Source organism: Rhineura floridana, chromosome 3 (assembly GCF_030035675.1).
Source record: "Rhineura floridana isolate rRhiFlo1 chromosome 3, rRhiFlo1.hap2, whole genome shotgun sequence".
NCBI classification, from domain to species: domain Eukaryota; kingdom Metazoa; phylum Chordata; class Lepidosauria; order Squamata; family Rhineuridae; genus Rhineura; species Rhineura floridana.
The window spans coordinates 71636610-71924967 of NC_084482.1; the positions used below are offsets into that span (position 1 = coordinate 71636610).

The window sequence follows — 288358 nt, forward strand, 5'->3', positions numbered from 1 at the left end:
AGCGGAGACTTTTTCCCTTCCCTTTTCAGATTAGAATTGGATTGGTTTGATATGGGAAAACTGTGTGATAGCTGCTGATTGCCTGCAATGTCATGTGGACCATGCAAATTAAACGGGAATGCAAGTCGCACCAATCTCACAGTAAGTCACCATGTGAACGAGCCCTTACTTTTGCAAGTATTGGTCCAGCTGGGAGAACCAGAGTCAAAAGAATAGCCAGCTCTATGTTTGCATTTTGAAAGTCAGGCACCGTCAGTCCCTAAAATCATTGCTTTTGCCCATAAAAATCTGACATCCAAAAGAGTTGTTCACAGTTATTTCTGACATGAAACTGCTTTCATTAAGCTTTCAAATACAGGCTTTATTAAGATGGCTTGAGGTTCAAGCCAGTTTTAACTAACAGGACTTGCAAGAACTTGCCCCTGCTCTCAAATGCAGCCTAGCAGATGGTGGTGGCATGATGCCAGAACACTGTTGTGCACAGCTAAGCATGCTTTTAAACCAGAATAAGCATTATTTCATTTAAACAACAGGTATGATAAAATCAAATTTAGAAAGGCATAAAGGGCAAGTTATGAATTTTCCTTAAATTCTGAAGTAACATGGTCTATTAAATGAGGTTATTAGTGAGACTTCATTTATTAACTTCCTGCAGTGATTACTATACACCATGGCATAAATTAGGGCTGGATGCATCCTTCATGTAAGATTTAAGTCAATTTTGTTGTAAGTCATTTACTTTGTCTTTAAGAGAGAAAAGACAATTTATGCTAGATGAGAATATCTCTGTTGGAAGTCAAAAAGAAAGATAGCTATTGGTTTAGACTGCAGAATATGTTCTACATCATCAGCTGGAATGAAAGAACTGCTTTTTTCCAGCTAAAGATGTTGACACCAGAATCACGCAATGACATTTCAAGGCATTGCTAAGAACTTAGTAATTTCAGTATCACATCCTGTTATGAGCTAAAAGTATAACAACTAAAGGATGCTTAAGAGTAAATCTGTTGGACCTGGTGGGCACAGAGATGAGTTTATTTTCTCTTTAAAGATACGAAAGGTATTCTGTTGACAGTGTGAGAGCAAGGTTTGGGCTCTGTAAAACAAGCTTATGGAAAGTCATGCTGAGATCTGAAATTCATTAAGTGCCAGCAACAATCGCTAGCAATTTATACTAAAATGAAATGTGCCAAGAAATGTATATAGGATATGTACCTCCCAGATAACATACACTCAGGTTGGTGAGTGAGAAATATCTTCAGTGGAAATTATTCTGAATCTCATAGGGACAGTCTATATAGCAAAAGCACTGGTAGGACCCAGTGAACAGTGGGAGCAATCAGTGCTATAGGACTGTTGAATTTAACTGGGCGAGGATTTGATCAGTGCCTGGATGGGAGAACACTGGGAGCCCCATGTAAGGCACTCTGAGGGCCTTTCAAAGGATGAACCAAATGTAAGTAAAATTGACTTTGAAGACAGCAAAGTGTAACTGAATAGCTATTCCCTAGTGACCATTACATGCAACCAATGATGATGGACCTCAAGACTAGGGATGGGGGAGAAATTCAATTTGGGTCACATTTTAAGGTGACTCTACCTAATTTGTACTGTTGAAAACATTATGTGACCTGAAATGCAGCCATCCATCAAAATTCACTGTTCTCCAAATTTTGCAATGTAGTTCTCCAACCAAAAGAGTGTACAAAAATGTGTATATTTGAGTAAAGTGTGCATAAAAATGCATATATTAGTAAAACAAAAACCATACAAAATGTTTATAGAGGCAAAACCACATACAAAAATGTGTATGTTAGAATGTGTACTTAAATGCTGATGAATTTTCATGACGGCTTTAAAAAAATCAACTGTGAGAAAATGTGAACTGCACTTCAGACTAGAAAAATGAGAAACAGAGAAACCAAAAATGACAGATTCACTCATCCCTACTCAACTTTTCCAGCCAAAGAGCTGCATTCGCTTGTGGGTAACCTTCTGCGAGCTGTATGTCAACCATGGGCATGGCCAAAGCCAAAAGTGGATGGGACAAAGGCCACAGACCCCAATTCCCACACATTCATTCATCCACAAATACACATCCCATTCACACAAATCCATCTACACATATATTCCCCATTCATCCATCCATTCACACACTTATTCCATCACTCCCTTTTCTCTCTCTGCCACACTATTTTCCCTTTCTTCCTTCCCCTCCTCTTCATCATCCACCCAATCTGTTTCTCACAACCTCTCTCACAACAAGCACACTTTCCTTCCTCTCCCTGTCCTCCCGCTGCTCTCTCTTACACACATCCCCCTTCTTCTAACACTGTTGCTCTTTTAAGAAATATTTAACATGTCTTTTTAGGAATCCTAAAGATGCTGCTGATTGGTCTTAATGGCCATCATTGGCACAGAGTAGAGGGAAGGACACACTCAATGTGATTATGCCACCACATGTAATGAGTGTTCGCAATCTTTTCAGCAGTGCAGGGATGGAAGTAGCTGAGGCATGGATATGGTATCACCTAGACAAGCTCTCTACTCTAGCTGTAAAATGAAGTGTATGTGACCCTAAAGTGTTTCTGCAGAGTCTTGTTGAGAGTGGTAGTTTCACCATGCCTCCCAGCTCTCTCACAATGCCATGCAAATCCTAGAGAAATAGCTCATCTTAGCTTTGAAGTGGTAACATTTCCCAACCCTATAGTCCACCTGCATACTTTCTTAACAAATCTATCCCCAACTCCCCTAATGTAAAAACCCATTGTTTTTCCTCACCTCAATATCAACAATAGGAGTTTCAAGAGGGCACAAACTGGGATAATTAATCAAAATTAATTAATTAATTGACAATTATAAAATGCAAAATATCCAAATAGGAACTGGAAATGATTGGAGTATAGACATATTCATAATTACTCTGGGATATCTAGGAGATAGCTTGTGTCCAACCCAATGGACACACTATCTTCCAGCAACCAAAAAAACTGATTTAGCAATACTTAGGAATCTCATTATAGCCCACATGGCAACAGGGGAATCCCCCAAATTGCCTTTAAAATACAATACATCATGTACCGACAGTATATCCATACAACACAGACATTTCATAAATTTGTTAGAATGAACTGCCCACATATTCAACAGCTAGAAGACTTTGAGTCAGTTTCAGTTTGGTTGCAAACATGAATAATTGAAATGAAAACGCATGTCCAGTGTTATTTTTAATACTGCTCATGCTGTGAAAATATTTTAGTGGTGTGTGTGTGGCCACAAAATAGTGCAAAGTACAGCTTTGGTCCAGCTCTGATTTATCCATGTGTGAGAATATGCTCTACAAACACTATTGATGTATGTGCAACCTTCTCACCTGTACAGGATAGGGTTGCCAGGTTCAGGGCCTGAGACTGATCCTGTATCTTTAGGAGAAGAGAAAGTCAGCCAAGTGCAGGTGTTCTTGCAACCCTGTAATGAGAAAAACCACAAGGTGGAATTTTCCCTTCCCCCTGCATAACTTTTAAAGATACAGAAGACCTCTTGGTTGCCAGACTTGGTCTCCAAGAGGTCTTCTGTATCTTTAAAAGTTGTGCAGGGGGAAGGGAGAATTCCACCTTGTGGTTTTTCCCATTACTGTGTTGCAAGAACACCTGCACTTGGCTGCTTTTCTCTTCTCCTAAAGACACAGGATCAGTCTCAGGCCCTGAACCTGGCAACCCTAGTACAGGAGGACTGGTCCAATTGTTTGAGCTACAATCTGGACCAGATGGCAGAAACAGAAACATAGCAGTCCCTACTGTACCATCAATTCCTCATGGGAAAGAGCAAATACTAAGCAACCTTTTGACCCCATCTGCACTATACATTTAAAGCAGATCCATACCACTTTAAATAGCCCCCCAAAATTGTGGGTAGTTTGTTAAGGGAGTTGTTAGGAGACCTCTATTCCCCTCATAGAGCTACAATTCCTCTGGGAAGAGGGATTGACTGTTAAACCACTCTAGGAACTGTAGCTCTGTGAGGGGACTAGGGTCTCCTAACAACTCTTAACACCCTTAACAAACTACAGTTCCCATGATTCTTTGGGGGAAGCCATGGCAGTTTAAAGTTTATGATACCATTTTAAAATACTGTATGGTGCAGATGAGGCCTCATTCTCTCACAACAAAAAATCTGTCAGTCCTACATTCAAAAGATGGTTGCTTCATGTGCAAGAGGATGACTCCATAACCAGTTGTGCAGTTAAGTAATTTAAGACTTTGGACTTAACAGTATTCCCCTTTCTTTAGATGGTAATGTGTAGAGGGGGCCCCTCCTGCTCATTCTGCTGAGTGGAGCCTTGGACAACTGCCCCAAAGTTCTGCCCTGGCAATACCAATGTTAGCACAATTAAGGTATGAAGCAGCCTTTACATGGTAACTTATGAGTAAAGAAGCCATTTATTAATTTGTTTTGGCCAGGCTTTAGCTGAGTTCTGGCTCCTTTTGGACTATGAAACCATGCTAGAAATTCTGCTTATAGAGTTTCCACTGAAACAGGCAAAATAAAGTTGGCACTCTGACCCCCCAGAATCCTGAGAGAATAAGAAGTATTGCTCTCTTATCTCTTCCTTGGCAAATAGCCTGTCAGAATATGAGTCTCGGGAGAGATTGCTCCAGCATGCCTTGAGGTCAAAATGACAACCTAGACTGGTTCCAGCAAGGCAGGCAGTGTTGCTTCCTCCCCATTGGCTCCAAAACATGGGAAAAGGACTTGAACTCATGCATCTCACAAACACTGGACCTTCCATATGGGGAGAGGTTCACTGAGAGGGGAGCAAAAACATTTGGCTTGGAGCCTGATCACTTAAATTCCCTTGGCTTCTCTATTTGCAGAGTGAGAGACTTCTGTTCTCACAGCCAGAGTCATGTGTCTAATAGTGCCTGTATGGGATCCTGCCACTCCCAATGGGCCTCAACACTATTACAGCTGGCAGGCACAATGCATATACAAGATATTACCCTATTGCAAGTTCTGGCATGGAGTATGCCAGACATAACTGTGTTGCAGCAGGAGTCATCTTGCAGATTGGGGTTAACCAAGAAGCCAAACCATGAAGTCATCGATGTAAGACTTCGTCTATACATGCAGCAGAAGATGGAAATGAGGTGGAAGAATGCTGAGGTGGTAAAATGGGTGGTACCAGTTCAGACTACGTGTGGAAGGGGATACTATTTTTGAAAGATTCCCCACATTAATAAAATAAAATCTGCAGATAGAAAATTAGCATAAGTTCTCTACCTGTTGTGCTGGTTTTCCATTTGCACTGCTGGCACCTTCTTCTATAGGAGCATGTTAAAAATATGTTCCCTTCCCCCCCTAACTTTCAGTCTGAAGTGGTGCAATCTATTCAAACACTTCAGCATTTTACTGTCTCATTCTGCTTGCAGATGTTGGCCAGGCCTAAAATCAAGGTTCTTTGGTTCTTCATACTGACTTTGGGTCTCAGGATTCCTGTGTCTCTAGATGCCATAAGCACAATGCAGGCCCACTATAGGAGTGAGGAGAGCATCAGTTAGCATGCTGTAGGCAACCTCATGTCTTTTTTTTATCATTAATTTTTATTCAAATTTTCAAAAACAAAACAAAACAAAACAAAAATAATTAAACAATAAAATAAAATGTTGACTTCCGATTTGTCGCAGATCAGTTATAGGTCTATAATATATAACAAACCTGTCTCTTAAATTATATTACAAAATCACTTTCCTCCAGTAGTTATCTTAATTAATCATGAAATCTCATAAACATTACTTTATTCTTTCCACAAAAAGTCAAAGAGAGGTTTCAATTCCTTGAGAAATATATCTATCAATTTTTCTCCAAATAAACATGTCGATTAATCCATCTCATCAGATCTGTTAGGTCCAATAATTTCAATAGCCATTCTTCCATTATCAATGTTAATTCCATCTTCCATCTTCAATAATCCTGTTGTCCAGTAATTTCAGTAGCCATTCTTCCATTATCAATATCCCATAATAATCTTGCTGTCATAGCCATAGTCATATAATAAGAGTCTGATGGGAATTTCCTTTATCAGAAATATTTCCTTGCCATCAATTCTGAATGTGTTGCTGAAATATTGTTGTAAAGTCATATCTCTGTTCTTCTTTTTTACGAAATGCACTGGCACATCTCTTGAGAGTTTTTCCATTGTCACATATCTGTAATTAATTCCATAGATTTTTTTCTATGTCAAGCTCCATCACATCATTCCAGTCCAGAAATTTATCCAAGACATTGATAGCTTTATCTCTAATATCTTCATTAATTTCTTCAGAGACAACGTTGAATTCCAAACAGTAAATTTTATCTCTAATATCCATAAACTCCAAGTCTTTTTCCAGTTCCACATTTGTTCCAATCTCCAGGGCTTGCATTTTCCCTTTAATTTTTCTTTTTTCATCTTCTAATGCTTGTCCAGTTGTATCTCTGATCTCATCAACCTCCTCTCTCACAAGATCCCCTATTTCTTTAAGCTCCTGCTTCATTTTGCCAAATTCAATTTTCATCTCCTGTCTACCCTGTCTCAGGGTTTGTTTTGTTATCTCAATCTCATCCATTATTTTCTGAAGCATAGTTACTTCCAGGATCTCAGCCACTTTCTTGATTGCCATTCTTAAAACCACGAAGAAAAAAAAACCCACTTCTTATTCCAGCAACAATTGGGTTAATATTCCAAGCCTGATGACATCACAGTGTAGACAGCACAGCCTGCCTTATCTCTTATATGTTCAGGAATGCAAAACAAATTTAGTTCACAGCATCGAAACAGTTAGTGGCATCGTGAACAAGCAGATTTGTCAAAATGAAATAGACCAAAAAAAATAGTCCCAGACATATAATACTCCAAAAGTTCATAAATCAGATTTATTTATTTTTTTTCTCCTTGGAATAGAAATCCCTCATCCGTTTGTATCTTTAAAATGCACAAATTCCAGGCCAGCTTTTTGCAATAATAACAAAGATAAGCTTTTTCAATTTCTTTCCTCCTTAATTTCGTGAATGAAAGAGAAGAGTTATAACTCACCCAGGGATTCTTTATAGCTGATTCATTGACAAATCTCTTTTTGCTGAAACAATTTAAACCAGATGATAAAAATAGAAAGAAGGATGCTTGCCTGTTAAAATCCGTTTTCCTTTGAAGAAAAGATAAACGTGTCGCTTAATCAGTTAGAGCTTGTTTGGAAGTCCGTCCGGCACTGCTGGCTGAACCTTCTCTCATAAACTAATGAAATCCAGTCCTCCCAACAAACACAGGCTTTTGTGGTTAATCTCTACGTTTCTCCCTGCCCGGGAGAAAGTCTTTACCAGTAAAAAAAAAACGTTCTGACTGATTTTAAAACTGAAAAAGCTTCCTCTGAGACGAGAGCTCATCTCAAAGGCAGGCACAGACGAAGTCACCCTTCCCGGAAGTGCCGGCAACCTCATGTCTTATAACTGTTCTGAGTTCATGCTGCAACTCTTTGGGCCAGTGGCTGTTGGAAGCACTTGGTGAGAAAGTGACGAATAAAAACCTTTCCTCAACCCTCTTGCTGCTGTTGCTTCTTCACAGGTTCATGGCAGTGGCTACAGGAAAAACAACCCCCCATCCAAATAGGTTACTACTAGCCTCATGCTCAGCAGCCAGATGTTTTCGGTCTCTGTAAAGGTTGAGTTTCCTTGCCCAGGTTGGTGTCCATCCTTCATGGGTCTTAGCTCTACTCCTTTCAGCAGCAGTAGGCACAAAAGGAAGCAATTGATCTATGATGTTAAATGGATAGCAAAATGCCAGCAATACACAAATATTGGCTCCGAACAGGCATAGGCAGCAATTGCTAAGAAGAGAGTCACTTATAACAGTGGCATTTCCCACATTAACTTTTTCTGGCCAGAACCCAGAAATATAGGGGAAGCTATTAAGGAGATCTGGACTGCAACAATCTTATTCAGCACAGTATTGTTCAAAGTCTTCCAGAATCACTTACCATATGCTTCAGTTTCACCTCCCTATGCTACTATTTACAAGCCAAAGTACCATTTATGCTGCTTAGAGAGCAATACCTGTACTGCTCTCTATTGGCTGTTCAGCAGTAGGAAGCATCTCCTATATTATACAGCCATGAGAGTGGCTGTATACTATAGTCAGCATAGATTTTTCACATTCCGCAATGTTAAATTGAAAACACCCGCCATGCCATTGTAATCCTTCTCATAAGCTCATTTCAAAACGAAACCTTACAAAACTTGTAGTCCTGAACTCAGAAACGCTCTCTAAACAACCCTCTAAATTTTCATGGCGATACACAAAATAGTCAGAGAGAATCGAGAGTTCAAAGTGTAAAAAGAAAGAGAAACAAACATACTGCTTTTGGACTTTTTTTCTGTCATTCTCATAATCTGTTGAAATTCATTAAAAATCAGCCATGTTCACAGAGCACCTGGAAGCCTGTTACTGATCTTGCCCCATACTCTGACCTTCATCTTCTGCAGTTTAAAAGTTTAAAAAATGCCTGGCTGATTTTTAATTAATTTAATAAATTTTGGCTTGAACTCAATGATAATGTAGGGCATGCTCGGTAAGAACCAACTGTCAGTGTTCTAAAAGCTAGCCTCACAGCTGCTGGACTTGCCTAATCAGGGGGCCACACCCACACCAGACCTTTATTTCACTTTAGACAGTCATGGTTTCTCTCGAAGAATCCTGTGAAGTTTGTGAAGGGTGCTGAGAGGAGACTCCTATTCCCCTGACAGAGCTCCAATGTCCAGACTGGTTTGTCAGCACTCTGATTGAAGCTCTGTGAGTGGAACATGACATCTCTTAGCAACTCTCAGCACCCTTCACTAACTACACTTGACAGGATTCTTTGGGAGAAGCCAAAACTGCCTAAAGTGAAATAACAGTCTGGTATGGATGTGGCCAGAGACAGCTTTAAATTTGGGTGGGAGGCTACATGTGCCTGGTGTAGAATAAAAAGGTGGGGGAAACCCTGAAAAATAATGATACTGTTCACAATGTTTTCCTTTTAGAAAGAAAAGGGGCTCCCCCTCTGCCCAGTGCCCACCCACCCAATCTCCTCCTCTCCCCTTCCTGCCCTCCTCCTCCCCCCCACCCCTCCCCCAGGTCAGAGCCACCTATCTTAAGCATGATTGCACAGGAGTAAATCCCACTGAACTCAAAAAGCATGCAAATGATCAAACCTGCCCTCCCTCCCTCCTCCCTCCTATCCCCTCCCTCTTGCCTCTTCCCTTTCCCTTCCTTCACTCCTCTCTTCCCCTCCCCATCTGCTTCCAATCCCCACCTCCTCCTCTCTCCCCTCCCCTCTGCCCTCCGCCCTACCCCTAAAGCTCCCCCATGGTCAGTTTTACCTATCCTAGCACTACAACCTGGGAGACTAGGGTTCAAATCCCCACACAGCCATGAAGCTCATTGGATGACCTTGGGCCAGTCACTGCCTCTCAGCCTCAGAGGCAGGCAATGGTAAACCACCTCTGAATACCGCTTACCATGAAAACCATATTCATAGGGTCACCATAAGTCGGAACCGACTTGAACGCAGTACATTTCATTTTCAAGCATGATTGCAAAGGAGTAAATCCCACTGAACTCAATAAGTATGCAAATGATCAAACCTGTCCTCCCCACCTCCTCCCTCCCATCACCTCCCTTTTGCCCCTTTCCTCCCTCTTCCTTCACCCCTCCTTTCCCCTCCCCTTTCAATCCCCTCCTTCCTCCTCCCCCTCCTTCTGCTCCCCTCTCCCCCTTCCTTCCCTCTACTCTCCCCTCCCTCTCCTCCTTCCCCATGGTCAGTTTTACCTAACCTAGCCATGATTGCACAAGAGTAAATCCCATTGAACTCAATAAGCATGCAAATGATCAGACCTGCCTTTCCCCTCCTTCCCCTCTCCTCTCCCTTCCTCTTCCCTTCTTCCTCTCCTCCCCTCTTCCTTCTTCTCCCCTGCTCACTCCAGGCTTCCCTCCCCATGGTCAGTTTTACCTATCCTAAGCATGATTGCATGGGAGTAAATCCCATGCAACTCAATAAACATGCAAATTATCAAACCTACCCTCCTCCTCCCCCTCCTGCCTGCTTCCATCTCCCTCCTCCCCTCCCCCTTCCCTGTGGTCAGTTTTACCTATCCTAAGCATGATTGCATGGGAGTAAATCCCACACAACTCAATAAACATGCAAATTATCAAACCTATCCTCCTCCCCCTCCTGCCTGCTTCCATCTCCCTCCTCCCCTCCCCCTCCCCTGTGGTCAGTTTCACCTATCCTAAGCATGATTGCAGGGGAGTAAATCCCACCGAACTCAATAAGCATGCAAATGATCAATCCATTCTCAGCAAACTTGCACAGGATCCCATTTCTTACCTGCCGGACTAAAAAGCAAGGATATCACTAATAGGCAAAAAACCTTGCAGTTTAAGAACATACCTATAGCCAACAGAGATTTCTATCAAACTTTAAAAAGCAGGGAAATTGCACAGCTATAGTGAATGCATCAGGGGAGCAGGAGACCCAACCTCCTATCTGAGATATTGTCTTGCCTTACAAATTTGTCGAAATGCAAAGACAATTTGGGTTGATCTTTCACAGTCCAATCCACTTCCTGTGTAGCTTGGAAGAATTTGGTAACATGTGCCAGAGGCAGGCAATGGTAAACCCCCTCTGAATACCGCTTACCGTGAAAACCCTATTCATAGGGTCGCCATATGTCGGAATCGACTTGAAGGCAGGACATTTCCATTTTCCAGGCTAAAATGTCATTTGTTTGCTTGCTTGAACATTTATATTCTGCCTTTCTATGATGAAATTGTACTCTAATGACTTGGATGAGGAGGTGCAGGGAATAATCAAATCTGAAGATGATATGAAATTGGGAGAGACGGCTAATACCCTGGAAGATAGAAACAAAATGGACAAAATATAACAATGGCACCAATTCCCTAGGGAGGTGGTGGGCTCTCCAACATGAGGCCTTCAAGAGGCAGCTGGACAGCCACCTGTGGGGTATATTTTAATTTGGATTCCTGCATTGGGCAGGGGGTTGGACTTGATGGCCTTATGGACCTTTTCCCACTCTACTATTCTATGATTTTATCCTTCCTGACCTGGAAGATGTTTCTCTGATTCTCCTGGAGGCACAGTCAGCCCATGTATTTCAGCTCATACCCCTCAAGCTAGGAACAATGATTCATTTTGTCTGTAAAGACTCTAAGGATTAACTAGATAGTTCCAGTGACTGCAGCAAATTCTGAATGAATTAGATTTATGGTGCCCTGAGGTCTTTCCTTCACTTGGTGGCAGGCTTTGACAGAAACCGCTCAGAGAGCTTTGGCTATGGGTTGGTAAATAAATAAATAAATAAATACACATCAGATTATAATGCTATGTGATTAAATTATAATGCTATGTGATTAAATTTGTATGTTACTCAAGGAGAGCTTCCTACAATACTCTTGTATGGCAGGTCTTCAGGCCAGCCCCACAACAAAGGCCAGTCACAAGGATTTTGGTTGCTCCCTGAGATGAAATATTAAAATGGTGTATTTTCCCCACATTAGGGGTTGGATTCAATGTAGTGCTAAGGCAAACATTCCATATAACATACTTCCCCTCTCCTCCCTCACCACACCCTCCCTAAATCTATTCTGGAAGAAGCTCCCCCAATCCTCCAGAGCAGATTTGGGAATGGTGCAGGGCACACACGGGGGGAAAGGAAAGGGAAGTCCCATTGTGTTAGCAGTAATCCTTGCATTAGCACTATTATTTAATTGAATACCATCCCAGATCACAAAGCTCTAGATCGCAAAGAACTCACAATGAATTCTCAACAATCTTCATGCAAATTTTGTTGCATCTAGTTTACGTCTGATTAGACCTCCTTCACATGTACTTGCCATAGTGGGCATCCTTACATCATTCTTTCCTTTTCCACCTCAAGGCCAGCTAGACATGGAGTGGGACATCTGTGATTAGGATCCCTTGAGGATCATTAACAAAAATAGTAGCTTGTGGTGACCTAGAACTGTGACTGTGGCACTGGAAGAAGGGGCTGGGTGGGTTAACTCTTTCTGCATTATTTCTTTCCAATTAATATTTCCCTTGAAGCTGCTATTTGCTCTGTAAGAGCAAGCGTACAGATATCATATGGACACCGGTATGACAAGAGCCTAATTATGGACCTCTCATGTCTCCTGGGTTATGGTGGTTGTGTTTTCTCAGCTATTCTTCACACCAATTCTAGTCCTGCTGCCAGAAGTTTCCTCACCAGCCCTGCTTATCTATCAGCTACATATTCCATGGTCTTTCACTAGACACAAGGCATGAAGCCCGCCAGCCTACCTGCTTGCCAGCCTGCCTGCTTGCCTGCCTGCCTGCCTGCCTTCCCTGCTCTTCCAGAGAATAAAGCGTTTATTGGCTGCCATATCAAAAGGGCTACCTATCCTTTGCTAAGTGCCACTCCAGTAGGGTCAGCCCTACCATTAGGCACAGTGAGGCAGCCAATTTGCGGTGTCATGAAAGGGCAGCAAACTGTTTATGTCGTTATAATTTAACTGCCAGGGAGGGGGACAGACGCTTGTGGGATTTTCTGCCTCAGGTGACAAAATAACTTGACCACCTTTGGGCATTATTCACCTTGACTTGAAGGGGAGTGCTATTTGTGATCCACCTCAGGCAAAAGTGTCTTGAGCCAACACCACCCCATGTAGCACCTTGGCTTACATGGTAGAGAAAGCCAGCCCTGTTCCCACACTCTCTGAGGCAATATTTAATCCATATAATCCTCATTGTAAAGACTCAGGGCTGGTCTTTTGTCCTCGCCTCTGTAATTCCCAATCAGTCTGAGTTCTAGGGGAGAAGGGCAGAGGACAGGGGTCCCTGGGATATGGGCATCTTTTCTCAAATGGGAGCTGTTGCTTTGCTTCAAATAGACATCACATGGAGATGGCATACACAGCAATGTAAAGCGCAAGCCACAAATCAAAATGACATCACTGAAGCAATGGTGTGTGTGTGTGTGTGTGTGTGTTTATCCAGCCAGCATATGCAACAAAAACAAGTCCCTTTGGAATCTGTTCCTGTGTTGTGCTCTTTTCCTTGGAGGACCACGTGTTATATGACCCCATTAAATAAACTTTGCATTTTTCTAGCCCATTCCCCAGGACATAGGCATAGCACTCTGATCATGCCTCACTCACTTCTTGTTTGTTCTAGGGACAGCTAATTTGTCAAAGAAGCTGCATTTTATACAAAGTTTTGTTTTCTGAGTTGGTCACACATTGCTTGTTATTTTTGTGTAGCTATGGAGGAGGCAGAATGAACTCTGATCCTTTTTCCACAGCCAAGGACAAGCAAAGGCAGGAGGTTCCCAAGGATTTGAGTATCTGGACAGTAGGGATGAAGGAGAAATTCGGTTTTAGTTCAGATCTTAATGCAGACCTGTGTAATTCACACTTTCTGAAACAATATGCAAACAAAAGCACATATATGCTGTGAAACTCATACTTCTTCAAATGTTGTGATGCAGTTCTCCGACCAAATGATGTGTACAAAAATTTGTATATTATGCATAAAATACATGTTAGAGAAAATAACATGTAACATGCATTATATTAGGGGAAATGTATAAGGTTAAATTGTATATAAAGATATTTATGTTAAGAGAAATCTGCACTAGAATGCTGATGAATTTTCATGAGGACTTTTTTTTTAATTGCAAATTGATGTAGAAATGTGGAGAACTGAAATTGACTTTGGAAAAATGAGAGAGTGAGAGAAACCAAAACTGACACATTGAACCACCCCTACTGACAGCCATTGGGGGACTAGCCTAACAAGGTTCTGGGAAGACCTGACCTCCCTGATTTGTTTCATTGTTATCTCTTCTTGATGCTTAAAACCTTTTCATCAAATGCCCTTGAAATCCAGCATTGCTAGTCCATTTTCACCATCCTTGCCTCATCCTGTCTGATGTTTTGGTCAGCTATGCTAAGGGTGCACTGGCTAGGTTCTTCTAATGATGTCAATAGGACAATTTTGAGTGTGTAGCTATTGGGTTCAGTTGGCTTTTCAGGTGAGGCAACTATATATTATTTTGGGGAGGTGGAGAGGTGGGGGGAAGGTTGGCTATTATTCAGAGCAACCAAAGGAACAACATGCTCCATACTGGCATGACAGGACACCATGTCCCTTGTAACAAGCAACAGTAAGGGAAAGATGTGTGTCTTAGTCTCTAAGGTGCCCCAGCCTATTTCATTTTCTTGATGCTATAGGCTACGGGCCAGTTCATATACTATAATGTGTGTGGTGAAGCAATCAACCTGTGTGATGTGGGCAATGGGCATACACCCAGACATCCACACTGGTAATGTCTTACTTTTCTGTGATCCTTCCCTGTCCTTTTTGAGGGGAAAGGTATGTGGGAATTGGGTGTGTGCATTTACTTTTGCATATCATGTTACATTGTAAGCATGGAGGCGGCATGTATGTGGACCCATTGCCCCACTGTATGTACAATATTTCCAGATCAAGGATTGTGTGAATCTACTCTAAGAAGGAATCAAACATTTTAAAGCAGGAGAATACACTAATCACAGTAGCAGCTTGGAGCCTCATCCTCAGCTATGTCTCTAGCTTGGTTCTGTCCCCCACTCAGTACTACTGCACCCAGAGCTTCATTCAGGGCTACCCCAAGTTCCCCTCAAAACCTGAAATACTGAAACACAAGTGAAAGAAAACACTTCCACTATTTTACTCTTGGACAACCAACAGGTGGCACTGTGAGGCTTTCCCGTGCAGTTTCAAATTCAATTCAACTCAAAGAAGGTTAGCCTGATTTCATCTCTTGCAGTAAAAGTCCTGTGTGGTACCTTAAAGAGTGACAGACTTATTATGGTATAATCTTTCATGGACACGAGTACATCTGATGAAATGGACTCTGGGCCACAAAAGCTTATGCCATAATAAATCTGTTCATCTTTAAGATGTCACAACTCAGAGCATATTGACTTGACAAAGTGCTGTTGTCAAAGTTAAAAAGACATCCTTTTCAACATCATCAACAAGATCTATAAGATGGAACAGACACTACCTGACAATCACGGGTGGGCAGAATTCAGGCTTGCAGGATCTATTGCAGGATTTATTTTTTACTATAATCCTGAGGTCCACTAACTGGAACCTGGTGCAAAACAGTGGCTCAGTCAAGCAGATACACACTAAGAATTAAGGACCAGGGTGCCTCTGAACTCGTGCTCAACCCAAGATTTGTGATCAGTACCAGAACCAAGCTCTCAAGCCCTTTCATACAAAAATCCACTCCTGTTTTTTCCCCAAAGCAACCTAATTGAGGGTGAAAGCAGAAACATTGAGGTTATATTATATTCAGTCTTTATTGATTTGTGAAGAGGTTGTATGACAGTGAGCATCCTGATTTACTTGCACAGAGGTTATACATCTTCCCATCAGTTAGGGATGCTGGAGAATTCTGACAGAAACAGAAGTGGGAATTGCCAATATTCTCTTATTCTACCATGTCCGGAATGGAAATCAATCTAGCAAATACGATCAGATTCACCGATGTTGTTTCTAGTCTGCAAATGATACGTAACTGATGATGTTTTTTCTCCATTTGCATTGTGTTTTCCTTGCATTGAATGATCTTAAATAACATAATTATTTACTAAACTAATTACCTAAAATTGTACCACAGCAGCCAGCAAGATGAATTACATAGTTTTTGTTGAAAGTTGAACACCAGTGGAACAGTGCTGTATGTGATGAACATGGATCAGAATAAAAATTATTTATTTATTTCCTGCCCTTTCTCCCAGGGCAGGAGCCCAAGGCAGTGACTGATTTCTTACATCAGTCATTATCCCACACCTTTTAGTGCATTTCCCTAACAGCAAAAAGTCATTTTTAAATATTATGTATGTATTTATTTATTACATTTATATCCCACCTTTCCTCCAGGAGGCTCGAGGTTGCATATATGGTTCTCATCTCTGCTTTATTCTCACAACAGCCTTGTGAGGTAGGTTAGGCTGAGATATAGTGAAGGTCACCCAGCTTCATGGCCGAGTTGGGATTTGAACCATTATTCCACATTGGAGTGGATTTGTCATGCCAGAGCACTTTAATCCACTTTAATTGCACAAACCTAAATTTCTATTTATGCAACTGAATCCCTCCCACAAAATAGTAACAGTCTGAAGGCGACCTTAGACAATACAGGACAGAGGTCACCTTCAGACTGTCACTATCCTGGCTCCCAACCAAAGAAGCAGACTCAGGACTCGAAGATTTGGTTTTCTGAAGCTTTATTCCAGTAGTCAGTACAGGAACACAGCATCACACTCTAGGCTTGAATCAGGATACAAAAACTGGAGCACTAACAGGATACAAAAACAATAACAGCCTAGATATATCTCAGGAACAAACTAGGCAAGGTGGAGGCAGCAAGCTTCACTATCTTTTAGCAATGGGCTTGGTTTCTGCAGTAATCGGAGTTGCCATTGGATTAATTATTATTTCTGGTATTCTCTATCTTTGTAGAGAGAATGTTGAAGTAGTAACTTTCCACGCCTGGTTTCCAAATCATTCTTCTTCTTTTCAGATTCTTTTTTTTAATTCACTTCAAAATCATCAATAGTGTGAGTGATACTTTTATTGATCTATTTTCTATGTGAGCTCTTCAAATGTGTATTACCTTTCACTGATGTCACAGCGAGGAAAGCTCAAGGATTCCCCCACCCCATGAAAGCTTACCTTTACAGTTGAAGCATCCAAGGAGCAGGGTGGCCAGCAAAAAATAACTCATTTTTTTTACACTATTTCTCAAAAGCCGCGGGAGACAGGGCCATACAAGAGCTTCCGTCTCCTCATGACTAGTCCATTATGTCTAAAGATATCTTGCAAAGGACCTGGGAAGAACCCGCAGGCGTAAGCCTGGCTGAGGAAATTGCCGTGGCTGAGAGCAAGAATACAATTTGTGTAACACCCGTACTGGGCAACAGTTGAACACAGCTACTATCAGATACTCTTGATGAGAGTGCACAGTGGCTTACTGATCAAATGCAGTCTCCCCCTATTGGTCTAACGGCCTTGTCGCCAGAACCCACGCTGATGGACTTGGGGGGCGGAAAGGTTTCTATTAATGAAGAACAAAACAGTCCCCTACCGGAGTCATATAGCCAACTTGCTCAAGGAGATTCCTCTGGGTTGGGGCTTACTCTGAAAGGCTGGATGTTCCTGTTGGCATCGGAACTGGACAGGATGAAAACCTTCCTAAGTGAATGTAATCAGCTATTAACATGCCTAGTTGAACAACAAAAACAAAAACCCACTGTGTCTGTCGCCTGCTGAGTTGACATCTATCCAAAAGGTTATTGTGTCAGATTCCCCATCACAATCTGTAACTAACCCCCCGAAAGCCAAGCCTTCTCGTAAACGCAGAACTGCAATAAATGCCAAAAAGAGTAAAAACTAAAAAGTGCAAAAACCAGCGCGGGGAAATAAGATGAAGTTTAAGAGACTCTTTGAATTGATGGATAAAAAACCTTCAGTGAGTGGTGAGAAAACAAGATGTGTGTCTTCAAAGCAACCCAGCGTGGAAGGGTCATCCCACTTGCTAGTGGATGATACTAACTTGTGCCCCCTTCCATCTGCCGAGGACTTGACCAGAAATAATTTTGCCAGAGTGCCGGATAGTTATATCCCTATGCAGGACCCTTGGCAAGATGCACTCTGGAGGGGACAAGAAACCCAGGATAGGGTGACATCGGACCCGGTACAACATTGGAATCTGGTCCTGAATCAGCGTAAGCTGGTATTTGCAAACTACCACAAACCCTGGGGTGCTATATCAGCAGTCAAACGGAAGCGCCACTTTGTTAAAACAGTACAGCCTGCTCTCCCATTAGTCATTTCGATAAAAGATATCGACCAGGTGGAATACCTATATTTCAATGGCAGAAGAGCTCGTGCGGTGGTTACTTTTCTCACACAGAATGTTGCCAACCAAATTATTCATAATAAGGAGGCCTTGCTGTGTGCGGGATTAGTCACATTAAGATTCTTCGAAAATAGGATGCAGCCAACAGACCTAATGCCCCGACCCTGCTCACGACATAACATCTCTCAGGGAGTGGCCCAGCCAAACTGTGGTCTTCTGATTGACTTGGATTCACTGATAACCCACGATAAGAGAGGAACCCCTGTGCCGAAGGCTCATAAGGGCTGGGAGGAGTTACAGCCACAGGATAAGTGCCAAAGTGTGGATGGGGACATCGTCCCCTTGGTTGAAGAGGAAATAACACCCCTACAATCCTTTGGAGCTCTCCCCTTTGCAGAGCAGAAAGCGATACTAAATAGACTGGACTGTCTAACCCAGCGACTTGCTGATATACAAGCGCGAGCCAGCAGCATCGAAGTATCACCTCCGCTTAGAACCTGTGAAGAAAGGGCAGGAGGCGAGGCCCATTTGGCACCCCATGAAAGACTCCCAACACCAATATCAGCTGCAAGCTACAGGGCAATCAAGGAGGCTACCGCTCCCCTCGACTTACGGTATAGCCCAAAGTATATGGATGAGGACAAGAGGGGAATTATTGAACATACTCTGGATACTAAGGCTCCTGTCTGTCAGAACATCATACACACTGTCGTGGTGAGAGAGGGAGCAACAACTCCCAGTGGTACCCAAGAAAGGGTTCACCAGGGCCCTGGCTTACCCGCGTTCCCTCGGCTGCCTTTACACTCCTCAGCTAATGGCTGTGTATGGCCCTCGGAAGTAGCGGATGTAATATTCCCAGAATGACAATTTACAATCCTCTCATGGAACATAATGGGCTGGGATAGTAAACTTAGGGAGGACGACCTGAATTCCTTTTTTAAAGGTTTAAAGATCATATGCTTTCAGGAAACATGGATACCTCATGATAAAATATTGAGCCTTAGCGGCTTCCAAGCCTTTTCTACCCCAGCAGTGAAACTTAAACCTAAAGGACGGGCTAGTGGTGGTCTCAGCATTCTTATTTCTGTTGACTTGCCGGTCGAGATACATACACTAAATACGAACTGTACTCAGTGGATTCAGGGTCTGAGACTAGAAGGGATGGTCATGGGATCTCTTATCATTTTAAATGTCTATTTTCCCCCAGTCATCGCAAAGAGGGTTGAGGTGGGAAGCGTATGGGACCAACTATAGGAATATATAACCTTATTGGAGTCCCAGTTCCCAGGCTCTAGACTGATTATATGTGGTGATTTTAACGCCAGAATGGGGGGCTTGGGGCTGGTGGAGGGTCTTACTTCGAATCATGGACCCGATATCACTGCTTCCCCCCTTGTTAGGGTCTCCCAGGACTTTGTCCAACAAACAAGGTAGAAGATTAGGAGACCTTACACAACAACATCAACTGGAATGTCTGCACGGCTCCTCGGTTGACGTGACCAAAGGAGCGTTCACATATTCTACTAATAGAGGAGCCAGTGTGATTGACTTTCTATGTGAGCTCTTCAAATGTGTATTCCCTTTCACTGATGTCACTGAGGTGTTGATTGTAACTGGCAGATGGAAAGCAGCAGGGGGGAATGAGGTATTGATTGTAAGCAACAGGGGGAAAGACACTGACTTGATTTTCTGCCTTAATCTATCTGCAGTGCACTTGGAAAGGAATGTAAACAGGCAATCATTACAGAGTTCAGAATAAAGATCAATACCAGTGGAGATTATAATACTGATAATTGTCTACAAAGCAAAAAAAAATATCGGAGATCAGAAAAATGAAAATACGTCAGAGGAAAAAGGAATCAGATCATTAACTACCACCAGGGGGCCACACTTAAAAATGAAACATAAAAAAGTAGAGGATTCCATCCCTACTACCTTTAATAGGCTGCCTATTTGCTACCGGGCCAAGTTCAAGGTTCTAGTTTTGGTGTACAAAGCCCTATACAGCTCAGGACCAGGATACCTGAAAGACCGTCTTACCCCTTATATACCCAGTCGATCACTTCGCTCTGCAGGTGAGGGCCTCCTGCAGATACCATCTTATCAGGAGGTTCGTTCTGCACAATAGAGGAAATGGACCTTTAGTGTGGCAGTACCTACCCTGTGGAATTCCCTCCCTTTGAATATTAGGCAGGCACCATCTCTGCTATCTTTTCGGTGCCTTTTGAAGACTTTCCTCTTTCAACAAGCCTTTTAGGTTAAGACCTATCCCAGTCTGCGTCTGTGTTAGAATTGCTTAATATGTTTTTAATAATGTTTTTAACCCTTTTTTAAAGTTGTTTTTTTAAAAATGTTTTTAACGCTGTTTTCTTTTAATGTATTTTAAGATCTGTTTTTATGATGTTTTAAAGTGTTTTTAGTACTTTGTTTGCCGCCCTGGGCTCCTGCTGGGAGGAAGGGCGGGATACAAATTAAATAATAAGTAAATAAATAATATCAGGGGTGAGTGGGAACTGGTATTCTACAGGTTAATTGTGGTTGTTTCTAGCGTTCTCATCAAGCAGGTGTTTCTTCTGGAAGCAGAGAACATTTGCTATAACTGAAGCTGGCCTTTTCCACAGCTGCTCTGACCTTGAAGGGATTGCCATTGTCTTTTTCTGAACTTGTCTTATCACGCTGGCTTGGGTTATTATCATCTGTTTGTTGGTGACTAGGTCTGGGCTACGTGCCAATGAAGACTCTTCACTGGCTGATTCAGGCAAAGGGGCTTTTCTGGGCTTTTCTCAGTAATCCTCTTAGCAGGCCCAGAGGCACATCTTCCATGTCTTCTTCATTCCTTTCATCATACTGGCAACCCCCTCCCCAACATCTGTACCCCACTCTTCATCCTTTCAATCTTGCCAAAAGTTCTCCTTGGAGCTCCTAACAGTCATTGTTTTGAGGGAGGGATTTCAAGCACATGCCAGAAATGTAGGTTTCTATAATTAAAATGCATTAAAGTGCTCTATCACCATGAAGTAACAAATTCACCTTTTCTAAAAACAACAACAGGCTTCTGCGGTTTGGAAAGTGATGGGGAAGTGCACTGAAAACTGTGGAATTAACAAATGATTAAGAGGAAGTTATATAATCACTGCACATACAAATCAGGATGAATGCAGGATGAATGCTTGTTGTTTAACTTCCCTGCAAACAACCAGAACAAATTCTCTGTAACAACCAGACATAGTCTGTCTAACCTCCTTGTAAGCTTTGTGCAAGCAAATCTGGACAGGATGAATGGCCCAGAAAATTCTTCAGGCCTTCTCTTTAGCGTCCACATCAACATTGAGCATGAGGTCTACCTCTCCCCATGAGCCTCAGCACCACAAAACGGGAAACTGGGATAAGAACACATCTATGAACCAAAGGAGATATAACTGGGTCATAATCAAGTCCTTCCTGTATTGGTAACCTATGGTGTGATTAAGGGTAAGATACTCCCAAAGGTTAGGTCTTTCAGTCATTCAACATACTGAATCCTTCTGCTTCTCAAATGAGAATGTCAGCTCAGATGGGAGGTGGGAATTCTGTCTGAGTTAGCAATGTCTCTTATGGGATGCATTTTATTTACTCAAATGTAGGTCAGGGAACTCTTCTGTCAGGGTAGGAGCATGAACTTTCACACTGGAGGTTACAAAGGCTTAAGTAGGCCTTTTTTTGGGAATCACAGCAAATTTCTGCTCCAGGCATATCTGAGGTCTTCCATGTTTCACAGTGCAGGAAATTCTGGTCCAGGATCCACCCAATCACCCCTCCCTAATATTAACATGGTTGTACCAGAAGGACTCACTGTGTGTCAATGAGCCCCTCAAGTTGTTTCCAGTCTGCTTCATCTTTGCTTCTTGCCTTCCTAGTTCTTCCCCTGCTCCTCTCCCAATCCCTCTAGCCTCTTTGAAATTTGGTTCTCATGTGACACATATGTTATTTAATTTTTTTAACTGGGATTTTTCATAAACAAAGAAAACAAAAGCAGCAAGTACAAAGAACAAAAAAGAGAGGACATCAATAAAATATATGTATAGAATTCTATCCCATGGGTATATAATCAGAAGCAATCTATGTTGCATTTCATTCATGCATTCCAAATTTCCAGGCAACCACTGAAGAAAGTTACACAGAAGAGCGTAGAAGTATGACTTGGGTTTCTACTGGCATGTGCAAAGTGGGGATTCCATCATCTCATCTGCTGGGCAATCCATGATCCCCCCCATGACCTGGCGATCATCTCACCATGATGTTACAGCAGAAGAGAGAAAACCAGAAATACTTTTGCTTTTCCCTTTCCTGTGTGACATATGAATTGGCTATCTGCACTTGTACCTCACCACCTGCTAGCTTTTCTTAGTTGACTAGTCCTACCAAAATCCCTTCCATCCTCTTGGTGCCTCCCACATCTTCTACAGCAACCTCCTTTTCACCACTGTCTCAACATTGCACTACCAAGCTTGTCTTCTCCCCAGTGACTGTACGTTTTCAGCCTCGATTACAAAGATACTTATTCCCAGTGTACATCAAAAAGAGACTTGTGTCTGGTCTACTGTACCAGTTTGCTTAACATTTCTACATCCCAGCTAACTTGCATCCTCCAAGAAGATTGGTATAAGGGCTTATCCCCCAAAAGCCAGCAAACAGAATATCTCAGACAAAGCAAGGCAGGAAACACCTGGATTATCCAAAACTAGCAAACCTTCTCCAGACACAGGATGTAATCCCTAAATAGTGAGTTTCCTGCCTTCCCATGGAAGTAGGAGAAGGAAGCCCAGCATCTGAGAGGTCAGAGCACAGCATTAATGAAAGGGAACAACACAAACATCATTATGGTAAGTGGAAGTCAGCACAAAATAGGATAGATCTGCCATTATATGAAAATCATGAATTTATCTAAACTCATACCTTTGGCTCCCTACCATTTGGGATTAACATAGTCAGAATCCCTTTCACTTAGCATACTAGCAGAAGAATGCATTGCTCAGCCTTCAGGTTTGGGTGCAGATGAATCACCCATTCCCTCCTGCAACCTCATGAATTCACAATGTTCTGCCTCTGATTTAAGTCCACATTTCTTGATTCTTAAGGTCAAGAGGTCCAGGAGGTCCAGCTTTTCCACAAGTTAGGAGAGCTCTTCCACAAGTTAGGAGAGCTCTCCCCCCAGCCCTACACCCCCAAATAACTCAGACAATATATACCAAGCACTCACTCCTACCGGAAAGTTCTAAATATCCCATCGATATTCCCTGGATGTATTCAATGCTAGTCCTACCCAAAGTTGACCCACTGAAGTTAATGGACATGACTCCCTTAGGTTTATTAATTTCAATGAGTCAACTCTGAGGAGGACTGGCACTGAATAACCCTCCCCCCCCCATGCGACATTGAAAAGTTACAGGATTTCTGTAGTGGCTGAATGGCAGGAGAAAAGTAGCATGGTCTCTCCTAGGAGGTCAGGGCTGGCCCAAGACATTTTGCTGCCTGAGGCAATGGAAAAGGTGTGACTTCTTCCCACTCCATATAGAAAAGCTAGCTTGACTGGCAGCAATTGAATCTTGCTTCCATTGCATCTGAAGGCAGCAGGCTAGCTTAGGACAGGCTGTGTAGCACACAAATCTCTCTTCTCCAACACCTCTCCACTGCTCTCTACTCCTCAATATCTGCTGCCCAGGGCAGCTTCCTCACTCTGCCTAATGGTAGGGCCAGCCCTGAGGAAGAGAAATGTTCTTGTCAAGGCTGTTAGTAAGCAACTCTGCTCGTGTCTGAATCTTCTTTGCTTCTGAGAGTCTTTGTTGCTTTTGAAGACAAAGGCACCCTCTCTCCCTGCATCTCAAATAGGGTTGCAGGTCAGAAGCATCCCAAACCATGAGATTTTGGGGGCGAGTCCTAGTGATGTCATAGGGGCATGCCTGAGTGATGTCTTGGGGTGGGCCCAAGTGATGTCATGGGGTGGGCCCGAGTGATGTCATTAAGCATGATACATTAAGCATCAACCACAGTTGCTTGGCACATACATTTCAAACAAAAAAAATTATCTGATTGGAAATTAAGACAGAAATCTTAGCTAAAAGTTGGAGCCTGGGTAGGGAACATTTAATCTAGCCAACTTCCTTCTGGCAAAAAGGGTTTAAGTGCCCTCAGACAATCCCAGTCACTAGAAGGCCATTGTAGGAAGAAAGGAGCCTAGTGTTGTGAAGATGTTAAATGGGACCACTCATGAGTAAAGATGGATGCCCCCGAAGGCTGCAATTCTAAACACACTTACTAAGGGACTAAGCACCGTAGAACTCAATAGGACTTACTTCTCAGTAGATATGGTTTGGATTGTGTTGTTGGCAAAGCTTGACCAGGGATCCTCTGCAAAGATATCCATATCCAAGTAGGATTGGCAACCCCCTGCCTGGAATACCCTACATTTTAACATGGCTGCTCCAAATTTCATTACAGATTTGACCCTTCACTTCAGAAAGAGGTCTGAGAAATGAGTAAGAAGATTGTCTGCTCTTTTCTGTCTCCCCTGTGGGCTTCTATGAGCTCACTTTGACAGCCAACCCAATTCCAGTGAATAATAATTGACAGAGAGAAAACACACATGGTTTGGTCTACCTTCATAGGCAGCAGCTTGGGAACAACAACAATTGCAGCCATGCTGCCCAGTATGTGAATTTGCTTTTACCACTATTGGGCAAGAAACAAAACATCATACAAACGACAAGGTGCATCATCAGTGGGTTTAAGGGGGTTCAGGGGAGAAAAGACAGTGATGATTTCCTAAATGTAATACCATACCAACCACAACAAGATTCCTATGAGTAAGGCAGAAAACTCAGCATCCCACAACCAGTCAGGATTTCTAACCAAAAACCAAAACTAAAAAAATCCTGGCAGCCAGTCAGCCAAGGTCACAGAAATCCCCATGCAGCACAACCTGACTCGGGGTCTGTAGTTAGTGCGGAATGTGTGGCACAATTGCTGACATGAGTGAGACCCTATCAGCATATAATACCTCTGCTCTGAAATCTGCACTGGTTGCTGATTTGCTACCAGGCCAAGTTCAAGGTGTGCTTTCCATGTTATGGCTGCCACACAGTACTTGTTCTGCTCTTGTAAGAAATCAGTCCTTTAGTGTGGCAGCACCTACCCTTTGGAACTCCCTGCCTATTGACATTATTCATTGTACTCTTTTTGGCACCTGCTAAAATATTTTTGTTTAGGCAAGACTACACAGGTTTGTAGAAGCTATTTATGTTTTTATCTATTTTTAACTCATTGTTGGTTTTATTATTTTGAATATTTTTAAATACCTGTCTTTAACTATTTTTGCCAATAATTTTGTTTTAATTCTTTCTCTAACCTGCTTTGAGATTTTTTACAATAAAGTGGTATATATATGTTGTAACTAAAATACACAAATAAATTTTTGAGTCCCTGTGGCCCTTCGGTCACTTTCCATTTTTAGGAACAAAGGAATCTGCCTTATACCATTTTAGGCCATTTGGTGCCATCTAGCTGAGTACTGATGATATGGACTAGCATTGGCTCTCCAGGATTCCAAGCAATAGTCTTTTCCAGAAACTGAATTTTGGACCTTTGCATGCAAATCATATGCCCTACCACTTTGCTACGACCCTTCCTTTGTTTAAAAAGATATATTTTAGAATTGTTCTTTTCAAATCACTAATGAAGATCCACACCATTAATTTAAAGTGCATTCAACACACATTTGAAGCACATGAATCACACCACAGAATCATGGGAACTGTAGTTTGTTAAGGATGGTGGGAACTATAACTGTGAAGTGAAAACTACACTTCCCAGGATTCTTTAGGGGAAGTCGTATGCTTTAAATGCAAGTTGGATGTGCTTTGAACGTATTGTGTGGATCTACTTAATAAACTTTGCCTGCATGTAAATTGTTTTAATTAATTTTTTAAAATGGAAATGAGCTATACAGTTTACTGGGTGACCATGGGCCACTCACCATCTTTCAGCCTAATTTGCCCCTCAGGGTGAAAACAACAGAGGGGACCCATGACCACCCCAAGGAAGAAGGGCACACTGAAAATGTAGAGGAAGTAATGCTGTACAACCATACCATGAAATCAGATACTTATCGGGACATTGTATGAAAAAATATTTATATTAGCATGACTATCAAAAATGTTTATTATTTACACAACCTGTAAAGGTATTTATAGTGCAATCCTACGTTTGTTCACTCAGAAGCAAGTCCCAATGTATTCAGTGGGGCTTACACAAACAGGGAAGCGTGCAGAGAACTGCAACCTCAAGTGATAAAGAAGTGCATTCACCCAACCCAAAATTCAGAATCATGCCACTTTAAGCTGTTTTGCAACTGTTTATACTTTTTTATGGTTATTGGGTTTTAAAGGGATTTATTTCTTATTGTGAGCTGCCTTGGTTTCCAGTCTGCAACCCTACCACACAGGGTTGTTGGAAAGACTCCATATATATATACACACAGGACATGTAAAAATACATACACCCCATATAATAGTTAATTCTTAAAACCAGTTGGTCATTGCAGAACATTTTTTTTAAATCAATATTAGTTTCCTACATAATAAAAGCAGCTATACCTATGTAAGCCCTGCTTAATTGCTTTAAAAATAGGATTGGAGAGGGAGAGAAAGATTTACAACACAAACACAATTCTTTGCTATGTTCACACAATAGCCCCATCAATTTACAGCACAATCCTAACCATGTGTACTCAAAAGTAAGTCCTATTAAATTCAATGGGGTTTACTCTGGGTATGTGGGATTAGCATTGTAGCTTTACTCCCAGAAAAGCAAGTACTGGATTAAAGCTTCATATTGGGAAGTTTTTCAAAACAGTGCCCTGTTGAACATAGGGTTGCCAGGCTCAGGGCCTGAGGCTGATCCTGTATCTTTAGGCGAAGAGAAAGTCAGCCAAGCGCAGGTGTTCTTGCAACACAGTAATGGGAAAAACCACAAGGTGGAATTCTCCCTCCCCCCTGCACAACTTTTAAAGATACAGAGGCCAGCAACCAAGAGGTCTGTATCTTTAAAAATTGTGCAGGGGGAAGGGAGAATTCCACCTTGTGGTTTTTCCCATTATAGTGTTGCAAGAACACCTGCACTTGGCTGACTTTCTTTTCTCCTAAAGATACAGGATCAGTCTCAGGCCCTGAACCTGACAACCCTATGTTCAACAGCCCAGGAAAATTTAAACTTGTTTGACTCCTGTACACATGAGAGAAAAAGACTGAAAGATATATACTTATTCAATTGATGAGATTTTCAGAAAAGCAAGAAAAAATAAGTTTTCTGACTTGCAAAGGGATCTACTTACTGCCTTGTCAATCACAACCCCGACTTCACTTATTGACTACAAACCTGAAAGGGAGGGATTAGAGCAGCCAAAGACAAGTTCATTTAACTGAAGTTTGGGGGGGGGCAGCTGGCATTTTGGTGTATATCTCAGGAACCAGAACACCTAGAAACTTTATTTTTTTTAATGAAAGTTGAGAGTCTGGAGATTAAGGTGACTCACCCAGAGACCATCCCAAAAATCCAGAGTGTCCAGACAAAAACCAGACATCTGGCAACCCTAATATACTATACAGCAAGGGCCTTGAGTACAAGGGAGGCTGTACATATGGCTATACCAGCAATTCCCAACGTGGGCAGTAACGCCCCCCTGGGGGGTGTTACAGCCTTTCAGGGGGGCGTTGGCATGACTACAAACTTTAGGGGGGCATTTGGGTTCATTAGGGGGCGTTGACATTTGGCAGTCTGATGCGACAGTTGAAGCATTTAAGTTTAATTTTATTTAATACACAAATCATTATTTTTTAAACTGTTTTGTCCCCAGTTAGAATGTATTTAATAGTCTCAGTTCATGGAAATAACACTCTAAATAGTGTGTGCTCTTTAGTAAAGAAATTCTGAATAGCGGTCAGTGTCATATCAAGGAATGGGGATATTAGCCACGCCCCGGGATTAGGTAATGTTCCGATGCTGTCTTGAGGGATGTTGGAACCAATCACGAGAGAGTGTTTGATAAGCTGGGTGTATTGGTGGAGGGCGCATTCTTCCAACGGATGAGTGCCGTATGCAAACGGGTGACGCAGACAGTCAGTTATTCGCTGGTTTTCTTCAGGAATGGGACACACTCGTTACCCGTTGTTTCTGTGATGTTTAAATGAACTTGTTTAACAAAACAATGCCGGTAAACTGAATGAGTTTGTTGTTAAGTAACACAGTGTATTCTGTTGGTTCATACTGTGTGGACTTAATTAGTTCTTTATATTGTCTTTCCATCTTCTTATCTCGTTGAACGAGGATTTAGTGCAGTGAATCGCATACTAGTGAAGAATCAAAACCGTCTGAATATTGTTAGTCGTAGTGACTTAAGACTGTTACTATCCAAGTATACTCCAGACATTGTGAAGTTAGCCAAAACTCATCAAGCTCAAGGATCACACTAGTATTTTATAATAAATCTCATTTTATTTACTTTTCTATAACTATGTATGTATATTAATAAATCATACTAAGAATTCAATGTGTAATCTAAGTGCAACAAAAAGGCATGATAAAAACAATCAGTAATAATAATTGAAAATACCTTTTATGCATTACTCATATTTTAAGGGAAGAATAGGAAGCAATGGCATATACTTAATCTGAGGGGGGCGTTGGGCACAAAAAGATTTTGCAAAGGGGCGTTGGGTCAAAAAAGGTTGAGTAACGCTGGGCTATACAGTAGGGCCCCACTTTACAGTGCTTCGCTAATACAGCAGTCTCAATTAGATGGAGACTAAAGCCCCACTCATACAGCGCTTGTTCTGCTTTTATGGCGGTTTTCAGGCATCGCGCTCCATTCTATTCAATGAGTTCCGCTTTACAGCAGTTTTCGCTTTACAGCAGGGGTCTGGAACGTAACCCGCCGTATGAGTGGGGCCCTACTGTTGTGGAAATAGCATTGCCAAGAAAAAATGTCAGACTAAATTCCTTCTGTTTCAAATGTGCAGGCTGTGAGTGCCATTGCTTATGTAGCCAAAACAGCACCACCCACTTATAAGAAGGAGATTACAGTGGGATTGAGGAAACCCTAACGTTTGCAGAAAAAATAAAACATCTGTAGGGAAAGAAACCCAAAGAAAGGGAAAAGTTTCAAAACCAGTTCAATAAAGACTGAGTGTGCTCAGTGGCCATGCTGACTGTTGAGAGGGCAGGGGAACTGAAAACCAGATGCGAGGGGAATGGAATGGAGTTTCTGGAATCTTGAACAGGGAGCACTCTCTACACTGTAACATTTTGTTGCAACTTTAATTAGGCTAGGTTTCTAAAGGTATGGAATTCTATACTATTTTATCTGGTTTCCTAGGTTTATAACATTTGCTGTTGCCGTTTTATATTGTTCTATATAAAATAACCTCAACACTGCTTAGTTGTTTCGTGCGGTTCTTCTAGAAATGAGAAACTAGTTGTACTCATGTTCTTAAGTGTTCAGTCTCTACAGAACCTAAAGGGGCTATGCATCCTGTTTGACATTTCTAGTCCTAGCCATCTAGCTCTTTTAGTATTAGGACAAATAGTCTTTTATTAAATTTGTTTACTCTTGATTTGTGAGAAAGAACCCTTTGCAAACTGACCTTTGGACATCTTGGCTTCTACTGCTATCGGCAAAGGGCCAGGGTGAACCTGTTTTCCATTATCCTGTCCTGTCCTTGTGCCCAGAGCACACTCTGTCTTCTTTTAATTCTGCTCACCTGAGATACAGCTCAGAGGAGACAGCTGTCCTCATAGCACCTAGGTAGGTGCCATTCCATCCACCTAGGAAGTTCTGGGGTTTGCGTCTCATGCTCTTCCACAGCATACACAAATACTGATGCTGATACATCATGGCAATTGTCAAGGGCTGAAGCATCATTGCCCATATGACACGGTACAGGAGCAAGGGTGTGTGTGGAGAAGAGACACAGACCATTTTTTGTGGAATCTTGTTAATGCTTTAAGGTGATTGCACAATGCATTTTGCCTTGGCAGGTGGTGCCAAAGTTGAATGTCCCAGTGCTCATGGCACTATGGACACATCAGATAATTGCCTCTGGCAGTGAAGGGAATTTCAGCAGTGGCTGGGGTGCCCAGGAGGTGGCTATTGAATGCTCTTATCTTGCTCTTGATCACAGCTGTCATCAGGTCATCTAACTATTATCATTATTAATTTACCCAGGCTTTTAAAGGCATGTTTATAGTTTTGTCTGACTTGCTGGGTTTTTAAAATTCTGCTGCTGCTTTGTCCTGTTTTATATTGTTGATGTATATTTTTATATGCAGCTGTATTGGCTTGGATCCTAAGGAAAGTTAGCTTAAGGAAGTTCATGGCAGGAAACTTTCCTGATCCCTCCTCCTCCTCACTGCAGCCCCCTATGCCTCCTGAAAAGCCTCTCTGGCGGCTTTCCTGAACAATGTGGGATGAGGCACGGGGAGCTGTTGGCAAAAAAAGGGGGATGGAGAACTTTCTCTCTGAGAACTTCCTTAATTTCTCTTAGGCCCCAAACCATTGTTCCTATTTTTAAACTGTGAGCTGTGCCCTTAGAATGCTTATGTGTGAAAGGTACAAGGTGTAAAATACATGCATATCCCTGCCAAGCTGAGTGAAGTGGGTGATTTGAGTGCACCTGTCAATGCAGAGGTAGTAAAAAGGTATGCATTGCAATTGCTTAGCAACTGTCTTTATTATTTTGCAATCAATGCATCAACAAGTCACAACAATGAAATAAATAAATAAAAATTAGAGGTTCCACAGACATTCCCTGTAAGAACACTGAGCACATAATAAAGACGAAGAGCCATGTCTTGTTGTCCATTATTTCAGCAAGACCCTCCACAGATGTCCATGTGTATGAGGTGGCTTTCTCTCCTGTCCATTCCTGATATATATGCTGACTTCACTGGCTTTGCAAAATGACCTGGCACGGCAACTAGATGTGGCAACAAGAGGAGTACAAGAGGAGGAGGAGGAGAAGCTAAGCCATGTGCCTACCTGTACTATAAGATCCTCATCAGAAGCCCTTCTCCAAGTTCCCATGGCATCTGAGGTGAGATGGGTGTCTTTGGCAGGGGAGGGCCTTTTCACTGGTGGCTTTAAAGTGCTCTCCGCAGAAAAACACATCCAGTGCCCACTGTACTGTCTTCCCAGCGCCAGGCAAAGACCTTTGTACTTTCCTGTGCTTTTTAGCTTTTTTACTTTTGGCGATCTGTTTAATTTGAATGCCACTTTGATGTAATTGCAGTTTTAAGCTTATTTTAATGCAGAGGTGGCTAACTTGTGGCCCTCCAGATGTTGTTGGACTCCAACTCGCATTGGCCACAGCCATAATTACTACTGATCAGGAGTGATGGGAGTTGGGGTCAAATAACTTCTGGGGACGCACAGGGTAGCTGATCCTGTTTTAATGTATTGGCTATTTTATAGTGTTTTTAATATTAACCTCCCTCATAAACCTCCCTCATAATGAATGTGAATAGTGGGATATAAATCTCAACAACAAACCATTATTTAATAAGAAAGAAAGAATAAAGTCACAGGGTAAGTGCACAGAACAGAGGTCATAATGATTTAGTTAATTTGTTTTAAATGTTTTATTGATTTTATCATTGTTTTTAATTATAGTTTTATGCATTTTAAGAACATAAGAACATAAGAAGAGCCTGCTGGATCAGGCCAGTGGCCCATCTAGTCCAGCATCCTGTTCTCACAGTGGCCAACCAGGTGCCTGGGGGAAGCCCGCAAGCAGGACCCGAGTGCAAGGACACTCTCCTCTCCTGAGCCTTCTGGCAACTGGTTTTCAGAAGCATGCTGCCTCTGACTAGGCTGACTAGGCTTCCAGTCTCTTGGCAAGACTGGCTTTCTAATTTACAAAGCCACTGTCAGATTTGATCTATGTTTGCCATACTATCTGAGAACAAAGTGGGGGGAAATGGCTGGTCTCATAGGAAGTAGGTGACCTTGGTGAGGTGCTGGAGAGTGCTTGATGCCCCTTGGCTATCATTGCAGAGATTCTAAGCTTCATCTCTCAGGCCCTTTGCTCATCACCTGGAAAAGATGCATGGTGTTTCTGTTCTGCTTCAGAGAAGCAGGCAAAATGAGAAGACTCAGAAATAGGATCCATAAGGCATTCAGCAGTGCTTGTGGGAGCTGAGGACCGCTCCCATACACACACTGCATCTTTACACTTAAAAAAAGGGAAAAATGAAAGCCAGGGTATAAATCCCTAAAATGAATGAATGAAAGAAGTGTACATGTAAAATGTGAATGTTACAAACTCTTACATCATACAGGTACACTCATCAGAAAGCCAGGATTGACCGCAGCTTCGTATTGCATTGATGCTATGCAGCAATCAATATTAGCGTGTGTGATGTGTGGTCCTCAGACCTAGAGCATCCAGGAGTATCAAGTCCTAAAAGTCTTTGGGAATTATAAAGTGGGATAGCGAATGTTAACCAATCACATAAATAAAAAAACAGAAGTGCAGATGAAACAAAACAGGAAAATAAATGTTGTTGCTGGGAATCCAGACATTGTTTATCCAGGCAGCACTTCTGTTCCCTTGTGGTGTTATTACTCTTGCCATCACAGTGTTGTCACTGTAATTCTCCCCTCCCAGGTTATCCACATCTATTACAATTGTCAGTGCTCCATGGAATATAGTTGTAAGAGTATCATGGGCTAAAGCAATATAATATTGGGTGGTGCTTGTGCCATCACAGGAGGACAGCAAGAGTAGTGAAACTCCCCAACATTAACACCATTTTCTGAACCTTTAAAAAAGCTTATTTTTAGACTTAAAAAAAAACAACTTCCCAAGACTGAGCATTCTCCTGATCTACCACTGGTTTGTATTTAATATCTGGAGAGATGAAGGGAGGACATTGCATGGCAACTGTCTTCCTAAAATGATAGGCTGGCAGCATTCTCACTGGAGAACTTGGATTAATTTGAATCACATTTAATCTGGTGGCTACAGAGGCTGATCCTTGATTAGTATAACTTGTGGCAGGTATTACATCAGTAATCATCAGTGAATATACCATGAGCTGTCATTCTGTTTCTCAGGCTCACCCTAGGAGAAGGGCTATAGTTTAGTGGTAGATAATTTGTTTGCCTTGCATTCACAAGGTTTAATCCTTGGCAACTCTGGGTAGGTCTCCCATTTGAAACTCTGGAGACCCACTGCCATATAATGTCAACAGTACTGAGCAATGGACTGACTCATATAAAGCAGCTTCCTATGTTCTTATGTTCTGGACTTGCAAGAACCATTTCTTATAATCATACATGTATAACAGAGGGGCAGAGTTAAGGATATTTGGGCACCATGATTCAATATTACCATACTTTCCTTACTTTTAATTTTAAAACCCTCTAGCTTTTAGTGCATATTGTTACATTTCCAGCATTAGGTATCTTCATCCTCTAAAGGGCTCACTGTTAATGTCTGGATGTGCACAAATACCATAATGAAGTTTCTAATCAGGAATTGTCTCATGCTGGTTTTGGTTCACAATGCACTCAAATCAAGGAATGCTCTGTTATACAAGAAGATTTTCCTGTCTTCAAAACTTTCTGTAGCTCATTTATTTATGACAGTAGAGTCAGCAAGGCCAGGCATATTCTGCTTTATAAGTGTTCGAACTGCTTCTCCAGTGTGGGTTTATGAGTGACTGACACATAAGAGAGCCTCCAGCAAATGGGGGAGGGGAGAGGCTGCACTGGAAGCAGAAGTTAAAAGTTTCACACAGTCAGTAAACAGAATTCCACCATGAGGCTGCAGACAAGCCCTTGGCTGGGCCCAAACAGTGATGTCACAGCAGGCAGAGGTCTGGCTAGCCTTCCACATATCTAATTTTCCCTTATATGGGCACAGAGAACAATCAGACTTCTGGCAAGCAAATCAATAGAACCAGATGGTGGGCTCCCAATTAGAGATTAGGCGCATTCCAATCCAGCACAAATAGACCATCAATCATAGAGGAAGGCGGTATTTATAGTCTCTATCACATTCCTTAATTAATTCAAAATGGCCAGAGCAGAAAACACAATCATAAAGGGGCTATTTCATCCTGAGTTCTTGCTTTTCTTCGGCAAAGCTGCATTCTTTGCTCAGAGGGAGAGGAATGGGGAAGCCACAAGGCAGATGTTGGCTACATCACTCCATGCTATTTGGGAAAACAGAGAGATATGTAGCAAAAAAGAGGAGTGATTCTGGCTATGTTAGCATGTTGGTAGTCCAGTCTCTGAGTCTGCACAGATCCACATTTATCTAACAGAATCAGGCAAAGCCTCTCCAGACTACTGTCAGGCCTTGGGTTGCCCAAAGATGTGTGAATAGAAAATTGTGTGGAGCATCAAGGCTATGTTCCCAGCTGAGAGGGCCAAAGGGCTGTCTCTTGGCATTCCCAGATGGTGCTTGCCCTGGTTTCTAGCTGAGATGGTAGGAAGTGTGCTGAGCAAAGGCAGGGCATTTGCACACTCCAAAGTGATAAACCAACTGTACTGAGACTGTAGAGTTCACAGATGCTGGTGTTGCAATCCATTCTATGAGTGAAAAGGAAGTCTGGGAACCACCCGTGGTCTGACATATTCTGTGAGTGTGTGCTGCAAGGACTGGATAAAGTGAAACGGAACATCCAACCTCCCCAGGCAACAGCTGTGTGCATTTGCCTTCTGAGAGAATGCTGGGATGCATGGATAGATTTCACAGCACCAGAGAACTGGTGAAATATCATGGTTAGAGTTTGAGCTGCCAACATGTCTGGTTCAAGTCTCACCTCTCTATCAACTCAATAGGTAGTCTTTGGCTGGTTTGGTGTCAACATACAGCATATTTGGACAAGTGACAGGGCCCTGTGCAGTCCACCACAGCTACTGGTACTGTTGGGTGCTGATGATGGCTGCCACCATAGTCCAGCAATGGCACTGAGCAGAACTCCAGGCCCAGAAACCTGAACATGTCAGCTCCATTCTCTGATTTATAAATGTCAGGGATGGGGATAACAGAATTAAGACAGAACCACTGGCAAGTTCAGGCACATAGGCCCAGAGCTCTGTTCGATAATATGGCCATGAGCGGGCAGGCAGGCTGCCTGCCTGCATGCCAACAAATAAGCTATGGGGGGAGGCACCAAGGACAGCTTTCCTAAGCCCCCACCCAAAATCTGATGATGAGCCTGGCCTCACATAGGCCTCAGCCCCCTATTTGAAAAAGAATACTGGCCTACCTTACAAGGTAATTGTATGGATTGCTGATGATATTTAGGGGAAGGGGCCATAGCTCAATGGTAAAGACTTGCCTTGCATGCAGGTGTCTGGTCCAATCCCTGGAAGGAAACTCAAGGACTTCAGGCCCAGATAGTTTTTTCATCCATCCTTCCAATGCTTAGGAGTAGAAAGGGAAAGAAAAATACTTGGTGTGAATGAATAGCTATGAAGGTGGTGCCGACGTGAGAGATTTGGATTCTGGGACCACGGGCTATGCTTCTTGGAAGATGGACTGCTGGCAAATGATGGGTTACATCTCACAAGGACTGGGAAGAATGTGTTTGGCCACAGCATGGAGAAGTTCATCAGGTGGGCTTTAAACTGAATACTCAGGGGGAGGGAGACGTAAACTTGGTGGTAACGACTGATGAAGGCTTGTGCACACTAATGGGAACAGTAACAGTCCTCAGAAAAATGTAGTAAGGAAGGCAAGCCATAAATTGCATGGTCTTCGAAGTCTGTACAGTATACTAATGCGCAGAACATGGGAAACAAGCAGGACAAACTTGAACTCTTAATACAGGAGGGTAATTATGACTTGATAGGCATAACTGAAACTTGGTGGGATGACTCCCATGACTGGAATACAGCAATTGAAGGATATAACTAGTTCAAAAAGAACAGAAAGAATGAAAAGAAAGGTGGAGTCATGCTATACGTTAAAAATATATATCCCTGCACAGAAATACAGGAAGATGAGCTTGGCAGCTCCACCGAGAGTATCTGGATTAAAATTAACAGGCCAAGTAATAAAAGGAATGTGGTGCTTGGAGTCTATTACCGACCACCCAATCAAGGAGAAGACAAGAATGTAACTTTTGAAAAGCAAATTGCCAATATTTCAAGGAGGCATGATGTAGTAGTAATGGGGGACTTCAATTATCCCAATTATCTGTTGGGAGACAAATTCTGCCAAACACGGCCCCTCCAAGAAATTTCTGACTTGTGTTGCAGATAACTTCCTCCTACAGAAAGTGGAGGAAGCAACCAGAGGATCAGCTATCCTGGACTTGGCAAGCCACCCTAATGAAAATAGGAGTCCAAGATGGGTGGGAGTTTCTAAAAAAGGAAATTCTAAAAACACGGCAAGCAATTCCAACAAGGAAAAAAGGGGGAAAACAGCAGAAGAAGCCAATGTGGCTTCACAAAAAGCTTAGAGTTGGCCTGAGAACAAAAAAGGACACATACAGGAAGTGGAAAGAACGCCAGGCCACAAAGGAAGAGTACAGGCAGGTATCACGGAATTGCAGGGATGGTGTCATGAAGGCTAAAGCTGAGAATGAACTGAGGTTAGCGAGGGATGCTAAAAGCAACAAAAAAGCTTTCTTCCGGTATGTCCATAGTAAAAGATGAGAAAATAAATGGTGGCACAGCTACTCAGTGAGGATGGCAAAATGATAACAGATGACAAAGAAAAGGCAGAAGTGCTCAATTCCTACATTGGCTCAGTCTTCTCCCAAAAAAGGGTCTATGACCCTCCCAGGAAACATGAAGCAGAAGGGGCAGCATTGGAGCTTGAGATTGATAGACAAACGGTCAAGGAATACTTAATCACTTTGAACGAGTTCAAATCAGCAGGGCCCGATAAACTGCATCCTAGAGTATTGAAGGAAATGGCTGAAGAACTCTCAGAACCGCTGTCTATTATCTTTGTGAAATCATGGCGGACAGGTGAAGTGCTGGATGACTGGAGGAGAGCTAATGTTGTCCCTATTTTCAAAAAGGGCAAAAAGGAGGTACCAGGGAACTTCAGACCAGTCAGCCTAACATCAATCCCTGGAAAAACTCTGGAGCAGATTATAAAGCAGTCAATCTGTAAGCAGCTTGAAAACAATGCAGTGATTACTAGGAGCCAACACAGATTTATGAAGAACAAATCCTGCCAAACTAATCTCATCTCATTTTTTGATCGGGTAACCTCCCTTGTAGACTGTGGGAATGCTGTGGACATAATATATCTCAACTTCAGCAAAGCTTTGACGGTGCCCTATGATATTCTGATTAGCAAGCTAGCTAAATGTGGGCTGGATGGAACAACTATCAGGTGGATTCACAGTTGGCTACAGAATCGTACTCAAAGAGTGCTTATCAATAGTTCCTCAAACTGGGCGGAAGTAAAGAGTGGGGCACCACAGGGCTTGGTCCTGGGCCCAGTGCTCTTCAACATTTTTATTAATGACTTGGATGAGGAGGTACAGAGCATGCTTATCAAATTTGCAGATGATACAAAATTGGGGGGCATAGCTAATACAGTGGAAGACAGAAAGAAAATTCAAAAGAACCTTGATAGGCTGGAGCATTGGGCTGAAAACAACAGAATGAAATTCAACAGGGATAAATGCAAAGTTCTACACCTAGGAAAAAGAAACCAAATGCAGTTATAAGATGGGGAATACTTGGCTCAGTAATGTGAGAAGGATCTTAGAATTGTCATTGATCACAAGCTGAATATGAGCCAACAGTGCGATGTGGCTGCAAAAAAGGCAAATGCTATATTAGGCTGCATTAACAGAAGTATAGTTTCCAAACCGTGTGAAGTATTAGTTCCCCTCTATTCAGCACTGGTTAGGCCTCATCTTGAGTACTGCGTCCTGTTCTAGTCTACACACTTCAAGAAGGATGCAGACAAACTGGAACAGGTTCAGAGGAGGGCAACAAGGATGATCAGGGGACTGGAAATGCACTCTTCAAGTACATGAAAGGTTGTCACACAGAGGAGGGCCGGGATCTCTTCTCGATCGTCCCACAGTGCAGGACACGGAATAATGGGCTCAAACTGCAGGAAGCCAGATTCGACTGGACATCAGGAAAAACTTCCTAACTATTAGAGCCATATGACAATGGAACCAATTACTAGAGAGGTAGTGGGCTCTCCAACCCTGGAGGCATTCAAGAGGCAGCTGGACAGCCATCTGTCGGGAATGCTTTGATTTGGATTCCTGCATTGAGCAGGGGGTTGGACTTGATGGCCTTATAGGCCCCTTCCAACTCTACAATTCTATGATTCTATCTCAAGGAAGGGGTGGGAGAGAATTTTGCCTGAAATCCTGGAGAGCTGCCACCACTCAGTGTAGATTGTACTGAGCTAGATGGCCCAATTGGTCTAACTCAGTATAAGGCAGCTCGCTATGTTAATTGCAAAAATGCAATTAATGTGACACTTTTGTTATGTAAATAGCAGCCATGGGAATCCTGAGCAACCATGGAACCATGGGGGTGGGGAGGGGGAGTTTCTCTCTGTGCCACCATGACCCTCCCAACAAAACTCTCCTCTCTGAAGCTGCTGTTTGCATTTCAAGGGAAACCTCCATTGGCACCATTCTGGTTGGTTCCTCCATTCTATTAACATCAACATAAAACTGCTGAGCAAGGTCAGGGGGTTTGGAGGGAAATATCACCAATATCCTCCAGCCCATTGTTCTGTCTCTTTTATGGCCAAGTCAAGTGAGGCAGAGGAAGCAGTAATGGACTAAATGGGAGCCAATACATTGAATCTCAATCCAGAGAAGATAGAGATGCAGTGAGTGGGTGATTTGTTTGTTCAGGGAGATGGTGATCAGCCAGTTTTGGAAAGGACTGCACTCTCCTAGAAGGATCAGATATACAGTTTGGGAATGTTTATATTCATCATTGCCACTGAAGACTCAAGTGGCATCAGTGGCATGGAGTGCCTGAATCCAGCCTTCTTAGGACAGAGATAGCTTAACCTCAGTTATTCATGTCCTGGTAGCTTCCAGGTTGGATTACTGCAATGTGCTCTACATAAAGCTGCCTTTAAAGACAGTCCACAATAGAAGCTTCAACTACAGGCTAATCCATACTTTTGTTTAAACTGTAATGTAAGACCCTCATGCCTCCATTAATTCACCCTTGTCCATATGATGTTCTCCTTCAATCACTGCCTTCCCATGCTTTTCCCTCCCTTAATCCATATATTCTCATACCAGGTATACTCCGAGAAGTAGAGAAAGAGCAATCGCAACCCACTGCTAAGGAGGGAGCCTGGTTGCTTTGACCCACTGTTTCCCATGTGGGTGGTTCTAACTTCACCTCCTTTCATGCCTCCTGCTTCTGTTGGGCTCCCGTTGGCTTCCCTTGCTTCGCTCCTCCTTTTTCCTCTGTTACCTGAGCCAAAACATAATGAGATGGGGGTATCTCAGGAGCTGGCTTCTTTCATCTCTCCCCCCCTCCCCCGCTTTTGCCAATGTGCCTGAAGGTCAGCTCTATGCTGGAAGGGGAGGGGAGTATGTAAACAAGCCAAACACACTTCCTGGGCTCACAGAAGGAGGGGTGGTGTGGGTGGATGCAGGCAAACAGCAAAAGAGCAAAGTAAACAAAAAAGGACACACCTGCAAGTATGGATGGGGAAAATGTTTAATCTAAATATCAAGTTTTGACTACCAGAAGGCAATATGGAATAAAGAAAATGTGGATTGTTAGCAATCCTACATGACAGCATGAATGATCCCTAGGCTTAGGATGCAGCAGCTAGACTGTTAATAGAGACCAGGAGGTGGACTCATATCACACCTGTTTTGAAAAAACTTCAGTGGCTCCCTGATCACTTCCACTACTGTCTACAAAGGGCAGATGCTTATCTTTAAAGTCCATATATCTGCTATACTGGGGAGAGGAGCTTTTTCAGCCCAAGAGCCACATTACCTCATGGGCAATCTTACAGGGGCTACATGCTAGCAGTGGGCAGGGACAGAGGCAAAAGTGGGTATCTGCCAGGTCATATTGCTGGGCTGCCACTGCCAGACTCTGCCCCCAGCCTCACCCGCTCATCCTCTGTGAAATGTATTGGAGACCTTGGTACACTGATGGAGAATTGAACAGATGACTCTTCTGTTGCTGTGCACTGAGCTGTTCTGAAGCATGGTAGCTTGGAACATACATTGCCTTGACCGAAGGGTGTGCACAGACCTGAAACTGACCATCTGTGCAGGCAGCTTGCTATCCCTAAAGCAAAATCTCTTCATCTTTCATGCAAAGGAAATTTCTCCTGCCAGGGTCCAAACTGCTGTGATTAGTTGCAGGCTCTTTACAAAAATGTCGTGGGAAAAGAAGAGATCCTTTTTAAAGTTCATGCTGCCCCCTTTCCCCCTGCAGCACCTCCACTTGTTCTTTCCTTTCAGCCTTCCCTGGCAAAACAAAAGAACAAGATGAAATGCCGCCACACAGTTTCTTGTCTTGAGGGTACTGCCATAAGCTGTTACTGCAGTAGTTTTTGCAGAATATGCATCAGAAATATTTCTGGACACCAACTACACCATAATCAACAAGAGGGGAGGAGAATGGAAGGGTGATTTAGATAATAACCAGCTAAGGCCAAGAGATGCCAAAACACTAGGATATTGTACCGAAGACAAAGGCCAAAATGTTAGGCAGGCAAGCTGTGTGCTTATCGACAGTCACCCGTCAAGAGATGGGTGGAGCATTGTTGTGGAGGGCTAGCCTGAGATTCAGACGATGTGGGTGCTATTCTTAGCTTTGACACAAATGACCAGGCTGGCCTTGGTGTGCTGTAGGGGTAGCCAACGTGGCATCCTCCAGTTGTTGTTGGACTCCCAACTCCCATCAGCCCCTGCCAGTGTATCAGGGAATGTGGGAGCTGTAGCACGCTACATCTGGAGGATACCATTTTGGCTACCCTCAGTGTAATGTTTAGAAGTGTGCTTTAAAAATCCTGTTTTGCAGTCAGTTTGAAGTACTGGGATCAGGAGGAGCTCCACCTCAGTTTAACTTATTGAGCCATCTCTCTCTCTTCCTGCAGACTGCTAGATCCAGCTTAGAAGCTATGAAAGTTTGGTGTTGGTCTAAACCTACATTTCCTTGTATACCAGAACTGTTTTCAAATAAGCCTGCCTATTCACACTGACTACATCTGTATTTTCTGATGCCCATGAAGTATGCTACACTGGGCCAATTTCTGTCAGCTTCCTTGCAGTCTTATAAGGACAAAAGTCTTAATTTGTGAAAGAAGGAGACGACTTAGGGTATGAAGAATTTTGCAATCTGGCCAGGAACAGATTTGATTGTAATGACTGGCCTGCAAATGCCTCAATAGTATGCAAGCTCTTCTTTTCACTTGGTGCTTCAGCTTTGCAGGGTAGGATCTGCTTGTTAATGTGAAAAACAAATCGGGTGTGCCATCATTTCACTGAAACCAGGAGCCCTTCAACATCATTTGGCTATCTAGTTAAATGAAATGTTAAGGATTTTTTTCTGCATCAGACAGTATGTCTCCTCAAATCCAGTCCAATGCATGGAAGGGAGTCCATATAGCTCTTCTTCACCCACCTGTCCTGCTGTCCTCACCACTGCCATCCCTGCAGGTAAATGTAAGGATGCAGTGTCCAAATGCTTCTTACAAGTGCAACTTGTGGAGGTGGAAGTTCCATAGGTGATGTTCTGCATTAATGTAGAAAATTGAACATGTGGTTTCCATCGATATGTGCTGAACCATATGTGTATAGGTAGCATGTAGATGTTCCATCCCCATGAGTGCATGCAGGGGATGGTTGAGGTGGGGCCTGTCCACTGTGTGGAGAGGGATGAGCTGTGTACACTTTGCTTTTCTCCACACATTGGGCCGGATGAAGGGAAGACATATCATTTGATCCAGCCTAAAAAGAAGTTACATGGGTTTGAAAAATAGGGTTCATAACTTTTATTTTTACTGGCTTTGCTTCTTTGTGTTTAAGTAATCTGATGGGAAGGAAACTTCAGGTGCCTAATTTCTGCATATCAAATTACTATTAAAGACACAGAAACAGGTCCGGTGAAAAACATGACAACCATCAGAACTGTTCACATTTTTTGTACTAGCTCTGTTGGAAGCTGAAAGAAAAGGATTTGGCAGAAGTGGCCCTTAATATGCTCTCAGAATCTGGGGCCTGTGCTGACTCTTCCTTGGATCTCGGCTTCCCAAGCAGCCAGGATTATACAGGGGCAGCTAAAAATCCATCCTCCTGGCCACTTGCCACAACAGAAGGCTGTAAATCCAGAAAGAAAAAAATGTGGGGGTGTGATAGTGTTTTCATCGTTAGCGTACACACATGGAAAACATCCCTTTATAGCCAGAGCTTGGAAAAGTTACTTTTTTTAAACTACAACTCCCATCAGCCCCAGCCAGCATGGCCACTGGATTGGGCTGATGGGAGCTGTAGTTCAAAAAAGTAACTTTTCCAAGCTCTGCTTTATACTGGGGGGGGGACCTTTGGCCCTCCTGATGTTGCTAAACTACAACTCCCATCAGCCCTTGCAAGCATGGCCAATGGCTGGGCATGATGTGAGTTCAAGTTCAGTAACAACCGGAGGACCAAAGATTTCCCATACACCTCCTTTATTCCAACTCTTGTGGGACAGGCATTCTGTAAAACAGGCTGAAGGAATTTTGGAACCTGAGAAAGAAAATCCAAAAGGTGCCCCCATATCATGATAAACATACAAGGATCTATTAAATAATGGATATTCTGCTACCCTTCAATTGTATCACAAAATCTGCTGCCTGGAGTGTGCCACCTCGCCTTGCCTAATAGTAGTGTTGGCTCTTTGTCTCCTGGGTAGGATGGCCAGGCCACAGCTAAATCTGAAGATGAAGCAGAATCACCTTCTTCTACCCACTCCACCCCCACAATGCAAGCAAAGTAAACACTAAGACAAACACACACACACACCCAAAACCCCAACAACTTCCAGGATATTTGTTCCACTAAAGCTCTGATAATTTGTTACATTTTTTAAAAGTTCATAGGAACACAAGAACCTGGTGGAGCAGGCCACAAAGACCCATCTAGTCCAGCATCCTCTTCTCACAGTGGCCAACTAGATGTCTGTGGGAAGCCTGCAAGCAGGACCTGAGTGCAACGGCACTCTCCCCTGCTGCAGTTTCCAGCAACTGCTATTTGGAAGCATACTGCCTCTGTGTAGGTAGGACATAGCTATCAGGGTTAGTAGTCATCAGCATTTATAGTAAAATATAGTAACTTGTATATAGCCTTGTATGTCATCTTTTGTAAAATGATTGAGAATTCTGGTAGGACAAACCTTCCTACAAATTCTACCACTGCGTGGCTGGGATGACTTTCAGCATTGGTCTCTAAGCACAGGAGTGTAGAGTTAAGGTATTTATGAGGACTCTCGAAAGTGAAGAGGTGGTAGTGGAGGGAAACACCATTTCGCTGAAATCAGAGATGGGGCTCCTCAGCAAATTGCATTCTTTTTGTCTCACCTTAATTCTATAGTGCACTGCAGACTCCTTAATGCTGTAGTGCAGGATTCCAGGCTGGGGAGTAGGATGGGGGTCAATAGGACCTGGGAGAAATGTGCAGGGGAAGCCACAGCTGCCAGACTTCCTGCTTCAGCAGTGAATTTAAAAGTACATGGGAAATCTCCAGGTGGCAAACTGAGGGAGCACTGGGTATTTCTGAGCACTGGAATTGTTTGCTAACTCCTCTCTTATAGGACAGTGCTGTGAGACAACTGATCCTTAGGTCTGTTTTTATATTAAACCAGAAACTTTTTCTCTTTACAAAAGAAATGAACTCTGAATTTGCTCAGAGCAGGGCTGGCTACATCTACTTTTGAAAACAGGTTGGTTCTCCTAAGGAAAAAAAAGCCACTGCACACGTATTGAGAAGCACTGTGTGTTCAGGAGGGGGGGGGGACTTTGCATCCTCTAGGGACTTCCAAACCAGGACTTTTGGGGCTACAGGACCCATTCAGCTTTGTCTGAAGCTGCAATCTGGCCTCTTTCATCTTATATTAAATCACTCAAAGAATCCGCCTTGAGGAGTTACATGGGGGCCAGGAAAGCTGCTTTCTCTGTAAAATGTGATAAAAATCTTCCTTTATCTGATTCCAAGGAGAAGCCAGTCACAATATTTACATAAGCCTTATGCAGTGCCATTGGTCCCTATAGCCACAACTCTCTGAAGCAGAGGCTGCAACAATCCAACTCCCCCCCCCATTTAGCCTCTGGCACTCACTGGCTGAGATTACTCACATTCCTAGGTTTACTACTTCACTTTATCACTCAGAGATGCTGGCTGCAACAAATCATGTTTCTTACTGTGGAGAGCTCCTGTCAGTACTTGGAAGAGTTGGGCCTGAAGCAGTTGGATGTCCGTCACCACAGAATGAGAGCAAAATGCATTGTACTTGTACAGACATTCAGTCTTGAGCAGCAGCCACCTCCATTCGTGATGTTGCCATTGTATCATGCTCAGTCCTGCAGCAAAAGTGCAACAACTCTTAAAAACGTAAAAGAGAGGGAGAGGAGCCTTGCTGCAGTGGAGTTTGCCTCGCTAAAGGGCCAGGTAAGCTCATCTAGCCCTTTACACAAAGAAACCAACCAAATGATGGTACTGGGGTGGAACATGAGGAAGGAAAAACACAAGACATTTATGCAGTTGAGAGAGAGAGCGATTTGCACAAATTCCCCATTGTAAAACAAAATAATTTATAAAAGGGCCATGGATCAGTGCTTTGGATGGAAAAAAACCGCTGGGATTGCCATGTAAGACTGCCTGAAATCCTGTGAAGTCACTGCCAGTGTAGACAATATTGAGTTAGATGGGCAATAGTCTGAATTGGTAGAAGGCAGCTTCCCTAAGAGAGAAAATGTTAAGTTTTCTTCCTACACAGTGCTAAATAACGTATATGGACTTACATATCCCCCCCCCATTTTCTTTTAAAGTGGTACATGGAGAGTTCATATAGTTCAGCCAAGAATTCTTCATCCCCTTTAATTAAAAGCGAATTGAAACTTTTTTAAAAAAGACAAAAAAGTGTGAGGACAAGAGTAGATGTGTGTTTCCCTGGTCATCAGTGTGGATAAAACTACTGTCAAACAGTTGCCCAGGACAATTGCTCAATAACGATGGTTACGGCAGTGCCAAAGGTGAACCAGATTTTACCAGTGTCCTCTAATTGCAAAGTGTATGCTCCACATTGTGGAGCATGAGTGGAGGCAAGACATCCAAGTCTCCTGGTCTGCACTGCAACTTCCTGTTCCCAGTAATGCCAAACTCCATGGTAGTAGCCAACAGAAGCTGAGGTTAGTACTCCTACTCTTCTTTTGCAGTTCATGAATACTTTTAATTTGCACAATGCTTTACAATTTTTATTGTGCTTGTCCTCGCATAGCCGTTATTCCCATTTGACGTATGAGCCTGACGCTACACAGTGTGTCCTTTGGGATGGGACTTGATTCCAGGGCCCTACAAGGCCAATGATTCTAACTAGATGTTATAAAGTTTCTGCTTATTATGATGTATTCAGAATCTGTGCTGTATCATTGTAGTTAATCTATAAGGCAAAGGAACAATCATTATGGTCTATTTCAGCATTCCCCAACCTGGTGCCCTCCAGATGTTTGGACTGCAACTCTCATCAGCCGCAATCACAATGTCCAAGGGTCAGGAATGTAGTCCAACAACATCTGGAGGGTTCCAGTTCAGGTAAACTGGTCTATTCCTAGCATCTTTTCACATTTCTTCTATCCTTTAAAAAGAAGTAACTTCTGATTGTAAGGTCAGTGATAATATCTGAAACTATTGTATGCCTTTTTGATCTTATGGTATCTTCCAGGAAAGTAAACATGTCCCCAGACTTGGGGTAATCAAAATAAAAAGATTTACTTGGAGCCACATCCTGGGAGTGATTCTGCTGAACACAACGTTAATAAATATATTTTAGTTTTCCTACTCTCTTATGTCTTGGATTTAAGTTTTTCTACAAGGATCAAACTTCAAGCACAATAGTTGATTTTTCTGTTGGCATCCACTGGGCCTGATACCTGATAAAAACTTCCATAAAAGCTGTCCTGAAAGGTGTTGATGGCATGTTCAGTTTTCAGACACATTCAGTCTATCATTGTCTGGAAATATGCTGTTCGTGTTCTTGATCGGGCACTGCCAGGAGGCAGAGCTGGGCTTTTGATTTGCATGGCTACAATGTGAATAGATCTTTCAGTCAATGTACTCTATATGGGGCTACCCTTGAGGTTGGTCCGGAAGCTGCAGCTGGTGCAAAATGTGGCGGCGAGACTGCTCACTGGGGCAGGGTATTGCCAACATGTCACCCCGCTGCTGAAAGAATTGCACTGGCTGCCCATTTGCTACGGGTCAAGTTCAGGGTTCTAGTTTTGGTGTACAAAGCCCTATACAGCTCAGGACCAGGATACCTGAAAGACCGTCTTACCCCTTATATACCCAGTCGATCACTGCACTCTGCAGGTGAGGGCCTCCTGCACATACCATCTTATCAGGAGATTTGTTCTGCACAATATAGGAAACGGACCTTTAGTGTGGCGGCACCTACCCTGTGGAATTCCCTCCCCTTAAATATTAGGCAGGTGCCATCTCTGCTTTCTTTTTGGCACCTTTTGAAGACTTTCCTCTTTCAACAAGCCTTTTAAGTTGAGACCTATCCCAGTCTGCATCTGTTAGAATTGCTTGTTAATATGTTTTTTTAAATAATGTTTTTAACCCTTTCTTAAAAATATGTTTTTAAAGCTTTTTAAAAAAATGTTTTAATGTTGTTTTGTTTTAATGTATTTTAAAGTCTGTTTTTATGATGTTTTAAAGTGTTTTTAGCGCTTCTGTTCGCCGCCCTGGGCTCCTGCTGGGAGGAAGGGCGGGATATAAATCAAATAAATAAATAAATAACCAGTAATCTCATAAGAATAAACTCCTGCCTTATTTAATAATCTCTAAGAAATTTAGTTATAAGTACAACGCTGCAATATTTTTATGGATAATTGTTTGTGTCCTGCTGCACATTCTAAATCAGGGATGAGGAAGCCGTGGCTCTCTGGATGTTGTTGGACTCCAACTCCCAACAGCTCCAGTTAGCATGGCCAGTGATCAGGGCTGATGGGAGCTGTAGTTCAATAACACACGGAGGGCCACAGGTTTCCCATCCCTATTCTGAATAAGTATTTCAAAGTAATATAAGCTTCTGATATCTGCTTTGGTGAAATTGTAAATCAAGGCTCAGTGTACATTATTATGCTACTTCCTTGTTCAAGCTGCTAATATAACATTACAGCCTTTGAATGGACGTGGATAGAGACTGGAAAGCCAAGAGATTTAGAACTCAGTCACCATAGTACAGATGTGATCTAAGGTACTTAATCTTGATTGATAGCCCTACTACTCTGGGGCTGATTACAGGGACCATACAACTCCCCTGTTAAAAAAGCTCCACTGGCTGCCAGTTTGTTTCCGGACACAATTCAAAGTGCTGGTGCTGACCTATAAAGTCCTATACGGCTTGGGTCCAGGCTATTTGTCAGATAGCATCGCCCTCTATGTGCCTGCCCGGACCCTGAGATCTTCAGGAGAGGCCCTTCTTTCAATACCTACATCCGCACAAGTACAACTAGTGGGAATACGAGATAGGGCCTCCTCGGTGGTGGCCCCTAGGCTTTGGAATTCCCTCCCTAGGGAGATAAGAATGACCACTTCCTTGCAGTCCTTTCGCTGACAGTTAAAAACTTTCCTATTTCAGCAAGCCTTTGATTCCGAAGGCGGCCAAGAATAGGCCCAAAAGGATGTTATATTGTTCTTGCCAGTTTATTTTTTAATTATTCTGATTTTATGATTATGTTTTTTAATTATTAGAAACAGTTTAATGCTATTTTAAACTAGAGTTCATTTTTAATTATATCTGTTTATACTTATTCATTTATGTATTGTATGCTTTTATTTTTGATAGATTTTTAATTGTATGTGTCTTTTATCTGGAAGCCGCCGTGAGTTCCAATTTGGAAAAACAGCGGGGTATAAATAAAGTTAATAATAATAATAATATAGTAAGTGGTGACAGTTTATAGTGTATGTGGCCTAAGTAGTAATGTTAATACTGAAGTAGCTAACTCCTTTTCAAATCTGACTTACAAGAGATCTCTGCAGGTGCTGGATGGGAAGAGGAGCAACAACTTTCCAAGTGGCTTCCAGTTGTGTCATACTAGACATTGGTTCTCAGCTCCTCCTGAATTTTAGGAATTCGGCAGCTTCTGCAGTCAATCAGAATAATTGCATGAATCAATCTGAGTACAAAACTTGTGAGTGTGAGTACATACATGTCACCTAAGACTCAATCACTGGGTTTCCCACAAGGTCGAACTTGTCCACCTTGAAGTCAAGCATTGTGGCAGAAAGTCTGGGTCCTACAAAATGTTTTCCACAGACAGACCATATTCTCACCTAGCTGAGCATTTAACTGCAAGAAAGTAGTCTAGGGCTTCATCTGTACTATACATTTAAAGCAGTATCATACTACTTTAAACAGTTATGGATTCCTACAAAGAATCCCAGGAAGTATATTTGTGAAGGGTGCTGACAGTTGTTAGCAGACCCCTGATCCCCTCATGGAGCTACAGTTCCGAGAGCTCCCTGGGAAGAGGGATTGATTGTTAAGCCACTCTGAGAACTGTAGTTCAGAGTGCACGGATGGGTGGAACAAGGTGTTAACAACTCTCAATACCTTTCACAAATACACTTCCCAGGATTCTTTGTGGGAAGCCATAACTGTTTAAAATGGTATGATACTGCTTTGAACATATAGTGCAGATGGGTCTAGGCCAGTTCTCCATGCACTTGAAAAAATGTTAGCTGAGGCAGAAGGAGTGCAGGAATTACTTCTATTAAATGTGTAGTCTGTGCCCATCATGTGTTCAGCTGTGGGGAAGAGAAGGGGGAGTACAGCATTGCACAATCCTTTTCCGCTTGATGGTAACAGACAGAGGGCTTGGGTCTCCGGCCCCAGGTAAACTCTGGCATATGAACCACAGTCCTTTTATTAATCCCAATTTCACTGGCTGAGCTAGTAGTAAGTGATCCTGAATAACAGGAAACTCCCTTGACAAATGCCCAGTCTACTTTTGCATTATTTCACTTATAATAGGTGCCCCTTAAGAAACACTATTTTGACTTGTCACAATAATCTGAGAAAAAGAACGCACATCTGGACATAATCAAAGCTGAAGCATCTGGCTGACCTGGCGAGAACAAAGGGAACAATATTTCTCTGTCGCTCTGTGTTCTCCATAGTAGAAGCAGGGCTGGATCAGCTATAGCACAAAGGCATAAATAAATCACAAAGCAGTGGAGAAGCTTCCCCCCCCCACGTATTAAGAGCAGGTTCATAATTTTTCACTGCTCCAATGTTAAAGACCAATTAGTAATGCTCATCTAAAACAATTCTACTCTGTTCTAGAAATGGAGACCTCTTTGCAAATGTAGCTATTAATACTTCACATAGAGACCATGCTAGGCCATATTTTGTTGGAACAGGCAAATATTGCATGGTCACTTTAAGGGATATTTGGGAAATAACCCATGTACCTGTTTACCATGATGTAACTTCCTAATGGGTGGGGTTTAGTTACCTGACTTCCCCCTCCTTTGTCCTGGGGGATTTTTGAATAATCCACATTGCTGATCTTCCTACCTTTGAGGCCGCATGGCAAGATGCTCTCTGCTGAGTGCATCAATACAAAGACTAAGATGGACTGAGATTCCTATTTTTCTTTCTTCCAAGCTAGAGCCTATGTTCTTCTAAACCAGTGGTTCTCAAACTTTTTTGGTTTGCGGCGCACTGTAAAACATATAATAATTTTCTGGCGCACTTCGTGTACAAAATTAAAAATATATTAATATATTTTAAACTATGAATAAAAATAAATTATAGAAAACTATTACTTACCCTATACAAATGGGTTTCTTCTCATTTTTAAAATATACTTTCATAATATTTGAGGCACACCTAGCCACCTCTTAGGGTGCACCAGTGTGCCTGGGCACACCATTTGAGAATCAATGTTCTAAACATATGAAAGGTCGTAAGTAAATATTCTTTTCTTTTACCTAAAGGATTGTGTCTGTTGTTATTTATATAGAGAAAGGTGGGCTGGTTTACATTCTCATTCTGCTGCTTGTATTTTTACAACTCTGCTAAGAAATAGGACCAACCAAATTAGTTCCTATTTCTGTGTGCATTTCTGTAATACCGAACATATTTAAGGATCATTCTCTTCATCCATTGAACAGACTTGGTGAGCTGTTAGCAACTGCCAAGTGCTTCATCTCCCCTTCTCTGAGGTTCAACAGAATGATTGACTCCAGAATTTACTAAGATTGGGTTCCCATTGCCATTAAACACATCTAGTTTGAGTTGCTCTGTTATAGCAGTGTGTAACTGTCTGGTTGGCTTCATAAGGGGAAGTCCAACTTTGTGTACTATCATGCTCACGGCAAAGGATATTCTGGGCCATGGAACTGATAGATAAGTCCATTTCCAGTCCATGCCAGTTTTACATGTGTTCATTCACAAATCTGTTCCATCCCATTTCTGCATATATATTTTTAATCTGCATGAAAATGTGTATTTAATATGTATTTTTTCAATGCATACTGTATTTCCAAATGCATTTTCTCAAAGTATGCATTTCCAAATGTATTTTATCCTAAGATTTGCATTTTGGTCCTTTTTTTAAAGCTGAAAACTACATTACAAATTTGGAAAAATCTGAAATCTGAAGAATAACTGCATTCCAATCTGCACATTAGTCCAGTAGGTGTGGATCATATCAGTTCACACTGGAATTTGCAAAGAATGAATTCCTCAGGCACCCATACTTGGGCCTCTCTTTTCCTCATAAATAAAAGATTCCTAAATAGAAGCAAGAGGAATGGAAAAGGAATGGACACTGGAACAATATCAAAGGCAAAAAAGGACTTTCAGTGAAGTGTGTGGTCTGCTGGGTTAGACCCTCTTCTTTGACCAGTGAGACATTCTCAAAATGTTGGAAGTTTCTTTGTTTTAAAAACTACGTCAGGAAACAGTTTAGGATGAAAGCTCAGATATCTGGGAAAGCGAGTCCATATACACTACCCAATAGCAAGCTTTCAGGAAATGCAGGAATTTGGGACAAAGAATGGTACATGCCTCCAAGCTACTAAAGCAAATATGGACTCGGACTACTGTTCACAGTCCTTGTGCAGTTGAACTTAGGGTGGTGTGTGATTGTGTAACGGAGACTGGAAGACCACTTCATTATTTTTGCAAAAATAAAAATGCACACAAACTTTTTACAAGCATGCATTAAGTAAGTTGCATGTGCTGGGAAAACCAAGTGGACCTTGGACTGATCCAACAAGGTAGTTCTAAACTTCTTAAGGAAGAGTGACAGCTCTGGCTTACTTACATCAGCTATATTTCACTATTAAGGGATCCAAATTATGCACTCTTGCTTTGTCAATTTAAAACATGGTGGTAGAAAGTGAGGATTCAAGTGAAGGTGAAGAGGGAGGAGGAGGAGCCCATTCCCACTTGATTCCTCTAACAATGGAAACTTGCCTAACCTGAAGCCTGTGTTTAACCAGGCAGGGTGACATAGGATAGTTAAAGCTTGCTGCCTCAAATTTCCCAGTAAACTCCTCTACCTTAGATAACCAGAGAAAGAAGCCCTTCTTAGCCCCCACAAGTCAAATAATTTCATCACTGTGTGCCAGTAAGGTGTTGGATAGGATTCCCTCTTAGACATAATGCTGCCTTTTCTGCATGGGCCTGTGTTGTACCTGGCTCTGCAGCGATTTCCTGTAATGGGTGGGCAGTTCAGTTTTTTTCCAGTGACAAGTTGATTTCATATGCTCACTCAGTCCTTTAACTCTTTTAACACTTGTACATACTCAGGCTTGCTTTAAATCAGTGACTTGCGTTCAGCCGGTATTTGAAGGGTTAAGCAGCTGGCTATTTCCAAGACAGAGAAGCACTGCAGTTAATCAGACTGGAATTTGGTGTAATTGCACGTTGACAGGAGTGCTTGATGGCAGCTGACCTTCAACAGGGAGGGATATGAAATGGCAAATATTTATCCACATGGCAGTAGATCTGGTGCTCTCCAGCCTTGTCCCAAAGAGTCAGGGGCAAAGGCCACTGTATTGACCAGCAATGGAAAAAGGCATAGACTGTATTAGGGCTGCAGCAGCTGCAACAAGGATGTTTGAAGGTAAAGGGACAGCAAACAAGTAGTCCTCTGGAGTGCCTACGTGCAAGGTATACCCTTTCCCTGGAACAGAGGACCACTTTATAGTAGTGCCTGAAATAGGTGCCAACCATGGTTACCATTGCTCTGAAAAGCACAGCATCCTCAGGACCAACCTCACTAATGTGGATTCATGCCGAACAACAGCACAGAGAACATACAACAGGCAGGCAGGCAACTTAGTGTCTTCCCCAAACTCTTGTAGGTCTAACAGGGCTTTGAGTACCTTATAGCCTTCAATAAAATGGGGCTTTGCAGCACTACCATGGCTCAAAAAGGAAAAAGGAGATCTAAGAACTGTAATTATTTGCCCAAAGCCCATGATGGCAGAACAATGTAGTTCACTAAACCTGTATTTATGCCCAGACTCCCTCTCTTCTTTTTCACACCAGTGATTTCACATCTCAAGGTGAGTCTACACATATAGTAAAATAAAAGGAGAATGTGGTGGTAGAATAGCTTGTACTTCAGATTACAGGTGGGGATATAACTTTTGAATGCTCCCTCACATTTTTTTAAAAATCACTTTACAGAGCAGACTAGTACATCAGGGAGAAAGATTTTAGCCTAGCCTTCTCCCCGCTGTGCTACTTTTCTACTTCCAGGGGCATTTTAAACCAACTACAGCCTGAAGTGCTACAGCAGGTGTATGGAAGCTTTGGTCCTTCAGATGTTGCCGAGCTTCAACTCCCAACATCCTTGGGCACTTGGCACACTTGTTGTGGCTGATGGGAGTTGTAGTTCAGTAACTTCTGGAGGGGCAAAGGCCCCCCACACCTGTGCTACAGTATGTTCTATCAACTCAGAAATCTACTGTCTCATTCTACCTCAGATTTGTCAATCTAGAACATAAGAACATAAGAAGAGCCTGCTGGATCAGGCCAGTGGCCCATCTAGTTCAGCATCCTGTTCTCACAGTGGCCAACCAGGTCTTTATTCTGTGAAGACAGATTTATTCTCTGGAACTGCTGGTGGCTGATTCCAAGCAGACTTTCTGGAGCTCCTCGGATGCCTGAAATAAAGAAGACCTCCAAGGAACTGTGATTTTTTTTTTCTGGAATAAGGGACCATTTGAGGTCTTCTAACTTAAGGAGCATCTGATAGCCCAGTACATTTGACTTCAACATCTGCTTCCATAGCCTTCACTGGGGACAAATGGATCTCCAGAGCCTTCATTGATAGCTGCTTTTCAGACTAGCACTTTTCCAAATGTGACTTTTTTTCAACTCCTCACCCATCCAGATGCTGATGTGGACACGAGTGCACAACCTGCAACCTACATGCAGTGCTAGGCCTAATTTAAAAAGCCCTCTACCAGTGACAAGAGCAATCTTTCTGTTCCCCTGCACCATACTGGGCAGCGAGAGAGAAGGGGGCACTCCCCCACTAGCATGCAGCACAGAATATCCCCGAGGGAATGAGGCTCTTGACAGAAAAAAGGTTCCTTACCCTGCTTTAAATGAAAGCTTTGAGAGAAATGTCTATCTGAGAAGAGCTTGATGAGACCTTGAGAGTGGTTAGAATTGAAGCATTTGAGGCTTCAACAACTGGAAGAGAATAAACTAGACCCTCCTTTCTAGTTGCCTCAAGTGATACATTTGGCAAAATGTTTTGTTTACAACTCTCTTTTCTGTTACAGGATTACCCAACTACTGAGCACAGAAGTTGCTGCTACGTCTCCCCAAACTTGTTTCAGTCTCAGACACATCCTGCTGTATTTTAACTCCTGTCAGAGCTTAGCTGTGAGTTTCTAGCAGCTGAGGTTTGGGCCACAGCCAGGGTTGTCTTAAATGTTACCAGAAAGGGGTTGGTGGGGGTTCAGCTGTAATTCATTGCAGATCCTGCATATACATCTAGGGACGGCAAGCAACCTCCTTGGGACCCTGACAGAGAATTTAAATTAAAAATAACAAACCTGGAAAAATAAAATTCTTGACATGTATGTGGATATTAAAAAATGCCACTCATTTCTTCTAAGAGAGATCAATAGCCACAGTCTTTCTTAAACAGACCACAAGGATTGTCCTTATTCTTAGGAACTGCATGCCCTACTGTGAAGCCATTTTATTGTCACTGATGGCTCCCTTGCACGTTCTTGTGTCACACATGCCAGTGAGTTTCAAGCACTGAGAGAATAATGCCCTTGGACCCCTTTGGCCCAGATCAGCCTTTGCATCCCAGTAATAGTCAGCAGACAAGAATTTATCATTTTGTGGTTACCACGGAGAATATCCCTAATGTAGATCTCACAGACATAGTTTAGGATTGCTATGATGTTCCTGGCATTGAGGTGTTTCGTCTCGTCACTTACCTTGTGCACTCTCTTTTCTATAACTCCTCAGGAAACTCAACTGAGCAATCCATCTAAGGCTTCACGTTACTTTCATCTATGGATAGGAATCTGTCTTGCCAAGCAAAAGTGGGCAGACAGGGCACTGTGGGGAAAACTGGTTCTTGTGAATTTATTTGACCTATGTCCACATACGCAGGCCGGCTCACTGAAAGTGCTACCATGATTCAGACGTTTTAGTGTTTGATCCTGGCTGTTTCCTAACACAAGGAATTCTAAAATGTAAGACTGCAATTCATTAGATCAGTGTTTCTCAACCAGTGTGCCTCCGGATGTTGTTGGACCACAATTCCTATCTTTCCTGACCATTGGCAATGCTGGCTGAGGCTGATGGGAGTTGTGGTCCAACAACACCTGGAGGCACACTGGCTGAGAAACACTGCATCAGACCATTCACACTGTTCATATTTTCATCCAGAAGGCACTCTCAGCTCTTGTACAATACGATACTGACTGCTAGGACTTGGGCATCCTAAGGTTCCTTCAAACCACTGGAGGCCCTGATCTAATCTTACTGCTTTATAGCCAAACGTTTATAATTCAGTGGGAAAAAATGGGTGAGGCCCACATTTGTGAAGGCAAAAGCTGCAGTCTAGCAGTTCTTTAGGTAGTAAAATAAAGTATGGTCTGGAAGTGGCCACTCCCCTTCCCGAGTCACCATCACTGTTCTAAACCATTATAAAGCCAATGAGCGGCTGGAAGCTAAAAATTGGCTTCCTAATTAAACTGATGTGATCCAATCGATAATTAAACTGCATTAAATTGTGCTGTCAGCTCACATTTCAAACAGAAAAATCAAGGGATCTCCAAGCTCTATCACCCAGGATGGTTTTGGCCTCCATGAAGGAACTGGGTGACATCTTAATACCTTATGTTAAGTCATTTTTAAACAGACTTTATTAGTTAGGCAAGTGACATCGATTGTACAAATAATAAATCATTTGGAGCATAATAAAAACAAAGCAGCACATCTGACCTTCAACAGTACAGCAATACTAATAAACAATAGCACGTTACAGAGGTAGTGAAGGACTAAATATATTTATAATTCAACTTGATACTTGACCCCAAAGCTAGCAACCACCTGCTCTCTGGCTTTTTTTCTTTCTTTCCTCCCCACTTTCATTGTCCTGAATCATGTTGGCAGTCAACCATATGGGATTCTGCCCATTCCTTTTTAATAGACAGAACTCCAACTAGGAAGCTGGCTAAATCAAATATGGTCCTATGGGTCTGGCTTATCAGCAGAAAGACTAGTCCGTCCTTTTCTATCCAATCCCTGTTGTCCCCCAACCACCTTGCTATGAATTTCTGTCTTGGACAACTATACACACTGCACTGCAGGACTATACATTCCAGGGTTTCCACAGCTGGCTGTCTACCCTGACACCAGTGCTCCTCCAAGAGAATCCCTCTGAGCCATCTTAGTGTAACTGAAGAAGGAAACTTATTCTCTCTTCTTTATTTAAATTATTAAACTTATATCCCACCTTTCCTCCTAGAAAGAGCCCAGGGTGGGAGATAACAAATGAGAAAAAACATTTTAAAAACAATTCTTGCCAAGTTAATTATTCTCCAACACTTTGGATATGTAAGCTTTGTTATACATGGTAGAAGGGAACTCCTGACGACTAGTCTTGGGTAGAATTAAGTCACTGAGATTCAGTGAAGACACTGACTTTTAAAGAGAGTACTACAGCCTCTTTTCAAAGCCGTGTGGATCCTCTGTAGGGCTCAACTGGCCCCACCTACACCAGCCTGGAGCTGGGGTGGCAAAAATTATTTCATTCATGCCCAAGAGGCATCCCAAGGTGAACTGCAATATAATTAACATATAGAAAGCAGTTACATATATACATATATTTTAAAAAATATAAATATTAAAACAATTTCAAACAACACAGATACAAGATCAATTCAAATCCAAGACAGATACCAACTGGGATAAAGATTTTACAAGGCTTGTTAAAAATAGCAACACTCTCCCACACAACTTCAGTTCTGGACAGCATAAGCCACAAGTGCTTCTTTGGGTGCAGTGGAGGGTCCTCTCATTAAACTCAGTGGGATTTACTTCTGAGTAAACATGTTTAAGATTGCATAGTAAAATTATTTATTTAGAAAACTTTTATGCTGCCTTTCTAGCACTCAAACTGGACTCCTACAATTCTTAGACATACATGGTCAGCTTCTTGCTATCTAGATCAGCCCAGATTCAGCTGTGATCATATTGAAGTGAAGTTTCATTTACAAGCACAAAGCAGACGCCATGTTATCACAAATTATCCTAGGATGGGTTGAGTGGCAATGCACTGAACAGTGGTGTGTTCTTCCAGTGCAGCACTTATACGATGACTGCACCATAAGCACCTTATAATCTGGCATGGCAGATTTGGTAGCATAAATAATGTCTGACCACATAACTATCACGTGGAGAGATAGCTCCTCTTGAGGAAAATCATTTTTCATTCCTACACTCCTACAGCAAACACAAATGTGATCCGCTTATCTTTTACTCTGAGAAGTGTTTTGATCGTAAAATATAATGAATGAGGAGTAATATTGTTTGTGGGGGCAAAGAGGCAAATCCCATAGGACTTGTTGAAATATTTAGCAAGAAAACTTCTCTTGCCTCTTTGAGAACATGCCTTTTTCAGAATGAATTTCTCTCTTCCACCCTCCATCCCCTCCCATTTCTTTTTGGCAGGAATGCAGCGATATTTTTTCCTACCTGAAAATCCCAGAAATAATACTCATATTTCCAATTGCAATTAATTCTTAAAAATGAGAATGTCACTGCAGTCTAGAAATACAGGAAGCTGCCTTACAATGAATGCAACAACATGCACTAAAGCTAGGGGATTTTAAAGAAGGCAATACTGAATCCTGGTGCCCAGATAGCCTTAGCTCTGCTACACAAGTATGGTTATAAGAAATTACTTTTGCAGCTTCAGAACAGCTCCGGAACAAAGTCAGAGCACTGGTCAATCTAGCTCAGTATTGTTGACATCAAATGGCAGCGTTTCTCCACGGGTTCAGATGGTGGACCTAGCTGGAGATGACCAGGATTGAACCTGGGGCCTTCTACATGCAGAGCATGTGCTTTACTATTGAGCAACAGCCATTCCCCAAGGAAAGCTAACAAAAATATAATTTATGTATTCCACGTAACTTCATTTCTTTTTTAAAATTAGTCAAAATATTTTACCCAAGGATTTCCAATGAATGCAATTTTTTGTTCCATAGAAATACATTCTTTCACCCATTTTCACAGTATTGTGTTTGTTTATCAATGCTATGCTCTAATGGGTACTCTCAGGGGCTAGGGTCCCAATCCCAGGAGATATAAGCATCTTAGCAAAACACTCACCAATGAGGGCACGTGCAATATAGTCTAAACCAGCCTTTCCCAACCTTTGGGTCCCCAGATGTTGCTGGACTACAATTCCCATCATTCCTGACCATTGGCCACGCTGACGGGCTGATGGGAGTTGTAGTCCAACAACATCTGGGGACCCAAAGGTTGGGAAAGGCTGGTCTAAACAAACCAAGGTCAAACATGCAGAATTGGTCAAGGTCCAAAACGGGATCCAGAGGCAAGAGCAGGCAACAGTCCAAGGTCAGTATCACAGGGAGTTGAGGTAGAGTACACTACAGCAAGGAAGAGGAACAAGGAACCAGAGACTTGTGCATTCCAGCAACTAGGAGGATTAAGAAGGAGACCTTAGATACTTTGGCTTCCTTGACCACACCCTAACTACAGCTGCTGGTAGTGAAGGAGTTTCAGGGATTACTAACTTGCAAAGAGACCCTTTACAAGCCACGTGGTGACTCTTGGTTCATAGACACATGCTATGTCATTGCTCTTTGGCCTGGCCCAGTAGCTTTTGATGCCAATGTTTTTGTGACTGGGCAGTGGCTCTACTTCATCTTTTGACAGCTCTAAGGGTTCTTCAGCAGGTCTTCCCCCAGAGACCCCCTTAAAGGGATCCCCAGCACTGGTTTTAGGGGACCCTCCATGCTCCTTAAGGTCCTTGGCCTGTGGGGTGTATGGTTCATCCTCTAAGGACTGTGTCTCGTACCAGGTTAGAATTAGGCATGAAAATCAAGCAGTTTATTCCTTCACCAATCTGCTCAGTTTTAAAGTTTCCTATATAGTTTATTAACAAGACAGAAATATTTATCGTATGCTGCTTTCCCAACTGGCCCTTAGTTGACTGAGATATGTGCTCTGCTTTCATAATATTTCATGGACAAGACTAACCAAAAGATTATAAGTCACAAAACTGATTTTTCCTGACTGTGATGACTGGTGGTTGAATTTTTTTAATATGGCAGTAACTAATCAAAAGATCAAGCGTGCTGACTTCCAGCTTGGAAAACAACATTAAAATAGCCTGCTACTCCAGTAACTGCACATATCAAAATGCAATGAAGATATTATGTTCAATAAAAGCATTTGAAGAGATTCTTGTGATCAAGGCTAGTCTAGTACTACTGACCAATACAGCAGGGCCTCGCTCATACGGCAGGTTCCGTTCCGGACTGCTGCCGCAAAGCAAAATCCGCCGTAAAGCGGAACACATTGACTAACATTGTCTAAAATGGTGCCCGATGCCTGAAAAACGCCGTAAAAGTGGAACAAGCGCCGTAGGAGCGGGACCTTTCTGTAATTGACAACCACCGTATTGGTGGAACGCTGCAAAGAGGAGCGCTTGAAAGTGGGGCCCTACTGTATCTCAGAGACAGAATATCTAGACACCCAGCTTATTAGTAAAAACATAAAACTCTTGAGTTTTTGTTTGATTTACCACACATATCAATTACTTACTAAAGTGTATTATAAAACACCAGAATAACCTATGTTTTTAACTAGGAATAGAGTTTAATGATGTCAAACAAATCCATCAAAGACCCCAATCCCACTTGTGCAAATCTTGTAAATATAAGCTTAAGCAGTCTGAAAGCTGGGTGGTCCTACCATACTCTGAGTGATCCATGGAGTCCTTATTCAGTCAGTTCACTATGAACAAACTGTGCACTCAGTCTGGGCCTGGGGGAATCCCAACATAGTCAAAGGGTTGACCACATAACATATCTATTATACAGCGTGGAAAATGGAGTGCCTCGGAGCTTTGTAGGCTTAGTGTGCTAGTGGCGCACATCATCAGCTGTATGCAGCTCAATAGTATGACCAGGAAATGCCCTACTGTCTGGACATTTATGTTCAAATCTGGGCAGCTGACATCCAACAATGGGCAACTGCTCTGCCTCTGACAAATAACTCCAGTGAAATTCCATGCTCTGGCCCCTGCTGCTTCTACCCTGACTCACTCTCTGCTTGTACCGTGTGCTATTTTTGCTGATCTGACCTCAGTTTTGCAGAAGCATAGTCCACTGCTATTGTGCAATTACAAACAACAAACAACCTTTCCATTTCTGTTTTAGCAGCTATGCAGACTTTCAGGGGGAGGCTATATTCTTAGACAGATAATGAAGTTCATCTCTATAAAACAGACAGAAGGATGCCTCAGAACTTTCCCTATTGGTACACAGGATAAAGTTAAATAAAACACAGTTCATTTATACCTAAGTGCAATTTGTTTTGTCTTAAAGAGAGAAGCTGTCAGATGTATAGCAGGAGGGCTAATATTTTAGATTTCATGGGTATCTTTGTCTGAACATTAAAAATGATGAGCATGTGTGTGTTTGAGTTCTGGTCTTTCCCAACCCCTGATTCTAAATCCTGGGTTTTTTCTCCCCCTTTAACCTTTTCCAATATAAAATCATGTTTCTGGCCACTCCATCACCTTTTAGATGAACATTTCTCACTGAAGCCAAAAATACCCCCCCAAAAGGTAAAGGTATAGTGCGAGTCGTTTCCAACTCTTAGGGTGATGTCTTGCGACGTTTACTAGGCAGACCGTATATATGAGGTGGGATTGGCAGTTCCTTCCCCGGCCTTTCTTTACCCCCCAGTATATGCCGGGTACTCATTTTACCGACCACGGATGGATGGAAGGCTGAGTGGACCTTGACCCCTTTTACCAGAGATTCGACTTCCTCCTTCTGTTGGAATCGAACTCAGGCTGTGAGCAGAGCTTCGGCTGTATTACCGCTGCTTACCACTCTGCGCCATGGAGGGCTAAAAATACATTGTTCACATACACAAATAGATGTATTTGCATCACTGGTATCAGTTACAGAATTGCTTTTCTTGATGAATTCGTATTTCATTTTAAGTGAAGCACACATTAACCCTGTTAATAAGTTTCACCTGATCAGTCGACACCTGATCCAATTAGCCCTGAGAACTCTCACAATGACCTCTCCAAACAGACATATACAGAAGCCAGCCAACTTGCTGCTGTACTGAGGTTAAATAAAGTATGATTACTGGATTTAAAAAAAAAAACGTTTTGTGCACATAACACACTCTCCCCCCCAGCTGCAATCCAATACATTTATGTGGGAGTAACTCCCATTGAACCCAATGGAGCTTACTTCTGAATAGGCATGTATTGGATTGCAGCCCATCTTTAAAGATAGTAGCTCAGTCTAAGCAAGTTAGTTCAATAAGCTGTACAATATATTACAAGATCACCAAAAGATGCACTGCAAGAAACACCGTACTTGACCTCACACACGTCCATTGGGGTGCAAACTATGGTTAAATTTTGGTTGATCACTTAACATCAAAATGTCCATGTCTAGTTGCAGGTCATATATCATGTACTTGTGTGGTAAAAATGTGATCTGGTAGAGAATGAGTGTAGTTGTGAGAACATGGAGGGTGGAGTTGAGGCCAACATATATAGGTGGTGTGAAGACTCAGTTCCTTGTGGGTAGGCGTAACATTACATACAATCTGCAGAGACCCTCAAGACTGGGAAAAATGTTGTATAGGGAACAGGTGAGGAAAAGGTATTTACATGAAGTTATTTGTACTGCAGTTGTTCTGGAAAACTACTCTCAAGATGGATGCAAAGAGTAGTTTTCTATGATAAAGGGAGAGGTATTTTAAGATATTTAATTCATTGTACGGCGGCGATACGTCATACGAGCTTTGTACTGGACATGAGGCAGTGGAAGGATATGAGAAAAGCGACCATCTGCAAAGCAGAGGGGTCTATAAGCAAGGCATAAGGGTGGAGCCAATGTACGATCTAGGTTGGCTTCAGCGCCATGGCCTATGCAAGCGGGCAGGGCGTTGCATTCGGCGCATCCCAGGCCTTAGCGGTGGCTATTCTCACGCAACAGTACATGCTGCATCATACTGCGGGCAGCCCGTTATATGCATCACACTAGTACATGCCCTAATTATACCACCACGCAGCAGGCAAGGAGAGGGCAGGCGCGATAAGTGCAACTGATTGCAGATGTATGCGGTACAAGTGCGCGGGGTGTTACATGCGACTCTGTACCGACTGTAAGGAACATCTACATTGCTTCTTGGTTGTACCGAGCCGCCCTTCACCTCACACATGACCATTGGGGTCCGAACTAGCTTTGACCTCGATAAGAAACACTATAGCAACAAAACGGGCGAGTACAGTAGTACAACCTATCCTCCTAGTCCCTCCTCATTACATGTACTCTAATGACAAGCATAAGACGCCTACCACTGGAATACTTGCTTCCGTTTGATAGGCAGGGATAGACAGCCAATCGAAACGTTGTGAAGGGTTGGCGAAGAAAGAGATGGAAATTCGGCGGAGAAGCTTGCGAAGGTTGCTATGAGCCTGGCTTGGGGCGGGGCTAAGGAGAGACCAATAGACGACTAGGGCGGTCGTCGATGGGTGGACAAGGCAACCAATGAGAAGCTTGGTAGCTTTTGGGGGGCGGGGCAAGATAGGAGGTGGGGAGCGCTCGGTGTGGCGCTAAAGGCACCGGGAGCGGGGGCGGGGCGGATAGTGCGGAGTCGGTTCGAGAGCGCGCGCGCGCTGGAGAGAGGCGCCTCCGCAGAGCGGACCAGCTTGAACGGTTGTGAGGATTGCGCGCGCGCGCGCTTATAGGTGAGGCGCGCGAGTGAGAGGAAGAAGGGGGGAGGGGGTGCTGTAACCGTCTCTCTGTTTCCCCCTCCCCCACGTTTTCCCGCCTAGTCTCGACAAGATGGGGGGAGGGGGGAGATAAAAGTAGCGGGTTGTCAGCTCATACCGATATCTCCCTGGGCACTGGTCCTCCTTCCTTGTCTTGCCTTCCTTCATATTCAGACATCCTCTCCTTCCATTCATCTTCCAAGTGGGACGTATGAAATGAATAACCCATATTTCCTTTTTGGAAAGGATGTCTCCCCTTCTGTCTTCCTTTTCTCCTCCTCTCCAATGTGATAACGCTCCAATACATGTATATCAAAAGGGCTGTCTGTCCTGGGGCTGGGTCGCAGAAAAGCGCACGTGTCCCTTTGTTTAAAGGCTGGGTGGGATTGTTTGTTAGATTGACGGGGGTGTGTGTGGTTGAGGTGAGATGATATGCAACATTTTACTCTGTATTCTACTGAGGTTAGTGCCACCCACCTCTGGAGGCAGTTTAGGATTGGGGTTGGAGATGTTTTTTTCTTGCCCGCAAACTGATCTTTAAAAGGTTGTTAGGAATGTGTAGGTTAGCCATACCTTCATATTTCAAATTATCTGCCTGCCCTATGAAGGGCTTGCTGCACTGCCATAGGTTGGTGGTGTTTGGTCCCTTTTCTTCTTCTTCTGTAGTGAGGATTCGAAGTTGTCACACAGCTCTTTTGTCCTTCAGTGTGGCCAGTGGTGAGAACTTGTTCCAAACTTGGGAGTTCCTACCAGTTAATTCCAAAATCACTGACCAGTTCATTGAAAACACACAAACCTGTTCTACCTAGTAGACTGATTATGTAGCATTGTTCTGTCCTTGCAGGTGAGATGCTCCGTGTCCTTGAAACAGCTGCGTAGAACCAAGGCTCACCCCACCCGTTGCTGCCTGTGCTGTTTCCTTATTCTAGTTACTCTTGTTTGATGTGAAAAAAGTGCTGCGGCCTGACAAGTTATCTTTTCCTAATGCCTAGTGAGGGATTTTCTGGCAAACAGCAGAGAACTTGTCCCACTTTGTGACAAAATAATGTTGCCCAAGTAATCCATTATGGAGCAAGAAATGGGAGTGTGACTATTTATTTATTTATTACATTTATTTGTACTCTTCCTGAACTTAATGGTGATTCCTTACTTGCTTTGTACTAGGTGATGCACTCATCAGGAATATGATTACAGTATATGTTGATTTCACAGGATTGGTCTGGTACTCTGTGACTCAGTTGTCCTGTATTAGAATGACACTTGGACCTGTTCCGGAGTTCAGGGTTTTACATAATAAGGAAAAAGAAATGCCTGCCATTTTGCTTTTACATATATGCAAGGCAACTTGAAGTATAGGGCCCCTATACTGTAGATGTGTTCATGTCTTTTAAAAGATGCCGTATTGATTTCAGCCAAATTTGCCCATAGCATCTCTAGAGCTAATGGCTCCTGCTTTATGAATAACTTATTTGAGTTCTGGATTTAATTGAAGCAAACTCACTAACACTTTCCCCCTCATTCCTGAGCCCTGCTATGTGAGCAATTTCTTCTGAAGCACTATGCCACCTTAGCTGTGCTTACTGTGGTCATTTCTTGGTCTAATGATGTGAATTCAACTGGGCTGCAGCAAGTGCGGCAGGCTGCTTCATGGCCCTCTGGTGGAATGAATGACCACATGCTTGCTTTGCATTTATTAAGCTTTAGTAACGAATCAGCCTGACATGCTGTCAATGTAGTGTATTTTACTGAATGCTCCCTTGAAGGAGGATGGGCTGAAATTTGCATCATTCTTAAAATTGCTTCCTTTAAAGTGGGTGTTAGATTACTATACTTCATTCATTTTAAGGGATGAGATGATTGGGCTGTGTTAAGACTGCATGTAAAATTTATTCCAGTATGATGATGAACAAGTGGGCACAAAGCAACCAGCCAGCAGAGTACCTGTTTCTGGCTAAAACAGTGTGGGCAGTGCAGGAAATGTTATTAATCCACATGTTGGAATGCATGGCAAAATATGGTGGTAGACAACTTTAATTTTTTAAAATCTTTGCAGAAGTATTGTCTGCTATAATAAAATTTATTTATTTATTTATTTCATTTGTATACTGCCCCATAGCCGAAGCTCTCTGGGCGGTTTACAACAATTAAAAACATTAAAAACAAATATACAAATTTAAAAACACATTTTCTAACAATTACAGACCTCCTAATCATATGCTAAAAGAATAGCTTAGCAAACTGCTGCATTTGGAAGACTTCCTAGCAAAACATCCTGATACATACTTAACACACCATGCATTTTATCTTTCACAGGGGAAATTCTTACCACTTTAATTTGGTTGGCCATGTTTTTAGATAAAGCAAAGTTGGATTGGATATAGTAATTAAGCAACATGTGGAAGAAATGAAGCAATATGTTTTCTTAACTTTACATAGTGTCCAGCTGCCTCAAATGTGACCACTTGTCCTTTGATAGAGAGCATTACTGTTCCAGGCTCAGTAAAAACTTGGATTCTGTTCCAGAACATATCAAAATGAATAGAAAGGTTTGGCTCTTTGTGTTTGTAGTAAACTTCAGGTAGCCCATTATTAAAGGAAATACACAGCACATAAATTCATCTTGCTTAGTCTTTTAGGTTTTTGTGTAAAGTTGATGCTGTGCTGACAATAAACTTCTAAATGTATGTCTTAGCTGTGGCAGAAAACATGCTATTTCATTAAAACCACTAATTGATTCCATGGTTTGAGTTCTTCGTGGGTTTACGTTGTTTGAAGCAATGACTTACAACTTGAAAACTTAAATGTCACGAATACTTTAAAATGATTGCTTTTTGTTTTCAAAAGTATTACCTATTCTACCATAGATGAACATTCCCTTGTTTATATGTTCTGGTACATACAGTATGAACATTAATCCTGGAGTCATATCTACTGATGTGCATTCTATGTGCCATGCTTAGGTTATGCTGTTCACTATGCCTATTTCAAGACTTATGACCAAACAGATTTGAGTAAAGGATTCCCCTGAAGTGACAATGATATTACTACAGGGGTGGGGAATCTTTTTTTGGTCAGGAGCCATGTGCTGGTTATCAGCAGGGACAGAGCCAAAAGTGCACAGGGCCACCTTTCTTTCTGTGTCTCTCTGATACCACATTCCCTCTCTCTTGTACTCCTTGTCCAGCTGGCTGTTGGGGAAGGGATAGATTATTTTTCCCTGAGGTCTTATTGCTTGCAGACAGCTTTTGTAATCAGGCTGAGGGCTGCAGGTTGCCTACATCTGTATTAAGCAATACATTTGTATCAAAAGAAGGACTGAAGAGTTAAAAAGGAGCTAGGCTAATTGGCCATTTTCTCAATCAGAGGAAAAGGAGCTAGAATGAAACTTGTTTTAGAGTTGGCAAAGTATCTAAGTGGTGTCTCGCGGCTCCTGCTTATCACTCTTTTTATTCAGGATTCAGATAGGACCTGCTGTAAAACAGAAGAAAATAAAATATTTTTTCTGACTGTCTAACCAGGGCCACTTAAAGGATAATAAAAAACATCATGGAAAGACAATTTTATAGTGCTTCCAGATGAGAAGGATGGGAAATACTCCTGTATTCCTCAACATCAATCCAACCTGCTATGGATGTAATTTTTATTTTGTTACATTTGAATTCCATTCTTCAAAATTTCCAAGCCTCCTCTTCTGTTTGCCTGCCATCTTCTAATAGGTCATAGCTGACAACTCTTTTCATAACTTAACCAGCCCATTGCTTGTGAAGTCTTTGCACACAGAATTATCCTTGTATCATGGACACCAGCTTCTTGATTTACTCTTGGGCATGTTACTATTATCCACCAGTAGATCACAACATGGGTCACAACAATATAAAATACATACCTGCTTGGGAAAACCCACTTTCCCTACCTTGTCGCCCCCAGAGGGATTACATTTATCATATTACCTAATTCTGTTGATTGTGTCAAATACTATGTTACTTATTATGTTTTCCTTGTGTGCCTCTTAAATCTGTTCTAGGGGTTCTCCCAACCCTCTGGAACAGATTTGGGGAGGGGGGATGGAGGAGAGGGGGGAAGTCCCATTGTGCAAGTAGAATCCTTGTACTAATGGAATGCAGTAGTTGAATACTGCCCTCTAGCTGCAATCCTTTGCACGGGTCACAGTGAGACATAGTAAACACAGGGCTGGAGTGTCAATGCGTTGAAAGTAATAGGATAGTGCATGCTGAATTGTAAATACTTATGTGGGATACAGATTGGGCTTTTAGGAAACAGCATGAACATTCCATTGGAGCAAATATGTTTTCCTGCAAAAGTAAGATAAAGTAAGGTGACTTCATATGGTATGCTTTCATATGCACCAAACTTTGCAGAATTTCCTAAATCTCCCTCTTTGAGTAATCTCAGGATTGTGTACCCAACAGAGGCTGCTAAATAGAGGCTGCTAAATTTGAGAGGCCAGCCAGTGCAAGTTCATTTATTACTAGTGACCACTGCTTCTGCTTTCATTTTTTTTTCTAGGTTACAGTTACTTGATATTTCCCTTATGATGGCGCAGAGGGCAGGACAGGAGGACCCTGAGAGATATCTTTTTGTGGACAGGGCAGTAATCTACAACCCTGCTACACAGGCCGATTGGACTGCTAAAAAACTGGTGTGGATTCCTTCAGAACGTCATGGCTTTGAAGCTGCAAGCATCAAAGAAGAGAGGGGAGATGAAGTGCTGGTTGAACTGGCTGAGAATGGGAAGAAAGCGGTTGTTAACAAAGATGATATTCAGAAGATGAACCCCCCTAAATTTTCTAAAGTAGAAGACATGGCAGAATTAACATGCTTAAATGAGGCCTCTGTTCTACATAATTTGAAGGACCGATATTATTCTGGGCTCATTTATGTAAGTAATAATTATGTGGCTAACCTTTGTTGGACTTTATGTAGTAACTAACTCCTATTAGTGGAAATGTGAAAAAATACTTGTATTTTTTGGAATTATTTTCTATAACTTTGATCTCTTGTAATTTTATCCACAGTGTGGTTATGGCTTTGAATCTCGCATTGTTTTTCTTATTAGATGTTCTGTGGCCCTTGATACCTTTGGTCATGAAGTATGGTAATGTGACTTCAGGATATTGTATACTTTTATGCAAACACTTTTGCTTAAGAAAGCTTGTGTCTGGGAAGTATCTGAAACTGCTTATGACCATCTGTTCATTGTGTGACTAAATTTTCTGTACTCCTTCGAGGCTTCAGTTTTGTTTTGTTCTTTTTACCACCCCAGATCAGGCTTGATCATAATGTTTGGGTATAGACAAGTAGCGATGATATAGCCATAGCTTTTTCTTCAAATCTGCACCTGCCATTAGAATGGTTATTCAGTGTTTGGACATGACAAGAAGCTGGATACAGTGAGCCAGCTGAAGCTGAATATTGGCAAGGTGGAAGTGGTGATAGCTGGCAGGTTATGTGACCTTAGGGAGTTTAGACCTCCAGTCAAGTCTTGGGATGCTCAAGCATCCTTAGCTAAAATCTAGTCTTCCACGTACAGCTATCTCCTTGTTGGATAAGGAACTGGCAACCATGATTTAAGTTATCAGCATGGGCCTAGGCAACTGTACTATTCTCTGTGTGGTGCCTGTCCTTGAAAACTGAGGTTTCCACAGGCACACAGTGTAATAGATTATCTAGGGCTGGGTTGCTGGGACCAAATCATATTTCTTTTATGGTGGTTCTGTTTCTACTTGCAGGGCCGTGTCCACAGAATAACACTGGGGGATTGTGTCTTGGTCCCATGCTCTTTGTGCTATTCCATGTCACTGAGCAGAATCCAGTCGCCAATGCTGTTTAGAGAGCAGTCACTTGGTGTTTTTGGGCAAAGTGTCATCAGTACCCTGATGATACACAGCTCTGTTTCTCCGTAACATCTGAGTCAGGAGAGGTTGAGCATGGCCTTGAGTGTTGTCTGGATACATTTGTGGTATGTATGGGGGCTAATAAATTGAGCTTTAACTCTGAAAAGACAGAGGCACTGTGTGTGTGTGGCTCCAGTATTCAAGAGATTGGCCATTTGCCTGTTCTTGATGGGGTTACTCTTCCTCTAAAATAGCAGGTGCATACTTTGGGAGTGCTCTGGATCCAACTTTGTCACATTGTTTATTTACAGTATTTATAGCCCGCTTTTCATTGAATAATTTCAATCTGAGAGTGAGAAATGAAGTAATAAATAGAAAAATACACAAAATTACAAAATCATATAAACAGGTCCAAGTAAACAAATTAATAATTCAGTCAGAACGCAGGCAAGCAAAACTACAGTAAGGATAAAAAGTGAAGCTTTCAATTTAACCTAGGTAAAACCAAACAGAGGACATTCAAACAGAATAAACAACTAATGGCCCCACCTCATTTTTAAGCTATGGCAGCCCACTGACTCCCCCTCTGTCTCTTACACAAGGGGGAGCCCACTCTGTGCCAGCAGACTCTCACTGTTTGGCTTTTGAGCAACTTAACACCTGTCACCCACGCTCTTCGACCCATCCAGGCTTTCACTGTTAGTGGTATGAATCTTTGCCCATAGACATCCACAGCAAGAGCCTCCCACCCATAGTAACAACAGAGCAAAAAACAAACACAAAAGAAAAAGAGGGTGGCAATAAGTCACAGTTGGTCTTCCTCTCGCCTTTCCACTCCTTACAAAACTTGCAGGTAGGGAGGGATGTGCAGGTAGATTTGCTAGCCTCTTCCATCTCTTTCCTCCTTACCAGCTGGCACAAACAGCACTTGATGAGTATTCTTGGGAGAAATGGCTGTGGTAGCCTCAATGGCTAGGTGTGCCTTTTACCAGCAAAGGCTGGTGCACCACCTATGGCCATTCTTGGACAGGGATAGCTTGGCTGCAGTGATTCATGCATTGGTAACCTCAAGACTTGATTATTGTAATACATTGTGTATGGGGCTACCCGTGCGCCTGTCCAGAAGCTCCAGCTAGTGCAAAATGCTGCGGCTAGACCAGCGTTTCCCAACTAGTGGGCCACCAGATGTTGTTGGACCACAATTCCCATCTTTCCTGACCATTGGCAATGCTGGCTGAGGCTGATGGGAGTTGTGGTCCGACAACACCTGGTGGCCCACTAGTTGGGAAAGGCTGGGCTAGACTGTTGTGGGGACAGATTACCGCCAACACATAACTCTGGTGCTTAAAAGCTTGCACTGGCTGCGCATATGTTACCAGGTCAGGTTCAAGGTTCCTGTGTTAATTTACAGTGAAAGCTTGTTGTAACATGGAGAACAAAGGATGCACCCATGTTATATGGGTTCTGCGTTGTAATGAAAATCTCTGTACTGTATACAATATTTTTCTTGGGGGACATAAACATAGCCGCAGTATATCCAAATCTGCGGTATAGCAAGACATGTTATAATGAGCTTCTATTGTGCAACGCCCTTATCCTGGGCCCAAGTTGTTATCAAGGACTGACTGATCCCTTACATCCCAGCCCAGTCACTGAGATCTTTGGGAGAGTCTCTGTTGGTGGTCCCCCATGGCTCATGTGCAAGGGTTGTAATGACTAGAAGCCATGCATTCAGTGTCATGGGCCCAAGTTATGTAACTCCCTCCCAATTGAGATTAAACAGACACCCTTCTTGTTGAACTTCAGGTGCATGACTGCAGGCATTTTAAGATACTGTTTACCTTTATGATTATTGTTTCACTTTATGTATGGCATGTTTTTATGTGCCTCATTTAGAAATGTGAACGATTAAGTGGTATATAAATGTCTTAAATAAATAAAAATAAATATCTGAACCTGGAAACTGTGCTTTAATCTCTACATATAAACCAGAGTCTGTGTGGTAGTAGAGGTTCAGTTGAATGATGTTGGAGACAGGTCTGCTCAGTGGAGGCCCGATACTTATGGAATGCAATACTTCAATGGTTCTCTCACTAGGGATTTTAAAAAAGACTTCACATATTTTATTTTGATTTGATTTGTTGTTTTTTCAGTTATCTGCTGTCCTCACTTCTTTTGCACATCTTAAATGGTTTTAAGTGTAATTGTTAATTGTTTTGTACACTGCCTTATGAGGACATCTGTTGTAAAAGGCAGGATATAAATCTTTAATAAATAAATATTGGAAAAATGGTTTAACCAAGCCCCAGAAGTTCTCTGTTACAGCATGTGAGAAGAGGGTTTGTGGACATAGTCATCCAGGGTTCTAATAAAGTATAGTTTATTAGGCCAATGTTGGTATGTCTGAACCAGGCCAAAGAATCCTATACAGCTTAGTCTCCTTCAGTAACATATGTTGGGCTTGTGTCTTATTGCCATCTTGGATATAAATAGGGTGCTCTTTGGATAATACTATCTTTGCACCATGTTCAGACATGCGTGCAGAGAGTAGTTTTCAGTGGCTTGTTTGTAGTGATGGGACTTGCTCCTCCTGGAAAGTTCACATTAGAGCATATTTCAGTAACATTGCTATCTTTCATCTCTAAAGTATGTGTTGAACTTTGGATCCTTTCCTGTATGCTAGGATGATTTATGATAGGGCACATAGTTTATATGTAGAAGATCCTGGATTCTGTATATATTTATATACTGCCCTCTTGCAAAATATCTGAGCAGTGTACAGCAACATAAAAATATTTAAAAGCAATACAAAACAATAATTAAAATGATTGTTCCCCTCATCTCCACTTTCTTTTTTAAAAAAGGGGGATAATAGGGCTGCAAAGACCCTTGTCCTTCAAAATCCACTGTTCGTCCAGGTAGCAGTGCTGTGTTAGATGGATGAATGCTCTTGGCTTAATATAAACTGTTCCATGTGTTCTTAATGTGATACATTTAAACAGAGTTGAAATGAGCATGAAAGTTGAATGTCACAGGGGCTTTGGGAAGCAATATATTCTAACATTAAACAAGATAGTTTATTTCTGGTAGGCTGTAAATGTAGTATATAATTGGGCCAGGTCAGATGTTTGTCACTTCTTCCAGCTTTTCTAAAAGAGCAGCTGCACAAAGGTAGTAGCTCTGGACATGGAACATTGCTGGTTGCAGTTGTGGTTGCTGAAAAAACATTCCACTACATTCTTATGAATTGCTGCTAGAAAATAGCAGTTATAGCCAGGGGTTGTACAGGATCCAGCGTTACGACTTTCATAATTCTGCATCCCTCAGATTTCTCTGTTCGTTCTACAGTAAGTTCTACATCTAAGCCAGCCTACTATATTTCTCTGGCTACTCATGTCACAGCTCCTGTATGGGCTGTGACTAACAGAAGCTTTATAGCAGAGCAGTATTGGATTGTTCCTTGCCATGAATGCCATCCTGGGCTCCTTCTAGAAGGAAGGGTGGGATATACATTTAATAAATAAAGTTTTTCTCCTTTGTTGGCATACTTCTCCTTTGCAGATCTGTAGGTCACTTGTAGAACTAGTGGCAATGGATACCTTTCAAATACAGGGGTAGAGAGACACTTGACATTTTGCTGGCTTCAGTATGTCTCCATTTCAGTTTTCTGAATGAAGGGGCACGCAATGCCAGGCAAATTCCACCCTCTTTTCACTCCAAAATCTCAGACATTACAGCTCCAGTGCATTTTACCTTGAAGTCAGCTTCACACAGACTTCAAAACTGATTGGCTGGATTGGCTCCAGATGTGCCCAAAGAAAACGCTTTGCTGTGGGCTCGAGCAGACACAGAGATTGGCCCAACACTTTGCTGTGGGCTGTGCTAATCAGCAGTGGGGAAGGGATATGTGTCCAGCCGTGGGCAGAGAAAATGGCCTGGCTGCTTTTGAAGCAACTAGCGTGTTTGTAGCCCATGTCTTGATGAGGAATGATTTTTTTTTTAAAAAAGTTTTCTTTTTCTGTTTTGAAAACTGGTTGTATTTGTAGGAGGCGCTAAGATGAAAGTTCCTGTGAAACCTTTACTAGTTTTGTTTTCAGTAACTTGATGTGGGTTTTGTACTCTACCTTTGTATCCTAATTGATGATGTTCTAGTCAGTCACTGGGATATAGCATGGAAAGCATGGAGGTTTGATTTTTGTGACACCTCCCCATGGATGTTCTTCTTATATTTTGATTGATCAGATTTCGTTGTAGGTCAGGGTCCCTTTCCAGCGAAACTGCTTATCCTTGTTTTTGTGGTATTAGACCAGATCTTCATGCTTAGTAGCAAACCAATCTCTTAAGAACCTGGGTATCTGCCAAAGAGCTGCAAAGCAGTGGAAGAGGGAGTGGTCTGTACTGGCGAGGTAGCAATCAGGAATGTTACTTTATCCTTCCCTGCCACTTGTATTTTCTCAACCACGGTTTGGATATATGTTAACTTCATCACAGGCAACCATGCTGTGGGAAAGTTTTTTTTTGGGGGGGGGGGGAATGACAGACTTAACCTAGGGAATGCGGAGCAACCCCCTTGTTGCTTTTCTGCTGCAAACTTCCTCTTGTGTTGCCACTTGGTGGCTGCTTCTTTGAGATCATGGTTTTGTCTGATATTGGCTATTACATATATTGCTCTCGACTTAGGTTTTGGGGAAATAGCTAAATGTGAAACACACAGAGGAAGTTGCAACTGCTACCATACACTGTATGTAGTGTATATGTTACATTAGGTTGACTTGCAGATAGGGTTAATGTAAAAAATAAAGATTGAGCAGATGGTGCTGCTATTAGTGGAGTGGGGACAAACCATTTGGCTGCTAATGCTAAGGCTTCCCAAATTGCCTTGCTTGCAGTGACTGTCCACTATGACTTCTCCAAAAACTGCAGAGAACACAGACCTGTGTGAGGGGGTCCATCTCCCTTCAGGATGGATAGGCAGAAGCTCCATTCCAAATCAAATGTGATGCTGCCTTTTGTCCAAGTGCTCAGATGTGCCAGAGGACTTAGTGGACAGGTGTTGGGTTTTGTAGCACCACAAGGTAGGCTTCTGAGCAGACAAAAAGCAACATCCGTCTTTTCACTTCCCCTGTGCTATGGAAAAGGTATTTAGGCAGGGAGAAAGTGTGAGCAGAAGTTGTGCTGGTTCTATATCTTAAGTCCTGCAGGAAATGAAACTCAATCTTTCTACTCGCCTGAGTATTTTCTGCATGCCAGAGAATTTGGGTGTGTGTGTTTTGTTTTGCACTGGGTGCTGCCTTTTGCAGAAGCCCTTTGCTTGTTGTATCAATATCAACATTAGAAGGGGTGAAAAAATAGGAGCTTAGATATATTTTATTTATTTATTTATTTATTTATTTATTCATTTATTATCTTTATTTTTACCCCGCCCTTTTTCCAAAGCTGGAACTCAGGGCAGCTTACAAGTAAAAAATGAATACATATAATAAAAACACAAAAAAACAGCAATTAAAATTAAATTAAACTATATACAACATTAAAACCTTTGAACATACCCTTAAAATGGTTAAAAACAGTTTACAGACAGTGCAATTAAACCAAGAGGTCTTCTGTATCTTTAAAAGTTGTGCAGGGGGAAGGGAGAATTCCCCCTTGTGGTTTTTTTATTACCATGTTGCAAGAACACCTGCACTTCGCTGACTTTCTCTTCTGTTAAAGATACAGGATCAGTCTCAGGCCCTGAACCTGGCAACCTTAGTTGAACAGGGCACTGTTTTGAAAACCTTCCCAATATGAAGCTTTAATCCAGTACTTGCCTTTCTGGGAGTAAAGCTGCAATGCTAATCCCACATACCCAGAGTAAACCCCATTGAATTTAATAGGACTTACTTTTGAGTAGAGCTACAGATCTCTATAAATAAATTCAGGACAAACCAATCCACTCTGTAGATATTTGCAACTGCTTCAACCAAATCTGGACACCATATAAATTGGCCCAATTTGGTTTGTGATTTGTCCGAATCTGGTTCACAGCCCTACATATAACTGCCATTCTGACCATATTGAACAAAGAGAGAATATTTTATCTTCATTCAATACTTCATTCAATATTTAACATTACTCAACAGAATAATTAGTAGATCAGATTTATTTATTTATTATCATTATTTTTACCCCGCCCTTTTTCCAAAACTGGAACTCACGGCGGCTTCCAGATAAAAGCACACATATAATTAAAAACATACAAAAGTCTAGATTAAAATCAAATTAAACAATTTACAGTATTAAAACCATTCATTCTTACAGTTAAAATAATTCAGACTCAGTTTTAAATAATACAATTAGGCAACAGCAATGCAGCACCCTTCAAGACCTGTCCTTAACAGCTTTCAGTTCCAAAGGCTTGTTGAAATAAAAAAAGTCTTTGCTTGCCGACGGAAGGACTGCAAGGAGGGGGCCATTCTTGCTTCCCTAGGAAGGGAGTTCCAAAGCCTTGGGGCAGCCACTGAAAAAGCCCTATCTCTCGTCCCCACTAGTTGTGCTTGTGAGGACGTAGGTATCGAGAGAAGGGCCTCTCCTGAGGATCTCAGGGCCCGGGCAGGCTCATATAGGGAGATACGGTGTGACAGATAGCCTGGACCTAAGCCATAATGTTAAGTTACATCCTGCCATTTCCCTGATATCAACCAACACTATCTTTTAGTAATCTCTTAATATTTGCAGCCCCCCCCCCCAAAAATATAAAAACTGTCTGCTCCTGTGTTACTGCACCTCCAGCATATATCAATAGACTCTCCAGTAGGGTTGCCAGGTTCCTGGCCTGAGACTGATCCTGTATCTTTAGGAGAAGAGAAAGTCAGCCAAGTGCAGGTGTTCTTGCAAGATTGTAATGGGAAAAACCACAAGGTGGAATTCTCCCTTCCCCCTGCACAACTTTTAAAGGCACAGAAGACCTCTTAGTTGCCAGGCCCGGCCTCCAAGAGGTCTTCTGTATCTTTAAAAGTTGAGCAGGGAGAAGGGAGAATTCCACCTTATGGTTTTTCTTATTACAACGTTGCAAGAACACCTACACTTGGCTGACTTTCTCTTCTCCTAAAGATACAGGATCAGTCTCAGGCCATGAACCAGGCAACCCTAATACATACATATACATATGCACACTTTTTATATTCTGAACTTAGGTGCATGCACTTTTTTTACTTACTAAAAAATTGAAACTATTTGATCTTCAGGTGGCCCTCAGTATCAGATTTCTGAAAGAAAAGTTAACACTTTCAAAATCTGAATCTTTCTGTGCCAAATCTCAAACTTGTACAACACTATTTTGAGGTCTTGTTCAAAGTGAGTTAACTACTATTGTACAATCCACCTTCTGTGTAGCATACTATTTGCACATGGTTAGAGCTTAATTTCTGCAACCTCCAAAGAAAAAAGGTCACCCATTAATAGTTTCTGAAATGAAAATATAAAAGGTTTAAATTACAGTTGAGGCTTAATTATCTTATGCCATATATTCTAGCCAAACGTCTGTGCAGTCTTCTGCTTTAGAAACTTCTGAAGTGAAGAACTTTAAATTTTTATTGCATTGGTAAAGAATGTTCTTGAAACGAAAGTGGGCTTGGAAGAGAAAATATAGCACAAACGCAGCAGCACCTTTGTATGCAGTGAATCAGAAAATCCTGTGCCATGGAAATTTGTATTTCAGAATAAACTATGGAATCAATACAATAGGATTTTTTTTGTCCTGCACTGTGTTTTCTGTTGAGACCTTCATTTGGGTGCTGTTAGGTGACTTTTGTAATGTCTCTTTATAAGAGCTGCAGGGAACAGAGAGATGGGAAAGTGATGGACAATAGGATGCATGTTTAGGAGGAAGTGATTATGAAATTATGCAGGGCACATGAGTTTTACTTTGTGACCATACTTTTGAACTTCTGTAGAAGGACTAGACACTTTCTTTTATTTTAAAAACAAGAATACTTTGATTTGTATGATACTGCCAGTTGCTAAATTCTCTGCAAATTCTTTACTTTGTAGATGCACAAATATACTAGAGCAGCGGTTCCCAACCTGGTGGCTGTGAAGTATTCCAGAGGGGGCTGCGAACAGTTAAAAAAGAGAAGAATTATTTATTAACTTTTTAAAAAAAGTCTTCACTCCCTGGATGCTGTCTGCTCCCCATTGCTGCTGCAGATGACACCTCCCCCTTGCTCCAAACGAGAGGGGAGGACTTTGCTGAAGTGCCAGAGCGTATTTAAGGGGGTGCGAGGGCAAGCATCTGCCTATACCACACATGGCAAATGCCAAAGGAGGCTGAGGGAGGTGCTACCAGGAAGAAGAGGGGATAACTATCCCATCTCCTTGCATTGCTGCTGCTGACGATGACCTTACTCAGAATGAGAGGAAAGGGCTTTTTGTGAAGCAAAAAGAAGCAAGGCTGCAAGGAAAGGCTGCTTTCCCCCTTCCTTCCTTGCAGCCAGCCGGCCTGCCTTTCTTGACTCCTGCTTCGCTGCCACCTCCTTTTAAAAATTATTCTTATTTGCGAGGCCGCCCAGATCTCACCTTTAGCCCAGACGGAGTCAAGGAGCATTGAGGAAGCTCAGGACTTACTTGCCCCCCATCTCTGAGGCTGTGTGTGTGCCAGTCTCCCACCTACATTCTTTCCCCCCAACCTCTCTCTCCCAGATGCCACAGCAGTTGATAATAATAATAAAATTTAATTTTTGTGTCGCCTATCTGGCCGAAGCCACTCTAGGCGACGTACAAACTAAAATTCAGTAAAATACAATACAATACAGATAAAATACAATGAAGTCATTAATCACAGCAGCATGAGATCAGTTAGGGCAATCAATAGATAATAAGTATCCCAAAAAAGTTAGCCCTCCCCGGAAATCCTAAAGGCCTGTCCAAAGAGCCAAGTTTTTAAGGCCCGGCGGAATGTATCCAGGGAAGGGGCATGGCGAAGATCGAATGGGAGGGAGTTCCAGAGAGTGGGGGCCACCACTGAAAATGCCCTCTCTCTAGTCCCTACCAACCTAGCTGTTTTCGTTGGTGGGACTGAGAGAAGGCCCTGTGTGGCTGATCTGGTTGGGCGGCTTAATTTGTGGTACTGGAGGCGCTCCTTCAGGTAAACTGGGCCGAGACCGTATAGGGATTTAAAGGTTAATACCAACACCTTGAATTGGGCCCGGAAAACAACTGGAAGCCAATGTAGGTGAAATAATACTGGCGTGATGTGATCACGGTGGCGGCTGTTTGTAAGCAACCGCGCCGCCGCATTCTGCACCAGTTGTAGTTTCCGGACCATTTTCAAGGGTAACCCCATGTAGAGTGCATTGCAGTAGTCTAATCGAGAGGTGACCAGGGCGTGTACCACCAGTGGGAGCTGATGAATAGGGAGGTAGGGTTGCAGCCTCCGTATGAGATGTAATTGGTACCAAGCTGCCCGGCTCACTGCCGAAATCTGAGCCTCCATGGACAGCCTGGAATCAAGAACCACCCCGAGGCTGCGGACCTGATCTTTCAGGGGTAATCTTACACCATTAAACTGTAGGTCAACAGCACCCAACCTCCCCCTGTCACCCACAAGTAGCGCCTCGGTCTTATCAGGATTGAGCTTCAGTCTGTTCCTTCCCATCCATCCACTCACAGATTCCAGGCACTTGGACAAGGTCTCCACAGCCATCTCTGGTGAAGATTTAAAGGAGAGATAGAGCTGCGTGTCATCAGCATATTGGTGACATCACAGCCCAAAACTCCTGATGATAGCTCCCAGCGGTTTTACATAGATGTTAAATAGCATGGGAGAGAGGATAGAGCCCTGTGGCACTCCACATGTGAGGGGTCAAGGGTCTGAAACCTCATCCCCCAATGCTACCTGTTGATGCCTGTCAGAGAGAAAGGAACGGAACCACTGCAAAACAGTGCCTCCTATTCCCAGTCCTTCCAGGCGATCTAACAAGATACCGTGGTCGACGGTATCAAAAGCCGCTGAGAGATCCAGGAGGACAAGAAAGGTGGATTCTCCCCTATCTAATGCCCTCCTCATATCATCCACCAGAGCGACCAAGGCTGTTTCAGTACCATGTCCAGTCCTGAAACCCGATTGGTATGGATCCAAATAATCAGTTTCATCCAAGTGTGCTGACAAGTTGAGGGCTTCCCCCCTCCCATATGCCTGAATGCATGCGCTCTTGCAGATGCTTGCAGGAGAGGCAGGTGTGTTTGTGTGTGTGTGCGTGCTCTGATCTGTCTTCTGCTCCACTCTCATTCCCCAAGTGCACGCTAACCAAGTCATCAGTTCTGATGATCATCCGATGACCTAAATGCACTAACCTCCCTCCTCAATCTATCCACACTTTTGTCTTCACAATCTAGCATCCCCACCACTACCACATTGCTGCTTCTTGATGATGATGATGATGATTTTTTAAAAAGCTCAGCAGGTGGCTGAGGCTGGGGTCCACATACTGCAGCTGAAATGTATTTATTTAATTATTACTGCATTTATACCCCACTTTTCCTCCAAGTTGCTCAAGGCGGTGCACATAGTCTCCCCCCCTTTCCATTTTCTCCTTACACCAACCCTGTGAGATAGGTCAGGCTGAGAGACTGTGTCTGGCCCAAGGTCACCCAGTGGACTTCATGGCTGGGTGGGGATTTGAACCTGGTTTTTAGTCCAGCACTGTAACCCACTGGTTTTGGGAGACAGGACTGTACGTCTTCAGATTATGTGTGTGTGTGTGGGAGTGGGATTCCAATCTGATGAACCTTTGCATTAAGAAAAGAAAGCAACACCTCCCTGTCTGTAGGGAGCTTTTTATGGAAAGGGATATTTTGAGATGTGATTTTGCCACACACCATTTTTTCAGTTAGCAGAGACTAAAATTACAATTGGTGTGAGGGGAGGTCATGAAATTTTTTGAGCTTACAAAGTGGGTTCCATACTCATAAAAGTTGGGAACCACTGTACTAGACTAAACCACATTTGCTGCTTGGAAAAGTGTAAATGGGTTATGTATTCTATTACAATGAAACTATAATTAAATTAAATTGAATAGATTTCTTCACTGCTTACATGATAGGCGGTTGAAAACTGCTAAATTCAAGGAACTATTCCCTTTTCTTGGTCTTAGGCCTTATTATTCAAAAGGGGCTAGGAATTTTGGAATGTACTCTTGTCAGGGTTCCACATGCTCCAATGACAGTTGTGATTGATTATACAAAAGTTTCCTTCAGGATGCAATTTCAGATGCTTTCTGGGCTTTATGCAGGTTTCAAATTACTAAGCAATATTGCATAGGGTTGTTGTTGCCTGGCACCTAAAAAGAGTTAATTGTATCCTTCATTAAGCTTCCAAAAATAACTTGCTGATAAGGAGGCACAAATGTCTGTTCCCCAAAGTACCTCAAGATATGCATTCACATTTTTGATGTGTGTGTATTTTGACCTATTTTTCCTTTTAATATTGTTCAGTGATATAAGTTGAATCCTTCCACTAATGTGAGTTGTAAAACAGTACACATGATGTCATATCCTTTATTGGTTTTTGACAATGTTTTCATTTCTAGGCCAGGGGGACATAATGGTAGGCCATAGGTGAGCTAGCCTTGTACTTGTAACAAACCTGGTGCTTTGTAGGCTTACAAAGTTTAAGAGCCTGTTAGCCGAAAATGAGTGTTGTACTTCCTTTTAGGAACTGTCAGCTGAAGTGAGGGTCCCGAATGATAAGAGGTTAATACTGAAGAAGGGGGAATATATGACATAGGATCATAAGCTGCTACTGCTACAAATTACATATTTATTCTGCTTCTCAGGTGAAAAAATAAAGATATTTGGTCTTGTATTTTTAGATCTAATTTCTTAGGCTTAAAATATAGCAAGGCCTCAAGTTTACTCATTACAAATGGGGCATTTAGTTATGCAAAGAAGTATTGGTCCCAGGCTTGAGAGCTGTTCCAGTATCCATGACAAGACTGCTATCATAATATATTTGATTGGAGCAATTCTTTTTTTTTTTTTTTCAATAATTTTTATTCAGATTTTCATAAAACATACAAAACAAAATCATAAAACATTCAAAGACAAAAAACAAAATCAAAAATAGTTAAACAAAAAGAAAAAAAGAAAAAAAAAACAAAAATAAAAAATAAAGAGTAAAATATTGACTTCCCATTTGTCAAAGATCAAATCAGTTATAAGTCTATAATATATAACAATCCTGTCTCTTAAGTCATATTATAAAATCACTTTCCTCCAATAGTTATCTTACTTAATCATCAAATCTCATAAACATTACTTTATTCTTTCCACAAAAAGTCAAAGAGAGGTTTCAATTCTTTAAGAAATATATCTATCAATTTTTTTTCCAGATAAGCATATCGATTAATCCATCTCATTACTAATTATGATAATCTTATTGTCATAACCATAGTCAAAATAAACATTTCAATTAATCCAACACATCAGAATCTGTTAGGTTCAGTAATTTCAGTAGCCATTGTTCTATTATCTCTATTAGTTCCATTTTCCATCTTCCATCTTCAGTAGTCTTGTTAAGTCCAGTAATTTCAGTATCCAATCTTCCATTATCAGTAACTATGTTAAGTCCAGTAATTTCAATATCCAATCTTCCATTATCAGTATTCCATAATAATCTTGCTGTCAAAGCCATAGTCATATAGTAAGAGTCTGATGGGAATTACCTCTATCCCAAATATTTTCTTGCCATCCATTCTGAATAGGTTGCTGAAATACTGCTGTAAAATCATATCTCTGTTCTTTTTTTCAAAATACACTGGGTCATCTCTTAAAAGTTTTTCCATTGTCACATGGCTGCAGTTAATTCCATAGATTTTCTCTATATTGGGCTCCATCACATCATTCCAGTCCAGAAGATAATCCATGCCATTGATAACTTTATCTCTAGAATCTTCATTAATTTCTTCAGAGATAACATTGAGTTCCAAACAATAGATTTTATTTCTAAAGTCCATAGACTCCAAATCTTGTTCCTGTTCCACGTTTGTTCCAATCTCCGGGATCTCCTCTCTCACAGGGACCCCTATTCCAGTCTCCAGGGTCTCCTCTCTCACAGGGACCCCTGTTCCAATCTCCGGGGTCTCCTCTCTCACAGGGACCCCTTCCAGGGTCACCTCTCTCACAGGGACCCTTATATCTTTAATCTCCTGCTTCATTTTACTCAATTCAATTTTCGTTATCTCAATCTCATCCATTATTTTCTGAAACATAGTTATTTCCAGATTCTCAGCCACTTTCTTAATTGCCATTTTAAAAGAAAAATATAGGAAAACCACTTCTTATTTCAGCAACAATTGGGTTAATACTCCAAACTTGGTGACATCACAGTATAAACAGAGCAGACAGCCTTATCTCTCCAATAGTTAAGTAAACAAAATGCAGTTCCCAGGATCGAAACAATTAATGGCAATCGTCAAGAAACAGATTCGTCAAAATAAAATAGACCAAAAAGAGAGTAGTCTCAAAACAGTATAATATTTTTCAAAATAAAAATCTGGAATAGAAATCCCTCTTCTGTGTATATCTTTAGAATGCAAATCCAGGACAGCTTTTTGCAACAAAAACAGAGATAAGCTATTAATTAGTGCGTAGCAGAGAGAAGTTACGGCTCCCCAGTGAGATGTCAAAAACCGATCAATCTGGCAAATCTCTTTTAAACAGCAACAATTTAAGTCAAGTAAAAGAAAAATATAGAAAGAAGGGTGCTTGCCTGTTAGTGCGTTCTCTCTTAGAAGATAAGATGAACGTTCGCTTTAACAGATAGAGCTTGCTGTTGAAAATCCGTCCCACCTTCGTCGGCTGGACCTCGTCCCATAAATTAATGAGATCTGGTCGTCCCAACAAAAATAGGCTTTGAGGTTAATCTCTTCGTTTCTCCCTACCCGGGAGAAGTTTAATCAGTCAAAAAAAAAAGAAAAAACTGACTGATATATCTGAATAAGCTTCTTTTGAGGCAGGAGCCCGTCTCAAAAGCAGGCACAGGCTAAGTCACCCTTCCCGGAAGTCTTGATTGGAGCAATTCTACAGAAGTCAGGGGGAGAGTCATTGGTGGAAGAACTGCCACTTTCTAAGCCCTGATGGGCTTATGCATGCCAAGATAGAACACCATTTTTTTACTTGGTTTTACATGGTTGCCCTCTGTATTCTCCATTGCTTTATGTGGGAGACAAAATAACTTGGAAACAGGAGGGCTTCGGATCCCCGCAGATTTAAAGTTTTCCCCACTTTGCCCGACACACATAATTTCATTTCATCGGAGCACTGCCATGAGAGTAATGGCACTGTGGCTTTCTACCACTGCAAAATGGTGATGGGCTTCCCTCTTCAGCTGTCCCTCTCCTCTGGAAGAGATTCACAGGATCCTATGACCCCCTCAGCTGCCCTTTCTGGGAGCTTAGACTTGTGCCCTTAATGTAACCAATTTTGATTTCAATGGGATTTGCATATTCATAACAAATTTTAGCCTTGACAAACTGTAGTGTTAGACTATATTTTACAACAGAAATCTTCTAATATAAGCACCAAGTAACTTTATTTCAGTAATGTCAAAGAGTGGAACTTGCCTTGCTTGTTCACCTGTATCTAAGCAGGAATGAAACAGCTGTAAACTAGCAGGTTGTTTATATTTCTGAATAGAAACAATAGCACTTTGTGTGGCTAGGGACAGGATGGATAAAAATCAGTGGCTCAGTTTGCACTTTATGCTGAGCCAAATTATGGCTAAGTGTGAACAAACAAGAATGCTGGTGCAGATTTAGAAAATAGCTGTTTTGCTCCTGCTGTTGCTGGACTACTGGGAGGTAAGGCACAGTTTGGCTTACCATTGCATTGCAAAGCCAGACTTGTGGTTTGTTTCCCCTAAACAAATCACAAATGGTAAGCCAAGAGCAAATCTTGATCGCAGTTCATGGTTTATTTGGGACAAGAAAGAAACCACCAGCCTGGGTTCACATGCAGTGCTAAGCCAAATAATGATCTAACTCTCAACAGTGTGGCAAAAGTGGGGGAGGACTGAAGCAGTCTTCATTTTACAAATCTACATTAGTATACTTACTACTTCATGCTTAGCCATAGTTTAACATTGCATTGAGTGTGAACCAGGCCAATGATGAAAGGAAAAACATGAGTTTTAAAAAATATTATTAAGATTTTTTTTAATAGTAGTGAAAAAAATGGAAATGTACTGCCTTCAAGTCGATTACAATTTATGGCAGCCCTATGAATAGGGTTTTCATGGTAAGCAGTATTCAGAGGAGGTTTACCATTGCCTTCCTCTGAGGCTGAGAGGCAGTGACTGGCCCAAGGTCACCCAGTGAGCTTCATGGCTGTGTGGGGATTCGAACCCTGGTCTCCCAGGTCGTACTCCAACACCTTAACCACTACACCACACTGGCTCTCTTAATCATATTCAGAGGAGGTTTACCATTGCCTTCCTCTGAGGCTGAGAGGCAGTGACTGGCCCAAGGTCACCCAGTGAGCTTCATGGCTGTGTGGGGATTCGAACCCTGGTCTCCCAGGTCGTACTCCAACACCTTAACCACTACACCACACTGGCTCTCTTAACCATATTCAGAGGAGGTTTACCATTGCCTTCCTCTGAGGCTGAGAGGCAGTGACTGGCCCAAGGTCACCCAGTGAGCTTCATGGCTGTGTGGGGATTCGAACCCTGGTCTCCCAGGTCGTACTCCAACACCTTAACCACTACACCACACTGGCTCTCTTAATCATATTCAGAGGAGGTTTACCATTGCCTTCCTCTGAGGCTGAGAGGCAGTGACTGGCCCAAGGTCACCCAGTGAGCTTCATGGCTATGTGGGGATTCAAACCCTGGTCTCCCAGGTCGTAGTCCAACATCTTAATCGCTACACCACACTGGCTGTCTTTAATAGTAGTATGTACTGGTTAATCCAGATTGGGAGAGGCTAATCAACTTCTTTATCTTCTTCTGTAGACATACTCTGGGCTCTTCTGTGTAGTCATAAATCCTTACAAGAACCTCCCAATTTACTCTGAGAACATCATTGAAATGTACAGAGGAAAGAAACGCCATGAGATGCCTCCGCATATTTATGCAATATCTGAATCAGCATATAGGTGCATGTTGCAAGGTAAGATACCTATTTTTATATGTCAGCATTCACTGTGCCCTGCATTTTAGAGTTTTTAGTGGACATATAAGGAATAGAACAAATTATCAGTGTGATAATAAGCTTGGTAAGCCTGGGGGGTAAGGGGAAAATCAAGGGGAAAATCTGCTACTTAAGAGTAGGATTCTCCTGAGAACCTGGTGAGTTGAGAGACTTTTTTAGTTCAGATAAAGTAGATGGTGTTTTAATGTACTTGATTTTGTGTTTGCTCAGAAGAGATATACTAATTTCCTCTAGCATTTGCATTGCATTTCTTTTTCTTAACCTTTCAGTTTATTCTGTTTTAGTAAACTTTAGACCTTGTTTCACACTCCCATGTCAAGAAGCCACAAAACTGTGCTACCTTGAGAGGCTTAAGGGAGATCCAAAGAAGATTTTTTTTTCTTTAGAAATCTGATTAATTAATAAGGGATAGCCTTATATCAAGTCCCCCCCCCAAGTAGTGGGAGTGAGCTCTTTTAAGGGAGAAGGATGAGCTGAGCAGAATACACCCTGTGTTGGCTGGGAACTACCTTTCCTCTGACGGCCCAGAATGGCTGGTAGCCAGCTGTAACATACCCCATCTTGCTAAGTTACTAGTTACTCAAATACTGCTGTCTCATATGTTGCATGATTTGCTTTGGCGTATATGGTGGATAAATGAATGGGGAAAAAAATCCTCAAATAAATCCACCCGTCTAGTGATAATTAATTCTGAGGTTGACAACACAGAAGCAAGTATCTGCACTAACAAAGTAAACAGCTATAAATTCAAGTGAAACTTTCAAACTTCATATTTCTCTTTCTACTTGAGGAATTGGATGTATGGCTTCTGTTTCACACATGGGATGCTGTGAACGATGGCCACAGGAAAATTATTATGTTATAACACTTCCTGGGTTCCTGCACACTTTAAACAAAAGAGTATGTAGCTGGAAATCATTTTCAGTGTCTGCATATCCGTGTGTGCTATACTTGCACCTTCTTGTTGGTAACACTGGCCTGTTTGACTTTTTCCACAGGCTTTGTAGATTATGGTTATATATTTGGTATGTTTACAACCTGTATACTAACTGAAGTTCATAAGATGGCTAGCAACATATTTAAAATAAAATAGTCAAGAATTATTAGGATGGGGCAAAGATATATGTAAGTTTCTTCCCCAGTCTTGGATTTTCAACTGTGAAACTGAATCTCCTGGCCTGGAAACGGCTACTGAAGCGCTACGTGCTAAGTCTTTTGCAAGCTACTTCTGATGCCCCTCACATTTTCTGACTCTGGTGGTAAATGCAGGAAGCACAGGGGAACACAGTGTTACCAGCCTACCTCCTGGCCTCAGACATTCTGCCTTTTTATCTGCTCTTTCAGGGATATGAAAGGAAATTACGTGAAAGATAGGGATATCGCTTTGAAATGTTAGTTCTGCCTTCCAAAAATGGACTTTCATTCTGACACTGTGTGTGTAGTTAAGTGCTGTGAAATTGTGAACATTTTTGTTCTTCACGTACAAAGTACATTGGGAACCCAATGTAGTAAGCTAAACTAAAAAGCAGAAACAATGTTGGGATCTACTGTTGGGAAGTGGGGTAGGAGGTGGGCTTGAAGATTAACTTATCATTCTGTAGAGCAGTGTTTAAGTTCTGTGGCCTCATGCTTTTGTGCAACTTTGGAAAATGCCCCATATGCTCCATCTGTATGAGAAAATGGATTGTACCTGCAATATGCATCTAGTAGCTGGAAGTGAAATATTTTTATTCTCCCCTACCTGACATTAAGCTCCTGAGCTATTTATACAGAGCTCTAATATTGTTCCTCAACCACTTTTCTAAATTTCACTACTGTAAACAAGGAAAGTGAACACTCCAAGGGATGCTTAGTACTTAATCACAAAAGACTTTGCAGACTAAACGAAACTCCTTGTAGGGTCTTCTACTTTTAGACAGTCACATTGTTGTCCCAGGAGTTTGTCAGCAGAATCTTTTGTGAATGGTTAAATTGTCTTGATAGACATTAATGTATTAAAGACTGATAACATAATGTTTAACATTATTTGGAGTCCTTAAGATTGGCTTCCTTCAAAAATGGGAAATGAGAATAAATTTTAGACAATGGCATTCAGTAGATAATTTTCTTCTATGACTTCATAGCCAAGTGAAGAAAGTATTGGAGAATGAAACCCTTGGCGGCTGATGTACGTTAGCCCTTGACATTATTAAACTACAGTTATTGTTTCTGGTACATCAAAGGCAGAGCACTGAAAAGCAATGCTCCCTCTATCTGCCTCCAGTTACTACTGGGCACTCATACATGATTGAGGAGGGAAGCAATCAGGCTGTGTTCTATGTTAACTTAGGGAGGAGTAAACATGATGAGAACTTAAAGTAACTTCTGAATTACAGTAATACCTCGGTTAACAAAGTACATACATTCCTGGAAATGACTACTTTAACAGAAACTTTGGTATAAGAGGTAGGAATAACATGGAAAAAATAGGGATAGGTTCCTACACCACACACAGAAAAAGCAATTCAACATATTTCAGCAAACATTATATTCAGAACTAACAATACTCATGTCTGAAATGAAACAACCAGGTCAGGTAAGCCTTGCATATGCAGACCACTTGAAGGCTTCTTCCAAAATGCATCCAGGGATGCCTGCCTTGCTTTTTTTCTTTTATCATGTAGCATCTTGTTATAACAATCTAAAGCTTTGAGCAAAGTTCTCTCCGTACGCTTGGCCAGGCAGGCAAGGGACAGCCAGCCCCCGCCCTGTGCTTGGTCTCCCTCTCTCTCTCTCTGCTATCGTCCCCTACACTCGAGCAGCCACATCTGCAATAAACAGTGGTTCCAAGGCACCCGAAGCACTGTTTACTCCGGAGGTGCTTGCTCCACCTGGCAAGAAGTGTCATTCTAGCCACACGTGAGAGAGCTGCCTGCAGCAGCTGCAATCCAGTAGACAAGGAGCTACATTCTGACCATGTCAGAGTATGCGCCCTCCCCACCCAAAAAAGATTTGTTTAAAAGGAGCTTCTTTCCTGGACAATTTAGTAACTGAGATATTACTGTATATTGGATTATTTGTGTTACTGTTTTAAAGGCTGTCTTGGCTCAGCTGCTTTGTTGCATGTTTGCCTCTTGATGAAAACTGTGCTTTAAACTTTGTACCACCCTGTTGAGAATCATTTAGGCCACTTGGTCTTTTGCGGAGTAAAGGGAGCTGTGGGTGTTTTCAATTGGCATGGTAGCTAGGTTGATAATTTCCTGGGGAAAAGTTAAATTTGGACAGATTTCTGGTGATTACTGGACTTTCTCAGAATTTACAGGAAAAACTGGGAAAACTAATTCTACTAATGAAAATTGATGAAACCTATTTTGTATCCATATTATCTCAAACTTACAAAACTGGAAGGGGTCTCAGCTTCAGTTATGAGGTAGTCAAGATAACAGTAACTGAAAAGTGGCTCTCTGATGTAATAGGGAAAGTATTATCTGCCTATTGAAGTAGGTGTGGAGGCCTTAGGCATCTCATATGTGCAACTGACATAAATGGTGCACCAGGCCTAGAGGCCTCTGGAAACATCTGACATAGGAGGGGGATCAAGTTACATCCAGAAAATTCATCATTGAATTGAGAGAGTCATATTCCCAGTCCACCAGTTCCCTGACAGATTCCATTTGGATGAACTTCAAAGTGTGCTGTAAATCCCCCCCGCCCGAATTCAGTAGTACTAATATGCAAGTAGGGTTGCGTCCTCTGTCGCTGGTCTAATTCATTGTACTGTTTGTTTCTGTAAATTTGGCCTGGCATTCATACTACATTGATATACTTGTTCTTCAACACCAATTCATTCTAATTGTATTCCTAGCTTTTCAGCTAGCTTAAAGCTAACAGAGGAGTCTGTGTTCGGTGTTCTCCCCCATTCTTCCTATTTTATTTTCCTTGTACTTGAATAGGTTGCAGTTGTGCTTCTGTCAAACTGCCATCCCTGTTGAAGACTTATTTACCTCTTCATGGGGCTTGGACAGACTCAAGAATTGGTAAACAAATCTGCTTTTCTAAAATGTAATGATAGTGTTATAGTTAATTAGAACAAGACTAGCTTCTGAAGTGTGCAGGGAAGAACTGGAAAATGTCAGATGAATTGCGTCTGTGCAATATGCAGGAAGTAGAACAAGAGTCTGGCTATTATCTCTTAGAACTGCTATGTCAACTGTGTCTAATGGTGAATTCAGTTAAATTGTAACATTCTTTTTCAAGATCTCTGTGCAGTGTCATATATGGGATAAGTGCCTACCAAGAGCTTAACTTGACTCTTAGAGCAGGGAAGGAGAATCTGTGGCCTGCCAGTTTTTGCTAGACTCCTACCAGACTTAGCCAACATGATCAGGGATGATGGGAATTGTAGTCCAATAATATTTGGAGGGCCACAAGTTCCCCATCCCTGTTCTAGAGCTTTAGCCAGAAACTGATGCTTGCCCCTTCCTTTCATATGGATGTCCTGAGTGTATACACATGTCTTTTAGACTGGGGACTGGGAAATTGCATCCAGGTTTCCCCCCTGTTCTGTCACTCTCAAAAGATTTCGCACAGCTTCTCCCCCATGACACTTTGTGAGCTGGCAGTGCAGCAAAATCCCCCCTCTACAACAGGATTTTGATTGCCTCAGACTTTTGAGCAGAGAGTATCTCTTGGGTTTGCTGAGTCTAATGGCCCAATCAAGGTCATAGTAGTGTCAGAGAAATTGTTTCTCCATCCTGCTCTTTCCATAGTCTGTTCTTATATCTGGTGAAAAAAATGTAATTATAGGCAAACAAGAAGTAGTTGGCAAACAAGGACTCTACTCCTGTGAAGATGGCAGTACTGTCTTAGGCTGTAGAATAGATCACCACGGAATTACAGCTGAAAGTCAAAATAAATGCAGGAATTGTAATGATATAATGCTGTAATTTAGAGATGGAAAAGCTAGGGTCCCCCAGATGTTGGCTTCCATTTCTCAGTAGCCTCAGCCACCATGGCCAGTGGTCAAAGATGATGGGAGTTTTGTAGTGCAACAACTTCTGGAGGGCCACAGGTTTCCCATCCCTGTTGTAGTTTTACATAAAGTATCTTCATTTTAAATACTTAGCTACTAGATAGCATTTTGAATAACTAAAGAGGAACACTGGCAATCGTGCAAAGAAGAACATATTTTGAATCCTTATCTCAAAAGATTTCATTGGTAATTCAGAAGAGCTTTTCCGTTTTGAGGCATATGTAGTTGTGTTATGGATTCTCTGCCCTGCCCAGCCTGTTAAATCTTTTGGTTTTGTCCCTTGCTGTGATCATGTTACTCCTTTTTCCCCAAGGTTCAACAATCTAATCTCTCTGTCATCACTGTCAAGTTTCTGCTCATCTTAATACTTCCAATCTTTCCTCTCTTGCTTATCCTCCTGCCTCATAATCCATTCTAGCATTTGACGTCATCCCTCTGCATTCAGTTTTGTTCAGCTGCTTCCTTATTTACATGCCACTTTGCTATGATGAAGGTCCTCTAAATAGCTCACTTCAAAATAAGATCTAATTAAAAATGAAGCTGAAATACAAATTAATAACAAAATATTAAGAACTAAACAGCAGCTGATCAAGGTGACTACTCAAAATTCAGATTGCAAAGCCTGATGAAATACAGTAGGGCCCCGCTTATATGGCGGGTTAGGGACCAGCCCCCCGCCCTAAAATGAAAATCGCCGTAAAGCAGAACCCATAGACTATAATGGGGCCGTCGCGCGAAAATGATGTCAAAACGTCGCAAAAGAGCAAAAATCGGCTTTAAAATAGAAAACGAAAGCCGCTGCATTAGCATAATGCCGGGAAGCGAAGCGCCGGGAAGCAGGGCCCTACTGTAGATAAATGTTCAGACTTCCGAAAGCAAGATGGGAACCTGTGGTTCTCCAATTGTGAGAGTCCCAAGCCCTGTTGTGGCCAGGGGTTGGGGATGATGGGAGATTACCTATGGAAGCAAGTTGATCTTCAATTCATTTGGTGGGGATGGGGGGTAGTATATAGAAAGTAGTGTTACCTTAAAGGTATCTGGAATCCTGACTTGGATAGTCTGGGATGGCATCTCCATGTTAGATTTTTCTTCAAGCCTAATTACTGAGGAAAGATGATATTTGTGGATCTTTCAACTCCCAAGGTGCAGTGTCCACAGAGATTACCCTATTCCCACAAAGCAATTAGATTTGAAAACAACCTTCTATTGATACCAATAAAAGGATGCTTTCGAGCCTCAATTCCAATGGTTAAGGTGCTGGAGTATGACCTGGGAGACCAGGGTTCGAATCCCCACACAGCCATGAGGCACACTGGGTGACCTTGGGCCAGTCACTGCCCCTCAGCCTCAGAGGGAGGCAATGGTAAACCACTTCTGAATACTGCTTACCATGAAAACCCTATTCATAGGGTCGCCATAAGTCAGGATCGACTTGAAGGCAGTCCATTTCCATTTTTTTTCATTGATACCAATAAAAGGATGTTTTCAAGCCTAAATTCCAATGCAGTGGTTGTTTTTGCTGGGGGGAACCCACATACCCTGTGCTGGAATTAGGCTAAATGATGCTTGGAAATGGGTGTCAGCAGAAGGTTTTCAAACCTAAATTTTGCATAGGGGAGAAGGATGAGGAGAATTTATGACTAGGGATTTATGACCATTGGTGATACCACCTCTGTCTGCTGCCCAGTTGGCATTGATCCATGACAGTGCCTTTTCAGTGGTGGTTCCCAGTTTGTGGAATGCCCTCCCTGGTGAGATGTCTGTCTCCCTCATAACTGACTTTCAGGAGAAATTTAAAGACATTTTTCTTTACCCAGGCATTTAATGGCTGATATATATTGGGTGTGATGAACTTGAAATTAGTAACTGTGAGAGTAAGTGTTTTTAGATTATTTCTCATGCTTACTATGGGAAGTTAGATATGTCCTGCTGATCCTCATTGTGGAGATGCAGCTGTTAAAGGCACAAGAACACTGCCAACCCTAAACCAAAACCTAGGCTGTTGTCCTCTACCCACTTACCTGGGAGTAAGTCCTGTTAAACACAGAGACTTGCTTCTGAGTACACATGTATACCATTGTACTATAAGTTAACTATACAGTGATTTCTTAATGAGGGTCTGGCTTTAGGTCCTGCACAGCAAGAGACATGTTTACGCCTCTTTTACAAAGTTTATACATTTTGCATTTGCTATTTGGGGAGGGAATTCTTTAATGTCCACCTGCACTTACTATATCATTGTATTTGCAGAAAATAACTTCTAGGGAGTGCCTGATCTCAGACAAACCCACCACAGGAAAGAAGCATCCTGGTTGATAGGTTTAAAAAAAGGAAAAACTGCAGAGATTTTAAGGACTACTAGAAAATAAGACAGAAGCAGGAAAAGTGCTGTAAAGGGGAGGAGAAAACAGCAGCTGTTTAGGACACCAAGGATTCCTGTTGTCTGGTGTCTAAAGAACTCACTTATAAATTACAACTATAACTTCAGTCATTGGCTAAAAACATTGACAGGTGGGAGCAACTTGGCTAACTCATCTCACAAAAATTGCTTAGAAGGGTATCTACATGTTTTGCTTTATAACCTTCTTTCTAGGAAGGCTAGAGTCTTGCTTTTTTTCAAAAATTGGAAGTTTAGAGTCTGAGACACCTGTTTGGAACTGCCCATGCACCCATGGATGCCGTGTTGCCAAACCCTTTGCTACAAAAATCCTACTTAAAATAGTTTGGGAGTGAAAACTCCACTTAGATCTCCCACAATCCTCTTCTGTATTGCCACCTGTAATAAATATATATACACTAACGTACCTATATCTATCTGTAGAGTATAGTCAGCTGCCTTTTCCCTCTAAGCTACATCCTATGATGAAATTAGCAGATGCTGATTTACTATACTATACATACATTGATAGCAGTGTGTGGACAACATAACAGTTGTGTCCCTGCCACAATTTGAAACACTTGCTTTTATATAGCAATTGCAATCTATTGCTGGCTTGGGAATAAATCCCATCAAATTTGGTAGCGCTTCTGAATAAACTTGCATTGGACTGAGTGATGCATGATACACTGCTCCATTCTTGCTTTAGCTATAGTTTAAAACCTTTTGTTCAGACATGCATTTTGGCTGCTATGTTTGCAGATCAGTGACTTAACTGTTCTTCTGTTGAAAATTCCTGAAATCTAAATTATACAAGCTTGTAAAAATAAGTAGCACTTGAGAAACTCAGCATTCAAGGTATGAAATTCCTTAGCTTATGTTCCTGTATGCGTGTCCAGTAAAACACTTTATCTATGTTATGGTTGTAAATTAACTGCAGAATTCTCCTTATAAACGTACTTAATTTTTCAGAATGAGGTGCATTCAGACAAGTCTTACTGAAAGTTTTATAAGTGCTTAGGTTTAATAGTAATAGCTGCCCTCATATAAATATTGGTATAACTTTTCTGGTGTTTGTATATCTGTTTGGGGCATGCTGTACTTAGAGGATAGAGTCTTAACTCTTACAAAAATATTTTAATGTTGAATGAGTTTCCTGTAAAGTAAATTGCCAAACTGGGTTCATGATTAACCTAGATACACTGGCATTATTATTCTATTCTTTTTTCAAGCTGTGTAGCAGTCTCTGACTCTCTCCCTCACTTCCCCCCCCTTACACACCCACACCCAAACACTAGCCTCTGTATTGGATTAATGACATAGTTCAGATAAGTACAGTTCTAGGATGAAAAAAATTGCATTCTTCCAAGCAGCTTATAGCAATATATGATGGATTTCTTAATTTTATCCTTGCAAGATCCCTGTGAAGTAGGTTAGGCTGAGAGATAGTGACTGGCCCAAGATTACCTAATGCAGGGACCACTGACCTGGTGCCTGTGGCTTCATTGGTGCCCTTGAAAGCATTCCTTGGCACTGTGGTGTCTGTGGGCATCTGGTCGGTGACACTCTGTTTTTTGAGTTTTGAGGGGAAATGGAGTAGGGGAAATTAATGGAGTTTCTATGCAATGGAAAAACAACCCCACCCTTTCCAGGTGCAGGCTTGGTTTGTCTTTGTGCTTGTCATTCTTTCTGAGGAGCAAAACAAACCCTGGTTTCTACCCAACTATGAAGGGCCTGGGACTTGGAACTTGGGGGTGGATTGTTCCTGCATTTCCAAGGCACTCAAAATGGCTTGGCAGTGCATAATAGCAACAAGCCTTAGACTTCCCCTCTGGTATTGAGGATGAGAGATGGGACTTGTTCTGTGCCCCTGAGGTGCTTGCAACACCACAGTAGTGGAACAAGCCCCAGCTCTTTTCCCAACCCTTATTTATTTATAACAATATTTGTATATTGCTATTTCATTAAAAATGTCAAAGCGGTTTACAACGCTTGAGTTATAAACGAAGATGATACTCACTCCTCCAGCTCCAAGATTGGGAGGAAGGTATGATTGAATATTTGTTGCAGTGAGCATAATAGTGGACCAGCACATTTTTAAAGTTCTGCTACTCTTTTGGCTATTTCTGCCACATATGTCAAATGCCGTACACTGAACTATGAAAGACCAGTGCAACTGGTCACTAGTATTCTCCATCACTTCATTATTGTTGGTTAAAAAGGCATTCTCACAGTGTCCTGTCCTCCAGGAAACTCCAGACTGAGTAAAATCAATTTCAGAGGGCTACGTGAGAGTCTCATGCACATTTCAGAGTGACAGTTGTGGGTCTGTAAGCTTACCATTTTGTCTTTACAAGGCCCGATACTGTACACTCACTCTCAAGCACACACTCCAAAAGAAGACAAACACATATAAACCGGAAAAAAATAATGTTCTCTGCAGCCTGCTACTAGATTAATAAGTGTGGAGGAAATTATCACCCATTCATTCTAGTAGTAGGTGCCCCCCTGAGATTTTTGTGGCTGCTATATTGAATTGGCCTTCTTAAAGAGAGTGTATTAAATCTTCTTACAACTAAGGAAATAGCTGGAAAAGCTCATATTCTGTAGTGCATTCTACTACTTAGTCCAAAGTATCTCCAGCCATTTTTTGTTTTTCATTTTTTCCATTTGCTAAATTGTCCCTGAAGCCCAATCCAAACTGTTCATATTACAAGTGCTCTTCTCTTGGCACGCATTCAGTTTCTGGCTTAGTTTGCAATCTGCTGTTGATGGCAGAAATGAGGCAAAAGTATTCTAATTTTTTTTAAAGTAAATGCCCAAGAAATAATGCTTAACTTTCCATCCTCTTGCTCTATAAATCATCTAGTGCTGTAGGATAACCATATTTTTGCATTCCATGAATGTCAAAGTGATGCTTACCAGCTGCATTTATTTCTGCTTATTCCTAAATTATTTCCAAAGGGTACTGCATTAGTTTATTTCTGTGTGTGCTTTATAATATGCTAATATTTCTTCTTCAAATAGAAGTTTCAACATTAACCTTCTTAAGTGGAAATGGTTTGTATCCGACATGACATCTCACCTTTAAGGCAATAATTTAAAATTATGAGTTTGCATTTCAAATCTTTCAACAACTGGTTTTGTCAGAAACATATTTTGTATGACCAGTCCCTTAATGGAAAAGTGTATGATAAAATGAGACTTAGTAATTTGATGGTGGGCACCCTGATACCAACCTTATTTATATTTAAACAATACTTGCTTAAACTGCTCTGTCTAAAGGAGGCTGGGTTGTATAGTGGTTAGTATAACTTTGTCTTTGCTTTACCTACATCTGAGGCTTTCGAGTCAGTGTGGTATCCACAGCCACCAGTATGGCTGCCAGTACCTCCTCAGTAAATATCCCGTCAAATCCTCAACGCATGAGAAATTGTGTTTTCATCCTGCTCAGCTCCTGTTTACACTAGCTCAACCTCTCCTGTTCTGCCCTTTCCCCGCAAACATGTCCGTATTTCATTAGATGCCATGATTGAGCACCTACACTTCCATCTATTCTGAACAGAGGAGACATACAAAGAGCTTTTATTTGTGAGTGAGCATGGCGTCAACTAATGTCTGTTTCCCATTGATGCAAAGTTTGTTGTCTTGTCTTTTTCTGCTCTTTGAAAAGTAGCAGTCATTTTGTGAATGGCATCCATGGCACTTTCTCAAAAATTTCAAATGTGCCCACTGGCCCCAAAAGGCTGGCAACCCTAAAGGGATGTTTGGTAGGCATGTTGACGACAATAAGGAAGTGGTGATATTCTTGTTTCCCTATTGTAGGCTTATACAGGCAAGCCTTTTGTCAGTAGTAGTACGTAAAATAGCAAGCCTTGGCAGGATATAGGTCCAACCACAACCGTGCGCAGTTAGTACCTTGTAATGACCTCTGTGTAAGGCAGATGTGCCAGTCTGTACACTCAGATATTTCACAAGAGACCTTAATCTGGGCAATTTGATTTAAGAACTAGAGAGGTTGTGGACAGATGTTACAGAGGCGCAAGGATTTACCCTTGGGAGTAGTATTAAGGTTCTGGCTGCTTATGGTGGTGTCTTCTGGCCATTTTTAGTTTATCTCCCTTCCCTCAGGTTTTCTGTCTCTGCATACTTGATTAGCAAAATATCTTGGTTTACTTCCTGTACTTTATATCTCTATGCATCATTGTCACTATCGCTATACTAAAACATTTTTTAAAACTAGGATGAAAATCTCTTTACACTTCCATTGTAGAGTACTTTTTTAAAGTTCAAAAAAATTGAAACATCCCTATTATGTACAAAAATGTCAGTGATTACTTGTTCCCTTTTCCTTTTTAGATCGTGAGGACCAATCGATTCTCTGCACGTAAGTAAATATATTTTCTTGGTCAGCTTTCTTCTCTGGTAGCATGGTGATGAGGACTACAATGTGTCAGATACTTTTGGACACTTTTTCTTATTAGAGTTATACAAGAGTTATTCAGTGAACATAATTAAATGTTCTCTTGGAAGGCAGAGAGCGTTATTACCAAACCATGTATTGCAATCTCTTTGCAAGAAGCAGCCTTTGACATTCTTCCCTTATTAAGAATTAGATCTAGTGTATACAAACCTTTGTAAAATCATACTGAAGGTAGTGACAGAGAATGGTGAAGACGTCTTAACGGTTTCTTGTTGAAAATGGTGATAGCATATGTTTCCAAGATGCACCAGAGATGAGAATATGTGTATGTATATCTGGATTAGTGTTAATGCCTCTTTTCTTACAAGCAGATTAAATTTTGGGGCTAGATGTTATATTCAACATACAGCTGTCCCCTCCTCCTCCATAATGCCTAGTAAAATTACTCTGTGCTGTCAGTGTTGAGTGCTTTTCTGCTCTTCTCTGCCATTGGCAGCCAGTGATGTGAAGCAGTGATGGAGAAATGCAGAATATTGTGTCACAATACAAGGTATGTTCTATTAAACAATATGGAGGGAGAACTGTATGCAGTTGCTTAGCAAATTTAGGGCTAAATCAGGCAGTAAACCTTTTTATCCCACACCCAAACCTGTGTTTCATATACTAGGGTTACTAGCTGTAATGGAAGCTGCTAATTGTTTTTTTATAGGAAAAAAGTGGTATTACTTGATTTGAAAATCACTTTCAGGAATTTCCTTTTGTATTTGTATAATCTCTTAATAGGTATCTTTTTGCTGATAAAGGAATGAATTGTATATAAATATTTTATATAGTGTTTTTCTAGAATACGTAACGTTCTTCACATAAGATATATGGCCTAGAAAGGCATTACTTGCATAATTTACCATTTACAGTGCAATCCTAACCATGTCTACTCATAATTAAGTCCTTATGAATTCAGTTGAGTTTACTCCCAGGTAAGGAATTAGGACTGCAGCCTCAGTGGTCTACACTTTAGAGGAATTACTTGCTTTGAGATCTTGAGCCATGCCCTAGCAATATCTAGTGAGTTGCTACTCTGTTACTAATTAGTTACTAGTTATGTATTTGTGGCTGCTAAGAAGTGGAAGACATCTGTCATTGCCTATTATATTGTTCAATCTATACATTGTATAGAGATTTTTTTAAATGGAATTAGGATGTCAATTGCAAATGATCAGATGAAAACTGAGTAAGAAACCAAGAAAAAGGAAGTGCCTATAAAGTGGCCACATTTACTCTTGTTGCACAAAAATGAAGGGTGATTTACATTTTTGTTATAGTCTTAACTCTTCTCTTGCTGCAACATTAAGTACACATTGATAATACACAAGGCCCTGAGATATAACATTGTACAATATTACAAGCAAATATGGTATAATTGTCAGGGGGGGTTCCTTTATGACAGCTGGGATGAAAGCTTCTTTTTAGGACTCTTAATGTACTGATTTCTTAAATTTGTTTTTTTTTTAATGGCCACTGTAAAATGCCAATTATCCCCCATATTGCAGATGAGGTACTATTAAATAGTGGTTTGCTAGGCTATCCATTGGCTTCATGGAGGTGAGACTGGAAGTGGGACACAGCTCACTTCTCATTCTCTGAATTGTTATGCTATCTCCTGTTGTGAGCCACCTCTTGGTGCAGCTTGTTACCATGGCTTTGGGACGGAGTGGGTTATAAATCTATTTATATTATGCAGGTGAGATGAAGATGAGTGATCTCCAGCTAGTTAAGGGGTTAATGAGGGGTAGCAAGAATAATACTTTGGGGTTTTTTACTTGCTTGGAGAATATATAACCACACTTCACTCTATCAGTGTCATTCAAATGGTTGGTGAGGCAGTAATCTTTCCCTTGTATCTCAAACCTCTGGCATCTTCCCTTCATAATTTATAGATTTATAATGATTACAGAAGCCAAGAGGCAAGGACATTGGTTATGTAGGGGGAGATGAAGGGACTAATGAAGCCTGCAGTCTGTCTTTTGAGGATCAGGGACTCATTTGTCACTTAACAAAACCAATGAAAAAGGTAAAAAATGTAAATGTTTTAGATTAGTCGGTTGGGTCCCCATACAGAACTAATAAGGAAAATAAATGAATATAGGTCTCCAGTATATCACAAGCCTACTTGGCAGTGAAGTATGAAAATCTACGTAGATAATGAAATGATCCAAGAGTATTCTAAGGAGGGTGTGTGTGTCCTCTTTCATCAGGTATTAATATTCCAGGAAATCTTGTACAGTATAGTTCACCATCTGGCATCAATACACTCTAGGGAAACAAAGTTAACTTCATTTTCAGCTGTCCAGCCATTCCTTATATATATAAAAAATAGAACCTGCCCTTGCCAGACTGGCTATCTGCTTAAATATAGATAGGCCTTGTAAAATGGATTAGAAAATAGGGCTGTTTAAACATGAAGTGTTCACTCTCTCTTATGAAAATATTTAAAATTCTGATACCCAACAAAGCATAAGGAAGTTTGGTGCTTGTTCTCAAGTTACTACTTTGCGTAGAGCAATATATACCCATGTATGAAAAAGCCTTATGTAAGGTAGAGTTAAGAATGGCTGTGCAAGTTTGTATATTGGTTCAGGTAATTTCTCTTTGGTTCTTAGTCTGTGTATGAATTTGTCTCGACTTTTCTTTGTTTCTAAGCAATTGAAACAGGAGGAACAAACTTGAGTATTTTGATTCTTGCTCTGCTTTAATGGTCAAGCTATAATATGGCAGGAAAGGGCTCTTGGACCACTACACCCTTCAGTTAGTGGTAGGGAAAGATTCAAATATTTCCTGAGTGGCTGGGGTGGCTTGGAATGTCACTAGGGTTTTAGTCCTTAACCACTAGATGACTGAATGCAGCTTTTAAAAGCTCAGTATGTCTGATTTTCATTATTCAAAATACCAAATCAACCTTCCAAGTTTGCCTTGCTGCCCTTTTAAAGTATGTCTCTAGCACTTTGATGCTGAAATTTCCAGTTTGCACGGGAAATTATGAAAAGCAGAAGCTTAGACTTACAAAGCAAGAAAGTTGTCGTATATGCTTGCTGACCTCTACCTATATTAACCATGACGTAACTCATACCGATTATGCATAGTAGTGGACGTCCTCCAGAAAATGCTAATGCTCTCTTCTCTGCTGGAACTCTGAGCTAATCAAGTCATCCAAGGGTAGTGCAACGGGACTCCCCCTTCTTCTCCGCTGGGGCATGTGGGAGGAGGAGAGGAGGAAGTCCCATTGTGCTAGCGGGAAGCTTCCTTAGTGCTGTGTTGGATACAGCCCGGTAATAATCCTTCCCCCTCCCCACATTCTCACCATTTCCACTGTATATGGATTTCTTCTGCTTTAGTCTGGGAACCTAGTGGTGAAATTCTAACCTTTATGGCTGTGATGCTTAATTGGGTAGCCAATGACAACTGAAGTTTCAGTAATTGCAAAGATGTGGTTGAATAAGATGCTTGAGGACATAGTTTCTGTGGCCTGCATAGTTCTGGCCTTTTGTATTTCCTGAGTGCAAGAGTCCTCTCCCAATCCTGCTCAGTGACTTAGTGATACTAACTGTTGAATATAACACCCTTTCAAATTGATTTAGGCTTGTTTGTTAATAATGGTAGTATCATTGCCAATTGGGGTAAGAAGAATGCTGCTGCCCAAATTTTTAAGTGGACTAAGGCTAGTACTTCAGTTTTACAAAGCTTCAGGCCACTAGCATACTCTATAACAGTGCCGATGTGTTAGACATTCTAATGCAAGACCACCTGGGAGGAAGTTTATAGGGCAGCAATCTGGATTTCCTGCATTTTTTTTTCATGAGACATTACAAAACTGGCATATCTTTGAGGTGCCCTGTACCCAGATCATTTGGATTAATTTCTTTGTTCCTTTTTGGGAATAGTTGGGAGAATTATTCTCTAGGTATGTTTCAACCTGTCCCTCCTTTAATTATTGATGAGTTCTGCTTTGATGTAACACAGTGAAGTCATAGTGAAGATGGTTCAAGGAGAACAACTCACAACTAAGTACTCAATTGGTCATTCTCTTGTGGTTGTTATTGTTGGCATTTGAATACACCTGTTTGTAGCAATCTAAGGGAAATACTGTTCTAACATTAGGTTTTCTGATACAGAGTATCTCCTCCTGAGTTTCTTTAGAGAGTTTGCAGGAAGTGATGGATTACTCCTAGAGGCAGCATTTTAAAAACAAATGACTTGTTTTCCTGCGTTACAGAGCAAAGCCCTATATGTTTGCAGTAGAACTAGAGCTATACTAAGGAGGACATCTCACAGGAAAGGACACAGTTGTCCACTTTCCAGGTTTGCAGTTAAAAGAAATGAAAAGACAGTACGGAATATGGACTATTGTCGTTGAAGGGTTCTCAAACTCAAGTTTGTAGTTTTGGAATGTTTCTGGATCCATTGTTACATCTAAAACTCAAGGTTCTGACTAGACTTGAGTAATCTTTTAAATCTGGCATACCGGCATCAAGTTTTCATCTGGTTTAGATTTTGCAGCAATCCACTAGTGCCTCGGTAAATAGTGAATTTACCTACACTAGTGTAATGAATTCTCTGTTGGACCTCCTACAATGTCTTTTCAGTTGGCACAGAATGCAGCAAGCTGCCGCCTTGACAGGAGGAGTTGTAGGGAGAATGTTATTTACTGCTTTAGAATCTCTGCTAGCATCCTTCTATTTTTTAAATGTAATTTAAGGTGATGGTTTAGCCTAAAGAACAGATTCCATCTACTTTTAGAAGAAAAATATTTTTCTGATATTTCCCTTCTCATCTATTTGTTGTGCAAAGTTTGGATGCAATGGCTATTCCAACTGTGAAACTGCCTTCTCTCAGAAGATTGATGGTCAAGTCTGAAGTCTATTGTGAGAAACAGTAAGGTCTGTTATTCCATTTGGCTCTGGAAATAAGAGTTAAGGCAGTGGGGTCAAGAGAATTTGCGCTACAGTTGTACTGTACTGGTGCTTCGCTTCCTGGCATTCTGCTAATGCGGCGGCTTTCATTCCCTGTTTTAAAGCCGATTTTCGCGCGACGCATCCCATTATACTCAATGGGGTTCTGCTTTACGGCGGGGGTCCAGAACGGAACCTGCTGTATAAGCGGGGCCCGCCTGTACTCGTATTTGTTTTTAGTCTCCTTTTAGTTGGATACTTTGTGCACAATGTTTAATGACATTGACCCATCTTGCAAGGAGTGTTTGAGACCTGACAAATTGTAATTCTAGTGACAGGGCCCCGCTGCTATAGTAATTAGGACTTAAGTTCTGTTCCACTGCTTGGTAGGGAAGTGAAGGAATGGAACACAGCATTCTACCACTGTAGACCTATGTTCTGAGGGCTGAATACATTCATATTGATATAGTGCAGTCTGCAAGCAGTTGTGATAATGTTAGGATGAACTGCAGTGAAACTAGAGGATTGTTCTTGGAGGGTGTGTGTATTTATAAATTTTATAAATTTTATATTGATTACTTGTGCTACTAAAAATATACAGATATTGAAGGGTTTTTTTAAAAAAAATTAATCTCTGTTGCTGACTCCTAGGACTGCAACATTTTCTTACGAAGTTGCCATTTGCTGCATCTCACCTGATATTGTCTACACCGACTGGTGTTGCTTCTGAGTGTTTCAGACAGGAGTCTTTCCCAGTCCTGCCTGAAGATGCTAGTGATTGTGCCAGGGATCTTCTCTATGCAAAGCATGTGATCTGCTGCTGAGCTATGGTATCTTCTGTTATGTGAAATCAAGAGAATGTAGTGCAAGCTGTATTAAGATTGGATTGTATAAAGGCCATCTTGCTGGCTACTACATGAAATGGCTGAGCATTCTTAAATGGAGTTTTGTCACTTGGCCTCTGATCAATCTGATGATTAAATAGTGTCTAAACCGTTACAAGTGTTGTATGTACGCTCACAATCTAATAGACACAATGCAACGGAAGAGAAGAGGAAAGCAAGCATTGTTTAAATTATCAGCTGATTTGGCTTCATAGAATAGTGTGTTGAATTTGGATCTGAGACATCAGAGTTCAAGTCATCCTGCAGATATCAATCAATCAATCAATCAATCAATCAATCAATCAATCAATCAATCAATCAATCAATCAATCAATCAATCAATCAATCAATCAATCAATCAATCAATCAATCAATCAATCAATCAATCAATCAATCAATCAATCAATCAATCAATCAATCAATCAATCAATCAATCAATCAATCAATCAATCAATCAATCAATCAATCAATCAATCAATCAATCAATCAATCAATCAATCAATCAATCAATCAATCAATCAATCAATCAATCAATCAATCAATCAATCAATCAATCAATCAATCAATCAATCAATCAATCAATCAATCAATCAATCAATCAATCAATCAATCAATCAATCAATCAATCAATCAATCAATCAATCAATCAATCAATCAATCAATCAATCAATCAATCAATCAATCAATCAATCAATCAATCAATCAATCAATCAATCAATCAATCAATCAATCAATCAATCAATCAATCAATCAATCAATCAATCAATCAATCAATCAATCAATCAATCAATCAATCAATCAATCAATCAATCAATCAATCAATCAATCAATCAATCAATCAATCAATCAATCAATCAATCAATCAATCACGGTCATAGACCAGCAAGATCCTGCAGATATCAACATGATAAATAGCATTAGGGAAGTCATTCTTGGTTAGCTGCTGTGTGAATCTGTAAAATATGCATATATTGTAATAAGCTTATTGTGAATGTAAAGATGATGATGGTGCACATTTAAGAGCTGAATGAGTTATATTTTACTATGCCAGTTATTTTATGAAAATTGTGTTTAACCCTGTGTTGCCTTCTTATATCATTCTGTACTAAAGCTTCCACCACTGAAACTGTAGTAAGAATGATTTATTCATGACTTTTGATATGATGTCTGAAAATACTTTGGTGAAAAGTGCTGTTAATACCAAGAATATCTGTTGAACAACAGTGATTTAAATAATACTCTATAGGACAACTTAAGCTGGCCCAACTACCAGCCAGATCAATTCAATATCTTCTGATATTTCAAGAAACAAAAAGTATCTTGCAATTATCCAAACTTAAGATTAATAACCAATCCTAGACATTGTTATAATGAAGGCCTGACTGTTGTTTCTCTTCCACAAATCTAGCTTTAAATTATGTGTGTTCTTGCAGAGGTGAATCAGGTGCTGGGAAAACAGAGAACACCAAGAAAGTAATTCAGTATCTTGCACATGTTGCTTCCTCTCATAAAGGAAGAAAGGACCACAACATTCCTGTAAGTTGTACCTAGCATATCATAATTATCTCCCTTTGTTTAATGATGTAAATAAGATTCATATTCTGTAGAAGTCTTGCTTCTAAGGCCTGGCTCATGATAAGCATATGCTGAAAAACAGACCATTTAAAGTTGTAATCAGAGTTCGTGAACACTGCTCATTGCCTATTCACTAAACAGCTGCTGTACTTTAGGGGAATAGTCATCTAATTATTATGTTATAATTGCACTCCTAGAAGTTACAATCATCAGTGGTTGGATGCCATCATGGTAAAAACGTCAAATTGCCATGTTGCTGAAAATTGCTGAAAATGTCTTTGGTAACAGTTCAGTGTAATTCAGTGTATGTGTGTTGATATGGTGAATTCTTAATGGAAATACACATTGTACAATATGCTGTTGGCTTTCATTTTTGCTGTGCCACATAGTAAGTTCTGTAGCAAAGCAAAACATTCTTGAATGAAATTTTCTTTACACGTTCACTGCCCCACTTTTGTTCTCAGTTGGATACTACAATATCTTCTGATCTTGCTGTTAGGATAAGGATTTTTGTGATACATATTTAAGACATAAGGAAGTCTCAAGTGATCTGTACCAGAAACAGTATGCTGTTGGTTTTACTGTATAATTGGTGGCTGCTATTCCTAGAGATAGAGATGTGCTTGATAACTGGGGGCTAAAAATAAAAGCCTTTAGACATTTAATAAATATTAAACATAGTTCCCAGGATTCTGTTGTACTGTAGTGTACACCAAAAATTGAATCCAAGGAAGGGTTATATCATGGAACTGCCTCACATCTCAAAGGCTATCATTGAGTTCTGTGGAGCAAAATAGACAGCAAGATGAAGCATAGGACATAAAACCAGCCCCTTACTCTGCTTCTAGAGTTCAGTCTTTTACCTAGATGGTATCTGACTACACACCTTTAATGTTCGTGCGACTGAATGGTTGAGTTACTCTTATGAGCAAAAAAGTACTGAATTTGGGACAGTGTTCTAGTTAGGAGCAAAATGTACCCTCCATTCCTGATAGTTGAAAGCTTGGCCTCCACTAAAGGAGTCCTGTGGTGTAGGTTCATGTGTATACTGAATGTGGGCACGTGCAGAGCATATATACTGTGCATGTACCCACCCATGCACCTAGATATGTTCCATGTAATGTATACATCCTCTCCAGATGTACTCTGCCTACTATATGGGGAAGTGTGAAATCACATCTGAATACACCATGAAAACAAAGTGTATTGTGTAGGTATAGGACTATTAAGGTCTGTATCTGCTACCTCCCTTAATTCTACAACTTTTGTAAATTATAAATTTCTTGGCTTTGAGGAAAAACAACAGCACATTGATGTTCTTGAAACTAGTATTGGCTTGTAGATATGACAAAGGCATGTTTTGGGCTGCTGGCTTTATTTGCCCACGGTATTCATTGTAAAGTGCATAGTAAATGTGTAATTGAGTTGTCTAATTGATAACATAGAAGTACAGGGTTGAATTTTGTGACATTTCTCTTAACTCTGTTGCTTTCTATGAACAGATACTTGATGTTGCTGCTGCAATAGAGAGCTTTAATTTAACATCTCTTGTATAGATAGTCCAACTTTGATAAAAGGCACTGTGAACAAAGAAAGAAGTCTCAGACTGTTCAGCTTCTGATTTTTGTGTGTGTGTGATGCTGTTACATTTGTAAACTTTGGCAAATTGTGTGCTATGGCTTCCTAAGTTTGGGATATATTTCGGAGTGATGCAGGGTTCTGATACTGCATATTGATGCCACATCTTCTTTTGTGTTAGTGGAATACCCTATTAGTGCATGCAGAGGAATTCCTATCTTGCAAAAGATCCAGCTCCAGCAGTTTTTTTTATCAGGTTTTTTGACAGAACCTTTTGGAAGCGTGGCATTTAATTAAGGCTTGAGAGCATATATCAGTCCATATTATGAATCCAAACGTTTTCTAAAAGAAGCCACTATCAGACTACTTTATACTATGAAATACGATTATTGCACAAGAAAGTTAACATTTAATCCTGTCTGGCTAAAATTTAGCTATTGCTTTGAACAGAGCGGCTAAACAAAATATGCTAGCATTTATATGAGAGTGAAATCTTGCATATGGATGGGAGGGGAAGGTCAGATTTGCTAACATGTGAATTTATTTGTTTACAACAAACAGCCCGAATCACCTAAGCCAGTGAAACACCAGGCAAGTGTCTTTTTTAATGCTTTTGAATATTATATAGGCTTAATCTTTCCCATTTTACATTTTTAGGAGACTACCTATCAACATCCAATATAAATATACAAGTAATTTCTGGTGCAGGCATGCAACTCATAGTAAGCTTCATTGTTGCATAAGTACAGAAACACAAAGATAGAATTATCCTTTGAGTGTTCATATCACTCAATTTAAGTCATAAACTAGTGCACCATGTATTCTCCCAGCTTACTGGACATTATTGTCCCATATTTTGCTGACTTTATTGGAAAAGAGTGTTTTAGTGCTGAAATACCTAGAGACTGTCTACGGCCCAGGGTAATGCTGAACTATAGGCCCCCTAGAGCTGGTACAGTAAACTGACTCCATTGGTTCTTAGCTCTAGAGGTCAGTGGGGGAAGAGTGCATGTGAATTCCAGGACTGATTTATCTTGGATTCTCTTTTTCCCCCTTCCTTTCCTGACTCAGTCACCAGCCTAATTGAACAAGTGGCTATTACTTCCTGTATAATGTCTTGAAGTGATACCTTCTATGTACAAATGTTGAGGCTGAAACTGAAGGAAGACTTTTGGAATGAGTTTGCCATGACTCTTTTGGCATGTGGATTGCAGGAACAGTCTAAATTGTGCTAAAGGTGAAACCATTCATGATTTGGTAGGTGGTTGGCAGGTTAGTTATTTGGTCCGGTATGTAAGCTTAAGCGCCATTAGTTGTATTGGCAAGGGAAAAGCTAATACTGCTTACTTCCTATGAAAATGCGTGGGAACAACAGATTCTATTATAGCTGGCTTACTCATTGGCTGGGTGACTGGAGAAGGATTATTTGAGTGTAGAACAAAACATGGGTGGTTGTCCCTGGTGATGCAGCCAGATGAGGCAAGATATATGTTCTTGCTACCTCAGGGATGCTATTGTCATGTTCACTAGGTTTATTTAATTCTGTGAAGAGTCCATTACAGTCTTGGTCCAGAATTTCTAAAAAAGACGAATAAACTGTCCAATAGGAGCCCAGTAAAGCATTTTGAATTTTTCATCCGTGTGTTTCTGTAGCTATCATAAGTTCATAACCATTGATATTTTGTTTCATTGTCATTTTGAACTGCAGAGTGGATCCCTGTTGTATGTGAGTAGCATGTAGCCCTTCCAGCTTCTCACCACACTGTCAAAATTAGTCAAATCACAGGGATGCTGAGAGCAAAGCCTCTCTTCCTTATCTATAATTACACTGTTGATTTGCATGAATATATTGCATGTTATCACACCTTCACAATATTTTGGATGCTTTTTCCAAGATCTCCCTGAATTTATCTGAAAGGCAATGCAGATTTTGCCTTTGATTTAAAGCTTCCGTGATATATTACAGAATGGGATAATGGTCTTCGGATGCTTCTGTCTATTTGATATATGGCACCAAGACAATCAAGGAATGTGCGAGGAACCATAGGGCCTTAAGAAAGAATAACTAGGAAACATACTTCGAAAAGTTTATTATTGTGGTTTCGGAACCTGTTGCACTCCATGTGTTGCTGGACTGCAGCTCCCATCATCCTTGACCATTGGCTATGCCGGCTGGGAATGATGAAAACTGGAGGCCAACAACAACTGGAGGGCCACAGCTTCTCCATCCCTGTTTTATATGGAAGCAATTCCACAAACCTCAAGGTCTTATTTCATAGAGACTAAGTGAAAGAGTTGTTTTATCCCGGCTACCTTTCACCAAAAAGCCTAAAAACTGCCTTGTGTCTCCCCAAAGAATAACTCAAAGTAGTGTGTAACTACTTTGGAGACCACAAGGTTTTAATGAAACAAAAATAAAAGTTTACTAAGATAAACAAAAGTTCTTAGGAAAAGGGTTTTCCATAGGAAAAGTTACAGAAAACTGGCATATCCCACCAACGAAACAAAAGAACAAATGAGTGACAAGATAAACACAATCCACTTTCCTTCTCTTTAGTTACAAGCCCTAAAGCTAATAACTTAGCCATGTCATACACTTTCCAGCATGTGTTTCCTTTGTCCCCTGAGATCACATCTTGATCTGAATGCCAAAGCAAGTTACTGACTGTATATATAGCCTCTGGCTACACAACTTGCACTCAGCAAGTTCAAGGAATCATAGAATCATGGAATAATAGAGTTGGAAGGGGCCATCAAGTCCAATCTCCTGCTCAATTGCAGAAATCCAAGTTAAAGCATACCCAAGTCACACCAGTCTCTTCTGAAAACACAGGCACCTCTTATGGGTTTGGCTTTTCTTCTGGGTTTGTAGTAAGCACTTAGTACTCTGGCAACACTTTTGGAAGTGAGTGGAAGTTTCCAGCATTAACTCTTTGCAGTCTCCTTCTTCTCCCCTTTGCTCTGAGCCTGTGTAGACCTTTTGGCTGAACAGGAAGCATCTTTCTCCTCCATTATGAAGCTTGGAGTCTCCCCGGTGTTTCCCTGGGCAGCAACCTTTTTTGTTCCCCCCCCCTGGAATTTCAGCCCCTTCTTCCTCATTCCTCATGGAATGTGCATGGAGTTCCTGACTCTCTCCCTCCCATTCCAACAGTCACACTTGCTTCCTGAGGAGAGGTAGTGGACATTCCCCCTCTTCAACTAATTCAAAGGCACCCAATTCACTCACCACACCTGGGTGACATGAAGGGTGTGCTCTCTTGGATCCTGTCAGCATCTCTCTGGGTCCAATCTGCTCCTCTTCCCACAGTTGCACTTTGGGGAAAGGCTCAGCTTCCCTCTTGAATTCTGGCAGGCTCACTTGAAGGGAAGGGGCTGTCTGTCTGGGTTCCACACTCTCCCTCTACATTTGGGAATTCTCTGGGAGAAGCCCAACTGCTTTCCCACCTTACTTGTGTAACTTCAAGGAGGGAGATGGCAACCCCTTCTTCTGTACCCTGAGCAACTGCATCTCCCCAGATGCTGGCTTGCTTGCTCTATTGATTCCTTTGCAATTCCTCTTTTCCAGCTGGGGACTGGGTTGCAACCAGGAACTTTTGTGGTTCCTTAGGTGTAACTGCACATTTGTCTCCTTGCTGTGCACTTAACAGCTCTGCCTACGTACATAGGTCTTTCCAGGTAGGAACTGAGACTTTGACCCTCTCAGCTCTCTCCCCTCAGCTATAACTGCATCCTCAAGGATGCCCACTGACTCTCTTTGCATCCCCTTCTTTTCTCACCTCAGGACTGGATTGCAACCAGGAACTTCTGGGGCTCTGCAGGAATAACCCCAACTCCATTGCTGAGCACTTAGCTGCTCCTTCGCTACAGTTTCTCACACCGGTGTCGGGCTTCCTGCAGCTCTCTTTTCTGCTTCGGTCTTTGCATTTCCCTATGAAATTGGGCCTCTTGCTGCTCCCTTTGGGCTCATATTTTCATTTCCCAGAGTTCCAGTTCTTCTTTAACCAGATATAAGCTGGTTCCATCCATAAGTTTCCAATGATTTTGGGTTTTGGTGCTAACTCACTCCACCAGGAGACCCTTTACCACATTTATGACCAGGAGCTGCTATATTCATGATCAAGTGCTGTACCATTTTCTAACCTGTCTGGTACCTACTTTGTACTGAAAAATAAAAACAAAAACTTTTCTTTCAGAGGGGTGAGGGTGGGGGAGTACACCTTTTTCAAGTTTTCAAACTTTCAAAAACTACCAGACTGGTTCACTGGTTTCTGGAACCCAAACACTTTAAAAAATACCACCATTTACTTGGATCACACCAATAATTCAGTCCCACTGCATTGCCACTACATGTGATGGTACACTCTGCTTTGGCTGAGAATTCCTTCCCCTCACATGGCACAGGACTCTGGGAAGCTGGGGTGCCATCACAGGGCAAATGAACTTGTCAGGGAAATCTGGAATTTGATTTTGCTTGCTGAGGACAACTGAAGGCATGCTAGTGTGCTTGGACTGTATTCCATGAAAAGTTGTTGTTGGCATATCTACGATTTTCATAACTGTTCCAAACTGAGACCAACCCTGTTCTTTATTAGATGTATTCTGGCAGACTCTCCAAGCAGAGCCCATTTTTAGGTTCATATTGTTTACGAACCACTGTTTCTGCTTGTCAGACCAGATCTTTCTGTGTTTTCATTTGAATGAAACTATCTGTTTAGGCCCTAGTTACTTTGTTTCTGTATTTTCTTTTTTGTGTTTTTCAAAGCACATTGAAAGGCATTTTGCTGAGACTAAGCCAGTTATCCTTCATAAATGTGGAACTAGCAAGAACCTGCCACACAGGGTTAAGATCCAATCGACAACTATGTGTGTCTTTCCTGTATGGAGGTTTTTCAGTTATGGACATGGACCAAGCTAATAAACCTTGAACTTCCTTAAGTTCTTTTCATACTGTAGATATAATGGTTAGAGACAGGTAATCATTGAGATAAGTCAGTTTGAAATTATGTTATGTTCGTAGAATCTGAATAAATAAAACACCTTTTGAGGTAAATAGGAGAGCTGAACAATTGCTTCAGTCTCTCTCACTGCCATCAATGAGACTTAAAAGTGCTTAGTTTTAGCTGAATAACCAGGGAATGTTCAGTCAAGAGCTTGAGCAAGAATTCTGTTTAGCGAATGCACTTTTTAAAAGATGCTGCACAGATGTTTAAATATAGTAGGCAAAAATCTTTAACACATTATGACCAAACAAAAGTAATCTTAACAGTGAAATATTGGTTGGTATTTCAAAACAGTTGCATTAGTGATAATGGAGGCCTCTGTGGTAAGGCAGCATTTCAAAGATTCATTTGTGTTCTATAAACAATAAAGATTGACTGGAAAAAGCAGACCTGTAAGTGGTGCTAATATTAATTTTGCAATTATATTCCAGATATTCATTGCCCCACACCTTTGCTGTCCAAGATATGGCAACAAATTCTCATCTCTCACCAAGTTGTCTCCTTATTGGGCTAATGGATACACACAGGTGTTAACATGGACAGCAGTGATATAAGAATTCTCCCTAAGATATCTGGGCTGGCAACTCGGGCATCTCTCTTTTTTTAAAAAAAAAGAGCTTTAAAAGAAACTTGCAAAATTAGCTTTATGTCCTTTGTATAAAGTTGTGATACCTTTTGACCTCATGTTTGAAAACAATCAGAGCAAAGGTAAGATGGCAGATTTAAAATTCAACAATGGTGATCACTCCAATTCAAACCAGTACTATGAGATCATAAACGGTTTTCATTTAGAAGTAGAAGTAGAAATCTTTCTAAATAGCATAGATCAGTGGCAAACACATGTTGCTCTGCCCAGTTGATTATTCAAAATGCTGAATGTCTTCTTCCCCAAGTATTTTTTCCTTGATCTTTGCACATTCCTAATTTTTACTTTGTCAAGCCATTTAGCTGCCTTGAGCACTTTGATCTTAGTGAAAGGTTGGAGCATAATTGTTTTTTGAAACAAATGTTTGAAAGGTGCCAGTTTGTAAAACCTGTGCTTTATTCATTAGCCCTAAAATTAAATTTTTCTTTATTGTTTAATACCATATTTTCCATACCCTTCTTTTTATAATGTCCATCTCAACTGTTAACAGCATTAAGGATATTTTGAAGATGCTGTATTGAGAAGACAAGTGGGGTCTCAGCAACTGAAAAAGGAAACTGCATCTGAGAAATCATGCTGCTCTTGTATTGGATTTGCCTAACTTTGTGTTTATGTCCGTGTGTTTGCTCTCAGGGTGAACTGGAGCGTCAGCTTCTGCAGGCCAATCCCATTCTGGAATCCTTCGGGAATGCAAAGACTGTGAAAAATGATAATTCCTCCCGTTTTGTAAGTCTGTTTTTTTGAAAAGCAAAACATCCTTAATTAAATGCTAAACTTTTTTTCTAGGCAAACTCACTCTTAAGAAAAATATTGAAATTGTCCTCATTTTCAAACGTAGTCTTGGCTTTTAATGCACAAATATGCTGGAAGTGACCAAACTCATATTATAAGGCTAGGAAACTCTTGGCCATGAAAAACTTGATTCAGGTGTACAGACTTTTAGGCCAATGTCTGGGTATATTCCAGCCCTTGTATATTCTCAGATAAGGCCCTGTTTCTGTGCCGGTTACAGATCTGACAGTGCAAACATATATATGCCTACTCAGACCTATTGAGTTAATGAGGCTTATTCCCAGGTGAGTGGATATAGGATGCAGCCTAAACATTTCCTTCCCCTGTTGTGTTGATGTAGACGTATCTTGGATATATGACTGCTTCCCTCCCTATCAAGTTCCATGTTTACATACAATAGATATACAACAAATATGAGCTCAGTGTTAATTTTTCAGTAAACCACATCACAACTGTGAAGTTCACAGTAAAAAGAACTGACTTGTTTTTACCTCATTCCCAATAACAGGGGTGGAGAACCTACTGGGCCAGTAATGCCTTCATGGTATCCTATTTGGCCCCTGAGGTCATTTCCCCCAAACCATGTCCACAGCTGCCCACCAGCTGATGTCACTAGTGACGTAAGCTGATGGCCGGGAGGACAGGGAACAAGATCATGCAGCAAAAGCAGTAGCATTAAAGCCCTAGCTGAGCAGGCATTAAAGCCCTGCGCAAAAGTGCCCTTTGAAGCAGCTCATGTGCTCACAAGCTACTTTCAAAGATGCTTTAAGACAGCTCCTGCACTTCCGTTTGCTCAAACAGGAGTAAAAGGGCTGCCTTATAGCCTTGTCCAGGTCTCCCCACTTCCCCCATTAACTTTTTGCGATTGGGGACAAAGAGGGAGGGAGGAGACTTGGAAAAGCTTTGTTTCCTCCCCTCCTCCTTGTCCATGATGTCAGGAACTTAAAGTGGGAAGGGGGGAAGACTTGCAAAGCTTTTTCAAATTCTCCCTCCCCCTTCAAGTTTCCAGTGTTGGTAACTTAATGGGGTAAGGGGGAGACTTTGAAAAGCCCCTCCCTTTGGGTACTACAGATAGGGAGAGAAGGAAGCTAGTGAAGTTCCCAAGTGCCAACAGCAAACACTGTCTTCCTTCATTCCTTTCCAGTGGCACGATGGCAGGGGGTGGGAGACAAAGGAGAGAGAGTAGCTTTTTCTCACCTTCATCCCTCCCCTTGCTGCTGCTGGCAGCAGAAGGGAGAATAGGAAGGTAATGCTGCTTGCTGCCCCTTCCCCCAGCAAGAGATTTTGACAGGTTGGCAGGGATGCCCACCTGTCAGTCACATGATGTCTTGATGTCATGTAATTGACAGGTGGCAACCATGTCCACTTGTCAAATTTGGCCCGTGAGGCTGATCCTTATAAAGATCTGGCCCATGGAGCCAAAACATTTCCTCATCCCTGCTCAGTTTATGGCTAGCATTCCAGTCTTGCTTCCAGTATAGTCTTGATTCTTTGTAAACTTCAAATGGATACTACAAGTTAAGAATCATTACCCTGCATGCTTGCATATGCGCACATATACACACAAAGCAGTGTAGCGTTTAGAGTGCTGCAGTTGGACCTGGGAGACCAGTGTTCATATCCACACTCAGCCATGAAGCTCACTGGGTGATCTTGGGCCAGTCATCCTCTTTCACCCTAATAACCTACCTGTTATCCTCCTTGTCGTAAGGATAAAATGGGAATAAGAAGTGTGTGCACCACTTGAGCTCCTTGGAGGATATAAAAGGTGGGATATAAATGTAAGAACAAAATACATCAATAAAAATAGTTTAGCATAACGACAAAGAGCATGAACTGAGAGTCTCTAGTTAAATCTTTATCCCAGCTGCTAACTGTACTTAAACAGTACAATACTTGAAACATAGACTCGTATATGTAAAACAAAATGAAAGAGGTATTTTCTTGTACCCGGGTTGGGATGTGTTAGATTAACCAAATCTCAATCTCCTGGAAGCAAGGAGATATTGTAAAATGTAAGTATTTAGGCTACTTCGTAGCTATACTATCTGAAACCTAATAGTGGCTTCTCAGATGAAACATTGGCTAAAAGTTCACAAGTTTCACTGCTCTTTTGCTCAGTTTTTATGAAAGACTCAAAGACGTGAATCCAGTGAAGTTTCTTTTCTGTAAAGACTTTAAGCATTTGTTGCCTATTACATTTTGTCTTTAAGTCTGCGCTGATGTTGTGAACATAATCACACCAATGGCTCTGGCATTATTTTTGTAATAAGTAGTTTAATGCATTCCAGATGGCGATTTATTTATGTATAAAAGTAACTTCCAGTAGTGAATATTTTAAAATTCTGATTTGATAAGAGATATCCTCCCCCAAAGGAGAAATGCATTACAAATTATTTTCACCTGATTGAAGTGTAGTAATGATATTCTAAGAAATGCATTCAAAAATTAATTTAATGGACATAACTGTAGTTGAGTGGTACTGTTTCTGCTAATAAATTTGAGTGTAGGTTATGCTAGTCAATATAATTCTTAATTTAAAGAAACCTGGATGCGTTGATATGTAAAAGTGGTAATTTCTTATCTGTGTTTTCCCTACAGGGCAAGTTCATCAGAATAAATTTTGATGTTACTGGTTACATTGTTGGGGCCAACATTGAAACATGTATCCTGTTTTCAACAACTCATTGGATAAACTGTGATTACAATTTTGCAAAGTATATTGATGCAGAGCCGCCCCTAGGCATCGGGAAGCGGGGCAGTTGCCCCGGGCCCCGCGCTTTGGGGGCCCCCACGCTTGGCGATCTGCATATAAAAGCAGCAACCGTGTCCTCCTCACGGCCGCAGTAGCGAGCTGAGGGGAGCATAGAAATGAGCCGGGAGGAAGAGGTGCAGCAGCGGTCTCCTGATGGCTGCGGTAGCGAGCCGGGAAGGAGAAAACCTCGCAGCGAGAAACGCTAAGCGAGTCTACAACAAAGGCTGCAAAAAAAGGAGCCGCAGCTGAAAAATACAAAGCCGCCGCCACCGCCAACAAAGGCTGCAAAAAAGGGAGCCGCAGCTGGAAGCTCCTAGCAGCTGAAATACAAAGCCTCCGCCGCTGCCTGGAGGAAAGGATATATAGAGAGAGAAAGAATGTGGGGGGGCCCCAACTATGCTTTTGCCCCGGGCCCCGCATATGCTAAGGGAGGGCCTGTATTGATGGCTTGGTTTAAAATATAGTGGACAGTTCTACATTGGCTATGTTGGAGAACTTTGGGTTCACATAGAGGTTGACTTTCATTATTGATTTGTAGCATAAATGCCAAATATACACAGATATGCATATTAAGGGCATTCTGATGCCCACTCCTGACTTCTAATAATTTTTAAAAAAAACACTACAGCAGACTGGTTCTCAGTGCTGTACAGATGATTTCTGGAACCGTTGGTCCTCCAGATATTCCTGAACTACAACTCTCATCATCCCTGCCCATCAGCCATGCTTGCTGGTGCTGATGGGAGCTGTAGTTCGGAAGCATCTGGAGGGCCAAATATTCTGCACACCTACTATACAGGCTCAGGTTCTGCTAAAATAAATAAAGCTTCGTCATTGAGTAGTCCGAAGACTGAGTTGCAAGGCTATGTTCTGTCTTGGTATACACTGGAGTTGCACCTGTGTGATTTTTTTTTGCTGGTAAAATTACTCATGGACTAGATATGATAGGAACTAATTAAAATTAGTAACTGTTTACAGCTTTTATGACCGGTTAAGAACTGTGCACGACAGTATGCAGTTTTGCAGAAAGTGGAAGTTTGTTTGTTTCAACTGTTTTGATTGTTTACCACTTTCTCCTTAAGTCTGCATAGGCTGCACTTCCATGTTACCTATTTTTTCTTTCTAAAGTTCTTTTAGCTGTGAGAGCCATCTTAACACACATACACACAGGAAAAATGCCTGTCCCATTGTTGTAGACCTCACACTCTGCACAGCTCCCTGATATCTGAACTTGGTATTTATTTATTTATATAATATTTATACCCCGCCCTACTTCCGGAGAACTAAGGGCGGCTTACAATTAAGAACCATAAACAATTAAAACAGTAATCATACAGATTAAGAAGTTTAAAATGATTAAAAATCAAGAGAAAATAAAAATATTTGTCAATTTCAGTTAAAAGCTCGTCTAAATAAAACAGTCTTCACCTGGGCACGAAAAGACAAAAGCAAAGGGGCCAATCGAACCTCACTGGGGAGGGAGTTCCACAATCTGGGGGCAGCCAGCGAAAAGGCCCTATTCTGTGTTTTAGTAAAAAGAACTTGCGGAAAAGATGGAATAGTGAGTAAGGTCTCACCAGATGATCTTAAAGTCCGGATAGGTTCATAGAGGGAGACACGATCTAACAGATAACCTGGACCTAAGTCGTATAAGGCTTTATAGGTCAAAACCAGCACTTTGAGTTGTGCCCGGAAACAAATTGGTAGCCAGTGGAGCTGGTGTAACAGAGGAGTTGTATGTTCTTGGGGCCCAGCTCCAGTTAACATTCTGGCAGCTGCTCTTTGTACCAATTTAAGTTTCCGAGCAGGCTTCAAGGGCAGCCCCACGTAGAGCGCGTTACAGTAATCTAATCGGGATGTAACTAAGGCATGTGTCACCGTAGTCAATTCTGGCACGTCAAGGAACGGGCGCAACTGGCGAACTTAGTTGAGCAAAAGCACTCCCGGCCACAGCAGAGACCTGGGCCTCCAGGCTCAAAGCCGAGTCCAGGAGTACTCCCAGACTGCGAACCTGTGATTTCAGGGGGAGTGTTACCCCATCCAGCACAAGTTGAATCCCTATTCCCTGATCCGTCTTACGACTGATAAGGAGCACCTCTGTCTTGTCGGGATTTAGTTTCAGCTTGTTCTTCCCCATCCAGTCCATCACTGATACCAGGCATCGGTTTAGAACCTGGACAGCTTCCTTGGTATCATTAGGTGGAAAGGAGAAATAGAGCTGGGTGTCATCCGCATATTGGTGGCACCGAACCCCAAAACTCTGGATAACCTTTCCCAGCGGTTTCATATAGATATTAAATAACATGGGGGACAGAACTGAACCCTGGGGGACCCCATAGGTCAAAGGCCAAGAGGTCGAGCAGGCATCCCCCATACCCACCCTCTGGGTCCGTCCCTCTAGGAAGGATCAAAGCCATTGTAGCACCGTGCCTCCAAGTCCCATCCCAGATAGGCGACCCAGCAGGATACCATGGTCGATGGTATCGAAAGCAGCTGAGAGATCCAGTAGAACTAACAGGGACACACTCCCCCTGTCCAGTTCCCTGCGGAGGTCATCTACCAAGGCGACCAAAGCTGTCTCAGTTCCATGGCCGGGCCTGAAGCCAGATTGAAATGGATCAAGATAGTCCGTCTCATCCAAAAAGCACTGGAGCTGGGCGGCTACGGTATGGGCCCCTAGGTTCTAGAATCAAGAGATGAGCTTGTGCACCCTGGCCATATGATTGTGTCTGCAAATAAAAACAGAGCCCTTGGCTTTGTGGACAGATATGATATATCTTGCTGCTTGTTTCTATAGTGTTCGTGCTGTTGAAATGCAACCCTCCAAAGTGACAAAATGGAAGGTTGGCGGGAGTTCACAAAACCCTAATAAGAACAGGATCCCTCCTTTCACTGACGTATTATATCAGTGTCTCTGAGTTTACTATGAAGTATTGCACGTCTGCTCAATTTATGGATTTTCTTTTCATTTCTTTTTTTATTTAAAGAGAATGATTTTGATCCGATTGATTTCTGAATAGTGCAGTTTATGGTGGGTGTAGCTCAGACTATTTGGAAGAAGTATTGGGTCGTTTAACAATATTAAAATTACTAATTTGACAAATTAAGTTTTCCCTGAGTGGCATGACACCAGGTGGCTGTCCTGCCCCAAAGTTGAGAGACTCAGACTCAACAATGGTGTTTTCTCTTTTTATTAAAATAATAGACAGTTGCAATGCAGAGCACCTCATGAAGCTAGCTACTCTTAGCTTCTTTCTAACACTAGCTTAGCATGACTTCTCGACTACAAATGTTGACTCAGTCTGCTTAAGTAGGTTGGGAGCGCACGCGCAAACGGAGGCTCCTCCTTAGTTGAGTCTGTTGAATTTCCCACTTCGAGCAGCTTCATGAGCAGAGCAAAGGTGGAATCTTGGCCATTCTGTCGTCTTCCTCCTCTGATGGAGGGGGCCTGCTAACTGTCAGTTCAGGCCTGGAAGGTGGAGGTGTTCCCGGCTGGGAAGCGTCTCACAGGCTTGGCTGAGCTTCCGCACGGGGGTCTGGAGTTGCGGGGGCTGTGGAGTCCAAGACTGGGGTTGGAGCGCCCTCTAAGTCCATTCCGCTGCCAGCCCCTCCCCAAGTGATTTGTCCCAGTCTGCGTCCTCATCCTCTGACTCACCCCTGCCTGACCACTCTTGCCTGGTGGGGGTCACAACATTCCCCCCCATGCTGACTCCACCCCACCCTGGGGGCTTGGGTTTACCTGGGTAGGCTTCATGGAACTCTCTCACCAATTCCGGCATGTGAATGTATGTAGCTGATTCCTAGGGTCTTTCCTCTGGACTGTAGCCACGCCAATGGATTCAGTGCTGCAGCTTCCCTCTGCAGCAGTGCGAGTCGAGGACCTGCTCCACCTTGTACTCCTCCTGTCCATCAACCATGACTGGTGGTGATGTGGTGTCATTGGGGTCCGGTGGTTTCTCTAGTGTGGGCAGCGAGCGATGGAACATGGGGTAGATTTTCATGGAGGCAGGTAGATGGAGACAAAAGACCACTGGATTGATCTGTGCCTCTACTTCAGAGGGCCCCACCCTCCGATCTTCCAGCTTATGGCAGGGTACTTGCTTCAGCAGGTAACGCATGGAGAGCCACACTTTATCACCCACTTGTATCTTCAGATTAGACTGGTGGCGTTGGTCCACTACTTAGGTCTAGCTAGCTGTTCCTGCAACAGTTGCTGTATTGCCTGCAACTCTTGCACAAACTCTGCTGCTGAGGGAATGGCCAGGTTGGAGTTGTGGGTGGGGAACGTGTGTGGGTGATAACCAACATTGGCAAAAAACATGCACAGAGTTGTTATAGGATAACTCTGCCAAGGGTAGCAAAGACACCCAATTGTCCTGCTGGTAGTTGACATAGCAACATAGTTATTGTTCCAGGGTGGCATTCTTTTTATATTTGTCCATCCATTTGGGGGTGATGAGAGGATGACAATCTTAAGTTTGATCTGTAACAGCTGCCACAGGGCCTGCCAGAAATGGGTTGCGAACTGGGGCCCCTGGTCTGAGACCAGACTGGTGGGGAGACCATGCAGCCGGAAAATATGCTGAACAAATAACTAGGCGATTTCTTTGGCTGTCAGCACACCAACGCAGGGGATGAAATGAGCCATTTTACTGAAGGCGTCCACGACCACCAGCATGGTGGTCTTTCCATGGGACGCAGGTAAGTCAGTGATAAAGTGCAGGGTCACCGTTTGCCATGGACCCTCAGGTGTGGGTAGTGGCTCCAGTAACCTCACGGGTCATCCTGGGGTGTGCTTAGCCCTCATGCAGGTAGGGGAGGACTGGCCATACCTCTAAACGTCATGCTTTACTCTTGGCCACCAGAAGTCTCTCATGACAGCCTGTAAAATCTTAAACGCTACAAGTGCCCTGTTGTCAGGGAGTCAAGGCATTGCCGAATTCCTCTGGCGCGGATCTCTCCTGGAGGCACATACAGTGCTTCAAAGTGGTAGAGCAACCCCCCTCTGTGAGAGAACCCTGGTGTGGAGTCCTGTGATGGCTGCTCCAACTCTCGCACTCTCTCTTGGGCAAAAGGGTTTTGCTCTTGTGCATGGTGCAATTCCTCCAGCCATGGAGCAGGGCAAGTCACCACCACCAACCTTTTGGGGGGGGGTATGATGTGACATGACAGAGATCAGGCTTCATTGTAGTCTGGCTTGCGGGACAGGACATCAGTCTGGTGGTTTTGTGCCTGAGGAATATAGGTATTATGAAAGTGGAACCTAGCAAAGAACTGTGCCCACCGCACCTGCCGCTGGTTCAACTTGTGGGCCGTCTGAAGACTCAAGTTTCCGATGGTCAGTGTGGAACTCCGCCTCAAGTTGAGCCCTTTGCAAGAGGTGCCGCCAGGTCTCGAATGCATCACAGATGGCTAGTAGCTCCTTTTCCCAAACAGTGTAATTCCTTTCCACACTAGACAGCTTGTGCGAGAAGTAGGCGCAGGGCTGAAGCTTCCCACGCCATTTTGTCTGGTTGTAATAATGCTGCTCTGATGGCTACATCCGAGGCATTCGTTTCTACCACAAAAGGTCCATGTGGGTCTGATGCTGGAGTATGGGTTCTGAGGCAAACAGCAGCTTCAATTTCTTGAATGCCTGTTGAGTTGCATTGGTCCAACGAAAAGGGGTCAGGTCCTTTCAAGCACTCAGTTAATGGGTCTGTCATGTTAGAGAAAGCAGCGATGAAACGTCTGTAAAATGTAAATATACTGCCTTCAAGTCGTTTCCGACTTACAGCGACCCTATGAATAGGGTTTTCATAAGGCTGAGAGGCAGTGTCTGGCCCAAGGTCACCCAATGAGCTTCATGGCTATGTGGGGATTCGAACCCTGGTCTCCCAAGTTGTAGTTCAACACCTTAACCACCACACTACACTGGCTCTCAGTAGTTGGCAAACCCCAGGAACCTCTATAGTTCTTTTTTGTTTTGGGGAGGATGCCAAGAGAGTACACTGCACACCTTTTCCAGGTCAATCCAATATCCCAAGAAGTCCAAGGTGATCAAGTCGAAACCACACTTCTCAAAATTGGCATAGAAGTGATGCTTTCACAGTCTTTGTAACACTGCCCAGACATGCGCTTCATGCTGCCTTGGGGAGTCAGAGTAAATAAGGATGTCATCTAAATTAGACTATCCTAAAGTGGTCCAGGTAGTCTCGAAAGATGTAATTCATGAAATTTTGGAAGACAGCTAGGGCATTTGATAGTCCGAATGGCATGACCAGGTATTCGAAGTGGCCGTACCAGGTCTTGAAGGCAGTCCTCCACTTGTCTCCCTCTTTGATCCTGACTAGATTATAGGCTCCATGCAGCTTGGTATAGATCTTGGCGGCTTGCAAACACTCCAGCATCTCGCAGATGAGAGGCAAGGGATATCTGTTAGAGATGGTAATTTTGTTTAGCTCCCTGTAGTCTTGACAAGGGCGTAGCTCCCCAGGCTGTGGAGTCAGTACGCCAGACCTTTGACTCCAACTTCTCTATTTTTCTACTGTCCGACTCCGACTCCTTCATAAATGGCAAATGTATATTAACTAGTAATAACACATTTACTGTAGTAAAATGGTAGCACAAGGCATTTCATCACCATGTGAATGCAGAGCTTGGGAAGGTTACTTATTTGAAATACAACTCTCACGAGCCCAATCCCTGAGGCTGATGGGAGTTGTAGTTTAAAAAAGTAACTTTTCCAAGCTCTGCATTCACGTGGTGGTGATGAAATGCCTTGTGCTACCATTTTACTACAGTAAATTTGTTATTACTAGTTAATATACATTTGCCATTTATGAAGGAGTCGGAGTCGAAGTCAGTACATTTCTGCCATCTCTGACTCCACCCAAAATTGCTCCTGACTCCTACTCCATGACTCTGACTCCACAGCCCTGGTAGCTCCCCACTTTTCTTCTTGACAAACAGTAGCAGGGCCCTGCAAGAGACTTAGATGGTCTGATGAACCCTCGCTGCAGGTTGGTGTCTAAGAACTCCCTCAGCGCTGCCAACTCCGGCTCTCACAAGGAATATGTTTGCCCTGAGGGAATGCTGTCCCCCAGGATCAAGTCTGTGGCACAGTTGTAGGAATGGTGGGGTGGTAGCTGGTCGACTTCCTTCTTATCAATAACGTCTTGGAAGACTATGTATTTTGTAGGCAGGGTAGTATCTTCAGACTGGGGCATGGCTGCCAAAGTCACCAAGGAGGCCGTCTCTGGAGAATGGCAGTGCAGCTTGCAGTAATCCAACTGGAAGGTCACGGTGGCCTGCCCCCAGGAAATGACTGCATCGTGTTGAGTCAACCAGGTCATCCCCAGCACCACCGGGAATCAGAGCAGGGTGGCTAGGTAAAACGATATTCTCTACATGTGATCCAATGTCTCCACTCGTAGCTGTGCTCCTTGGCAAAACCCAAGTCCATGAAGTTGCTGGATGTGTCCGAATCTACCATAGCAAACACTTGGATGTCTTGACCCGATGGCAGGCCTATGCGGACTGGCAGGTGTAAGGCGGACTGGCAGGTGTAAGGCAGACCTTGGTGGAAGAGACTTAACTTGGGGTCACTGAATCATGGAAGATCCCAGCTCATGGACCTCTATGAGAGAGGGGATTTGAAGTTTTCCTGCACCAGGCCTTTTTGAACTTCAATGGGCACATCTTAGGCAGGTGCCCAGCCTTCCTGCAATGTAGGGACAGCCTTCCTTCCGACACTTGTCATTCTCCACCTGTGTCAGGTGTGGCCATGCCCCCCAAGCTGCAAGGGCTCCACCCCCAGCGTTCTCAAGGTTCCCACGCTGGGGGTGATGCAGGTGTGGGGGAGAGGTATGGAAGGCTGGGTTCAAGCTGCCTCAGCTTTGTGCTGCTGGTGATGATCTTCAAGTCTGCTGTCTATCTACAGTCACAGCTGGACCAGCTCTGGGAAAGTATTCAGCTGCAGGGCGAGTGCTAGCTCATTCAGGACCTCTCCACTGAGACAATTTTGGTGTAAGTACATTAAACAGAACTCGTTGAAGTCCATCTCCTGGGCCAGGATATGAATGGTGTTTGTGTACATTGCCGCACAGTACTTCCCTTGCTTCAGGTTTCCCAGTTGATGGTACACAGTGTCCTTTCGCTGGGGGTCTCGAAATATTTCTGCCATGGCTTCAATGAAGTTGGTATACTGGGTCAACATGGGGTCATTCCAGAGCAACAACAGGGTGGCCCATTGGGCAGCCTCCCCCTCTAGGAGGTTGATGATGAAAGCCACCTTCAATGAGTCATTAGGGAATTCTGATTGCCACACTTGCATGTAGCACTTACACTGGGCTATGAATGTGATCAACTGCTCTAACTTCCCACCATAGCAAACGGGCATCCCCACTGCCATCTTGGCTCGGGGTGCGGGCATGGGCTGTATGGGGCCTTGCCCTTGCTGGATAGTATTCATCTGAGCCCCCAACTGAATCACTTGGGGGTACAAGGTCTGATACAAGTACTGGATTTTGGTTTGAAGGCTCTGTATTTCCATTAAGAAGGACTTGAAAGCTCTCTGGTAGCTCTCTACGCTGCTTGCTTCCATTCCTTCTGTCATGGGGGCATTGGTTGGAAGAGGTGGTGGCTGAGTCAAACTGTCCTGCCCGAAGTTGAGAGACTCAGACTTGACAGTGATGTTTTCTCTTTTTATTAAAATAATAATGCAATTGCAATGCAGAGTGTCTTATGAAACTAGCTACTCTTTCTAGGAACTTAGCTTCTCTCTAACACTAGCCAAGCATGACTTTGTGACTACAGATGTTCTGGGTTCCCCCCTGAGCCTGCTTAAGTAGGTTGGGAGCGGGCATGCAAACTGAGGCTCCTCCTTAATTGAGTCTGTTGAATTTCCCATTTTGAGTGTCTTCATTATTATTATTATTATTATTATTTATTAAACTTATATGCCGCCCGACTAGCCATAGCGCTCTGGGCAGTGAACAACAACATGAGCGAGGTGAAGGTGGAGCCTTGGTCAGTCTGTCGTCTTCCCTCCGATGGAGAGGGGCTGCTGACTGTCAGTTCAGGCTTGGAAGGTGGAGGTGTTCCTGGCTGGGAAGCGTTTGATGGGCCTGGCTGAGCTTCCACATGGGGGTCTGGAGTTGTGGGGGCTGTGGAGGCTGGGATTGGGGTACCCTCTAAGTCCATTCCTCTGCCAGCCCCCTCTCCAAGTGAGTCGTCCCAGTCTGCTTCCTCATCCTCTGACTCACCCCTGCCCGACCACTCTTGCCCGGATGGGGGTCACAACAGTGGCAGGAATATCCGAAGGCGGGAATGCTACCTTATCTTGTTGACTGTGGGCCTGTACTGCCCTGGACTACGAGTCACTTAAGATCCTTGTACCTTGTAATGTCATAGCACCCTCCATGAGGTCAGTGGCCGCTATGGCTACAGTTGCCACTAGTGCTCCCCTCATGGACATATGTAGGGCTACTGTATAACCTACTCCTAATTCTTTCATTAGGCACTCTAAAAGAGATTGGTACACCTCTGCTGATGCTTCCTTTGTGAGGCATGTTCTGCAGCAAGCTAGGTAGACCCTCTACTGCACCTGCTTTGGTACATCCCACCTGATGTAATATCACCCAAGGAAAATGGACCTTTGGTGACACCTGAAAGGTGATTTTCCTGGGTGCCATGACATCAGGGCCACTCCCTATTGATGGAGGCTGCCTATGATTCATGCATTATTGCCTGGTTCAGTTTTCTTCCTTATGTTTCTTTGCTAAGGCTGTTACTTAATGTGTTCTTTTATGAGTCAAGGTGGTGTCATTCTGTGCTGTTTTCCCTGTTTTTTCCCTGTATCTTTTCGTTGTTCTTGGTGTCCGTTATCATGGTGATGGAAGTCCTTTGTGAGTCTCGTCTGGAATGGGCTGGAGTAAGGACCGGAAGGAGCAGTACAAGTCTTGACTCCTGTGCATTCCTGCCTTCGGACGCTAGGCTGTGCTAGAGCCAACCTGATATCATGACACCCAGGAAATCCACCAACCCTGAGAATTTCGAATGCTAATAAAGACACAATACAAAACAGAATGTGTGAGGGAAAATGTCAAAATGTAAGACGCAAGCAGTTTGCTGTTATTAACTTAGGAGTTTGTTTCCTTTTCATGACAAAATGTGTTATTGTCAATTGGCTGCCCAGATGGATGACCTTTAATGGGAGAAGAAGGAGTGCAATCCTGTTGTTCTTACTTGATATCTTGGCACCTGTTGACACCATTGGCCATAGTATCTTCCTGAGCAGACTTAGTGAGATGGGTATTGGAGGCACTGTTTTGCAGGGCCAGATTCAGAGAACAACACTGAGCATTGATAGTTGTGCTGTGGGGTACTGCAAAGCACTGTCTTGCTCCCAGTGCTGTTTAATATCTATAAGAAGCCATTAGGAGTGGTTGCTAAAAGATTTGGAGCAAGTGTCTGCAGTACACTTATAATGCCTAGCTCTATTTGTTTGTAACATCCGAATTAGGAGAGGCTGTGCAAGCCTCTACTGGTGCCTGGACTTAGTGATTGGCTGGATGAGGGCCAATAAACTGACTCTAAATCCTGGCAAGATGATGGTGCTGTGAGAGGGTGGTTCACAAGTCCGGATAATTGGTCAACTACCTGCTTTGGATGGAGTAGTGCTCCCTCTGAAAAAACACATTGTGGAGGCTCAGGTAACAGTGGCTAGGAGTACCTTTTTCCAGCTTTCTGGAGCTGGATAGGCTGACCACTGTTGTCCATGCGCTGGTAGCCTCCAGGCTGGATTACTGTAGTGCACTCTGTGTGGGACTGCCTTTGAGGTTAGTCTGGAAGCTGCAGCTGGTGCATATTGTGACGTCTCAACTGCTCAACATGTTACCCCATTGCTGAAAGAATTGCACTGGCTGTCTATTACTTACAGGTCCAAGTTCAAGGTTCTGGTTTTGGTGTACAAAGCCCTTTGCAGCTGAAAGATCGTCTTACTTCTTATATACCTAGTTGATCACTGCAGGTGAAGGCCTCCTGCAGACAGCATCTCATCAGGAGGCCCATTCTGCACAACATAGGAAACAGACCTTTAGTGTAGTGGCACCTGCTCTTTGGAATTCCCTCCCCTTAAGTGTTAGACAGGTGCCATCTCTGTTATCTTTTTGGCACCTACTGAAGACCTTCCTCTTCTGACAAGCTTTTTATGTAGAGACCTTTATTTCAGTCTGCATCCGTATAGGAATTGTTTTAAAGATGTTTTTATTTTATCTTTTATTGTTTGCCGTCCTGGGCTCCTCTGGAAGGAGAGGCAGAATATAAATAAATAAATAAAAATCCTTAATTGTTCTGGTTCAGACTTACTAGAAAAGTCACGTGCAGTTCGTCAAGCCAAAGATGAACGGACTTTTCATATCTTCTATCAGCTACTAGCTGGAGCAGGTGAACACTTAAAAGGTGAGTCAGTGCACTGTTACCTTGAATTTATTATAGTATTTGAACAGAAACTGAAATAAATGCAAGGTTTTAGTATGCATATGTAAAGAGGACAGATGGCTCTGTTTTTGAAGTTATTTGCACTAGTACTCTCCAGGATATCTTGGATGAGTGATTCCTCAATAATGAACTCTGCAGCTGGGCTAAAGTTTAAAGTTCTGTATTTTGAATGCTGTAATGGTGCAGGCCTCACTGAAATCAGCATGACCCATACTGACAGTTCAGGCTGACAATTATATTCTAAAACTTTATTAAATAAACGTATTAAGCCCTTAGCTGGCCGGGAACACGTAAGCTTCAAGTGGGGCTGTTGAAGGAGTGTTTGCATCAACTGTCAAACTCACACTGGACAGAAGAGCATGTGGGAACAACACCAAAACACTGTTGGCCAAGCCAAAGCAGCATGATGTTTACACTTTCAACCAAGCATAAATTATTGCGAGAAGAGTCCCATCTCTTCTTGCGATTATCAGCATTCTGGTTGTAGATGTTTTTTTAAGGATAGTAAATATACATTTGTGTGTCTTCAGGAATATTATCTGCATTTGCTCTCTCGAACGTTTTTGGGGTCTAGTCCAATGTGAAAATTAATCTTGGTTTTTTAAAGATTCTTTTGTATATAAGTGTATTTTGAAATATGAATCCAACTATAAATTCTAGAGAACTGCTGTTTGAACTATATAACTGTATAAACTTTGTAATTGTTAGGAAATAAAATGCTGATCTGCCATAACTTCTTGTAGGTTGTATAAACTTGAATAGAAGGTTACTTTGCCCCATGTGTTGAAGAAACCTCACTCTCATTTTTCTACTCCAATACAGCTGATTTACTCCTTGAAGGGTTTAATAACTACAGATTCTTGTCAAATGGCTACATACCCATTCCTGGCCAGCAAGATAAGGATAACTTTCAGGAGACAATGGAAGCCATGCATATCATGGGCTTTTCTCATGATGAAATCTTGGGTATGTTTGAAACGGCTTTGATTTTTGAAGGGGGGAAATTTGTATGTGTCAATTTTACTGAAAAATGCAGAAAGCAATTTAGTCTTATATCTAGGGTAGTGTGGCATCTCAGCTTAAACATAGTTTCTAGCTCTAAAGATTGACTTGAAAGTGTGTGTTATGAGTGGTATAAGTCAGAGAGGCTTTTATGATCTCGATATTAACCCTCCCCATAAGAGTACCATAAATCCTACAAAATAAGTGCAAATGTACGAAATGGCATGACTTGAAGGTCACAGCTCTTTCTGGCACAGAACTTCAATACATTTATTTTAGAGTTTCTGGAGCCTATGACAAATGACTTGGTGAAATCTTGCACTTGCCAAATGTAGCTCCAAACTAATCTGAAATAGAGTTGGTCTGTCCTGTGGTTTTCATGAACCAGCTAGTACTAAACTTGACTGCCTGTCAGATACCTATGCATGGGTCCTTATCAGCTACTCTTGTGTGTCTCTCAGCTATGTTGAAAGTGGTATCCTCCGTACTACAGTTTGGTAACATTTCCTTCAAGAAAGAGCGAAACACTGACCAAGCCTCTATGCCAGAAAATACAGGTAAATGTGTTTACAAGCACATAGGATTGTTTTTATCATTTAATTCTATCTGTCCAACGGCCCTGCTTCATCAAGGGAAGAATGCTGACACTTGTAAGAATTTTCTCATATTCCTAGTTCTTTTTTATTATTATTTCTATGGGAACGACAATCAGCATAGCTCAAACCTCTGTGTTTAAGTAGCTATCTGACTTGTCAGATATAATTCTTATGGGAAAAACCAGAAGTTAGAACGATGTTCTAAAGCTCCTGCCCTAATGCATAGGATAGGATATGACTGTCTTCATTATAAGAGTGAGTTTGTTAATTTAACATTGGTAAAAATGTACGTTCTGACTTGAATCAAGCACAACGATATTTAATTTGCATTTCCTGACTTTACAGGATTCAGTGATAGTGTGTTATATTCTAACCCAGGCACACAAATCCCTATGGATAAATGCTGTGAGAATTATAAGCTTATTTAATAATTTAAACTTGTACTGTTGCAGAACTTACTATTGTTCTGCCCTCATTAATGTGAAGAGTTTGATATTAGTTCTTGAGTGATTTTTAAACGGTGTTCTGCAATAATCATGGAAAAGCTTCCTTGAAGGTCACATTGCCCACCAATGCCAATAGTCGCCTGCAGTGCACCCAGGACAGTGCTCGGTGTGTGTTAGGTGTACTCTTGGCTCATGTAGGATAGCACTGAGGTGCAATAAGTCCATATGAACTGAGTTTGCAGCTAGAACACTCTCTAGAATTCTCTGTAATATGCAGGGCTTCACCGGCAAACAAGTTAACTTGGAAAGGCTTCCTTGGTGATAGAAAGTTTGAAAACTACACTCCTAGAGTGCTTTTTTATGCTACAACAAGTTATTGAGGTTCTGATAAATGACTGCATTATTTTTATTTGTAGTTGCACAGAAACTCTGCCATCTGTTGGGAATGAATGTAATGGAATTTACTCGAGCAATACTCACTCCGCGCATTAAAGTTGGTAGGGACTATGTCCAGAAAGCACAAACCAAAGAACAAGTAAGCTCTGTTATGCAGAATGGTTAACCTTACAGTAGGGCCCCACTTCTTGGTACCCCGCTTCTCGGCGTTCCGTTAATGCGGCACCAGCAGGGCGATCAGCTGGAGGGGGGGCTGGAGCTCCCTCCACTCCAGCTGATCTCACCGGAGGAGGGGAAGATCAGCTGGAGCATGCTGCAGCTGATCTTCTCCTCCTTGGGGGCAGTCAGACTCCTGCACTCCTGCTGATCATGCCGGAGGAAGGGAAGATCAGCTGTAGCTCACTACAGCCGATCTTCTCCTTTTCTGGCACGGTCAGACTCCCCTGCTCGAGCTGATCGCGCTGGAGGAGGGGAAGATCTGATCTTCGCCTCCTCTGGTGCGATCAGCGGGTTAGGTTCCAGACCCCCACACTAGAGCTGATCTGCTTTTTGGCGGTTTTCGCTTTCTGATGGGGGTCTGGAACCTAACCTGCCATATGAGTGGGGTTCTACTCCTGCCATATGAGTGGGGGTCATCAATTTCTGACCAGTAAACTTTTACACCACTTCTCTGTCCTGAAGGGGTGGTTGAACACTATGTATGTTATAGTAAGATTGTATGTGGGGCTTCAGGTTTGATCTGGAGCACTAAGCTGCTGGTAGGTTAGTTCTGGTGTTTCAGAAGTCCCTGATCTCTATCAGTGCCTCTCAGTTGAGCTTCAACATGGGAGTGACTAGTGAGGAGCTAAGCCTCCAGTGTTCGTTTCAGTACACTGGATGGGAGTGATTGATCAGTGAGGCACAGTTGGGTATGTTTGGGTGGCTATAGAAAAACTAGAAACCCAAATACTAGCTGTCAAGCATAGCTGGCCTTCTGTTTTTAGTTTGTACAAAGTTCAGGTGTGGATTTTTATATTTGCAACTTATATGCCTAGGAAATATGTGCTAACTTTCCATTAAAAAGTAGTAACTCTATTGGTCTGCTTGTTTAAATTTTTAGGCAGACTTTGCTGTGGAGGCATTGGCAAAAGCTACATATGAACGCCTTTTCCGTTGGCTTGTTCACCGCATTAACAAAGCTCTGGATAGGACCAAGCGACAGGGAGCTTCATTCATAGGAATTCTGGATATTGCTGGATTTGAAATCTTTGAGGTATTAAAACAAACTAAAGGGATTCCCAATGCTTACTGTCTTTATTTTTCATATATAAATCACCATTAGTTTATCTTAAAAAGTTTTTTGTAAGATTTTTTTTTACATTGAAAGGATCTGACAACTCAAAATTGTAGTATTGAAAGCTTGTGGTGAAGAGCATATACCATATGTGGCCACATTTTCAATTGGCTTGTCCTTACTTTTAAGCAGTTTTGGCAAACTCTCAATGAGATGGATTTTCTTTGTAGAAGTTTAGCATTTCCTTGATACACACACCTTTCTGTATGTTTGGTCAAATACTTGTTACATGATTTGTTTTGCAAAAGTTAACTTGTAATGTAACTATTGTAAAAGCTGTAAAACACTAAAAAGTTAACTTTTTAAATATTTTCCCCAGTTAAATTCTTTTGAACAACTTTGCATCAACTATACCAATGAGAAGCTGCAACAGTTATTCAACCATACCATGTTTATCTTGGAGCAGGAGGAGTATCAAAGGGAGGGCATAGAATGGAACTTCATTGACTTTGGACTGGATCTACAACCCTGTATTGATTTAATTGAAAGACCTGTAAGTTCTTACCCTTGTCCTTTTAACAGCTAGTAGCTTTCTCAACCATGATCTCTCCAGAGCTTGGAAAAGTTACTTTTTTGAACTACAACTCCCATCAACCCCAGCCAGCATGGCCACTGGATTGGGCTGATGGGAGCTGTAGTTCAAAAAAGTAACTTTTCCAAGGTCTGGATCTCTCTGTGATGTAACTCATTCCATTAACCTTACTGATCCAGGTATCTGATCAAGGGATCTTTCTGTAAAGTTTCTCTGTTGGAAATCTAGCAGTCCTATGCTTCTGATTTGCAGTTGTGATTTTATTATTCTGTTTTTCTAATTCAAAATTGAACTGCTCAAGGCAGCTTAACAAAACAAAATTAAAGCAAACCAACCATGGCTAAAAAATACGTCGCATACTGAAGTTTAGACATGCTGTTATCTTGGAACACACCCAGATGTAATGAAGGTGAGTTTATGTCAAAATTTATTTTGTGGACTAACTAAATTGCGGGGAGCCATGACTTCTTGAGTGCATTACTGAGTTCTATTTCTTGTCCTGTGTCTTTAATAGGTCTTATTCCAGTTCTGATGGCTTTGATTATATTTCTGGTAGTTCCCCTTTGCTATGAAATTTCTTGTGAGGCAAAGCATCAAACTGATTGAACTTTACTATATATTATTTGAAAATCAACTAATTAAAAAATAAACATCTGTTCCTTTAGTCATATATGGTCACCTGTATCTCCTGTTAAAATGTGCATTTGACTCTCACCTTCACATACACTCAAGTACACTTGCTCTGCTTCAGCAGTGTTCCTCAGGTACAGTTGTATGGTGAAAGGGATATTGAATGAGAGCAGGTAAGAACAAAATAGATACTAGTGATTAAACATTGTGTGTTGTTGTGGGGCTTTTTTTTGGTAATCTTTGCTAGGCAAACCCCCCTGGTGTCCTGGCTCTGTTGGATGAAGAATGTTGGTTCCCTAAAGCAACCGATAAGACTTTTGTGGAAAAACTGGTCCAGGAGCAAGGTACTCATTCCAAATTCCAAAAGCCTCGACAGCTGAAGGACAAGGCAGACTTCTGCATCATTCATTATGCAGGAAGGGTAAGAGAAAAATGCTATATGATTACTTAAACATTTCTCAGAGCATTCCGTTTATGGGACTCTTGAGAGGCTGCAGGTACTTGTGTATCTTGCTATTTGACACTAAGTTTGATCTCCTGGGAGTCTGGTCTTCAGGTAGGATTGGAAAATGGAATATGCTGCTTCCAAACTATGGAGCCCATTTTAATTTCATGCAAAATGCTTTATATGCTGCAATGCTTAAAAGAAAATGAATATGTATAACACAGATACAATGTTAATTTGTAGAAGAACTTGATCTGTAACTAACTGTTGAAGAAAACTCACTATTTGAATTAATATTTCCCCCCTGGGGTTTGTATAGACCAGTTTTAAAGTGTTTATATCCCACTTCAATCTTTGGTGTTGCAAATCTTGAATTAAAGTCAATGGGGATCAAATGAATTGAAGCGGGGGGAGCTGTTGTTCATCTCTCCCTTAAGTTTAAGGGCTAGATCATGTTCCTGAGATGGAAAGGGAAACTGACTAGTCCTATGGGCAAGGTCTGGAGAAGTCTTTATCAGTCTTTTTCCTTCTCTTTTAATAACCTCTAGCAGTATGCCCAAGTAGAGTGGTTGCCAGAGGTGAAACTCACATTTTGCCCAAACAGGTCAATTTCAGCACTGGTTTTAGAAATACACGGGTTGAAGAGTAAAGTTGGTGAGGCACAACTCAGAAGTGTCCAAGACACTTGCACAAACATATTTCATTCAGCACTCCAAATGATAATGACCCTATAATCTGTGAAAATAACGGCATTTTCTCAGCAGTAACCTGCTGTTCTAAGCACTGGAAAAATGAGATTTGTAAAACATATTTGGAAGACTTTTGGATCTCTTGCAGCAACTGAGCAGCTACTGAATTTCTTACATTATGAAGGGAGAGTTTGGAAAGCATCACTTTAAGTGGATCCACTGTACATGTAAAAACCCAGTTCAAACAGCTATCTCGTGCCTACAATGAAGGAGTAGGATTGTGTCTGTGCCAGGACTGCCCTTGGCAGTTGTCCATTCAGTGTTAGTCAGAAAGGAGGTTTAATAAATGCGTGTGGGGCATGTTCTCAGTTCAAGGACTGTAGTATTTTCTAAAGACAGGTTGGCAGTATTTATTACTATCCCTATTCATTTAATTCCAGGTAGACTACAAGGCAGATGAGTGGCTTATGAAGAATATGGACCCTCTGAATGACAATGTGGCCACTCTTCTACACCAGTCTTCGGACAAATTTGTTGCAGAGCTTTGGAAGGATGGTAAGAATCTGCTGTGAATCTATATAAGATGTGGATGAGATGGGGCCTTATCTGGAAATCTCAGAATGAATCCCTGTTGGCCTAGTGCTCTCTGCCAGAATATTACTGCAATAAGTGACGGCAGGGGGATTCTTAAGTACTGCTGCTGCGATATCAGTTAATTTACATGTGTGGATGTCATTATGTATTGGCTGCACTTTGTGTCCATACATCAAACTACTTATCTGCAGATATATTTTGAATAGACTACTATTATAACAGTTATTTAGACTTGTCTGAAAGTTTCCATTGGGACTAAACCAGTCTCAACCTTGCATGACTGCTGGAAGTATTGAAGTTGCTGTATTTGTTATCAGTAATGAAAACATATAATGTAGGTTCACTGGTAAAACAGGACAGTGAACTAGAAATTTTGAATAGTCAAAGTTAGATTAGCCCTCTTAAGATGTTGTCGTATCATATTACTACATTAAGTCTTTTTATTGCATTGGTAATTTTCTGCTTGCCTGGGATGATAGCACATAAGCACATTTAACGAAAACACTTTTTAAAGCATGGTTGCACTGCTTGGAGTGCTTCCAAGACAAAGTTATAATTCAGTATCCTTTAATTATAGTTTAACTCTTAGCTTCACACTTAACAACATAGGAAGAGCTCTCTATTCCAACATTCTGTTTTCCACAGTGACCAACCAGATGCCTATCGCAAGCCCACCAAGCAGGACATGAGGTCAAAAGCCTTTTACTGCTGTTGCTTCCCAGTAACTGGTACTTAGAGACATGTCTCTGATCCTAGGGGCAGGGATAGGAAACCTTCTCAACCTAGCGGCCAGATCTTTATCTCCCTGACCTTGGCAGCCCAAATTAGATGACTGGGGGGGGGGGGGTCCCACCTGTCAGTCATCTAATGTCATTGTGCTGTCAGGTGACTGACAAGTAGGTGTCCCCATCCACCTGCAAATTTATCTTGGGGAGATAAAGATAAGGATCTGTAGCACATCAGGACTACTAAGCACTGCACAGGTATTGCAGATAGCCCTGCAGGGTGCTTTGAAACATGGCTGAAGCTCAGAGTTATTATCTATCAGCTGACCGGTTCCAATCCTGCTGTCTGTTGGAAAGGGGGAAAAATGCTCCTTTTAAAAACAGCATTTTTTCCTTTCCCAAGGAGCTTGCAAAGCCCCTTGTGCATCACTTCCCAAGCACCTGACAACCAGCTGATTGTTGAGTGCTTAGAAAGCACTGCAGAAGGGGCTTTGCAGGCACTGTAATTGGAGGTGCCTGCAAAGGCCCTTTTGGCCAAACCTCACCTTTACCTGATCCTCACCTAGTGTTGTGTATGACATCAGGTGTAGGGCAGGTAGATGTGGCTTGCCCAAACAGCCTCTCAGGCCCAATGAGGAGACCTGGCAGACCAGATTAGGTCTGCAGGCTGGATGGTATATGGCTATCATGACTAGTAGCCATTTATATCCTTTTCCTCCATGAACTTGTCTGATCCCCTTTTAAAAACATTTTAAATTGGTTGCTATCATCATACTTAGTGGTAGCAAAGTCTACGTAGTACTTCCTTTTGTTTGTCCTGAATTTTTCATTATCTAGTTTCATTGAATGTTCCAGGCTTTAGTATTACGAGAGAGGGAGGAGTACGTCTTTCTCCACACACTACATACTTTTATAAAGCTTGATCACGTTCCCTTTTCTTACCTTTATTCTAAATCAAAAAGCCTCAAACATTGCAACTCTTCTTCATAGAGGAATTGCTCCAGCTCCCTGGTCACTTCAGTTGCCTTTTTTTTTGTTTTTGTTTCCAGTTCTATGATATCCTTTTTAAGATGCAGTAGTGCGAGTGTGGTCCATCATAGATATGTATAAAGGCATTATTATATTGGCAGATACTATTTTCAATTCCTTTCCTAACTAAAGTAAACTTTAGTGAACTAAAGTAAACATGCTAAAGACTGATTTAATACTAAGATGGATTTATCGAGACAGATTTCAAGGACGTGTAACGGCTACGAGATGACTTGTAGAAACATCCATCTGGGAATATTATATATACTTTAGAGCATATATAATATATAATATTATATATACTTTAGAGCAACATGTGTCTGCCATAGGGATATTATGCTATGTTCTTTTGATGAAGAATTGTGAGAATGAGGCATTTCCATGTACAGTACATCTGTCATCAGTTATTTTGTAAACTTAGTAGAAGGTGTGCATGTGGGCTCACTGCTGCAAAGTGCATACATTATTTCTGTGTTGAACAGCCTGTGAATTAGCCTGAAGTATGCATGAACACTACTTATATTTTATGTCAAAGTATTTTTCAATAAAAATTCTTTGTTATAAAGTATGGAATCACTATTTTATATATGTTTCCTTGTAAATCTGTAGTCTGCCATTAGCCTTTATGTTCACTTTCTAGGTCTTGAAATTGATACACTGTGCTGAATATCCACAGTGATCCATGTACTTGGTGAAAGTTGGCTTGCAATTTGAAACTGTGTTCTGTTTACTAACTGGACTGTCTTGCATATCTGCTCTTTGTTCTTGCTGTTTCTGTGCCATAGAGATTCACAATATTCAGAGAGCCTCTTTCTATGACAATGTTACTGACCTTCCTGATATACCAGGTGAATGAATGAAAAAAATACATAGGCCTCCTAAAAGCAGGACTTGAACCTATAGAAAAAATCATTTTTTTGCTTGTAGGCAAGCATGAACTTCCATTTCACTCTAACCTTAGCTTTACCTCCACAAGGCAAGTGTATTTGTGTGCATACCTATTCAGTTGCTACTGCATACATAGTCTCATTTTGTGCATTGCGCTTTTAGAAGCTTTGCAAGTGAGTAGCTGCATTTCAAAACAGTCTTGCTTCTCCAACATACCTAATGACTTTGAATATTTGAAATTAAGAGTCTCAGTATTCTGATTTGGAATGCTTTGTACTTGCTGATGTCTGTGTACAATTTTACAAATGCAGGCAAAGTAAGTGGCTTTTATACAACTCACTGCATCTTCAGAATTTGATATTAAAAAGGCATGTGGAATGTTTTTTTTATTTCAGAAGGTACTCAATATTAGTACCATTACTATTAAATGCCTGTTTTGAACAATATCTTTTGGGGGAAATCCTTCAGTGTTTGGGCCAAGCTGACAAATTCTGCCCATTACTCTTCTAGAGCACTTCAAAACTTGAAGCAAATCTCACTTAGGCTGTACTCTTAAGCAGACTTACTAAGAAGTAAACCCAAATGATTACAGTGGAATTTACTTCTTAGTGAAACTATAGAATTATGCTGTAGAGCTGATTTTTAGTTTGCTTTGTTTTTCACTAAAAGTGTTTTAAGGAGCCTGTTTTGGCATTTTATTAGGTTTTTACTACCTCAATCCCAAATATTAAGTATCTGACAGTGCTTTTGTTAACATAAACATATAAGAAGGGAATTTATGTGTAACTGGTGTATCTAAGTTAAGTGCATTTACGTAGTTGCAAAATGAAGCATGGCAGTGCGTCTGTTGCTTTTTCTAATTAAATCTGCTCATGTGCTGTGCTTCCTTGAGACTGCTAGAGGCCGCTGATTTCTGCTCTAGGTAGAAATTGTGTATTGTGTGAAACAGGGTATCATTGTGAAATGCTTAAGCATGTGTCCCATTACACTGTCAGGTATTCATTTAAACTTAGGGAATTGGTTTCAGTCTGGTTCATCATTCATTGGAGGATGCAGCATTCATTGTTCTCATTAGCAAGTACTTTGACAAAATTTTATTTAAATTTATTTAAAGTGGACATGGTAAATGTTTTAGCTACAGGATAGATGCTTGAACTTTAGTACTATGAAGTACCACCCTGCCAGTACAAGTAGCATGTCCAGGTTGTATAGATTTTCATTTTGTCTAAGACCATAGGGAAAAGGACTCCCTGTTTGTATGTTTTTCCCATGTGCCTTTAATTTGAACCTATTACAGTAGGGCCCCGCTTTACGGCGTTCTGTTTTCCAGCATTCCACTGATGCGGCGGCTTTCAATTAGGGGAAATTCCCCGTTTTAAAGCCGATCTTGTGCTTTTGCGGCATTTTGCGGCATTTTCGTGCGACACGACCCATTATAGTCAATGGGTTCCGCTTTACGGCGGGGGCCTGGTCCCTAACCCGCCGTATAAGCGGGGCCCTACTGTATACATTTCAGTGATTAAAACTAAGACACTTTTCATCATCCAAAATCCACTCTGGTAGATAGATGGGAAATGCATTTGGATTCAGAAATTTAAAATTGTGGCATGGTTTTGTCTGACTGGGAAGAAAATGTGAGATTCATAGTGCAGTGACTAGGTTAATTAATAAAAGCTAGATTGAAGGTTTTAATGTGTTTGGTTGTCAAGTATTGCGGCTCTCCTGAGATTTATTTACTTACTTGCATTTCTGTTTTGCTAACTGATCTAAACATTCTTCTCTTTCCTTCCCCCATCCCCACCTCTCCCCCACGTGTGTTTGGTTCCTCATGGTTAAATATGCCATTAGAGTTTGGTTTATATAATCCATAGAAGGAAAACAATTCAGAAAAGCTTAGCAAATCCTTTCCTTTTTAGTTCCTCAAAAAGTGAAGAGCTTTATGGAAGTCTTTTCATCAGTCTCCGTAATGGAAATTTCAATGGCATTAGTATGAGAGAGCCAGTGTGGTGTAGTGGTTAAGGTGCTGGACTACGACCTGGGAGACTAGGGTTCAAATCCCCACATAGCCATGAAGCTCACTGGGTGACCTTGGGCCAGTCACTGCCAGCCTCAGAGGAAGGCAATGGTAAACCCCCTCTGAATACTTCTTACCATGAAAACCCTGTTCATAGGGTCGCCATAAGTCGGAATCGACTTGAAGGCAGGCCATTTCCATTTCAGTATTTAGTATGACAAACTCATAAACTTGCACTTCATATGACGTAGTAGGGAGAATGTTAGTGGTGAAACTAGATGGCTTTATTCTTAACTTGCCTTTGTATATATATAAATATATTAAAATATTAAATATATATGCAGTAGGGCTCCACTTTTCAGCTTTCCACTAATACAGCAGCGCCAGTGGGGCAATCAGTGATCAGCTGTAGCATGCAAGCTCCCTGCGCTACAGCTGATGAGCTGTAGCGCGGAGAGCTCCAGCAGCTGCGCATCAGCTGTAGCGCGGGGAGCTCCAGCCACCACGCTCCAGCTGACAGCGATCAGCTGTAGCGTGGGGACCTTCTGTGCTCCAGCTGATCACTGTCAGCTGGAGCACAGCTACTGGAGCTCCCCGCTCTACAGCTGATTGCGCGCTACAGCTAATCAGCTGGAGTGCGCAATCAGCTGTAGCGTGGCAGCTGGAATATAGTAGGGCCCCACTTTCCAGTGGTTTTCGCTTTTGGGTGGGGGCCTGGAACATAACCTACCATATGAGTGGGGCCCTACTGTATATTAAAGATATATATCCCTACCCAGGGCAGCAGTAGGACTATATGGAAATATTCGATGTTCACGTTAAGCAGAAATTGTGGGAGGGTGGCAGTGGTTTGTTTCTAGTACAAAGTTTGATACATTTAGTTATTTGAATTATTTGGCTATGTTGTAGACTCCCCCACATTATTCATTTTACATTCCCACTCAATTTTTTGTGGCTTCTTGGTCAGAAATTCCTTTTATGTATGAAAAGGGAATGGCTTTGGTGCATTTAGACAGTAAAATTGTGACTTTTGTGCTTCCTAATACATAATTGCCAAAGCTACAATGTTCCGCCTGGTATGTTGCTTTCAATCCTGCTGCTTCCATACATACAGATTGCTTTGCCATAGATGGCACCTTCCACCATTTGTCACACAAAGCATTTGTTGAACCTTTTGTCTTTTCAGCTGCCTCTGTTTCTAAACCATGTTAGGGGTCACTTAATTTTGTGTTCTTGTTACCTACAGTGGACCGTATTGTGGGTCTAGATCAAGTTACTGGGATAACAGAGACTGCATTTGGCTCAGCTTACAAGACCAAGAAGGGCATGTTCCGTACAGTGGGGCAGCTATACAAAGAATCCCTCACAAAACTGATGGCCACACTCCGAAATACTAACCCAAATTTTGTTCGCTGCATCATTCCAAACCATGAGAAGAGGGTATGTGTTCATTTCAAATATTAAGACGCTTCTAATTTTTCCTTCTCATTTGTTAAGAAAATTGACATTTAATGTATTTGCTGATAGAACATCATTTAGGTCACATATTGTACACAAGTATTCAGGATCACCTGATCCTTGTGAGTGGTTAATGTTTCTTTAACCATATAAAGTTTCAATTCAATATAAGCCTAAAAGCAGAAGGCTGATTAAAAGCAGCTGTTTATACTATCCTGTAACAGAGCTTTTGGTCTCTATCTTTAGGCTGGAAAGCTGGATCCACACCTAGTTCTAGATCAGCTTCGCTGCAATGGTGTTCTGGAAGGAATAAGGATTTGTCGGCAAGGATTTCCAAACAGGATAGTGTTCCAAGAATTTAGACAGAGGTACTATAATAATTAACTTTGGATACTACCACAAATGTGTGTTTAAAGGTATGTCTTTTCAGATTAATAAACCTAATTTTCCACCTCAATTTAGCTCTGTCATTAGTTAAACTCATTCAGGGATTAAATGAAAACTGGTGTCTTGCATTTTGACAGGAATTTAACTAGTGACTTTCTGATTGACTGGTAGGTATGAGATCCTGACTCCTAATGCAATTCCTAAGGGATTTATGGATGGGAAGCAGGCTTGTGAACGAATGGTAAGTCATTCAGTAGATATCTAATGTTGCTAAAGCTACTTTCTTGTTTGCATTATCAGTGTGAAACAAATGAGTTTGCCTTTTGCATAGATACGAGCACTGGAACTGGATCCCAACTTGTACAGAATTGGACAGAGCAAGATTTTTTTCCGAGCTGGTGTTCTGGCACATCTAGAGGAAGAAAGGGATCTGAAGATAACAGACATAATCATCTTCTTTCAGGCAGTCTGCAGGGGATACCTTGCAAGAAAGTAAGCAAATACAGTAATCTTGCCAAAAGCTTATGGGTAGTATTCAACTAAATCATCCCGTAACCTCAAGGGTTACCATTAGTGTAACAGTACTTCCCCCATGTGCACCCTGCACCCTCCCCAAATCTGCTCTGGTGGTTGGGAAATGCCTAGAACAGCTTTAGGTGGTGTGCAAGGGGAGGGGAGTGGGGGGGGGAAGCCCCATTGTGTTGTTATTGTTGTTGTTGTTTATTTCTACCCCACCTTTTGGCCAAAAGGCCCTCAAGGCGGCTTACAAAAACCACAAATATAAAATACATCAATAAAAACAATACAATTTACAATAGGCAATACATAAATAAGTAAATGTGGGTGAGAAGGATGGGCACAGGAGAAGTCCAAAGGAATGGATCTTGAGGGGAAGACCTGGAGGAGAGATCCTTTCTCCATGGTGACTGAGATGATGGATTAGCGACACCATGCTACTCAGAGTGGATTTTAGTCCAGCCACCACTGACTGCCCCAACCAAGATCATCAAATGGCACCAGTCTCTTCACTCCGGGCTCGCTCCTTGACAGCTGTGGCAGTGGCTGCTGTGGCTCCTCCTGTCCCACTGGCGGCAGCGGTGGCGGCTTGGGTGGGCCCAGTGTGGGCCTCGAGAGCCTCACAGAACTGCTCGAGGCTGATGGCGTGTTCCCACGGCTCAGGTGGGCCTCCAGCCAGCGCACCAGGGCGGCATGGTGCTGGGAGAGGAGCGGCTCAGCCAGGGGAGCCTTGTGCTGGTGGGTCGCCGCTGCCCCCTGCAGCGGGCGGTGACAACAACATCGGCGAGGAAAGCGCTGCGGGGCCGGAGGAGGAAGGCAAGGCCGACGCCTCCTCCATGTTACCGTGTTAGTGGTAATCCTTGCACTGGCAGGACCTTGACTTAGCGCTACGTTGAAAGCAACCCTATATCTAATCGTTGAAGTGAAGATTTTGTGAAAACTTGATATGTGGTTACTACAAAGCTTGATCTTTGTAACTTGATAACCTTTCTGAATTGTTTCTTAGCATGGAAGAGAAGCAGCCTGATGGGATTAATTCTTTTCTGCCAGGACAGAAGCAAAGCATGATCATTGTCCTCTTGCTCTTAGATATAGCTGTATAAATGTTTTGATGTAGTTGTTAAAATGCAAAAATTCCCAACTGCAATACAAAGCCTGGTTTGTTTTCAGGGCCTTTGCTAAGAAACAACAGCAGCTAAGTGCACTGAAAGTCTTGCAGAGAAATTGTGCTGCCTATTTGAAGTTAAGGCATTGGCAGTGGTGGAGAGTATTCACAAAGGTAGGTTGTTCACAAAGGTAGGTGGCGGCGGTGGTGGTGGTGGTTGTTGGTTGAACAGAAGTGACACGCCTTTTGTGCTACCCTATTCAGGTGAAGCCTCTGCTTCAGGTTACTCGTCAAGAGGAAGAACTTCAGGCTAAAGATGAGGAACTGCTGAAGGTGAAGGAGAAGCAGACAAAGGTGGAATCGGAACTTGAAGAAATGGAAAGGAAACATCAACAGGTTTGTATGCACAATCTGACCTGTATACAAGGTGACTTGTTGATCTTATCAGTCCTGGTACACATTTTTTAAATAAGAATATAAGAGCCTTCTGGATTAGGCCAATGTCTAGCATCCTGTCCTCACAGTGGCCAACCAGATGCCTATGGGAAGCCCACAAGCAGGACCTGAGCGCAAGAGCACTCTCTCCTCACTCCAACCATGGGGTCAGAGCATAGCCATCATGGCTAGTAGCCATTGGTAGCCTTATTCTCCATGCATTTGTATAATCCTGTATTAAACCCATCCAAGTTGATGGTCATCGCTGTCTTCTGTGGGAACGAATTCCATAGTTTATGCACTGCATGAAGAAGTACTTTCTTATATCCTGAATGGGAGAACAAATTCTTGTCGTGTCATGATGCTATCATGGAGTGATTCCGTAAGTCATGAAAAGAGGGTGCCTTTCACTCTGATAGATAGCTTTGCTTTTATAGTATACATGGTCAATTTCAGACCCAGGACCTACCTTTAACCCAAACATACATTTGCGGACCCATTTTTAATTATTATTTACAATCTATTTGTATGTCGGTAGTGCTGTTGCAAGGCTTTGACCCAGTTTTGAGTCCCAACCTACCAGCTGAAAAGCAACGTGCTATATGAAGGAAAGGGTTCTGGAGGAAAAGAAACTCAAGATGGCAGCACAACCTTTTGACCAATAGGGTGGCCCAAAGTCTTCCCTTCTGCTTGCGGTTGAGACTGTGCATGCTCGGTCTTTCTTCAACATCTTTTGGGGCTGGGTTGAGCTATGTCAAATGCTCACATAACTAGCATAGGATTGTTTTTTGACAACATATTGAAAAGGGTTAACAAGAGTTTTTTGTCACGTTTACAGCTGTTAGAAGAGAAGAACATTCTTGCAGAACAGTTGCAAGCAGAAACAGAACTCTTTGCTGAAGCTGAGGAGATGAGAGCCCGTCTGGCTGCTAAGAAGCAAGAGTTAGAAGAAATTCTGCATGATTTAGAATCCAGGGTGGAAGAGGAAGAAGAAAGGAACCAAGTTCTACAGAATGAAAAGAAGAAAATGCAGTCTCACATACAGGTATCTCTTGATGTACTGGTGGTAGGATGATTCGAAAAATGCATAAATATTGGTATGTTGACATCTTTGATATGTCTTTTGATAATGTGAAGACAATGAAAACTGGGGAAGTAACAATGAGTTGAACTTTTTCTTTTTAAGGACTTAGAGGAGCAGCTTGATGAGGAAGAAGGTGCTCGACAGAAGCTGCAGCTTGAGAAGGTAACAGCTGAAGCCAAAATAAAAAAGATGGAAGAAGAGATCTTACTGTTAGAGGACCAAAACTCCAAATTTCTGAAGGTGAGAACAGATTTTGACACATTCCTTTAATGCTAGTGAATGTGGAAACAATGCAGTGTGTGCACAGTGATTACTGTGGGAACCACACTTGCCCTTTTTCTTTTTTAAAATGGTTGAGACTAAAGATGAATTGCTGTATTTCAAGATCAGCAACACCTGGGCGAAATACCATAATGATAATATCTGCTTGCCTTGGTGTGACTGGCTTATGGGAAATTCAGGATCCAATGATCTAATGACATTGATAGCTTTATGGCTTTTCACAAGAGATAACTTTTTTGCTGTGACCAAATACAATAGCACACTTCACTGCATTATTTTTAAGGCCTAAATGAGGGATGGGGAACCTGTGACCTTCCAGATGACGCTGGACTCCCAACTCCCAGCATGGTCAATGGTCAGGAATGGAGTTGTAGTCCAACATCAGGATGGCTACAGGTTCCCCATTCCTAGACCAGACAGACACTGAAAGTATTGTGTATTGAATCTAACTTGGTTGGCATCCTGTGGCCCTTCACCTTTTCCAGAGAGTAATGAGTATCTGCTTGGTGCTTGGATGTAGCCACAATGGGAGAACAAACTCTTGTCATGTGTTATGATACAATCATGCAGTGATGCCATAAGTCATGAAAAGAGGGTATACTTTGATGTTCACTCTGTGATAGAAAGCTTTGCCTTTATAGTAGACATGGTCATTTTCTTCATGAAGTAAAGGGCTCACGCACCAGTAAATTTGCCACCTTGGTCAAAGGTGCATTTAGATGTGCCCTCAGAAAACTAAGTCTTTTTGGAATGCCTCAATATATGCAGCTGGATATCTTCATGTATTTCAAATCACCTGCCCTTCTTTTGACCATGCTGGCTTATACATCTTATGAAGCACCAACCACATCTCAAAGCACAGCTGAAAAGGTTATATTGGAAGTTAGACCCTTTTGCCAAGTGCTGTGGAATACTTTAAAGTAGTATAAGAACATAAGGAGAGGGTGCTGGATCAGGCCAAAGGCACATCTAGTCCATCACAATGTTCTAATTGTTGCCAACCAGATGCTTTGTCAAAGCCTGAGGTCACCAGTGATCTGCCCACCTATGATCCCCAGCAACTGGTATTCAGAGGCATACTGCCTCTCACAGTGAAGGTAGAACATAGCCATCAGGTCCAGTAGCCATTGATAGCCTTATCCTCCATGTATTTTTCTAATCCTCTTTTATAGCCATCCAAGTTGGTAGATATCGCTACTTCTTGTTGGAGCAAATTCTGGTTTCACTATGCACTGTGTAAAGAAGTACTTACTTTTCTGTCCTGAATCTTCCAACATTCAGTTTCATTCCCAAGTTTCATGTTCCCGAGTTGCAGTGTTGTGAGAGAGGGAGAAAAACTTTTCTCAATCTGCTTTCTCCATGCCATACATATTTTTTTATATATACTTTTATCATTTCACTTCTTACATGCTTTTTCTCTAAACTAAAAAGCCCCAAAATGTTGTAACCTCTCTTGATAGGGAAGTTGCTCCATCCCCTTGCTCACTTTGGTTACACTTTTCTGAACCTATTTCAGCTATACAAATCCTTTTTGATGTGAGGAACTAGAATTAGTATTCCAAGTGTGGTTGCACCACAGATTTGTAAACTGAATTATGATATTGGCAGTTTTATTTTCAGTCCTTTCCCTAATGATCCCTAGCATTTTCACCACTGCCGCACACTAGGTGGACACCTTCATCAAGCTACCCACTACAACCTCAAGGTCTCGTTCCTGTTTGGTCACTACCAGTTAAGATCCCTTGGGTGTATATGTGAAATAATGTTTTTCTTTTGCCCCAATGTCCATCACTTTAGACTTGTTAATACATTGAATTGCATTTGCCATTTTACTTTCCACTCTTTATAATCCCTTTTTGTTTCCATAATCCCTGAATGAATAATTTAGTATGATCAGCAAATCTGGCTACCTCACTGCTCACCCCTAACCATAGATCATTCATGAGCAAGTTTATTTGTTTTATTCAATTTATATCTCACCCCTCCTCCTAAAGGAGCCCAATGAAAAAGTACAGGTCCAATACCAATGCTTGGGGGATTCCACTTTCTGCATCTCTCTGCTGGGAGAACTATCCATTTATCCCTGCTCTATGCTTTCTGTTCTTAGCTAGTTACTGAAACATAAGAGGACCTCTTCTCTTATTCCATGATTGCTAAGCTTACGTAGGAGTGTTTGGTGAGGTACTTTGTTAAAGGCTTTTTGAAAACCTTAAGTACACAGTATCAGCTGGATCACATCTGTCTATATTCTTGTTGACACTCTCAAAGAATTCTAAAAGGTTAGTAAGATAGAACTTCTCCTTGCAGACATCATGCTGGTGCTGCTTCAGCAAGACTTCTTCTATATGTTTAGTAAGTCTGTAGTTAACAATGCTTTCCATTAGTTTTCCTAGAACAGATATTAAGCTAACTGACCTGTAATTTCCAGGATCCTCCTGGATCCCTTTTTAAAAATTGGTGTTACATTGGCCCCATTCCAAACCTTGGGTATGGAGGCTGATCTTGGGGGCAAGATACATATTTCACATTTGAGTTTAAGAACTCTTCGGTGTATACCATCTAGACCCGGTGATTTGTCATTTTTTATTTTATCAATAAAGCCTAGAACTTTGTCAGTTGTCACCACTATTTGCCTCAGTAAACACAGGAATCTTCCCCATATCTTCTGCTGTGAAGATGGATACAAATAAGTCATTTAGCTTTTCTTCAGTTTCCTTATCTTCCTTTACCTTTGACTCCCTTGTCATCTAGAGGTGCCTAACTGGTCTCCTGCTACTAATGTATTTAAAGATTTTTGTTTGTCTTTGTTTTTAGCACTCTGCTCCTCAATTTTTTTTAACATCCCTTTTTTCTGCTTGCATTTCTTTTGTCAAAATCTGTGGTTCTCTTTGTTCTCATTTGGACAACACTTTTCTAAAGGAAGCCTTCTTTCCTCTAATAGCTTCATTGACTCTGCTTATTAACTGCACGGGCATCTGCTTGGCCCTAATGGTACCTTTTCTGATCTGTATTACATATTTCAGCTTCTAATATTGTGCTTTTAAGCTACTCCCAAATCATTTTGAGTTGACCCGACTTGCCTTTTCAACTTTCTTTTACTAATCCCCTCATTTTTGAAGTCATATGTGACTGTTGGATTTTCTTGGCAATTGTCCAGTCACATATATAAAGAATTAGATAGCACTATGGTCACTGTTCCCAATCTATTCAACAACACTTGTGTCTTGCACGAGGTCCTGGGTGACACCAAAGATTAAGTGCAGGATTGCCACTCCTCTGGTCATTTCCATGACCAACTGTTCTGGGCGCAGTCATTTTAGAGCATCTAGAAATTTTATCTTTTTGTTGTGAGTGGAACACACATGTAGCCTATCTAGGTTGGGGTAATTGAAATCACCCATTAGTACAGCATTTCCTCCTTTGAATGCCCCCTGGACTTCATTCTCCATTGTGAGATCACCCTGAGCATTTTGGTCAGGGGGACGATAGCACATTCCCAGTACTAAATTACTCTTGGGGCATGATATCACCAGTGACTATTATTCTGTGGAGGAGTCCGACCCTTTTTGGGTTTCTAGTTAGTTGGATTGTGTCCTCTTTCATGTGCAGAGTGACACCAACTCCAGTACGTCCTTCCCTGTCCTTCCTATAAAGTTTGTATCCAGAAATAACTGCTTCCCACTGGTTCTCTCCATTCCATCAGGTTTCTGTTATGCCCGCTATGTCTGTGCTGCCCTCTAAGACCAAGCACTTCAGGTAGCCCATCTTCGCTCAGAAGCTTCTAGCATTAGTGTATAAACACTTCTGTACAGTTTCTCTCTCCAAATGTCTTTGGCATATGCATTTACTTCAAGGGGCTTTCTGCTATGCCCTCTACTAAATATGTCTAGATGAGCCCCATTTTTAATTGGGGGAAAACAGTTATTGCTTACTAACTCCAATTTGCCTTCTCAGCTTGCCTGGACTAAAATCTTAGAAGGATCAATAAAAATACTGAGAAAGGATTGAGTCAGCTTGTTCTGTCACAATCATTATTTCCACAGTCTGAAACTGTATCTGTAGGATCCATGTCTAGTTCTCTGAGCCATACATATACCACATAACAATTGCTATCTTTTTCTCAATTAGGAAAAGAAATTAATGGAGGATAGGATTGCAGAGTGTACTTCACAACTGGCTGAAGAAGAAGAAAAGGCCAAAAACTTAGCTAAACTCAAGAACAAACAGGAAATGATGATTACAGATCTGGAAGGTTAGCAATATCAAGATTTGTCATATGAAGGGACTATCAGTAAAAGGCAAAAGTATGCTAATACTGAATGACAAACAAGCTTATCCTTGTGTCCTTTGCATGTTTCATTTTCTGGAACCAAGAATATAATAATACTCTGCCACAGTATAAGTCTGGAAGCTGTTAGGAATGGGCATTTGACTTGTCAAAAAAGATTTGATCAAGTGTTTTTAAAGCACTCGCTATTAGAACAAATATATTTTAGTCAACTTGTTTGATACTAAATACCAATAAAATCAGTGAATTTATAAGGTACACTTTAATCTGTATATTCCCAGGGTAACATGCATGTTAATTTTTTTTAAAAAAATACAATAAAATTCAGTACAACACAAGCAGTCATTACAAATCACTAATATCCCATGTAACCATAAAACACTTAATATCTAAAACCTGCTGCAACATGTTTTTGGAATGCCTAGCAAATAAAAAAGATCTTCACGTGACACTGAAAAGACATTAAGATTGGTCCAGGCAAGTTTCTCAGGACAGGGTATTCCACATGGAGACAGCCACAACCAAGAAAACAGGCAAATGGCGACAAGGGAAGATGGATTTCATATGGCAGAGGGACTCAGAAGGCTTTTGATGACAAACAAAGTTTGACCTATTTTACTTTTTTTAAAAAAAGCAGCAACTATTAAATACAAGTTGTGCTAAATTGGAAGCAGGCCAGTTCTTCAGTTAATCTGTTTCAATAGGATTTTTCTTCAAATCTGCATCAGTATGTCATCAGTGTGCCCCTGACTACTCCAGGATTAAGGGGCAAGCAGTCCTCACTCATCATTCTTTCTGATACATTAAAAAGCTAAGCTCCAACCTATCCAGTGTCATATATGACTGTGAAATATTTGGCTCTTTTCGGTCGAATAGGCAGTAAGTTGGCCAGTCAATGAACCGGCATACTAATCCTAGCTGTTACGAAGTAGTTAATGAATTAATCAGGGTAAATGCAGTTTGTAAAATAAGTGTTTGGACATATATCTCTTAGTAGCTGTGTAATCCATTATTGCAAATTTCAGCAGGAAGAAAAATAATTAGTTTAGCAGTTTGCTTTTAGCATTGCAAATGCAAAAATGTGTTCAAATGTTTATTGTGCTTTCTTAATAGCCATTTGGGCAGTTGAGCACATCAGTTTAAGCTGGCTTTTGTCTACATGTAAGAGACCTTTCAGAAAAGCAGAAGCACATTTAGATATATGTCATTTATTACTGCAAAATATTAGTCTCACTGAAATGATTCAGTATTGCTGTATTGGCCCTGCTGAATGATGAAAGAAGATTACTTTGTTTTGTACTAGCTTCTGCAGAAGACTAGTTCTAGGTTGTGAGACATTACCAGAGTGCAAAAATCTAGGTGGCTGGTAGCACCAAAACAAAATTCAGCTGTAGGGTTGCTAAACAGGATAGCAAGTAGGTTTCTCCTCCTGGTTGTATTGCTTTTTATAGGGCTTCTTTCTTTCTCTTACTGGGAGACCCAATCGTACCAATAAGAACAGGATCCCTTCTCTCACAGGGGCACTCCAGTCTGTATCTCCCTTCTGTACTCCAGGTTGGCTTCTAAATTTCACTGTGCTTCTTTTTGCAAAACTTTTTAGCATCTCTGTTCACCATGCATATTAGAGTACTTTCTGAAAGTTCTCTAGTTAGCATTTGTTTTTGCTACCCTGACATATTTCTGAATAGAATTGTTTTTCTTTGTCCCAATGTTCTGTTTATAACAATTCCCCTTTTGCTCTTGACATTCACTTATGGATTGTGTTTTGATAAGAAATACCATGAAATATTTGCAGTGCTGTACTTGCTGTATCAACAATATATGTAACTCCCTTTTTGGATTTAGATGTGCAGTAATTTTTGGCTGTAAAACACATGCATTGCAGAATTTGACTTTACACTTTTACTGATCTTTGTGTCCTAATTTGGGAATAGTTTCTTGTCTAGAGTACTGTGGCCAACTGACTTGACTGTGGAAGTATTACAGTTCTGACTTAAAGCCAGTTAGACTGAAATTGAATAACAAGGATTACAACTGGCATGAACCACACTTTTAAAGTTCATGTTGAAATAGATTTCTATAGTCACCAAATTCTTACTAGCAATTTTTTTAAAAAAATCAATACAGATGGAAACTTGTCTGTCATGCTTTCCAGATGGCACATAGCAAGAGACACCACAGAGAACCTTTTTATGCATGAGCTATGCAGTCATGTTTCAGAGTAGAAGCTTTCTTTGAAGTAAATACTACTTTGAAAAGCACACTCTGACTCAACAATTTGCTATGTGATTCTTTTTTCCCCCCATCTATAGATCCCTTAAAATCTTGCTAGTCCCTATAAAGTGTGGCCTCAGCCAAGAGCATTTTCCTGGTCTGCATTTGTACAGAGGTTACTGTGGAAGAAACTGATGTTTTTCTGGAGTTTTTGAGGGAAAATGCCTTGGAACAAGTGGGTGCTGGACATAGTATCCTAGGTCTATTCATATTCTGCTTCCTCTAACGAAAACAATCAGGCTTCCATACTAATCTCCTTGTTTTTTATTATTCCCTATTTTGAATGTTGTGTTTCATGCTTTCTCCGAGTTGTGATTTTGGTAATAGTTTGAGGATTTGAGGGAAGGTTCTTTTCCTCAGGAAGTTAAAGGGAAAGTCTGCCTCCTATGTTCTAGATACAGACAACCCAGGTCATCTTGGTTCCTGGCTCAGAAAAGTTAAATGGCTGTCCCATCATTAGCCGTTTGGTTTCCTTTATTTTTAGCAGCTTCATCCTGAATATGCTCTCACAAATAGCATTTAGTAAGCAAAAATTCTCCACTTACCATAATTGCTTCTCTAAAGAACGCTTGAAAAAAGAAGAAAAGACTCGTCAAGAGCTGGAAAAAGCTAAAAGGAAACTTGATGGAGAAACTACTGATCTACAGGACCAAATTGCAGAGCTGCAAGCCCAGAGTGAGGAACTAAAAATCCAACTTGCCAAGAAAGAAGAGGAGCTGCAGGCTGCTCTTGCCAGGTAGAGTACTGAGCTCCATTGCAAAGATAGTACTGGTTATTTGTAATGGTATAGTAGGATGCTATTAAGACATAATGAGTGTGTGCTTTCCTGTGGCTGCTATTTAACTGCAGTGCCAGCATATTTTAAAACACTTGTGGGCAACTCACAGCCCATGAGGTGCATGTGCGGTGGATATCCTAGCCACTGCTCATTTTGTTGCTGCTTGGGGGGAGGGTAATGTGTAAATTGCACTCCCCACAGCTCATTCCCTTAGCTGTTTGGTGAAATAGGAGGAGCACAATCTTTCCAACTTGGGAAGGAGAGGGGTATTCTATTCACTACCACAGTAGGCTGCAAATATTTGGCACCTAAGTTGTGTTTACCTTGAAAGGAATGTTGCCTAATTATTGCTATATAACTTCATCTGATCTTAGTACCTTGAAAACTGAACTGCTTTCTTACAGCTATTAGGGTACAGTGGACCCCTTTCACTATTTATGAGCCCAATATTTCACCTATGCATTACTTCTACTTTCTCATCCAGGGCTTCCTGATAGCCCAATGAGGAATACAAGTTAAAATTCTGGGGTCCCAACATTCCCATGGTAGCTTTTGTGCTAGACTATGCTTTTGGAATGTGATACCAATTATTTTTTTTCTAAACCCATTTTGAAATCAACCATTTATTCACCACTAGGATTTGTATAGGGCCCCCTATATGTGGATTCCCTCACCCCATATGTGCCCACTCAACCGCTTAGATCTGTGGAACTGGCATTTTTACATGTGATGTATAAGTCACTTTGCACTTGCAAGAAATCTGTCTTTAGTGTAACAACATCTACACTTTGGAACTCTCCACCTGTTGATATTAGGCAGGCACCTTCACTGTACTATTTTCAGTGCCTGCCAAAAACGTTATTGTTCCCAGAAACCTACCCAGGCATGTGATTTTAGTTTTAAAATTACTGATTTTATTTTATTTTAAAACATTTTTATGTCACTTGTTTTTAATGTTTGTTTTTATTGGTATTTTAAATGAATATTTTAGATTGTCTGGTAAACCGCTTAGAGGTCTTTTGTTCTGGTGAGCATAATGTAAGCGTTATTAAATAAAAAAGATAGCAAATAATGACAAAAAATGGTGGAATGTTAAAAGAGGATCTTGATATTTGAAAGACTACAGGCACCTTTTCAAGACGAATGGTTCAGCTGTTTTAACTTTTGATTAATATGCAGTATGTTCTTCCTGTTTTGTTTCTTGTGCTTGTGATTTGTGAGTAAACTGTTGCATTATTTTTAGATATGGTTGATCACATAAGAATTTGTGAGAATATTACTAAATGGAGAAATAACTGACTCGTAGCAGGTGTTAAATTATATAAACATCTTAAGACAGATGCTTTGTTCTTTTGAAATGCTAAGTGTGTTCATGGTTGCTGGAATCTTTGATATATGCTGGTTTCTACAGCCTACAGTACAAAAGAGAATGATCTAGGCCAAGGATCCCTAACATTCTTTGGGTCAGGGGACACATTTGGAAATCTATGAAAATGTTGTGGACAACATCATAAAATGGCTGTCAGGAGGGACCTGCCTTATCACAAAGGATAAATAACTTCCCAAAAACTGAGCGCAAGAGAGAGGTTGCTCTTGAGGCCCAGATACTAATTCAGATACTAGAAAATGTGCAAAAATAAAAGTGACAAAGGCCAACCAACTACCCCCAAATGCCACCACACTGGGCAAATCCACCCCCCAAAATGGGCATAATCTACCCAAAAAAGACACAAGCAGACAAAATCTACAAAATAGACTCATCCACTTGAAAAAGCCACAAACAGTAACCCCATGCAAAAAACAGCAACGTGACAAGCACACACTAAAAAAACAACAACCAGTCACTGCACATATATACACATGAAAAAAGCAGGTAACTATCCCCTTCCTTCCCAAAAATAACTAGGAAAAGTGCTGCCCAGGTAGCTTACCCTGTCCCCAACTTACGAAGCGGTACCATGATCCCTTTTCTTTTTATTAAATAAAACAAGTTTTAGCAGGCAGCTGGAAGGTGCCCTGCCATCTGTCAGGCTTAGGTGGGCAACACAGCCATTTCCAGACAGGACAGTAGGAGTTAAGGAAAGAGTAAAGCCTTTAATTGAAAGCACTGGGGAGAAACGCCCAAGGTCAGGCTGCAGCTGTAACAGATAAGAGAAGCAGCAATAAAAAGGCTTCAATGAGCACACAGAGGTGTGGGGGTAATAGGAAAGCATTATAGAGTTGGTTGGTGAGCAAGAGACGGAGCACGGTGTGAAACCAGTAAAGTTTTGTTTTCTTAAAGACGTGGCTGATGGTCTGTTATTTCGGTCGGCGACTGGCACTGATAAGCAAGCTAAAACGCTACTGGACTCTACTGGTTATACTGGTAAATTGGTGCTGCACTCTACACCATCCTGCTCTCCTTTGCTGAGAAGAATGTCTTTGAGCCTACGTGGAGCCCAGAGGCATTCTGAGGAGAGGAAGGGAAGAGGGTGTGCAGCTGGAGGCTTGCTTTGTGTTTTCCAACCAGCTTGGCACCACCCAAGATTGTTGTTGTTGTTGTTATGTGCCTCCAAGTCGACTATGACTTATGGCGCCCCTATGGATCAGTGACCTCCAAGAGCATCTGTCATGAACCACCCTGTTCAGATCTTGTAAGTTCAGGTCTGTGGCTTCCTTTATGGAATCAACCCATCTCTTGTTTGGCCTTCCTCTTTTTCTACTCCCTTCTGTTTTTCCCAGCATTATTATCTTTTGAGAGTGTTGAAGAAGCTAAGAGCAATGCCATCAGGAGTCTAGACCAAGAGTCTAGACTCCTGGCAGGGGCACCCATGGCGGAATGGTCAAAGCTGAGACACCAGACTAAGATGCATCCAAACGCAGAGGAAGGCAATGGTAAACCACCTCTGAATATCTCTTACCACGAAAACCCTATGAACAGAGTATCCAAAATGCAACCACCCAAGATAAAAGAGAGAAACCCTCAAATTGTAAAAAATAAAATAAAAATCAGGAGGAGCAGTAGGCTTCTGCAGCTGTCATGGGGGTGGATGCCCATGAAATCTGCAGGGATCCCAGCTGTAGCCACTGCTGAATCCAACCTCATTTGATTTCCACCTCTTTATTTAGATCTCCATTTGTGACTGAGTACACTGCCAAATTTCTCTTCAACATCTTACTCTATCCCAGGCTGTGTATGCTTCCAGCTCAGTTTTGGGCCCTGTTCTTAGTTTGAAGCCAAGTGACTAGATTCACTGATAAACATGTTTGTGGAAGTCTAGAACTCTTCCTACATTTGTGACTTTGAATAAGTTCTTCAAGCAAAACCTGGAATTTGTGTTGTGTTTCCAGAGGGGATGAGGAAGCTGTGCAAAAGAACAACGCACTAAAACTAATACGAGAACTGCAAGCTCAGATTGCAGAGCTGCAGGAGGACCTTGAATCTGAAAAGGCTTCACGTAACAAGGCAGAAAAGCAGAAGAGAGATCTGAGTGAGGAGTTAGAAGCATTGAAGACTGAGCTGGAAGATACCTTGGATACCACTGCAGCTCAGCAAGAGCTCAGGTAAGTGGAGCACTAGAAATATAACAAGGAATGTGGTTGTAATGCCGCAGTTCACCATATAGAGCAAGTCTTGTTCCAGTTAATCTGAAGTCTTAGCTATAACTCTCCCTAGGAGATGCCATGAGGGCAAAGCACAGTTGAGAGTTCTGTTGAATCAAAGCAGTGGTAATAACATCTGTCCATAAACTCTCAGACAGGAAAAGAGTTGCTAAAAGTAGTGCAACACTCCTTATGTTGCAACAAACATAGGACTTGTTCATATTAATCTCTAATTTTGTGTATTTTATACCATTTAAGTGATGATGATTCTCCCTTCCCCTATCAATCTGTCTTGGGGGGAAAGTAACACATAAAACTAAAACTAGGTTATTTTATCCAAACTGGATTCTTCTTCCTAGTACTTCAGGGTAATGCTGGCAGTGATCTTTGTAGTTCAAATTATCTTAACTTTCATAAACACAACAAATGTTAGAAAATAAACACAATGGAGGGAGCTGAGCACCTTTAGATCTTGTCTTGTTTCTTAGGACAAAGCGTGAGCAGGAAGTTGCTGAACTGAAGAAAGCACTTGAAGAAGAAACAAAGAACCATGAAGCCCAGATTCAAGATATTAGGCAGAGGCATGGAACAGCATTGGAAGAGCTCTCAGAACAGCTTGAACAGGCTAAAAGAGTGAGTGGAGAATGCACTTGCATGGGAGAGATTCCATGTGGATGGGAGACTTCCTAGGAGCAATTTTTACACCATGCTGGGTTTGGTTGAAGAAAGGCAGGATACCCATATAATTAATTCTGTGCTCCAACTGACATTAATTCTGTACTTTCGTAACATGACAGCACAGTGGATATGGCTGCTGTGTGTCTACTTCAGTCAATTGATCTAGCATTTTTTGAGCAAACAGTAATTTTGAGCAGGGCAGCAGGTATCAGTCTAGCAGACTAACCCAGGCTCAGGATGAGAATACAGTAATGTTATCTTTGCTATCTATCTTAGAATTGTACAAGCTCATTTGACATTGCTCAGATCAGTTTCTATGATTCTCGCATAACTTGTCAGACAAAATGTCCTGCAATGTGTATTGATTTGGGGCCATTTCAGATGTGCATTGGCAACCACAGATTTGCCATTGAGTGCACTTCCCCTAGTAGTTGCAGCCAGTGTTGGCTCCCTGAAGAGTATGTATGGTACAAATGGGTGCTACTCTTACACTGAAAAACCATATGTGCACATCTAAAAATTATAAAGTGGGGGTCTTTGGGTCTCCCTACATCCCCTGTGGAATTGTGATCAACAATGACAGCTTCTACTCTAGCCTAGATACGTCTGATCATATCTGGCAAATTAGATAGCACTTTGAGATTTAATTGCTGAGATATACATTGTTACCACCACTCTAGGACTGTAGCCAGAACAGTATGCTACATCTTGTTGAAGTTTTAGTTCAGGAATTTGCAGACATAACTGCAGGAAAGGGTTACAGTTGTAATATCAAAATTATTTTCTTCTATATGAAAAAAATCATGTTGAACAGAAGTGGTTATGAAATCAATTCAGAAGACCAAACTTTTGTTTAAATAAAAGAAGCTGGTGAATTTTAGCTTGAATCTAGAAAAGAGAATACCACTGCAGTTGGGCATAGCACATATCACAGATGAAGAAGTATAACTAGCTTTCTTTTGCTTCTAGTTCAAAGCAAATCTTGAAAAGAACAAGCAGTGCTTGGAAACAGATAACAAAGAGCTGGCTTGTGAGGTGAAGGTGTTGCAACAGGTTAGAGCTGAGTCAGAACACAAGAGGAAGAAGCTAGATGGTCAGGTACAGGAGCTACAGACCAAGGTTGCAGAAGGAGAGAGGATGAGGACAGAGCTCACAGAAAAATCAAACAAACTGCAGGTAAGGATTTGAATGTGCAATTCTTTGGCTTTTTCTAACAAACTGTTCCGTAGACTGCATGATTTTATAAACATCCTTCTTAAATGCCTGATACAGATGCACTATCTTAAAGTTCCCAAGTAATGTAGGTCTTGGGTCAGGAGTTTACTCCAAGGCCCTGCATCCCTCCTGGCTGTACAGTATATAGCATATATAATAAGCAATAGAAACGTCAGAGAGTATGGGTCATGGCTGTAGCACATTTTGGGGAAAATCTGTACCAGAAACTGGAGGAGGAAGCTAGTTTAAAGTAATTTTAAAGTGTATCATAACACTTTGGGGAATTGTCATAAAATATATCAGGTGTTTTAAAAGACAGTGTTTTTTTAAAAAAAATTAAGTGCTTTAAGAAAAAGCTGTAGTTAAAAATGTTTACTTGTATTTTAGAAATTTGAGTTAACAGTGAGCCTTTCAGTTGCCACTTCATGTTGAAGCTATATCAGAGTCCACTCATGTGATACGCAAATGTCCAGTCATGCAGAGAATGCTGAAATACTGTTTTCTAGCCAATCCCAGTTTACCATAATCCAATTGGATTGGGTCAGAGAACTAGAACCCTATAAGAGATATGCATAAACAAAAGTTTTGACATGCAGCATCAGTGATAATCTTACAGAACCTGAACCAAACATGCCTAAAAGGTTGATCATCCAACTGGATCATTCTAAAATAGCTGCAAAATGGGTCCACTTGGGCTACTTTGGGAATAATAGAATCCAATGACTGTTATGAAAGTGCTTAGAAATATAATGGAGGAAATGGAAAACAGCTAGAGAGTTCCTCTGTTCCAGTACAATTTCTCAAGTGTGTTGCATGTTCTAAAGCTGAGACTCATGTAAATGACTGCAGACATAATGAGACATCACTGCACATAAGATCTGTGTCTGCGTTGGAATTTCTTTTTAATATGTTTTTAAACCTTGTTTTTTTTTTAAAAAAACAGGTTTTTAAACATTTTTAAATATGTTTTTAAAGCTTTTTAAAAATGTTTTAAAGATGTTTTGTTTTAATATATTTTAAAGTCTGTTTTTATGATGTTTAAAATGTTTTTAGTGCCTTTGTTTGCCACCCTGGGCTCCTGCTGGGAGCAAGGGTGGGATATAAATCAAATAATAAATAAAGAATAAGACAGTTCTTTGAAATATTGCCTTAGATAAGTATTACTACAAATGTTCATGAAACCACTTTCCCCTCACAAGCAAGATGTGAATATGTTACATCTGGGTGTTTTTTTTTGCTTTGCAGAATGAGCTGGAGAGTGTCTCAAGTCTCTTGGAAGAAGCAGAGAAAAAAGGTATTAAATTTGCCAAAGATGCTGCCAGCTTAGAGTCTCAGCTACAAGATACACAGGTATGTCTGTCGTTCTAGAATGCATGTTTGTTTAAAATATTTTTATTCTGCCATAAGGGACTCTCAAGGCAGCTAATAACCTAAGTATAAGCCCAACAATGTATAAGCCCAACACAAATTAAAAGAACAGAGGGTTGATTTAAGTTATGTTCTTCCATTCATGTAAGGGATTTTGATCCAGTGGGCACCTCAGCTAATTGAAGACAAGGGGAGACTATTTTTGCAGATGCTCCACACTGCCAAAATCTACTCCCAACAAGTTGGGATCCCTAAACAGTGGGGAAGGATCTGTAGTGGGAACTGGTGAAAATTGCCTCCCTCCTCTTTCATTAGCAGTGGCCTCCACCAGATCAAAGACTTTTTTGCAAAAGAAAGGACTCCTGTTCATGGAAGGACACAATTAAATACAATCCAGAAACTCTTTTGAGTATAAATCAGAGCCATTATACAGAAAATCAATACAAAAGAAGCAAATTAATTCAAGCCAAAGGCCCATCAAAACAGAGGGGGGTTCACAGCACACTGGAATGCAATAAGAAGCTAGTTGGGGCTGCATATAGCTGTTGAGTGTTACATTTCTTCTTGGTTAGAAATGTAGTGCAGATAATACAGCTCACCTTAACTGTCTTCCTGGAGCATTGTTTCTGAAAGCACCAAGTGTTACTGAGCATAAGAACATAAGAACATAAGAAGAGCCTGCTGGATCAGGCCAGTGGCCCATCTAGTCCAGCATCCTGTTCTCACAGTGGCCAACCAGGTGCCTGGGGGAAGCCCGCAAGCAGGACCCGAGTGCAAGAACACTCTCCCCTCCTGAGGCTTCCAGCAACTGGTTTTCAGAAGCATGCTGCCTCTGACTAGGGTGGCAGAGCACAGCCATCACAGCTAGTAGCCATTGATAGCCCTGTCCTCCATGAATTTGTCTAATCTTCTTTTAAAGCCATCCAAGCTGGTGGCCATTACTGCATTTTGTGGGAGCAAATTCCATAGTTTAACAGTGTGCAGGTCGCTCAAAGTGTTTCTGAGCTAGAATATGGGAGTAGTACCCATTGATGTTTTTGGTTCATTCCCCAGGTATTCTGTCTCAGAGTTGTACAGGATAAGGTTTTTAATTGTGTGCTCACATTTAAAATAATGGATTCTTCTCTTGCAGTGATTGGTTCAAACTTTTAACAAAATTGGCATTTTATGGCATAAGGTCTTTATGTCATTTTGATGCTTACACTTGCTGTTTGCTTCTAAGAAGCATGTAATCTTTGATGGTTAACACTGTAGTGATAGCAATGCCCAGCTTCCACTGTAATGTGTTAAAAGAGCATAGCCAGCTCTGGCAGTTCTTAAGTGCCCTTTTTCTGTTGCGTGATAGCTGCCGTTAGGAAGATGACATTCATTTCATACTGTTCACTGACAATAAGATGCTAGGATATTTCCTCATTTTAGCAGATGGGCTTTCTAGCTTCTAATGAACTGCTTTTAGATCTGTAATGATGCATCTCATTATCAAATTACAGAGTGATGAGTTAAAGGTTTTAGACCAGCCAGCGTGAACTCCTCTTCCTTACCCAGCCCCATACTATCTCACAGCAAATAAATATCCCTGTGATTGAATATCACTATTCCATATTGAAGACCACTATATCAGCCTAAGTTCAAATTATTTCAGGCCAAGCGATAAATATGAGTGCATCTTTAATTCCCGCAACAGGAGCTGTTGCAAGAGGAAACCCGCCAGAAGCTGAACTTGAGTAGTAGGATTCGGCAGTTGGAAGAGGAGAAGAACAATCTGCAGGAGCAGCAGGAAGAAGAGGAAGAAGCCAGGAAGAATTTGGAGAAACAGGTGCTAGCTCTGCAGTCTCAGGTGAGAAGCCATGGAATACACAGGCATTGTGCATCTCTGTATAAAACATTTTATTTCCAGCCAGGCTTGTGTTACATTAGGAAAAGCCTCTTCAGTTTAAACTAACTCCCCATTACTGTTCCTCCAATACAAGACCAGCAAAACGTCAAGAGCTGTGAACCTGAAAGATGGCAGTATGTCCACTCCTTAAAAAGCCAACCCTGAACGCAATGGAATGCAGCAACTATCAACTAGTTACTAACACTCCATTTCTGGGTAAGGTGGTGGACAGAGGTTGTTGTGGAGGAACTAGAGGTATTTTTGGAGAAGACAGGTTATCTAGATCTAGCACAATTTGCATCAGGCCTGGGTTTGGGTCTGAAACTATCTTGGTTGCACTGATGAATGACTGTTATGGGGAGAGAGATGGGAGGAATGCAGCCCTGGTTCTCCTACTTTATCTCTCAGTAGCTTTTGATACCATTGGCCATGGTATCCTGCTAGACTAGCTCTGTGGGGACGGGTATCAGGAGTATTGTGCTACGGTGACTCTGTTCCTACTTGTAGAGTCATGTCCAGAGAGCAGCTGTGGGAGGCTGTTCCTTGGGTCCATGGCAGTTATGTTATGGGGTCCCACAGGGCACTATTTTGTCCCCAGTGCTAGTCATCTTTATAGAGCCTTTGGGAGTGGTGCTTAGGAGTTTGGGGGCAAGGTGTCATCAGTATGCTTATGACACCCAGTTCTATTTCTCCAATACATCTGAGTCAGGAGAGTAAGTGAGAGGCCTGGACACCGGTGTCTGGATGCAGTGGTAGAACGGATGAGGGCCAGTGAGCTGAATCTGAACTGTGGAAAGACAGAAGCTTTGTTGGTATGTGGTTCTCAGATATTGGAGAAAGGCCAGTTGCCTGCCCTGGATGGGGCTGCACTCCCTCTGAAGGAGCAGGTAGCTTGAGTGTATTCATTAAACCATTGTTGTCATTTGAGGCACAGGTGGCCTCTGTGGCTAGGAGTTCCTTTTTTTAAAGCTTCGGCTGGTATGTCAGCTGTGACCATTCCTGGATAGAGGTAATTTGACCACTGTAGTTTATGTGTTGGTAACCTCAAGACTGGATTACTGCAATGCTCTCTATGTGGGGCCACCCTTGTGTCTGATCTGGAAGCTTTAGCTATTACAGGCTGTGGTTAGGCTGGTGATGGGAAGAGGCTACCAGCAACACATAACACTGGTGTTAAAAGATCTGCACCGGCTTCCTGTCTGCTACCAGGCTAGATCCAAGGTTTTTGTACCAGTGTACAAAGCCCTGAATAACATAGGCCCAGGATACCTCAAGGACCACCTTATTCCACATGTCCCAAATCAATCACTTTGATCATCTGGGAGAACACTATTAGTAGTCCCCCATGGACTAGATTGTGTATTTTTGTTGTATACCACTTTGAGACCTATTTGGTGAAAAGTGGGATAAAATTTCACAATAAATAAATGATACTTTTGGCAATGTTCACAGCTCCTGACTTTTTGCAGAGAATTTGTACAAGGGTACAAGCATTTTATTTACCAGTTAGCTTGGATAATTGAAGCAGCTGCTTTTGGGTTAGGTGGGAGTATTCCCAGCAATGCAATACAGTGTCTGAAGTTAAAATGGATCTGGTTCACACTGTGGTTAAAAAAAAAGGTATAGGTGGGCTGTACAATTTCAGACTTCAGGTGAAAACTTAGATGCGTGTTTCTCCATACTATCTGATTCTAGCCTAGATATCTGCTAGCTTTCAATGTAAGCCTAATCCCTGACCTGCACACAGCTTTGCCATCTCATTGCGAACCAGGCCATCTGGTTACTTGCACAAAACATGTCTGTCTCTTGCCAGACAAAGGAAGGTTTTAACAATGTTATTTCCTATCACTCATTAAATTCAGCTTGCTGATGCCAAAAAGAAGGTTGATGATGACTTGGGGACTATTGAAGGATTGGAGGAGAGTAAGAGGAAGCTGCTGAAGGACATGGAAATTCTGAGCCAGCGTCTAGAAGAAAAGGCAATGGCTTATGATAAGTTGGAGAAGACAAAGAACCGTCTTCAGCAGGAGCTGGATGACTTAATGGTGGACCTTGATCATCAGCGCCAAATTGTTTCCAACTTGGAGAAGAAGCAGAAGAAGTTTGATCAGGTTTGCCACTATTTAAATCATTTTGCTTTCCTCTGATGTTACATACAGCAGTTAAGTATTATTTCCCCTGCAGATAATCTTGTTACACAGATATTTCATAAAAGTTACCTTTTTAAAGGAACTCCTGTGAGCTTGATACCTGCCACAGTGGTACTTTTCATGGTTTATCTGTGAACTGTTGGAATATATGAACTGGAGCATGGCTCAAACTTTCTCGCTACTTTACTTAAGGCTTGGGAAAATCCTAATGTGTTCTTGAGATAGAGGATCAATATTGAGGAATTGGGAAGATGAGAAGAGATGTACCCCATCTTTGAGGTGATTTGCATTCAATGTGGTTGCCCGCAAAACATTTTTCAAGGTGAAGATGAAGCTACCATGGTAATTTCGCTGTTAAGTGCTTACAATCTATATTTATGTCTGATCTCTTCCAACTTTGCACATGTTGCAATGCTCAGATGCTGGCAGAAGAGAAGAATATATCTGCTCGTTATGCAGAGGAAAGAGACCGTGCAGAGGCAGAGGCCCGGGAAAAAGAAACCAAAGCACTTTCTCTGGCACGAGCCCTGGAGGAAGCTTTGGAGGCCAGGGAAGAGTATGAAAGACAGAACAAGCAACTCCGAACAGACATGGAGGACTTGATGAGTTCAAAAGATGATGTGGGCAAAAATGTGAGTGATGTACTATTTGCATGACTGGAAAAGATGTAGTGCAGGTCGAACAAGTGCTTTAATATTGTATGTCAGACTGAACTTTGGCGAGTTGAAACACATTCTAATGTTCTGAACTGTCTTCTGTGTCCTTCAACAGTTGTGTGCATTGTAAGCTTCTTAAAACAAATCCTCGTAGTCCTGGGTTAAACATGCATGTCTTTGTACATTTCTGTCTTCAGCATACCTTATATTCAGAAGAGCTCTATATAGCTTCACCTTCTGTTCTATGTTAGTGCTTTTTATTTGTGTGCTCTCCAAAGGCAGAAACAAATATGGTGGGAATACTTGTGTATGTGTTCTAGGTGCACCCCACCTCATCTGAATGTGTGCTAGTCCATTCATGTGTAACAGCAGCATATCCAAGCACCCACTTGGATTGCTGAGCACTAGGGTACTAACTTTATATCCGCATGTATATTCGCACATATATCTGCACATTGTAAGCATATTTAAATGTGACTGGACATGTGTGGAGTGCTTACAGTTTTGATCCTAATTGGGGTTAGGAATTACAGCATACATGGCTTGCATCCATTCTGTTGCCAATGTCAGGATAGCTGCAAAGGTGGGGACATCTTTCTTTCGCTTTGGCTGTAGGTTCATGAATTGGAAAAATCAAAGCGCACCTTGGAGCAGCAAGTGGAGGAGATGCGAACACAATTGGAAGAGCTTGAGGATGAGCTACAAGCTACAGAAGATGCCAAATTGCGCTTGGAAGTGAACATGCAAGCCATGAAAGCACAGTTTGAGAGGGATCTGCAAGCCAGAGATGAGCAGAACGAGGAGAAGAAGAGGCTCTTGGTAAAACAGGTAAAGCTTTTCATATCTGAAAGTAACCTTACTGTTGATTGAAAGTCCTGTTGAACAAGTGCCTCTCAAACAAAGGGTATGTTGGATTTTATTGATCACTGAAGCTGGAACATTAGCCACCAAAGTCTGTCTAAAGCACAAGTTGCCCCACCCCCTAGATCCAGATAAAAACTTTCTTCATTCATGGCAGTTTAGAAATTTCTGTGCATACTTGCTACTTGATTATTGTTTTGAAATGGCAGTGACTGAAACATTCTCCAGATTTTAGATTTTGTTAAATTTAGATCTCTTGTCCTTACCCAGGACTTGTAGGGTGCATAAGGCTAAGAATCTACAGCTTCTTTTCTGTTACTCTAAGTTACAGAAGTGCTGGGCTCCAGGAATATGGAAGTAGTGAAGGAGGAACTGTTGATTTAATAGCTGTAAACAAAGACCACAGATTGCTAGCTATTCCCATTATGTATGAATTTTGTTTAGTGCAGATGGTCTGAACATATCTTTCAATTATGCCCACCAGGAATTTTCCTGCAGCAGTAGCCCAGACTTGTGAAGGATAGATTGACCTGGTCTATCAGATACATCTCCATTTCCAGGTGTCCTGTCCTGGTAGTCTTCCAATTACTAGTGTGTGTCCTTGAAGTTGGATCTACAAGACTGAATTGGGATTTCTGCCATTCCATTGCTCAATAGTCTTCAAGCTTTTGCTGACAAGAGGTAGTATTGGTGATGGTGTTGAAGACTTCCAGATCTACGGTTCTGTGGGGCTTCCAGCATCTGCACCAGTAATTCATTGTCAGGTGTGACTCAGCATGTGATGGCTGTCATAATGACCATGGGGCCTGTCTCTTGCCCAGTGCACGTAGCAGGTCATAGTCTTGATTTAGTTTTCCAATCTGGCCAGAGAGAGGGTGCCCTTCCCATGGACAATGATGACCTGATTTAAGTTTAGAGTGGAGTTAGTGTCTGCAGGAGCGGGGGACCTACTTAGTGGCCCACCTTGGCAGCTGGATGTAGGCAGTTTCCTAGTGTCTCTTGCGGATTTTCTGTCTGATATGGTTGGTCCAGTTGCCCTTTTCGTTCCCTGGAACTTGGAGGTGACTTGGGCTGTAGACACAATGGCACCAAGACCCCCTTATTCCACTTCACAACTGCAAAATAATTCCTTAGTTTTATGAAGAGCTATGGCAATGAAATAAGCAGAAACTGCTCTGTGAGGATATGTGCAGATTTGGGGTAGGGTGTCACCAATATGCAAATGATACCTAGCTTTATTTCTCATTTCCATCTTTTGATTCTGGAAATGACAACAGTTCTGGGCCAATTTAACTGAAGCTTAATCCAGACAAGATGGAGGTACTGCTGGCTGGGGGTTCCTTTGAGCCAGAAATAGGATGTCTAGCCCATACCAAATGGGGTTTCACATCCCCAGTGCAGCAGGTTCACAGCCTGGGGGTGCTCCTGGATCTAGCACTTCTTCTCAGTCCTCAGATGGCTGCAGTGGCCTGGAGTACCCTTTTACCAGCTTCATCTTAAGAACCAGATGTGCCCTCTTCCTGGAGAAACTAGTCCTGGTCTTAGTCATTCATGCACCTCACTTCCACACTGGGGCTTTTTAAACATTCTCAGGATGAGTGTCAGCTCTGCACTGAGACAGCAGTGCAGGCGGGGCTGGAAATTCCTGGGTATTACCCGGGGTGGGAAAGTCCTTAGCTGGCAGCTTGGTCGTAAATCTGCCAGGCTAACAAGGATGAAGCATGATAAGGGCAAGGCCCTTTCCAAGCTTACGTGCCAAGCCAGAAGTCCAGAAGCGAGGTCAGTAGAGGTCCGGGTTCAATTGCCAAGAGGTCAGTCCAAGATAAGGTTCAGGGAATCTGGAAACACACAAAGCCACGCCTGATGTTGTAGTCAGCAACAAGCTGAAGCCAAGGTTTGTCTTTTAAGGAGCAGGTTTGTCAGCAGGTGTGAGCCATCAGCGTTTTGGCCTTAAGTGGACAGGCCTGCCCCTCTTCTGCCTGACCTTCTGTTGTCTACGTTCTGCAGGTGAGGGGGGAGTATCCTGTTCACTGTTTGCATCTGGCTGAAGGGCTTCAGCTGTGTCTGGGGTGCTCTGCAGCTGAAGGGGAGAAGGAGCTGGGTTCTCAGGAGTTTCCTCCGTTTCTCCTTCTGGGTCTGTTGCTGTTACTCCCGAGTCATCCTCGTCTGATGAGTCCTCCGACGGGGCCATGACACTGAGTCTGTCCTTAAAGACAGTCCAGAAACTTCAACTGGTTCAGAATATGATTGTCAAGGATTTGACTGAAGAGGGCAGACTGGATCACTTAACCAGCTGCACTATTACCCATTCGCTTGTAGGCTCAATTCAGGGCCTAAATCCCAAATCAGTTTGAGACCACAGTACCTTAATCACCATTCCCTGAATGAGCTTGCCCACAAATTACATTCCACTTCTTAGGCTCTTTTCCTGCCTCATTCATTGTATTAGAGAGGACGGACACCAGAGACAGGGCCTCTTCAGTCATTGTACTTATCTGAATCAGATTCACAAGGAAAGATACAACTGGCTTCATTGCAGCTTTTTTATTTATTTATTTAATTTATAACCCACAGTTCCTCCCAGAAGGAGCCAAGAGCAACAAATACAAACACACTAAAACATTTTAAAACAAAATATTTTTAAAGATATTTTGTTTAATGTTTTTAAAAACAAAATGTTTTTAAAAACATCTTTTAAAAAAGAAACTGCTTTAAAAACATATTGAAAAGCAATTCCAACACAGACATAGACTGGGATAAGGTTTGTTATCTTATTACCCAAAAGGCTTGTTGAAAGAGGAAAGTCTTCACTAGGCACTGAAAAGATAACAGAGATGGTACCTGCCTAATATTTAAGGGGAGGGAATTCCAAAGAGTAGGTGCCACAACACTAAAGGTCTGCTTCCTATGGTGTGCAGAACGGACCTCCTGATGAAATGGTATACACATGAGGCCCTCACCTGCAGAGCGCAGTGATCGACTGGACATATAAGGGATAAGACGGTCTTTCAGGTATCCTGTTCCCAAGCTGCATAGGACTTTGTAAACCAAAACCAGAACACTGAACTTGGCCCAGTAGCTAATGGTAGCCAGTGCAGTTCTTTCAGCAGTGGGGTGACATGTTGGTGATACCCTGCCCCAGTAAGCAGGCACACCACCACATTTTGCACTGGCTGCACTTTTTTTTTTTTTAAAGTGGGCTTCTGGGATAGTGTTGTAAAAAGCAGCAGCACTCAAATCCTTATTAAACTTGGTTGTCATCTTATATTTTAGACTGTTAGATTGTTGCTTTTACTATTTGAAAGCTGCTTTGAGTATTTCTAAAAAATGTTAGAAATAGTATGTTAAGAAAATGTCTTAAGTTCTGATTCAGGAAATAATACCAAATTCTTGGCCTCTTTTTTTAAAAATTTGGTCCTGTGGCAAAACACATTATTAAGTCATTTATGAGCTCTTCTCTAGTTTTTCGCATAGTTGATCATAAATTACTTTTCATTTTGCTTTGAAGAATTAATGAGATAACACAAAGCTTTTATTGTCTCCATTTTGGGAACAGATGCACCATGAACAAGTGTAACCTTTTGGCCTCAGCATGAGATTAACAATTATGATTGGCTTCTTTTGCTGAAAAGCAACTTAATAAGCTGGAATATTAGCTTATGCACAGGAGCTATGGATCAAGGGTGATAGAAGTTCTGAATGAAAAACTGCTCATAAAATCACTGAACAAGTGAAAACGTTGCTGATTTTAGCCCACACAGTTCTGCAGAATGTTTGTCGACTTATATACCCTCTGCTTGGCTTGTCATCGGGAAGAATTTGTCTCCTGAAGGAACTGATGAGGATTATCAGAGGGTTTTCTTTATGGTATCCTCATAAGGGCATGTGGATCCTGTAGTTTATTTTTTTATTAAATAGTACCCAAATGTTTTTACTGGACTTCATCCTTCATTATAGGCAACTTCATACTGCTGGGTTAATTCTGAATTCTTCTCTTTTGTTTTCCTGTTTTGCTTGTTGTTTGTTAACTCTGTAGGTCAGAGAGTTGGAAGCAGAATTGGAAGATGAGAGGAAGCAGCGTGCTTTGGCTGTGGCATCCAAGAAGAAAATGGAGGCAGATCTGAAAGACCTAGAATCTCAGATCGAGGCTGCAAACAAGGCCCGTGATGAAGCAATCAAGCAGTTGCGCAAATTGCAGGTGTGCACAACTACTCTACAAATGAGAATGAGCATGAGAACATGTATACAAAAATATTATAGCCCAAAGTCCTTATCAGTCTGCCCTTACTGTAACAGAGAAAGAGAAATTGACGACTGGAATAGGACTGGTAAACATTAATAGAAACAGGATCTAATGGAAACTGATATTCTAGGTGTGTAGAGTAGGTTCCGAGAGTGTGATTGGTTGGCCAAGTTCTCAGAACAAATCCCTTACCTTGATCTAAGATGCCTGTTCTTACCTTGTAAATTTAAGGCTCAGATGAAAGATTATCAGCGTGAACTAGAAGAGGCCCGGGCTTCTAGAGATGAAATCTTTGCTCAGTCAAAGGAGAACGAGAAAAAGCTCAAGAGCCTTGAAGCAGAAATTCTTCAGCTGCAAGAGGTATGGTGTTGAAAGCTTTGTGACATATACCTGTGGCTTAAGGCAGGGCCACAGAGAGTGTATTTGATAGATGCTTTGCAGTTCAGTGGGTTTTTAGAGCTTTTAAAATGTATCCTAAAATGTTTCATGTATTTGAAGTAGTTGATCTGATCACTTTCAAGAAGCTGGTAGAGTCTGGCTTCAATGTTAAATCCTCTTGGGCTAGGCAACAATATAGTCAGAGGATGCTATTTCAATTAGACACATTGAAATTAACGAACCTAACCTACTCATGGCTATCAACTTCAGTGGGTCTAACTCCAAGTAGGACTAGTAGCATTGAATACTACCCAGAGCTGACATGATAGATGAGCCCTGAGAGAGGGGGAAATTTATATCCTGGATGAATAACCTCATATGGGAGTGACTGATTAGTGCCCTCCATTCCAGCACCAACTCTATAAAGTTAGCCTCTAGCAATGTGTCCACCTGGCTGCCACCCCATTCTCCTTATCAGGGTGTGAGTGTATGTCTGTGGTATGTCTTGTTTACTCAGGAGTAGGGTAAACTGCCAGCCAGAGGTTTCAAGCCTCCTTCTGGCCAAATGCTAGCTCATCCTCCCTTTTTAATGTCTCTGGCTGGAAACTGGTACTGTAGCCAAATGGTCCACAGTAACAGAGGGCTATTCAGGCCCTGTATAAGAACCAGAAAAAGTCAGCCAGAAATCCAACTGAGTAAAATATTCAAGAGAAATATAAAAAGAAGAAAGTGAAATAAACAAAGAAGAAAACAGCAAGTAGGTGTTACCAAAGAAAATAAAAACAGTTTACCAATTAAAACAACACTGAACAGTGTAACATAGGTGCATCACTTAATATAGTATCTCCTTTAGTTGTCCCAAGATTCCCAAAGCCTTCTTGGATGTCAAATGGAGGGGGAAGCATAGGGGAAAATATGCCATTTTTAACATTGTTGTTACAGTTCTCCCTTCAGTAGAAATAGTTGCTGATATCCAGGCCCCTTTGTCTGTTGGCAGTAAAATGGAAATGGACTGCCTTCAAGTCAATTCTGACTTATGGCAACTCTATGAATAGGGTTTTCATGGTAAGCGGTACTCAGAGGGGGTTTACCATTGCCTCTCCCTGAGGCTGAGAGGCAGTGACTGGCCCAAAGTCACCCAGTGAGCTTCATGGCTGTGTGGGGATTCAAACCCTGGTCTCCCAGGTCATAGTCCAACACCTTAACAGTAAGATCTCATTTTGTGAAGACCAGGAGGTTGGATTCAAAAGGGGCTAATTAAAAAGGAGATTGCTCAGCTATCTCTGGTAGACTTGAGTAGCACAAGGTCGTTCTGATTGTTTATTGGAAAGTGGCAGGTAGCATTAAATTAGGGAATTTCATGACATGGTTGGAATAACTAGACTAGAAGCCAAATGTATGGGATTTTTAAAGCACAGGCTGCCATTTGATAGTGAGCTTTGATGATATTAGGCATAATGTGGTAGCGCTTTGTTTGAAAATGGTTTTGCTTGCTGAAACTAGTGAGATGCCTATTAATACCTTTTCAGGAACTTGCTGCCTCAGAGAGAGCCAGACGCCATGCAGAGCAAGAGCGGGATGAGCTGGCTGATGAAATTGCCAATAGTGCCTCTGGAAAGTAAGTTTCACTTGATAGTCTTTTCACGGACAGCAGGCACTAGATGGTATGCCAAACCACAACAAAATGCAGGGTTGAAAAAGTAATAAGGATTTATTGCAACCCAACACATTTTGGGATAACACACAATATATCAAGGGCAGTCTTATGAAAGCTTAAAACTCTATAGAGTTAGTTGCTCCTGTGATTTTTGCTTATTATGTTTATAAGAAATCAGTTTCAAGCTTTCGTAAGATTGCCCTTGATAAAGGGTTGTGTGTTAACCCCAAACACGTTGGCTTGCAATAAATCATTTTTATTACTTTTTCAACCCTGCATTTTGGTTTGGTTTGGCACCCTGAGGGTTCCCCTCTTCCTGGTCTGCGTTCATTTTGGCGCTCCCCTAATGTTTTTGTCCAGTTAGGTGGTATAAGCATTCTGTATACACAGCAGTTGCTGCACAAGCTTAGCTATTTGTGATAGCTACCTGGATATCATCAGGATCTTGGCTTTAGTTTGTAGTGATCCTCAGTTGTCTCCATCTGTAGATCTGCCTTGCTTGATGAGAAGCGCCGCCTGGAAGCCCGAATTGCACAGCTGGAGGAAGAACTAGAGGAAGAGCAGAGCAACATGGAGCTCCTCAATGATCGTTTCCGCAAAACCACTCTACAGGTAATGCTTTGTGCATCAGTTGGATATTTTCTGTTTTCTCCTTAAAGGGATGAGATCATTTATCAACTGCTTGCCTTCCTAAAGGTTGACACTCTGAACTCTGAGCTGGCCGCAGAGCGGAGTGCTGCCCAGAAGAGTGAGAATGCACGTCAGCATCTAGAGCGGCACAACAAAGAGTTGAAAGCCAAGCTGCAGGAACTGGAAGGTTCCGTAAAGTCCAAGTTCAAGGCAACCATTTCGGCCCTGGAAGCAAAGATTGGGCAACTAGAAGAACAACTGGAACAGGAGGCTAAGTAAGCAAGGAGCGCAGAAAATAGTGTTTACAGGAGGCCAAATCATGATTTAATTTTGGGAAAGTACAATTAGAATAATTCGTTCTGAATGTCCTTTTCTGGTAGCTATTAATGAAACTAGATTGCGATCAAGCAAGAAACTTTCAAGCCGAAGGAATAATGATGCCGTGCAGGGATTTGTGTGATCTTACCATTTTCATTTCAAATAGTGTGATTTATTGCTTTGATGTTAGCACTCCTTGGTGTGTGAATTGTTCCTGTAGGTGCCCAAGGGAACCCAGTAACTTTATTTATCCCAAAGTAATTTACAAATAAAATAACATAAATAAAAACAGTTAAGACCGTAGCATATATAAAAACAATTATAAATATAAAAACAGTTTAAAACAATAGCACAAACATAAAAACAATTCAAATCTAAAGCAGATACCAACTGAAATAAAAAATTTCGAAGGCTTGTTGGAAGAGGAATGTCTTTAGTAAGTACAGGAAAGACAATTGAGAAGGCATTTGTCTTGATATAAAGTGGGAGCAAGTTTTAAAAGTGGGTGCTGCCATACTAAAGGCCTTATTCCAACAGGCAGAATGGGCCTCCTAATAGGATGATACCTGCAGGAATGGCACTCATGCAGAATATAGTGATTGATTGGTATGTAGGGAATGATTAGTGCTTTGTACAGTAGTATCAGCAGTTTGAACCTAGCCCAGTAGCTAATTATCCTCAGTAGGGATTGTTTCTCTGCTGATGGTTCATGGCACCTGAACCTTCATCTGTGGCTGGTATACATTTGGGCTGGACTACACTAATGACTACTCTGATACCTTTTTGATGTCACGCTGAGTGATTTTGCTCTGTTGAATTACCCTAGGGAGAGGGCAGCAGCCAACAAGCTAGTACGTCGAACAGAGAAGAAACTGAAGGAGGTATTCATGCAGGTGGAGGATGAGCGGCGACATGCAGACCAGTACAAGGAACAGGTGAGGAACTGCCTGTTCTGCTTAGAAGCTCCACTGTCTTGGTGCCTGACTGGCTGAAGACTTTAGTACCCAGCCAGCAACCACAACAATTGGTGCTTCACAAAACTTCCCCTGTTAATGGACAAAGGGAGGCTTAATAAGTTCTGTATCAGGAGTGGGGAACCTTCGGACTGGAGGCTGAATGGGGCTCTCCAGGCCCCTCTGTCTGGTCCTTGGAACACTACTTGCCCATACCCCCCCACTGGCCCTACATTGTGTTCTTCTTGGGTGTTCTTTTTATTGCTGAAGTGTCCTTGAACTCTGATAATGCTTCCTGCTGGCCTGGATGAGGAATAGAGAGAGAAAGAATGTTACCTTAAAAAAAGGTAACATTTGAATTCATTGTCCCTCTGGTGACGAATTGAATTCATTTGCTTCTGATGCTGCCCATCACTGGCACATGGCCCCAGAAGGGAATGTGGCCCTCAGACTGAAATAGATTCCCCATCCTTGGCCAATATTCTCTAGGCAGTTTTTGAAGTGAGCAGGCATGTGCATATTCTCTGCAGCATTTTTGCTGCTATGAATCACGTTCACTTGGATGCAGAGTCAGGGGAGTCTGTGCAAGTACTCTTTTCACTCCTGTACTCTATTCAGGGTGCTGCTTCTCTTGCCTCACAGTCTATAGCCATTGCAGATGACTGCAAAGTAGCTACCGGAGAATGCCATTTCTGGAACATGCAATTTCTCCCATTCAGTCCCTCAGGCGGGATTCTTTTTCCTTATGGTGAGAAGAGCTCCACCAAGGTTTTGTCCAATGTGAGTGAGCAGCACAGGCAGCCAGCACTGGATAGTCAGCACTGGCTGTCTTTTAAAAGTGAATGAACTTGTAACACAGCCATGTGGGCATCCCTTGGCGGATGCAGATGAAAAGATTGTTAGGTCTCTAACAAAGAATCTCAAAAGGGGAATATAACCTTGCTCTAGTTAGATCAGAGTTGTATATTAATGAAAGAAAGAAAAAAGAGAAGTTCTAATCATGAGTTGTGTGTCTAATGCGCTTCTGTTTGCCGCCCTGAGCTCCTGCTGGGAGGAAGGGCAGGATAGAAATTAAATAATAAATAAATAAAATAATAAATAAATGATGGATGTTTGCTTCTTGGGGCCTGCTTCTGGTTATGTTATGTAGATGGAAAAGGCCAATGCTAGGATGAAACAGCTCAAGCGGCAACTGGAAGAGGCAGAGGAGGAGGCCACACGTGCTAATGCCTCACGTCGTAAGCTCCAGCGTGAGCTAGATGATGCCACTGAAGCCAATGAAGGTCTTAGCAGGGAGGTCAGCACTCTGAAGAACAGGCTAAGGTGAGTGACATGATGGAAACAGGGGAGGCAAGTGTGGGCAAATGTTTCAAGACAGCTCCTTCAGAAGTTGTGAGGCGCTCATCTGTTCCTCATTTCTAGCTCCCTCCCTCCTGTACTTCATGACAGTTTGCCCCTAATACGGTCTAGAATATAATGGGCAGGGTGCTATTGAGTAACCAAAATTAACATCAGATCAGAGCATTAGGTCATTTTGCTGCTTCATTTTGTCTGAGTGTGGGCTGCTTAGTAAAAATTGCACCACTCTGTGCTCTCATCAATTGGTGCAGGAGTTAAGAAAAATTTCCCAAGCTGTATCTACATATGGACAGAGTTGTAGGTAAGGTCTAGCTCTGGAAATATAAATTATTAAAGTGATGATATGATTCTTATCTGTCAGCACCATGACCTTAACACAGAGGTGGGGGGAACTAATCTGTGCTCATGGGAGTTTGGTGCATTGTGGGTAGCTGGATTTCACCATCATCCCAGTAGCTTTCTGTGTACAGCAAAGGGCGATCTATTCCCAACAGTCACTCCTTGTACACTCTTACAGGAGGGGTGGCCCAGTAACGTTTTCCTCCAGCCGATCTGGGAGGCGCCAACTGCACATTGAAGGGACTTCCCTGGAGCTTTCAGATGATGATGCAGAGAGCAAGGGCAGTGATATCAACGAACCTCAGGTTGCCCATACAGAGTAGACACCCCACCATAGTGTACAACTGGTGTTCCCACCAGTGTGACTTTCGCTCCAAGCATTTGGAAGAGGATGAGGAAGATGAGGATCTTACTGGCCACCAAATTGCCTTGTGGCCTTAGACTTGCCTTAGGCAAATCTGGGACACTACTAGGTCATGCACTGCAGGTCAGCCACAGCATCCTGCTGCATGGCTTTGCCATGATATAACCTGTTTTGGATATAGGTACCACTGCTTCTTATATGTACTAAAATGTGTCTGTTCAGTGTTTTTTGTTTTCCAGGTATCTATTGTAAAGCCATTTTCTAAGGCACAGGGTGATAGAAGGGTTCTCCATCTGTATTTTCTATTATGCCATTTCCATGCAGAAGTTTCTGGCTAGTTCTCCTCATGTACCAGATCTGACTGTGGCTTTTTCCTATCATTTTATGATAGACTTAACTCATTAACTGTGAAAATGCCCTAAGGGGATTTGGGGCGGGGGGGCACAGTTGAGAGTAGCATCATTACCAGCCAGCGGTTTATGCTATATAATGAACACTTGTCCACCATCAGACTTCCAAATTGAGTCAGTGCTATGTCCCGGCAGATAGAGACAATATACAAAACATTTTCTACCTATTAATAGTGCTCAGTGCAAACTGGATAGTCTCAGCATGGAAATTAGATTCCTTCCCACAGGCACCCACCAATTGCTTTCTCGCTGGACTGAACTGTAAGCCTAGAGCCAAAGCTCTTGCCAGCTATCTTAATGTCCATCATCAGTGTGTCTGCCAGAGGACAGCATGTGGGCATTGCTTGTAAATGGATACACCAGTGGAACTACCCTCTCCCTTTTTTCAACTTTCATTTGGACAGTGTTAACTGCACCTAGCTAGTATCATTCTATGTCATAGCTGTGAACTGACATCTACAGAAAGTGCCTTAGACACTACAGTACTAAGACAATGTTACATATATAACTTGCCTATAACAATGATTTAATGTATTGATTTTGTTCCTCATCATGTTACACCTCTTCTAGTCCAAGTGGTATTGACATTCAGTGATAAGAAATCAGTGTTAACTATGAAATTTTGATCTTTTGCAACATGCTTGAAAGAAGTATTTTTCTTTGGTTAAGAGCTTTAACATCTGTTACAAAGCTTTTGTTCTTGTGGATTTGGGTATTTCTTAATCATAACTGGCTGTTGACCACCAGGCATCTGACTGCAAATACCTTGTTTCTTTGTATTTCCATATTTCTAGACAATGATTTTTGTAAGACAATAAATTTATTCATTCTATAGACCCATTAATGCTTGGGCTGCTTTCTTAGAAGAGATGCTTTCTCCCTCCTAAACTCAAATAGAAACTGACAACTGAAACTTCCAGGTTTATGCCTGTTCATAATCTTATAGGATGCACACCTTCTCTAAAGATGGTCTGAAGAACTACAGGAGGGTTAAATACTGAATTCCTTTTGAATCTTATATCAAGTGATGGACGCTAATTATTTCAAGAATTCATTTTGTTTGGTTGTAAGTTATCTTTTAGCATTTGAAAAACAAGTGTGCTGAGTTCAGCAGCCAACACACAAAGCAAGGACTACTAGTCACAATTATTGGGGGGGGGATCAATAGTACATGGTAATGCAATATGTGTCCTTATTTCTTGTGCCTTGTCCCATTTTCTCATTTAGAACAGATGCAGGGAACCTCTGACCCTCCAGCTGTTGCTGAACTACAACTCCCATCAGTCCCTGTAAGCTTGCCTAAAGGCCAGGGATGATGGGAGTTGTAGCTCAAACGGCTGGAGGGCTAGAGGTTCCCCACACCTAGTTTAGAACTTGAATGAAAATCTTAAAACAAAACTTCTGTGAGTTAGAAAGGGTAATAGTGAAATATAATGAGGCTCTATAAGATCATGATTTGGACAAACTAAACTGACAGCATGTGTATTCATATAGCCATAAGAATCAATGGCATAGGCCTAAAGGAAAAAAGCATCCTTTAAAAAAAAAAACCTGCAATTTACCTTCAGGGACCTCAGTGACAGAAGATGTTCTCATGTCAAGTAATATAGTACTGCAGGATGATTACACACATTCGGGAGGAATCTAGTATTGTACAAGCAGGCTTCTGCTCTACCTGGAGCAGATTTTAAGGGTGCATGTAGGTACAGGGGATGGAGAGAAAGGTGGAAGTCCCATTGCCTGAGCAGAAGTCCATTCTACTCATCCATGGATAGCTTTGGAGGCAACACATGCACAGCAGTGGATTTCTAACCAAGGTCAGGGTAGAATACTACTTGTGCAAAGTATTCATAAAGTATGTGTGTGTGCACAAGCAGTTATTTTTAAAAGCCTGGTATATTTCCTGCAGGCCCAATCTACAATTCTGCTTGAAATTGTACATGAAATCTCCCAATTCAGCCTTCCATGTCTAAAAGCAAGGAAGTCTCCCCTCACTATTCACTGTGGATTGCATTGCCTGTTCGGAAGTAGAAATCAATCTGTTTTATGCCACTGCAGTCTCCCTAATCAACTCAAATAGCCAGGACTTGACTGTAATCCTATGTATTCACCTTAGAATATATGCGTAAGATTGTGCTGTTAAGTCATCTTAAACATGAGCCCTGAGAATGTAAGAAGCTGTTCAAGTACCTTGGTCCATCTAGTTCAATGCTGACATTGATGGGCACATTTCAGGCTGGAATCTTTTGCAGCCCTATTTCAGGACACCATGGATTGAATTTGGGGGACCTTGCATGTAAAGCATGTGATCTACTACTAAGTTACAACAGGTCCCGGGAGGAGGAGAGATGTACTACTAGCAACTTATCATAGCCAGATATATAATATGGGAGGCCTCAGACTTGGTAAACCCATGCAAAAGGGAGCACATAAAGTTAATAGGGGACAAGGGCCAGCATATATTTTGTTTCCATTAATCTGTTCTTAATCCTAAAACTGCTGTATGCAGCAGGCAGTGGATTACTTACATGCTACAATATTAACTGTTTTGTCTGGAAATGACTATCATATTTGGTCCTTCACAGTAAGAGATGAGAAAAATCTTACTAGAATGAATGTTTGTAACTACAAATATGTCTTGTCCAAAATCCTAGTAGTACATTCAACCATATAGCTTCTTATCTAAGCAAAGAACAGTTAGATGTAGGATTTATGTACTGCTTAATCATAAGTTGCAAGTAGTAACCCCCACTCACCCCAACAGACACTCAGCATTCTTGCCATTGAGCATGCACCATACTCAAAAATTCTTAGGATCTTTTTTCTGTTTCTGAAAACCTTGGAGTCTCCCCCATCCCAGCCTCCTACCACCTCTGTATTGTGTGTGGATGCAAATTTGGGTATACAAGGGATCAGCACTTATATAAGATTATCGGAGCTAATGAAAAACGCAACTGCCTGGGTGACAAGGCAGGAAACGGACAAGATTCCTTTGAAATTCCTACCAGGTTGGAAAATACAGGCTTGAAGTATATTATTGCATATGAATGAAACCGCTGCCACATGAAACTTCCCTACAGAAACCTGTCAAAGGAGTCAGGGTAGTAACAGTTCATTAGCAAAAGAGGGCAGCACATGCTCTGTAAGTCTTATACAAGCAAGTCTGATTCAGAATCAACCTGAGAGCAGGCATTTTCTATTCCTCTTCACACTTGGCCCTTACTGAATTAATGCCCATCCTGGGAGTGACAGGAGGAAAGCTACTTTAATGACTCTTAACAGACCTGAATATATCCTAGGGCCATGCCAGCAACAGTTACCATACTCAGAAGCTGATCATATAGAGAAGGGGAAGGTAAGGGACAGAGTATTCAAGAAATAAAGCCAACTTATGACTGACTTACCCACAAGGAGCACTAAAGTAATAGCTGAGACCTTGATTCTTTTCCACCTGAGTCACTCTGGCCCAGAGGACAATTTGGGAGGAACGACCCAAGCACATATTCTCTAGCAGGCTTCTAGTTGTATGCCATGGCAGTGTGGGAAGTGCTATAGGAAATCAGGTTCTACACTGCTAAAACAAAAAGGAACCTCTTAGGCTGCAGCCCAGGTGTGGGGAACCTTTGGCCCTCCAGGTGCTGAACTACAACTCCCATCCTCCTTAGCTGTTGGCTATGCTTGCTGGGGCTGATGGGAGTTGTAGTTTATCAACACAGTTTCTTCAGTTTAGAACAGCTTTTGTGCTTTATAGCAATGTTCTTCACCTTTGGGGTCTCAGATGTTGGGCTACAACTCCCATGAGCCCTTGACCAGTGGCTGAGCTGCCTGGGGACAATGGGAGTTGTAGTCCAAGAACATCTGGGGACCCAAAGTTGAAGAACAGTGTTCTATAGCATTTTGATCATGGATGGGAACCTGTGGCCCTCCAGCTGATGTTGAACTACAATTCTTGTTTTGCTGGTTGTGGCTGAGGGGAGCTGAAATCCATCGATGTTTGGAGGGTCACCAGGTTCCCCTGCCACATTCAGATTTTGGAGGCAGAGGTAATTAAGGGCCCATGATTGTTACTTCAGTCCATTTCAAGGCCAGCAAGTTTTGCCTTCACACACACCAGTTAACCTTGCTGATGCAAGAAGAGCAGTGGATTGGTCCATTATTACTAATGTAGTTCTAGGAGGAGTTCTTTGTATGTGCACTTTAAGATATGCAGCTTTGAAGAATGGGCAAATACTATGGACAATCATGGTAGGTACTGATAGCAGTGAAGCATCTTGCAAGAAGTTTGATTTTTTGCTGGAAGCCCTTTTACACTGCATTTAAAGTACTAACTGTGTGAAAGACTTGAATCTTCTGCTCAGTAGGCATGATGGCATAGGCGACCGCACAAACAATTCCTGTGTGTTTTCTTAATTACTACAGCGCAGCTTAGTCTTTCCTGGCACAGATCCTTCAGCAATCCAACATGGGAGCTCCATGTCTAGCAGCCACAATTACTGCAAATCCATATGAAAAATGATACTTTCTTAAAATCTCTTTGCTCATGTCACATCCATCTGAATAGGCACTCTCCCCCCTATTTACACTGCACAGGCAGCTAGTCACATCTGCAGAAGAGAGGCTATGCCACTTCAGGACAGGAAGAGCCTGCTCCACATCTGCAACAGAACAGCACGTAAGATGGGCACTTCTGCACAATGACACCATGCATCCCAGTGAAATACCAGGAATCAAAGCATAAAAACCACACACAAAGCATAGGCAGAAGCATCTTTTCTGCAAAAGCCAACGTGTCCACATTAAAAGTTTTTTATTTTTGGACCATCTCTCGTTAAACCACAGGATGGCAGTCACCACAGAAATCTGATATACTGTCCAAGGGAAAACATGCCTCAGAGATTCTGAATAAATAAAGCTACAAAGCCCAAGTTATGTACAAATATCTTAGGCAAAGATATTATGTTTACAAACCTATGTACAGGAAAACAAATGTAAACAGTAAATGCAGCAAAGGACACACAAGAAAAGGGCTGATAAAATCCAAGCTGTGAGTGGCAATTTGCCCCTAGTCTGCCCTAGCCTTATTCCCTCCTCTTTCCCTTGCTCTTAGGCAATTCTCAGTAAGTACGCAGAACTCAAGCCACAAGTTTATTGAAATAAAATAGGCAAACGCCAGCTCCATAGGATGAAGCTGACTAGAAAAAAATATTAAACAGGGTGTTGCTCTATTTTTTAAAAAAATTACCAGCTTTGGTGAACAGAGACTTAATTGCACAACACATACATTTCTTGTGCTCCACAGAGGAGATACCAAGTATAGATCTTTAGCAGGGGTGCTCCATCAGGAATCAAGCCCCTTGGATACATCAAAGTTTCAGTAGGTGTATGGAAGGTTCATCCTGCATCCCAGGTGTATCAACTGGCCAAAGACCTTCCCCGACTTCCCTTGAACATGAGTTGTCTCATACAGAAAGGGGGGGGGGAGAACCACAGCGCAGGTCTTGTGTGCCTATGTGCAAGATTTGCAGAAGGGGAGGCAGTGTGAAGAAATGGTGAAGTTGGTAAGGCGCCATCCACCATCAAAGTAGGCCCAACTTAGTAAAGGTACAAAAGGAGGGTCGGGGGAGAAGGAAGGTAATTTAGGCAAGTGCAGCTCCAGCATCCTGTGAAACAGACATCAGCGGTGACCACGTTAAAGAACGTCCATGATGGAAATAGAAGAAAGTAGACTGTATTGACATAAGGAGTGCTCTGTGTGTGCTGGGATATTTTCCGAGTAGCTTCTGACTGCTACAGCACCCACTCAGCTCTAGCAGGGGGCACTAACAGAAACGTATCGCAAGCAGCTCTTCCTCTTCCTTCAAGAACTAATTTCAAGTCCCATCATGGCCTTGCAACCCATTCATACACTCAGAGGGAGCATGCCTGGTGCTGACGATGGTCTGGACCCTCCTAGACCAGGTGGTGGGCTTTGGTCAAAGCCATTGACTGCCCTGTGGAACAGTAAGAGAAAATGGTCAACAAGTAGTACTGACAGGTAAAATTGCACTTCCATGCTATGAATGGCTACAGAGTCAAACTGTTTATGTCATAAGAACTACCTTCTCCAACATGGGAGGGGGAATTGCTGTGGTAATAGCCAAGTGTACACAGCTGAACTTTGAGAATACAAAAGACTATTAATCCCGCAAACTCAAAGCCAATAGTTCAGGCCCAAGAACCAATGCAATAAAAGCCAATGCACTGTTCAAACATGGGAAGTCCCTTGGCAGACAGTTCTCCTTGAAAACTTCAAACAAGGATAGTTTCCTTTCAATTTTATATTTTTCAACTGGAATCTTATACTTTTGGGAGCTAAATGAAGAAAGGCAAAATGCAAATTATTATCTACATATTAAATAGGAGCCTCTGCCTTTGGGTTGTCATCGGTATGAACAGGGCCAACTGCTGATCCAGAGATAAATATACTAACTTGGTATGGCGTGTTCCCTAAGCATTACCACCCACAGAAATCATCATCAATTTTGCCAACCTCTCAGAAAGTAACATGAAGCACAATGCGAGTTGACCACCACACCACATAGAGGGTGCCTATTTGCTCCCTACAGACATTAATACACACCACCCATACACTACACCAGCCTCTGTTTCCATATCCTTAGCTCTTGGACCCCATCTCCATTTGATAAACCAGAGTGAAGAACGGAATGCAATAATTACATGTCGCCAGAGCAAGCTTCATGGGAATGCAGGACACACTTCTGTTGCCGTATCCCAAAAGAAAATTTAAAAAATACAAAAGAACTAGAGTAGGGCCCCACTCATACAGCAGGTTACGTTCCAGGCCCCCGCCAAAAAGCAAAAACCGCCGGAAAGTGGGGCCCTACTGTATTCCAGCCGCCGTGCTCCAGCTGACAGCGATCAGAAAAAAAAAAAGCAAGAAGCAACAACATTAAGTAAGCCACCAATGTTCTTAAACAAAAAGGTATGGAAGAGTGATCTCATGTTTGTGTTTTTTTCCCTCCAAGGCCTTCCCTTTCCCCACCATTTTTTCCAATGGAAATGAAAGGATGCTGTGGAAGAAAAATGTAAACTCTTATGAATTATTTTCACTTTCAGAATTATGGGCGGAAGGGCTGTAGCTCAGTGGCAGAGCATCCAATTCAATCCCCAGGTAGGCCTGGGAGAGTCTCAAATTTAATACTCTGGCGAGCTGCTGCCAGTCAAGGTAGACAATGCTGAGCTAGGCGAATCAATTGTCTGATTCAGTATTAGGCAGCTTCCTCTATTCTATGTATCAGTACTGCATGAACAGCCTTCTGTTTGCACAAGGGGACTTCACCTTCCTCTCCCCCCTGCACAAAAAATTTGCTCTGAAGGGTTTCCAAACTGTCTGGCATAAATTCTGAGGAAGTGTGGAGGTCTGTTGGGGCAGGGCGGAGACTGGTAAGTAAAGTCCTGCTGTGCAAGTGGAATTCTGTTCGTGAACGAGCAGCATTGGATGCTATCCAATGCATTACATCCTTTTAATACAAAGCTTTCAAATATTGTTTCACTTTATCTTACTCCCTTAACATTATGCAGCCACGACAGTGGCTGTATACTATAGCCAGTATAGATTTTTCACATTCCGCCATGTTAAATTGAAAATACTCCCATGCCATTCTTCTGCTTCCCATAAGCTCATTTAAAAACAAAATCTTACAAAATTTATAGTCCTGAACTCAGAAACACTTGCTTAACAACCCTGTAAATTTTCATGGCAATACACAAAACAGTCAGAGAGAATCCGAGAGTTCAAACTCTAAAACAAGAGGAAAATAATCCAGACCCACTGGACTTTTTTCTGTCAGTGGTCTCATAATTTGTTGAAATTAATTAAAATTCAGCCATGTTCACAGAGAACCTATAATCATATTACTGACCTTGCCCCATACTCTGACCTTCATCTTCTACACTTTAAACGTTTAAAAAATGCATAGCTGATTTTAAATTAATTTAAGAAAATTAACATTGAGTCTATGATAGTGCAGGCATGCTCAGTAAGAACCAACTGTCAGTGTTCTAAAAACCAGACTGACAGCTGTTTGACTTGGCTAATCAGCGGGCCACACCCACACCAGACATTTATTCCACTTTAAACAGTCATGTCTTCCCCCCAAAGAATCCTGGCAAGTGTAGTTTATGAAGGGTGCTGAGAGTTGTTAGGAGATTCCTATTCCCCTGACAGAGCTTCAGCGGCCAAAATAGTTTAACAGTCAGCACCTCTTCCCAGAGAGTTCTGGTGAACGTAGCTCTGTGAGGGGAATAAGGCATTTCCTAGCAACTCTCAGCACCCTTCACAAACTATGCTTCCCAGGATGCTTTAGGAGAAGCCATGACTGTTTAAAGTGGAATAAAGGTCTAGTGTGGATGTGGCAGGGTGGGAGACTGTATGTTTAAATTTGGGTGGAACACTACACTGTCTGCTGTAGAAGGCGGCTTTCCGTCTGCCAAGTGTCCGCCCACCCAATCTCCTCCCCTCCTTCCCTCCCACAGGTTAGTTTCATGTATCCTAAGCATGACTGCATGGGAGTAAATCCAACTGAATTCAATAAGCCTGTAAATGATTGAACCTGCCTTTCCACCCCCACCCTTCCCTTCCCCTCAACTTCTTCCTCCTCCCCCTTTCCCCTCCCTACTACACCCTCCCTCCCACCCTCCTCCCCCATAGTCAGTTTCACCTATCCTAAGCATGATTGCTGGGGAGGAAATCCCATTGAACTCAATAAGCATGCAAATGATCAAACCTGCCCTCCTGCCTGCTCCTATCCCCCCTCCTCCTCCCTTCCCCTATGGTCAGTTTCACCTCTACTAAGCATGACTGCAGGCGAGTAAATCCCACTTAACTCAATACATGCAAATGATCAATCCATTCTCAGCAAACTTGCACAGGACCCCATTTCTTACCTCCTGGATTAAAAAGCAGAGAAATTCACCAATAGGAGATAAAAAACCCTTGCAGTTTAAGAACATACCTATAGCCAACAGAGATTTCTATCAAACTTTTAAAAGCAGGGAAATTGGGCAGCTATAGTGAATGCACCAGGGGAGCAGGAGACCTGACCTCCTCTCTGAGATATTGGACTGCCCTACAAATTTATAAAAATGCAAACACAATTTGGGTTGGTCTTTCACAGTCCAATCCACTTCCTCTGGAGCTTGGAAGAATTTGGTAGCATGTGCCTCTGAGCACTGTATCTCCAGATAAATTTATAATTATTGTTTAAATACAGCTAAGACATTATATTTTTCAATTCCGTAAAACTGTACTGCTAAAATGTTAACTTTTACATCATACATTTTATATTTTTCAAGTAAATTCAGAACTAATAAAGTACTATATATATTTCTTTTTAATCTCTATTTCTGGGAGTTTTCCTGAGGGAAAAGGGGGAGGTCCTGTTTTTCCATGGCTTGCAAATTTCCCAGAAGTTGTAGATCTCTACATAGCACACACCTCAGATCTGGCACACATTTGTCTCACTCAAGCGGCATGCATGAAAAGGACAGAGTTCAACAGACGAGTGGCACTCTGTTACATGAAATCCATAAATCTAATTAAATGGCCAAAAAAAGAGCTATTCATCCACAGGATTAGTATCTCAGCCCACACATCCATGATGGGCAACACACACACTCATCTCCAAGCATAAGGTAAGTTCGTCACACCAAAATAGGTGCAATTACCCATGAAATATGCAGGGAATCTGACCTATCCAGAAAGGAGAGATGGAAACAATTCATATAAAAAACATTATGTCAAAAGCATTTCCAAAAGTCACAAATTAAGCTGAAGCCAGCAAGTGAGTTCTTGGAGTCAATACAGGAATCGGTCCTAAAGCCAAAATGAGGAATTGCTTTCCAAACTCTACTGAACAAAGCATTAAAACTGCAAGGTTAGAGCTGGCTAGAATCAATCCAATTTACCATCTACATGTCTGCTCTGTGTTGTGAAGATATTTAATGTCAAGGTATTTCACTGTTCAATTTTTTGTCGGGTTCTGCCTTCCACATACACATTCTTGTATATTACATATATTTCTGGTACTAAAAAGTTAAGTGGTTTGGGAAGGGCTTATCAGCGTCCATTTTTAGCAACAGCTAGCACAAAGTCAAGAGAATTTTGGGTTGAGAATTTGAGAAAGTAATACATTCACGCCAAGCTAATGCAAGGTACAAAGATGCCATCATGCAATTTAGTGTGTTCTGCTGATGCTGCTGTCATTTTTCAACAGAACTGTATCTAACTACACTCAAGGCAAAGAACACACCCAACTGTACTCTTTTGGCAAGGAGATCTAAGGTGGGATGGAGAATCTTCCCATTAAGCAAACCTTCCAGGACCTGCATGCAAGTGATGGATGTGGCCAGGGGGCACAACTATGCATATGCTCAATTCCTGTACGTGCATAAGCGTCATGCACATATACTTACTTGTCTTCATATAACATGCATTCACACACACCCTGCCACCCCGGCCAGACCAATTAGGCTTGAAAAAAAGCATTTTTGCTTTTTTTAAGCCTAACTGAGGGCTGTGGGATGATCTCCTGGAGGTAACAGATTAGACAGGAGAGTTAACCCTTCCCTCCCCAGCTGCACTCTCCAGGAAGATTATACTCTCCACTGCAAAAATTAGGCTTCAAAAAAGCCTTCTATTGAAGGCAATAAGAGGTTATTTTCCAAGTCTAATCATGGCAGAAGGAGGAGTAACTCTTCCCTTCCTAGCTGTGACACCACCATTCCCATCTGGGGAAATGCCTTCTTTTTTCATGCCTATTTGCAGCAGGGGAGGGCTACTGCAGGCCAAACAGGGGGTATATCCAGCCCATAAGCCAGTAATTACTTGTCCATAGAAACGACGTTGAAAGATGGCACCTCAGGCACTTATCAAACACCATCAATTCATCCAGAGGTGACCAACCTTCTCGGCCTTTGAAGGTTTTCAGAAATTGAGTAAGTGCATTCTCAGATCCAGTCAGATCTGCTCCACCTCAGCTCACTTGGCTTCAAGCCTCAGCAGCTATGACATCCATGCTGGCTTCAATTAACTTCCTGTATAAGTAACCTTTAACAGTTTGTTCCTGTGACTCAGTTGGCAGCACAGTGCCCATCCCACCACACCAATTTAATGGTCACTCAACTCCAATGTACCTTAGAAAGTCAACAGTGCATATGGGGGGGGGAGAGAGAGAGAGAGGAGGAATTCAGCTACCTAACTCTACTGTTTAACAATTATTGTGTTTTAAGTTTGTATTAGTTACTGTAAACAAAAGGTTCTTGCAGTCTACATTAAATGGGATATGGCATGGTGGAGGGAGAGGTCACGGACTGACAAATGAATAAGGAGGATCAAATAGAAGTCTTGTAGTTGCAGGAGTGCAGACCAAGACTGGTCTGGGAAAAGCTGAAAAGAATTTTGGGGACAGTCCTAAAAGAGGAGAGCCAGGCTGTTCCAAATTTAGGAATCAGCATGGAAAGCAGAGAGGGGAGAGGGAGACAGAAACTGGGCCAATATAAGATGAGCTTATGCAAACAGAGAACACAAAAGATATGATGGAAGATAAGAGACTATAACTGGTGCTGCAACAGAGGGGTAATACAAAACATAGATAAGTCATGAGCACTTCTGGTGGGTCAACTGCACTTCGTATGACACAAACCAATCTAGCATGCAGGTACCATGGGAATCAGACTAAACATGACCCTCTCCTACCTTACAATCTGCTTACTGTACACAGTGCAGCTGAAGATAGCAAGCATAGGTTTTAAGCAGCTTGCCTCTGAATTCATGACCATGAGAAGCAAATCACACATTGAAGGCACATCCAAATCACATGGGGACTAAGTGAATCTACAAGCAACGTCCTACCCCTCTCGAGTGCAAATGGGGAAGATGCAGCTTGGTCTGTTATTCAGAAAACACCATTAAGCCAGACAGAAAGGCAGCCAGCAGAGCTTCTACTCAAACTTCCCCCTTCCAAACTTCTGAAGGGCACAACTTCTGTGGGTTTATTCTTGCACATGCAAGATGTACCACACTTTGTCCTAACCAATTATTCATGCCTTAGTCTAGAAATATGAAGGCCTGGGGGAAAATGGGGAGGGGGAACATTTTTTCCAATTTTTTGAATCTTTTTCTGGGCCTTCACATCTCTAACTTAGTCAAATCTACATTAGACTGCTGTCTTGCATTCTGTGAGGGGCTGCCTTTGAAAAAGTTGCAACAAATAAGTAGTCCGAAATGCAGCTGTTAGAATGTGACTGGTGCAAGCTACATAAAACATAACACTCCAGTTTTGCAACAACTTCATTGCTTGACTCCAAGTTTGTTTCTCAGCCAAATCTAAAGTGCTAATTTTCACCTAAACGGTCTCTGCACAGGATACTTAAGATCCTTCATAAATTGCATTTTCTCCATCTGAAGTACGGTGGGAGATGGCCTTCTGCAGTGGGACCAAAACTGTGGACCTTCTGCCCTAGGGAAGTATGTCTTGCTCCTTGCTTATTGCATTTTAGATGACAAGTCAACACACTCTTCCAGCAGGCTTTTTGACTGCCCCAATTAGCTCCCTTTCTCATTTCTATGTTCAGTTTGATGTTGCTGCCAATATGTATTTACTGGGTGTTTTAAGTTTTGGTGTGATATTGCTTTAACATTCCTTGCTACCCCTCGCTGGATCGTTACCTTGTGGTGGTGAGTGCGCTTGTGTGTTCCAATGAACCCTGTGAGTGATGCCGTCGGGAGTCATGTACTCCCAGCAGGGTCACCCATGGCGGTAAGGTCAAGGGAGAGGAACCACACAAAGAACGATCCAAGAAAGTCCTCAACGGCAGAACCGGCGGAGGATAACAATGTGTATGTTACAACGGCTGTGAAGGCGGATGAAGGCTGCAGCGGATAAAAGACTTCCAATCGTCATGGTACCCATGCCATTGGATCAAAGCCTTTTTCTGTCAAGATTGTGTGTTGATCGTTGTGCGTCTATCTCCCCACATAAAACAAATTCACACATATGCGTCTTCCAACCAAAACAAAACAAAAGTCCCATGGCGATCGGCGACGGGGGCAAGACTGTGAAATCCAGAAGCCTCTAGTCATGGACCAGCACATGGGCGGTGGATACAGAGTCAGTTGTCCTGGCTCAAGGACCGAGGCAGTTGAGTAGTTCGGCAGCTATATCCACGACTGAGCAGTCCTATTCAGGATCCACTCTGCTCACCCCATATGGGGAGGGGGCTAGAAAAGGTGCCCTAAACATAGTCTGCCTCATGTCTCTTTCTGACTGGATTAACACGTCCGGTGGTGTCATCACTTAGAGGTCGCCAAAGACAATTGAATTTTGGAACATGGAATATACGGACATTGCTGGACAATACAGATAGTGAACGTCCTGAACGCAGGACTGCCATCATCATGACGAAGTTGAAACGTTTTAATATTAACATAGCAGCACTCCAAGAAACTCAAGAGCAGGAGAAGGACAACTGAAGGAAGAAAAAGGAGGTTATACCTTCTTCTGGAAAGGACTGCCAGACCAAGAACGACGAATACATGGAGTAGGCTTTGCTATTAAAAATAATCTTGTGAAGCTTTTGTCAGAAGTTCCTATTGGCATTAATGAACAACTCTCAACTCTCCGGTTAAAACTCGCCAAAAACCAGCAGGCAACTATTGTAAGTGCTTATGCACCAACATTAGATGCTGATGAGGACATCAAGGAAATTTTTTACAACCAGCTGGACACCATCTTATCAGAGATACCCAAGGAGGATAAAATTATCCTCTTGGGCGATTTCAACGCAAGAGTTGGGTGTGATTTTGATTTACAGCCAGAAACCATTGGGAAAGAAGGAGTTGGCAATAGCAACCTGATTGGAATTCTACTTCTGACTAAAGTAGTTTCACCAGAAAAATAAATTTAAAACATCATGGAAGCATCCTCGGTCAAAACACTGGCATCTCCTGGATTAGGTAACTGTCCGTGCCAGAGATCGTCGAGATGTACTCCTCACTAGGACCATGACGAGTGCTGATGACTGCTGGACAGATCACCGATTAATTCGATCCACTATGGCCATTAATATTGTTCTTCAACGTAGGCTCCAAGGAAGAAAAACAAGGCATAAAATGAAGATCCATGCCCTTCAAGATCCTATTAAGTGAGCCTTCTTTCAAACAATTCTCAAGAAACATCCACCGACGGAACTCCCTGAAAATGTCAGGTAACACTGGATTAAACTGAAGGCATCCATTATTGCAGCATGTGAACAAACTATTGGATACCAAACTAAGAAAATCAGGATTGGTTTGATGAGAATGATAGTGAGATTGAACATATCATCGACAAGAAAAGGAAAGCCTTCCAGATATGGCAGAAAGACATTAACTGTGCTGCTAAGAAAAAAATATATGCCAGTGCAAAGGCTGAGGTCCAAAGAATAACTAGAGAACTTTTCTAATGCCACAAAGGTCATCTATGGACCAACAAATTAAGGCACAAATCCCTTACGTTCAATGGATGGTACCAAATTTCTTAAGGATAAAGAGTCTATTGCACTGCGCTGGAAAGAGCATTACCACAACCTCCTTAATCGTAACTATTGTGGCTGGTGAAGTCTTCTCACAAATTCCACAACAACAAACTACAGACGACCTTGCAGTATCCCTTAATTTGGATGAAGTCAGTAAAGCCATCAATCAAATGAAGAACAAAGCTAGTGGACCTGATGGGATTCCTGCTGAAGTCTTTAAAGAAGGTGGGCCTCAACTTACACAACAACTTCATAAGCTCATCAAAAAAATCTGGATAAGGGAGGAGATCCAGGAAGACATTAGGGACGCCATAATTATCACCCTTTTTAAGAAGGGTGATAGAACAGATTGTGGGAACTATCGAGGTATCTCTCTTCTTGCTACCGCAAGTAAAATCCTTGCAAGGATCCTTGCAAATTGCCTCCTACCAATCTCAGAGGATGTCCTCCCCGAACCTCAATATGGTTTCCGCCCTTCCAGGGGGACAGTGGACATGATCTTCACTGCACGATAGCTTCAAGAAAAATGCCAGGCGCAGAATTGACCTTTATATATGGCGTTTATTGATCTGACTAAGGCCTTTGATACTGTGAATTGAACCTCTCTCTGGACCATCCGAAAACTCCTTCATGACAACATGACAGCGACAATTCTGGATAACAATGGCTTTCAGAGCGATCCATTCAGAGTCGGATACAGAGTAAAACAGGGATGTGTCATTGCTCCTACCTTGTTTGCTATCTTCATTGCTATGATTCTACACCTTATTGAGGGAAAACTTCCTACTGGTGTGGAAATCATATATCGAACAGATGGAAAGCTTTTTAATCTCAGTAGGCTGAAAGCAAAACGTAAGGTAATGTCAACCTCTGTCGTAGAACTTCAATATGTCGATGATAACGTAGTCTCCGCACATTAAGAGAAATCTTCAAACTATCCTAAATGTCTTTGCAGAAGCACATGGAAAGCTTGGGCTCTCACATAATATTAAAAAAACACAAAGTGCTTCATTAACAGGTGCAAACTAGTCCCTCTGTAGCACCATCAATCCAGCTTAATGGTGTGACATTGGAGAACGTTGATCACTTCCCCTATCTCGGCAGCCATCTCTCTGTAAAAGCTGACATCGATGCTGAAATTCAACATCGTCTGAGCTCTGCGAGTGCCGCATTCTCCCGAATGAAGCGTAGAGTGTTTGAGGATCGGAATATTCGCAGGGAGACCAAAATGCTTATTTACAAAGCCATTGTACTACCGACCTTACTGTATGCCTGTGAAACATGGACCATTTATAAACGCCACTCCCAACTTCTTGAAAGATTCCACCAACGCTGCCTCCGGAAAATTCTGCAAATTACTTGGGAAGACAGACGAACTAATGTTAGCATTTTGGAAGAAGCAAAGACTACCAGTGTTGAAACAATGATTCTTCAACATCAACTTCGATGGACTGGCCATGTTGTTTGAATGCCTAATCACTGTCTTCCAAAGCAGCTACTTTACTCCCAACTTAAGGATGGAAAATGGAACATCGGTGGACAGCAAAAGAGGTTTAAAGATGTTCTTAAAGCGAATCTAAAAAAAATGTAACATGAGCATCGACAACTGGGAAGTCTTGGCTCATGAACATCCCAAATGGAGGTTGGCTATTATCAAAGATGCAGTGGACTTCGAAGAAGCACGAATACAGGGTGAACGGGACAAACGAACTAAGCAGAAGGCACATCAAACAAATCCTCATCGCGACCAACTTCCATTGGGAAACCTATGTCCTCACTATGGAAGGCTGTGTGGATCCAGAATTGGCCTCCACAGTCACTTACGGACCCACTGTTAAAGACCTTATCTTGGAGGACAATCTTACTCGGCCACGAGTGATTGCAATGAATGATTCCTTGTTAACCATACTGAAGCTTTTAGTAAAAAAGTGGGGTGACAAATACTTTAATAAATCAATCCATTTCAGGTACACCGTGTTTCATGACACTTTGGAATTAAAGTGCAGGAAAGAGCTGGAACATGGTTGGCCATGTACTACTTAAAACCTTACAAATGCAGAAGTCAGCATAGCTCTTGAAACTTCCCAGCCAAACAGCTCCTAACTAGAACTGGAACAATATTTTTGGCTATTTGCCAGGGAGAGGCATGAAGAGTAAGAAGAAATTGTTCCCCAAACTGGGGAAGAGCAGAAGAAAGTTCTCTCAGTGTAAAGGTTGAATTGGGCTTACTTTACTTTTTAGGCTAAAGTGGCCAAGAGTGTTTTTTTTTTTTAAGTATTAAAAAAAGTTTCACTGTGCATCCAGCAAGTCTCTCCCATCAGAGGCCAAGGCTGCCTACCCAAATATTACCCTTTCTGTAGAAGGTGGAAAGCCAGCAATGTTACTAGCTTTCAAATTCCCAGGGGTCAATGGGAATAATCTCAAGGCTCCCCAGTTTCCTCTTCCTGTATTAGATATGACACAGGAAGAGAAACTCAGTAGTTCCTCTTGTCCTCTATAACACTGGTTACGAACCTCCAGCCGACATGCAGGAATCCTAATTTGGCCTACAAGGCTGTTTTCCCCAAGCCATTTTCAATAGCCATCATAAATTGTGTCATGTATGACTGAAGACACAAGTGCAAAGGAACAATTGGAAGCCTTAAAATGTACTCTCAGTTGTTCCTTAGTAAGTGGGGCTTGTATCTGGCATCAAATGCAAGCCCCACTGGAACTGGTTCCACTTGGGAGGGGAGCTGGAGCTTTTGAGTGGTGCCAATCCCTCTCAAAAGATGGCTTGAAGTTGGTGCCAATCAGCTAACTTCAAAACCCAAATTCAAGAGTGTTCTGCACTCTTCCCGCACAGCTTGAGCCTAGGAAAAATGGTTCAATTGGCAACACTGATGTCAGGTGATCAACAGGTGGGTAGCCCTGCTCACTTGTTAAAAGTGGCCCACCAGAGATGGGGGAGCTAAGGATCCATCCCACCAGGCAAACCCTGTTTCCCGCTTTATGGTTTTTTAAAAATACTAAGTTGTTCCCCACCACCACCACCACCTCTGAGATCAGGATCTCAGTGTACAGGAAAGGGGAGAGTCAACCCAACCCACTTCATCCTAAAAATGTAAGCCCAAGTCTATAACTGCCCACAAAACTTTCTCCTGCCTTCTTGGAAAGTAATAGAAAGCAACCCCATTTTCACAGGGGGATGAATGGTCCCACAAAAAATGAGGGTGGAACTTCAGCTCACTACTAACCAACATTCTATGAGACACCTGTAGTAGCAAAGATTGAATACTCCCGAGTTTAACTGATGTTGAGCAAAAACTAAGTTGTTCCTCAGTTTCACTTTACACTCTGGAAGAAACCAAAGCATGAAATGTCACAGTAAGCCAAGCAAATCTAACCTCACTATTCCCTGCTTATTTTGGAGTGATGTGCCCCTATTGGCTATGAACACTTTCTCCCACTCTAGCAGAACACTCTAGAACGCACTACAATTGCTTTAGGTTGCTATGCCATCCTCCTAGGGCTACAGATTAGCTGCCAAAATGAAGGATATGAAAGCTCAGATTTCCACAAGGTACTCTGTTCGCTGGCTTAATAAAGGTCTGTGGATGATGTGCCTCCCAAAAGCTGCATATATTAACCACAGGAAATATGTAAATAGGCCGAAGACTGAAGGCTTTTGTCTATTATAATGCAAACTACCTCCCTGAAACCTCAGTTACAACCTAAACTTACATTTTGTCGTAGAATGTTGTGTGTCCCGAATGACAGAACTTCATGCCGTTGCCGTTGATCATGCTGCTGTTTATGTTCCCTGAAATGTGTGATTTCCTCGATGCCTGGTCCTTCGCAAAGTTTCTACAAGCAGCTAATTTTGATTCCAAGGCCTGAAAAAGAAGTGAACAGAGATGAAGAAATAGGGAAGCAACATCAACAGAATCAGTGAAATAAAACATATAGTAGCCTGACCCATGACAGTCATCAGATTACACTTATGTCACATTTTAAGTACGAGCTGCTGACTCTAAAAATTTGCTCTTGAATAGAAACTGGGTTCCAAATGCAGGACAGATGAGGGTAGTCCCATAAAGAACTGCCCTAAATAGCACCCAATCATTCTTACTGTTCTTCAAAAACTTTAGAATAATAGTAGAAATTGCAATTTGCACCCTTTTAAGAGGACAACTTGGAAAAGCTGGGAGCAGCTGGCAAAAAGATAAGCCCTACATGTATTTGCTGCAGGGAAGCAGGAATACTAGAAGAATATGCAGATAACCATCACAGCTGGATGTGACGAGACACAGACTGTGGGAGGATTCTGAAAACTCTCTTCATGGAATAAAACTCCAACACTCTGAGATTACATTAAGCATTACCCATCCACTTTTACATCCATAAAAGAAAAGTGCATTTTAAAAATAGGGGAAAGCTATGCTCCTCAAGATGCTGAATTCTGCAAGGGTGAGGGTAAAAGAAACCAGCTTGCCAGGATCCTAGAGTTCAATGTCTCCTTTCACCACATCAGATCAGAGGGTCACTAAGCTAGCAGGACACACTTTGGTTTCCAGGACAATTCATTCTAAACATATGCATCAAGAAGAATCCCTCCTTATAGCACACTCACACTCTCTCTCACACTCTCTCTCTCACACATACACAGACATTTCTACTCCAAGTAGTTGGCTCAAATAACTTGAAGCAGATACTTTCATTCTCAATGCAATATAGTTGCTTCAAATAGCATCTTTGTTTACAATCATATCAAGCAAAAGCCACTTGACTTCCAGCTCATAACAAAGGGAGTGTGACCGATTTGAATGTGTGACAGCATCTAGGAAAAGCCTTGAAATGGAAATGGACTGCCTTCAACTCAATTCTGACTTATAGCAACCCTATGAATAGGGTTTTAATGGTAAGCGGTATTCAGAGGTGGTTTACCACTACCTTCCCTTCCTCTGAGGCTGAGAGGTAGTGACTGGCCCAAGGTCACCCAGTGAGCTTCATGGCTGTGTGGGGATTCGATCCCTGGTCTCCCAGGTCGTAGTCCGACACTAACCACTACCCCACACTGGCTCAGGCTATGTTTAAACATGGCTTGGAATTCGGCAAGACGGAGTGCAAAGGAGTCCTGCATAGTAAAGGCCAAGGCTCTTACCCCAACTTTCCTTAGAAGATCACCTACAATGTTGAGCGCATATATCCTAGCAGACGGAGTAAGGGGACTGGTACCAAAACCATTGGGAAGAGCTGCAAAACAAAAAATGGCAACAGAGTAGTTAATGACATATTCGCAAAAAGGAAATGAAGAGCATGCCTACTCCAGTGTTCCGAGGCTCCAAGAACAGTTGCCACGCCAAAAATCTAGGAAAACTATACACTGGTGAAGTTTGGGGGGCAGGAGAAATATAGTTACAAACATGCTATCTGATCCAGCTTCTCCCCAAATACTGAGCTATCCAATCACTTTCTAGATCAGGGGTGTGGAACCTGCGGCCATCCAGATGGTGTTGAGGCTCCAATTCCAACTCAGCCCTACCCAGTGTGGCCAATAGTTAGGAATGATGGGAACTGTAGTCCAACAATATCTAGAGGACCACAGATTCCCTACCTCTGTCCTAGATAGAAACCATTACAACATCTTCCTTTCCTATTGCAAATACAAAATTATCCTAACAAGCCAAGAATAACCCTATGTTGAGCTCTTTCAGAATATGAATAAGAGAGGGGTGCTGTCTAGGAAAATATTACTAACACATATATTTTTAAAGACCAATTCTCACAGCCAGTTGTTTAAACCTTATCCCCCACAGCCATTATAAGGGATAGGATTTTATAACTAAAACAAAAGACAAAGGGGAAACAAGTCTTATATAATGCACATAAAGGATTTGTTTACTTATATCATTCAAAAATTGATCTTTAATTTCTATTCTGATGGAGATTGGCCCACCATTTCTACAATACTAAAGCTACAACTACTATATGCAAGAGTCATGGGCTGCAGTACACCTAAGTAGTCAAATTTTGCTCTACATCCATATGTGATGCAAGCACTGGAACACTCATAATACTTGCATGTGTATGTTCTACCTTTTGGTGAGGGAAAACTGTTCTCACAGCTTTTCCCAACAGGTGTTGCTGGCAGCGAGAGTGAAGCTTGGACAGCTGAATCAATCTTTTCACAGTCCAACGTCGGGGAACTAGGAGCTGACTTTCTGGTCACTTCCTGTTGCCTTTCCCGTACTGCTAGTTCTTGTCTTAAATCTGTAAGTTTGAAGAAGAATGCATTGCAGATGCGTGTCTTAACACTGAAAACACAAATGCCAACCCTACCTCATCATCCAACTTCTGTTCTACTCATTCTCTAGAGACTTCTACCATCTCAGATCAAGTTTCCAAGGCCAAATGAGACACAAACAGAATATTGGCTGGAGTTGCATGATGATCTCAAAGGCTACATTGACAAGACATCATTTGTACTAAAGCTTGCCGTCAACAATAAACAATTCCCACTCCCTGTCAATGCAAAGTACACAGAAGTAGCACAACTAATAACCCTTAATGACAGGCAAAGTACCCATCAGGTATAGTCACCTGTTCCCTACCCTTCTACCACAGAGGATAGGGATGCATGTGACCATCAGCTTTCATGAATGCACTCCCAGGCAGTCAAACATCTGCTTGCCTGACACAGGCAGCATATATATTTTTTGAATGTCATCTTACACTTTCTTTGCAGAAAAGTCACTTGAGTCAGACGGAAGAGGAGAGATCTACTCCCGGCTCTCCCTGATCTGAGCCTAGTTTTTCTCCCCGCATTTTGGCAGCCTGCCTTGGGGGGCAGAAACTGCCTCTTCTTGTCTACAAGTGTACAAGTACTTGGAACAACAGGGCTTCAAGCTCAGTTTGCAGGGCTCCACGAGCTAGAGGGAGCCCCAGCTGACGAAGCGTCAAGGCCCCAGCTGACAAAGCATCAAGGCGAGTTAAGCAGCAGAGCAAAAAGAGGGCAAGTAGCTCCCATTTATTCCATTATTTAATTGAAGTAAAACAGCTCAGAGCAATAAGTAATAAGAGCAGCCCAAGGTCACCCTGAGCTAGGAGCCAAATCCTGAAAGAACCTATATCTTAGGAGACAGATCCTAGGAGAAGGAAGCCCATAGAAAGCTAGTTTTCAACACCACCCTAGCAGGAAAGCTTCAGGGGACACTGTAAACAAGGCTAAATTCCAGTCGGAGAGAAGGGGGAAAAGGAAACTCCACCGACACATACAGGGAGAGAGTCAGCTCAGTCCTTGCTAAAAAGGGCAGCTTCAGCCTTCCTGAAACACAACCACAAGCTCTGTTTCCCTAGGTTAAAGAAAGGTCAGGCTGTTCTAGGTGGGAAAACAACAAACACAAAAGACTTGCCTGGAAGGCGCAGCCCCTTGATTAGATTAAAAGCAGCCAAAAGCTTAAACAGCCCCGCCCCTCGCTCAGGAAGGAAGGAAGCCTGAGAGAATACTAAAGTGTTAAGCCCCAGCTGATAGCCATCAGCCTCAAGTAACACATCATTGGCTGGCAGCAGTAGCTGGGAGGAACCAGCCACACATATAAAGTCAGAGCACCCTAGCGAGGGAGCTTGCTCCACAAGCTAGAGGGAGCCCCAGCTGACAAAGCGTCAAGGCCCCAGCTGACAAAGCGTCAAGGCCCCAGCTGACAAAGCGTCAAGGCCCCAGCTGACAAAGCGTCAAGGCCCCAGCTGACAAAGCGTCAAGGCCCCAGCTGACAAAGCGTCAAGGCCCCAGCTGACAAAGCGTCAAGGCGAGTTAAGCAGCAGAGCGAGTTCGGCAGCAGGGCGAGGAGGCCAGGGCCCCCCACTCTGCCCGTCTGTTCCCTGACCTCAACTAAACCGCAGTCTCCAACCCACTGACATAATAAACCTTAAACAAAACTATGCAGGTAAGAAGCCAGCAGGGGTGTGGGGGCTTTCCAGTGTTTTGCACTGCCTGCAGCATGTACGACTATCTGCCTGTTGGACCGAAGTCGTGGGTGTGCTCTCGGTGCAATGAGCTCCTGGCTCTCCGGGAACGACTTCATTTCCTTGAGGTCAAGGTGGCGGACCTGGAAAAGCTGAGAGAGGCAGAGAGGTGTGTGGAGGAGGCCTTCAGGGACGTTATAGCTGTGTCCCACTCCAACGATGATAGCTCTCCTGCTATCATGGAGAACGATGGTCTCGGGGAAGGAGAGCATCCAGCTGAGGAAGAGGGAAACGATCCCTTAGAAGGGACCCATTCCTTGGGGGATGAGCAGCTATCCTCTCGTGCCGAGGATATATCTCCAGGGGGTGGAGGGATCCTTGTAGTGGGTGATTCGATCATTAGGAACATAGACAGTGGGGTGTGTGATGGGCGTGTAGACCGCAAGGTGTTTTGCGAAGGTTGCGGATATCGCCCGTCGTTTAGATAGTTTGGTAGATAGTGCTGGGAAGGAGTCAGTGGTCGTGGTGCACGTTGGCACCAACGACATGGGGAAATGCAGCCGTGACGTCCTGGAAGCAAAATTTAGGTTGCTAGGTAGGATGCTGAAAGCCAGGACCTCCAAGGTGGCTTTCTCTGAAATGCTACCGGTTCCACGCGCAGGACCAGCCAGACAGGCCCAGCTTCACAGTCTCAATGCGTGGATGAGACAATGGTGTCGGGTGGAAGGGTTCGGATTTGTTAGGCACTGGGGAACATTTTGGGACGAGCCGGGGCTGTACAAAAGGGCCGGGCTCCACTTGAACCAGAATGGAACCAGACTGCTGGCACTTAAAATTAAAAAGGTAGCAGAGCAGCTTTTAAACTGACTGAGGGGGGAAACCCTACAGGAGCTGAGAAAGGTCCGGTTCGGAATAAACCTCCCCCCTGGGATAAAAAACAAAGAAATGATGAAATTTTAAAAGGGGTAGGCCTAGAAGTAGGCATTGTGAGAGCAGGGGCACAGGATATAAATTCAGAAGAGCAAAATTACCACAGGCCTAACCACAAGTGCCAAAGAACCTTGAAGAGAGACACTGCTTACAAGTGCCTGTACGCTAATGCTAGGAGCCTCCGAACCAAGATGGGAGAACTGGAGTGCTTGGTTTTAGAGAAGAGCATTGATATAGTGAGCATAACCGAGACCTGGTGGAATGGAGAAAACCAGTGGGATACGGTTATCCCTGGATATAAACTATATCGGAAGGACAGAGAAGGACGTATTGGTGGCGGAGTCGCTCTATACGTGAAAGAAGGCATTGAATCCAGCAAGCTCGAAACCCCAAAAGAGGCAGACTCCTCCACAGAATCGTTGTGGGTGGTGATACCGTGCCCCAGGAGGGACTTAATACTGGGAACGATCTATCGTCCCCCTGATCAAAATGCTCAGGGAGACCTTGAGATGAGATATGAAATTGAGGAAGCATCCAAACTAGCAAATGTGGTAGTAATGGGTGACTTCAACTACCCGGACATAGACTGGCTGCATATGTGTTCCAGTCATGACAAAGAAGCAAAGTTTCTAGATATTCTAAATGACTATTCCCTAGATCAGTTGGTCATGGGACCGACCAGAGGGACAGCAACCCTGGACTTAATCCTCAGTGGGGACCGGGACCTGGTGCAAGATGTAAGTGTTGTTGAACCGATTGGGAGCAGTGACCACAGTGCTATTAAATTAAACATACATGTAACTGGCCAATTGCCAAGAAAATCCAACATGGTCACATTTGACTTCAAAAGAGGAAACTTCACAAAAATGAGGGGATTGGTAAAAAGAAAGCTGAAAAACAAAGTCCAGAGGGTCACATCACTCGAAAATGCTTGGAAGTTGTTTAAAAACACTATATTAGAAGCTCAACTGGAGTGCATACCGCAGATCAGAAAAGGTACCGCCAGGGCCAAGAAGATGCCAGCATGGTTAACGAGCAAAGTCAAGGAAGCTCTTAGAGGCAAAAAGTCTTCCTTCAGAAAATGGAAGTCTTGTCCGAATGAAGAAAATAAAAAAGAACACAAACTCTGGCAAAAGAAATGCAAGAAGACAATAAGGGATGCTAAAAAAGAATTTGAGGAGCACATTGCTAAGAACATAAAAACCAACAACAAAAAATTCTATAAATACATTCAAAGCAGGAGACCATCTAGGGAGACAATTGGACCCTTGGATGATAAGGGAGTCAAAGGTGTACTAAAGAACGATAAGGAGATAGCAGAGAAGCTAAATGAATTCTTTGCATCTGTCTTCACAGTGGAAGATATAGGGCAGATCCCTGAACCTGAACTAACATTTGCAGGATGGGATTCTGAGGAACTAAGACAAATAGTGGTAACGAGAGAGGAAGTTCTAAGCTTAATGGACAATATAAAAACTGACAAATCACCGGGCCCGGATGGCATCCACCCGAGAGTTCTCAAAGAACTCAAAGGTGAAATTGCTGATCTGCTAACTAAAATATGTAACTTGTCCCTCGGGTCCTCCTCTGTGCCTGAGGACTGGAAAGTGGCAAATGTAACACCAATCTTCAAAAAGGGATCCAGAGGGGATCCCGGAAATTACAGGCCAGTTAGCTTAACTTCTGTCCCTGGAAAACTGGTAGGAAGTATTATTAAAGCTAGATTAACTAAGCACATAGAAGAACAAGCCTTGCTGAAGCAGAGCCAGCATGGCTTCTGCAAGGGACAGTCCTGTCTCAGTAACCTATTAGAATTCTTTGAGAGTGTCAACAAGCATATAGATAGAGGTGATCCAGTGGACATAGTGTACTTAGACTTTCAAAAAGCGTTTGACAAGGTACCTCACCAAAGGCTTCTGAGGAAGCTTAGCAGTCATGGAATAAGAGGAGAGGTCCTCTTGTGGATAAGGAATTGGTTAAGAAGCAGAAAGCAGAGAGTAGGAATAAACGGACAGTTCTCCCAATGGAGGGCTGTAGAAAGTGGAGTCCCTCAAGAATCGGTATTGGGACCTGTACTTTTCAACTTGTTCATTAATGACCTAGAATTAGGAGTGAGCAGTGAAGTGGCCAAGTTTGCTGACAACACTAAATTGTTCAGGGTTGTTAAAACAAAAAGGGATTGCGAAGAGCTCCAAAAAGACCTCTCCAAACTGAGTGAATGGGCGGGAAAATGGCAAATGCAATTCAATATAAACAAGTGTAAAATTATGCATATTGGAGCAAAAAATCTTCATTTCACATATACGCTCATGGGGTCTGAACTGGCGGTGACCGACCAGGAGAGAGACCTCGGGGTTGTAGTGGACAGCACTATGAAAATGTCGACCCAGTGTGCGGCAGCTGTGAAAAAGGCAAATTCCATGCTAGCGATAATTAGGAAAGGTACTGAAAATAAAACAGCCGATATCATAATGCCGTTGTATAAATCTATGGTGCGGCCGCATTTGGAATACTGTGTACAGGTTCTGGTCGCCTCATCTCAAAAAGGATATTATAGAGTTGGAAAAGGTTCAGAAGAGGGCAACCAGAATGATCAAGGGGATGGAGCGACTCCCTTACGAGGAAAGGTTGCAGCATTTGGGGCTTTTTAGTTTAGAGAAAAGGTGGGTCAGAGGAGACATGATAGAAGTGTATAAAATTATGCATGGCATTGAGAAAGTGGATAGAGAAAAGTTCTTCTCCCTCTCTCATAATACTAGAACTTGTGGACATTCAAAGAAGCTGAATGTTGGAAGATTCAGGACAGACAAAAGGAAGTACTTCTTTACTCAGTGCATAGTTAAACTATGGAATTTGCTCCCACAAGATGCAGTAATGGCCACCAGCTTGGATGGCTTTAAAAGAAGATTAGACAAATTCATGGAGGACAGGGCTATCAATGGCTACTAGCCATGATGGCTGTGCTCTGCCACCCTAGTCAGAGGCAGCATGCTTCTGAAAACCAGTTGCCGGAAGCCTCAGGAGGGGAGAGTGTTCTTGCACTCGGGTCCTGCTTGCGGGCTTCCCCCAGGCACCTGGTTGGCCACTGTGAGAACAGGATGCTAGACTAGATGGGCCACTGGCCTGATCCAGCAGGCTCTTCTTATGTTCTTATGCCCTAAGGATGAATGAATCCTCTGGGCATTATCTCACAGTATTCATTCTGCAGTGCTATTAATCTGCACACTGCTGAGAAATGTTCCATAAATCAGGGATTTCCAAAGGAGATTACAGGGGTACAGATGAGGTTCAAAATTATTTAACATATATTTCCCCATCAAATCGTGTCTGCTCTCTCATTCAGAATATGCAAATAAAAGGTCACATATGTGCATGCATACAATCTGACTGGGAATGTTTGGCTTAATTAACAACACATCATCAAGTCCTGTTCTGAAACATGATACCTACTACATAACACATCTCATACAGAAGTTTGCTTAACCTTGCCCTGATAATGATTTTGCTGTCTTCATGAAGTATCTATAAAATATTAACAAATAAATACATTAGATATGGCTTACAGTTGTACCCCAGGTTTTATCCTACCAGGTCTTATGTATCCCTTCACTAGAAGGTACATCTGCGACCTGTGACAGCCAGACTCCATCTTCATTACTAATCAGCAGTGGCAAATCAAGCAATACCTCTTGCTTCGTCCTTCAGCCTTTGTACAGAAACTAGCAGAGATTCCTTGTCATCAAGTTCACTTTCCAAAAAGGCATTTCTCTCAATGGCCTGATTCAGCCTTTGTTCAAAGTCTTCCAAGGAAACAATTGTAGCCCTAGAGATTCATATAAAAAACCCAGAGGATACAACTGTTCAGTACATGTTTAAAAATGGGTAAAGATGCACCAAGTCCAATATCTGACTGTGTCTGTGAGAGAGAGAACATGAAAATATACCAACATGTTAATAGGTGCATAGTTAATTTACAAGGGCCATAATCCAGCACTGCAATTAGCAAATTAACCAGAGGTTGGTCTGGAAGCTACAGCTGATGTAAAATGCAGTGGCATGACTTTTCACTGGGGCAAGGTATCGCCAACATGTCACCCCACTGCTGAAAGAATTCCACCGGCTGCCTATTAGCTACTGGGTCAAGTTCAATATTCTAGATTAGGTGTACAAAGCCCTATACACCTTGGGACCAGGATATCTGAAAGATCGTCTTACCCCTTACATACCCAATCGATCACTGCGCTCTGCAGGTGAGGGGCCCATTCTGCACAACACAGGAAGCAGACCTTTAGTGTTGTGGCACCTACCATTTGGAATTCCCTTCCCTTAAAAATTAATGGGCACCACCTCTGCTACCTTTTCGGCATCTGTGTTGAAATTGCTTTTTAAGATTTTTTTAAGGCATTTAAATAAGTTTTAGAATGTTTTTAGTGCTTTTGTTTGCTGCCCTGGGCTCCTTCTGAAAGGAAGGGCAGGATATAAATTTAATAAATATGTAATAATAAAATCTTTTTCAGCAAAGTAGTTCAACAGACCCACCACTTCTCAAGGTATCATATTATACAGACATTGTTAAATTGCGGTCAGCAAACTTTCTGAATTTATTTGCAAGGATACCCTAAACCTCTGAGAGCAGGCTTTCATTTTGAAAATGTATGACACTCCTATTTATGAGATGCAACATGTAACTGTTTTATATATGTTATTATAATGTAAATTGCTTCAGAATGCCTAATGAGAAGCAATTCATATATGAAATAAATAATAGCAATGACTGAATTCTTGGCACATATTGTGCCAGCTTGATCCTCAAGCTTTGTTTAATAGGGACTATGCAAAATAATTTGTCATGTAAAGACCGGGACTGAGACAAAGCAGAAATTACAGTTCTTGCCTGCTTTTTATAATAATGCACAACTTCTTAACAGTTCAGACAAGACTGAGATGCTGTTGGTGGACGGGTTCTCTGATCGGATGGTGGATATATACCCTGTCCTGGACGGGGTTACACTCCCCCTAAAGCACCGGGTTCGTAGTCTGGGAGTCTTTTTAGACTCTTCCCTTTCACTTGAGGCTCAAGTAGCCTTGGTGGCTAGGAATGCGTTTTACCAACTTCGGTTGGTAGCCCAGCTACGTCCCTATTTGAGTAAAGAGGACCTTACATCAGTGGTACATGCTCTGGTAACCTCACGTTTAGATTACTGTAATGCGCTTTACGTAGGGCTACCTTTGAAGACAGTTCGGAAGCTACAGCTAGTGCAAAATGCGGCGGCCAGATTGCTGACAAGGACCAAGCGGTCCGAGCATATAACACCTGTCCTGGCCCGCTTGCACTGGTTGCCAATATGTTTCCGGGCCAGATTCAAAGTGTTGGTATTGACCTATAAAACCTTATATGGTGCGGGACCACGATACCTGACGAAACGCCTCCTCAGATATGAACCGGCCCGTACACTATGTTCTGCTACGAAGGCCCTCCTCCGGGTTCCAACTCATAGGGAGCCCGGAGGGTGGTGACAAGATCTAGGGCCTTCTCAGTGGTGCTCCCCGAACTATGGAACAGTCTCCCCGAGGAAGTACGCCTGGCGCCGACTTTGCTCTCTTTTCGGCGCCAGGTCAAAACCTTCCTATTCTCCGAAGCATTTTAAGCTAAACTGATTTATTTTAAAAATGTTATTGTACTTGATTTTTGATTGTATTACTAGTATTATTCTGTTATTTATTGTATTTTTATGCTATTTTATGTTCACCGCCCAGAGAGCTATCGCTAGTCGGGCGGTATATAAATCTAATAAATAAATAAATAATAAATAATTCAGTCATATTTTCTGCTGACCCATGAGGCTACCAAATGAAAGAAGGTTTGGTAATGTGATGAAGACTATGAAAGTTTTAGTTACAAAACTGCATCAATATCAAGTTACTGTTTATATTATACAAGGTTCTTTGGAAGTTACTGAAACAAACCTTGAGTGACAAGGCAGTATCTAAGGAAGTATCTGCCTCAAGCAGGGAACTAACTATCACCAACACTATGACCTTTACCTCTTAGCACGCTCAAGGTCATCATTGGCTTGCTCTAGCTCTCTCACATATTTATGCAGCTGGTCTTTAATTGCCCTGGTCTGATTCAAGTCATCCTCCAACAAAGACACTTGCTTGTAGCTCTGTGCATATTGGTGCTCAAGCTTCTCCTGAAAGCACAAGAAAGTGAAGAATTCTACTGCTTTGAAATTAGACAAAGAGGATTAGTTGTCCTGCCACCTCCCCTGTTGCTTCAGTCAAACATGCATTCATATTTGCAGAGACTCTGTAAATCCTAGAATAAAAAATAGATGAAGTCACACCCAGCATGACTTAGACATTTTTTCTCTGCTCTTTTTCTCTCAATGTCTACCACATTTCTGAAAAGCAAATTCACAAATGAGATGGGTAGGTTTAGTACAAAAAATCCAGGCTATGGTACCTCTGGGTTTATGGGAGAGAATGCAATTCTCCAGAGGCATGCAAAGCTTATTAAAGCAGTTAAGGCAGTTCATCTTTTATAGTTCTGCAACCAGAATGCTGCCAAGGGCAATGCACATACCTATCTGATAGGATGCTGCCAGTATATGTCCTCTTTAAGCTAGAGTGCACTCAGAGTGCCAAATTGTCCTCTCACATGTAAGAAGAGTCATTAGAATACACTGATGTTCACTGTCAAAAGCTCTTTAATTTACAGAGCATTAGCTTTAAACCTGTTGGCTGCACTCTTTTCAATTGCATTTGACAATCTGGTGGACTAAGACTATAAAACAAGTGAAGGAAGGATAGGTGACAATTAACTAGCCCTACAACCTAAATGTAGCTTTAAAGCAATGTCTTGATAATCAGTGGGTTATAATTCCAGATCTGCCTTCACCAACACCATAACTGATGCAGCTGTACCTTTAAAGTTTCCACTTCCTGCTTCAATCTTTGGTTGTCTGCTTGCAAGTCCCGGTTCCTCTGTTCAGCCTGTACTAGCTGGGCCTCCAACTCTGCTTCCAGTTCTCTGCTGCCCTCCTGAAATTCTGCCAGCTCTTCACGGGCCTCCTGGAAACTGTAACAGGAATGGTGGTGATGGGCAGGGCATTACTCCAACCATGTTTCCATCTTGCCAATGTGGTATCAGCAAGCCTATAACCTCTTTCCCTTACTGACTGTCTCAATAGGACTGAAAGTATTTGTTACTGCATTATAGATGTTAACCAAGTTTCTTGTTGAAAGTGTGGCAACAGAATTATTGCATATTATCTATATGCATCTTCCATAGGAAGAAAAATTGAATTTTCCAAACAATAAAATCCTTTGTCATTTGAAAAACATGCATATTCAAAATACCGTCTCTACTGAGGTGCTCTGCTGTTAGAAGTTAACCAAGAGATAACCCTGTTCCCTAGCAGAAAATTATTTCCTACAAGGCTGAAATAGGGTGCTGTTTAGAAATGGTGCTCAACAAGGCTGACAGTAGGCCCAGTTTGGGGATTAAAGTAACTTGCCTAGTGGAAGACCTATGCCAGAAGACCAATGTTCAAGTGTGACGCTGTTGACAATCTGGTGGACTAAGACTATAAAACAAGTGAAGGAAGGATAGGTGACAATTAACTAGCCCTACAACCTAAATGTAGCTTTAAAGCAACGTCTTGATAATCAGTGGGTTATAATTCCAGATCTGCCTTCACCAACACCATAACTGATGCAGCTGTACCTTTAAAGCTACTTTCCCTTGACAATGTATAATTCTCGATCTCCTGGCAGGTTTTTTAATTTATTTCGCAGAAAAAAATATTTTTAAAAACATTAAAACATACTAACAAAAAACCCACAAAAAACTCACCAAAAAGTTTTAAATGCTTGGATGAATAAAAATGTACTTACCTAGTGCCTGAATGACACCTTGAGGACATGCGTGGGGCATCAAAAATGAAAAAACCTATCCCTCATTGACATCTGCCTCACCTCAGGTGAGGGAGGAGAAGGGAGTCAGTAGATAATCTTGCAGTGCAGTTGGGAAAGAATCATAGCTCATTGATAGAGCACATGCTTTGCATGCAAAAAGGGTCCCAAATTCAATCCCCAGCATCTTCAGGTAGGGTTCAAAGAGCTCCTGCTTGGAGAGCTGCTGCCAGTCAATGTTAATAATACAGAGCTAGATGGACCAACAATTTGACTCAGTATAAGGCAGCTTCCCATGTTCTGATATGAGAGCAGGCAGGCGTTGGGGCTGAAGAGATTGCAACGTGGTGGTTTAGCCTGTACCTGTCAAGCAGAACTCACAAAGTGGTGCTGGGGGATTACTGTTCTGCCCTATGGTATTTATCCTGACCTAAGCAGTGTCTTAAAATCTCATCTCATCCCCCATCTATCCTTTTTAACGTTTTTCTGGAATTACTGGGGGAAAGTGTTGGGAGATTTGGAGTAAGGTGTCCTCAGTGTATCAATGACCCTCAACTCTATTTTTTCCTTTTCAATAGCACCAGGTAAGGCAGCAGATGACCTAAATGAGTTCCTGGAATCCTTTTTGCTAGTGTTAAACATTAGGAATTGGAAAACCTTGCCAATCATCTACAAATTTCCCAAGATACCTTCTGCCCACCCCTATTAAACCCCTAAAAAAACCCTCACAACACATCTTGTTTATTAAGCCAACATCACTGCTTTTTTAAAAACAAATACTTCTCTAGGTAAGAAACAGCTAACTATATAAAAAGCCACCCTACAAGTCAGGACAATTATTCTACTATCTGATCTCTGTGGGAGGGGAGCTTTCTACTAACCCATAATTGCTGTTTGTCTTTTACCCCACAGTGGTCATATTTTATATTCAAGCAGGAAATTGAATTCATTCAGATTATGCAGGTGCTGGGCTGCAATCATTCAATATACAAGAGCCAGAGGCTTAAATAGCATCCTAATCACTGTTAAAAAATAACGGGGAGTTAGAAGCTCCTGCAACTCAGAATGACCTTATTATCAAAACTAGGCAGCCTTGTATCTAAAGTAGACTTCAGTAAACTTGTACTTTTTACAGAGATAGTTTAACGGTTAAACTTTAACCCTTCAGTGAGGCATGAGAAAATCTGCCAAGCATTCCTGAGATGAGAAAGGGCCCCATCGTTTTCAAAAGGAGATTTCAAACAGTTCAAGGCCACCACTGACAAAGAACTTCTATTCCTGCACCCCAAAGCATATAGCTCATAGCTATGCTGAAGACACATGGCTTCTAACTGCAGCTTCTTAATGCTGTAACTAACATTTTAAAGGTTATCCCAAATAAAGCAATTTCAATGCAAGAGAATCAGAATAGTAGAGAAGGAACGGGCCTATAAGGCCATCGAGTCTAACCCCCTCCTCGATGCAGGAATCCAATTTAAAGCATACCCAACAGGTGGCTGTTCAGTTTCCTCTTGAATGCCTCCAGTGTTGGAGAGCCCACCGCCTCTCTAGGTAACTGGTCCCATTATAGTACTGCTCTCAGAGTTAGGATGCTTTTCCTGATGTTCAGCCAAAATCTGGCTTCCTGTAACTTGAACCCATTTTTCTGTGTCCTGCTCTCTGGGATGATCGAAAAGAGATCCTGGCCTTCCTCTGTGTGACAACCTTTCAAGTACTTGAAGAGTGCTATCATATCTCCCCTCCCTCTTCTCTTGGCAAAACATGCCCAGTCCTTTCAGTCTCTCCTCATAGACTCATAGACTTTGTTTCCAGTCCACTGATCATCCTTGCTGCTCTCCTCTGAACCTCTTCCAATTTGTCTGCATCCCTCTTAAAGTGGGGTGTCCAGACCTGGATGCAGTACTCAAGATGAGGCCTAACCAGTGCCGAATAGAGGAAAATAGTACTTCACACAATTTGGAAACAATACTTCTGTCAATGCAGTCTAAAATAGCATTTGCCTTTTTTGCAGCCACATCGCACAGTTGGCTCGTATTCAGCTTGTGATCAACAATTCCAAGATCGTTCTCACATGCAGTATTGCTGAGCATTAACCATCTAGCAGATTAAAACTAGCAATAAACCACTACCAGAACCATACCTTTGTTTATATTTTAAAGATAGCTCCTTCCAGTATGCAGTTTCCTCCTCTGGACATGAAAACTCAGGGATTTCTTCACAGTCCATGATTGAGGTCACCTGTAAAATTCAAGTTGACAGAGCTTAACAGAATGCTCTACTGGTCTGGGACAAGCCCATATCTGCCAGCTTTCCAAAGCTACAAGTAGATCTACACCCCACCTTCTATTTCTGTCCGCAAAATAAATGGATGTTGGGTCATTGGCAGCTTTGACTGACAATGAAAAAATCAGCAAGCCAAGGATCCTTCCTATTCCCAAGATGGGCCAGGGCCTCAAGAGTCTTTTGAAGATGCATTTAAGGTGCATTCCCCTTTAAATGTTTTGAGAAGAAACACTAAGACCAAACATACCACTAGTACACTGATATTCACAAAAGGGTTAATAGAGTTGAAACAAATCTGGCTGAGGAATATGCAAGCATTCATGTTTTTAAGCAGCGCAATAGGCTTTTCAGCCAGGGGATGAGACTTGTAACCACTACAATTAGTGCTCCTAGCATCCACCAAATAGGAGTTATAGGACAGAAGTGAAGTAAAGTTTGGTCAGCCATTTAAGCTGAACAATGGGTTGTTCCTGCCCCAGACAAGGAGAGGCTGACAATGCTTTCAAACTGCCCTTTTTCTAGCACTTGAAGAGTGAATAGAATGTGACAGAATGGCTCAACAGCATTATCTGTTCAGAAGTACTGAGATAATGAATTGCACTGACATGCCAACCAAAAAACACAATTGTTCATGGATGCTGGAAGTTCTACCACAAGGTGTGGGGAACCTCCAGTCCACAAGGCCAGTTTGGCTCAACATGGGTCCCAATTTGGCCTGAGAGGCCATTTCCTCAAAACCTGATTTTATTTATTTATTTATTTATTATATGTAAATAACGGCACTTGTCATACTCCTAGGCAGTTTGCAAAAAACATAAGACATTTAAAATGTAGCCAAATGCCTCCTTCCAGAGGATTACTAAAGACCCCAGCCCTACAACAGAAGATCACTGCAAGCATCTGTGCCATGGTTCTCCCATGACAAAGACTGCATGTATTTCCCTAACGTTGAGGCACTCTTTCCAGTCACTGATAGACACAGGCAGGAATAACATACATTTACCATAGCTTTTCATTCCCCACATGTGCACAGATGCTAATGTTCTTAGCCAAAGAATACGGTTGATGTCTGACAAGCATCAATAACCATTTTTTCCTTCCAGGCAAATGAATTGGCACATCCTTCAGTTCTGTGACCCACATTTCTGATCTCAGAATTCAAAGCACAAACAACCAAGTATTCCACTGCACTTGACTATATAGAACATGACAAAGAAAAAAATGTCAACTCACAACTGCAGCTCTCAAAAGGCAGTGTCATTTTAGCTCAACTTGAGGAAGTATCATGAAGTGCAGTGGAGGAATATAAACAGTGAATAATCAAGAAAAAGACAATATATTCACTAATAGGCAAAAAAAACACAAACCCTTGCGGTTTAAGAAGATACCTATAGCCAACAGATATTTCTACCAAACTTTAAAAAGTAGAGAAACTGGGCAGCTATACTGAATGCACCAGGGGAGCAGGAGACTTGACCTCCTCTCTGAGATACTGCACTGCCCTAAAATTTGTCAAAATGGAGAAACAATTTGGGTTGGTCTTTCACAGTCCAATCCACTTCCTGTGTAGCTTGGAAGAAATTGGGAACATGTGACTCTGTATGGTGAGTGGTGGCAATACCTGTAATCAGCACAAATAATGCAATCATGCTTAGGACAGGTAAAATTCACTGGAGGGAGGGAGGGAGGGAGGGAGGGAGTGGGCAGCAGAGGAGGAAGAGGGGAGGGGAGGAAGAAGGCAGAGGAAAGGGAAAGGAGGGGAAAGGCAGATTTGATCATTTGCATGCTTACTGAGTTCAATGGGATTTACTCCTGTGCAATCATGGTTAGGATAGGTGAAACTGACCTTGGGGAGGGCAGGGAGATTGGGTGGGTGGGCACTGGGCAGAGGGGAAGCCCCTTTCCTTTCCAAAAGGAAAACATTGGGAATAGTATCATTTGCTTTTCAGGGTTTCCCCCCACCTTTTTATTCTACAGCAGGCACATGTAGCCTCCCACCCACATTTAAACTAAAGCTGTCCTTGGCCACATCCACACCAGATCTTTATTTCACTTTAGACAGTCATGGCTTCTCTCAAAGAATCCTGGGAAGTATAGTTATTGAAGGGTGCTGAGAGTTGCTAGGAGACGTCCTGTTCCCCTCACAGAGCTTCAATCAGAGTGGCTGACTGTTAAACCACTCTGGACACTGGAGATCTGTCAGGGAAATAGAGGTCTCCTCTCAGCACCCTTCAGAAACTGCACTTCTCAGGATCCTTTGAGGGAAACCATGACTGTCTAAAGTGAAATAAAGGTCTGGTATGGGTGTGGCCCCCTGATTAGCAAAGCCCAGCAGCTGTGAGTCTGGCTTTTAGAACACTGACAGTTCTTACTGAGCATGCCCGACATCAAGTTCAATGTAAAGTTTCTTAAATTAATTATATATCAGCCAGACATTTTTTAAATTTTTAAACTGCAGAAGATGAAGCTCAGAGTATGAGGCAAGGTCCGTAACATGATTACACATACTCAGTGAACAAGGCTGGTTTTTAATGAATTTCAACAAATTATGAGAACTCTGAGACAAAAAAGTCCAAAAGGGGTCTGAGGTTCCCCCCCCCTCTTTTTAGACTTTGAACTCTCGATTCTCTGACTGTTTTGTTTATCGCCATGAAAATTTACAGGACGGTTAAGCAAGCATTTGAGTTCAGGATATAAGTTTTGTAAGGTTTTGTTTTGAAATGAGCTTATGGGAAGCACCAGAATGGCATGGGGGGATACTTTCAATTTAACATTGCGGAATGCAAAAAATCCACTCTGGCTATAGTATAGTCACCCTCGTGGCTGTATAATTCCCTGGCCAATACTTTCTGGATACAAAAAAGTCAAGGTGACCTATAAGTTAAATATAGATATATTCCATACACAAAATTTTAAAATGATAACTTTATAAAAACGGTATCATAGTCTAATGGCCAAAAGATTGGAGATCATGGAAATGGCCATTGAGATATGCAATTGTTTTAACATATAGGTTACCTTGCTTTTTTTTTAATCCATCCAGAATATAAAACTAATAATTTGTTACATTCTGCTATACAGGCATACCCCGCTTAACGTTACCTCGCTTAACATTGCCTCGCTATAACGTTCATGTTCCATACTCCACCATACCCCACTGTAACATAGGTGCGCTTCGCAGTAACAGACACTGACGTGCCACGTGCATTGCGAAGCGTTGTCTTCGCAGCGATCTGAGCAAGTGGAGCGTTGAGCAGAGCGATATGAGCGAGCGGAGTGGCGGCAGCTGCCTTGGAGACACATTTAAAGATACAGTACTGTATTTTGTTTTACATTTAAGTAGTACTTGAGTACTTTACTTTACAGTACAGTACTGTAAAGAGCGATCGGAGCTCTGCCTGCCCCGGCCTAGGTCGGTGGCGGCAGTGTGTGTGGGGGGGACACCTTGTGCTCTTTAGATCCCCCAATTTCATTTTAGATCCCCCTGATTTCATTTTACTGTCCCATTTTATACCTCTCCCTCTCCATTGTCCCATCTGCTTTGCTGTAATTGTTTGATAAAAAAATAAAAAATAAAAAAAATCTTTAGATCCCCCTGATTTCATTTGTATACCTGTCCATTGTCCCGTTTTATACTTCTCCATTGTCCCATCTTCCTTTCCTGCTTTTTCTCTCTGTCTCTGCCCATCATTGGTTCTGGCTTTTGCCACTGCTGGCCTGTGACTCCCATTGGCGTGTGTGTGGGGTGTTGGTATTGTTTTCCCTTGCCTTCAGTACTGTACAGTACAGTACTGTACAGTATTACAGTACAGTACATAATGGCAGATACAAAGAAAAGTCGTAAATCTATCACCTTAGATATGAAGCTTAAAATGATTAAACTGTCTGATGAAGGTGTTTCTCAAGCTGAGATAGGCCGAAGGCTAGGCTTCACTCCAACGACAGTTAACACGGTCATGAAGAGCAAAGAAAAAATTGTTGCGGAAGTTAAGAGTGCTACGCCAGTGAACACAACAAAAATTAGAAAAAGGGATAGCCTTGTTGCAGACATGGAAAGACTCTTAATACTTTGGATAGAAAATAAGACTGCACGCCAGGTTCCTGTAAGCCAGGCAATGATTCAAAGTAAGGCCTTAAGCCTATTCAATGAACTGAAGGCTAAGAAAGACGAGGCAGCGAAGGATGCCGAATTTGTTGCAAGCCATGGATGGTTTGACAGGTTCAAGAAGAGGTCTAACCTACATAACATCAGAGTGCAAGGAGAGGCAGCTGCTGCACATACTGAGGCTGCAGAAAGCTATCCACGCAACCTTGTCAAAATTATTGAAGAGGGAGGCTACTCCAAAGAACAAATTTTTAATGTGGATGAGACTGGGCTGTTCTGGAAAAAGATGCCTGCAAGAACCTTCATCGCCAGAGAGGAGAAAACAATGCCAGGCTACAAGCCAGCTAAAGAAGGAATAACCCTTCTGTTAGGCGGCAATGCAATGCCTTGAAACTAAAGCCTATGCTAATTTATCGTTGGGAAAACCCTAGAGCTTTAAAGAACTATGTTAAAACTAGACTTCCAGTGCATTGGAGGTCTAATAGAAAAGCATGGGTGACTGCAGCCGTTTTCGAAGATTGGTTTGACACCTGCTTTGTACCAGAGGTGAAAGCCTATTGAAGGGACAACAATATCCCTTTTAAAATTTTGCTCCTTGGAGACAATGCTCCTGGCCACCCTCGAACGTTAGATGAACTGAACCCTAACATTCGAGTGGAATTCCTACCACCGAATACCACCTCACTCATGCAGCCCATGGATCAACTTGCCATAGCCACCTTCAAGTTGAACTACTTGAAAAGAACCTTCAGCAAGTGTATTGCAGCAATAGAAAATGAAGAGGGGATAGGGCAAGAAGTCCTAAAGAAATTCTGGAAAAGCTACAACATCTTGGATTGCATTAAAACTATAAGAGATGCTTGGAATGACATCAAGGAAACAACAATGAAAGGGGCCTGGAAAAAATTATGCCCACAGTTATTTGATGATGTCGAAGCCTTTGCAGATCCTGTAGCTGATGTTACTGAAAATATTGTAGAGATGGCAAGGCAATTAGAGCTTGAAGTGGAAGCAGAAGATGTTGCTTATGGCGTCCCATACTGAACCCCTCAGCAATGAAGATCTTCTTGAACTTGAAGAGGAAAGAGAGGAAGAAAATGTGCCGGATGAGGATGAGACCATGGAACAGCCTGAAGGCCTAACTTCAAAAGTTCTCTTGGAAGCTTTCCATCATCTTGATAGCGCCATGGCTCTTTTTGAAAAGCATGATAGGAACTTTGAAAGAAGTTCCAAAGTCAATGCAAACATTTCGGGGGCTTATGCCTGTTACAAAGAAATCTACAGGGAAAAGAAAAGAGCTACAGTTCAAACCTCCATAGACACCTACTTTCTCAAAAGGCCAGCAGCAGCACCCAATCAATCTTCCAGACCATCAACATCCACTGATCCATCTCTAGCATCGACATCAGCCCCAAGCCCTACTCCTACTTCAGGTAGACCATCCAAGTCGCCAGCAAGAAAGCGTCTAGCCCTTGATGACTCAACTTATGAAGTAGAAGATATGCCTTCTCCTTCATCCTTCCTGCAATACATGTAAATTTTCGTTCATCCATTTCTCATCTGCCAGCTGACATTAAAGGTAAGCTTACTTTATTTTATTTTATGTTTATTTTAGTTATAAATGTGTTATTTACATCAGTTATGCCCATATATGACGATTGCAGTGCAGTACATGCATCGATAAGTGGAAAAAAGTAGTGCTTCACTTAAAGTAGATTTTCACTTTAAGTACATGCTCCGGTCCCATTGCGTATGTTAAAGCGGGGTATGCCTGTACTACCCTCCTGCCTACATATATATGGCAATTGGGCTGGATCATAACCAATGCAACTGATCCAATATAGACTCCCTGAATTGGGACATAGAACCCATGCATGTAAACAGACATCATAATGGGAAGTGACTCAAGGAATAGATCAAATTGCTAAATGGCATTTTGGGACTTGGCAGGCCCAGCCTCCATGTTAGTGTGGTAACATCAGTGGTATTTGTGCCAAAGTACTATTTAAAGCAGTCTGCAACATTCCAGGAATGAAATATTTGTGGTTTCTTCCATGCTACAGTGTGCCTGCTCTTTCCAAGGACTTTGAATTTACAGTTTAAATTGAAAGCACCCAAATGGTAACTTGAGAAGGTTCAAGCAGACGACTGAACAAGTACAATATTAGTTTGCCTTCAGATGCTGCGCAGAAATGAAACTCAACAGGTCTGGAAAATCATAGTCAGTTATAAGCCTTATGCCCTATAAATGATTATGAAAGGATTTGCATCTAATAACATTTTGAGAGCACGGTAAATTGCAATTTCTAGAAAGAAGAGAACTGGCAGCTATTGTGAAGGGATTTCAAATGTAGTATAACTTTGCCTACAAGTTCACAGGTAGCAACTCTGCAAATCGGTTCTATGCAAAAAGGCCATAGAGGTATAGAGGAAGTGAAAGGTAAAGAATATCATCGATTCTACATATGAATTCCAAAACGGAGATAAAAACTAAGGTCCGCAGAGTAAGTGCCTTATGAAGCCCAAAGCCTCCAACAGCGACTAGCATTTTGCCTAATGTGAGTGTGAATAATTGTAAATTGTGTGAAGCTGTTTGGCCAATTAATGGAAAAGGAAAGAAATAAAATCTAAATGTGCAATAAGGGAGAATCCTCAACAGATAGCTCTCTCTCTCTTCAAGTCCAAACAGAGAACTATTATAGCATACTGGCTAAGCAACCTAGATGTGAATAACTCATTCCTAATTCAAATCTTGCTTCCACCATGAATTCACTGGGTGATCTTAGGTAAGTCACTATTTTCTCAGCATCAACATCTGTAGCGTATTTTCTCTAATATATATTCATGTAAGACTATCAACATGGTGTAATTTGTGTGGCCACCAACAGATGGTAATAGTCCTGTGAATTACAGCATGATGACAATCAGGAGGAGGAGGCAGGGACAAAAGGAGGAGAGGAGGCTAAGACTGAGGCAGAGGGGGAAGGGTGGGTGGCAGTGATGTGATGACAACTGGGACAAGCAGGCAGGACAATGACTGAAGGAGGAGAGGAGGTAGAGGAGCAAGGGTGGGCAGCTAAGGAGGCAGAGGTGACAGCTGAGGGGGAACCCAAGAAGAGGGAAGAAGAACTTTATGCAGGGGGAGGAGCAACAGGGATAGCCCCATTTACTGAGAAGGCAGGCTGGGTACTGGAAGCAGAGGAGGAAGGGTGAGTGGCTGAAGGAAAGCCTAAGAAGAGGGAAGAAGGACTTGGGGGGAGCAACAGAGACAGCTCCATTTGCTATTGAAAGGAGCCATGTGGGGTGGCTTGCAAAAGGCTCAATCTGGCTGTGCATGCCTGTTTCTTTCTGGGAACAGGCACACACAACCAAAGCAAGCTCCCCCCCAAAAAAACCATGGGGTGTGTGGAAAAGCTTCAATGTATCCCTCACTCTCCCAACAGTTTGGTGGGAACACTAAGCAGGATTGGCCACCACCACCCACATCATCTGATATGAAGGGATAAATCTGGGTTAATTTGAGTGCGCAGGAAAGATGCATGCAGGGAACTCTGATGTACACCCAATTGTACTCCGTTTTACTGTACTTTGATGTCTCTATGTCTGGATATCAAAATACCTTACAGGCAGTAACACACTGCTAAAAGGTGAAAACCTTTATTTTAGTAGCAAGTTGGTGCCTGTGAGGTGCTCTGAATTCCCACCTTCAGGATTCCAATACATGACATCATTTGTGACATCCCTTGATTGTTAGGTGGATAGGCCCATCTCTGCCCACCTGTAAAATCTGACGCATGAGGCAGATTCCGACACAGGAGGGAGGACTAACACACAATGCAAGGAGGGGTACAGCCCCTAGTAAACAATAGTATTTCAGTTGTTTTAAGGATCACAAGGATTATGTGTATGAACACTATATAATGTTATTGCCAATGAATAAGCAAACCTCATCTTATAGGCTTTTCCTGTTGAGCCAGTGGAACCTGAATGAGGACAGAGATCCAGACCAGTGTTGCTTGCAATAAAGCCCCTGTGTTTCAACTTCTTCCCCAACTTCAGGGTACTGTTCACATTGAGACTATTCCAAGACCAAGTGATTAGTTTTAAACTCAAATCCAGTAACATCCGTCCTTCCAGCATTTCTGATCGCAATGTGATGTACCATGCTAAAGAGGGGGGAGGCTTTGGTAGCTAAGAAAAGATTTAAATAGGGAAACCTTATGGTCCCCAGTGAAGTAAGTTCAAAATCATATTATTTTTTCTACATCCTTGAAGGAAACTGAATACCTCAGACCAGGATAAGATTAATCTCTGTATGAAAACCAGCTGCTTGTGACTAATAGGCATTTTCCCAAAATATTCTTCTTGCATAAAATCATTGCCTCCTTGCACCCTAAAATAGTCAAGATCCCTCTTACTGTCATGAACTAATGTTTATCATGAACCAGAGGTAATACATAAATTGGGTACCAGAAAGACTCTTGGAGACTCAGCCAGCAAGCAAGGCCCCTGAAAATCTTGGCTTAGCAAATGGAGTAGTTGCATCCTTTTCTACAACTACAAATGTTAACTGATTTATTTATGAACTGGATGAATAGCTAGCTCAATATGAGCATGCCCAAGGAGTAGGGGACTTCTTTAATGTAAACTACTGTTACCTAATTTTGATGGCTTTAGTTCCTTGGCAATGAATGGTAGTTCTGCTGTGTTATATACTGTTGCAAGGGAACAATAACCTAACAAGGAACAAGTGTAACAGATAGCACAAGTAAAGCACTACAAAATAAACAGTATCAGTATGTTCAGTTCAATGAATCAGTTCAATGAATCAAAAGCCAAGTAGCAGAAACACAATGAGTGATTATTAAAAGAAAAACTGTATTCTGGACAACTTACTTATCTGCTCCTAGGGAATACAAAGCCAACTTAAAAGAGAAAAAAATATCCAACTTTTCAGCGTACTCCATGAAATAAAACCACCTTACTGATATGCCATCTATAACAAATCACCAAGATCTGAGAATTGATTGGGGACAAGTTCAGTTCACAAAACCAGAACAAAGTAAGAACTCATAACATCTTCCAATCTAGAAGGAATAAACTGATGCAAGAGGTCTCATATAAAATGAGTATGCCAAATAATTAACACTGACACTTACTCTTCTCAAAGCAGCTCGTAACAAGGTCAGAAACAAAGCAAACAAAGTTAATTCTCTGTCAGATTCCCTTGTGGCACCCACCAAAGAATCACCAAGAAACAAATCACACCAGAGACTGAGAACAGCCACTCCCCAACCCCTAATAGCAGAGTGAAATCCTCCAGTGCTTGTTCATGAGCAAGGCAACGTATATGCTTAAACATGCATGTGTCTCTGTAGGCTCTTCCAATAAAAGTGGGATTTTATCTTGCACACTGGTTGAGTCTCTTACTTCTATTTACTTCTTTAAATAAAGCAAGGTCACACCATGAAACCTAGTTAAGGATAGGAACACATCACCCATTACCAATGAAACACTGTGTTTGTGTGTGTATGTGTATTCTCCTGCACAGAAAACAAAGGCTGAGAAGCAGGCAGCTAAGAACAGCATGGCTGGTTTGAGGAACCAGCTGGGGCAGTGTACTTCAATTAGCAGAGATCAGCTGGCTTTCTTCCTCCCAGTATTACATGCCCATGTCACCATGGCCATGTCACCATGCCTAGGGCAAACACACTCAGCAATGCACAGGTCTTCAGTGTTCCTATGTCTAACAGAAGCTGAAGTCAGGAGCACATCTGGTCTTGGCATAGCAACTGTTAAGAGTTATCTGCTTTTCAAACCAAAAAAGTAAAATGTGTTAAAACATAATTAAACATAAAGCAATCCCTGTACACAAGGATACTGCACTGTCCATACACCTTTTGGTACAGAAGAAGACTCCAAGCACAAATAAGAAAAGGATAATCTCTGACAGGGAATTTGCTAGTTGAATGGTCCTTCAAAGTTTAGTTGTTCCCCTCTGCAACCAGTTTTGACCAATGATGGTAGTGGACTTCCTGCAAACTGAACGCTGACAAAACTAGTAGAACAAAACAGCAAAAAGCTAATTTATAGAGACTAAGTCAGTCTCGACATAGCTGAATCCCATCTTAAAAACTCTCATTATCAATTGCAGAAGAGAGACAAAATGTTAGATCCAGAATCAGGTTTTCATTCCCAAAATCCTCAAATCCACACAGCAAATTTTCTCCATAAGACTGAGGAATTATAAGGGCACACAAAAGGTACAAACTTCAGGGGAGGCAGTGGGAGCTCAAGTCCCCTCCCAGATTCCCTCAGGGGATTATTTACCCCAACCTCACAGCTACCAGGCAGCATTACAAAGCTTAACACATGATGGATTGAAGTCAACTCTTCTATCTTCTCTTAATTATAAGAACTGCAACACAGGAATAATCTTTATTATGTCATATTATCATTCCCAGGATTCTTTGGGGCATTGCTCCTGTTTGCCAATATCAGTTTTGTACATAATTTATTCTGGAGAAGTGATCCTGGAAGACTCTTATCACATCATGACTAGATTTCTGGCAACATCTGTTAAAGAGATTGATCAAGATCAAGACCATACAGACTGAACTAGGCAAGCCAACAGCCTTCATAACAGTAAATATAAACAGTACATTTCACATATTTTTACAGGGACAATCATTTTGTCACTAAGGGGCAAAATTCTGGTCACCAAAGATTACAATGGTGAAAGAGGGAGTCTTGGTCTCCAATTATAGATTTGGAGACAGAATCTCATCCTCAAATAAAATGTAAAGGGAAGAACATCTTCTTACTCCCCTATTCTTGTCAAGGCACCTCTATTTTTCTTCCACTCTTTCTCATATTCACTTCCTTCTTTTCTCTCTATTCATTCCCATTTTTTCTTCTCTCTTTCCTGTTATCTTACTTCGTTAGAAAAAGTTTGATGTGCTGACAATTCACCTTGTGCAATGTAAACTTATGCCCTTTCTTCTTGGGCCAAATAATAGGGGCTCCACAAAGACAGAATGGAGACTTAGAAGGTTCGTGAAGAAAGCGAAATCAACCTCTTCTACATTTTCAAGAGATGTAAGGGGTATGTATGAGTTTGTGAGAGAGGATGAAAATAGTTAAAGCAACAGACTTAACTATACCCATTTCATTTTCCACATCAGAAAGATCATTCTCGTTACTATGTAGAATAAAAATCTTTCTACAGAACCAGGCTCAATCACATGGTCTTCTATATAGACGTACAGATCTTCTGAGAGAAGGATCTTAATGTTATGACTAATGAGTGAATCCACAGAGACCCAAATTATATAGAATACATTCAATGTTGACCAATTCTACCAGTACATGTAAGTGCACTTAGGATTGTAGCCTAAGACTGTTTTTACAGCAGTCTACCTTCCTACTTGAGTATGTATTTTTCTTTCTGTTCAGAAGTAAAAGAGAGGGTATAAGTTTTACTTTGATTAAAATTTGTTTAGAGCAAAGAGCAAGAAACACAATGCTTTTGGGAGGCAGGCTTGCATTAGGACAAAAGCAATTCCCACTATCTTCAGCTGATTTACTTCCAAGTTACGTTGCATAAGACTGCAAGCTTTGATTCCTACTTAAAATAAGTGGAGAGGTTTCCCCCACTGATTTTTTATTATGATTGCTTCTGCCCTACCAACTCTTTTTTTCTTATGTCTGGTTTTGCACGGATTATTAACTTGTCTGAACATTTTAAAAAGCCAACACCCACCTTTTCCCAGGTTTACTCCAATTTCCCAGCCCCTAGATTTTGGGAAGTCTATACCCTTGAGAGGAAATACTACAGTGTTCTCCAATGGTGAAAACAGAATGAATCATATGGTGTAATTTTCCCTGATGAAACAAAGAAAGAGTGTCTGCATCACTCACCTATGCTAGACCAGGGGCGGGAAACCTTTTTGGCTCCACAGGCCAGATCCTTATCAGGATCTGCCTTGCGGGCCAAATTTTGACAGGTGGGTGTGGCCACCCTCCTGTCAATCACATGGCATTATGACACCACACAAGTAGCAGGTGGACAGGAACACACACCTGTCAAAATCCCCTGCACTTCTCTTAATTCTCCATGATCAGGATTTAATGGGGGAGAGGGGAGACTTGGAAAAGCCTCTTCCAAGTCTCCCCTCTCCCCCTTTAAGCCCACAATCTCAGAAAACTAGAAGGAAAATGTGGACTTGCCAAATGCTTTTACAAGTCTTCTTGTTCACCCTTTAACTCTTTGATCACAGAGACTAAATGGCAGTGCAGGGAGACTTGGAAAAGACTTTAAGACAGCCGCTGCACTCCTGTTTGAGAAAACGGGGGGGAGCACAGGAGCTGTATTAAAGACTTTGCACAAGCCTCTTTGAAGTAGCTTGCACACATGAGGTTTCCCACCCCTGTGCTAAACAGTCAGCCCTCTGAATTTTGTCTAGAAACAAACAATCTTGCCAAATTTATGGATATGAGGAATAACAAGATAACTATTAGTAATCTGTGACTGCAAATAAAACAAATTTTAACTCTGAGCTAAATAAGTCCATAGCACCACAGTCCTGATATAAGTTGGATAGGGGTGGGAGCTGTTTTTGAATAAAGAAAAGCATATCAGGAAATCTCCTATGTCATGTCTAGTTTGGTACCTCTTTCAGAGATATTAAGGACCATCTCAAAAAAATCCAATCTGTACCCAAAAACAATGGGGACTAATTTGCGAAAGGGTGAACAACAACCCCTCCAAGAGCTTGCACTTTTCATACTGTTCTTTATTATCCCTCCTATAGTTTCTCACATCATTACCCTCCTACAATTAACGCTTGGTCTCAGTCACAACACTGAGCCAATCACCAAACCATGATTTGGTGATCAGGAGCAACCAACTGACTCATACACTTAGTTGCCCATGTGACTTTCTCCCCCCTTCTCAGGTTAACTGAACCAGCATATCATAATGGCTAACCATAGTTACCTTATTTCAATATCTGGGGTAAAGGGTAATTATGGTTTCAATTTCTGCTTTAAAGGCTATATATATCTAGTGGCAACTATGGTTACACTTGAAATGCTTAGTAATACAACACTAATCTGGGGAAAGTGTGCAGAAAAGTTAGGGGTGGCAACAGGCTCAGCATCAAGTCTGAACAGGGCTTAGGGATAAAGCCCTTAGAGTCAGTGGCAATGCCTCTGGTATGTGTCGCCTTAAAAAAAAGGATTTGCAAATTAGAGGTTCAAACTTAACAGTAAACTTGTGTTTGTTTGTACCAATAAGTACAACCTCCTAAAAGAAACCTCCACAATATTATTCCTTTACTGCATTCTTACAATGTATGCAGGAAAGCAATAAGAAAATGGCACTGACATGAATCTTTATGAGATCAAAGCACAAGTATGAGACAAATAAGCGGCAGATAAGCTTGCCAAGTTCTACCAGATGCATCTCTAAGACTTCTCTCTGATCACATCCACATGACAAGAACACATCTGAGGTCATTTTGTGCCAACTTCACTGCACATTTAAGTATGTATGTGAAGCAGTGGTAGACTCAGAGTGAGGAAGCACAAATAATAAACTCATTTTTAAACTCTAAGTGGCAATTACTCAAGCAAGCTATTACTGATCTTCCACAGAAGCATATTCCAGCATTACCATAAGAAATAGCTCACTTTGGAATAGTGAACCAAATGCTTCTAGCAACTGGTTGGGAGAGGATGTCAGCACTTCCCTGGCTCAGTTGATGTTGGATTGTGGTTTGTTTCGCTCCAAACAAGCCACCATTTGGAGCAAAACAAGCCATGAATCCTGGTTTGCGTATAGGGTGAGAACTAACATAACATTCACACAAGAAGTTTGAGAGTTGACAATGTTGTGGAAGCAGTAATGCAAACTTAACTGTCACATAGTATAATAATCATAGCAGATATGCAGCATATTTCGCAAGCGCAAGGTACACATTGGATTTGGCTATTGCATTACACTCAGAACAAGACTCCTTGAGTGGAACAGCTGAGTGGTTGCCACAACTGGGTATGACCAGGGCTGTGGAGTCAGTATGTCAAACCTTTGACTCCGACTCCTCTATTTTTCTACTGTCTGACTCCGATTCTGATTCCTTCATAAATGGCAAATGTATATTAATGTATTATTAATAAATTAATATTAATATTAATTTTATTTTGAAGTCAAGTCACTACATTTCTACCAACTCCGACTCCACCCAAAATTGCTTCCGACTCCGACTCCACAGCCCTGGATATGACCCATAATACTTAGTTGGTTGGTAGCTTGCATTTGCTATCAAAAGCAATCTGTGCATTTGTGGGAAACCATTGACCATCGTTTTACCATTAATCACCCAATGAGAGTGCTCCATTGATCACTTTTCAGAAGTCCTCAACAACAGGAATGTACTTGCCAGGGAAACAAATGCCAGGGGGGAAAGAATCAACATAATTATTTATAAAATAACCAAACCAAGTTCTTCCCAGAAGATATATAAAAATTAAATATCAAAATTAGCATCAAATTCAGTCTTGTCTTGTCATTTTACCCAATAAGAAATTATTGTTCTTCTGGCAAGCACAGTAATTTAAAAAAAAGCTCTCTCAATTGCAAATAGCCTCAAATGCACATTTCTTTCTAGTTCTTAAACTTAGATCCAAGAACATTTGAGGACTGGTGAGTTACCTATCAGTCCAGTCTACTTTGAGAAGCATATTATCATGATACCAGACTTTCTGAGAACAACTAAATCTCACTAAACTAGTTTACTAAAATACTGTATTCTTAAAATGGCATCTACAAAAATAACTCAATCTACGTTCACAGACAAGAGACAAACAACTTGCTTCCTTCCAGGAATGGTAACAGACTGCACTTTAAGTTAGGAATTATTTTGTAGAAACCAATTCTAAAATCTGAGATCTCCTGATATTATATACACAATTACTGGAGTTTAACACAAATTAGTTTTTGAACATGGTGCTTTTCCTTTCCAATACAGCTTGTTAACCTATCTAAACCATAAACGTAAACGAGATCAAAAGGAAAACTTTGCACTTATAAGATCTGTATTAAAAAAACCCAGTCCAATATCAGACTTGCAGTCTGCTGTTCCTTTCTTCCATGGGAAAGTAATGATCCACATATAGTTGAATCCAGTGAAACTTTCATCAACTTATTTCTCCCTTTAAAAACTTGTTTGTTGTGGCCACATATCAAAGTTTGTGTTGGTTCCAGCATAAATTACAAAGCATGCATTCAATAAATGATGCAAGCTTAGGCAATCAGAGTGTACATATTCTTAGAGATGTGAAATCTCTCTCTCTCTCAACGTCAGTTGTGAGTCAACCACTCCCTCCTCCCCTTTGCTCTAATAATTGCCAAGCAGAAAGCCTCCTGGGCAGAGCTCTGACGCTCTCAAGTACTTATTATAAAGTCCTGCACTTTTAAAGAGAAGTCATCTTAATTCAGGCCCTAACTGCATACTGCAGGTGGAAGCCACATTACATGAATTTCAGTGTAAATTTCCCATCCCCCACCAAGAAAAACCATCACCTCAAGTGCTGGAGAGAGATGGGCAAACAAGTCCGTTGTGATTGAAAGCCTGCTCCTCTTTAGGGTGAAAATTTGATATGTGACTGATTGTTCCTCAGTTGAGAAATGAGGGAAGTCATTGTCTAATGGGAAACGTTTCTATACCCCCAGGGTGAGAGCCTGGTGGGGATAGCTTCTGCCTCCTAGAGTGAGAGACAAGCGAGAGTGTTTGGTATGTATGTTTTATTTAGAGCAGAGATTTCCAATCTTTATGAGTATAGGACCCCTTCTATAACCTCAAAAAAGTTCATGACCCCCACATGTTAATTGTTGCTCCTCCCTCCTGCTGCCACTCTGGCCATCACCACAATTTGCAGGCAGGCAGAGAAACAGAGCCAAAAGAAAAAGAGAAATCTGCCTGGCAGGAAATTAAAGCCCACTAAATATATAATACATTTAAATATATGGATCACACAAGCCTATAGGCAAAATCAAAATAAGAGCAAGCTTGGGTGCCAGGGGTGGGGGCAGGTAAGTGTGAGTTGGCAGAAAGGGAAGAAAAAGAGAAAAGTAATGTGAAGTGAGAGGGCAGGGATAGAGTGAGGAAATGTGTGTCAAGTGATGGGTGGGGGAGAGGTCCGGTGGGTCAAAAGAAGGCAACAATTTAAGAGGTTCAGTGAAAGAGTGAAGAGAAGCAGCCATGTGGGCAGGAGGACACTCAGGACATAAGGGAGGGAAGGTTGGAGTAAAGTGTGCTGTGTGTCTATTCTAGGTGCTTCCTTTCTTGAAGTGACCTGTGGCGGGACTGAGAACTCAAAACAAACACACATGGTCCCATTCCTCTCCTTTTACTCACTCCCCCCTCCTGGCCCCTTCCACCAAAGGGAGGGTGTCCCACAGGAGAGAGAAGAGGGAAGAAGCCAGTGAGCGTGAGGTTGGAATCTTCCTCAGCCACAGCCTCCTTTCTCTCCCTCCCTTTATGACGCAAAGGGGTGAGTGACCTCTCCATCTTCTTTTCTCTCCCTTAGCCCCCCATCACCACCACCTTCCCTTAGCCTGGTAACAGGAAAATATATGGGAAGAGGAGAGTGTGCCACCGCTGCTGCGTGCCTCTTTCTGTGTTGTTCACATTGCAGAAGTCTGGTGGGTTGTAGGAAGGGGTTGCAAGAAGGCCAGAGAACTCCCCTCCTCTACACATACCCACACACCTCCCACTCAGTACATGTTGGCCACCATGTCTGTACTCTCCTCCTTCTGCTATTGCTGCTGCTGCCACCAGTCCAAGCAGCATGCAAAGGCTGGGCCTACCCTTCTCCAGGAACTAGGAGCCCAGGAACAGCAATCAGCAGCTGGTCTCCTTGGGGGGGCAGGGTGAGGAGCTGGGAATGAAAGTCACTTGCAGTTACTGAGGTTGTTTCAGCTGTCCTGAAAACTTTTTTAAAAAAATTAACAAATAATTCCTCTCTTGGCTCTTCGTGCCCCCCCCCCCCCAGGATGACTTCCCAGACCTTCTGGGGGTCATAAACCCCAGGTTGGGAACCACTGATTTTTTATTTTTTTATTTGTGTGTGTGTGTTTGATGCATGTAGATTGGAATGGTTCTCATGGTGGTTCTCATACTATGTGAGTATGCTGTTTTTAGGATGTGAGTGAATTATGCGAGTGCTTTTAGAGTGTGTTTTGAGATGTGCTAAAATAGTAAGCTTGAGTGTGTTGGTTCAGAATGTTTGTATGTTTGAACATGAGTGTGTTGATCTTGTAAGGGTGTGTTTGAGTAAACTAAACGGTATCTATTTTCAACTATAATTAGATGAAATTCTGTTATAAAGGGGGCTGGCTGTTTTAATTGCTTTTTATTACACTATGATTAAGAAATGAGCTGATTTTGTTTAATCTACTATGTTTAAAAATAAGTTTTTTTATCTTGATTTTTTTCTTGAAGCCAAGTATTTTGTTTAGTCCACTAAGTTTGTTATGATTTTCTTGTATTTCTTGGTACTTAACTTTATATGTGTTTATAATATATGTTGATACTAAAGAGGATGTTTTGTCAGTTAATTCTATTTTATCTTTTTTTGTATCTGCTGTTTTATTTTATTTATTTGTTTATTACATTTATATACCACCCCATAGCCAAAGTTCTCTGGGCGGTTTACAAAAATTAAAAACATTGAACATTAAAAACAAATATACAATTTTAAAAACCATACGAAGTTTAAAACCATGAAGCACCAGTTTTAAGATGCTTTATGTTGTACACAGTTTAGAGTTTATTTAAATATCAGCGGTTTATAAATGGTCTAAAGAAAGAAAGAAAAAATTCCCAACATTTTGTTTTTAAAATGAAAAGTAGCCACTGGAAGCATCAATAACAAGTAGAAAAAGGCAGGAAAGAAGAGTGCTCTTACCTCTTTCCCTGAAAGTCATTTTTACTCCAAGGTCACCCCTGCATGTCTGCACCCCACCCCACAACAAAAGAGACACATATTTACATATTTTCCCCTGCAGAGAGAAAGCAAAGTTTTAAACAAACAGGGAGAAAAAGTGACACAGAATTTCATTTAATGGGCAATTTGGTCTTGAGCAATAGCACCTTAACACCAGCAATTACTTGCAAGTGGCAATTTTGGAGGGCAAGGGTCAACATTTCAGTCCAATATATACTGTTGCAGACAATATATCATAAAGATAAATTAACTAGGACACTCCAAAGTGGAACATTCTCCCATGTTATAGAACCACCAGAGACCATGTACCAGAACAACAGAACCAGATTATGATGTTTCATATTGATAGGAAACAATCCAACAATGATTTACCACCAGGTCTGTCACTGCTCCATGTCAGTTTTCAGCCTCCAAGCTCTCAATAAACCCCCCAAAAGAAAAGAACTTTACTGGTGCCTGGTTGTTTGCTCTTTCCAAAATATTCAGATTTTCCCTTCCTATAAAACCTGAAGGATGTGTCCAGTCAGTTCATGAGGCCCTAGGGCAAGACTATACTATCTCCAACCACATGAGACTTTCGACTGAAGCTTTAGTGGAGATCCATATCTTCTCTGGCTTCTAAAGGAATCATATAAATTAGGGGTTGTGTCTTCAGTTTACAAACTCTTAGGCAAGGAGGTCATCAGACATTTGATAAATCTGTATCAGTAATAATAACTATTATCATCATCTTTTATTCATTGTCTTATACAGAGGAGCCTTAACAAAACAAATAGTGAAAAGACAAATTACAAATACAAATAAATTACATAGCATTACACATAGAAAAACACTGAACATGATTATGAACAATATAGCACAATTTTTAAAAAAGCAGTCTCCCTCAACAGCAGTATGATCACCAGAAAAACTAACTAATTAAATGAAAGATACCCTCCAAAGCAGCAGAAAAAGTTCAGTAACCAAATACCTGGGCAGAAGAGGAAAGTATTTGTCTAGTGCTGAAAAGATGTTAATGTAGGTGCCAGGCAAGTCTCTTTGGAGAGAGCATATCATAAATGTGGGGGTAAGGGGTGGGCACCACAGAAAAGACCCTCTCTCTTATCACCTTCCAGACTCTGACATCAAAACTATTCTCACCTTGCAAAATACAAGTCTTCCACCTCTCTCCTTTTCTATTTGAAGCAGCTGAGCTCCCAGCAAAGGCTTTACTTTCCAAATCTGCATCCCTCATATATTAGATATGGTGCATCTCATATGACTCTGCAAGGCTCAATACCATTAAAGCAACTGAATCAGCATTACTTTGAGTGTACGGTATGTCCAATAACAAACTACATAAAAATTGCCTCTGTGCTTTAAGAACATGGCTTTAGACAACAAGGACAACAACCTTTATAGGACAGCTTTACCAAACAAACAAATGGTGCTACTAGTTCAGCTCTTAAAAGCTACCTGCTCTTTGGGGCAAAACACCATAATTTGGATTTGTTTGGGGCGATTTTTTTTACTTTTAATTTTTTTGTACTTGGAATATAGCATAGTCACTTTCCAACTATTTGATTACCTTCGGCAGAACATGCAGCATCTGTTCCCATACCTGTCACTTCCCTCCACTAAGCAAAAGGAAAATATTTTCAGTGACTCATGAGAACTTAGTGCTCTTACATCATCAGTATATTTAAGTATCCTAGCAACCACCTGACAGCAAAATACTTAGGCTTTTCCCTTTCCCAAATGTGACAGGCTAGCAGCTAAAAGGATTCCAAGCAAAAATCAACCTGAGTAAATGAGATGTTTCTATACAAGTGCTATTATTAGTATAGCACCAATATACATGGTGCTTTATAGACTAATAAAGAAGAAGTCAGATCTGCGTCCACTGTGATCTACAGTTTGACACAGGACGAATCTACAGAGGAAGATGGAGGCAAGAGTAACACTGGGAAAATATGCATTCAGCTTTCAGCTGCATGCAATCGGAGCAACCACATTTGTTGTTCTCTTCCCTATATAAAACAGGATGGAGGTGGGATCTAATTTTCAGAGTAAAAGGTGGCATAGGAGAGTCAAGTTGAACCCTGTCCCTTCCACACCTTACCTGTCCATGTTCCCTCACTGCAGGCTCTCTCCCCTGGATGAGGTGCAACACAAGAAGTGAGCCCAATGAGAATGCAGAGAGAAATTATTCAGCTCATCTCACTTGCGCCACCTTCTAATGTAAACATTAAAAATATGCACACTTTATACAGTGTGATAAATCCCCAACGTGTCTAATTTAACCCTCAGAGGTTAAGCCAAAGGTTTAAAGGGGAACAATGTTCTTTTTCCTAGCACAACCCAGTGACTCAGAATGAACAGTAATATAATCTCAACAACTGTGGCACATCATCCATCTCTTAGAAATGCAAACAATTAAGTGGTATATAAACGTCTTAAAGAAATAAAAGTAGATAAATAATTTAAAAGGAGGGTTTATTCACTGGGGGAAATGACAGGCAAGACCATGTAAGGGTGGGCCCGAGTCACTCCTGTGACCAGGCTTCAATACTGGAAGAAATCCAAACTGCCCAAGATTTTACATACATTACAAAGGATTTGAGCCTCATTTACCGAAACAAATTTTGTTGGAACAAGAGAAGCAGAAGGCACCTGGTGAAGGTTGCCAGAGGCAGAGAGAAAAGATAATCCAGAGCGGTTACTGGTTTTGCCTGAAACGGACAGGCAGGGGCCAAACGCTGAACTGGCAGAGGAGGCAGCTGAGCAGACAAACGTTAAGAAGCGGTAACAGGATGCCCCATATTTAGGGGACTGAGCTGGCAGAAAAGGGTTCGTGTCGGCGTGAAGCGAGGCAAAAGTGAAGGCAGGCCTAACCTGATGCCAGGGCCTAACGGTGGGGAGAAAGCAGCAGTATGCTGTAAGTCAAGTCACGGGACCAGTAGCCGGAAACCTTCGGCGTTAACGGTCCAGAGCAAGGGCAAGTCTGGAGAGGAGCCTTAGGGCGGGGCTGGTCGACAGCGTAGAGTGGCGGGGCGACGGGGGATGCAGGGGGCATCACCAACAACGCAGTAGTCCTCTCCCAAACAGGAGCAACAAACCCCGGCCTCTTTCTCCCTCCTCCCCCCCCCCGACCGGTCACGAGGAAAGAACGGCAACGAACCCTCTTCGCTTGGGGGCGGGGGGGAAGAAGGGAGCCCTGCCCCGCCTCGCCGCTCGCTGAATGACACCGCTTCAGCCAGTCGCTGTCGGCCATGAGTCCCCTGCTAACTAATAGAAGACCAGAAGGGGCGGAATCTGCTCCGTTGTCAATTCATAACCAATCGGCACGAGCTTGTGGGGGGAAGGAATAAAGAGGTTATGCTCGGAAGGGGGGCCCCAGCAGAGATAGACGGAGGGCCACACCCGGTTTCAGTAGTACCGCAGCCCACCTTGCGCTTCAGAAAGTCCTCCCGCTCGCGCATAAACACACACACACACACACACACACACACACACTTTTCTTCCTCTTGACCCACCCTTCTTCGCGCTCCTCAACCGTCCAGCGGCGCTCTGTGTCTATCACGGGTGCTGCCACCGCATCGCCTCAGTCACTGACACAGCTCGGAACCCTGTCTCATCCGGGCACCCACCGTCTAGCATACGTCACAGCAGAAGGCGAGGGGCACTACGAGACAAGCACATCCCCATTCAGGGGCGGGGCCAGCGTAGGTGAACGACCAGCCACGAGAAAGGGGCGGGATTATGCAGATCTGGCCGCGCCCACCTTGAATGTTCATTCTGCCTCTTTCCAGGCTCGCTATGTGCAGTGGCCTGTTACCTGGAGTGATGACCTTACGGTACACTACATCTTTTAGGTGCCAGAAGTCTCTTAATTGTTTTTGCTGCGAGTAACCAACCCACCGATGATTGCACGTGTAGCGCAATCCTATACATGGCAATGAGACTTACTTTCAGGCTTATGTGCAGAATTGCGAACTAGGCTGTTGTGTTTCCATTTTCCACTTTCATTGTAGCCAATCTTTTCCTACTTCAATTGATTCTAAAACCAATCAGAACAGATTTTATTCCATTTCTTCCCCCATATCTATCCTGGAATGTAAAAAAAAAAGTCTTAACATTTTTAATATAATTAATCATTGTTCGTTGAACTTGTTTAACTTTTTCTTTCTTTCTCTTTGCCATGTTAGACCAGAGTTGTTTTGCTTGTTTCAGTGGTGGATACATTATTAATAGGAGGAGCCAAGAACTAATAACTGCATATCACTAGTACTTAAAACATCTACACTGGTTGCCTATTTGCTTCCAGGTGCAAAGCACAGTGTTGATTTTGACTTATAAAACCCTATACTGCAATATTATGCACACTTATGTGGGAGTAGCCCAGTGAGACATGCTTTGGAGTAAATATGCATAGAGGTATGCTGTTAAAAGAGCCTTGGCCACCTGCTCCGAGGCAGTAGTGTAGTAGCAAATTTAGAAGTGCAGGCTCTCTTCATGATACTAACAGCTACGCCCCCACTTAGCCAGCACCTTCTAAGATTATAGAATAATCTGACCAGTTTTGAATACTGCTTTCTTCTTCTCTGTCCTTGTTACTGTTTTCTCTAACAACAAGAAATCCCTAGGAGCTAATCAGTATGGAAGGGAGTGTGCTAGCTACTGAGAAGAGTCTTCTCAGTGGCTGACTCACCTCCTTTCACTCTGATTGGCTCCCATCAGTAGGAAAGGACAAAGAAGCATGTCAGAAGACTCTTTTCAGTGGCCAGCACACTCCCCTTTCAAGCTGTTTGGCTCATAGGATGCTGGAGACAGAGGGACCCTGCTGGAAACTGGCTCCCAAAAAAGTAAGGGGTCTAAGACACACACACCCCAAGACCCTGGACGACTACACCCCTGCTCCCAGATGAAGAAACCTATCTGTTAAGATAAGGCCATTCTTCCGGTGCCCCTTCCTTCAGAGGTGACAATGGAAACCGCTTTAGACTGAGTCAGACCATTGGTCCATTTAACTCCGTACTCTCTGTACTGACTGACAGCAGCTCACCAGGGTTTCAGACAGACTTGGCTCAGACTTCTGAGTGGCAGTTCTTCTGCAAAGTGATGCTAGAGCAACAAGCCCTTCTCAGTGATAGCATCCTGGATGTAGCACATTCTCCCCTGGCACATTCACCAGACTCTGCTGTTACTGGCTTTCAAAAGTTGGCTGGAATGTATGTATGTATGTATGTATGTATGTATGTATTTAAATTAATTGAATGATTAATTTTAATTTAATTTTGATTTATTTTATTATTTAAGCATTTAACAGCAGTTGTATATCAAGAAGCTGGCTATTTTTATTTTGTCTGTTATATTATTTTTATGCCTTGTGACTGTTTTATGGTGCCATTTATTTAAATAGTTTTGTAAGTACCCAGAGCCAATTTTTGGTAGAAATTTGAGAGAGAGAGAGATCTTAAATAAATAAATAAGTTTTCCCTCACATGGTTTGAACTTGTGAGCCAGTGTGGTATAGTGGTTAGAGTGTCAGACTGATACCTGGAAGACCAGGGTTCAAATCCTTGGTCTGCTATGAAGCTCACTTGGTGGGGCCAGCCACTGTCTTTCAGCCTAACCTACCTCACAGGGTGTTGTGAAGATAAAATTGGGAGGGGGAGAACCATGTTTGTATGCCACCTTGAGCATAGGGGAAAGGTAGGATATAAATGAAATAATAAATAAAATAAAAGGTCTCAGGAGGAAAGGCTACAGTTTTACAGCCTGATGCAATACAAGTCTACTTAGAAGTAAGGCAGCTGAATTCTGTGGGGCTTACTGCAGGATAAGTGTGCATGGTTAAAATAGGCCCATGCTCCTATTCCTTTGTTTCTGGCTGCATTCAGACATGGGGTTTATTGCATTGGTTTTACTGATTATAATGTTAGGGCTTCCATCCTAATTTCTAACATCCCTTTCAGATTGCAGTACCGATGGCATTATGGAACTGTCGCTTTTTGACTGATATATCACCATGTCATGCTAAATTTCATTCATACCACTGGGCATGGTGTGACACAGCAATGAACATCATTGGACATGTTGTTACTCCCCCATCTTTCTGCACATGCACACCTCTGTTCCCCCATGAAAATAGGAAAGAACAGTGTACCACCCCAAATTTTGTCACTTTACTCTTGCTATTTTTGGATTAATGAGGTTACAAACATATGAGCACTAAACTTCCACTATATTCTGCTAGATTTCCAGAAGTGGCTTTTATACTATGTAAAAGCTCAAATAAAATGCGGAAATTATCAGGTAAGGAAACATTGGGGAGATTGAATAAACTGCTGTCTGAATGCAGCCTCTGACTGATTTTCCTAAAGAGGGGTGTCCCCTGAGTTGGCATCTCCTATTAAACGATTCCCTACCACTGTAAGAGCTTGGAACAAAAGCACACACCTCCCCACACACATTTGAGAATTCTCTTCATGGAGTAGGCATTCTGTAAAAGAGGCTACATAATCACAAGGCTCTTCATAGAAGGATGCACACCTTAACGTGGTGAGGGGGTTTGAGACTGTCAAAGAAGCTGAGAGCAATGCTGTTCAGGAGTCTAGACTCCTAGCAGGGTCACCCAAAGCAGAATGGTCAAAGCTGAGACACCAGACTAAGATCATAGAATCATAGAATAGTAGAGTTGGAAGGGGCCTATAAGGCCATCAAGTCCAACCCCCTGCTTAATGCAGGAATCCAAATCAAAGCATTCATGACAGATGCCTGTCTAGCTGCCTCTTGAATGCCTCCAGTATCGGAGAGCCCACTACCTCTCAAGGTAATTGATCCATTGTCGTATGGCTCTAACAGGATGTTTTTCCTGATGTCCAGTCGAAATCTGGCTTCCTGCAACTTGAGCCCATTATTCTGTGTCCTGCACTCTGGGACGATCAAGAAGAGATCCCGGCAGTCCTCTATGTGACAACCTTTCATGTACTTGAAGAGTGCTATCATATCTCCCCTCAGTCTTCTCTTCTCCAGGCTAAACATGCCCAGTTCTTTCAGTCTCTCCTCATAGGGCTTTGTTCCCAGTCCTCTGATCATCCTTGTTGCCCTCCTCTGAACCTGTTCCAGTTTGTCTGCATCCTTCTTGAAGTGCGGAGACCAGAACTGGATGCATTATTCAAGATGAGGCCTAACCAGTGCTGAATAGAGGGGAACTAATACTTCACACGATTTGGAAACTATACTTCTGTTAATGCAGCCTAATATAGCATTTGCCTTTTTTGCAGCCACATCACACTGTTGGCTCATATTCAGCTTGTGATCAACGACAATTCCAAGATCCTTCTCACATGTTGTATTGCTGAGCCAAGTATCCCCCATCTTATAACTGTGCATTTGGTTTCTTTTTCCTAAGTGTAGAACTTTGCATTTATCCCTGTTGAATTGCATTCTGTTGTTTTCAGCCCAATGCTCCAGCCTATCAAGGTCCCTTTGGATTTTGTTTCTGTCTTCCATGGTATTAGTTATGCCCCCCCCAATATTGTATCATCTGCAAATTTGATAAGCATGCTCTGTACCTCCTCATCCAAGTCATTAATAAAAATGTTAAAGAGCACTGGGCCCAGGACCGAGCCCTGTGGTACCCCACTCATTACATCTGCCCAGTTTGAGAAGGAACCATTGATAAGCACTCTTTGAGTATGATTCTGGAGCCAACTGTGGAACCATCTGATAGTTGTTTCATCCAGCCCACATTTAGCTAGCTTGGTAATCAGAATAGCATGGGGCACTTTGTCAAAAGCTTTGCTGAAGTCTAGGTATATTATGTCTACAGCATTCCCACAGTCTACAAGGGAGGTTACCCAGTCAAAAAATGAGATAAAATTAGTTTGGCAGGATTTGTTCTTCATAAATCCGTGTTGGCTCCTAGTAATCACTGCATTGTTTTCAAGGTGCTTACAGATTGACTGCTTTATAATCTGCTCCAGTTATTCCAGGGATTGATGTTAGGCTGACTGGTCTGTAGTTTCCCAGTTCCTCCTTTTTGCCCTTTTTGAAGATAGGGACAACATTAGCTCTCCTCTAGTCATCTGGCACTTCACCAGTCCTCCATGATTTCGCAAAGATAATAGACAGAGGTTCTGAGAGTTCTTCAGCCATTTCCTTCAATACTCTAGGATGCAGTTTATCGGGCCCAGCCAATTTGAACTCGTTCAAAGTGATTAGGTATTCCTTGACCATTTGTCTATCAATCTCAAGCTCCAATCCTGCCCCTTCTACTTCATGTTTCCCTGGAGGATCATAGACCCTTTTTTGGGAGAAGACTGAGCCAAAGTAGGAATTGAGCACTTCTGCCTTTTCTTTGTCATCTGTTGTCATTTTGCCATCCTCATTGAGTAGCTGTGCCACCATTTCTTTTCTCTGTTGTTTACTATGGACATACCTGAAGGAAGCTTTTTTTTTTTTTTTTTAGCATCCCTCGCTAACCTCAGCTCATTCTCAGCTTTAGCCTTCCTGACACCATCCCTACAATTCCGTGATACCTGCCCCTACTCTTCCTTTGTGGCCTGGCCTCCTTTCTACTTCCTATATGTGTCCTTTTTTGTTTTCAGGTCCTCTCTAAGCTTTTTGTGAAGCCCCATTGGCTTCTTCTGTTGTTTCCCCCCTTTTTTCCTTGTTGGAATTGCTTGCCATTGTGCTTTTAGAATTTCCTTTTTTAGAAACTCCCACCCATCTTGGACTCCTTTTCTCATTAGGGTGGCTTGCCGTGGAACCGTACTTACAATTCTTCTCAGTTTATTAAAATCAGCTTTCCTGAAGTCCAGGGTGCATGTATGGCTACTCTCAGCTTTTGCTTATGTTAAAATCAAGAATTCAAGTATGGTATGGTCACTTTACCCCAGAGTTCCCGTAACTGCCACTTCATTCACCAAATCATCTCTATTGGTTAGAATCAAGTCCAGGATAGCTGATCCTCTGGTTGCTTCCTCCACTTTCTGTAGGAGAAAATTATCTCCAACACAAGTCAGAAATTTCTTGGAGGGGCCATGTTTGGCAGAATTTGTCTCCCAACAGATATCGGGATAATTGAAATCCCCCATTACTATTACATCATGCCTTTTTGAAACATTGGCAATTTGCTTTTCAAAAGTTACATTCTCGTCTTCTCCTTGATTGGGTGGTCGGTAATAGACTCCAAGCACCACATTCCTTTTATTACTTGCCCCATTAATTTTAATCCAGATACTCTCGGTGGAACTACCAAGCTCATCTTCCTGTATTTCTGTGCAGGGATATATATTTTTAACATATAGTGCGACTCCAACTCCCTTTTTATTCCTTCTGTTCTTTTTGAACAAGTTATATCCTTCAATTGCTGTCCAGTCATGGGAGTCATCCCACCAAGTTTCAGTTATACCTATCAAGTCATAATTGCCCTCCTGTATTAAGAGTTCATCCTGTTTATTTCCCATGCTCTGCACATTAGTATACAGGCATCAAAGACCATGTGATTTATGGGTTGGCTTCCTTACTACATTTTTCTGAGGACTGTCACTGGTCCCTATTACAGCCGATCTCTCTGTTCCTGTTACTGTGCACAAGCCTTCATCAGTCGTTACCACCAATTTTACGTCTCCCTCCACCCTTAGGATTCAGTTTATAGCCCTCCTGATGAACTTCTTCATGCTGTGGCCAAACACATTCTTCCCAGTCCTTGTGAGATGCAACCCATCACTTGCCAGCAATCCATCTTCCAGGAAGCATAGCCCGTGGTCCCAGAATCCAAATCTCTCACATCAGCACCACCTTCGTAGCCATTCATTCACATGGAGTATTTTTCTTTCCCTTTCTACTCCTCTTCTAAGTACTGGAAGAATGGATGAAAAAGCTATCTGGGCCCCAAAGTCCTTGAGTTTCCTTCCCAGAGCTTCAAAGTCTGATATGATTTCTTCATAGCTCTATTTGGCAGTATCATTTGTTCCTGCATGGATGAGGAGAAAGGGATACCTGTCGGTGGGCTTGGTGAGTGATGGCAACCCTTCCATCACATCTCTAATCCATCCTCCTGGTAGACAGCATACCTGGCGAGTCCATGGATCTTCTCGGCATACTTGGGTTTCGATCCCACACAGTAGGGAGTCTCCCACTACTAGTACTCTTCTTGTTGTTGTGGGGCGAGGTTTCATTGGCCCTGCTTGATTGAGCTTCAGCCTCTTGCTCATTGTCACATGGGGTCTCCTGTAATTCGTCCACCATAGGCGGTCCTCCAGTGTCATCCTCGAGTGGTTGAAAGCGGTTCCATAGTTCCACTGGTGAAGGGTGACTTCTAGCTCTTCTGCTCCTGTCACCCATTCTCATGGAGTTTCCTCCACTTCATTGTTCCTCTCCAAAGCAGTCTCCTCTTCTGCTACCACATGCTGTTGCTCTTCCACCTCCACTTCTCTTTGCTGCTGTTGTTCCAGCATTCTGTCTAAGAACTCTTCATCTTCTCTTATAGTTCTCAATGTGGCCACCCACCGTTCCAGGCCTCTCACTTTTTCTTCCAACAGTGCCACGAGCTTGCACTTGTTGCATGTGTACGCCATGTTGTTCTCAGGCACCATATGTGGAGCAAGAAATGCCAGATGTCTAAGCTGGACTTAGAAAGGGAAGAGGCATAGTCATCGTTTCAGTTGATGTGGCCTGATGATGTAGACAAGGTGCTTGCGATGATGCGGCCAGCAACGTGTCCTCTCGACCCTTGCCCTTCTTGGCTTATTAAAGCTTGCCGAGGGGGTCTGACCGAGTGGATCTAGGGTGTGGCCAATGCATCATTGTGGGAGGGAGTGGTTCCAGCCGCCTTGAAAGTGGCGGTAATCTGACCAGTCCTGAAAAAGCCTACCCTGGACCCATTGGTTTGTGACAAATACCAACCAGTTGCAGATACCCCCTTTTTAGGAAAGGTGATTGAGAGTTGTGGCACAGCAATTGCAAGTACTCTTGGATGAAACAGATTATCTTGATCCATCCCAGTCTGGGTTCAGGCCTAGTTATGGGACTGAATTGGCCTGGGTCGCCCTGATGGATGACCTTTGTAAGGAGAAGGACGGGGGAGCACGGCCCTGTTATTCTTACTTGATCTCTCAGCGGCTTTTGATACTGTTGACCATGGTATCCTTCTGGGTCGACTTGGTAAGATGGGTATTGGAGGCACTGTTTTATAGTGGTTCTGATCCTATCTCCAGAGTCGCTGTCAGAGAATAGCATTCAGTGACTGTGTTTCGGCCCCCTGGCAGTTGTGCTGTGGAGTGCCACAGGGTACCATCTTGTCCCCCATGCTGTTTAACATCTATATGAAGCCCTTGGGAGCAGTCATCAGGAGATTTGGTGTGAGATGTCAGCAGTATGCTGATGATACCCAGCTCTATTTCTCCATAACATCTGAATCAGGAGAGGCCGTGCAAGCCCTGGACCACTGCCTGGACTCGGTGGTGGGCTGGATGAGGGCCAATAAACTGAGTCTGAATCCTAGCAAGACGGATGTACTGTGGGTTGGTGGTTCCCAAGTTCAGATAATTGGTCAGCTGCCTGCTTTGGATGGGGTCGTACTTCCTCTGAAAGAGCAGGTTCATAGTCTGCGAATGCTCCAGGATCCATCTTTGTTGCTAGAGGCCCAGGTGACCTCTGTGTCTAGAAGTGCCTTTTACCAGCTTCGGCTGGTAAGACAGCTGCCGCCGTTTCTGGACCAGGATAGCCTGACCACTGTTGTCCATGCACTGGTAACCTCCAGGCTGGATTACTGTAATGCGCTCTATGTGGGGCTGCCCTTGAGGTTGGTCCGGAAGCTGCAGCTGGTGGAAAATGCAGCGGCGAGACTGCTCACTGGGGCAGGGTATTGCCAACATGTCACCCCACTACTGAAAGAATAGCACTGGCTGCCCATTTGCTACCGGGCCAGGTTCAGGTTCTAGTTTTGGTGTACAAAGCCCTATACACCTTGGGATGCCTGAAAGACCGTCTTACCCCTTATATACCCAGTTGATCACTGCGCTCTGTAGGTGAGGGCCTCCTGCAGATACCATCACATCAGGAGGTCCATTCTGCACAACATAGGAAATGGACCTTTAGTGTGGCGGCGCCTACCCTGTGGAATTCCCTCCCCTTAAATATTAGGCAGGCACCATCTCTGCTCTCTTTTCAGTGCCTTTTGAAGACTTTCCTCTTTCAACAAGCCTTTTAAGTTGAGACCTATCCCAGGCTGTGTCTGTTGGAATTGCTTTTTAATATGTTTTTTTAATAATATGTTTTAACCCTTTTTTAAAAGATGTTTCTAAAATTTTTTAAAAAAATGTTTAACATTGTTTTGTTTTAATGTATTTTAAGGTCTGTCTTGATGACATTTTAAAGTGTTTTTAGTCCCCTGGGCTCCTGCTGGGAGGAAGGGCAGAATATAAATCAAATAATTAATAAATAAATAATAAATAAAACTAAAGTGGAGACAATAGTCAAGAAATCAGAAGAAGGCTAGGACTGGGGAGGGCAGCTATGAGAGAACTAGAAAAGGTCCTCAAATGCAAAGATGTGTCACTGAACACTAAAGTCAGGATCATTCATACCATGGTATTCCTGATCTCTATGTATGGATGTGAAAGCTGGACAGTGAAAAAAGCAGATAAGAGAAAAATCAACTCATTTGAAATCTGGTGTTGGAGGAGAACTTTGCGGATACCATGGACCACGAAAAAGACAAATAATTGGGTTTTAGAACAAATTAAACCAGAGCTATCACTAGAAGCTAAAATGATGAAACTGAGGTTATCATACTTTGGACACATAATGAAAAGACATTATTTACTAGAAAAGATAATAATGCTGGGAAAAACAAGGGAGTAGAAAAAGAGGAAGGCGAAACAAGAGATGGATTGATTCCATAAAGGAAGCCACAGACCTGAACTTATCAGATCTGAACAGTGTGGTTTACAACAGATGCTATTGCAGGTCACTGATTCATAGGGTCTCCATAAGTCGAAATTGACCTGAAGGCACATAACAACAAAATCACAGAAAAGTGAGTGTGACTGAGTGTGATACAGCTCATGCTAAGCTTTGTGAGAGATTCTATCTTGTTCACAGGAAATGGAGAGCAGGAAGTTAAGACAGGAAGGAGGACAGGAAGCCAACTTAACTGAGATCTGCTTTATAGATATGCCTTCTGTCTCTGAATTTCCTCACCGAATTTAGATCCTCCTGAGATGTAGCTTTGTGCATGTCAGAAACAGAAATAGCAAATCAGGGTGTTTGCTAAACTTTCAGAAAAGACAGACAGGAAATGGCCAGACATGCAGCTACTGCTTTTTCTTTTCTTTTCCAATTTCTTACCTCTAATTTAATGTCCACCAACTTCTACTTTTTCTCCATTCTCAGTCACTACTTGAATTACAGGAAGGCCAAAGGGGGCCCACCCCCCTTACTTTTTGTACTGCACCCCTTAGTCACTGTTTTTAAAAGGCTAATGGCAACATGAGTGTCGGGAACTAATGGGATAAGTATGGATTTCATTAAGAGCCTCTGTGCCTTTCACTGCATAATTTGAGCTTCATAGCCAGTACTGGCAGGATCCATCTCTTGCTCAGGATCCATTTTTTATTGTGCAAAGGCTGGTACATGTTTGACAATTTCAACTTTTTCCTCTTTGGCTTTCCTTAATTGGCTCTTGATCCTATTGTTTCCTGCCCAAAACTGTATTGGTATGGTACACTTCCTAGGTGTTGCATTCAGCAGACATTCTTATACCCAGTCTGCCAAGGTGTCCAAAACATCTGGAGGACCCCAGGTTGGCAGAGGCTGCTTTACTGCATGTTCAGTTTTACTGCTTAAAAGTAGTAGTGTGTGATGGAACGAACATAAGAAGAGTCCTCCTGAATCAGACCAAAGACCCAACTACTCCAGCATTCTGTTCTCACACTGGCCAACCAGCTGCCCATAGGAAACCCACAAGCAGGATCTAAACGCAACAGCGCTCTCCCTCTTGTGATCCCAGGCAACTGGTACACAGAGAAATACTGCCTCCAGTGCTGGAAGTAGTACATAGCCTCATCCTCCCTGAATTTGTCTAATTCCTCTTAAAGCCGTCCCAGTCTATTGTCATCACCATATCTAGTAGTAGAGAATCCCATAGGTTAAGTATGTGCTGTATACTTTCCTTTTGTCTTTCCTCAGTCTCCCACCAGTCAGCTTCATTGGATAATTTTAGCTTTATGAAAGGAGAAAAAATTCTCCCTACCCACTTTCTCTACACCAGTATCATCATCATCATCATCATCATCATCATCATCATCATCTGCTCTTACCTTTTTTCCAAACTGAAAAACTTCAAATGTTGTTACCTTTCCTCAATGGGAAGTTGCACAGCTCCCTGATTATATCAGTTGCCCTTTTCTGAACCTTTTCCAACTCTACAATATCCCTTTTGAGGATAATATAAGAGGGAGAACATATCAGTGCTTAGCTCTGGCTGTATTGTGCCTCATCTTTAACCAAACTGGACTTAGGACAAACCTCTAAGGAACACCACTTACTGCTTCCCAATCCATTAACTCCTGTCTTATGATTGCAACTATTACTGATTAGGCCTAGACCAAATTATAGTGTTGAGTTCAAACTGGACAAATGAAAGTTGCTGGAGCTCTTGTCGTTTTGACTGTAGTCCCCTTAAAGAACAAACCAGAGTCTTTCCTGTGGTATACCTGCTAAGAACTACAGGGATTCCTGGATGAAACGGGTTATCTAGATCCATTTCAGTCTGGTTTCAGACCTGGTCATGGGATGGAGATGGCTTTGGTCACCTTGGTAGATGACCTACGCAGAGAGCTGGACAGGGGGAGTGTGTCCCTGTTGGTTCTGTTGGACCTCTCAGCGGCTTTCGATACCATCGACCATGGTATTCTTCTGGGTCGCCTTACCTGGATGGGACTTGGGGGCACCGTTTTATGATGGCTCCATTCCTTCCTGGAGGGTCGAACCCAGAAGGTGGTGCTGGGGGATTCCTGTTCAACTCCTTGGCCGTTGGCCTGTGGGGTCCCTCAGGGTTCAGTTTTGTCCCCCATGCTATTTAATATCTACATGAAACTGCTGGGAGAGGTTGTCCGGAGGTTTGGGGTTCGGTGCCATCAGTATGCAGATGAGACCCAACTCTACTTCTCCTTTCCACCTAATTCCAAGGAAACTGTCTCAGTTCTAAACCAGTGTCTGATAGCAGTGGTGGACTGGATGAGGGTGAACAAGCTGAAGCTTAATCCAGACAAGACAGAGGTGCTCCTAGTCAGTCGAAAGGCGGATCAGGGAATAGGGGTTCAGCCTGTGCTGGATGGGGTTACACTCCCCCTGAAGACGTAGGTTCGCAATTTGGGTGTGCTCCTGGATTCAGCCTTAAACCTGGAGGCCCAGGTTTCTGCGGTGGCCAGGAATGCTTTTGCACAGTTAAGACTAGTGCGCCAACTGCGCCCATTCCTGGAGTCGTCTGATCTGGCTATGGTGACACATGCCTTAGTTACATCCCGCTTAGACTACTGTAACACGCTCTACGTGGGGCTGCCTTTGAAGACTGTTCAGAAACTTCAGTTGGTGCAACAAGCTGCAGCCAGAATGTTAACTGGGGCTGGTTACAGGGACCATACAACTCCCCTGCTGCAACAGCTCCACTGGCTGCCAGTCTGTTTCCGGACACAATTCAAAGTGCTGGTTATGACCTATAAAGCTCTATACGGCTTAGGTCCAGGCTATTTGTCAGACCGTATCTCCCTATATGAACCTGCCCGGGCCCTGAGATCTTCAGGAGAGACCCTTCTCACGATCCCAACACCTTCACAAGTGCGACTGGTGGGGACACAAGATAGGGCCTTTTCGGTGGCTGCCCCTAGGCTCTGGAACCTCCCTCCCTAGGGAGGCAAGAATGGCCTCCTCTGTGCAGTCCTTCCGCCGACAGATAAAGACTTTTTTCTTCTGGCAGGCCTTTGGAACTGAAGGTTTTAAGGGTAGTGACTGAAGAGGATGCTGTATGTTATTGTTTTACTTGTATGCTCCTAAACTGGGTTGCAGTATTTTAAGTGTATATCTAATTGGTTTTAACATCTTAATAGTTTAATCCTGTTTTAATGCTGATTTTATATTATATGTTTTATATTTTTATAGGTTCTTAATGATATGTACTTATTTTTATCTGGAAGCCGCCTTGAGTTCCAGTTTGGAAAAAGGGCGGGGTATAAATAAAGATGATAATAAGAAGAAGAAGAAGAAGAAGAGAAGAAGGAAGTGGCAGCTACAGGAACTTTGCTTTCATGTAAACTCTGTCCCTAACAGCTGCTCCCCCTTGTGTAGTACTGGATGTGGCCTTGATGGTCTCCTTGTTTATTATGGACCTTTTACATCTTCTCTGTCCTCCCCACCATAGCTGAGATAGGATGAATGTCATCACATACTAGAAGAATAGGGCTGTAGATTGAACCCTCGCTAAAGGATGGACCAATGCAATGTGCCCCTCCTCTGAGACTATGCTCTTTTCACTTCCCCTGCATTCTCCTTACTTTCTGCACCTGGCACATGGCAACATCCCTTGCAAATTTGTCTTTGTCCAGCATGGACAGGGCTTTCATAGACTTAACAAAGAGACAGTGTTGGGGGCCCTGTTTCCAAACTTGCAGTAGAGGGGCTGCCTGTCTGGTTAACTCTGATTTAAAGTCGATGTTTGTTTTGAGGGTTTTTTATTTTCTTTTGCTTGCACCCTGTTGTAATCTGCAGTTGTTCCCATGCATTCTCGACAAACTCTGAGTCCTTAGACTCACAAAGGCACAGTCACTTAGCATTAATTCTTTCCTGCACCAAGCAGCTAGCGTTCCCCTTTAGCCGTGGTGGGGCTGTGCTTCCCAGGCAGAACCAAGTCATCCATTGAAAAGCAGACCAAAGAAAAGAGACATAATAGATTCTATTGAAGTGTGATCTGTCTCATGGGGTGGGGTGATGAGAGCACCAAGGGGCCTGAGAGCAGAGACTAAGGAGTGTCTCATGAAATTTGGGGTCAGGAGTCTCACAAGGCATTCTCTCTCTTTCTGTTCTATCTCATGGAGAGTGCATACAGGGTGACGTGGGTCTGGGAAGGGACAGTCAGATGTCTTTCAGAACCTGCTAATGCTTCAGTGAACAGAATCTAGCTAACTATACCTGCACAGGTGCAGTAAAATACTTGTTTTCCATTTGTTGCCCAAATTACAGATGCATACCAGTTTTACCCAGAGCTAACTTTGCTGCTAGATCTTGCACCCCTGCTACTGTAGACTGGAACTGTTGGCATTAAGGGACTGAAATGTTCTTTGGCAGTAATGCGTGTGCCTATTTGTGACAACAATGAAAATGAATTCTAGGTTGTAAGCTATAATTTCTGTGATGTTTACATCAGAAGAACTCCTCGAAGCACCTTGTACTTATATATGCCTTCCTCACCATCACATAAACCTCTTCTTTACAGTGTCAAACAAGTGAAGTTGTTTTGCTGTGAATTCTCAGAAAGTATGTGTATGTAAGCATGTCAAACACCAAATAATGTGTTTGCGTGGTAGGGCTGGCTTTGAATATCAATAGATGAATCATATCTATGAAAATAACAATCAAGGTTGAAATCTAGGGGCATTCCTGCACAATTTTTGCCCTGTCCCTCTCAATTTCAAATGTTCTTTTGTATGGTCTCCAAGTCATGTAATCATAGATATCTGTGCTGTTCCTCTTGTAGCCTTGTAGTTGGGTGGAATGGCAAAATAGTACAAGTAGTAGAGTCCACACAGAGGAATGATACACCTAACTCAAAACAATAATTTTCAGATTCTGCTTTCTGCACTTCTACTTGCTCAAGAAGGCACCTACATGGTTATGATGACATGGGCTGTGGGTGCACTAGTCATTTCAAAAGCCGCAAGAATGGTTTTTCTGGCTGAATTTTGAAGCAACTCAGCCCTCTCCTGCCACACCTCCCTTCCCCACTGCTGACTTCAGACCTTTCAGGACTGCCCATAGCAAAGTATTGGGCCAATCACTGTCTCTACCTGAGTCTACAGCAAAGCATTTCCATTGGCCACACCTGGAAAACAAACAGGTTGATCAACCAATCAGCTGTGAAATCTGCCTGAAGCTGAATTAAAAAAAACACACTCCGACCAGGTTTTAGAGTAAAAAGGGGCAGAGTTTGACTGGCATTGTGTGCCCCCATTTTCAGAAAAGAGAGGTGGAGACACACTGGAACCGGCACAACAGTAAGCGTGTCTCTACCCATACACTTGCCTGTCTTGAAGCAGAGCCACAACTGATGATATGGTGACTGCTGGTGCTTCTTAATATCCTCCCAAACACATCTCATCTGTGCACCATTGATCAGGAGTCCAAAAATGGATTTATTCCAGAATGTTGATACCTGTTCCACATAAGTGTCTATAAAACCATTGCTGTGCATCTTAATTTGGTGACTGTGCATGCTTATTTCATGTATCAGAGTTGCACAGCAGCATGAAGCAAGTAGTAGGACCACACATGGATATTTGATCATGGTCGTGAGAATGCTGATATTGGAAGAACACACAATGTCTGTGCAAGAAAAGGATGAAGACAGTGCCTGCTTTCAGAGAGTCCCCCAAGAGGAATCATGACTGAGTGCAGTGAGCCTTGGGCTCAATGTTCCCTCCATCTCCCTCCTCTGCTGTACACCAGGGAAGATTTAGAAGTTTCCACTTCTTGTTAGTAGCAAGCCATAGTTTGGTGTTAATTTGCCCACAAAGCAGGAACCCAAATCAGGTCTAGTTTTATGTGAAAAATTTTAAAGCCAAAATGAAATACATACTTTGATAAACATCCCCAGTTCAAAATTACTGAGTTCAGAGGGTTTAAAAGAGGGTGAAACCTATTCTTCCATTGCTTGTTGTTGTTTTTTTACAAAATTTCAGGTTGCAGCTAGATGTCACACTTGGAGAACTGTTTTAATCAATTTCTCTGGAAGACCTCTTTGAAGCATTCAGACAAATTATTTTGAATTCAAATATATTTTCTCACATTTATTCTAGCTTTGATTTTTTTTAATGAGGTGCTAATTTATTTCAAGACATTAGGCAAAATGTATGGAAACCATGAAATGCGTAACATGGATAAATTGCTAGCTTTCCCTTTAAAGCGAGAAATGGAGCAAAAAATGCCAGATGTCCAAGCTGGATTTAGAAAGGGAAGAGGTATCAGAGATTACATTGCAAACATATGTTGGATAATGGAATAGACCAAGGAATTTCAGAAGGAAATCACCCTGTGCTTTATAGATTACAGCAAAGCCGTTGATTGTGTAGATCATGAAAAATTATGGAATGCTTTAAAAGAAATGGGGGTGCCACAGCATCTGATTGTCCTGATGCGCAACCTGTACTCTGGACAAGAGGCTACTGTAAGGACAGAATATGGAGAAACCGATTGGTCCCAATCAGAAAGGGTGTGAGACGGGTGTATTTTATCACCCTATTTGTTTAATCTGTACACAGAACATATCATATGGAAAGCGAGATTGGACCAAGATGAAGGAGGTGTGAAAATTGGAGGGAGAAATATCAATAATTTAAGATATGCAGACAATACCATACTCTTAGCAGAAACCAGTAATGATTTGAAACAAATGCTGATGAAAGTTAAAGAGGAAAGCACAAAAGCAGGACTACAGCTGAATGTCAAAAAGACTAAAGTAATGACAACAGAAGATTTATGTAACTTTACAGTTGACAATGAGGACATTGAACTTGTCAAGGATTATCAATATCTCAGCACAGTCATTAACCAAAATGGAGACAATAGTCAAGAAATCAGAAGAAGGCTAGGACTGGGGAGGGCAGCTATGAGAGAACTAGAAAAGATCCTCAAATGCAAAGATGTATCTCTGAATACTAATGTCAAGATCATTCAGACCATGGTATTCCTGATCTCTATGTATGGATGTGAAAGCTGGACAGTGAAAAAAGCAGATAAGAGAAAAATCAACTCATTTGAAATGTGGTGTTGGAGGAGACCTGCGAAAAAGACAAATAATTGGGTGTTAGAACAATTTAAACTAGAACTATCACTAGAAGCTAAAATGATAAAACTGAGGTTATAATACTTTGGACACATCATGAGAAGACATGATTCACTAGAAAAGATATTAATGCTGGGAAAAACAGAAGGGAATAGAAAAAGAGGAAGGCCAAACAAGAGATGGGTTGATTCCATAATGGAAGCCACAGACCTGAGTTTACAAGATCTGAACAGGGTGGTTCACGACAGATGCTATTGGAGGTCGCTGATTCATAGGGTCACCATAAGTCGTAATAGACCTGAAGGCACGTAACAACAACAACAACAAGCAAGTACAGTCTTGATCTTTTCCCACTTAGAACTTGCCTGTGTTTTAAAATGAAAAATGGTAATCTTTGCACGTGCACAGTTAACGATGTCATACACGTGTGTTTTGTATTTTGGATATCAGTACTGGAGTGCAGCACATGTCATGAAAAGCAGCCATTAAGCACACTTAATTAACTATTGTGCCCAATTTCATACTGTGTGCACTGCTTCTGCCATAACCATTTGTATCCTATGCTTCTAGATGGTGGTTTCTAATAAAGATGAGGACAGCTGCAGCCTTCTCAATGCCTCTGGCTTAATGCAAGCTGGATGTGGTGCCTATATGGCCACGGAGGAGAGGGAGCTATTGTACACCTCTCTGAGGCATTGCCATAAAGGAAGCACCCATGAACCGTCTTCCCTGATGTGGTTCCTGTGCCATCATATGGTAGGACTGCTGCTGACTTATAAGACCAATGAGAATAAGCCAGCTCAGATCCACAGTGTGCCAGTTCCCAGGCACTGATTTTTCAAAGGGTCCAAGTAATGGATTCAAAGCCATTGATATTCCAGCAGTGGAATGAAGCTCACTTTTCAAATGCAAATCACCCCACAGGAATGATAGTGGGATTTTGCCAGGAGATGAGCCTCCCTGTTGCTGGGTAACAATTTTCGAAACAGAAGAGAGCATTTGCTCTTTATATACAACACTGGGGGCTAGTAACTGATCCCAAGCCATCCCTACAAGTGCAGGATCTGTCACTGTGGATCTGAAAATGACCCAGCTGAGTCCATGATAACAGGAATAACTGCAATAGCTCTATGTATTAAAACAAGGGGCACTGATTTGATTGCACAAAGGTACATTGGAAGCTGCCTTATACTGAGTCAGACCATTGATCCATATTTCTGTCCTGACTGACAGTGGCCTCCCAGTCCTACCTGGAAATGCCAGGAATTTAGCCTGAGACTTTCTGCATGCAATGCATGTACAAAAATGTATCCTCCATCCCCCCACTACACATTCTCCATCAATTAATGAGAAAAGAAATTGCATTGTAAAATTATCAAAGGTATGAGAAAACGTCAAAGAATTTCTCATGGGTGGAGTTCCATGTACCTTACTTTCAAAGTGGACAAGGGATGTTTGTGAGTGTTCTTCCTTTCATTCTACAAATCATCTCTCTGGTGGTCTGGACTAGATGCTTGCCTTCCCCATCAAAATGCCATGTCATCCTCAGCTGGGCTTTCCTTTATATACAGGAAGATGAGGAGAATGCCTACTATGTGACCTACTATGTGACTGACAATGTTTTACTTTTTAAAGTGAAGTCTTTTCACTTTTAAAGAAACCAGTGTGTAAAGATTTTTAAAAAAAATTTAAAGGAAGGACTTCCCTTAAAAATATCAGTGAGCTCATCAATCTCAAGTATTCAGTAGCTAGCCTCCCTAGCTTTCTGCACTTCAGGTAAAACTCCGGGGAAAACATCATGAGGTGACTCCTCCCAAGGGGCATTTTCAAATTACCCAGGGAGGCTGCAGAGTGCTAGAGACAATTTTATGGGAAAGAATAACACATGCACCATCTATTTTTTATTTATGTATTTATTAACTTTATTTATACCCCACCCTTTTTCCAAACTGGAACTCAAGGTGGCTTCCAGGTAAAAATAAGTACATATCATTAAGAACCTATAAAAATATAAAACATATAAACATATAAAATCAGCATTAAAACAGGATTAAACTATTAAGATGTTAAAACCAATTAGATATACACTTAAAATACTGCAACCCAGTTTAGGAGCATACAAGTAAAACAATAACATACAGCATTCTCTTCAGTCACTACCCTTAAAACCTTCAGTTCCAAAGGCCTGCCAGAAGAAAAAAGTCTTTATCTGTCGGTGGAAGGACTGCACAGAGGAGGCCATTCTTGCCTTCCTAGGGAGGGAGTTCCAGAGCCTAGGGGCAGCCACCAAAAAGGCCCTATCTTGTGTCCCCACCAGTCGCACTTGTGAAGGTGTTGGGATCGTGAGAAGGGTCTCTCCTGAAGATCTCAGGGCCCGGGCAGGTTCATATAGGGAGATACGGTCTGACAAATAGCCTGGACCTAAGCCGTATCTATGGCCACTTCACAATGATAACGTAAGCTCAACCTTGCTCCCACCAAAATTCTGAAGAAATATGAAAGTGCCCTGAGAATGAAGGAGAAAAAAAGGGGAAGAAATCTTTTGAGAAATTGAAGGACAGGTTTTGGCACAGCATTAGAGTAATCTACCACTGAGCTACTTCACACCTCCTTTGCATGTAACACTAAGCAAACCATGGCTTACTAGGAACACATGAGAGCGTGGGCTCCCAGAGAGGAGACTGCAACAGCTTTGCTGTTCCCCAGTCATTTTGCTGCTGGTTCAGTTTAGCATGTTGTCTGAAGCTGAGCTCATAGTTTAGTTCTCCTAGACAAACTGCAAGCTGTAAACCTTAGGACAAGCCCTGGTTACTGTATGTGGTTTTTCTGGAGCAAGCTAAACCACCAGTCTGGGTTCAGACAACATGTTAAGCCAAACCACAGCTTAGCTCAGCATAGCACAGCAGCAGCATAGCACAGCAACAAAACAACTGGGGAGACGCAAAGTGGTGATCTCCTCTCCAGGAGCCTGCACATTTGCTTGTTCACACTTGCAGGCACAAACTGTATTGAAAGCATGTGACATTTCGTATGACTTCCCCAATAGCATCATGAGCACAAATAATCATGAATATGCAATAAAAAGGATGCCTGGAGGGACCCTAAAAGTAAAGTTAGCTGCTTATTGACTTCCTAGACTGTAAACATACTAGTTGCCAGATCAAAGCGTTTCCATCAGCCATACCGGGAAAGGAAATGGGTTGATCTGCCAATCAGTTGCGAAATCTCTTTGAAGCATTTTTTTTTTAAAAAAGTGCACTCAGGTTGTTCCCATCAGGTCTTACAGTAAAAAGTGGCAGGGTTTGAGAAGCGTTGTGTGCCCCTGTTTTCAGAAGAGAGGTGCAGATGCAGTGGAACTGGCAGAACAGTAAGTGTGTTTCTACCCCTAGATGAGGGTGTGGCTAGCTGCAAGACCAGTGCTTGGAATGAACTACTTAATTTTAACAAAGTTCCCTGAATTAGCTCAAAGATCATTACACTTGAAAGTAGTTCCCAGTGCCAGTTGAACTAAATGACAATTAAATTCATTGTGTGGTAGAACTTTGAATGATTTCTAGTTCATCTCCAAATTCATTCTATTACATACAGATTCTTTGGGACTTTAAGCTTAAAGGTCATAATTATTGGGGAACATAAATTAAAAGGTTCACATTTGTTACGGCATGTGCTCTTGGGGACCTGAGTGTGTGAACTTGCCACCCATATGTCCCAGGAAACACACCTCCTTGAGAGGAGGGGGATCTTTTGCTAGGGATAAAACAAGCGCTTTGCCCTGAAATGTGCCTAAATGGTGCACGTATAACCCAAAAAATGCAGGTCCAAGCCAAACTAAAGCAAAGCTTTCTTTTATTGAGAGAAAGAGAAGAACAGCATTACAAAATTACTGGGTGCATGGCAGTTTAATCATTAATATCCTAACCTATTCATAACTTTAAACTAAAGAGATCAAAGGACCCTATTACTATAAAGAGTGACAGGTAGGAGAGATTACCTATCCTAGGCCCAGGAGTGGGCAGTTGAATACAGCTGAACTGATGTGTAAGAGCTCTGACCTGAAGTCAGGAAGGAATCTGTTTGCCTCAAGGCTTGGGTCGAGGCTCAGACGCCCTTCCTGGTTCCATTCCTGCAGTCCTGCGTTGAGAGCGTTGTTACAAGTGTTGGAGCTCAGATCGCCATTAGCCCCCCTTCCTAGATTCAAGCCTCTTTTTAAAAGAGTTTTTCTCTCTCCCACTCCCTGGACAGGAGGGGTCTGGATATGAGGTGATTGTGTGTGTGTGTGTGTTTCTTGCTGACCCTGAGAAACTCAGGCTACTTTTTGAACAATGGAATGATTCTGCTGTGCATGAGGGAAATCTGCCAAGGAGAAGATAACATTTATTTCAGTTTCTCTTAGTTATTTTTGTTGCTTCCAAAATGGCCTTGCTGTCCTTCACACAATACCTCAGGAACGCATAGCCAGCCATACAAAGGAGGGGGGTGTAGGGTGGGAGTTATAGTTCCGGGCCTTGCACCCCGTAACAATCTCCCCCTGTTGAAAAACATCTGAATATACCTATGCAGATGTCTTTTCACACCTCAGACTTCATTGTCTTGCCCTTGGCTCTAATGCTGACTTCCATTTGGTGTACCTGTGCCATTTGGGACAGGATCCATCTCACAAGGGCCATTAAAACAAAGACCAGAATTACTTGAAATATTAAAATCACCACAATGGGGTGTATTAAAAGGTTTAAACCTCCTTTGGCTCCTTCACCCCAGCCCAACAGTGAATCCCACCATTTGTGTGTCCCTATCTGTTTAATCTTGGCTTCTATGTTGGTGATGACATGACGTTCATATGTTATCTGGAGTGTGGCTTGCTCTCCCATTTGTTTCACTACTTCTAATTGTTCCTGCAACATAGGGTGGGAAAGTAACTGCTGAAGATCGGCAAGGTCATAACCTAATGCTCCACCAGTCTTCCAATTTTCTTTCTCCCTTGGAAACCTGATGTCGAATTAAGGACCTAATTTCCCTGGGTATAAGCCCACTATCTGTCATGTGAATAAATTCCAAAGCCACTGTATGTGCCCAATTCTGCATTTGGGTGCCAAGGAAATGTTCTGTTGTAAGGACTGTATGTTGTTTACAATGGCATGATTATCTTTTTCAAATCCCTGTTCCTACATTGGAAGTAAACTTGCTATGATTTGGGGGGTTTCAGTAGTCTTTTCCAGAGCCCTGTTGATAGGTTCTGTCATTTTACTTATTTCTTCAGTGGTATAATGTAATTTGTTGGCTAATATTATATGTTTTTTAAGCTTCAGATTCTTTGGGACTTTAAACTTAAATGGAGAAAATAAATTAAAAGGTTCACATTCCACTGTGTGTGTGTTCTGATGCTTTCTTAGCCTTCTTAAGTATATTTTATACTTCAGCACAAAAGCATGTAACATTCTGAATGTTGATTTTTTTTCCTTCCCAAAGATAATTTGGATGAATTTGAATTAAGCTAGTTCACTTTGTAAAGGGACTACCATGAACTGGAATTAGTTCCTTTTTTGATAATGTTGAACTTAACTAGAAATAGTCCCTTTTACATTGAATCTTCCAAGCAAGACTCAGGACATAAAAAGTGCTTCCAGACTAATGCTATTTTGGGGTGGGATTCAATCACATATCAGCAAATTCAGGCCATACAATTATAGTTAATTTCAATCTCTTACACAACAAAGCCACTTCCCTAAAATATCTGACTTTTTGCAATAAGGAAATTGATGGGACGATGTAGAGGAAAGTGAGGAGTAACTATTTGCAACACTGTCTAGCCTCCCCACAAACAAATCAGGATGAATGTTCAATAAACAGGTCCTCTGGAAGTGTTCTTATACGCTATGGAGGAAAAAGAGCTGACCTGAGAATCACCTATGAAACATGTCGGGAGAGAGACAGAGGGAGTGTAACTCTGTTGATTCTCCTTGATCTCTCAGCGGCTTTTGATACCATTGACCATGGTATCCTTCTGGAGAGGCTTGCGGAGTTGGGAGTTGGAGGCACTGCGTGGCAGTGGTTCCGCTCCTACTTGGCAGGCCGTCTCCAGAAGATAGTGCTTGCGGAACATTGCTTGACACCGTGGGTACTCCAATGTGGGGTCCCGCAGGGTTCGGTTTTGTCTCCCATGCTTTTTAACATCTATATGAAGCTGTTGGGTGCGGTCATCAAGAGTTTTGGAGTGCGTTGTCACCAGTACGCTGATGACACGCAGCTCTACTTCTCCTTTTCATCTTCCTCAAGTGAGGTGGTCAATGTGCTGAACCGTTGCCTGGACGCGACAATGGACTGGATGAGAACTAACAAACTGAGACTCAATCCTGATAAGACTGAGATGCTGTTGGTGGATGGTTTTTCCAATCAGATGGTGGATACATATCCTGTCCTGGATGGGGTTACACTCCCCCTAAAGGAACAGGTTCGTAGTCTGGGAGTCGTTCTAGACTCTTCCCTGTCACTTGAGGCTCATGTAGCCTCGGTGGCATGGAATGCGTTCTACCAACTTCGATTGGTAGCCCAGCTACCTCCCTACCTGAGTAAGGAGGACCTTACATCAGTAGTACATGCTCTGGTAACCTCACGTTTGGATTACTGTAATGTGCTCTACGTAGGGCTACCTCTGAAGACGGTTCGGAAGCTACAGCTGGTGCAAAATGCGGCGGCCAGACTGCTAACAAGAACAAAGCGGTCTGACCATATAACACCTGTTTTGGCCCACTTGCACTGGCTTCCAATATGCTTCTGGGCCAAATTCAAAGTGTTGGTATTAACCTATAAAGCCTTATACGGCACGGGACCTTGATATCTGTCGGAACGCCTCTCCCGCTATGAACCGGCTCGTACACTACGGTCTGCTACGAAGGCCCTCCTCCAGGTCCCGACTCATAGGGAGGCCCGGAGGGCACTGACAAGATCAAGGGCCTTCTCAGTGGTGGCCCCCGAACTATGGAATAGTCTCCCCAAGGAGGTTCGCCTGGCGCCGACACTATCATCCTTTCGGCGCCAGGTTAAAACCTTTCTCTATTCCGAGGCATTTTAATTTTTTGTTAATGATTGTAATGTTTGTAATTTGATTTCAGCCTTTGCTGTTTTTAGATTGTGAAATTTGATTTTAGACTGATGTTTTTGTATTATATTGTATTTTATTGTATCTATGTTCACCGCCCAGAGAGCTATTGCTAGTCGGGCGGTATATAAGTTTTAAAAATAAATAATAAATAAATAGTAAACCACCCCCACCCACTCATCCACTCCATAATGTGGAGCAGAAAGAATGAGAGGAGATAGTTTGGTGAACCAAGACAAGGCATGCAGGGCCTCCACCAAAGAGTGCATCTTGCTCAGGCATTTCCTCCAGGGGCCGAGGCCAGCAAGAATAATAATCCAGTTGGCTCCTGTGCTTTAAAGAGCTGGCGCTGCTTGGAGAATTCCAATCAGAGTTCATTTGGATCCTACATTAAGCAAGAATTACCTTTCCTGGGTATATAATCAGGGATAACACCATATAAATCTTGGGGGAAGGAATTAGGTTTTTTGGACATACTGGAGAAAATTACATGTATGCACAGATGCAGAAAGGCACAGAGGGATAGACAGTGGGGGATGGGGGGAGAAAGATGAAAAGGGATGGATAGTATTTAAATCTCAATTGTCAGCTCTTCCTGTCTCCTTATTAACACCATCAGCATCTTTGCTGAGGTGCTGCTGAGCCGACACTCTAGATTATGCAAGTAAATGAACCACTAGCCTTCTTTGCCTGTCAGTGGAAATTGCATGCTCGGTCCCACCCGCAGGGAGAGAACCCAAGGCTCTGGCAATTCTCCTGTTGTTTTATGAGATCATGAAAGGAGGAAGTAGGCTGCCTTACAGTGTTCACTGCTGGTTGGAAAAGGTTGGCTTTATGATGCTCCCCTTTCCCCCTTGCCTCAAGGCCTTGGTAAGCATTCATACAGAAGATTTCACATCTAGCTTAATAATGACAGAAGAGGTAAGGGGAGAAATTGAATGAGAAGCCCAAAGAACTGTACCACACCTGGGTTATCTTCCTTTCCCTCTCCTCTCCCACTGCCCCTCAACACAGGTAATAGCTTCCCTCCCTCCCCCACAGCCATCCAAGCTTCTCTTCCCTTACCTGGGGACCCATCCATACAACTGTATAATTTGCAATGTTACAGCTTTACATCCTCATTAATTCACCATTGTCCATATGACCTTGCAATCTAATATGAATTTTCATGTTCACAAATCCGCATTAGAAATACCACTGAAAAACCAATATTCTTTCCTAAACTGATGATCAATCGCATTAATGTCCGTGTGCTCGGACGCAATGCTGCGGACTTTCCTGCAATAGGTGGTCCATGCCAAGCCCCTTGCCCCCTTCCCATCCAATAGCACATCCACAAACCTGCTCATGCATGGGAATTAAAAAAAGATATACGTTTCTGTGAAAAGCAAACGGCCGTGATGGACTAATCACTGAAAAGGGGTGGACTTAGGGGAGCAGACAATGCTAAAGCAAAATAAATAAATAAAATCCACATGTATGGACACTTGATAATCAGGTTTTCACAATAATCTGACCACAAATAGGACGTGTATGGATCTCAAGGCCACCAGCTGAATATGGAAAACATGGATTTTGCAGTTAGGTATGGATGGGCCCTAAATCAGAAAATACCACTGAAATCATTCAGGCTGACCTGATATAGACTAAGGAATCCCCTGCAAGTATTTCTGTCATCTGCTATCAAGGGTATCAGACCTAAGGGGTTATTGCCCCAGATGCCCAAGGAAACTGATCCTCTCTCATAGGCTCATATAACTGATCCTTTGTCATTGGCCCATATAAAAAGTCACCACAAGGGTTTTATGTGCTATATATAAATGGTCTCTGAGGGTTATGCTTTGCCTCAACCTGCCTCTCTTTATTGTCTATATTCCCCTAGTATCTCCTCCCCCGTTACAATATTCCCACCTGGGGAAAAAAAACTGGAAGAACATTGTAAGAACATAAGATGAGCCCTTCTGGAGCAGACCAATCTAGTCCAGCATCCTATTTCCCACAGTGGCCAACCAGATACCTATGGGAAGCCCCCAGTTAGGGCATGAGGGCAAACCCTTTGTCTCACTGGTGCTCCTCAGCAACTGACATTCAGAGGCACGCTACCTCTGATCTTATAGGGAGTATATAGCCATCGTGACCAGCAGCTATTGACAGATTTATATCCACCATGAATTTGTTTAACCTCCTTTCAAAGCCATCTATGTTGGTGGCCATTGCAACATCTAGTGGTAGCAAATTCCATAGTTTAACTATGCACTGTGTGAAGAAGTACTATGAAGAAGTGTGTCCTCTTGTGCATCCTGAAGCTTCTACTATCCAGCTTCATTGGATGATCCTCGATTCTTGTATTATGAGAGGGGAAGCAGGGAGGAAAACTTCTCTTTCTGTACTTTCTCCACACTATGCAAAATTTTAGACACATCCCTCCTCTTCTACTCCCCTTTTTCTAATATAAAAAGCCCCAAACAATGTAACTTTTCTTCATAGGAGAGCTGCTCCTTCAATCATTTTGGTTGCCAGTGTTGAACTGCATCCTGATTGCTTTCTTTCTTCAGCTAAGATGCTGTGACAATCAGATGCCAAAAGCATGAACAAAGTCAAGTTATGGAGGAGGGCAGCTAGTCTTCCTCCTGGGACAGCAAATGCTGCTTGATGGACAGAGTAATCCAACTCAGGGGAAGTCGGCATAAGTGGTGCTGGAGCAAGAGAAACCGATGTGAAATTCCGCTACATCCAATTGCCATTCAGGAGCCTCTGGGTTGGCGGAACGCCAGCTCATCTGGCAGCTGCACACAGGGACCAGAAAGTAAAAGCCTGCTCTTCCAAATACTCCTGCCAGGGAATAAGCCCTTTTCATTGACTTCTATTGCAATTCTTTTCTTAAATTGATGTTTCACCCAGCATAACTTTTGCCTGGATTGGGATTTACAGGAGAGCTCTGAACACAAGTTGGATGTGGCCTAAGTCTCCTTCCCTTGGCCCCTCCCCTAACACCCCCCAACACACCCCTTTCTGGGGCCTTATGCCGGCTTATACAGTGGATCCACTTGCACCAGTCTTGGCTGAGCTGGATGGGTCCCTGCTCAACCGGACTGAGGAACTTATGGCAACGTAGCTCAGCCGAGCTGGGACCCAGCCAGGTCAGCTCAGCCTGGCATAGATGCAAGTTAGATTGCGCACTTAATAACTGGATTTACTTCTGCCTTTCTCCATTTTTCTCTTAGGAATGATAGCAGGTCAGCAGTCCCTTGAAAGTATCTTTTCTTTAACATATTATGCCTACAGATGTAGCCTTACCCATAGGGCCAGATTAAAGAAACCTACCGGTTCATACTGTTGACCCCCAATTCATAACTATATTTCTTACCTGCCACAAAGTTGGGCACTGAAAAGATGTGTTTCTCACATTGACACACAGATGCAGCTGCTCATGCTCCCTCTGTAAGCTCTTTTGGAGTACATAGAGCACTCCATTTCTCCTGACAGCCTGAAGAGCAGAGTTTTTAATTTGCAGCAACTGGAAAAATAGCCATTGCTGCTGATTGGGAGAGAGGTAGTTGTCATATTATGTACATCATATTATGTCACCCTGCTACTGAAAGAATTGCACTGGCTGCCCATTTGCTACTGGGCTAAGTTCAAGGTTCTAGTTTTGGTGTACAAAGCCATATACAGCTTGAGACCAGGATATGTGAAAGACCATCTTATCCCTTATATACCCAGTCGATCACTGCGCTCTGCAGGTGAGGGCCTCCTGCAGATACCACCTTATCAGGAGGTCCGTTCTGCACAACATAGGAAATGGACCTTTAGTGTGGCGGCACCTGTGGAATTCCCTCCCCTTAAAGACCCTCCATGGCGCAGAGTGGTAAGTGGCGGTAAAGCAGCCGAAGCTCTGCTCACGGCCGGAGTTCAATTCCAACGGAAGGAGGAAGTCGAATCTCCGGTAAAAGGCGTCGAGGTCCACTCAGCCTTCCATCCATCTGTGGTCGGTAAAATGAGTACCTGGCATACGCTGGGGAGTAAAGAAAGGCCAGGGAAGGAACTGGCAATCCCACCCCATATATATGGTCTGCCTAGTAAACGTCACAAGACGTCACCCTAAGAGTCGGAAACGACTCGCACTATAAGTGCGGGGACACCTTTACCTTTTTAAATATTAGACAGGCGCCATCTCTGTTATCTTTTTGATGCCTACTGAAGACCTTCCTCTTTCAACAAGCCTTTATGTTAAGACCTTATCCCTGTTTGCGTCTGTGTTGGAATTGCTTTTTAATATGTTTTTAATCCTTTTTTAACAAATGTTTTTAACCTTTTTTTGAAAAAGATGTCTTGAAAGCATTTTAAAATGTTTTTAAAGATGTTTTGTTTTAATGGATTTTAAAGTCCGTTTCTATGATGTTTTAAAGTGTTTTAGTGCTTTTGGTTGCCGCCTTGGGCTCCTGCTGGGAGAAAGGGTGGGATATAAATCAAATAATTAATAAATAAACTGCTGGAATTTTTAAGAACTTCAGCATAGTGAGGCATATGGCTACATGGTTTGTAGTGGGATGTTCCAGATAATTAGATCACTACAGAGACCCCAGCTTGACATGCTGTGTAGCCCTTACTTTCATCATCTAGCCGTGCTGACTTGGATGGTTTTATTACTAGTCTGTAGACCCCTTTGCTTAGATTACGGGCCAGCATAAGCTGAAACATTCCTGCTCTTTCAAAGCTCATTACAAAATGAGTCTGGTTTTAGTTCCAAAAGGGTAGCCTGACCTGTACCCCACAATCTCTATACCCCACAAGCTGCCGAATGTGTCTACCACATGGCTGGAGTTGGATTTCTTTCCAGACAGTTTAAGCAAAGATAGGTGAGTCGGGTGCTGGCTTAGTGCTTCCTTGTCATGGAAGCTGGGAGGGATAAAAACATCAGCTAGTGGCAAGTTTACGAGGGCTGGTGAGGAAAGCAGACAGTTGGTTTGACCCTATGTCCAGCTAGCTCTCTCCTCTGTGTTGAACAAGCTGGGGGTTGCTGAGAACAAAGCTGTTAAATTTCCACCCACCCCTCAATGTACAAATCCCATGCTAAGACACACTAACTTTAAAAAAATGGGGGAGTAACTGGTTTTGCTGATTGGCTAATATTTCCATGCTTTCTTCCTGGCTGGTCCCCATCCTCTCCTGCCGCCTGGTATCTAGGATCCTTCTGCATTACAAACCTACAGTCACTTAAAACCTGAGGACTGCAGTTTGCAGGTTCTGAGAACACTCTCTGAGAGATCATTTGCCCCCTCCCTCACAGAACTCCCATTCCCAGGATTCCTTCATACAGCAAGACATGGCATTAGCTTTGCTTTGCTCAGGACAGGCATTCCAGGCCAGGATAGGTTATAAGAAGGAAGTTTAGAAAATACATGCTACTCTAAGGCACGGGTTCCAGAGGCTTTTTTAAAAAACCAGTATAAGCCCATCGGTCCTCCCCCTCTTCCAGCACTAGTAGCCCTTCTTTTGATACCCTATAGATATATGCAATCTGAGTAGAGCGCATCTGAAGTCTCAGTGTAAGCAGAAAGCATTGGAAAAATGGAAAAAGGCCAGGAGTGCCTTCCGTGAGCTTGCGTCACCTCAACTTGTAGCTTTCTGGTGGGGCTGTGCATGGACCCCTGACCAGATTTGTGGTTCCTGTTTGTAAATACAGACCAGTTCTAATCCAGTCTGGACAGATTCGGACGTGACCATCCAGCCTAATTCAGATCTGAATCTGGATCATAATCCAGATATTACAAATCTCCAGAAATCCCATTTACCTACTTTGCAAAACCAGAATGGTCATAATTTTCTTGTATTTTGACCTAGAGAAATGAAATTTGGAGACATGGTAGCTAATATATAGGGGTTAAAACCAGCCATGTTGCACAGATATAGCTCCAGGCATTTTCATGCTAGCCACCATTACATTTTAAAATGTTTTAAAATTAAAACTGGCATAACATGGTTTTTTTCCACACAGGGCCATGAAATTTGGTGACATAGTAGCCCCTATAGAGGGAATCAACACTGCCAGATTTCAGGTTGGTAGCTCCAAACTTTTCATGCTAGCCACCTATCAAGTTTGCTTTTTTTCCATTTTTTAAAAAAAACTGAAAGTGCTCAGTCATGCCATTTCTCATGCTCCTGTTTTTCTCTCTGTTCCTTTCTTCAAAATGTTGGGGAAAGAAAGAGTTTTTTTTTTAATTAGGTTTCTGATACTAGATACAAGTAGGTAGCATTAGATAGGCACAGGCCGGCAGCACTATGGAGGTAATGCACTAAGGGACATGAAATTTGGAGACCTGGTGGCTCCTATAGAGGAGACTAAGCCTGCCGAATTTCAGGTGGAAAGGTCCAGCAGATTTCATGCTAGTAACCACCTTTAAAGTTTGTGTTTTCCTAAAAAGATTTTTTTAAAAAGACTCTGAGTACTCAATCATGCCATATGCCTGTGTTTTCCCCTGTTCCTTCAAAATATTTGAGAGTTTTTAAAAATTAGGTTTGCAATGCTAGACACATCAGATAAGCACAGGCTGGCAGCACCATGTAGATAATATGCACAGACAGACATGAAATTTGGGGATATGGTAGCCTTTATAAAGGGGATTAACCCTGCCAAATTTTAGGTAAGTAGTCCCAGGGGTTTTTATGCTAGCCACCTTTAAAATTGGCTTTTTCTAAGATTTTTTTTTTTAAGGCCCTTTCATATGGGGGCAGATTTCCAACAGCAGTAGTGAGTGAGGGGAAAAAAAACTGGTTCGCAATTGTAGATGATGATAATGATAATAATTCTTAACTCAGAAGTCTGGCTAAAATGCCCATAAGGTTGGGCTGGCGGGCTGGCGGGCTGGCTAATAATAATAAAAAAATGTGTAACCACACAAAGGTGGCTGCTTCTTATTGTTTATGGGAGGGAAAATGGAAATGGACTGCCTTCAAGTCGATCCCGACTTATGGCGACCCTATGAATAGGGTTTTCATGGTAAGCAGTAATCAGAGGTGGTTTACCATTGCCTTCCTCTGAGGCTGAGAGGCAATGACTGGCCCAGTGAGCTTCATGACTGTGTGGGGATTGAACCCTGGTTTCCCAGGTCATAGTCCAGCACTCTAACCACTATACCACAGTGGCTCTCTGTTTGTGGGTAGCAACTAGAAAATAATAATGACGATAAATAATGAATTCTGAAAGCTAAATATGCCCACATAGTTTAATAATACTTCTTAGCAATGAGAATTGAATGAAATAAAAAATAACAAACTTTTTAAAAAATGTAAATAAGGATGGGACTGGGATTGATTGGAACAAAGAGAACAGAAAACAAGCACAATCTGAAAAAGTGTCCCCACCGAACATTTCTCAGAGACAGAACTTACAAAAGATTTCTGTATTTTAAGACTTCATCCTTTCCAAGCACTGTGATTGGAGAATGTTGGGTGGCATAATAGCATTCTAGCCTTCCTCCCTCTCTCTCCCACCACCCTGGTGTTCTCCTTTATGGTGCCGCAATTGCTCCATTTAAGAGGCACTCTGAGTTCATCAGAGGATGTTTTGAGCTACAGATCTGTACAGATCTCCACAAATCAATTTGGGACTAGCTGATCCACTCTGTAGAGATTTGTAGCTGCTGCAACCTGATCTGAACAGGATACAAACCAGTCCGAATTGGCTCTATTTTATTTGTGATTTGTACAAATACAATGCACAGCCCTACTTTCTGGACTGAACTGCTGCTACAGTCATGTGCTCTCCTAAGCTGTTCACTTTCCCATTGCACATACACAATGATCCATCAGAGCTAGTACTACTGCTGGGGAAGTTCTCTCTGCTGTGGTCAGGGGCCAGACAATAGCATTGTCCCATAATCTGCCAGGTGGTATGGCCCAAGAAAACTTTCTATCAAAGCAGTATCCAAAGGCAAGATGCTACTACATTCCCTTAGTCACTCACCGACTGTGCTATGGGAACAAATGCCCAGGGATGATCCAGAATCTGGGAGAGAGGAAAAGGAAGGTGCCTTATCCTGACTAATCTTCCTTCTAACTCAGTGTTGTCAACTGACTGAATGGCAGTGGCTTACCAGGGTTTCAGTCTGGAGTTTTTGGAGACCTATCTGAAGATGTCAGGGGTTGGACTTGGGGCCTTCTACATGCAAATATGTCCTCTTCTATAGAGTTACAGCCCTTTTCTCAAAGGAGAGTGGGAAGCCGCTTCTCACAGCCACACACCCCTGTACTTACACCAGATCAAAGTCTCTCATGCTATGCTGCATTTTTAGACACAATGCTAGAGTGTGTGTGCATGCATGTGTGTGTGTGTACAATGCATGCAGAGAGACCAACCTACACCCACACCAGACTTGCATGGAGATGTCTCTTTCTTACTTTGCTGCACTCTGCAGACTTTGAAGGGCTATGGGGTTGTGCTTGAACTGGAGATAATGCCTCCTACTTTTACAGCTCATGTATAGCGTAGCCCACCCCAGTGTTGTTGCACAATGGTGATAGTTGTCATTCCTTCATGAAAGCTCACTGCACAGATAGCTGCACTTTTGAGAATACAAAGAATGACATTGGGATACATCTAGACTATAGGCTTATACAGATACTATTTCCCCATGCCCGCATCCTTAGCTAATTTTCCTTCAGCTAATTTTCCTTCAGTTAACATGCAGACACTGTCTGACCCCTTTTGCAGTTCTCACCACCACCACCACCCCAGCCCTTCTTTAATCTTGGAGCATCAGTGCTGGTGGCGCTGGCTGCATCAGAAAGTTCGCACTCTGCCAGGTCCTGCAGAGCCTCTGCATACATTCTTGAGATAATAGCATACTTGAAGTTTTCTTACCACCTGGGCCAGTCACTGCCTCTCAGCCTCAGAGGAAGGCAATGGTAAAACCACCTCTGAATACTGCTTACCATGAAAACCCTATTCATAGGGTAGCCATAAGTTGGGATCGACTTGAAGGCAGTCCATTTCCATTTTCTGGATCCCAGCCACCCTCTATGGACAAGCAAAGATCATCTCTTTCATAAGAGACACAGAAACGGATGAATTGGCTGTATCTTCCTTGGGCAACCAAAAGTGCTCATCCTACAGAAATGAGTGAGGCAACTGAAAGGATTGTGAAATACACCCTTGTCACCAGATTTTGATAATTTTGGATAAATGAGCTGTTAACCCCGCAGGCTTGACCTGGATACAACGAAGAAAGCATGGAGCTACTGGCATCTGCAAGTTCTCACTGTTAGGGGCCCTGGGGAAACATAATACAAAGAGTAGCATGTATGAACTCATCAAGAACCTGCCGCCACTTTTGCACTGGGCATTGCAGGGATGCACTCCAAGCATTGGTATGCTCCTTGCCTTGCAGTTGTTCTTCCCCAATATGAACCTACCCGTTCACTGCGTTCAACATCTAAGGCCCTCCTCCGAGCTCCGACTCACAGAGAAGCTCGGAGGGTAGTAACAAGATCTAGGGCCTTTTCAGTGGTTGCCCCCGAATTATGGAACAGTCTGCCCGATGAGGTGCTCCTGGCGCCTACACTTTTATCTTTTCGGCGCCAGGTTAAAACCTTTTTATTCTCCCAGGCATTTTAATCTATTTGTGCTTTTAATGTATATCTGGCTGTTTACTTGTTTAATAATGTATATTTTACTGTTTTTGTAATTTTATTGTATTTTATCCATGTTGTGCACCGCCCTGAGAGCCCCCGGGCTGTGGGCGGTATATAAATCGAATAAAATAATAATAAATAATAATAAAGAATAGGGGACACAGCAGAAAAGCACCAGGAAATGGTTGCTGATGCCTCCAGAAACAAATCTCTGCATCAATTGTCTTTTCTAACCTTCTCCAGCGTGGAGAGAGCCTGAAGGTTCCCTTTTTTTGCCAGCACCAAATGCCAGCTGGCATTAGCAGGGATCTGTGGGTGAAAGAAGGTAGACGCCTAGAGAAATAAATTTCCCAAGTGACTCATCCCCTTTGCTTTAAGATGTGTAGAAGTCCAGACTCACATGGCAGGAAGTTTAGCATAACTGATCCTTGATTATGGTTCCATCAAAGAGCTGCCAGGCTTCAACTTGCTTTTGGAAATTGATGTCCACCACATTAGACTATTTTAAAACATTGGATAGCTGATTCTACCATCTTTCACTTCTCAGGAGACAAGAACATTGTGCAGCATAATTCTAGAATGACCCAGGAGGTCTCATCTTCAGAAAGAAATGCCATTCTGACTCTCTTCTAGTGGCATCTTTCTCTCAACATGAAGCCACTTGGAACAACTTTTTGATTCATGGTTGTGAAGTTACTTTCCAGAACTTTTATAATAACCTCCACCGAGAACATAAGATCAGACCAACGGCCTGCCTTGCCCAATATCCTACTTCCACCATGGCTAACCAGATGCCTTTGGGAAGCCCATATGCAGGATGTAAGTGAAATAGCACTCTCCCCACTCATATTCCCCAGCAACTGGTATTCAGAGGCATAGTGCCTCTAATGCTGGAGACAGAGCACAGCCATCATGACTAGCTATTGATAGCCTTATCAGCCATTAATTTGTCTAAACCTCTTTCAAAGCCATCTAGTTTGGTGGCCATAGCTGCATCTTGGGTAGAAAATCCCACAGTTTTAACTATGTGCTGTGTGAAGGACTTCCTTTTGTCTGTCCTCAATCTCTTAGGATGTTTTTCCTGATGTCCAGTCGAAATCTGTCTTCCTGCAACTTGAGCCCATTATTCTGTGTCCTGCACTCTGGGACGATTGAGAAGAGATCCCGGCTCTCCTTTATGTGACAACCTTTCATGTACTTGAAGAGCGCTATCATATCTCCCCTCAGTCTTCTCTTCTCCAGGCTAAACATGACCAGTTCTTTCAGTCTCTCCTCATAGAACTATGTTTCCAGTCCCCTGATCATCCTTGTTGCCCTCCTCTGAACTTGTTCCTGTTTGTTGGCATCCTTCTTGAAGTGCGGAGACCAGAACTGGATGCATACCTCTGTTAATGCAGCCTAATATAGCATTTGCCTTTTTTGCAGCCACATCACACTGTTGGCTCATAATCAGCTTGTGATCAACAACAATTCCAAGATCCTTCTCACATGAGCCAAGTATTCCCCATCTTATAACTGTGCATTTGGTTTCTTTTTCCTAAGTGTAGAACTTTGCATTTATCCCTGTTGAATTGCATTCTGTTGTTTTCAGCCCAATGCTCCAGCCTATCAAGGTCCCTTTGAATTTTCTTTCTGTCTTCCATGGTATTAGCTATGCCCCCCAATTTTGTATCATCTGCAAATTTGATAAGCATGCTCTGTACCTCCTCATCCAAGTCGTTAATAAAAATGTTAAAGAGCACTGTGCCCAGGACCGAGCCCTATGGTACCCCACTCGTTACTTCTGCCCAATTTGAGAAGGAACCATTGGTAAGCACTCTTTGAGTACAATTCTGGAGCCAACTGTGTATCCATCTGATCGTTGTTCCATCCAGCCCACATTTAGCTAGCTTGGTAATCAGAATAGCATGGGGCACTTTGTCAAAAGCTTTGCTGAAGTCGAGGTATATTATGTCTACAGCATTCCCACAGTCTACAAGGGAGGTTACCCGGTCAAAAAATGAGATAAAATTAGTTTGGCAGGATTTGTTCTTCATAAATCCATGTTGGCTCCTAGTAATCACTGCATTGTTTTCAAGGTGCTTACAGATTGACTGCTTTATAATCTGCTCCAGAGTTATTCCAGGGATTGATGTTAGGCTGACTGGTCTGTAGTTTCCCGGTTCCTCCTTTTTGCCTTTTTTGAAGATAGGGACAACATTAGCTCTCCTCTAATCATCCGGCACTTCACCACTCCTCCATGATTTTGCAAAGATAATAGACAGCAGTTCTGAGAGTTCTTCAGCCAGTTCTGCCTTTTCGTTGTCATCTGTTATCATTTTGCCATCTTCATTGAGTAGCTGTGCCACCATTTCTTTTCTCTGTCTTTTACTATGGACATACCTGAAGGAAGCTTTTTTGTTGCTTTTAGCATCCCTTGCTAACCTCAGCTTATTTTCAGCTTTGGCCTTCCTGACACCATCACTGCAATTCCGCGATACCTGCCTGTACTCTTCCTTTGTGGCCTGGCCTCCTTTCCACTTCCTGTATGTGTCCTTTTTTGTTTTCAGGTCATCTCTAAGCTTTTTGTGAAGCCATATAGGCTTCTTCTGTTGTTTCCCCCCTTTTTTCCTTGTTGGAATTGCTTGCCATTGTGCTTTTAGAATTTCCTTTTTTAGAAACTCCCACCCATCTTGGACCCCTTTTCTCATTAGGGTGGCTTGTCATGGAACCGTACTTACAATTCTTCTCAGTTTATTAAAATCAGCTTTCCTGAAGTCCAGGGTGCACGTATGGCTACTCTCAGCTTTTGCTTCTGTTAAAATCAAGAATTCAAGTATGGTGTGGTCACTTTACCCCAGAGTTCCTGTAACTGCCACTTCATCCACCAAATCATCTCTATTGGTTAGAATCAAGTCCAGGATAGCTGATTCTCTGGTTGCTTCCTCCACTTTCTGTAGGAGAAAATTATCTCCAACACAAGTCAGAAATTTCTTGGAGGGGCTGTGTTTGGCAGAATTTATCTCCCTACAGATATTGGGATAATTGAAATCCCCCATTACTACCACATCGTGCCTCCTCATGTGCTTCAAATGTGCGTTGGATGTGCTTTAAATGAGTAGTACGGATCTGAACTAGGTATGCTGTGCATTCATTAGTGAATTGAAAAGAACAATTAAAAATACTTTTTTAAAACAGGGCTGTAGCTCAGCGGTAGGGCATATGTTTTGCATGCAAAGGTCCAAAATTGCCTGGAATCCTGGACAGCCAGTGCTGCTCCATGTCATTGGTACTGAACTGGATTGTACTAAATGGTCTGAGTCAGTATAAGGCAGATTCCTTTGTTCCTAAAAGTGGAAAGAGACCCAAGGGCCACAGTGATTCTAAAAATTATTTATGTATTTTATTTACAACATTTATATAACACTTTATTGCAAAAAATGTCAAAGTGAGTTTATAGCAGCCCACAGGATAGACAGAAAAGGGTAGAGAATCTTGTTACTTTTACTCATTTCTGAGACCTGTCTCTGAAGTGAAGGGTCAAATCTGTATAGAAGTTTGAAGCAGCCATGTTAAAATGTAGAGGCAGGGCATTCCAGGTAGGGGGTTGCCAACCTTGCGCGGATATAAATATATTTGCAGAGGATTCCTAGTCAAGCTTTACCAACAGCACAATACATATGTATGCAAAAGTAAGTCCTGTTGAGTTCTATGGGGCTTAGTAAGTGTGTTTAGAATTGCAGACTTCAGGGGCATCCATCCATCTTTACTCCTGAGTGCTCCCATCTAACATCTCCACAACACTAGGCTCCTTTCTTCCTACAATGGCCTTCTGGTGACTGGCCTGGCCTGAGGGCACTTAAACACTTCTTGTCAAAAGCAATTAGGCTAGATTAAATGTTCCCTACCCAGGCTCCATCTTTTAGCTAAGATTTCTATCTTAATTTCCAATCAGAGAAATGTTTTTGTTTGAACTGTATGCTCCAAGCAACTGTGGTTGATGCTTAATGTATCATGCTTAATGACATCACTCAGGCCTGCCCATGTGACATCACTCTGGCCCACCTCTACGACATCACTAGGGCCAGCCCCATGACAACATTAGGGTCCATCCCTGAAATCTCAGGGTTTGGGATGCTTCTGACCTGGCAACCCTAATTGCCACATTGTAGGGTTCCATAACTTGGTTATGCACTGTGCGAAGACTTTTATCAGTCTTGAACTTACTGCTAATCAAGTTTAATAAATATCCAGAATTGTGGTATTATGAGTGTGAGAGAAAAGTTTCTCATTTTATAATTTTATAACTCTCCAACATGTCTCCCCCTTAGTTGTCTTTTTTTTTTTTTTGTCTCTTAAGGGTGGGGAACCTGTGGCCCTCCAGATTTTGCTGGACTATAACTCCTATTATCCCTGACCTTTGGCCATGTTGGCTGGAGGCTGAAGCAAATGGGAATTAGGGGGCGAACAACATTTGAAGGGCCACAGGTTACACATCCCTTGATCTGCTTTCATTTTCCTTGTAGGAAGATTCTCTAAGACTTTGATAATTTTAGATATATTTCTTTAAAAAGACAGGTTACCAAAAGTGGAATGTAACCTGAATGTGGCTATGCCACATATCTTTATAATGGGATTATACATTATTATTGTTGTTGCTGTTTTTATTATTATGTAATTAAAAAAACTCAAAGCAACTTGCAAATTTAAAAACAGATATAAAAACGAGAATAAAATATCATGAAATACACATGAAATACATAAAACAAAGTTTAACTCCTCTCCACCTGACTAAAAACAGAGAAAATTAAACTCCAAAGGACCAGGTGAATAAAAATGTTTTTACCTGGTGCCTGAAAACAGGCAATGATGGTGGCAGGTGTGTCTCCCTGCAAAGAGCATTCCAGAAATGGACAGCCACCACTGAGAAGGCCCGTTCTCATATTCCTACCCTCCACACCTCCCTTGGAGGGAGTATGTGGAGAAGGGCCTTAGATAATATCGCTGGGCCCAGTTTGCTTCATACGGGGAGAGGCAGTCCTTGAAGTATTGGAGTCCTGAACTGTGTAAGGCTTTATAGGTCAAAACCAGCACTTTGAATTTGGCCTGGAACTAATTGGTAGTCATTGCAGTCATGCCAAAATTGGTGTTATATGTTCTGACCATCTTGTCCCAGTCAGCAGTCTGGCTTCTGAATTCTGCACCAGCTGCAATTTCCGTTCCTTCATCAAAGCCCCACATATAATGCATTGCAATAATCTAACCTAGAGGTTCTTTGAGTCCACAAATATTAAAAACAAATCAAAATTCATTTTTTAAAAAATTAAGTGGTCCTAATTTCACTGTTTTTTATATCATATGATTTTATGTTAAATTTCTTTTTGAGAAATTATCAGATTATGTACTATCATTTACACATTTGATATTTGTTTGCAGGGCCAGCACCAAAGGGTGGCCAGGTCAGGCCCTGGCCGAGGACCCCTGCAGCCCATAGGGGCCCCTCATTAGGGTAGGAGAGTAGCGCTCCCCTTCCGCGATCCGCAGCAGGGACCCTGCTGCAGATAGTAGGGAGGGAGCTTCCAAGCCGCCCACCTGTTTGCTTGCTCCACCTACCTCTCTCCTGTCTTCTGCTGCTGCATGCACTGGGCTGCCATCAACGAAGATGGCGGCGGAGGCTTCTTTAAGGCCTACCATCTTGGTTGATGGCAGGCATGTGCACGCACATAGTGTACCACACATGTGTGCCATCAACCAAGATGGCAGCAGGGCATCAGCCCCTTAGGGAAGCCTCTGCCGCCATATTGGTTGATGGCAGCCCTGCGCACAGCAGCAAAAATAGGAGAGAGGTAGGTGGAACAGGCAGGAGCCGTGCTCTGGGGGCAGGCTGGTGCCCAAATGGGTAGCTTTTTTCAAAATCTGGGTTTTTGTTTTGTTTTCTAGAGAGATCTGTTTGTTTTCTTTGTTATTGGTTGAATTTTTCTATCTCTATGATATCTATTCGGACACACAAAATGAAAATAAAAAATGAAAATCAGTGTTTATTATATGTATAGATATGAAGATGTAGTATAATAGTTTACTAACTTGAACAACAGAAAATATAGAATTAACAATAGACCATAAAAAGGAAAACCATAAATGTTTCATGAGAAATAATTCCATCATAGTTTAGATTGCCTCTAGTAATACAAATGAAGAATTATGTTTGTCAGTCCTATTACACCAGTACATGATAAATAAACGTCATCTTTCAATCAATAAATAAATAACTACTCTCACTATATTCTCACTAACTTCTAAACCTTAAGAATCCAATCTTCTAATGTGGGGTATATGATTTTTCTAATATACTGAGCAGCTGTTAATAAATGGATATCTAACAGAATAAGTGATGAGTTGCTGATCATTCATAACCTGTTATTTTAATTTCATTTATAATAATAGTCCCAAAAGCCATTATTCTGGGACATGACCAGAGCACATGAAGCATATCAGCACTTGATGCTTTACATCTCCAACATCATTTGTCCCTCTATAAATACAGTTGAGTCTTGAAGGTGTCAAGTAGCAGTGGAGCATAAATGTATACAAACTTCCTTTGAAATTTGTGCTTATAGTTTAGGAACAAAGGAAGCTATCATGCTGAGTCAGACCATTGGTCCATCCAGCTCAATATTGTCTACACTGACTGACAGAGACTTGTGAGGCATCCTTCCCTGGCTCTCCCTGTCAGGTTCCTACCTGCTCATGGTTACTGCCTGTCTCTAGGCACCACCAGGGACTCCACCAGTCCGGACCGCTCTCTCATGATTTCTCTCCCCGCTCTAGCACAGATCTCAACAGATCCCCCTGCTAGGCAACCACCAGTAACGTCCCAATACTAGTATTCCCAGAGACTCTGAATACTGGTATTGTTATTCTCTTCACCGCTGCCACCATTTGTTACAGTTCCCCTTCAGCCTTGGTCATTACCTTACCCTCCCTTCTGGTCTGTGAAACCCCAGCCAAGGATCAGGCCTTTGGTAAACCAAATTAAGTATTTATTACAGATAACAAAGCTAACAAGATTAACAAGATTTCTTCTTAAGGCGCATAAGCATATGGTTTTACTCAATACTAATCCGAACTCCACCTCCCTCCTGGCAAACAACTCTCTGAAACCCCACCAAGCAATCCACTCTTTCTCTTCTCCCCCCAGATTCCACAATTCACCACCTCACATTCCCCCAGATTTACCTGTCATCCTTTCATTTATACTGTCAGCCATTTTAAACATTCAGCCAATCATCAAGCATTCTATTGCCCATTCACTCCCCCTCCTCTTTCACTACTTACCATGTATACTCTAAACAACCAGCACTTACCATATATACACTAATATATAGGAACATCACATTTCCCCCCCCTTAAACAACTGCAGAGTATTATTCCTGTTCCAGGATTTATACGTCGCGTTAACAAATAAAAGTCTCTATGGGGAAAATGTCTTTCTTTGTTCCTCTGTCTGGTCACGTCACTGCAGTCCCAGCCACTTGCCTGGAAAGTCCATCGGCCAGTACATTGTCCTTGCCTTTGATGAACTGGAAGTCCACTTGATAGTCCTGTAGGGCCCAGGACCACCTCTGCAGCATAGTGTTATGGTTTTTCATAGTCTGCAACCATAACAAGGCCCGATGATCCATAGTCACTGTGAATCTTCGTCCCCACACGTATGGGCGCAACTTGTTCAGTCCCCACACGACCGCTAGGCACTCCTTCTGGACCGACGAATAGTTTTTCTCCCTCGGCGTCAGCTTGCGACTCAGGTACGCCACTGGATGTCTGGTGCCTTCTCTCTCCTGCAGCAAGACGACTCCCAGCGCCAGGTCCGACGCATCTGTAGCCACGATGAATGGTTTCTCATAGTCTGGTGCTATTAATATGGGTCATTGGCACAAGGCTTGCTTCAGTAGATCAAAAGCCTTCTGACATTCATCCGTCCATACCACACGCTCAGAACACTTCTTCTTGGTCAATTCATGCAAGGGGGTTGCTATTTCCCCAAAATTTCTCACAAACTTCCTATAAAAACCAGCCATACCCAGAAATGCCCTTACTTGTTTTTTGGTTAAGGGGATCGGCCACGCTTGTATTGCCTCCACCTTGCTCCATAAGGGGGTGATTTTCCCACTCCCCACCTTATGTCCTAAATAGATTACTTCCTTTAGTCCAAACTGGCATTTCTTAGCTTTTATTGTGAGGCCTGCTTTTCTTAAGGCCTCCAATACTGTTGTCAGGTGTTGGACATGCTCAGGCACCGACTTGCTAAAAATGGCCACGTCATCGATATAGGCCACTGCAAAATCTGACATGCCTCGCAACACAGTATTGATTAGCCTCTGAAATGAACTTGGTGAGTTCCTTAGTCCCATGGGTAAGGTCACAAACTCATATAACCCATCTGGTGTACTGAAGGCAGTTTTGGCTCTGGATTGCTCGTCTAGTTCCATTTGCCAAAATCCTTTACAGAGATCTAGTGTAGAGATAATGGTTGCTGCCCCCAATAACTCTAACATAGCGTCTACCCTAGGCATAGGATACACATCTGGGACAGTAATTTTATTGATTAGCCGATAATCAATGCAAAACCTTGTCGTTCCATCTTTTTTCGGAACCAGGACAATACTTGAGGCCCAGGGACTGATGGGTTCCCTGATCACTCCTAATTCCAGCATATCTTCCACCTCCTTTTTGATCTCATTCAAAACTTTCCCATTCGCACGGTACGGAACAGATCTGATTGGGGCATGATCTCCAGTATCAATGGAATGTATAACTATACTGGTTCGGCCAGGTTTGTTGCTAAAGAGATTCCTATAGGTTTTCAAAATTCTCAGAATCTCTTCTTTTACTTCCTCCTCTACCTCCTCTGACCATTCCACTTGATCTACCCCTCCTTTGTCTTTGCTTTCCTGTACCAAATCTGGAAGTTCAGGCCCACTTCCCTCAGGGAATAAGGTAACTTGCAACACCTGTGCATCCCTGGTATGGTAAGGCTTCAACATATTTACATGAACCACTTTGCTTTTGTTTAATTGGTCTGTGGTGATTACATATGTCACTGTGTCAAGCCTTTCTCTGATGGTATATGATCCTTCCCAGTTAGCCTGTAATTTGTCATGTTTCCTGGGTATGAACGCCATAACCATATCTCCCACATCATACACACGTTCTCTGGCTGTTCTGTCATACCAGTAACTTTGCTTCTCCTGTGCATGACTCAAATTCTCTTTCACTACTTCCATCATTGATGTTAATTTATTGCGGAATTCCAATACAAAATCTACTACAGAAGTTTTGTACTCTCCCAGAGTTCCTTCCCATGAATTTTTTAGCAGTTCCAAAGGTCCCCTCACTTTTCTAGTAAACATTAGTTCAAAGGGTGAGAAGCCTGTTGACTCCTGAGGGACTTCTCTGTATGCAAATAAGAAGCATCCCAACCGTTCATCCCAGTCTTGTGGGTGATCTTGAACATAGCTTCTTATCATGCCCTTCAAAACTCCATTGAATCTCTCAGTTAGCCCATTAGTGGCGGGATGGTAAGTAGTGGTCTTTAGATGTTTTAGACCACAACATTTCCACATACATTGCATCACTTCTCCCATGAATACACTGCCTTGATCTGTCAGCACTTCATGAGGGAAACCCAGCCTCATAAAGATTTTTAATAAAGCCTCTGCCACTACAGGGGCTTCTACAGATCTCAGTGCTTCTGCGTCTGGGTACCTGGTGGCAAAATCCACCACCACCACTAGATCTTTCTTGCCATGCCTTGTGGGTTTGGAAAAAGGGCCCACCAAATCTATTCCCACTCTATAAAAGGGTTGTCCAATTATAGGAAGGGGCTTTAAGGGTGCCTTGGTCTTTACTCCCCTTTTTCCCACCTTTTGGCATATTCCACAAGATAGACAATGTTGTTTTACATCCTTGGAGATATTTTGCCAATAATAATGTGCAGCCAATCTCCTCTTGGTCTTTTTTATTCCCAGATGTCCTGCACATGGGACATCGTGGGCTACTTCTAGCAATCTGATTCTGTATTTGCTAGGTACTATCAATTGCTTCACTGGTTCACATTCATCCTTTCTTTCAGCAGGCATCCACAGTCTATATAAAATACCATTCTCACACACAACTTGATTCCTCAGTTTGTCAGTGAAAGGAATCTGTTGGGTCAGAGCTTGTTCCTTTATATGTTTCAAACTTATATCTTTATGCAGCTCTTCCCTGAATTGATCTGCTTCTTCCCCAGAGACCACTTGATACAGTTTGTCTTCTTCAGCAGGCCTGCTAGTGGTTGCTATGGTGACCTGAGGCTGGTTAACAGATTCCACCCTGTTTGTTTCAGTCCCCCTTAATATGGCTTCTTTTTCTCTGCCCATTTGCTGTCTGGTCACTACATAGATCTTTCCTTGGGCGCCCATTACATCCCTTCCCAGTATTACTGGTTCTTGTTGCTGGGCATTAATGCCTACTTTATATCGGCCCTCTCGGCCTCTCCAAGTCATTTCCACCAGGGCCACAGGCAAACTTTCTGGTTGACCCCTCGCTCCTTGGATAGTCACTGTTTCCTGAGGTAATATTTCTTCAGATTTTATTAAATCTGGCCTCAGTAACGTCTGAGCGGCACCAGTGTCAAGCAATGCCCAATAATTTGCCCCTTGTACACTCACTTCCTCTCTCAGACTTGAATCAAGGTCTGTTACTTCTGCCCAGTTTATCTGGCAAAACTGAACCTTTTTCGCTGTTTCTAAAGCCTTGGGCTCTGTTTTCACTGCCCTTGTCTGAGCAGGATTACTACTGGGGTTGGCAACCTCACATTGAAAACATAGGTGCCCTGGTCTACCACATTTGTAGCATAATTTCTCCTCACTTTTAGGGTACACAGATCCACTCTGAGGTGTCCTGTGCCCTTCAGATTTTAATGGAGGACTCACTCGCTGTGGTACCACATCCCTTCTGCCAGCACTATATGGTCTGGGTTTAAACTCTCTTGATGTTTTCCCCACCCAGCCAGTTCTGTTGGAGGCGAAGCGATCCGCCATCTCTGCGGCCTCCTGCACAGATGTAGGGGAACGGTCTTTGACCAGGAGCCTTATTTCTGGTGGTAACTGATGGTATAATTGATCCAGTATCATGAGGCTTTTCACCTCTTCCACCGACTGAGCTTTGGCACTACTCATCCACTTTCCAAATATATCCATCAACTTTGCTCCCAGTTCCACAAAAGACCTCCCTGTCTGTATCTGGCAATTTCTGAAAAGCTTTCTAAAATAATCAGGCCCCAGTCTGAATCTTTTAAACACTGCTTCTTTGAATTCAGCATAGGTGACGGGCGTGTCTGAGGGGAAATATTGGTATACCTCAGCCAATTCCCCTTTAATTAGGTTTGATAAATACTGCATGTATTTATCTTCAGGTAGCCCCCACAACTGAGCTGCTTTTTCAAAGGTGCTGAGGTAAATTTGAGGATCTTGACCAGGCTCATAGACAGCAAAGTCCTTTGGAGTAATTTTTATTTTTGCTCCACCTCTCTCTTTCCTTGTCTCCTCAGAGTGAAATTTCTCTCTATCAAATTTTAACTTTTCTACTTGTAATTCAGCATCCAATGCTCGTTGCTTCTCCCTCTCCTCAAACCCCAATCTCATTCTCTCAATTTCCAACTCCCTCTGTTTTTCCTTCTCTGCACCTTCCATCCTCAATCTCTCAGCTTCCAACTCCCGCTGTTTATGTTTTTCCTCAGCCTCCATCCTCAATCTCTCAGCTTCCAACTCTCTCTGTTTTTCCTTCTCTGCACCTTCCATCTTAACTTCTCTCTCAAGTACTCTATATAAGCGGGATTGCTTAAATATCCTTCTGGGGTCTCTTCTCTGACAGGTTGTTTTTGCTGGGCAGTTGCAAATCCTATAAGTGCTACCCTCAATTCATCTACCCCTTTACCCTCGTGAGGTAAATTGAATGTTATGCACTTCTCCACCAGCTCCTCTCTTTTCATTTTTATGTATTCACCCATGGTGTTTGAGTTCACTCACTCTTTGCCACACACTCTTTGCCAGTCACTCTCACAAGTAATCTTGTTTTGTTATTTCTGTTTGCCACACCACTGTATCTGGATTCTCTGTTGTTCGTATCCCACCGCTACTGACACCACCTGTGATGCGTCCTTCCCTGGCTCTCCCTGTCAGGTTCCTACCTGCTCGTGGTTACTGCCTGTCTCTAGGCACCACCAGGGACTCCACCAGTCCGGACCGCACTCTCTTATGATTTCTCTCCCCGCTCTAGCACAGATCTCAACAGATCCCCCTGCTAGGCAACCACCAGTAACGTCCCAATACTAGTATTCCCAGAGACTCTGAATACTGGTATTGTTATTCTCTTCACCGCTGCCACCATTTGTTACAGTTCCCCTTCAGCCTTGGTCATTACCTTACCCTCCCTTCTGGTCTGTGAAACCCCAGCCAAGGATCAGGCCTTTGGTAAACCAAATTAAGTATTTATTACAGATAACAAAGCTAACAAGATTAACAAGATTTCTTCTTAAGGCACATAAGCATATGGTTTTACTCAATACTAATCCGAACTCCACCTCCCTCCTGGTAAACAACTCTCTAAACCCCACCAAGCAATCCACTCTTTCTCTTCTCCCCCCAGATTCCACAATTCACCACCTCACATTCCCCCAGATTTACCTGTCATCCTTTCATTTATACTGTCAGCCATTTTAAACGTTCAGCCAATCATCAAGCATTCTATTGCCCATTCACTCCCCCTCCTCTTTCACTACTTACCATGTATACTCTAAACAACCAGCACTTACCATATATACACTAATATATAGGAACATCACAAGACTCTCCAGGATTTCTGACCGGGAGGGGTGTCTTCTAGCCCTTTCTGGAATTGCTGTGGATAGAACCTGGGGCCTTCTGCATGCAAAGCAAATGGTCTAGCTACGGTCTAGCTATGGCCCTTCCTCGTTTGTTGTGGACATGTTGCTATACCCCGTTCCGCACGTCTAATAAAATCTCTTGCCTTTGATCCCACTCAAATATGACTGACAAAGTTCTGTGTTTTACATTAATTTACATTTAGCTGAATGTTGTTGTTGTTATGTGCCTTCAAGTCGATTAAACATCAAAACATCCAAAGTTGGTGAATCTGGTTCCCAATCTATTTTTTGTTACACAAAAAGTAAAGGTAGCTGATTGGCCCATAAAAAAAATGCAAAAATCCATACGAGGCTCATACCTTCATTAGGCCAACCAAAATGTCACAAGCTTTTGAGTTCTCCTGAACTCTTCATCAGGATAGGTGGTAAACAAAGTAGAAGGGGCAGGAGGAGCAAGCAGCAGGAAAAGGTGCTGCCATGCATCTTGCCCCCCTCGACAGCAGTGTCACTGCCATGTACCAGGATGGTGCAGGGCAAGGTGGTGCAGGCACCCTGGCAGAGCTCATCCTGCACTCCCACCAGTGTGCCTGCTCTGCTCCAGCCTTGCCTCCACCACCCTGTCCCTGCACTGTCCATGTACACAGCCAGGTGTGTGGCAGTGCCCCTCCCTACTGGCCACTCCTAGGGGGCGGGGGCAGGTAAAGAAAAACCAAAGCAGAGAGTTAAAAATACTAATGAACCTAATAATGCTAATGAACATGACCCAAAGACAATTTTCCCCACCACTTCAGCTTTCTGCTCACAGCAGCACTCCTCCTTGCCACTATCCTCAAGTAACCCGCTGATAGCACTTTATGCAATGCTTAAGGGAATCAGGTTTGATGAAGAGAGGCCTTGCAGTTGGAACACTTTATCTATCTGCTGTAGTCCTAGTGTCTGAAGTAATGGAGAGGTCCTCTGTCTCCACCATATATTAGGGGTAACATGGCTCTGATGCATCTCCCTGCCTCCATTTCCTTTGAAGCGAAGTGCCTTGCTTGTCATAGATCTGGGCTGGCTGATGCTCGGCACCAAGCTAAAGCTAGAGGAGCAGCCTGACTGGGACCTCTAGTGTCCTGAGAATGAATGGCAAAGCATTCCTTTCCCTTCTCCTTTGGGTATCTATAAACCTCGGTAACTGTAGTGATAAGATCCAAGCAGGTTCTACCAATCTCTTCCTCCAATAATTCAAAGTTTAAAGGTGGGGGTGTGCACCTGAGCATATGTACACACATGCCTGCAAATTCTAGGATTTCATCACTAGAGAGAATCTAAAATACCAAAAATGCTTACAGTTATCTCAATTGCCATTTTACACATTAGTGCAAATCATTTGTGCAAAGAGTACAGGCGGGCCCCGCTTTACGGTGCTTTGCCTTTCGGCGTTCCGCTAATGCGGCGGCTTTCAATTAGGGAAAGTCCCAGCTTTAAGGCGCTTGTTCTGCTTTTACAGCAGTTTTTGCTTGCCGCGTGCCATTTTCGCGCGATGCGCACCATTATCTTCAATGGGTTCCACTTTTCGGCGTTTTCCACTTTTCGGTGGCAGTCCAGAACGGAACCTGCCATATAAGCGGGGCCTGCCTGTATTTTGAAATGCATGAGAGCCAGACAGCCCCCATCTCACAGCTAAAATAAGGGCATCTAGATGCAGATGATATGTTAGGTCACATTCCTGACTAGACCCCAAGCATAATGAAATCTCCCCTGAAGAGGAAGAGTACGACCTTACTGTGGGCCTCAGTTCACATTAGGATCACAGGTAGCTAATACCTTCTGATGGAACCCCTACACCAGTGTCAGACTTTCTGCCATCACACCCAGGACCCCAGTCTGGTTCTGGGTTAAATTAAAAATGCTGTGTTTGAATTAAAGCCTATCATGGGCATGATTTAGGACTGGGCTACTATGCCTGTCTCCATATTTGCTGACCTGTATGTTATGATTGTCACTGGAGGAGCTCCTGCAGATGCTCCTTCCACATAAGAGGAGGCAGGTGCCTACCAAAGAGACAGCCTTTTTGGGGTGGCACTCTAGTTGTGGGATGCTCTCCCCAGAGAGGCCTTTATTGTCCTTTAGCGCCTGGCAAGTTTATTTTGCCAACAATTTTAATCCTGCAGATTCTTTTATGATTTTGTGGATTGTAAGGTATGTGAGAAAATGCTAGAGAAATGTTGGCATAAAACTATATTAATGGATTCATTGATTGATTAACTAGGCACTGCTTAACTTACCAGACCACAGACATTGTATTGGCAACAGCATAGGCTAAATGGTCCAAAAAATGGTATTCCACAGTGCCACCTTGTGGGTCTATGCTGGAAAAGTTGTGGAAGCGGTTGCTGACCAAAGATCAATATGGTGAAAAAGAACAGCTTTTTGTTTTTTTGCATTAGTAAAATGTGCTGACTTTTAAAATTTGCAGAAATCCCAGGTTCAGTAATGAATCATTAAGAAACCAGGTCCAATTCACAGTCAGTTCATTTGTAATTCATTTGCAATTTGTAAATTCATTTGGTTTTATTTGTGAGACAAGAAGATTTGTGAGATTTTCACTTGTACCCTTTTGATCAGTTACATTTTTCTATGCCATTAACAGCAGCCTGATCTACTGAAATATAGCAGATGTTTTTACCCATCACAGAGAGATGTGTCTCACAATCACATATATTTATCCCTACCCAGTGGTGTAGTTGTCCAAGGTCTCAGGGAGTCTTAGACCCCTTACTTTTTTGGGAGCAGGGTCCCTATATCTCCAGCATCCTATGAGCAAATCAACATGAAATAAGAGTGTGTTGGCCACTGAGAAGAGTCTTCTAACATGCTTCCTTGTCCTCTCCTGCTGATTGGAGCCAATCAGAGTGAAAGGAGGTGAGTCAGCCACTGAGAAGACTCTTCTCAATAGCTAACACTCCTCTTTTGTACTTATTGGCTCCTAGAGATGTCTGTTTTGTGGGAGAAGGCATTATCTCATTCTCAACCCAGCAGCAAAAAAAAGAGGGAGGGGCATGGGTGTGACTATTATGAAGGGACCCTGCACTTCTGAATTTGCCACTACACTACTGTCCCCACCCCCGCTGAATGCTAGATGCTAGGAACAAAGTGGAGAATGGGGCTGCCCAGTTGACTTTGAATAACAATGGTTGCTTGTTTGGTTGTTTTAGACATTTGTACCCCACCATTCTATCACAGGCACACAGAAGGAGGCTTACAGAATAAAATCATAAATACTGATCAAGGTAAATGCAATCATAACAAGAAAATGAGCAAATAAAAAGCAATAAACAGCATTGTAGAAGCAATCCTTACCCTGCTGATGTTGACTGCTGTGTATGTGTGTGTGTGTGTGTTAGGATTGTGTGCAGCCTCCTCTTCTGTTGGCTTCTGCATGTGGAGGGAAGCGGAGTTGGTGGGCAGGTGGCTGTGCCACCGCAGAGGCCCCAGACTGCCTAGGAGGATTGCACACTACTGCTGGTGGTTCTCTCTCTCCAACCCTCCCCCCAAGTGATAGAGAGCACACTGAGCCAGGGTGTTTGGGGGGGGGCAGGGATGTAGCACCATGAATTCCCCTGGGGCCCCAATCCTAGTAAAAAGTTTTATTTATTTATTATTTGATTTATATCCCACCCTTCCTCCCAGCAGGAGCCCAGGTTTACCCAGAAAAAGGTCTGGCTAAACCACCACCACCCCATTCCATCCTGGCCAATGTGAGCTGGCAGGTCTTGGGATGTAGCAGTCAATCTGCTATATTGCTCCCCATGGCCTACTTAGGATTGCTCTTCCCATGAAATGGAAAACAACACAAGCGTGAGATCACATTTCAGCCAGTGACACATCTCTCTTGTCATGTCAGAACCTCCTCCACTCCTCCTTTTGATGCATGAACTATGATATTGCTCTGTCTTGCTAGTAATGAAATAAAACATGCCAAAATGGTTCCCACTCCCTCATTAGGTTGATGTGTGTGTGTGTGTGTGTATACACAATTGGTATTCGCTGGTATTGATGCTTTCAGTCTGCAAATGATGCATCATTTAGTATGCCCCCCCATTTGAATTGTGTTTCCTTTGCATTGAAGTAGGGTGGGACAATGTAATGACAATGTAATTTTGTCACAGCATACGGTGGGATGAATAGCGTAGGTTTTGGCAGAAAAGAAAATTCATTGGAATGGAAACAGTGCAGTATGCAACAAATACAGGGCAGAATGGAAAGCAATGCCTCCTTACATCCCTCGTATCAAGGCAACATGGAGGTGGCTCAGAATCTGAAGAGACAGTGGGGTAGGCAAAGAACAGTGCCTTTTTGGAAAAGGATGAGTAACTCTGAGCTAACCAGCTTTGCTTTGGACTTGGAAGTCAAGAACTGGGGAGTGTGTGGCTCAGATGGGATTGGCCCAGCCTGCTTCCAGAAGGCAGTTTCACTTCTGGTAAGAATGAGAAGGCATCAGGTGTCTTAAGAAAATCACTCACTGTCATGAGACTCAGGAGAGGACAGCTGTGTTGTTCTTCAATCTAACAGAGTAATCAACTTAGAGCATTACTGGCTTGGAAAAGTAGTCCTGAGAGGGTGGAATGTTGAAAGGAGTATCTGGGCCCAGATAAATGCAAAGCTATGTGGAATCTGTTACATAATTTACAGTTTTATAATAAACCTAATTGCACCTTACATTGTTTACCTCAATTACCCAAGGCACCTGAGATGTGAAAGCATAATGAGAAGAATTGTATCAAAATGGAAGGAACAGTATAGGGTAAGCAAACATTTCATAAGGTCCAGAAAGCCACCTGGAAGGATCCACGGGTGTATTTTGAAGACTGAGCCTCACACTCTATGTGGAGTCTTCAACAGATCTGGGGCAGCCCCAGATATGCAATGTATGTGGCTGCTTCCTTGATCTTCACACAATGCAGCAGAAGCAAGTGGATCATCATTGGGTTCCTTACTGGAACAAAGGTTACCAGTCTCAAAGTATCCCAACAATCCAGGATCTGCTGATGAGCCAATCCTTAACTGTTCTCTGAATTACCCCATACTTTTTTCCTGAAGCGATCTGGAATCAAGCACTGTCTGAGACAGGAGGATACTTGCCTAACTGGGCTGTTGCTCTAATTTTATAGCCATGAATGATCTTGGTTGACAGGAGATGCAGATCGTGCAGATTAATATCATCCCAGGGTATTGAAGGCATATGACACTTCTACCTTCCTAAAGCCTGGGCCTGGTCGGTACCTGGATAGACCACCTGGGAACCACAGGTACACTGCCCTGAGTTCCATGATGTAAGAAAGGCAGGAAATAAATAAAATAAAATATTTTTCTATAAAATAGTGCATTCCATGTGCAGGCATTACAGCCAGCCAGGTGATTCTTCATCATTGCCCTTCTGTCACCTCAGAAGGATTCCAACTCTCTCATCATAATGCAATAGTTGTTGAGTCTCCCATAAAATAGTGTTTACTTTAGTAAGTGCAGTGACGTGAGCCAATGTGCAGTGATCTAACCCAATTTGTAAAGTAATACAGTTGGAATTTGGAGGCTTCACCTTCATCTAATATTTCAGATTCAAATTAAATCTTGGGCTGGTTTGAATCCCACAGAACCTTGTGTCAGTATCTAAACCCGTTTGTATGATGTAATTGTATTTCTCAGATCCCCAAATTAGTTGGCTAGAGAACAGGTAGAGTGTACGTATGCTCCTGGAGAATGGGGACACCACCCACACTAGCTTGCTGAAATAAGGAGGAGGTACACAGTTGACCTACCAAAGCATCTCTGTTCCTGTCTCTAGAGTAGCAGGAGGAGCTGACTGGCCTGTTTCGCCAGTGTCTATATATAAACAGAAGGGTGAGCTCACAGTTTCTCTTTGGCCTAGTTGTCACTGAGGCTGTAATCCTGTAGCAGGACTGTACCACTTTAGAATGCACGTGAGCTACGCATGATTAAATGACCCTCATTCAAAACAAAGGCCAAACTCTCCATGCACTAGGGATGGAATGATCTGTTCATTTCGGTGCCCTGAGTTACTCATTTTTCCAGTCTTAAATTCGGCTCTCCACATTTCTGCAGCAATCTGCAATTTATTTATTTTTTAATCCTCATGAAGATTCTCCAGCATTTTAGTGAGAATTCACCCCTTTGCAATGTGAGAATATACTTACAGCCAACAGATATTTCTATCAAACTTTTAAAAGCAAGGAAATTGGGCAGCTATAGTGAATGTACCAGGAGAGCAGGAGACCTGACCTCCTCTCTGAGATATTGTACTGCCTTACAAATTTGTAAACATGCAAACAGTTTGGGTTGGTCTTTCACAGTCCAATCCACTTCCTGAGTAGCTTGGAAGAATTTGGTAACATGTTCCTCTGAGCACAAAGTGAGTGGTGGCAACATCTGCAATCAGCCCAAATAACAGAAACAAGGGATGTGCTGTGCTGATCTTGTTTTAGCAGGGAGGAAGCAACAATATTAAGACAGTTGATATAGTTCAGATAGTCACCTTAAATATGTTTGATTTTACTTTGCAATTTTAATGAAGTTTCCTATAGTAAATTATTTTCTTTTGCTTCTGTTTCTGTGAATATGTGAAATACAGCAATACTTTGCATAATTTACACTAAAAAAAACCCCAAAAAACAATTGTGGAACAATGGCATTATTCTGCAGAATAGTCTCCAGTGGACACAAGGAGTGTCTCAGTTTGCACAAGATAAAACAGTGGAAGGTGAAATATATTCTAGCAAAGTTCTAGGTGTGCTCTATGTTTTTAATTGACCATGTCCACCCTTCCTTAAGTGGAGTAGTTAAAGCACAGCAGGCTGAACACATGCATCTTGGGCAGGCCAAGTTTGTCCCCCCCCCCAACAGCTAGAGTCATTGCTTAAGTAGCAACATATTGTAATCAGGCTAATTTTACATCAAACTGCAGTTTCAGATTCAACTGTTAATGCACCCAAAATAGAAATAGAATATAATCTGCAGTTTGAAACTCAAAAGGTTGTCTTCACATGACACTTCATATGACACTGACCAATAAAAAAAGCTTTGAAACTAATAAAAATAAATTTGACATAGATTGCTAGGATGAATAATGAGTGAAATGTAATTTTCTAGGTTAGATTATTTCTAGAAACAATAGTAACACAGGAAAGAAGCAAAGTAAGAAGAACACCAACAAACATACAAAAATGTAATTTTCCATCTTTGGAGATGCAATCCTGATTGCAGGTGTTGCCATCACTCACGACATGCTCAGAGGCACATTACTAATTCTTACAGCCTTAGTGGGAAATAAGTCACAGAGAACAGATTATGACCAAATTATGAAACGAACGTGCCTGAGTTGAAGAAAGAAGAAATTGGCTCACATTGGTTAACCTTTTGCTTGGCCAGAGCATGTCTTCTTAATGTCTTCCATGAGTTTGCACATTATTTGGAACTTCAATGGACTGGGTTGGTCTGGTCTAATTGCTCCCTGACTGAGGAGGGTGCAGGAAGTCTGCCATCAGGCTTCAATACGTTGATTAGATGCAAATCCTGACACACTGCTTTCCTTCTTGGTGTTTTAGTTTCCTGCTCTGCAAATGGTGTCAAGGATGATGAAGTCTCTGTTCATACTATCACCTTCTGGAATAAAAAGCCATTATAAACAAATTTAGTTAAGGCACCGCTCTTGCTAGACTGTACCACCTCAGATTGCAGGTGAGGGTTTGTTTGTTGGACTGTCCCCCTGAATCAAAACTGCCTGTACATAGAAAATTAGCAAGTCAGGGAGGATTCTGCATTAGTCTTCTTCCGGACATGTAGTTTTCAACATGCAGCTTTTTATATGGAGACACATTTAAACTGATGATGTCTCACCTCCCACCTTTTTTTTTTTTTGGTAATAATTTTTATTATTCAAATTTTTATAAAACAAACACAACAAAATCAAACAACAAAAACAATACAACAACAACAACAACAAAAACTTGACTTCCGATTTGTTACAGATCAGCTATAGGTACATAATATATATCAAACTTGACCCCTAAAACATACAAAGTTCACTTTTTTCCATAGTCTATCTTGATTAATCGTCAAATCCCATTATCATCATTTCATTTTTTTCTTTCAACAAAAAGTCCAAAAGAGGCTTCCATTCCTTAAGAAATGTATCTATCGTTTTTTCTCTGAGAAGGCATGTCAATTTGTCCATCTCGACTAAGTCCATTAATTTCAATAGCCATTCTTCCATTGTTGGTACTGATTCCATTTTCCACTCTTGCGCATATAATAATCTTGCTGCCGTAATCATATATAATATTATTCTTCCATATTTCTTTTCTTTTTGTTTACCCATAAAGCTCAATAAAAAAAATTCTGGCTTTGACTGAATATTTATCTTCAAAATTTTTTGCATCATCCTACCTATCTGTGCCCAGAATAATTTTGCCTGTTTACACGACCACCACATATGGTAAAAAGATCCTTCTTGTTGTTTACATTTCCAACATACATTAGAAACATTACTATACATTTTTGACAACTTTTCTGGTGTCATATACCAACGATACATCATTTAATAAAAAATTTCTTTAAGATTATAACATAATGTAAATTTCAAACGTTTTTTCCACATATTTTCCCATTGATCCATTTGTATATTATAACCAAAATTTTTTGCCCACTTGACCATACACTCTTTTACTTGTTCTTCTTCCATATCCATTTTCAATAAAAATTTATACATTTTTGCAATTATACATTCATCATTTGTACACAAATCTACTTCAAAATCAGATTTATTTATTTCAAACCCATACATTTTTTTATCCATTTTGTATCTTTCTAACAATTGTAAATAGGCAAACCATTGTGAACTATATCCTTCCTTTATTCATTGTTCTCTCTCTTTCATTATATATTCTCCATTCACATTTTCTAATAATTCTTGGTAAGTTAACCATTTCTCTTTTCCAGCCATTTCTCTTCTATAAAATGCTTCTTGACTTGAAACACATAGTGGTATTTTCGAAAAAAACCTTGTTTTGTATTTATTCCATATTTTCAACAAAGGACGTCTTATAAAATGATTGTTAAAATCCACATTAACTTTTACTTTATCATACCATAGATATCCATGCCATCCCCACTTCAGGTTATGACCCTCCAAATCCAATAATCTTTTGTTCCTCAATACAATCCATTCTTTTATCCAGACTAAGCAACAAGCAGCAAAGTAGAGTCTCAAATTTGGTAATCCCAATCCTCCTCTTTCTTTGGCATCTTGTAGTAATTTAAATTTAATTATTGGTTTTTTCCCCTGCCAAACAAATTTAGAAATATCTTTTTGCCATTGTTTAAAAGGTAAATCAGAGGATATGACAGGTATTGTTTGAAATAGAAACATCATTCTCGGCAATACATTCATTTTTATTACAGATATTCTGCCCATTAATGACAACTGTAATTTGTCCCATTTTAACAGATCTTTCTTAATCTCTGACCATAATTTTTCATAATTGTTATGAAACAACGTCTCACCTCCCATCTTAAGTGGTACAGTCTAGCATGATTTTACCTTCAGATCTGCTGATCATGAAGCTTGTCTCTCAAAGCAGTCCCTTTATTGTCATCATGTGGGGGGAGGATCTGCCAAAAACGGCCTCTGCCATGGTGAGGAGTCCCAAAGTATCACACAACAGATACAAAAACTCTTCACATGACTTGCTTTCACCTTTTTATGAGCATCTATGCTTCCCCCAGCAGGTATTGGAACATGCAGGGGAGGGAGTGTGGATGAGTCACAATGTGATCAAGATAAGTCATAAGGTGAGTGCTTGAACAACTTTAGTACAGGGGCAACGGACCCTCATCATGGGAAGGTGGTGTTTGTTGGCTGTCCTGTGGCAACCATAAAGTATGTTCTGCCCCTGCTTCAGTGCTAAGGAGTGATTGGCACAGGTACCTGAATGTTTTTCTCAGCTGGGTTAATAAAAGCAGTGTTGGGATGGGGCAACTTAGATTGAAAACAGCACAGCAAAAGGGTTAAACATCTCCACCTAAACCACTGCTCTGATCAATGGCTGCTTTAAAGTTAAAAACAAAGTGTCTGGTGACCTGATGACAGATCTGCTGCCTGACACCTGCTTTGGCCCATGTGAGAGACAGGAATAACTGGCCAGTATGGAACAAAGGCTATCTACCATTCTGCAAAGTTTCTACACTCAAAAAGAGATCCTAGAACTACCTGCAAGGACATTTCCCCACCCACAGTCTTGTCCTCACTCCACAATGTCAAAGTTATCTAGAGATGCTGCCATGTATCAACCTACTCTGGTTTCCATACTGGAACACATTGCAGTGTGTGTGTGCCCTGTAGGAACCACTGTGCCTTTTCAAAGGCATCCCTGAAAGGCAAATATAGGGACAGGGGTTCCATTCAACGGAGACACGTATCAGAAAAAAGGAACTATCCCTGGAAAATAGGGACAGCTGGAATATGTGATGTCATAATAAACTGGGAGTCTGTTTGGCTAAAGAGCAAGGTAAAAATGCTCCAGATAAATACATGAACAATATATTTCTGAGTCATTTGTTCAGAAGCCCTGATAGTATTGATTTGTAATACTATCAGGAAAGCTGTTGCCAGGATGAATTGCTCTTTGTGTCAAAATGTGCTCCTTAACTTACATCTGGTAGAATGTAGACTTGGAGTATTGTAGCTGTAAAGATCTTCTGTGCTGTAAAACAGGAAATTCCCTGTTCAATTCTTTGTGAATCAGGAAGTCCACCATTCAGTTCTTGTTCTGTCATTAACTGTAGGTGGTGTAAGGAAAACCACCCCTCTGTAAAATAGGAATGTTGTACTGACCTACCTTCCTGAGTTCTTATGTTCTGCCCCTGGATTACAAGATGGTAAACTATGGCATGCACTTGGAACACAGGAAAACACTCTATAATCGTTAGGTATATTGTTGTTGTTATTATTATTATTCTTTTAACATTTGATGGAGATTGTACATTCATTCACCAACCCCGTTGCAGTTACTTGCAACTGAAAGCTTATTCCTTATCACTAGGTAGATTCAAAAGGTTTTTTTTTTTCAGTCAAAGAGTATTGTCTCCTTTGGCCTGCGGCAACGAAGCTGGAGCTAGCCCTTTCATGAGAAGACAATGTCAACCTAAATGCATTGGGAGGGTGGTATCCCAAGCAAAGCCTCACAAACCTCAAGGATATGGAAGGAGTCTATGTGGGAGGGCACAGTGCCTGAGATAGCGAGGGATTAGGCCAATTACAGGTTTAAGGCTGTAATCCTATGCACCCTTACTAAGGAAAAGCTCCCCTTTAACTCTGAGGGAGTTAAACCTCTATTAACTACTACATAAACATGCAAGTGAAACCTAGCACCTTGGATTGATCCTTGAAATGAAGTAGTGTCCACAGTGGTACAACCTTAATATTGGTTGTATATGTGTTTGGTGTGTTGGCTCTAGCCAATAGCTGGGCAGATATATTCTAGGTCAGGGTGGGCAAACTCTTTGTCCCCCAGGGCCGTTGGTGGGCAGTTGGGGCCCACATGCCAGGGGTGTGGCTGGAGCTATCAGTGGACGAAACCATTAAGACACACATTCACACACATGCATTCACAGCCACTGATGGAAAGGACACATGGGGAAGGGAGGGTTAACAGCTGTTTGGCGGGCTCAGAGCATGATTTACATGTTCAAGATGGTGCAGCATGGGTTATCCATGTAAATCACACTCCTTCTGCCCCATCACAAACATGGCACAAAATCTGGCAGCAGGACAGGTTATTCAGGGAGTCATAAGGGAGAACTGCAAGGGCCCCATGCATCCTGTGGGGTTGCCCACATGTGTTGTAGACCTAGGCTGCTTTCAGATGGCAGTTTATTCCATTTTCCTGAAGTTTCCTCACCTAATAATTTCTGCATTTTATTTATTTATTTATTAAACTTATATACCGCCCGACTAGCAATAGCTCTCTGGGCGGTGAACATCAAAAAATACAATAAAATTACACAATCTAATAGAACAAAGTATATAAAAACTGTACACTCTAAAATTTGATCTTTCACATGACATAAAAGTCACTTCTGGAAATCTAACCAATATAGTGGAAGTTTAATGCTCATTTCCGTGTTAATTGCTTCCAGAAAAAAATCCATTTGCAACCTCATTAACCCAGAACAACATGGGAGTAAAGTGATGAAATTTTCAGGGGGGAGTCAAGGGGGAACATATGTGCATATGTGAAAAGGGTGGGGGAGTAGCAGCATGCCCAATGATACTCATTGTTGTGTCACACCACGGCCACTGATGTGAACGAAATTTAGCGGGACATGGCAGTATGTCAATCAAAAAGCCACAGTTCCATAAGGCAACAGGTACAGTAGTGTGAAAGGAATGTTAGAAATTGGGATAGAAGAGTTGCCATTATAATCAATAAAGCCAATGCAATGTCCCATAAGTGAAATCAGACCTACTTAAGTTTCTGAACAGTTTTCAAGGGGTTACTCTTTATAGATAGACTGTTGTATTCTGTCACTGAGGACGCTCTCTTTTTTAGGGTTGTTGCTTTCAGTTCGATGTCTCTGCTTTTGTACATCACAATGGCAGGTCCTCCTGACCAACTCTCAAGTAAATCACAGGGAAAGTGGGCTGGAAAGGCTTAGGCCTAATAGATCTATATCTCAGTTTCAGTATCTCATTCAATAGGAAGACCACATGATCTCCATGCATGGTGTGGCTTAGCACAGAAAGAGGTACCTATGGCATCTTGGAGGTGATGTCATTCAGACAATCAGTTGTGGTGACTCCTCCCCATGTCCCAAATCTGAAAAGAGAAACCTTCAATTCACAAACCAGTTCCTCCACATTCACTTCTTGGAAACCACCCTCCTACCTCCCTGCTGTTCTTAAAGATCTGACACAAGGCAAAGGCATGGATACAGAGTGAGCCACCCAGCAAACACTCATTGGTTGTACAGGCAGGGCTTGTTTGTAGTGAGCTTGGGAAGGTCAGGCCCAGAAACACTGAGTGGATGGAGAGGCAACTCCTCGCTGGCTTTGGGGAAGGTATGGTGTTTGGGAGGAAGGTGAGAGGATGCTAGAGGGGTATCTTGTGGGACATATCTGGAGCCTATGAAAACAATGTGTTCTTCAAATAACCTCCATGGATGAGACATCTCTGCAAATCTATTGATCTGTACGTATCTGAGTAACAAACTGATCCCGTGATCAACAAATGATGTAGTTTTGTACTTGCTATATGAATGTGATTTTATTGTTGATTTTATACTGTTCACCTCCAAGGTGTTTTTTCTGAATGTTGGTGGTGTTGAAATGTTTGCAGTCAAGCAAGTAATTAGTGATTGGGAAAAGAGCTTAATACAGTGGTTGGTTCCTGAACTCCCCCTCCCAACCGCTTGAAAACTGCTGATGGTCTTAGAGGGTCATTAATTTTTTCCCCTGCCTGTTGTAGGGATTGTAAAGCGCTGTACTGGATGCTGAATGCTTTTTACTTGTATTTTCATTGCTGCTATTTCTTATATTGTGTTTTATAATATTACAATTTGCATTCCACAGAATTCAAATTATAACACAATAGAATATCA

General features: G+C 42.1%; 3 protein-coding genes and 1 long non-coding RNA gene across 16 annotated transcripts in view; 2 read left to right on the plus strand and 2 right to left on the minus strand.

Annotated features, from left to right (window-relative positions):
* Positions 1–39705: 39705 nt before the first annotated feature.
* LOC133380044 (uncharacterized) lies at positions 39706–63633 on the minus strand. Of its 4 annotated transcripts, none has more exons than XR_009761354.1 (4): positions 62367–62470; positions 48244–48362; positions 44412–44570; positions 39706–40479 (listed from the first exon to the last, which is right to left on the minus strand). It is a non-coding gene; the product is annotated as an uncharacterized LOC133380044 (long non-coding RNA). The 4 variants fall into 4 exon arrangements; XR_009761352.1 differs by lacking the exon at positions 39706–40479 and adding an exon at positions 41760–41964; XR_009761353.1 differs by lacking the exons at positions 39706–40479; positions 62367–62470 and adding exons at positions 42002–42333; positions 63357–63633.
* Positions 62630–174096, plus strand: MYH10 (myosin heavy chain 10). 4 transcript variants are annotated; one of them, XM_061616517.1, is made up of 44 exons: positions 62630–62759; positions 67311–67683; positions 84627–84783; positions 96573–96600; positions 103900–104002; positions 106181–106210; positions 107328–107345; positions 111899–111991; positions 114659–114722; positions 126156–126254; positions 127116–127259; positions 127757–127852; positions 128754–128872; positions 129833–129985; positions 130386–130559; positions 131476–131649; positions 132803–132917; positions 135496–135558; positions 138859–139052; positions 139317–139438; positions 139629–139698; positions 139789–139949; positions 141144–141252; positions 141343–141474; positions 142352–142558; positions 142700–142837; positions 147008–147131; positions 150006–150177; positions 153550–153762; positions 154290–154434; positions 155449–155655; positions 156940–157044; positions 158747–158899; positions 160801–161049; positions 161508–161720; positions 162360–162572; positions 166642–166803; positions 167080–167208; positions 168756–168844; positions 169372–169495; positions 169580–169788; positions 170658–170766; positions 171935–172107; positions 172661–174096. In XM_061616517.1, exons 2-44 carry the CDS (start codon positions 67336–67338, stop codon positions 172803–172805), a joined length of 6045 nt encoding a protein of 2014 aa, XP_061472501.1. In that variant the 5' UTR covers positions 62630–62759; positions 67311–67335; the 3' UTR covers positions 172806–174096. The 4 variants fall into 4 exon arrangements, with proteins under 4 accessions (XP_061472501.1, XP_061472502.1, XP_061472504.1 ...); XM_061616518.1 differs by lacking the exon at positions 135496–135558; XM_061616520.1 differs by lacking the exons at positions 107328–107345; positions 135496–135558.
* A 3950-nt stretch (positions 174097–178046) lies between these two features.
* Positions 178047–228693, minus strand: NDEL1 (nudE neurodevelopment protein 1 like 1). Of its 6 annotated transcripts, XM_061616524.1 has the most exons (10): positions 228180–228285; positions 206762–206859; positions 203632–203785; positions 202750–202898; positions 200391–200527; positions 193909–194082; positions 192974–193065; positions 191554–191705; positions 182983–183007; positions 178047–179246 (listed from the first exon to the last, which is right to left on the minus strand). In XM_061616524.1, exons 1-10 carry the CDS (start codon positions 228270–228272, stop codon positions 179229–179231), a joined length of 1092 nt encoding a protein of 363 aa, XP_061472508.1. In that variant the 5' UTR covers positions 228273–228285; the 3' UTR covers positions 178047–179228. The 6 variants fall into 6 exon arrangements, with proteins under 6 accessions (XP_061472508.1, XP_061472507.1, XP_061472509.1 ...); XM_061616523.1 differs by lacking the exon at positions 182983–183007 and having other exon boundaries at positions 228180–228283; XM_061616525.1 differs by lacking the exons at positions 178047–179246; positions 182983–183007; positions 228180–228285 and adding exons at positions 189091–189188; positions 228535–228693.
* A 59016-nt stretch (positions 228694–287709) lies between these two features.
* Positions 287710–288358, plus strand: part of RNF222 (ring finger protein 222) — a 2956-nt gene continuing 2307 nt past the window's right edge. Inside the window, exon 1 of one of the 2 annotated variants that reach the window (XM_061621851.1) lies at positions 287710–287949. In XM_061621851.1, coding sequence (XP_061477835.1) covers positions 287921–287949 — 29 coding nt within the window. In that variant the 5' untranslated portion in view covers positions 287710–287920. The remainder of the gene's footprint in view (positions 287950–288358) is intronic. The other variant, XM_061621852.1, reaches the window with a different exon arrangement.

Excerpts from the sequence above, each read along its gene's own strand:
- MYH10 (XM_061616517.1), top strand. The coding sequence starts at position 67,336 with ATGATGGCGCAGAGGGCAGGACAGGAGGACCCTGAGAGATATCTTTTT. Across the intron at positions 84,784-96,572 it reads ATATAGGTGCATGTTGCAAG|ATCGTGAGGACCAATCGATT; the intron begins GTAAGATACCTA and ends TTTCCTTTTTAG. Across the intron at positions 129,986-130,385 it reads CTGGATTTGAAATCTTTGAG|TTAAATTCTTTTGAACAACT; the intron begins GTATTAAAACAA and ends TATTTTCCCCAG.
- NDEL1 (XM_061616522.1), bottom strand. The coding sequence starts at position 228,272 with ATGGCCGACAGCGACTGGCTGAAGCGGTGTCATTCAGCGAGCGGCGAG. Across the intron at positions 200,528-202,749 it reads GACCTTGAGCGTGCTAAGAG|GGCTACAATTGTTTCCTTGG; the intron begins GTAAAGGTCATA and ends ATGAATCTCTAG. Across the intron at positions 193,066-193,908 it reads CAGTTTTCCCTCACCAAAAG|CTCTTCCCAATGGTTTTGGT; the intron begins GTAGAACATACA and ends TTTGTTTTGCAG.